Genomic DNA, 288,358 nt, shown 5'->3' with positions numbered 1-288,358 from the left:
TGTATATATGTACCTTTCTCCCCTATGAGAAGATAAAATTGTTGTGAGAAACAATCATTTTATTTATCTCTACAATATCTAGCATAGTGCCTAGCATGCAGCAGTTACTAAATGAATTACTTTTTGATTGTTATTGATTGGTCTATGCTCTCAGTCCCTGAGGGATACTCAACACCTAGAAAATACTAGATGCTTCTAGAATACTTTAAGCTGTTTCTTCATATGGAAAAAATTAAGAGTGCTTGATACAACTCTAACTACCTTTCAATTGTAAAAGACTATATGATTCAAAACTCCTTCATTATACCAGTGGCTTTCTTAGCTTACCTTTAGCTAAACATTTTCACCCTCATCTCTTCATCAAGAAACAATTGATCATTTAGAACTATATAAAGTGTCACATACATAGGATAAAGAATAATTAATATTTAATAATTATCATTTACACAAATAAGCAGTGTGGCTTGATAGAGTGCTGAGATGAAGAAGGAGGAGGAGGAGATATAGAAGATATAGATATAAAAGAAGATATAGATTTTTATTAAATCTTCCCTCTGATACTTAGTATATTTGTGACCCTACACATATAGTTTAATCTTTATATGCCTCAAGCATCTTCCTAAGTCTTGTCTACTAAACTATAAATGAGCTGTGATGTGTGGTAGAAGAGGAAGTTACCACATGGGAATTTCCTCAACCCAATGAAAACACAGATCCATCCATATTTATGTATCCTTCCAAGGACAAAGAAGGTTCTTATTCTTTAAAAAAAATAAATTAGTGAATTTTATTTTTTACTTCATCACAAAAATTTCACTCTTTACCAAATTATAAGCAATTGCGAATAGACTTGGAGATGTGATCACCCCAATCATTATACAGCATAGAGGTCTCTTTCATCTGAACATGATGGGTATTTAGCAATAACTAAGTTCCTAAAGCAGACTTTTCCCAGTGTTATTACACACACATACACAAAGTTTATTCTATTGAATTTAGACAAAATAACTGCCAGACTTGCTTCTGCAATATACTATATATATTTTTTTTCTGAATTGCGACATAACATTAGATATATAAATATTATTTTCCTGAATTGCAAGACATCCTAGGCAATTAGAAGACCTGGAGTTCCAAGTCTATGACTTACTGACTGTGTGACTTTTGGCAAAACATTTATCCTCAAAAACCTGTGTATTTTCATTTATAAAGTAGAGATTTCAATATTTTGCCTTCCCCCAAGAAAGCAAGATCATTTACATGTAAATGTTTTCTAAATCATAAAGCACCACACAATAAAGTATGACTATTATACAATATATCTTCCAGAGGCTCTGAAACTGTCAAATATTTGGTATGAAACATGCCAATTATGAATTTATTAATTTGCTCATACAGCAAATTCTAATCATGGAATGTCAGTCTTAGAAAAGACCTCTGGGATCTGCTGATCTCTGTGGAAAGATTTAAGGGAGACCATGAAGTTGGAAGAGAAAAAATACATTACAAATAGATGTTTGTCATTGTCTTTTTTAAAGTATATTTATATTTCCTAAATATTACTGTTTACATTCTTTATAATTTATGCTACAAATTGCCCCCATATTTATCTGTTGTCTAAAATATGCTCAGTTGCTAAATTCCTATTTCAAAGTCATGTTCAATTGGAACATTAATTTATTGAGCCTTTTATGTCTTTAACCCACAAAAGTAACAAGCTAACACTGGGTGAGACTTGATGGTATGTATATATATCCAAATTAGAAGTCTCACTATTCAAGGAAGCAAAGAAAAGATGGACAATGTTGAATACAATGTGTTTTATTATTATATACATTTTCTTGAAATGAAAATTTATTGTTACATATTTTGAATCCTCTCCTATGTTCTGCTATGCACATAACAATGTTTTTCTTCTTTTTTAACTTTTCTTTCTTTTCTATTTTCTTTTGAAATTTTAAAATAAAATTTTGAAAAATAAACAAAAACATATGAAAAAAGCTTACTGGATTATCTTTCTCCAAAGGGATAATAAAATTTTGGGAAACCAATAGCTAAATCCAGAAATATTGGAGTATATTCTGCCTTCACATTATTTATTGTTTGAGGGTCTGAAGGTTTTTTTTCCCCTTCTTGGTTTGGAATTATGATTTCACCAATAAGAGAAATTCTGTTGTGAAATTGCCTTCCAATAACAAAGATGGACAACATCTTTGCAACATGCAATCTAAAAGAATTGGGGCACTAAGAGATTCAGTGACTGACCACATGACTAGTATGTGTCAAAGGCAAAACACAAACCCAATCTTCCTAACTTCATGGCCTTCCTAACTCCATATAACACATTACTTCTTGTTAGATCATAGAGAGAGACTCAAAGGGCAGCAAAATGGTGCAATGGATAGAATGCCAAAAATAAAGTTGGGAAGACGTGAGTTCAAATCCAGCCTTAGACTCTTAATAACCCATGTGACCCAGGGCAAGTCACTTAATCCTATTTGCTTACGTTTTTTTCATGTGTAAAATGATTAAAATGAGAAGGAAATAGCAAACCACTCCAGTATCTTTGCCAAGAAAACTCCTTCAGTCAGACATGACTGAAAATGACTAACAATAAGAGAAAGACTCAAATGAGATACTGTCTGTGAAGAGTTTTGTGAAGTTTAAAAGTTCAGATATGTAGTAAAAACTATGTTAAGTGCTCACAGAAAGATATAGAATCATAGGTACTAAGTAGATCCCTTGATTCTTACAACTTGTGCCATGGTATACAAAGTCAGTATTGCTATTTGTTCTGGATCTCTGCCGATTTCCAATAAGTTCCAGTGTAAAGATGACAACCACAATGTTCAGGTCCACAAACAAAACAGCTGAAAGATGAAAGTCCCTGACACTTCATTATATCAGAAAAAATAAAAAAATAAAAAACCTCAGCTCACCATGCAGACAATGACATTCCTTACTGCTTTCATGTTTCTCTTCTTCATATCAGATTTTTCAGCATTTTCATTGGTAGGGATACAAGCCATCATTTGTTGTCTGTATTCCCAACTCTATAGCTCTTGAGTACCAAAACAATGCTTAATCAAGATTAAGGTAGCTGGACTCAGGATTAGAACATTGACCATGAAGCCTATCACACTTATGCACTGTGTGATTAAAGCAGAAAATAGGCAGTGCAGTAGGTAACATGACAGTCCTAGAGTCAGAAGGAACTGAGTTTAAATCTGACCTCACACATTTATGTATGTATGATCCTGGGCAACTCACTTATTCCTGTTTGCCTCAGTTACTTCATGTGTAAAATGAGCTGGAGAAGAAACAAATGTGAGCAGAGATTAATATTAATTTGCATCTCTCAAGCCTCTATCCTACTCAGAACTCAATGACTCCTAACATTATTGCCTTGACTTCTAGACTTTTGACTTTTCTTGGACTTTCAATGTCTAGATACTCTCATCTTCTGATTCTCTTAGACTTCAGCTATCTTGAACCTGAGACTTTCAATTGACCTCAATCCTGGGCTTATTTCTATAAAATTTCCTTCTAACAGTCTACTATAAAAATCACTTTGCTAATGGTAGTGAGTTTGATCCTAGCCTTGGAAGTTTTATACCTGAATTCGATAAACAATTTTCCAGATGATTTATAGGCTGTGCAAGATGGATTAGAAGGGATGGGGGAGTTATTCAAGAGCAAAGGTCATTAGTGGGCTCGGAAATAGAAAGAACAACATAAACCCAAAAGTTGTTTTAAAGGAAAAAATCAATGGATATCATGACTGACTCGGTAAAGGAAAAGAAGACATCAAAGATGGATCCAATATCATCCAATATTCTGTCTGAAGAGAACCATTTTCCTTCCTGTTTTCCCAGCACTAATGACTATTCTCTGTATTTAGAAGCCATTACCAAACTATTTGAACTCAATTTCCCAATTATTGTCTTGTTTTCCTCATTTTTGGAAGGAAAATAATGTAGTTAGAATGCTTTCAGAAATCCTAGGGGAAATTAATATTTTTAAAGTATTCCTATCATATCATTTAACCCCAAAGAGAAATGGACAACAATTCTCACAGAAGAGTATCATTGTCATCAGACATCATTAGGAAGCAAATATTCATAGACGTTAGCAGGACACTTAGGTTTAGAGTTGGTTTTGAAAATAATTATTTTAAAAAGGAAATCTATCCCAGTATGCCTGCATTGATTTTGCTCTAAAAGATCCTTTGCAAGGTTTCTTTCAATTGTGAAAGTAAAATATAGAGAATTAGGTGTGGATGTGGAATCAGAAAGACCTGAATTTAAAGCCTATTTCAGATTTTTACAAACTATGTGACCCTAGACAAGTCAATTAACTTTTTTCAATTTCAATTTCCTCATCTGTAAACTAGGGGTGATAATAGATATGATAACATAATAACTAGTTAACAATACATGTGAAAAAAATCAAGGCAGAGGACAAGTTAAAAAAAAATCAACAATATGATGTGATTACCAAAAACTGAAAAGTGGATTACACTGCATGTAAGAGAGACCTAACATCCAGAATGAGTGAGATGAGTATATTTTACTCTTTCTTGAGCTTTACATTTTAATATAGACTTTGGAAATTTGGAGAACGTCTGAAAGATGATAACCAGAATGGTGAAGGTTCTTCAAATCAAGTTGTATGAACATTAGTTAAAGATATTGGTGCAAAAGAAAAAGAAAGACAGAAAAAATGAGAAAAAGAAAAAGGAAATTGTCATGTGACCAGCAAAATATAAGAGAACATTCAAAATATGTAACAATAAAATTGAATTTCAACAAAGCATATATAATAATAAAAGACTTTATATTCATGATGGTCCATGTTCTCTTTGCTTTCTTATAGGTTTTTTTTTTTAATTTTTGTTTTTACTTTGTTCTTTTTTTTATTTTTATTCCCTCCATACATCTACCCTGAGCAGGGTACATGTAAGCATGGATATACATATAGATAGATAGAGATAAATATGTGTATGTGTATATGAATATGTATACATACATATATGTATGCATATATACATGTATTCATACCCATATACATATATCTATATACATACATACATACAGTTACATATATATACACAGACATTTACATATACATAGATATTAATCTAAAACAATATTAATATGGCTGAGATACACTAGATTTCTCTCTTGATCGAATCTTTAAATTTGACTTTGAGATCAAAAATTGGAGCCATATTTTTCCCTAATAAATGATTCTTGTTATTGTGTTTGTGTATATCTCTTATTTCATATCCCTGCTAACTTTTCTATTTTAGTTCTATTCCTTAAATTGCCTTGCTATTATTTAACCTCCCCCATCTATAGATCCTTCCCTTATTTTCCCCTCATTCTTTCTTTCCCTCTTCATCCCATTTCTATTAATCTACACACCCTATCTCACTCACTCCTGTTAATTTACACAACCTTCTATACTCCCACCTTATCCTATTCCCTCTCCCATTATTTTCTTATAGATTTTGGAAGATGCGATACCCTCCACGGTATATGTATGTGCATATATGTATTATGTATATATGTATGTATGTAGAGATGTATGTATATATTGTTTTCTATTTAACCCATTCCTGATGTAAGTTTTCAAAGCTACTAGCCCTCCTCCCTCATTTAATGTCTCTGTATCACTTCTTTCTCTGACCTTCATTCGTTTAGCATAATTACTATTTTTACCTTTTCCTAGACAGTTTTGCTTTTTGTAGTCAGGTCACACTTGGCTCTGCCCCAATCTTTCTTTTGAACTATTCAATTATGTTTGTCAATCTTAGACATATTGTTTACATTTTCACATGTAAATTGAAACAGTTTGTTCTTGTTGAATTCCTTGAAATTAGTCTTTGATATTGGCTCTTATATGTTAAATTTTCTGATTTCAAGTTTGGTTGAGAAAATATGCTGAAAATCTGTGAGTTCAGTGAATGTCTATTTCTTTTTCATGCAATATTATGGTTAGTTTTGCTGAATATTTTGTTTTTTACTACAGGCATAGTTCTTTTGATTGATGATATATAATATTCCAGAACTTCTGGTCTTTTATTGTAGTTGCTGATAAATCCTGTTTAATTCTAAGTGTAGTTCTAGCATATCTGAATTGTTTTTATTTGTTTGTTTCTTGTAACATGCTCTCTTTGATCGGGAGGTTTTGAAATTTAATAATAGTGCTCATATGTGTTTTTCTTATCTACTACTACTTGAAGTAGTGATTCAAGGTTTTTTTTTATTTCTACTTTCCTCTCATGTTCTGATAATTTTCTATGATTATTTCTTGTATTTATTGTGTCAAGGTTCATTTTTTGGTAGCAGCTTTCAGGTAGTCCAATTATTTTTATATTTCCTCTCCTTGATCTGTTCTCTAGATCTGTCATTTTCTTATGTTTCACATTCTCTTCTATGTGTTCCTTTCTTTGGATTTTGTTTTGTTATTTCTTGGTCTTTTATAGCTTCACTGGCAAACTTTGTCCAATTCTAATTTTCAAAGAATTATTTTCTTCTTTAAGATTCTGGATCTCTTTTCTAGTTGGTTAACTTTCTTTTCAAAATCTTCTTTTTTTGAATGGTTCTTTTTCTTTTAGTTTTTCCTCAGTTTCTCTCATTTGATTTTTAAAGACTTTTTTGAGTTGTTTCCATAAAATCTTTCTGGACAGATAGTTATTTAACATTACTCTTGGGGTGAAAAGGGATTTCTGTTTGTTTGACTTCAGTGTTCTGCTCTGAAGATGAATCTCATTCTTCCCTCTTCCCATAGTAAATTTCTATGCTTGCTTCTTTCTCCTTTGCCTATTTTTTTTTTTTTTTTTTTTTTTTAGTGAAAACCTCTTAGTGTAAGCACTTCTAATTCTGGGATGGGGAAATGGTGCCTTTGGCTTCATTTCAGCTCTCTCCTCTGAGTGGAAATCCCCGACTAAGAGCTCCACCCTCACATAAGTGCCTGCAGCCAGCAGCATCCCTGCCCCACTGCCTCAGCACTCACAGATGTGCTAATTCCTTCTCACCCAGGGCCACTGCTCTGCAGCACAGCTGGGCCTGGTGTTCCTAATCAACCAGAATTCACTCAGTCTTCCTAGTCTCAGATCCCCAACTCCTCATGCTATCTGAGGGGTAAAAGTTCCTCTTGTTTGGGCTGAGGCTACCTTTGAACCTAGCTAGCCCCAGGTTTACCCTCTGATTGTTTCTGTAGAGCTAGCATGGAGGTGTTTACAATTCACAAGGGTTAAACTCCAGTCCCAGAATCTTTCTGCAGGTCTTCTGGCTGTCTTAGGAGGACCCCTGTTCAACCTCAAGTCTTGTTTGTTTTTCACTGATCTTTGTTCACCCCGAGGCTCAAATTTGTTTTATTTGTGGGGTAAATATGGAGAGCTTGAAATTTTCAGGCCTTCTCCAGCACTTTCCCAGAATCCTCTCTGATAAATAATATCTTTTAGAAATGCAAACATTTTTGAGAGCATTTATTTCAACCAGCAGGATGATCTCAGAAAGGCCTGCAGAGACTTACATGAACTGATGCTGAGTGAAATGAGCAGGACTAGAAGATCATTATATACTTCAACAACAATACTATATGATGATCAATTTTGATGGACATGACCCTTTTCAACAATGAGATGAACTAAATCAGTTCCAATAGAGCAGTAATGAACTGAACCAGCTACATCCAGGGAACAAACTCTGGGAGATGACTATGAACCACTACATAGAATTCCCAATCCCTCTATTTTTGTCCGCCTGCAATTTTGATTTCCTTCACAGGCTAATTATATACTATTTCAAAGGCCAACTCTTTTTATACAAATAATTGTTTGGATATATATACATATATTGTATTTAACTTATACCTTAACATATTTAACATATATTGGTCAACTTGCCATCTGGGGGGGAGGGAGTGAGCAGGGAAAAAGTTGGAACAAAAGGATATGCAACAGTCACTGCTGAAAAATTACCTATGCATATATCTTGTAAATAAAAAGAAAGCATTTATTTCAGTGGGAAAATAATGAGTTTTTTTGTTTTCAAATGCTTATAATGAAACACTAAATTGCACATTCAACTGCATTCAATAATAAATCAATCAACAAGCATTTATTTAAGTGTCTAATATGTTCCAGGGACAGTGTTAGACACTTGGAAAACAAAGGCATAAATGAAGAAGTTCTGGCTTTGGGAGCTTTGCTTTGCTTCGTAATATATTCATGTATGTATGCCTTTTCTTTTATATAGAAAGTAGTTGTCTTATTTCTCTGAATCCTCCACAAGGAAAAAATAAATACTAGTTAACTAAATAGCATTATTGTGATGATTGTTCAGATTTATAAATCCAAGACTTAAAAATCTAATTATTTCTTCTTTGCATCCTCAGAGACTTTCTTCATGATAAACTCAAGCTAACATAAAATGATAGTGATGCCTTGAATATATATATATATATATATATATATATATATATGTAAATAATCCATAGTACCAGTGCTAAAGCATAAGCTACTTATATAAAAACCATACATTTTTCATTCAATATCATACTCAATATAGCATGGTAACATAGCTAACAAAATGCTAGGCCTGGAGTCAGGAAGACTCATCATGCTGAGTTCAAATCTGACCTCAGACACAGAGGTAAGTCATATATCCCTGTTTGACTCAATTTCCTCATCACTATAATGAACTGGAGAAGAAAATGACAAAAAACTAGAGGATCTTCGCCAAGAAAAGTCAAATAGGGTGACAAAGAGTCAGACATAACTGAAAACAACAATGTATAACTAACAACATATAAACAAGGGCAACTAGGTGAATCAGTGGGTAGAGTACCCAATCTTAATAAATATTTATCTATTTATTTTTGTATTTTTATTTCAGGGCACTTTATTTTGAATTCCTATCATTTCTTATTATTACCTTGCATGAGTCTAATGGGGATTGACAATTTGAATTTGTTAATGAACTTTGTACCTAACAGACTCAATATTTAAAGTTACCTCAAAAACATAACAGAATCAACAATAATGTTATATCAAAAATAAGCTTCTAAAAGAATAACTGTGGCAGCATTGTGAGCCTTGAATATTGAATAAGAAGATGTGAATTTGTATCTAGGTCTGTGTCAATAATCTGTGTAACATTGGATAAGTAATCTCTTTGTTCTGGGACCCAGTTTTCTTATAAAATGAGGCAATTGTACTAAATGATGTCTAAAGTCCTTTCCTATTCTAAAATTTTTTGATGTTTTCTAGAAAACATTTAAAAAAAACTAACTGAAAAAAAAACTAAAGCTAAAGTTTGAAAACTGTAAAAGGCACTTTAAACCAGGGTTTCTTCTACTAGTAAACTGTGTGAACTTGGAAAAATAACTTGTCTGAGTCTGTTTACTGTTCTGTAAAAATGAAGTAGTTCAAATAAATGTATATGTTTTCTAGCTAAATGTCTAGCTAAAAATGAAAAGATTCATTTAATCATAGACTATAAGAATGAGAAGAATACAAAGTCTAGATGTTTGCAAGAGTTTTGACGCAAGTGGAAAATACAGTAACTCTCCAATCTGACATTTACTTCTTGAGTATGTCCTATGTAGGTATCATCCCCAAACAATCTTAGGGATCCCATTTGTTAATGGACCCTATCAAGCTTTATATGAATAGCTATTTTTCTTAAATGGATTGGTTTTGTGTAATAATGATTCAATGAAAAGTTAACTCATTAACAAGCTCTGAAATCAGCTATTTAAAATTTTGTGACTATACCACAGTCACTGATCAGTAAGAGATTGAAATACAAGCAAATTGTGAAGGAGATAAAAGACCTGAGGGAAAGGTAGGTGGGGAAAGCATCTCTTTAGACTGATTCTGATCTTAGTCATATTAAGGCATATTATACATCCCGTTGAAGTTAGTTATCAATTAATTTTTGTCTCCCTCATAGGAATTCAGTCATTTTCCCTCCAGTCTGTGTCCACTCACAGTGTATAATGGCTATACCTAATAATCCTTCTTCTCATATAAATCCATCCATATCTTCTAAATGAATTACAGATAGAGCATTGTATTCCCTCTAATAAGAATCATAAAGCATCTGGCTAGTTTCAAGCTTATTGCCTAAGATAATTTCTTGAAAAAAATGCTAAGAAATGCTTGTTCTTATGTCAAAGTTAATTCAGTTGTTTCCCAAATAACCTGATATAATCTATTCTTTCTGCATTTTTTTGGTTAATAATTTCCAGAACATCCCTTCCAATTATTTTTTCTTAGTTTAAAGGGAAAGCTTTTTTTCAGATGCTCAAAAACAACACAAAAGCCATGTAAATGTGTCTTCAGAAATAAGCTATAATGTCAGTTAATGTCAGGGCCAAACCTTTGGCTATTGAGAAGGCTAGACATAGTTTAATAATCACAGCTTAAGGAGCTTATTTGAAATGAATGCTCTTATACAAACTTTAGTATATTAATTATGAAACTTTTTCAGATTTGAATTTAAAGTGAATGATATGGGAAACAGAGTTTTCATTCTGATATTTAAGATATCTGGAGATTTTTACTATTAAAAACTTAGAACTAACAATAAACAGAAAATTCTATCAAAAGGGAGACACTGATTATAAAAAGGAATCAAATGTTCTTCTCTTTCCCTACTAGTTTCCTTTCTTCTTTTCTTTCTCCTAATGTGCTGGTGTATTCACACCAGTGTGTGGTTATTGTTGTTGTTGACTCATGTCTGACTTTTGATGATGTAATATGGAATTTTCTTGGTAAAGGATCTTGGAGTGGTTTGCCATTTCCTTCTTTAGCTCATTTTTCAGATGAGGAAACTGAGACAAACAGGGTTAAGTGACTTGCTCAGGATCATATAGCTAATGAGTATTTGAGGCCAAATTTGAGCTCAAGAAGATGAGCCTACTGTTCTGTCTAGCTAATTACTTTTATATGACAGTATATATAAAAGGAGACTATATATGTACATAAAGTGTATTCGCATACAAAAATGTCTAGGAGAACATATGTGTGTGTATATATATATATATACACATATACACATAATTGCACACTCTGTAATATATTGCTATGTCTCTGTGTCAATAGAAGTGATTAGTTGTAATGGGCTGAAGCTCTTGAGTCGTTGCACTGAGGTCCCAAGCACGTGAGGCTAAATAGCAATTGGACAATACTTTATTAATATAGGCTTGGAGAAAGAATGGCCCCGCCCACTCTCTGTGCAAGTTTGATGTGTTGTATAGGAGATTGCATAGACGATTTGGTGGGTGGAGTGAGAGGGGCAAAGGCACTGCTGGCCGGATTCATGTCACAATTGTTCTCACTTCATGTTGCCATTCCCCTTCACCTCCGCAAAGAATAAAGATCAAGCATTTTCCCTTATTCTGACTCTGGCTGATTCTAATATACTCTGGGTGCTAAATGCGGTCATCACAATTAGTTATTAAGATTTGAGTAATAATATGACTATGAATAATATGAATGAGGCCCAGGGTATTATGAAAGAGAAAGATGAAGAAGAGAAGGAAGAGAAGGAAGATGAGGAGGAGAAAGAGGAGGGAAAAACAGGGAAAAGAAGAAAATGAAGAAGATGATGAAGAAGAGTTAACCAGACTAATTACTATTCTGAATCAAATTCACAAGAAAATTTACATAAATTTTCTTTTCATTGCTCCAACATGGAGCCAGGGCCTATACCAACTAAGAACTTTGATGGGTTCTGATATACACTTTTAGAAGGGCTAATCTAATGAAATGCTCAGCTTGTAGTTGAGAGATATGTAGTAGTCTAGGCACAGTTCTAAAAAAAAAGTCTTGTGATGTCAAGTTACAGAGCTAAGTTTCTCCATTCATAAAATTAATCTATTTGTTTTTTTCTTATTTAAAATTAAAAAAAATATTTTCAGATCCTCAAAAACAACATGAAAGGCATGTGAATATGCCTTCAGAAAGAGGCCATAATTGTTAATAAATAAAAGGAGAACTTCTGGCATTTGAGAAAGGCTGTCCATGGTGAAATGAGCACAGTGTAAGGAAATTATTTGTTTATGAATGCTTTTATATAGAAACTTTAAGAACACATGTGACAATGGTAATGACAACATACATCTAACCTAGTTAGGAAATTAAAGCATACAAAGGAAAAAAGACTAAAATAATAGTATTCAGGTTGAACTTATCCAGAACAAAAGGGCTAAGAGACCAGCATGGGAGAAGGGTCTTAGAATAGGGTTCAAAAATGGAGCTAGAAATGAATCCAACCTGCAATGAATAGAACCCAGATGGATACTCAACAAGTTGGTTAGAGGAAGTATGCTATGACATATTTAAGAGCTCTTTCTCAATTTGGACTCTCCTACCCAGTCTGTACAAGCAGAAAGATAATCTGAGAGCTAAAAAAAATAAGGTAAAGAGGAGAATCTTTGCTTAGAAATCCTTATCTACTGACTTAGGGATACCCCATGGCTTTTGGAAGGTGTGTATTTACCTTGAATTTTCAATAGACATGAGTTCATTCTGAACCCCTTAGAAATGTAGTCCTGATCATAAACCTAAAGGATCTGAACTGCCTAGAAATCCCACCGGATAAGATCTAGATTGAGCCCCAGAGCCAGGACTGAAGTCTCAAAGAACAGATGCTATGAAAATCACAACTTGATAATTGTAACAAGTATCCCAAGATCTTCTGGTTTCCTAGTGCCAGCCTTTTCCTGGGCATGATCCTCTTCAATCTATACTGTGTGCTGCCACCTTAAAATTACATATGCATGACCATCAGCATCCTTGTAAGAGAACCAGATGTGGGAGCTTGGATTTCTGTTTCAAAGTGATGGAGAGCACTGCTGTTCCCTTGAGCTCATGTTCAGGAAACACTGTCTGATGCAGATCTTTCTGTCTGTCACTTCCTGACTGCCTTGCTGCTACTCTGGTGATAACAGTAAATCCACCTGCTATCATGAAATCTTCAAAATTGTCTAGGCGCTATGCAAGCATCAAGAGGGATGCCAGTCAACTGTACCCTTACAAAGAGCCACTACAATTCAGGTGAGTGTTTCTTTGGCTTTTTGAATGGTGTATTTCATTAAGTTTTTGCTGTTGTATGTCACCTATGCTGTAGGAATAGACCAGGGAGAGAAGAGACAGACAGAGATACAGAGACAAAGACAGAAACAGACAAGCTACAGCCACAGGAAGAGAAATAGGCAAAGACAGACAAAGAAACAGAAAGACAGGGTAAAGGGAAAGAGAGGCAGATTGAGCAAATAAGAGAGAATCAGGGAGACAAACAAAGAGACAGAAACATAGACTAATTGGAAATATTGACAGAAACAGAAATTAAGAGATAGTGATTCAGATAGAGAAAAAACTTGAGGGAACACTCTAGAAGACCCAAACCCATGTTCCAACTCCAGTATCTGTGCTGAGCGAACCTAAGTACATTATTTTTCAACTTCCTAAAAAGACAGAGAGAGTTGAAATAGTAATAATAAAGATAATATGAGAATTAATATGATGCTCACAAAATGATTCAAATAAATAGGTACTAAAATTATTTATTAAAATATTAAACACTGAAACCTTACCAATAGAAAGGAAGTTAGAAATACTTTGCAACCATAAAATGTAATGCTCACTATGATTTCTTATATTATTGCTATTAGATTAATTAGAAGAAATAAGAATAATTTTCAAGAGATGCCATTTATTACCTTCAAGCACAAACTAATTATTTTACTGACAAAGGGTTCTGAAGTGGAGGTCCCCCAATCAGCTTTAAAGATTTATAATGAGTGTATTAATTGTATGCAAACAAATGCTTGAAATTGTTCTCTGAAATTAATTAAGCATATTTTCCCCTGAAATCTCATTTCCAGTTTACATTTCCTTAGCCAAACCTTATTCATAAAACCAAAGGCCATTTATCACAATTACCTTAAATTCTCAATAAGATATTGCATAAATGAGATTTTACTGTATTTCTTTGCTTATTTACTTCTGTTATCCAAAGAAACAGTTTTATCACTATAAATAAACTCCTATTTTAGTGAAATTATTCTAGGAGGAATCACTTTGTATTTTAAAAAACATTTCAGAAAACCTAAACTTCTCCCTTTCCTTTCTCAGTATACTCAGATTTGTTTCATCTGGAAAAACAAGTCCATTCAAGTGAATCCTTATAACAATAGGGGGCAGTAGTGGGTTAGTGCCTAGTAGAACCCATTACACTATGCTGATAAGATATTGGGATAAAACTGAGTTATATTGTTTTGCTGGAAAGAATATATTGGATTCTGATAGACTTGTGATGGAAACAGCCATATACATCTAGAGAGAACAATTGGAGACTGAGTGTGAATTAAAAGCAATGATATTTTCACCTTTTTGTTATTATTGATGTTTGTTTTCTTGATTTTTTTTCTTTCTCATTTTTTTTTTACCCATTTGATCTGACGTTTTTGTTCAGCAATGGCGAATGTGGAAATATGTTGAGAAGAATTGAATGTGTCTAACCTATATAGAATTGTTTGCTATCTTGGGGAAAAGGAAGAGGTAAGGAGAGGGATAAAAATTTGGAACGCAAGGTTTTGCAAAGGTGACTATTGAAAACTATCTTTGCATGTATTTGGAAAAATAAAATACTACTAAAATTTAAAAAAAAGTTAAAAGAGTATATCAGAATAATCCTTTCCTCCCTCTCTCAATATCTTCTTAAACTCAGCAATTTGGATGACAGTGATAATAATGATGAAAGAGGGGACAGCAATGATCCAGAACAAATCTTCCAGAATATACAATTCCAGAAAGACCTCATGGCCACAATTCGCTGCAGACCATGGCCCATGAAGGAAAAGCTGAAAGCACTAAGGTAAAGATAGCTCATTACTGAACATTTTAAATTTTTACTGACTTTTGACTAAGGGAAGGAGGTCACACAGCAAAATGGTCTATTATAGAAAGAATGGCAATTCATCCTCTATATATATGAGGACTGATGGACCATTTTAAACTTATGAGATAATGAACTAAAAGGACATAAACTTTTTTGTTAATTACAATAGAAACCATGTATTGAGATTATTATGTTTGGGACAAAATCAAAGAATATCCAAATTTAGAATTTCAAGTTTTATTTTATGATACAAAATCCAAATTATGCTCTCATCTAAAATATTTGTCATAATTTCAGACTTTATTCTTTGAAATTTATGAGCTCATTACAAAATACAGGGAGGCAATATGAGAGAGGTGATAAAAAACATTGAACTGGATATCATAGAAACTGAGTTTGAATCCAGGCTCTGGTATTTACTACCTATATGTGGCTTTTGATAAGTCAACCTCTCTGAGCCATTCTTGGCTACATAGGCTATAATTATACAAGAAATTTCTAATTTAACAAAATTCAAAATTATCCCTTTTTACACTTCAACAATGCTTTCAATTTTTAATATGGTTTATCTTTTTTACCTGGTTTCTTTGAAGTTCCTGATCTTTTGTTCTTCCAAAAGAACTTATTTTTTTTAACTCGGTAAAATAATTTCTGGTAATTTAATTGAGATTACATAGAATAAATAGATTAGTTATGTAAAATTGTCATTTTAAAAATTATATTGGCTTTTCCTACCCAGGAACAATAAATATTACTTAAATTATTTATATTTGAGTTTATTTGTATAAAAAGTGCTTTATATTTATGTTCATATAATTCCTGTGTCTATTTTGACAGATATGCACTCAGTATTCATGCTGTATAGATATTTTAAATGGTTTAAAACAATATAGAATAATATTGCTGACACACTGTGTTTTCTCAATTTTTCACTTTTGATTAAATTAATTTTAACTTTAACTTTGTCCAAGATCATGATTACTATCCCTGCTTTCTTTTAGATACTAAATTCTGCTCCTTCACTTTATTTTATCTTTGTGTGTATCTCTCACCTTTATAATGTGTCCTAAAAGCAACATATTTTTATTTTATTTTTTATTTAATATTTAATTTTTATTTTCAAAACATATGCATAAATAGTTTTTAACATTCATCTTTGCAAAATCTTGTGTTCTAAGTTTTTTCTCCCTTATTTCCTTCTATCACCTCCAATATATGTTAAACATTTGCAATTCTTCTATACATATTTCCACAATCACCATGCTGCACAAGAAAAATCAGATCAAAAAGGAAAAAATGAAAAAGAAAACAAAATGCAAGCAAACAACAACAAAAATGTGAAAATACTATGTTGAGATCCAAACTCAATCCCCACAGTCCTCTCTGTGGTGCAAATGATTTTCTCCATCACAAGTCCATTGGAATTGGCCTGAATCACTTCATTGTTGAAAAGAGCCAGGTCCATCAGAGTTGACCATCACATAATCTTGTTACATGTCCAATGTTCTCTTGGTTCTATTCACTTCATCAAGCATTAGTTCATGTAAGTTTCTCCAGCCCTTTCTAAAATCTTCCTGCTGATCATTTCTTATAGAACAATAATATTCCTTAACATTCATATATCACAACTTATTCAGCCATTCCCCAACTGATGGGCATCCAGTTCCTTGTCATTACAAAAAGGGCTGCTATAAACATTTTTACACATGTGGGTCCATTTCCATTTTTTATGATCTCTTTGGGATACAAGCCCAGTAGAGACACTGTTGCATTAAAGGGTATAGATACTTTCATAGCCCTTTGGGCATAGTTCCAAATTGCTTTCCAGAATGATTGGATAAGTTCATAACTTCACCAACAATTCATTAGTGTCCCAGTTTTCCCACATCCCCTCCAACATTTATCATTATCTTTTCCTGTCATCTTCTGAATGGTGTGTAGTTGTACCACAGAGTAAGCAACATATTGTTGAATTCAAATTTTTAACCTCCTTTTCATTTTCATTTTATAGGCAAATTCATCCCAATCACATTCTAAACTACAATTATTTGTTGTATATTTTCCTCCTTCCTGTTTTTCCTCACTATCCTTCTTGCCCTATTTATCTATTTCCTTATCCCTCTGCTTTACTTTTACTTGCTACCTTACCTTCCTATTCCTTATTCTATTCACCACTTTAAGAGTCCCTCTCTTATCCTTTCTCCCATCCTATCTCTTTGTCCTCATTTCTTTCTGAATTTAGAAGACAGACAAACACACGCATACATATTTGTGTCTGTTGTTCCCTGTTTAACCCATCCCCAATGAGCATAAAGTTCTAGCACTACACACTCTCACCTAACAGCTTCTTTTGTGTGTTTTTCTATTATGCCTCACTTGTATGAGATAATTACTCCTTTTTATCTTTCCCTAAAGTTTTTTTTCAAGGATCATCCTATCATATTCAGGTCAGTTTATGTCTTTCTTTCAAACTACCTAAATAATGGTGACAATCATAAAAGAACTGCTAATATTTTCACACACATGACCTTAATGAGTCCTCTTTGCTGGGTAAGTTACTCTTGGTCACAACTCCAGGTCTTTTGCTTTATGAAATATAATATTCCAAAACCTATGGTGCTTCAATATAGTAGCTGCTAGACTTGTGTAATGTTTATTATAGCTCAATGATATTGATATTTTTTCCTCCTCAATTTCAATATATTCTCCTTAATCTGGGAACTTTGAAAGTTGGCTATGATATTCCTTCAAATTTACCTCCTGGGATATCTTTCAGGTTCAATGTTTTTTATTTTGTTTGCTTGCTTCGTTTTGTTTTGGTTTTGATTTTAGTTTCCTATGTCTGCTTTGCCTTCTTGTTCTAGAACTCCAGGGCAATTTTGCTTGATTCTTCTACTATTGTATCAATCTTTTTTATCACAATTTTTATACAGCCTGACTATATTTTTTCTCCTTTATCTGTTCTCCAGAATAGAGATGTTTACTTTCTGTTCTATTTTCTCATGTTATTGTTTCTTAAAACGTCTTTAGGTTCTCCTTGTTCAATTCTAGTTTTCAAAGAATTATTTTCTTTCTTAAGTTTTTGATTCTCTATTTCCAGCTGGTTAATTTTCTATTCATAGTTTTCTTAATTTTCTTGGATTGTTTTTATTTTTTTTTATTTTCCTCAATGTTCTTTATCTGATTTTTAAAAGCCCTTTTTAAGTTCTTCCAAGAACTTTTTTGTATGAGGGACCATTTGCATTTCTCATTGAAAAAGGAGTAGCTTTTTTAGCTCCATTATCTTCCTCTAACTATAAACCCAGATTTTCTCTGTCCCTATCTATGGTTGGATTCTTTCTCCTTTGTTTTTCATCTTTATTATATATTTTTGTTTTATTTTATCTTTAGCAGTTATTAATGTAATTGAAATGTAGTTCCAGGGGATGGGGAATAATGTCCCAAGCCTCAGGACCTTCTTACTTTTATTTTCTGAGATCTATCTCAGGACCCAAACATGGCTCTTCTTACCACTCCTAAGGCACAGTTAGAATCCCCATATACAATGTCCTACAAATGATGTTGATCTGCATACTCCCTTTGGTAACTGCAAACCACAGCTATCCTCTCTTCTGGAACTGAAACCAAGAAGTCTGCTCACCTGCAAGCACTCATAGCCAAAAGAGTCCCTACTCCTCTACTACTGCACTCACCAGATGTGCTAGCTCCTTCTTCCTGCAGCCACAGTCTAGGAGTCATCTGGTCAGCATAGCTGTCCTTGGAATCTCTTAAAACTGAAAAGTCCTTTAATCTTCTCTATTAAGCTATCAGACCTCCACACAGTCTATAAGATGCAAGTTTCTAAGGTTGAGGCTACCTCTCAACCCAGCTCCCCCCAGAAATTTTTGTTTTTTAATTCTGCAGAATAGAACTGAAGGTGTTTGCCTTTTATCCAAGCCAAATTCCACCTTCAGTAGATTGGATCTTTGTTGGGATCTTCTCAAATTATCTTAGGAGAATAACTGTTTTACCCTGTGTTTATTTCTGCTGCTCTGAGGCAGTGTTCTGTCTTTTGCAGGGACAGGGGATTTGGAGGACCTAAAATTTTCTGATGTGTTCCACCATCTTCCTAGAATACTCTCTGTCCTATCCAAAGCTCATAATGTTAAGTCAATAATGTTAAAGTATATCTTTTCTAACCTGTACTTATATATTTTCCTTGAACCAAGCATAGAAATTATATTTGTCCCTGAAATGTTTCCTTTTGTTAGATTTAGACAGCATAGCTTGTCTAATTTTTTTTCAAATCTTATCCAACATGTTAGCTATTTTTCAAAGCATCATGTCATACAAATATTAAATATTGCACATATTTTCCCATATCATTGATTACAAATATTTATCAGCCTAAAAAAGATCTTGTGTCAGTTCTCTAATGATCTTTTTCCAAGACTACAGTCATCCATTAATCATCACTCATTTGGTTCTGTTCATTCAACCTGATCCAAATCCACTTAAAATTGCCACTATGCAGTCCATATATTTTCATTTTCTCCACAAGGATGCTACTATGAGAGACTTTTGTTAAATGCCTTACTGAAATCTGGCCATGTATGATTATGACATCCTCTTGATCTACCATTCTAGTTATTTTGTCAGAAGAGGAAATTCATTTAGTCAGCATCACTTGATCTTACTGAACACAATCCTGGTTCCTAATGATCACAGTTTTCCTTCATAAGCACCCCAAAGGTAGAAGTCAAACTCTCTATTCTATATGAGCAAAATGTCTTTCAGATCATTGGTTTTATATTTTACCATCTATAGCTCTTCTCTCCATCTCAAGTTTTGTTTTGTTTTGTTTTTCTCCCAAAAGAAGCATCAGTAGCTCACAAATCCACATTAAGTAGTTCTTTTGATATTGGAGACAAAGTATTTGCTCTTGGAAGTATTATCAGATGTAGCTACATAGTAAGGAGAAAAATGCCATTAAAGATAAGCATTATGAGAAAGAGGAAGAGGATGAAGAGGGGGATTGGGAGGAAGAAGAGGACGTGCAGGAGGAGGAGGAGGAGGAAGAAAAGGGGAGAGAGAGAGAGAGACAGAGAGACAAAGACAGAGAAATTGGAGCAGTTCAGTTCTGAGAAGGACCAAAAATCTTCACCATGAACAGATCTTTTATAGAGGAAATATAATCTTGGGGATTTTTTAGGGGAGAAAGGGAAGTGTCAGAGAGGTCAGAGAAAGGGATCAATCCATAAAATGAAGAGTGAAGATTGCTTTCCAAAGTCTATTTCATCAATGACTGCTATAATCTATATTGATGGTCGTGGTACTGGTTTATAGTGGAACTAGAGGAAAGAAAAGAATATGGGAACAGATATTTTAAACTTTGTGTCCAAAAGACATCTTTTTTTTAATTATAGCTTTTTATATACAAAAGCTTTATATATAGCTTTTATATATATAGCTTTTTTATGCATAGGTAATTTTTCAACATTTGCCTTTGCAAAAATTTGTGTTTCAATTTTTCCACTCCTTCTCTCCACCCCCTCCCCTAGATGGCAGATATTCCCATACATGTTAAATATGTTAACATATATGTTAAATACAATATATCTATACATATTTATATAGTTATCTTGTTGCACAAGAAAGATCGGATTTAGAAAGAGGGTAAAAATAACCTGAGAAGAAAAAGCAAAAATGCAAGCAAACAATAACAAAAAGAGTGGAAATATTATGTTGTGGTCCATACTCATTTCCCACTGTTCTTTCTCTGGGTATAGCTGATTCTGTTCATTACAGATTAATTGGAACTGATTTGGATCCTCTCATTGTTGAAAAGAGCCACGTCCATCAGAACTGATCATCATGTAGTACTATTCTTGAAGCAAATAATGATCTCTTGGTTCTGCTTATTTCACTTAGCATCAGTTCATGTAAGTCTCTCCAAGCCTCTCTGTATTCATCCTGCTGGTCATTTCTTATAGAACAATAATATTCAATAACATTCATATACCACAATTTACCCAACCATTCTCCAATTGGTGGGCATCCATTTAATTTCCAGTTTCTAGCCATTACAAAAAGAGTTACCACAAACATTTTTGCACATACAGGTCCCTTTCCCTTCTTTAGTATCTCTTTGGGATATAAGCCCAGTAGTAACACCACTGGATCAAAGGATATACACAGTTTGATAACTTTTGAGTATAGTACCATATTGCTCTCCAGAATGGTTGGATTCATTCACAGTTCTACCAACAATGCATCAGTGTCCCAGTTTTGCCATATCCCCTCCATTATTCATCATTATCTTTTCCTGTCTTCTTAGCCAATCTGACAGGTGTGTAGTGGTATCTCAGAGTTGTCTTAATTTGCATTTCTCTGATCAATAGTGATTTGGGGCACCTTTTCATATGACTAGAAATAGTTTCAATTTTCCAAGAGACATCTTAAATGCAACATGGCTAAGACAAAACTCATTATCTTCGCTCCTAAATCCTTCCCAACTCTTCCCTTCTTTATTACTGTAGAGGGCAATATCATTCTCCAAGTCCCATAGGGTTCATAATTTAAGAGTCATTCTGAATTCTTCATTTCCTCTCACCACCCTATATGCAATATGCTGCCAAAGCTGCTTGGTTTTACCTTTGCAACATCTCTTGGATATACTCCCTTTTCTTCTCTGCCACTGCCAAAACTCTGGTGCAACCCCTCCTCATCTCACACCTGAACTATCACAATAGTCCAGAGATAGATTGGCCTGCCTCAAGTCTCTCACCAGGCCAATCCATCCTCCATTTAGTCACCAATAGAGAAGATCAGATCATGTTGTTCCCTTATTCAACAAACTACAGTGGTTCTTTATCACCTTAGGATCAAATACAAAATCCTCTATTTGGTTTTCAAAGCCTTTCACAAGTTAGTGCCTTCCTACCTTACTGGTCTTCTTACACCTTACTCCTCATCACACACTCTTCAAAACTAGCATTTCTATCGCATTGGAAGGTTTGCAAAATACTTCAGTCCAGTGACACTGCATTTCTTGCAGCCAATGAACAGATGATCCATCTCTCAGCACTGAGCATTTGCTCTGGCTCTCCTCTAATCCTGGAATGCTCTCCCTCCTCTTTCCACTTCCTGACTTCCCTGGCTTCCTTTAAGTTCCACCAAAAATTCCATCTGCTACAGGAAGCCTTTTCCAACTCACCTCAATTCTAGCATTGTTCCTTTGCAAATTATTTTTACCTATGCTATGTATAATTTGTTTGTACATATTTGTTGGCTTATTGTCTTCCCTTGAGGTCAAGGACTATTTTTTGCCTCTTTTTGTCTATATCCAGTGCTTAATACAATTCTTAATACATAGTTGGTACTTAATAAATGTTCATCGACTATACAACCAATTTGCATGGGATAATAATTACAGCTATCTCCTAGGACTCTAGTGAGGGTGACATGAGATAATCTGTATCAAACATTTTGCAATGTTTAATGCATTAGTGAAATGAAAGTGTTAGACAATCTTAATTAAGGTACCTTCCAACTTTAAATCTACAATCTTATGATCTTACAGACCCTAAGAACAGTAATAATAACTAGCATTTGTATATAACTTAAAGGTTTATAAAATGCTTTACAAATACAAAATCATTTGATGCTCACAACTACCCTGGAAGGTAGACTTTATTATTGTCTTCATTTTATAGATAAGGCAGCTAAAAAAGACAGATTAAAGGATTTATCTGGGATCACACAGCTCGTAAGTGTTTGAAGCTGGATTTGAACTCAGATCTTCCTGATTCCAAGTTCAGCCTTCTGTCTAATTTGACACCAGACTAACTTGAAGCCTTCTAAGACTGGGTTTGAATCTTTGCTCAGATATTTCTAACATGATATCAGATCTTGGACAAGTTGACAAACCTCCTGATGCTCAGGATCTTCATTTCTAAAGGGTGGGGTAGGAGTTAGCTAAATTACCTTCTTGTTTTAAATCCTATAGTCTGTGATCCATAATGATAGCTATGGGTCAGGTTTCCTGTGGGGTGAGGAAAAGAAAGTATCACAAAGAGAAAGATTCTAAATATACATGCCAAATTCTTATGATCAATCTTTCTATAATGTGACTTCCAGATTTTTACTCTTACTGGTCATGCTTTTGTGAAAACATGTCAGTTGTTCAGTTACTTTCAGTCCTGACTGACTCTTTGTGACCCATTTGGAGTTTCCATGGCAAAAATACTAGAATAGTTTTCCATTTTCTTCTCTAGCTCATTTTAGAAATGAGGAAACTGAGGCAACAAGGTTAAGTGATTGGCCATAGTCACACAGATAATAAGTGTCTAAGGCCAGATTTGAGTTCATGAAGATAAAAGTCTTCCTGATTCTGGGCTCAACACGCTAACACCATACCACCTAGCTGCCTCTAACAGTGTTGTTCTATTGTAGTATTAGAACTGAACACAATACTCCCAATGTGATTAGTCTGAGAAGAGCAGAATACACCAAGACACTCTCTTCATCAGCCTAGGCTTCTCAGTCTAGCCTTGGATCCTTATTAGCTTTGTCAACTATCCCCACATCAAACAAGGGATTCATTTTGAGCATTCAGTCTTTCCATATTAACTGTCTGACTATTTTAATTAACTGCCCTGGGATCATACAAATAGAACTTCAATACTCACATCTATCTGCTAGAGGTAGCTATGTAAAGAGTTCTAGACTTGGAATGTACAAGACCTGAGTTCAAAACCTATCCAAATAGTAGCGTTGTGGTCCTAAGCAAATCACAATTTCTGCCTGCATGTTCTTCCTCATCTATAAAATATATGTATATAAATATATGAATATATATAAAAATATTAAATATAATAATGTCACCTACCTCCCAGAGGTAGGTTTTTGAGAATAAAATGAGATATTTATAAAGCATTTTACAAACTTTAAATCGTTATATATAAATGCTAACTATTATCATCAATGGCCATTTTTCTCTGGGTGTGGCTCTTTAATAGTGGTTTTGGCTTTCCTATTCAGATGAAGTCATTGTGACATAAAAGAAGCAATTTGTTGCAGTGGAAAATGCCCTGGGTTAGGAGATGAAAGAATCCTGGCTCCAATGTTTACCATCCATGTGACCTCACTCTAATCATTGGCTTCTCTGGGCCCCATCTGCAAAAGGGCCTGATTGGAATAGATAACTTCTAAGACCCCCTCCCATTATAATCTATGATCCTAAATTATATCCACACACACACTGTCATATGACTGACTGCCTCCGAGTGAGACAACTCACAGAATTTCCAAAGCTAATGAGCCAAACTTACCTCTTTATACCCTATAATTCAGAGAGAGGGTATTAATGTGCAGGGATAGTTCCTTAAATATCAACACAGAGAAGAATATAAGCTGGTCTTAGAGCTGGAGAGGAGGAAGCTAAAGAGCTCATGGAAAAATTGAATTTCCTGATCATGACAAAGTGGTTCAAGGAAACATTTACATGATTCCATCATTCCACAGCAACAGTTCATAGGTTCTGCGGCAACTGTTTACAGCTTTCCTTATTCAAATGTGTTTGGCCCAGATTTCAGAATGTAATAAAATGGAGTTCTCTGGACACGATGACCTTTCCTTCTTTTGCAGACGGGCTAAGGAGATCGTATTGAAGTTTGAAGGGAGACTGACCAGGACAAGAGGCTATCAAGCAGCAGGTGCTGATGTAGGTACATAGTCTTCCTGACATTGTGTCAGTTGCTGGTCTTACAGCACTGAGTTTAATGGGTCTTTGGATTCCAATCAACTCCAACCAAGCCCAGTTTGGACAAAAAATCCCATTGCTTTTAGTTTTTTATCCACTTGCATTAGTAATATATTATACCAGTCATAAGTCCCCTAATTCTTTGTACCACCACTTTTCTGGCTGAAGTTATTTCTCCATTTATTTTACTTATTTATTGCATATAGCAGAGGAAGCTACAAGATTGTGGATATAAAGATGGCCTCCACAACAGGAAGATCAAAATTCAAGTCCTGCCTCAGATATATAGTAACTATATGACCCTGGGAAAAACATTTTGTCTCTATTTGCTTCAGTTTCCTAATCCATAACATGGGGATAATAATAGTGCCTACTTCCCAGGGTTGTAGTGAGGACCAAATGAAATAATATTTATGTAGTGGAGAGCTAGATGGAAGAGCCAGTCAGGAAGAATCATCTTCATGAGTTCAAATCTGGTCTCAAATATTTACCAGCTTTGTAATCCTTAGCAAGTTACTTCATCAGTTTCTTCATCTGTAAAATGATCTGGTGAAGGAAATGGCAAACTACTCCAGTGTCTTTGACAAGAAAATTCCAAAAAAGGTTATGAAGAGTTGGACATGACTAAAAAATTACTCAATGACCACAAATCACAGTGTCTGGCATACAATAGGTGTTTGATAAGTGCTTTTTTCCTTCTTTCTTCACCCAGGCAATTCACTAAGCTTATGAATGGATAGATGGATGGATAGATGAATGAATGAACATAAATCTCTAAATATTCAGTATATGTAAAGCACTGTTCTGAGTGCTCAGAATACACAGAAAAGCAAAACAGCCCCTGCTCTCAAGTTTATAATAAAGGGAAATAATGTAGATAGGAAAGAGGGTCAAGTGGAGAGACCCAGTGGTCCATAGGATCCAGTGGCAAAGAATATAATAATACACATTTCTTAGTGTTCTTTCCGATGGTAAAACCCTATCTATTTTTTATGTTAAATAATTTTATAATATCAAGGATTTATAGTGAAAAAATATTTCTATAGCTCTTCAATAGTTGTAGATGCATAGAAAGAGACTGCTCTGGCATTCATAGTGACAGTAACAATAGCTGGGTTAGAGCTACATACATAAATGATGCTCTTCTGGACAGTACTCTTGTTATAGAGGACTAAGCTAGAAGCAGGGTCAGGAGTCTGAGAAAAGCTGTTCTTCTCAGGGTACTGTGTTCACCTACCCATCATTACCAATTGGTCAGTAGTTGGTCCACAAGGACCTTCTTTATAAGAAGCTAGAAGCTTCTTATAAGAAGCTAGAAGAGAACATACCAATCTACGTTGGTATAAGAAATTCCTCACTTAGAACTCCGAACATGTATGAAATCATAAGCCTAGTCCAAAAAAAAAAAATCAGAAGTTACAAATGAAAACTTAAAGCATAAAGAGACTCTCATATCCACGACTGGGAAGAAGAATTATCTAATTTATCAACTGTGTTTCTTTGTATGCCTTTCATTGATGCTAATTATTTAAAAAGAGTATTTGGCCTTGATTAAGATGATTAGTTAATGGAGTTTTCCCTCATGAAGATGATACATTTTATAGCATGTTGACTACCAGTCTCAGCAAATCACTTCATAAGACTATAATATTGATACTGACAGAAGACCTTTATTAAGCAGATAATTTGATCTCTATAGAATAATAATTAAAACAACTTTTATGTATGCTACTTGTTCTTTTCTGCTCTGTAGAACTGTCCTATAAATAGGACTACTGTTTGTATTTATTTGTGTGTCTAATTCAGATGTTTTAGTCGTATATATAAAATCATAAATATAATCAAGTGGTCATGGGCAATTAGATGGTACAATGGATAGAGTGCAAGGTCTAGAGTCAGAATGTCCTGAGTTTAAACTTGACCTCAGACTTACTAACTGTACGACTTTGGGCAAGACCCTGCCTCAGTTTCCTCATCTGTAAATTCAATTGAAAAAGGAAATGACAAACTGCTCTAGCTCTTTGCCAAGAACCCTCCCCCCAGTTTCCCTCCCCTCTTTCCCTCCTCCCTGCAACAGAGTAATAAACAGTCAGAAAATGGACATGACTGAAAATGACTAAATAGTCACTGTTGTTTCCCCCAGCCTGGACTGAGGATTTTACAATTGTGAACAGAATAGTCAATGTCATAACCTAGAACTGGACTTAGAAGGAACATCTGAGCCCATCTACTCCAGATCTCTTATTTTAGCAATAAGGAAACTGAGGTTCTTGGAATTTGAGTGCCTTTCCCAAAGACAGGCAAGTCATAAGCACCTGAGGCAGGATTTAGGATTCTGGTTCTCTGACTTCTCTAACTCTTTTTTTCACTGAACCATGATGCTTCCCCATTTCAATGTCATTTGGTAAAGAAGGGAAGGAAAAGAGGGAGGGAGGGAGGAAGAGAGGAAGGGAGAGAGGAAAGGAGAAAGGGAAGGAGGGAGGGAGAAAAGAAGGAAGGATGGAAGTCAAAAAGGAAGGAAGAAGGAAGGAAGGAAGGAAGGAAGGAAGGAAGGAAGGAAGGAAGGAAGGAAGAAAGAAAGAAAGGAAGGAAGGAAAGAAGGAAGGAAGCTGTGTTGTCAAGTCCTGCATCACAAGAATTAACTGTCTTGTAGCTAAGGATCTCTTAATTGTATTTGCAGTGGGGTATTTCCTTGGTAATTGTGTTTGTCTCCAAGACAAACTCTGCTTAGTTTTGTTTGAGATGCGTGATTGAACAAGGTTTTGTTTTTTTTTTTAAACAAATAGTATTTTAATAGCCTTAGATATTATTTCATTTTAAATTTAATTCAACAAAATTTTATTTTAGCACTTCCTATATACTAGACTCTTTTTTTTTCCTTCAGAGAATCTGATGATAATTTAATTTCTTAAATCAAGTTGCAAACCAAAGGGATCTTTCCCTGAACTGCTCTAGATTGGTAAGGTTGTTACAGTTAAAATATCAGCGAAAATCAATGAGCTAAAGATAGCAACACAATAACTAGAATAACTCTAGAGTAGCAAAGCATATTGAATTTAATAATAATAGCTAGCATTTATATATTGCTTTGAAGTTTTCAAAATCCTTCATAAATATTATTTCATTTTATCCTCACAACAGCCTAGTTCGTTAGATGCTATTTTTATCCTGATTTCAGAGTTGAAGAAATTACAGCACAAAATGAGGTGACCTGACTAGGAACACAAAATTTAGCAATGAGACTGGATTTAGGCTAAATTTGAATTCAGCTTTCTTTGACTCCAAAAAGTAGTACTCTTCCCATTGAACTACTTCACCATTGAATTTAGGGTCAGAGTTCTTTTTCTTCCCAAAATTACCTCCATAATTTTAGGTAAGTCACTGACACTTTCTAAAAGCTTTTTTTCCCCCTTTTTCTTGTTGTAGAATGAGGAGGTTTTCCTCCTTCAGAAGTTGTTCACCTTTTTTTTTTAGATTATGGACCCCTTTGGCAATTTGGTGAAACCTTACAATTTCTTCTCAGGATACCATTTAAAAGTGCATAAAATACAATAATACTATTTTAAGGAAACTAATTATATTGAAAAACAATTACCAAAACATAAAAAACTCATAGAGCTCAGGTACAGAGTCACCAGTTTCAGTAATTTTTAAAGTTCCTTTTAGTTCAATTTATGATCCAAGTTTTGACAGGACCTCTGCCTGAAAAGGTCTCATGTCATCCAGAAATATAAACATTACCATCTTTGATAAAGTTATTTCTTGACATATGAATCCCTAAATGTCATATTTTATTTTGGACAACTGGAGGGGTTGGTTAAGTTGGTTAGTTATCCCTCTCAGGTATTGCCTATCCTCAGTATAAATGAATTCTCATTTGTAAAACTACAAATGGTCTTTTAAATAAAAATCTTCCCAATTCATTGATTTTTAGAAATTATTTGAAAGGAATAAAAGTCTGATAAGAAGACTTATAAAATGATGATGTTGATATGAACAAATTTTCAAATAACATGAATCTGGGAGGCATAGTTAAAATACTGACAGAAGGATCCAAAAAGATCTCAGTAGGTTACAACATTGACCTGACCCTAATAAGATGAAATGGGGATAAACATAAAGATTACACTTGGGTTAAAAAAAAAAAAGAATCAGCCTCACAAGGACAAGATCAGAAATACTTGAGCCAACAATAGTTTGTTTAGAAAGAGCTGAGGCTTTTAGTGGGCTAGAGGCTTAATATATGAGTCAACAGTGTGATGTGGCAGTTAAAAAAAAAAAAAAAAAAAGGAAGAAGAAGATAAAAACTCATTGTGATTTGGAGCTTAATTAAGATGCTTTTGTTGTTGAGTCATTTTTCAGTTATGTCTGTCTATGACCTCAGTTAATGTTTTCCTAGAAAAGACACTAGAGTGGTTTGCTATTTTGCTTTCTAACTCATTTTATAGATGAGGAAACTGAGACAAACAGAATTAAATGACTTGCCAGGATAACACAGCTAATAAGTATCTAAAACCAGATTTGAACTCATCATCCAGACTTAAAACTGGGCCACCCTCCTGCCCATTGAGAGGCATAGTTTCCATAAATAATGATTAAGTAGTCCCTCTATCTTAGTCAACCATGTTACTAGTATTGTTTTCAGTTGTAGAAGCCACAATATAGTAAGGAAATTAGAAAAGAAAAGAACATGCAGAAAAGAGAACTCAAGTTTGTAAACTCTTGAGTCCAACCCATATTTTTAAAAATCTGTTGAAACAACTAGGAAGCTTTGTTCTAAAAAAGATAAGGCTATGAGACATGTCTTCAAGTATTCAAAAGAAATAGAAAAAAGATTAGACTTCTATTTGTCCCCAAAGAGTTGAACCAGAAAAACAAAAGCAAATAAAGAAAAAATACAGATAGAAATTACAAAGGGATAATTTAGGCTTTATGTTAATTAGAATCAGCTGGCTATATAAGGGACTGTTTAGAAATAAGGTCCCACTCTTTGAAGATTGGCAAGCAGAAGCTGAATGACATCTTCTCAGGTATGTTATACTTAGATCTTCTTTTAGACATGGACTGGACTAGGTGGCTGCTGAAATTCCTGCCAACTCTAAATAATATAATTCCTTGATTTTATGATATTTCAATTTTATAAGAATATAAAAGGTAAAAAAAAAACTTGACTTCTTCACTCTTCCCTTGTAATTCTCCATTCCCTAGACCTATATATTTCAAATTTAATTCAACAAATGCTTAATAAGTACCTGTTGGTTGCAGTTCCCTATGCTAGATTCTGGGAGAGACAGAAAGTTTAAAGGAAGCATGACCCTTTTCAATATAGAAGTTGTTATTCAGTTGTTTCAATTATGTCTGATCCTTCATGATCTTAGTTGAGGTTTTCTTGGAAATGATATTGGATATGTTTGCTATTTCCTTCTTTAGCTCATTTTACAGATGAGGAAAAGAAGGCAAGAAGGGTTAAGTGACTTCTCCAGAGTCACACAGTAAATATCTAAGGTCGGATTTGAACTATGGTCTTAATAAAACCTGGTCCAGTGTTCTATCCACTGCACCACCTACCTTCCCTTGAAACAAATATTTATCTGTAAAATATAATTGTCTCCTTGGCTTGCTGAGGTGTACTTATTTTCTTTTTCAAGATAAAATTGCATGATCAAGTATATTATGAAATGTCATTTCTTGTCCTTGGATATGTGATGAAATTGACTCCACCACTTACTTTATTTGCCTCTCGCAGCTTTCCTTTACTGCAATTTTTTTATGTTATCTACTTACATTTATCACAAATGTTCATTTAGACCTGGCTCAGTTTTTCAAATAATGGTAATAGTTATTGTTTGTTAGGTTGGATCTCACATTAAATAACAATAACTGATTTCCAAAGCACTTTAAAGTTTAAAAATCTATATAGTCTCTCATTCAAGATACTCAACAAACCTGGGATATCCGTAGAATTGTAACCCTAATGGGATAAGTGAAGCTTTCCCCTAGAATTTTAGAATTCAGAGGTGCCTTACTCGTGCAAGAGGAATAAGAGTATTTGGAGATTTTTGTTGTTCGTGCAGGAAGGTTATTGGGAAGGGTAGAATGAAAAAGAAAACAGGTTCTTCTTCACCATAAGTGTGTGGAAGGTGAAGTCAGACACCTCCTCTTCCCTCAGGGCAGCATAGTTTCAAAACTCAAGAAAACTGCCTCCTTCTGCTCCTACTTCCCAAGACCAGTATCAAAGCAGACAAAAGAGATGGGAACAGAAATAGTAGGCGAGTTCTGTATCCATAAACCTCCCCACAGAGGATGAGATAAGGCTCAGAGTTGGTTTTAGACTTCAAAAAGTAGTTACTGTCATTTTGCTTATAATAGACAGGCAAGGGAGATAATAGGTTGGAGCCAGAATGTGGTGAACTATTAATGCTAGATTGAAATAGTGTTGTTTTTTTTTTTTTATCCTGGAAGTAATATTGATAAACTAAACTTTTTTGAGTATTGTAAAGACACAATCAGAACTGGGTTTCAAAAACTAGTAGTATAGAGTTTTATTTGTCTTTGTCATTATTATTAAGAATTTTAATGTAATATATACATGTTTATCATATGTCAACCCAGGAGGCATGACTATCTGACAAAATCCCTGACTATGCTAAACTGATGAAGGCTCTTAGACTGAATTTTGAACAGCACTACCCCCAAAACAGAGCTTTCATATTCCAGTTTCATAATGCGTTAATATGATTCGGGCCTCTTCCAGACGCTCAAGTGAAAAAAAAAAAGCCTCTTGATGTTTATTCTTTCTCATTAGTTCATTGAAAGCTAGAAAATTATTCTAAGCCCTGGGACTAAAATACAAATACAAATTATTTGTTTAGTGATTAATTCCAAAATTGGGAGAAAATTGTTGAGAAAAATGTAATTAATATTTTTGTTCCATTTTATCAATATGCAAGGGAGAGAGTAGAACTAGTGTCCCCATTTACAAATAAGAAAATGAGATTCAGAGAGGTGACATGATTTGTTAAGGGCTTTACAGCTAATTGATTACAGAGATAGAGCCCAATCCCAAGTCTCTACAAAAAATTTAAAAGAGTATTAATCAGAATCCAAAAGAACTCAACAGACTAGAACAATGGGCCAAAATAAATTAAGTAAAATGATTAAAGATAAATGTAAATTCAACAATAGATTTAAAAAGTCACTAATTTCACAATTATAAGGTGGGGCAGATATAACTTGACAATAGTGTAAATAGGAAAAAATCTCTCAAACACATGCTCAGGATAAATGAACAGCAATGTTGCAGTTAAAAAAAATATAGATATTTAGGCTATATTTTAAAAGGCAGTAACTATGAAGAGGAAAAAGATAGTTCCACAGTACTCAGCCCTGTTTAGACTATATCTGGAATATGACATTCCTTTTCTAGATAGCTAACTTTAAAATGTTTACATAGACAAACTAAAGAATACTAAGATTTTTTTAGACTGTGAAATCAGAGGGTTGGTTGAAAAAATTAGATGTGTTCAACCTGGATCAGGGAAAATATTAGGAAGATCTGCAATTGTTATCTTCAAGTATTTAAAGGACTGTCTTGGGGAAAAGGCAATTAAATTCATTGTACTTAGCATCCTAAAACAGAAATAGGAAAAAATGAATACAAACTACAGATACGTGATTTTCAGCTTTGCATAAAGAAAATATTTCTAATATTTAGAGCATTATAAAAGTGGAATGGACTACTTTGGGATATATTGGGTTCCTTCTAACTAGATGTCATCAAGCAGAGGATGGATGACAACTTATGGAATGGCAAAGGGAATCTTGCTTAGGTAGAAGTTGGACCAGATGGCCTTTGAACTCCTCTCTTATTCTGTTAGTCTTTCAAGCTCTGACTAGTTATCTATAAAAATGAGTTGCTTATTTTCTTTGGTTCTCACATACAAAATGAGGGAGAAAAACTAAATAATACTGAAAGTCCCCTCCAGCTGTACCATTCAAATATTCTAAATAGAGTAATACTTCCATTCCTCTGTGTCAGAAAGCAAGGGTGAGATAGAAGAGACATTGAAAGAGATTACAAGAGAATTGAGGAAGGGAAAGAGGAAAGAGGAAAGAAATGGATAAAATGAATAGTGAGTTAAAACTGAGTGACTGACTGGGATTATGGCAGTTCCACTGATGGAAACAAGGACACCAATAAAAAAGCTTGAGGTTTTTGTGGTTTGGTATGAGGCAGAGGAAAATGAAATAAAGTTTATATATGTTGAGTTTGAAGTGAAAAAAAGAAAGAGATATACAAATACAGTCATTCAGGAAACCATTAGAAATGCAAGCTTGATACTGGTGATAAAAATAAGTGCCTGAAGAATCACATAATTGACATTGGGAAGGACTTCAAAAGTCATGAAATCCAACCAATATTTAACCAGAAATCCCTTCCCTATCCCCTCCCCATTATAATTCAAGCTTTATTTACAAACTTCCAGTGAGTGGAAATCAGCTCCCTAAGCAATCCATTGCATTTTAGACTGTTTTAATTGTAAACTTTACCTCAAGTTTAAATTGGCCTCTCAGGAACTTCTATCCATTACTACTAATTCTGTGTTCTGGGATCAAGTAGCATAATTCTAATGCCTCTTTCATATTTAAAGACAAAGATCACACCCTGCCCCCCTTTCCTATCCACCCTATAATTTTCTCCTTTCTAGATAGAATATGTACACTTATTTGAACTACTTGCAGCCTGTGGGTTACAATTTTTATACCTCTGGAATAGATGATCTCTCAGGACTCTTGTCACTTGACAACTCTATGAATATTAATTCATATGTCAAATGCCAAAGCAACACGATGATGAAACATAGGCAAGCTGGTTCTCAGCAATATTTAGCAAAAGCTGAAATTTCTTATATTTTTCTGTAATGAATAAACTATATATCTACATGTTATCTTCTGAATCATTTAGGATGCTCATAAATGTTGAAGTGGTCTGGAAATCTGTGGCTCCTCTGAATAGGCAGAGAATACCTTCTCCAACCAGAGGGAACCCACCAACTGCATCATGGTTCAAAAGAGTCATATTGAAAATTCATTGGAAGATGTCTAATGTCAGGAAAACCTCTGCAGCTTTCCCTCCTTACTCCCCAACAAAATATGTTTCAAAGAACATATTCCTAACTTCCTCTCATCTTTTATATTTCTCTGGCTATGTACTTGTATACCAACATGATCCACAGATCTTCTGATTACTACTTTATTCCTGAAAGTGACATTTGTTTCTTTCTATCCATTTTTCTTTAGCTCTGGAGGAAATTTGTACGGCTTGCCTATAACTTTGTAGTCATCTTCATTCCATGGGAAATGAGAATAAAGAAAATAGAAAGTAAGTATTTGTAATCTGAGGAGAGATAAAGAATGTTGGCAGACTTTAACTCCAGTGTTCTATTCTAAAAATTCTTTGAAAATACAGGAAGATTGTACCATCCTTTTCTTTTCATTTTTTAAATAATGAGCATATTTTCTCTCTTATTCCTCAAAGCAAAAAAGAAAGAAAAACAAAATTTTTACAAAAATATGTATAAACAAGAAAAAACAAATTCCTACGTTGGTTATATACAAATATGTATTTTGAATCCATGGGATGGTTTCAAACCAACAGCATTATCCAATATATGTTAAACTTTAGATGTCTTTTTCCTCAATGAGGTCTTGATATGAATATCCCAATAGATATATCCCCAGACTTCTCAGTGTTCCCAGATCTTCATTTCTGTTGAGGTCATAGATGAACAGATCCACATCTTACTTAGGAATATTTAAACAAAATCCCAAACAGGTTAATCAACTTATAACTCCATCAAGTTGATTAGGGAACTATTCTGATCAATCTTCTTTACATATAATAGGAAGAGATACAGATACAGGACACTAGAAGAGGGAAAAGAAGTTAGAACTGGAAAAAAAATACAGAGAAACAAAATTAGGCTTTTGCTCTTATTACCAAGGCTCAAGAACAAGATTTATCTGTCAGGATGAAATAACTGATCAGGAAAGTTCCAACCACATTTTCAGAAAGAAATCTAGACAAGTAAGTTGGTCACAATGGAAATATGGTAGAGATTGATAGGGAAAAGAAAGAGGTATGTAATTATCATTCAGGGGAGTCCACTGGTGGGCAGCAATGGAGTGCCCCAACTTGCAGACAGAGCACATTGTCAGGTTAATCTGTTGGCAGGTACCAAGTGGATTTGAAGGTATGTGTAGGGAACCAATCTCAGATAGGTCTAGGGCACAAAGCAGGGACAGTCAATGGAAACTGACAAGAGTTTTAATTAGAGCAGGCCACTAGAATTTTGATTTAAAGTTTACATGGTGCTAAAAAACATTACGCTTGGAAATAATTTTGAGAATAGGACTTAGTTTTAAAAATAACTATCTAGAATAGGAAACTATTACATGGCCCACTTCCTCCCCCCAGGGGCTTCATGTCAATTAACCTTCTCCTTGGTCCTGAATTTCTATTTTACCGTGGCCCCAGAATGCTCTCAAGCCATGAGGTCATAATAATCCAATATTTTTCTACCTATAGTACAGTATGTCTTACAGTTAACTCCATTTTTATAGTCAATTTCTTAAAAAGTTGGACTTGTCAGCCAAGTTTCATGCTACATGTTTTGGATGACTTTTATAAAGCTTGTCCTGGGTGCTAAAAAATCAGGAGCTGGGATTAGGATTCTAGTCCCAAAGAAAACTAAGGGCAATGAGATAGCTCCAAGGCAAAGATTTAGGTATGGAAGACTAGGACAGTAACCAGCAACCCCAACTAAGAGGGGTACAAGATATGGTAGACAAAGGAATTGATCACAAAGCATCAAAGAGAGTCCAGTACCAAGACTGATGAGATCCTGAATCACCTTACATATAGACATAGGTATACTTAAATTTCTTACTTAGATTGGTCCTAGCATTTAGGCCATGGTTTTTGTCTGCAGGAAAAGGAGTCAAGCGGCCTCAATCATAGTCTATGGAAGCAGGGAACTAGGCCAACTGGGTGATCATAGAATTTAGAATTGGATAATTCTAGATCCTCTAGATCTAGTTCAACTCCTCCTGCTCAAAATAAATTCCACTTTGCTTAGAGCTGAACATCTAGAGAATAGAACTACTACATATGCTTTCCTGGCTCAAGGTCTCCATGATACAGCAGGCAGATGATAACCCATTCTTTAAGTAATCATAAACCATACTTTTCTTACATGTTTCTGCTTCCTTCTCTGGATTGGCTAGAAAAGAAGGGAGGAATTGTCTGCCTGCAATAGTTTTGTAGAGAATGTCTCTGAAATATTAATGCAGTTTTAAACTTTAATAATATACTCTTGTCAAAATTTTAATAGATCTGTACTAAGACTTGGATCACTCTGTATAATGACATTACTTCAGTTAGCTTTATGCTAGCCAACTCAACCAGTAAAGCTAATCTGAAAGATGATGCAAATGTTAATTTCTACATTTCTATATTACTCTTTTCTATCAATATTACATGCAATAATAAGATCACTTGTAGTAAGAAATGCACTGTACCTTTCATACTGTGAACTATAAAGAATCATCACCAGTGTTTTTAAATTAGAGCGAACATCATCTGACTTAGTAAAGAAAAATCCTTTAGCCTTGTGTTAGAGATCAGATACTCATGTTTTCTTATGTCTCCTAAGGTCATTTTGGATCTGGTGTTGCCTCTTATTTTATCTTTTTGAGATGGCTGTTTGGAATTAACATTGTGCTTACCATAATGACAGGTGCTTTTATTGTTCTCCCAGAGGTAAGACTAATTGGGGGGGGGGGCAGAGGGAGGAGGGAAAGGGGAGAAAGAAAATAAAGAAGCACATGGCATTTAGGAAAAGAAGAAAGAAGATTACATTTTTTTTGTCATGGAAGATGGTAGAAAATAATTTAAAGATTGAAATAGAATCACAATATGAAACCCAATTCTTTGTTAGATATCATTTCTGTCCATTTAATAATAATATTGCTTACTAGCCCATGTCTACTAACAATCATGTCATGGTCAAACCCAATATGGCACCATTTATGTTTCTTTCAAAGTTGACCTCATTCCATTGTTAATCACTCTTCAAGAGTTATTATACAACCATTTAGGCTTTTATCTCGTATTGACTGATTGATACAAAATTTTCTGTGAATTAATGAGCATATCATATAAGACAAATTTGAAATCTTTCCTAGTACAACATAAAGTGCATTCCTGTCTTCATTTCAATCTACCAATTGCCATAGAAATAAATCAGATAAATATGAGTAGGTTAGCTTCTCTTTATGTTTTTTTTCCTTTTTCTTTTTAAATGAGATTCTATCCACTGATATGTCTGTCTTCTTTTATGGCTTTTTGTTTACCTCATTCAAATCAAAACTCTTATTTCCTGAGTGTTCAATAAGAAGTTGATCTGATTAAATCAATTTCCTTAGCATCGATATTTCAGGATATGGAGGTTAAATTTCCATGTATAATTTCATACACACATACACACACACATATATATATATTATATATTTATATTATATATATATATATATATATATATATATATATATATATATATATCCTTTCCACTATATATATAGTCCCCACAGTAGCATGATATGCCTGCTTTGATATGTTGATGGATCTGGAGATCCATGGGTTCATATATATTCGTCCAGCATGTAGATCATACTCTATCCATGCTTATTCTTCCTCTCCAACCACTATCCAGATCTTCCCATAAATACACCATAAAAAATTTACCCCAATGATCTGAAACCTCTTGTTTCCAGACTGTTGTCATTGATAGATGCCAAAGAAGCAAATGGGCTGATGGCTGGATTTCCTTCCCTCTTTCAATGTGATCAGAACACTTTTTTTTCCAAATCATCCATCACTTTGAAAACATCCTTTATGATGCTTTGCCTCTACAATTCTTCATTAGCACTGTGTTACATGCTGCTTAATACACCATCAGACTCTCTTATACTTCAGATAGCCTTCAGCTATGGTACTTTAGAGACTAAGGCAGGCCATAACTTCCAACTGTATAGTGTCACTAGAGAAATATTGTTTAAAAATATAACTATTTAGGGTCATGAAAAGCCCTGAAATTTTCCAAAGACAATCCTGTCAGATCTATTCAATCCCGGTCCCAGCTCACTGTCCATTTTCTGTATCTATTGAAGAATATATGTAACAATGGGTCAGCTGCCTATAATAAAGTAGATCAGTGACATCAAACTCAAATAGAAATGAGGGCCACATCAAACTCAAATAGAAATGCATAAATATACCTATGGATTGCATGTTGCCTTAGTTTTGAAATATAATATTATTTATACATTATTATGTTTTATTTATTTTGTTAAATAATTCTATATAATATAATATATTATATATATAATTATGATAATATAATATAATATAAAAAGTTATATTTTAATTTGGTTCAGGCTGCATTTGAGAATGTTGTGAGCCATGTGTTTGACATCTCCTATCTGAACAATAGTTATTCTTCATCTTTTTGGTTTTATATTTCCCCCTCCCCCAAAAAAAGAAACAAAATGCCTGATACCAATACATATTTTTGCATCATATCCATAAAAATGTTGGGAATAATCTCCACATACATTGCAGACTTAATGGAGATTTAAGAAGGAAATAGGAAGGCTTTTGCAATCCATATTCTATAGAAAACTATAGCTCTACATTAAGCAAAACCATATGGAGAATACAAGTGTCTGTTTCTGGCTGACCACAAAAATGCCTTTGATTTAGTATCTAAAAATGTGTATGAAAACATAGGAGACTTTTCTTTGGTAACGCACTATTAAAATCTGTCCAAAAGGTCTTAATGCAGTTTTAAGCTAATAATAGTTTTTGAATAGGATTAGTATTTCAGATTGTACCTACAGAACACATTAGATGTCTGCTAGATAAATATACTATATGGAATGTCCCAAAAGTCTTAGTGCAGCTAACTACACTCAACAGACATCTAATGGGTTTTCTTGGTATAATCTGAAAATATATACAAATGGTAGCAATATTTTTCCTGTTCCTTAGGAAGCCATTATTTGAACTGAGATTAACTCAAAACTTGTGCAGGATATAGGGCATTTGACTTTGAATGAGGAAGATCTGGATTTATATCCCTTCTCAGAAACTTGCCAGTTGTGAGATTCTGGCAAATTATTTAATCAGTCTGGAATTTCCTTAGTTTCTTCATCAGTAAAATGGACTCAATGCCTTCTATGATCTCTTTCATCTCTAAGTTAATATCCAATGGTTATTTTTCTTCACCAGATATCTAATGAGCACCAACAGTAGATTGGAAACTATGATATATATTTTAATAGTGATGTTCCCATGTGCCATTGCAAGATTCCTCTCTCAGGCTATTCAGCTTATTTTCCCCCGATTCCCTCTCCCCCTCCCAATTCCTCTAGAATTGCTTCTCAATTTATGGCACTGACTTTTCTTTTCTCATCAGCTAATTGCAGGGCAGCCTTTTGGAAGTACCATCAGCAAGACTATTCCCAAGGACCATGTTGCTTCAGCACAAGACTTGGACACTGTCTGGTCCCTGGGGGTAAAGTTTATCATTCTCACGGGGCTTTCTTTATAAATACAACAAGGTTTGGGGAAACTAGAAGTCAATGATGATGTCAATGGTATTCTCTTTGCAGGGCTATCTCAAATACTCTGTTTTATTTTATGGCTACTACGGCAAGGAGAGGAAGATTGGCAAAGCAGGATACCGCCTGCCCTTAGCTTACTTCCTGGTTGGCATGGCAGTGTTTGTTTACAGCTTTATCATACTGTTAAAGAAGTAAGATTCTGAATATGCTTGCATCTTTTTCTTGCCTATCCGAGGGGAGGAGAGGGGAGGGGAGCAGAGGGAAGGGGAGGGGAGGGGAGGGAAGAGATGCATTGTCTACCACAGTCCTCACAATTAACTTGTACCCCTTCACCTTTAGAAGCTCATAGAATTCAGGAAGGGGAACGTTTTCTTCCGCTTGGGAGAGAGCAAAGTGTGGCACATTCAAATATATCAATAATTTAATCTAGCAAACACATATTAGCGTCTCCCATATGCCAGGCATTGTACTAGACCCTCAAGATATAACAAAAAGAAATGTCGCAGTTCTCTCCTTCAGAGAACTTATATTCTCCTAAGCTATCAAAAATTCTAGCACATAGCCAGTCACATACATTTTAGATCAGATAATCTATCCTTTTTTTTCTCTCAGAAAATAGGCAATTGAATTTAATTCATCCAATTTGATTGTACCTGATAAATTTAAAGTTAACACTGCTTTAAAGTTAACAAGCTTATTAATTCCATTATAAATAAAAGAAAAATGAGGGTCTCCTTTAACTAGATTAGTCCATCTTTTCTACCCTAATGTACTCCTTGAGTCCAAAGGCTGTATCTGTTCTCTAATATATCCCAAGAACCAAATATACCATTAAATGTGACAAATTATAGTGATAAAGAATTGACTGATAGGAGAATAGATTTCTAACCCCAGTTTACTAACTCTGCAGCCTTAAGTAAATAAGTCTCCCCTTCTGGGTTTCATTCTTCTTATCATAAAAAATAAAGATAGGTGGACTAGGATTTCTCAAAAGTCTCTTACAGTTCTGAAATTCTGTAGCTATATAAATATAGACATACTAACTTAGAGGATGGTCAGGGAGGGAAAGAAAAAAACCAGAGCATATACTCAACCAATCATTGTTCCTTTTCCTGGTTTTTAGTGTGATATTATTTAAAGTGAATGTTGTCTTGCCCTTGGAATTGACTTTCTTACCTTTACTACAACTCAGTTAAAAAGCAGGCTATCATTTTCAGATGTAGCCAAAGAGGAAATTTGTTTGTTGGATCATGTCAGATCATTAAAAAGGTTTGGTTTTGTCCTTTTAAAGTGTTTTTTGGGGGGGTGAGGGGGGTGGAAGTATGCGAGGGAGAGGGAAATTAGAATAGGCTAGCTAGGAAAAAAGAGAAAGATAAAAGTAAAGAGATTATTGGAAGTTTTTTGTTTGTTTCTTGTTTTTATGAACAGAAGGAAGGCCAGAGAAAATCATAGACAAGCAGGGAAGCTTTGATAGTTACTTTATTTATTGTGTATTTTAAAAGAAAAGGAATCTATGTGATAGAAATCAACAGTTTTATTTGTAATCCTCTTTTTCTGTTCAACTATGTATAAGAAAATAGTTGATTTATTTGATATTTTAAAATTATTTGAATACAGAATTTAAAATAATAAAAATTTAGAAATGAATAAAATAGAAAGCAGAGGATATGTAGTGAAAAGCAATCTGGTTTCTAGGCCCAGATCACTTTCTTAGCTGCTTAACATTGGCAAAAATCATTAATCTCTCAGTTTCATCTTTTTTTCATTTTTAATAAGGGAATACAAGACTTTTCTTCCAAAAGAAGGATCAGATGGCATTCTATATGTGAAAGTACTCTAAAAGATTTAAAACTACTATTCTCAGAAAATAGTATTATTATCATTTTATTAAAATTGAGATAAGTACTGGTCCTGTTAGTTCACAAGGAACTTCCAGATGAGGAAATACACTCTATCAATACAGATCAGAAATTTCTCTGCAATTTAAAATTTTAAAGATTTGTCTGGAGCACTGAGAAGAGCCAGAATATGTCCCAGGGACTTGAACCCAGCTTCAGCTAGCTTTAAGATCTACTCTGTGTCCATTAACTCATCTATCAGATTGTCTCACACACAAAAAAAGACTGCCTTCAATGCTTTCTGCCAACTATATTTATATGGAAAAAATATATCAGACTTGAGGCAGACACTGGGTAGCCATGTAGAGTGGAATATTTCTGACTCCCTTTCTGATGGTATTTTACAGAATGGCAAAGAATTCCAGAATGAGCCTTGCAAGTGCATCCAATGAAAACTACACATTTTGCTGGAGAGTATTTTGTGCTTGGGATTATCTCATAGGAAACCCAGAAGCTGCAGAGAGCAAGGCTGCTGCAATCGTGAATAGCATCAGGGTGAGCAATGTGACTGCTAAACCAACAATATGGAGCTTGGGGATAAAGAGTTTCCCTGAGAATATTTCTTTTGGGAAGTTGCCCAATAAATTTATTTGGAACATTTAAGCGAATTTCAAAAAAGAAAAACTAAAAATAAAACACTAATCCCACCTCTCCCCTGTCCCAATACACACACACTGGAAGAATGTTAGCCTAATCTTATTAGATCTTAACATATTAATTGATATCATCTTCATTTTAATTAACAAAATCACTATCTTAATTTTTTGATATTTCTGAGACTCTTAATATCATCCACTTCAGAAAAATGTTATGTTCAAAGAATCGTGGAATAAATTTGAAACTATAAGGCATTTCAGAATGTCCAGTCAATTTATTTTTGCAAATAAGGAAACTGAGCTCTGGGGAAGCTAAATGACTTGAGTAAAATCATGAAATAATCATCAGAAGATTTGAGCCTTTTCATGCCACAGACCAATACTTATTCCACCATAACAAACTGAACCTTCCCTTACCTACCAGTCATGCTGCCATTCTTAGAAATTCTTAGGTTATTCTTAGAAATATTTATTTGTATTTTTCAGTTTACAAATTATTGCCAGCTAATGTTAGTAACCATTTAAAGATTTTTAAAGTAAATTCTATTCAAGAAATGATTAGGTGCTATTTGGTAGCTCTCTAGGAATACAAAATCCACAAAAGCTGGGACTTGAAGAAAGATAAAGATTCCAAAAGGAAAAAGTAAGGAGAGAATGCATTCCAGCAATAAAAGGGACTGTGGAATCAGGAAGAACAGATGGCTTACAGTAGCCCCTCTCTTAACCAAAGGCCATTTGCCTGGCAATCTTAACTATTCAGAATGTAGCTAAACAGCTGGAAATAAGCAAAAAGGGCTAATTGAAGATGTTGTAGAATTCAAGTTCTAAAATTCATGCACTTTTCTAATAGGATAACTCCCCTGAATTTTACACAATTTATAAATTTTTATAAACAATTCTTGCAAGGATACTTACCTGAGTATTTTAATTTATAGGAATTAAGAATGTTTAGCTTAGAAAAGAGGGAATGTAAAGGCTGAAACTCTTGAGTAGATGCACTGAGGTTGGACAACCGAGCATTTAAGACTGATTACTGATTGGACAATACTCTATAAACATATGCTTGGGAAATGGCCCTTCCCACTATTCTGTGCTGGCTCAATAATTGGTATATACAGAGAATTGTAGGAGGGATTAGGGGGTGGAGTAAGACTAGCCAGGGTCACTTTTATGGTAGATGAGGGAGGGAGAAGGAAGTCGTGGAGATTCTGCATCCTTCTACCTTTAAAGACCAAGAATAAAGACCAAGGCCTTTTGCTTATCCTGACTCCAGCTGATTCTAAGGTATCCAGGGTGCTAACATGGTCATCACAAGTGAATGTTTTTAAAATTCTTCAAAATTTCAGAGTTTTGTGGGAAAAGGGGGAAAAGGATTTAAACTTGCATTATTTGACAGAATTAGGAATAATGAATAAAAATACAAAAGGGGAAATTTAAGCTTCTATAAGAAAATCCTTAAACATTATAGTTATCTAAAATTAGTAGGCTATATTTGGAAGTCCTGGTGCAGGATTCCCCTCAATTGAATTCTGAAAGCAAAAGCTAAATGAACACATATTATGTATATGTTACAGGGTATTCTTGTTCATGTATATTTGGGACTAGATGGCTTCTAGAAATGTCCTTGAAATTTTAAAATCTGTAATCTGGTGGCCAGCTCACATTAGAAGAGAACCAGAAAATTAGAAAGGAAGGGGGCCAAGGGACAGCTCAAAAAGGGAATGCTGACAGCTAAAATGACAGCTAACCTGACAAGAAAAGAAGAAACATATAAATGGTAAAATGAGAGGGGAGAAAAATTTCAAACAGCATAGAAACCTGTGGTCTTTTCATAGAAGGTTGTACAGTCTATTGATTTCAATATCCCCAAAGAGCATCTCTATATTTTAACAAAGACAAATAATAGACTTTTAACCCAAAGACCTTTATTCTTATAATCTCAAAACCAATAACATGCTTAGAAAAATAAGTTTTATAATAAAAAGAAAATAGTATTATCAGTAATAAGATTCATTTTATTACACAATGCTGTTTTAATGTTTTTGTTTTCTTAAAGGAGGCTATCTTAGAAGAACAAGAGAAGAAGAAAAGCAAAAATTTGTATGTATTAAAATGGTTCTTTTATAGTCACCCAATTTACTCATGTATTTCAGATTCATTTTATTTTTTTTCAAATCAGTAGCTCACTCAGCTGTATCTTACTTCCATATGTATTCTTACCAATGTTCTTTCTATTCCACATTGCTATCATCCTTTGATGATACAGTATTGAGTAGGTTGATAATTTTTCTAATGTGGAATTGAGATAGATTCCAGGTCTTTCCGTACTACACATACAATTCAGAAAAGTGTGTCTCAAAATCTCATGAGATAATATAAGCTTCTAAAGAAGTCTGAAGGAAACAATTCTTTGCTCTTCTACTTGAAGAATATATCCTGTGGCTTTCCCTCAACACAGTATGGGATATCCAAGCATCAAATGAGCAGATACTCAAGTTCCTTTTATCAAAAGTCCTGCCTTTCTTCAAAAACAAGCCTTTTTCTTGAAGATCATAGGCACTTTCTATCTCAGCTCAAATCCAGCATTTATAACCTTTCCTAGGCTATTTCTTTTGGTTTCAGCCTATCAAATGCATACCTATATCATTTGAACTATCAATGCAATTTATACATCACTTCCCTTGTTTCTCTCAATCTTCTATTTTATCTTTTGTGACCCATGGAAATTTAAAATTAAGCCAGCACTGAGTTATGAAGTCTAGAACTAATTCAACCTCCTGGAAAAAGACAAAGTCCAGGATGATATATAGATGTTATTTCCTATCATTGTGCTATTTTAAAAATAACTAAATGTCTATGCTTTTTGATGTTTCCAGAACACAGAAAGTTTGTCCTAGAAAAAAATAATAGTGGCTCAAATTTATCTGGTGTTTTAGAGTTTCAAAAAAAGTTTGCTTTATACAATCTTATGAAGTGGTCATCGAAAGTATTGTCATCTTCATTTTATAAATGAAGACGTTCAGACTCAGAAAAAAATGTTAACTGATCACAGAACTTCTAAGCCTAAGAGTCAGAACTCAAAATCCTAAGTCAATCTTTGTTTTTCCCTCCTATAAATTACTGAATTTTCTAAAGAGTTAGAGATAATTAATTAGATTTTTCTCAATCCATGCTTAGTAAACTAAGCGATAATAAAGCATCTTTTCTTTCAGGATGAAGGATCATCATCATGTAGCAGAAAAAGCTAAAAAAAAGAATTGTATAATATGTGTCTTATTGCTGGCTCTGCCAGTCATTAACTACATCACTTTAGAAAAGCCATTTTATTTTTCTGAGCTTCATTTCCCCATCTGTGAGAAAACGATTTAATCTGTGAGTTTGTTCCCAGTTCTGATGTCTATTGGCTCTATGAAATATCAATATTAGTTTCTCATACTTAGAAAGTAAGCAAATGGGACTACAATATAAGAAAAAATTTGTAACCTTCTATCCAAAGATTAGAAACAAAATTGACTAAATTCTCCACATTTCTGGAGCAAAAAGATTTTTATTATATTGGACACAGGTTCAAATGTTAGGTGAACCATAGAAACTTCATGTTTTTCCATATTCTCAATATTCTTAATTTTGCTATTTCCTAAAGCACTCTACTAGAAGAAAACAACAAAAAGTAAGGTTGAATTGATGCAAATTCATCATCAGTACTAGAAAAATCCTTTTAAATGCTGTTTAAAGCAGGATTAATATGGTAAAAAAAAAAAAATCCTAAACTAAACTTAGGGCTGGAAAATCTGAGTTTGTCATAATTTCATGGAATTATAGATTTGAAGTGCAAGGGAATTAAGAAACCATCTAATCCATATTACAAATTTTGCATTTTACAAATGAGAACACTGAGGTCCAGAAAAGTCCACTGGTTTTCTCAAGATTACTCTAAAAGCAACATCTGAACTCAGTTCCTTTGACTCTGTCAGGGAATTATTGGTGGGTGGATTTTTTCTGTTTCTATTTTGCCCTACTGTTCTAAAAAACCTAGATAGATTTAGTATTTTTAAAAATTTAATGTCTAGGTCATGGCATTCAGATGATCCAATGTTTCTTAGATGTTTTTATCTACAACCTGTTTTTCAGGTCAGTTTTTTTTTTTTTTAATGTAATGAAATGTCATAATTTCTTCTATTTTTTCAGGTTTTTGATTTTGTTTTAATATTTCTTATCTCAGAGTCAACTACTGGCATATATTTGGTCCATTTGATTATTTAAAAGGTTTATTGATATTGATCGGTTGTTTTATTTCTTATGCCAAGCTACTAATTCCCTTCCCAGTTCTTTCTTCACATCTTTCATTTCTTTTCTTTTTAAAATTTAATTTATTTTATTTTTAATTTATGAAATAAAACAAGCTTTTCCATAACATAGTATAATAAAAAAAGATGGTGGTACATGAAACTGCAAATCCATTATTGTGCAACTTGCCATTTCTTTCAAATATATAACAAAATTGTCATATACATTTCTTGTTTTTCTTTCTGTTCTTTCCCTCTTCCTCCTGCCTTAGATGGCCCCCATTAGACCCAAGAGATATAGATATATAAATATAGATTATCAATATAGATATATGTAAAATTATTCATTGCATATTATTATTTTTAATTTTTTTCTGGATGCAGAGAGTATCTTTATATGCCCTTTATAATTAATCTGAGTATTTATAATAGTCAAAATAATTTATTCACTAATATTTTCCACTCAGGTGATCTCATTTCACTTATTTTTTTTTTAACTTTTGCTTTATCTCTTCCAGGAATTACTGTACTGTAATCTTTATCTGAGGCAATGCTTGTAGATATTTTGGAATCATTCTTTTCTTCTGAGTTTCTGTCTTGAGCATGTCTGTCACCATAATAGTTGATAATAGCAGGGATCTTTTTTAAAATTGCTATTCTTCCAGTCTATTTTCTCACTTCAGACTTGATATTAGGACTGGGTTCTACCACATTTCTGGAGAAAAATTCAATGTTGGTCCTCTTGCTGCTTTCCTACGGTAATGTGGATGACGTTATTCTACAATCTCAGAGACAGACTAAGGATCTGTGAGCTTTCAACACACACAAAGTGGTCTGATAAAGGGAAAAATCTGATTGCTGACTTCCTGGTTTGAGCTCTGCAATTTCCTGACCTGGCTTTGGGTCTAAGCAAAAGTAGACTGCTGTTGAATTCAATCCGTATAAACCAACAAGAAAGTTATGAAATTTCTGCATTCTTTATACGTAGCTCAGGACCTCCCTATCTGGAATTAACACTCTCCTGTACAGGTCCCCTTTTCAGTGCATCCTGGATCTACCCCTGGAACAGGGTAGTGTGTGACAAAGCTGTCAGTTCATATCTTGTCCTCATTGTAGTACTCCAGCATGTTTCTGGTGGTACCTAGCATGGCTCTGGAACCTCCTCTTATTTTGGGCCCTGGAGTGGTCCACATGTGGTATGCTCCTGAGCAGTCCTAGAGTGTACAGTACCTCCTATCTTCCCATACCAAGTTGGGATGTACAAATGATTCACTGTAACTTTTTCAAGATTTCCTCATCAGGATTTGGTCCTGCATTTTATAAATCTGTTTAGAGAAGTTTGTAGAGCAGAGCTTACCATACAATATTTCTTACCATTCTTCCATATTGACTCTGCTTTTCTTCTTTCATTAAATTGAGAGCTCTTACCAACTCACCATGCTGCCTTACCTGCTCTGCTACTTATTACTGTGGTTCCCTTTCTCTTAATACTTCCAATTCTATTTCTTTATCCACATAATGGAGATAATCTCATGAGAAAATGTATAGAAAATACTTTTGAAATATAAAGCACTCCTGAAATCTAAGATATTATTAACTTTGTGTATCAAGGATAGCACATTAGTTCCAAAATGTACCCCAAGCAGAATCCCAGAAAAAGAGCACAATTCATTATGGGAATAAAGAAGAATTAGTGTACCCATCCACACATTCTATACAGAAGTCTCCACACCACCTAGTAGTGAGGAAAACAAAGGAGGACAAGAAGGAGGTATGCTGGTAGCTTTCACAGATAGGTCCCTCTAAATTTTATATTCCTCAAGAAATAAGTAACTGTACAAATAGTCTATTGTTATTCTAAATAGAAAATCTAATTTGAAGAAAATGTTTTTCATGACATAAAGTACACTATGTGATAACTACCCTTCTAAAGAATCCTGTGACCCCTGTGACCCTTTTTCATCTCTTTTTTTTTTCAGGGCAGTGACCATATGTCTCCGAATTATTGCAAACATCCTAGTGCTCCTTTCCCTTGCTGGGAGCATTTATCTCATCTACTTTGTGGTAGATCGATCACAGAAGCTGGAACGGACCAAAGAGGAACTGACCCTTTGGGAAAAGAATGAGGTTTTGCATATTAGCTCAGTTTGAACAAGAGTGCCTTTGAGAAGACTCCTTCCAATTTTCTCTTGAAAATATTGATTTGCAGTCAGTGCAACTGTGTTACTTTTCTTTCAAGTACTGTCAGAAATATCTCTTACCCTTATTCTCCCTACCCAAGAGTTGCTTATTATATCTGCTCTGTAAAATTTAGAATGCAAGGGATGTAAGCCAGCAACTGTGTACTTCAAGTCTTAATAACAGACTTTTATTCTCAAACACAGAGGCCTTTGGAAATGCTAGTTCAAGTTGATCCTCTGCTACTTCATGTATCCTTAGTACAAATATCATCTTAGCTCCAGCGATTGCCTGTTTACCTACAGAGATTTGAAAAGCAGAAGGATTTTCACTTTATAGATGTGTTTGATAGGAAATTAATAATCAAGTTCTTAAGGAGCTCTAAGTTTAGGTCCCTTCCAATTCTAGTACTTTAGAATCACAGTATAAAAATGGCAAAAAATTCTAGGAATGGTATAATAGTTACAATAAAGCTGAATGGCTTTTCAAATTGAGTTATGATATGAGGCCAATGATGAAAAGGATCTTAAGAGATAATCTGCTTAGTCAACCTGTTAAGACTACATTGAGACCATACTACTTGAATGAATATCCATATTTTTTTGCTGTGACATTAAAAATAAATTCCATAATTTCTCCTGGTAACAACCTCTTTGTCAGTAAAGTCACAACTCAAACTTAAATCTGTTTGGTATCTTTCTCTCGTCTTAGTGAAGATGGTCAACCACGAGTTATAATTGTCTGAAAAATCAACCAAATATGATTTTAATTATTATTGAACCACCTTTATCTTCTTTATTTTTCCATGTTTTTCCCCTTAGTCTTAGATTTTATTCAAGGTGAGAGAAATAGTGACAGAGTGAGTAGATTACAGAAAAGGACAATGAATTGATTATTGAATTCAACAAACATTTTTTAAGTATCTACTATTTTCAGAGCATAGTTCTCTATGGTTATGGAGATTCAAAGATTAAAATAAGACACAGTGACCTCATAGAACTTAGTCTACTAATCATGTAATATGTGTACATATGCCAAGTTCATCTAAGGGTTATAAGATTAGTTGCTATATGAGATCCTAGAGGAAATGATCTTAATGAATGAGAAAAGGGAGAGAAGAGCAGAGGAAGCTCATGCAGAAGTTTATATGCTTTAATTGGTCTGTAAGAAGAGATAAGAATCCAATAAATAAAGATGAACCAGATTTAACTGATTAGCATAGATATAGGGATGAAAATGAGCAAAGACATAGAAGTGGGAGACAGAAGCAAAAAGTACAAGGTACAAAGATAATACTAGAAAGGTAGATGATAGCAGGCTGGCCTTGCATCTAGTTTAAGAAATTTGAACTTTAATTCATGGACAATAGGGAGCCATCTCAGAGTTTGAGCGGAGAAGTAACATGTCCAAAATTATGCAGTAAGAAAACTTCTTGATAGCAATAGATTTGGAGAGGAGAGAAAGTTGAGGCAAAAATATTAGTTAATATATTATTGTAATAGTCCCTTTAGGTAGTAAAATGAATTTACAATGGTACTATTTACAAATAAAAGGGGGAAGGCAAATGGAAAAGTTATTTTAAAGGTAGAATCAATGAAAATGACTCTAGAGAGAAAGGAGAGAAGGAGAAATGAGGTGAAAGAGAGACAGAAAAAAATATAACACCAAGTCTTCAAACATGGAAAAGTTGAATGAATAAGTAAAAGATAATAATATAAACAGAAATATTTGAATGACAGTCATATAAAAAAAGGCATTAGATATGTTCTCTTTAGACCTGCACAGCAGAGTTTGGAGAAATGAATGGATGAAACTGTTGGGAGACTGATTCTAGCTCACTGAAAGGAAACATTTTCTAACAATTTAAATTGTCCAGAAGTTGTTTGACCTACCTCAGGAGAAAATGTTTTCTACCTAACTGGAAATAATCAAGAAAAGTTCGGATGATTTATTATTAGGAATATACTTAATAAATGTTATTAATATAAATGTTAAATAAAATTATTTTAGAGGAAAATTCTCATTTAATATAGGTAATCTTTGAGATTTTTTCAACTCTGAGATTTCAAAATTCTGTGCAAAATAAAACTGCATGCCAGTTATTGAAGAGATTGAAGGAAGCTCATTTGAGGTCAGGTTGAGTTTAAGGTGTCATTGCAATATCCATGTTGCATCCAGGTAGTCATCTGAAGAGGCAGGTCTATCTGTCATCAATATCAGCAACATAGTTATGGGGGCTCACCTGCGCAGGACTGAAGTTCTGCTCCAATACTCCCCATTCTGCCAAAATCAGATTAATATGTAATTGAGAAATTCTTTAACACAATAAATAAAAATATAAGACAACATAGATAATTTAATATGTAGTTTTCTAAATCAATATGCAGTTACAAGGATCCTAACAATAATTTAATGCTCCCTTTTCTATTTGAATTTGGTAACACAGAACTTCATGATCTTTGTAGTCTTTTCCAGTTCTAAATGCATAAATTTGAATTTTCTCCAAATACTTAGTCTGAGAAATATTGGGTGGTATAATCACATAAAATGAAGATCAATTCTCCCATCATCTAAGTACATGTTATTATCATTATTTTAACAGCTTTCAACATCAAGTAATCATTGTTATTTTAGAGTTACTGTTTTGTGAATCATATGGCATTCTGAATCACCCACATCACTTGTTTATTATGTATTATAATATACAAAATACTCTGTGTCCTTAGATGTCAAAAATTATAACTAATGTAGAAATTTCAGATGACTTCAAACCTCTAAGGGTAAACTTTCTTCCCTCTATAGGTCAGTGTGGTAGTTTCCCTGATTACTATGATAGCTCCTTCTGCCTTTGAACTTGTGGCTGCATTAGAGATGTACCACCCACGAACCACATTGAGATTCCAACTTGCAAGGTACAGTAATCACTTTCTATATGACCAATGTATGCAGTACCCCTTCTATAAGAACTAAAACACAGCAAGTTTCTAATCCCTTGAAGAAATTAATCAGAGCTTAACATTGAGAACCTGGCATAAGCATGTTTAGTAGCTAATGCATGTGAAATGAAGTTGTATTCTGTTCTGCTCTCTTCAACTCCAAAGTCCTCTAATAATAATAATACAAATAATGAAGAAGATATATTTACCTTCTATGGAGATGGCATCACCAAAAAATGGACTAGATTCTAGAAATTTTAGGATCAGAAGGAACCCTAGAGATTATTCTGCCAATGTAATCTGAAGTTCTCAGAAGTTACATGACTACCCTATGGTATACACATACACATACACACACACACACACACACACACACACACATACACACACACACACATATATATATATATATATATATACCATAGGATATATGAGTGACTACAAAGCTAGGACCAAATTCACTATTTTTTGACTATATCACCCTCTTCTTTTGATCCGAAAGACGAAAATGCCTTTCTTTATACTTACCTTACTAAGAGGCATTAAGAAGAATCTAATTTATTTCATTTGTCCTCAGAATAATATTAGGTCAATTGATACCATTTTCTTGTTTCACAGTAAAGAAAAAAGTTTAGTGATGTGTCTTAATACAGCTCTTCTAGATTGTAGCTCCTTGGGGTGAGGGGTTATGGTTGGGGTGAGTGGTGAAGAGTTATGCTTTCTTTATCTTTGTGATCTCTTCTCTTCTCTCCATGCTCCTAACACATATCTAGCATGTTGTAAGTGCAAAGGAAGGGAGTGTCGGTTTAAAGCACACACTGGTTTGGGCTATTATCTGAAACTCTATTCACAAATCTGATCATATACTTACCTCAAAAAAGGAACAATAGGTGGCATAACATATTGCAGAAGGAAATGGATTATAAACTGCTTTCTGTGGTTGGTTTAAGATACTTGATCTAGTCAAATCCCTGCATTTTGCAAAGAAAGAAACAACCACAGAGAACTGTAGTTGTTTGTTCAAGGTCACATAACTAGTGTAGCAAATCCAAGATTAGTTTTCCAGAAGCTGTCTCTCAACATTTCCCATCATACTAGATTGATCGTAATTACCTCTAATTTTTTCAATACACATCCATCAACTAAATTTGCAACAGTCTAATTCTGCAATGTAAATTTGTTATTTTCAGGGTTCTTGTGTTATACCTAGGAAACCTGTACAGCTTAATCATTGCACTTCTGGACAAGGTGAACAGCATGAGTATCACTGTGAGTATTAAAATATCTTCTAATAGCATCCTCAGATACACAGGGGAAAGACTACTACTGCTGCTGCTGCTGCTGCTACTAGATTTGCATATGGTGAAAAATATCTACCTACCACATAAGAGTCACCTAATCCAAAAAAGAAGGAAAGAGAGGAAGGAAAGAAGGGAAGAGGGGAGGGAGGGAGAGATCAAAAGAAGAAGGGAGGAAGAGAGAAGGAGGGCAAAAGGGAGAGAGGGAGGAAGAAAAGAAGGAAGAGAGAGAGAGGGAGGGAGGAAGGAAGGAAGGAAGGAAGGAAGGAAGGAAGGAAGGAAGGAAGGGAGGAAGGAAGGGAGGGAGGAAGGAAGGAAAGAAGGAAGGAAGGAAAGAAGAAAGGAAGGAAGGAAGGAAGGAAGGAAGGAAGAGGGAGAAAAGGAAGGGAGGGAAGATGGGACAAAGGAAAGGAGGGAGGGAGAAAGAAAGGAAGGAGGAAAGGAGAGAGGGAGGGAAGGAAGGAGGAGGGAAGGAAGGAAGGAAGAGAAGGAGGAAGGAAGAGAAGGAGGGAGGGAGAAAGGGAGGAAAGGAGGGAGGGAAGGAAGGAAGGAAGGAAGGAAGGAAGGAAGGAAGGAAGGAAGGAAGGAAGGAAGAAAAAGAAAACCACCTTCACAAAGAACACATCTCAAATATGAGTTGCTCTTTCATTGATACAACAAAGTGTGACTTTATGTCCATGTCCTTCAAGAGCACCACAGAATATATGGAAGTCAGAGCTGTGGTGAATATGGTGAACTGGGTTAGTTATCCTAGGTCTTAAACCTGGGATCTCTGGCAATTTTACACTAAATCTGAGAGCCAATGAGCAGTGGAGAAGTAGGGTGGTAATTTTTAAAAAGATTTTGAGACTATGAAATCACAAGTCTCACCCAATCAAACTTCTCTCTCCTCCTCCATATATATATATATATATATATATATAAATATATATATATATATATAGGTGTGTATGTGTTAGTCCAACAGGACCCACACACACACACACACACACACACACACACTATCTGTATTTATAATATACCATCTTTCTGTCTGTCTATCTATTTATCATCAGACCTATGATTTCATTGAAGTAAAGCACTCACTGAACCCCAGAACTTGAGAATTAGAAGAAATTCTAGCAATCATCTAGTCTAACCCATATACAAAATGAATCCCTACTACAACATCCTCTGACAAACAGTCAGCCATCCTTTGTCTGAAGATCTTCACTTACTCTCTAGGCATACCATTGTACTTTGAAAACATCAACTACTTAGCAAATATTTCCTGACATCAAGCCCAAATTTCCTACTTTGCAGCTTCCACTGACAGTACCTTGGTTCTACTTTCTAAGACCAAATGGAACAATTCTAGATTATATTTTATGTGGCAACCCTTCAAATACAAAAGAAAGCTATGATGGGCCTTCCCCTTTCCCAGTCTTCTCTTTTCCAAGCTAAACTAGTAAGTACTAGAACAAAAAATAAGCTCTCTAATAACTATTCTTGGCCAAAATTAATTAGATTTCTCATCCTATCAGCAAATGAGGTTATTTGTTGAAGGAAAGACATCCCTGGGAACAGAGTTTCATTGACACAGGTATGTACAAACTTTGTTTTCCTGCAGGAAGCTGAAGTTAAAAATAATGCAAGCAACTGGGTAGATTTCCCTCACTTTCTACCCACCAGAGCACTTCCTGAGGAAGAAAAATGGCCACCAACTATTCCTGATATCCAAGGGAAACAAAACAGCACATTTCAGAATTACCTGATACCTACTACCATTACTAATAAGTCAAATTCCTACAACTATAATGTGCAAAATCAACAGGATCAATGCTGGGAAACTTATGTTGGACAGGTAATCAGACTAATAAATAATATTTTTACTACATATGAGGGAAAAAGTTTGTGATGACTAACTCCTGAGAAGCAAGAGAGTGTAAATAGACATAGATGGCAAATAGAAATAGAAGTTACAGAAAGAAGTCATTGAATTTAAATAGTCAATAACACAAAACCTTTTACTTTACAGGAAATGCTAAAACTCTCCATTATTGATATGATTTTCACAGTGGCAAGCATTCTACTTATTGATTTTTTCCGTGGTCTTTTTGTTCGATATTTAAGTGACTGTTGGTGTTGGGACCTGGAAAGCAAATTTGTAAGTTCAGTGCTATATTGATTTAAGATGTCTTATTCAAGTTCTGAGGAAGCTAACTTTACCCTCTCCTAATGGTTATTTACTAAATTAGCCAGACTTAGAAGCTCTAAGATTAGGAGGAGTAAGATTATTACTTGGGAGAAGGGAAAAGACAAAAAGTTCATAAGACTAAGCTTTCTTTTACATACACACACACACACACACACACACACACACACACATCATACCATTTCCACAAACTCAGCCTTGAATCTCTAAGACTCCATTTCATTGTAAACATGAGTATAATTCTCTGGCTTGAACAAAAAGAATTGCAATATTTTATCCACTAATTACTCATCTTTACTTCTAGCCTGAATATGGAGAATTCAAAATAGCTGAAAATGTGCTCCATTTGGTCTACAACCAAGGAATGATTTGGTAGGTAATAAAGCTGGTTTTGTGTTCTACTCTGTCCATTTCATTTGGAGGCTTCAATTTATGAATATACTATTATCAAATCTATACATAATTACCTTGAGAATTCAAAAGTTTCATCATTCCCAATAATAATAATTATGTCATCCAGGGCCATCTCCAATCATCTTGATCTAGATCTTGCCACTGGACCTACATGGCTCTGAGGGAGAAGTGAGACAAGTCACCTTGCATAGCCCTCCCTCCCTTAAATCCAATCCATTTACATATCATGTTATCAATTCCCAGATGTCATGGTCCTCTTGCAGAATGAAGGACAAACAATAAATTTTCATTTCATAAGACCTTTCCTTGTCAGTTGTTAAGTCCCCCAACCCCTTGTAAGCCAATGACATCATATTTCCAGAAATGGTTAGGATGATCAAGAAAACAACATATTGGTTTATTCTATTTGTTTTTAATATCAGCTGCTACAATAAAAAGTAATCTCAAAAATATCTCAATAAAAACTGGCATGAAATATTTTTTTCCTGAAATCTACAGAAGAGGGAGGGTAAAAACAGGTCTGACTAAAGAAAATCATGGAGAAAGAGGCCAATGAGAGCTAGCTTTTGACCCCCCACTATATTTATGTATGAACCTCCATTTGGCTCATCAATAAAATAAAGAGATTGGACAAAGTGACTTCAAAAATCCCCCTGATTCCAATAATCCATGATCAATGAAGTGACCATGAGTTTTCACATTATTTTTTTGAGATGCCATTTCCATCTTTTGTGAGAGTCACAGCAAATTGTTCCTTGAAATGGTTACCAAGTATTACCCTCCCCTAATAGAAATCATAAAAGTTCAGTTCTCTTCTCTCTCCTTTTTTTTTCTCTCTTCCTTATCTTTTTTTATTCTCCCATTCTCTTCACTTCCTATAGCTCTTGCAAGAAACCAGAGGACACTATAGTAAAGTAGAAAGATCATAGATGGGGGAGTTGACATCAAGGCTCTGCTCCTTGCTTCTCTTCTAAGTAGTTTTGTGAGTTTGGATAGGTCACTTTTCTTTCCTGGACTGATCTGAATAGAGGTTGAGTCCCTAAGCTTCCTTTTAGCTTGTCTTATCATTTCTCTTTTTTCTTCCCTTTTTTATATCTCTTCCAATATCTTACTTCCATTCTTCAGCTCTTTCCTCTCTTTCCTTTCCAAGGTCTCAGCTGGCTCTAAAATAATGAGTCCTTTGAACTTTTTTCAATTCTCTCATTTGCTACTGATAAATGACCTCATGCTTTTGTTTGAAGTGAAAAGAAAAGGTTCATAACTTCACCTGAAAATAACACAAATTTACCCCTGCTACTGTTGCCCCTCTTTTATTATGGTACAGTGAAAAAAACACTGGATTTGAAATCAGAGAACCTAATTTTAACTCCCTAATCTACCATTTACTACATTATGATCTCTCCTTGACTTCAGTTTCCATGTTTGTAAAACTAGCAGTGGGGGAAAGAACATGTCCTTCCACCTCTAAATCTAAGATCTCCTTTTTATATCCATTTCTGCACCATTCAATCACTATTATATTACTTCTACCTTCTGACCTACCTGCCAGAATTGCTCCATTTCTAATAGCAGCTTGAGTTCATTTTATTCATTGGGTGGTGGCCAGGAAGTTACTTTCCCACAATGCATTCTCACTCCTTTGAGTAAAACTCCTTTAATCTTTAGAACTGCCCTGTGAATTAGGTAGGTATGCCAGTTGTAAATTCCACCTGACAATAGGGAACTCTCTAAAACAGAAAAGTTCAGTGGCTTTCTTAAGATTATATATTAATTGATGGACACAGGATCCAAATCTTCTCTTTCTTAATACAGTGGCCTTTTTACAGAACCTAGTTGTCTGGTCCTAACTATTAACTGACCCTTCCTCTCAATTCTATTCAGACCAATGAGAAAAGGAAAACAGGAAAATGAAATTTTATTATGGCCAGAGAAATGTAGATGATATATACTTTCTGTTTAGTATAGGGGAAAAAAAGAAAAAATAACCTTTGTTTCCTTTTGGGGGTATTTAAAAATCGGATTCCCTTCCATATATGGAGAAGGTTTCAGTTCTATGAACATTTTATAAATGGAGATGTTGTAGTTAATCATTCCTAAGGTATGTATCATCTCTAATATTCTATGAAAACATATATTTTAATAGTCCTGACTAGCCCATAAATCTATAATATTGTCATGCCAAATTTCTTTAGGGAAGTTCTGAATAATTATATCAAAATTTACTTTACTATTACCATTGGCTTTTTCTACACTTAAACCAGTTCCTTCTGAAAATAAGTAGATGGACAGAGAAGTTAATTGGCTGCCTGGGATAATGACTTCTTTCGCCATGCAGTCTTCCCTATTCTCCCAATTTGTCACCTTTGTTCCTTTTCTTATAAACTATTTAACAATTCAGTTTTCTCACCCTTAAATCTCTTGCTCTCATATCTTTTTATTATCCACACTTTTCCAGTCCTCAAGTTTGGGTCATCAGCTGCTTTTTTGAGTAGTGATCTATATCCTGGTTTCCTAAATGCAAGTCCTCCTCTAGCTTCAATCCTGTACCATCCTTGTTCTTCTTTCTATATTCAGTGATCTTCTTAGCTCTTATGGGTTTAATGATTATCTCTATGATAATTATTCCTAAATTTATATGTCTAGCCTTAATATTTTCCTCATCTCTAACAGCCTTATGGGTATTTCTACATAAAGGTTCCATCAATATCTCAAATTCAACATGTACAAAACTGAAATTCTTACTCTCCCACCCTAAACCTATTCCTCTTCCTTTGCCTATATCTTTCAAGGATATTACCATTCTCCAAAACATAAAAATTCATAACTCTGGAGTTATCCTTTACTCTTCTTTTTCATATTTAAATTGTCAGTTTTCATCTTGCCTATTCTTTCTCCCCGTCATCTTTCATATGCATCCCTTTTCCTCTACTCTCAGTTACCTTAACTTAGTTCCTCATTATTTCTTGCCTATAATATTAGCAGAGATTGCTCATTGTTCTTGATGCTTTTGGTTTCTCCCCTCTCTAATCGATTCTCCACATAGCTGTCAAGCTGTCAAAAAGTTTTGACTATGGCACCTTGCCAATCAAATACCTTCTTAATGATTTTATGTGCTTCTTAATGATTTTAGTATTAATTTCTCTGCCTGGTATTTAATGCCTTCCATGTTGGGGCCCCAAGTCTCTTTTCCAGCCCTATTTTGGATTATTTTCCTTACTGAGTTCTACATGACAGTAAAACAGGATTACAAATTGTTTCCTGAATAGAATATTTCATCTCATGCCTCCTCATATTTGTCAAAGGTCTTTCTAATATATTACCTCCCATCACTATCTCTCAAATTCTTGTTTTTCCTCATGGTTTAGTTAATCTTTGTAATGTTCTCTTCTCTAAAATATAATCTTTCTCTGGGAGCAGGTTTCTTGGAGAGCTTCTGGAGGCAGCCTTAGTTTCAGTTCAGTGTAATAATCACCTCAAATGCAGCCAGTTATTAAAGTCCAATCCTTTATTGTCTCTTCCAAAATAGCCCAGGTAGCTTTCCTTGGTTCCGAGAGCTTTTGTTGCTAGTCCTTTGGCTCTGCCAGCTTCAGCCTCCAGCTCCCTCTGAATTCAAAGCCTCCAGCCAGCACAAAAGTAGAAGTTGGAATGAATCCGGCTCCTCCTCCAAAAGTGGGATTATGGGTCCTCTCTGGGCTTGTGGGAGCTCCTGGACTGAATCCTGACTTGTGAATCTCCTGGACTTGTGAATCTCAAGCTGAATCCTGGATCTGAATCTCCCAAAAGTCTCTAGTGGGCTTGTGGGAGCTCCTCCTTATATATCCTCTCTTAAAGGTGTGAACTCTAATGTGTGAACCAATGTGTGTGAACTCCAAAGGTGTAAACCAAGTACATAAGCATTGTTTCTATCATTTCCAATGACTTAGCACATTGTTTCAAGTTCTGGCCCATAACAAACCTTGACCTCTTTCATATATGCTTCCCTGATTTCCCTAAATTGTTAGTGTCCTCTTCTCCTCAAATTATCTTACGTTTTCTTTTTTTTTTTTTTTTTTATGTTGTATCTCATTCATCTCATCATCAAGCAAAATATAAGCTTTTTGAGGACAGGTTTTGCTTTTATTTTGATTTTTATATCTTGAGTATCTAGAATAGTGCTTTGAACATGTTGAACAATTGTTACTTTTTTTGTTAAACTGAACAAACTGAATGGAGAGGAGTTCATTTTATATATAGTATAAAATAAAAGGTTTGTAACAGATAGTTAAGTGGTCAAAAAGAGATAAAAGTAGTCCGTTTGGACTAGAATAGATTGCATAAAGTGAGTAGTGGAATCAAAGAAGACTGGATAGGCAGAGTGGAGCCAAGCTGAATTGACTATCAACATCATGAATTTTTCATTTAAATATATATATATATATGTATATATATATATATATATATATATATATATATATATATGTATAAACAATGGGTAAGCAATTATATGGTGATGTTGACTTTTCTCTTTTTTATAGGATGGGTGCTTTTTTCTCACCCTGTCTTCCAGCATTCAATGTTCTCAAGTTAATTGGTCTGATGTATTTACGAAGTTGGGCTGTGCTGACCTGTAATGTGCCCCATCAGCAAGTTTTTAGAGCTTCTAGGTCAGTAAAATAATTTCTTTTTGGTTGTTGGGGTTTTTTTAATTTTGTGTTTAATCAATCACTCCAGTACAAAGTTTTTTATTTTTTTTATTTTTTAATTTTTGGCTATCTGGATTTCTTTCAATGTAGTATAGTATTTTTTTCAATTATACATAAAGATAGTTTTCAACCTTCATTTTTAATTTTTTTTATTTTATAGCTTTTTATTTTCAAAATATATGCGTAGATAGTTTTCAGCATTCAGCCCTACAAAGCCTTGTATTCCAAATTTTTTTTCTTCCTCCCTTCCCCTCCTCCCTCCCCAAGACATCAAGTAATCCAATATGTTAAAGATCAGCATCCATTTTTAAATAAGATTTTAAATTCCAAAATTTTTCCTTCCCTCCCTTATCTCCACCCTTTCCCAAAATAGCAAGCAATTTGATACAGGTTATAATATATAGTTGTTTTAAATATATATTTTCACATTAATCATATTATAAAAGAAGAATCAGAACAAAAGGGAAAAAACAAAAGAAAGAAAAAAACAACAAAAAAAATGAAATTACTAAGCTTTGATCTACATTTAGACTCCATAGCTTTCTCTAGATTTGGATAGTATTTTCAATCATAAGTCTTTTGGAATTATCTTGGATCATTGTATTGCTGAGAGAGCTAAGTCTATCATAATTGATCATTGCCCAATGTTGTTGTTAACTGTGTACAATGTTCTGGTTCTATTCACTTCACTCAGAATCAGTAGATATGAGCTCATCATTTCATATAGAAATATAGTATTGCATTATTTCAATTCTACAAATTCAGCATACTATGTACTCTATTCCATTACTCCTATTTCACTAAACCCCTTCTAGCCACCAGTTCCCACTATGTGTTGTTTCCCCTGATTAGGATGTAACATTGTTTATAGTCATGATTCTAAATTGAATTGAAGCCAAGTGCAAACACATATTCATTTCTGTTTTGAACGGTTTTCTGGTTAAGAAAGATCAACATTGTGCACCTTTTTAGCAGTTCATTGGGTATTTGTATGCATTGTAATTTTCTGCCAAATAAAGCCTACAATATTTTGTTTTCTCATAGATCCAATAATTTCTACTTGGCAATGTTGCTCTTTATGCTGTTTCTGTGCATGTTGCCAACAATCTTTGCCATTGCCCGATATAAGCCATCTTTAAACTGTGGTCCCTTCAGGTGAGTGATCTCTTCATTAAAGATCCATTTTTATGTGAAAATTGAAACCAGTTTAAAGAAACTGGACTGCCTGCCAGGTGGTCCTCATAGAATGTTAATGATCTAATTCCTTTCAATTCACATAATCTAAAAGTAATAAAGGAGGGGAAGCAAGGAAAATACTTAGAAACTAAAACTCAGTTTTCATTTTGATTGTGCTTTATGATGAATCAACCAATTTTAATATGATATATTTGAAATAAGACTAAAGAATATTGTTGATGCATACATCCCATTTGAAATTCACAATCATCCTATAAAGTTTTACTACAGAGTGAAGAAATTAAATGTTTTGTCGGTGGTTACACAACTAGTAAGTGTCAGCAATGGGATTTGAACTGAAATTTTCCAGATTCGAAGACCAGTACTCTATCCACTTATGCAAAGTTAATGATATTTTGTGAGTTGAAATAATTAGTTGATTTCCTTATGACTTAAAAATCTGCTGTTGAAGAGATTATGGTACAATATGGGACAAGGGTATGTGTGTGTGGGACTAGTCTGTATTGATTTGTTTTTTATTTCCTAATTATATGCATAATTCATATTTTAATTCATATCTTCAATAACAATTGCATAGCCATCAATTAAAAAGTAGATACTCAGGTTAGTATTTATTAGTATTTAGTAAAAGATAGTTATGAAATGGAGGTTAGTATAATGAATAGGGAACATCCTCAAATGAACAAAGACATGAATTTAAGTCTCATCATCTCTAATATATTCTGGCTGTGTGACTCTGTGCAAGTAACTTAACTACCAGTAGCTGTCTCTAGACAAATCTACTTAGCCAATTACTCAACAAACATTTATTAAATATTTACTATATGTCAGTCACTGTACTAAGTGGCCCAATTTTTTTAAAGTATAAGTTATTTGGCCAGCTCATGTTTCCCTCCACTACCACCCAAAATATATTCAAATATCATAGATAAGATCACTCTAATAAAGAGATTAAGGCTTGCAGGATGAATGAATTACAAAAGACTTAATAGCTATTTTTAAACACTTATTGGTCTGTCAAGTAGAAGAAAGTATAGAATTACTTTATGTTGCCCTGGAAGGCAAAAGTAGAACCAATCAGTAACAGTTATAGGGGGGAAGTTTATTGTTTTTGTTAAAGGTGATGATGGTGGTAGAAGTTACCATGGTTGATTTGTTGGTTGGTTTTTGCTTTTGCCAGAACTTCCTAACAGGCTGTAGTAGCAATATCCCAAACACCAGAAATATTCAAGCAGGGACTAGATTACCACTTTGTCAAAAACATTATAAAGAGGAATCCTAGTACTGGCTAAGAAGTTGGGCTAGATTACCTACAAGGTTTCTTCCAGTTCTGTAAGTCTGTTTTTTTAATTGATTGCCTCAATTATAGCTTCAAATGTAGAAGTACTCATGCTTGGGCCTACAGCTTGGCTTGTTTGTTTAACTAGCAGCAAATATAAATTGGTTTTTGATTTTTGTTTTTCTCCTCTCCCAGTGGACAAGAGAAAATCTATGATATTGTGTCTGAAACTATTAAGAATGATTTTCCCTTGTGGTTCAACTCAGTGATTGGCTACATTAGCAGCCCAGTTGTCATTCTTCCTGCTTTGCTGCTTCTATTGTAAGTATGATACTTGAAAATCTATTATAACATTGTTTCATAGTTCTGATTTAATTTGATTCATAGATTAGCCAATGATCTTTAACTTTGGAGCTAATTGATTGATTCCTATAATATTTCCTTACTTTCCCTTATTTTCATCTTTCACCTCAAGATTTTAAGATATATCCACTGGCTATTTTGCTAATTATGGCATGGTATTGAAGAAAGTCACTTTATTTCTTGGGTCTTCAGTTTACTTGCCTGTGGAAAAAAGGTTTTTGATTAGATGACCTCTAGATCATTTCAAGCTCTAAATTCACATTGATATTGAGGACATCCCTATCTGTGGCTGGGATTCTGAAATTTATCTCCCAAATCACCAAAATAAGTAAGGCAACCCATAAGTGATTCCCATGCAACCAACATCAATGTCTCAGAAAATCAGACTCTAGTGTTTGTCTTCACTTTTCCTACACAGAGATCTAGAATTTCAGTGGGGGTAGGGGAAGAGAAAGGATAAACACAGATGGTTAGATTCAAATATGTACAATTGTTGTAGAAGAAGAAATGCCCTATTACCATCAAACCATCAAGCCATCAAACTCTGGACTCCAGAAAGGAGGCAGAGGAAGAGAGAAGCATAAAATGGAGCAAAGGTAGTAGACAAAAGCAGATATTTAAAGCTTAGAAGGTTTGGTCAAGGGAGCAGTCATGTTGTGAAATTTTGAAAGAAGATGAGATGAGGAGATCCTTGATAGCTGTAATGTTCTTCTTTTTCAAAATATAATCGTTCTCTGGGAGTAGGCTTCTTGGGGAGCTTCTGGAGGCAGCCTTAGTGAAGTTCAAAGTAATAATCACCTCAAATGCAGCCAGCTATTAAAAGTTCAAATCCTTTGTTGTCTCTTCCAAATCTTGTCTCTTTCCTTGGGCCCAGTTAGCTTTCTTAGAGGCCTATCTCCCTTCTTGGTTCCAAGAGCTCTTGCAGTTAAACAAGAGTTCTTGTCCTTTGTCTCTTCCAGCTTCAGCTTCAGCCTTCAGCTTCCTCTGAATCTCCAGTTCTGAATCTCCTCATTGAATTCTGACTTTCAATCTTCTCAACTGACTCCTTGCTGAGGCTCTGAGAGCTTTTATATGCTCTCTTAGAGGTGTAAACTCAAAGGCTGACTCCTCCTCTGAGAGTGGGATTGTGGGAGGTATAACTTGTGAATCTCCCAAACTTGTGAAAGCTAATATGTGAATTCTCAAAGGTGTAAACTTAAGTACATAAGCATTGTTTCTTTTTTTTTTTCTTTTTTCTTTTTTTAGTTTATTGTTTTGTTTTTTTTCATAATTATATCTTTTTATTGACAGAACCCATGCCTGGGTAATTTTTTACATTATCCCTTGTACTCACTTCTGTTCCAACTTTCCCCCTCCTGCCCTCCACCCCCTCCCCCAGAGGGCAAGCAGTCCTATGCATGTTAAATATGTCACAGTATATATCCTAGATACAATATATATGTGCAGAATCGAACAGTTCTATTGTTGCACAGGAAGAATTGGATTCAGAAGGTAAAAATAACCCAGGAAGAAAAACAAAAATGCTAACAGTTTCCATTCATTTCCCAGTGTTCTTTCTTTGGGTGTAGCTGATATGCATTATTTCTATCAATTCCAGTAAGTTAACACTTTATAAGGATTCTAACAGATAGCAATGGAGAAGAATTGTGCCTTAACCTTCCAGAAATTTATCTGGTCTTTTAAAGGTGTGGGTTTTTTTCTTCCCAATAAATTATATGTCTATATTCTGTTCTCTTATAGCATGCTAATCTATTACCTTCAGAGTATTGCAAGATCATTGAAGTTTACCAACAGTCAGCTGAGAATGCAGATTCAAAGTGCAAGTATTAATTGAAATTATCCATTCTGTGATTTTATTATTTTCCTGCTGACCTAGATCCCAAATAAAATCTCAAAGCGATATTATTTTAGAAGCTTATAAAATGTGATATTTTCATTTCACTAAAGAATTCATCACTCTATACATAACTATAATGGTCATATGAAAGCTTACCTGCTTGAATAAACCTGCTAGGACTTGTATTCTGCTGAGAAGCTCCAAAGTCATTCCCATACTATGATGATTCATTAGAGAGGTATAGGAGACTCTATTGGAAGACAAAGGACCTGACTTAGTATACTGGTTCTGATATTTTCTACTTCTTTGATTTTGAATCATTTCATGTCTTAGGGCCCAGGTCCTCATCTCTAAAACAAGATTGTTGAACAAAATGGTTCCCAAGGTTTTTTCTAGCTTTAAATTTATAATCACAGAGATCAGATTTATCTAGCATATTGTGGTTGTGATTCTTGTTCAATCATTTTAAAGTCACGTTTGACTCTTTGTGACCCATTTGAGGGTTTCTTGGCAAAAATACTGGAATGGATTACCATTTTCTTCTCCAGGTCATTTTACAGATGAGGAAACCTAGGCAAAAAAGGGTTAAGGGACTTACCCAAAGTCATACAACTATTAAGTGTCAGGGACCAGATTTGAACTCAGGAAGGAGAGTCTTCCTGACTCCAGGCCTGGGACTCTATCTACTGAGCTACCTAACTGCCTTTATTCAGCAAAACATATGATCAATATTATCTTTAAGCATATCATTCAAATAACTTCTTGTTATAATGATGCTGATTTTGGATGCATAGAGCACTTTTTCACATAAGAATGATATGATATTATCATTGCCATTTAAAAAAAATTGTTGAATGCATCCATCATTCATGGTGGGTGACTGTTAGAATATTAAGGGGGGAGGGTCCTTCTTAGGAGTCTGAACTTCGATTTGAGTGTGCTGCCATCAGGTGGCAATGTTGCTTTGGTCATTGCATAGGTTCAGGGTTACAAAATAGGCATTTTTGTGCTGATAATATATAAAATAAATATTTCTGAGGCACATTCAAAGACTAAAAGAGAAACTCTTCCTTTTCTCTTTTCCCAACAATGTTCCTGGCTAGCCAAGTGTGAATTAGCATCAAGCCAGATAATAAAAGTCTTAATTAGTTGTTCGGTTAGGACTACCTAAGGTTGTTCTAATGCTGTTTGATAGTTTAGCCAAGCAGTGAAAGCAAATCATGAAATTCTGAAAGGTTATATATAACTCTTCTTTCTCTCTGCTCTATTGATTCAACAAAAGAAGATGCCAGGCAGCAGACTAAGGATTCAACATGTTACTATTGTTCTGTAACACAAATACAACAGACCTAAATGAATCCTTCCAGTGCTATTTTATATCTTGCTTGCTGTACCTTAATTAGGAAAACATTTTCACCAAATGTAAAAATACTTTGTGGGAACACAATGTGACACAAGCATAAATGGCACAGAGTTACAGTCTGCCCATGTGTGCACTTAGGTTAAGTGAGGAAGTTGAAAGGAAAGAGGATTATGGGGATATTTGGGGTAAAGGCTGACTTTGCAAAAAAAAAAAAAAAAAGACAAGGAGGCAACGGTAATGGAATGTATGGTAGTACTGATAGTGGTAGTGGTCCAAAAACAGCTGTTGCTATGTGGATGGAAGGTTACTACCAAGTTTCCTTTTGGAAAAGAATGGAGGAAGGGGTAGGACTTTGGGGACAAAGCTCTGCTTATACCCATTCTAGAGAAAAGTCTATGTTTTAACACTGTGTAAATACTGAGAGGGGGACTGTATTCAAGCAGCTGACCCAATGGGGCAATGTCTCCTAAATGCCCAAATGTGGTTATATCACCAGATGAGCTCATAAATCTCTAATCTCTAACAATCTTACCTCTTTATTATTCAAAATTTAATCTATAGCTAAATTATAAATAGTTGTCATGTATATTTCAGGATAGATCTGAAGACAAGAAAAAAGTTGCCCAAATGATAGAAGGTAAGTGAAAAATGTAAAATGAATACACAAAAGATAGATATCTTACTTAATCTAATATATTTACTTACCCTCTTTCTACCTCAGTTTTCTCTACTGTAAAATGGGACTAATAATAACACCTACATTCCAGGGTTGTTGTGAGAATCAAATGAGATAATATTTGTATAGCATTTAGCACAGTCCCTAGCACATAATAGTTGCCTAATAAATACTTGTTCCTTTCCTTCCCTCCCTCCTCCCACCTATCACATTTGCCGAAGAGTAAATAAAAAGATTGTGCAGTAATAGTTAGACCTTGGTTTTGAATTTACATCTCCTGACATTAAATCTAAAGCTACTTCTCCCACCATACTATCTCCCTACCTGTGATTAAACAAGCCTTTCACTATAAATTCTTACCTGAAAAGAAACAAGAACTCTGACACCCAGGGAGTGGAAAAGAAAATAGTAAAGAGGAGCAAAGAGCTGCAACATGTGAAGAAAAAAAATTACCTTCGTTATGAAAACTATGAAGCTTGAAATAATAGGGGACATGAAGTTCCTGGGGTTAAAAGAGTTAGAGAGGATGGTTAGGAATAAATATTTTACTGGAATAACTAAATTGTTACCCAAGGTAGGGTTCCTTCTATGGGGTGCTTCTCACTACAGGGAGGAAAGTGTGAAATGTTGGAGCTACCCTGAGATAATATTACAATTGGAATATTACCAATTCTGAAACTAAGAGAAAAAAGAAAGGGGGCTCTGAACTGTCAGGGCCAAGGTAGAGGGTGGGAGAGAAACTATAATTATATGTCAAGTCACAATGGATTAAGGAGGAGGGGATCCTTAAATTAGATAACATGGTCACTTATTCCTCCTGTGCCACTTACTAACTTCTGAACATGGGCAAGCCATTAATCTCCTTGGACCTCAGTTTCCTCACCTGTAAAATGACAGGACTGGCCTAGAAGGCTATAAATCTATGATTTTGTAATCTACCAAATGAATGACTTGAGCTAGATCACCTCTAAAGTTTCTATGGCTCTATGTCCTTGACTGCAAAAGCCTATGAAGTTCTGGTTTTAGTCCAGTCAGAGGCAATTTTTGCTAATGAGGTATCTGCAGATTTCAAGTCTTTTGATAGCTATCTTTATACTACCTCCCCTGATCTTTAAAAGAGTCTTGCCAGATGGCCAACTGAGAACTGAAAATTGAAACAGTAGTGGTTGAATCTACTTCACTGAAACTCACTAGCCTGGCATCTTTGGAGTGTAAACCCTGACAAGAGTTTTACTAAACAGGAAGCTTATTATGGACATCCATGAAAGCATGGGGCCCACATCCTGTCTCAAGAAGCTAATGAAAATGCTCTATTTTAAAAACTAGATAAAAGAGCAAGATAAAAGATAAAAGAGCAATACTCTTCTCTGTTCAACTCAACCTGTGTTATAGGGACTAAATGCTATAATAGCTAGGATCACAATAGTCTAAGTTAATGAGCAGTTATGTGAATGTTAACATTGATGTTTATTTATTTTCATTTAATATGCATTTGTCCTAGTGTTTTCTTGGAAATCATGGATGATTCTTGTTTGTCTTTTGTTTTTGAAGAGGATTAGTGATATCACTGGGTGATGTCATAGCTTCTATGTGAATGGATTTAAGTGAAGCAGAGTTACCCAAAGTCCTCAGTCTCACTTTCTCTTCCAAGGCCACTGAAGTTCAGTGGAAGGAGAAAAGTAAGATTGATTAATGATGTCCCAAGATACAGTATATGACCATGAGGTCTTTGATGTCTAACCAAGCTTTAAGTACTCCATAGGCCCTGCTTCAGCCACATTCATGGCCACTGGAATAATTTAATTCTATGTCACAATTACTGCCAAATAATATTTGCCTAGTAGGCATAGTCCAATATAGTAAAGGTCATTCTCTAAGTCAAATTAATAAGTGTTCCTCAGCATAACAATAATATTCATTTTATAAGCACAAAAATGTCCTTATATTTCATAATTTTTTCATGCAGTAATTTTAAGTTGATGTTATTAGATCTATTGCCAAAAAGATATTTTTAAAAATCCCTTTCTCTTCTGAGCATCAGTTTCCTCTTTTGTAAAATTAGGAGAATGATTTAAATCAACTCTAAGAAATTAACATTTTATGGGACAATTTCCCCCTCTCTTCCCACCTAAACTTGTTGTATAGCAGGTAATTAGAAGAGTTAAGAGTAGAATTCACTATGCCTGATATACTTAGTTCATGGGTCACTCTGTTTGGAAGAGAAAATACTTGCTTTAATATTTAATTATTTAAAGAAGGAAAAAAGAAGAAGAAACACCCAGAATCCAGAGACTCATAGTATTTTTCAAAAAGAGAAGAACTCTTAATTTAATAGATCTTCTCAACTGATGGTCAGTTTCAATTCAAGAAATATTTATGAAACACTGTCTAAATTCCAAGTACTATGCTGGATCCAGAGAGAGATATTAAAAACTAGATCAGACCTTATTATATTATTATGGAGCTTACAGTTTGGAAGTAAAACTAATACTAAAAAGTATTACTACTAAATTAATACTAAAAAGTAATACTAATAATAGAGAGGTACCCAAAAAAAAGTGCCATGTTAGGAAGAAGTCATTACACACTAGAGAAGTCTGGAAAAGTTTCATGGAGGAAGTGCTAAAGTGAAGTTTCAAAAGATCAATAGGAATTCAACATAACAATTATTTTTTAAAATCACATTCATGAAGTAATTTAATATTTACAAAACTTTCCCTATGAATATCCAAAAAGATAATCAGTATAAATGTGATTAAGCCCATTTTGCTTCTGAGGAAATCAGGGTATTAGAAGAAACAATTTGCCCCAAGTCACAAAGCTAACAATGGAGCCAGGATTCTTATTCACTTTTTCTAGTTAGACAATTAGTGTCTTTTCCATAAATGACTGCCTATAAAGACAAAGGGAAGTACAAGTGATGACAATAGAACATTCTAAACAAAGGAAAGAGTAAGCAAAGGCATAAAAAAAAAAGTGCAGAGTATTAAGTAGACTGCTTGATTGTGTCAAAGAATATAAAATAGAATACTATGAGATACGGCTAGAAAGACAGGGGGCACCAGATTTGGGGGGACTTTGAATTCCAATAGAAAAAGTTTGGCTTTCTCTTAGAAGACATCATTCAGTATACATTTATTAAGCAACTACTGTGCGACAAGCACTGTGGTGAGCTCTGCTGTTGCAAAAAAAGACAAAAGATAGTCCTGGATGTTGAGAAACTCAGTGTAAAGAGGGAGAAAACTCACAAATGAGACTGAGAGGAACAAGTGAAGGTGATCGACAGAAAGAAGGCCCTAGCACTAAGCAGTATGTAGAAAGGCAGGAACTTGAAGGAAGATAGTGAAAGGAGAGGACTGAGATAAGGAGGGGAAAAAATTCTAGGAACAGTGAACGTCTGGGGAAAATAGATACAATTGGGAAGTAGAATGTCTTGTTTGATTGAAGAACAGAAAGGACACTAGTATCAATGGATTGCAGGCTGACTGGGGGTGGGGGGTGGGAGGGAGGTAATCCCAAAAGTAAAAAATGACAAGAATTAGCAACAGATTAAATTTGAGCGAGAGAGTGAAAAATTGGGGTTGACACCTAGGTTGTACACCTGGAAAAGTGGTAGTATCCTCTTTAGATTGTGAACTCCTTGAGGACAGAGACTATCTTTTGCCTCTTTTATATTCTCATTATTTAGGACAATGTCTAGGATATGGTAGACAATTAAATATTTATTGACCGACTGATTTACTAGTAATAGGGAAATCTAGAAGAGCTAAAGATTTGGGACTAAAGATAATTAGTTAGATTTTGGATTTCTTTGACTTTAATTGTCTACAAAACATCCTGTTTTTAAAATCCAATAGGCAATTGGTTGGGCAGGTCTAGAGATTCGGAGAGCAATTAGGGCTGAATAAATAGGTATGAGAATTATCTTATAAGAACTGGATCCATGGAGGCTAATGAGATCACCAACGAAATATTATAGTGGGAGAAGAAGACTTAGGGCCCAGCCCTTAAGAATGCCTACTTTTACTAGAAATGACTTGAATGAAGATCAAGTAAAGTAGATTGTGAAGGAACCATCTAGCAGCTAGAAAGAGAATTGTGATAGAATAGTTTCATGCAAATCTATATCAGAAGAGGAAAACATAGGTTGGCATTGAAGGATTTTGAACAGAAAAGTGATATGAACAGATCTGTACATAAAGTCTTTTCTTCTATTTCCAGCCAGAACCCAGACCCAGGAAGGAAACAAGAAGAAACCTCAAGAAAGTGATTTTGTTAATCAGCAGGCCTTAACTCACTCATTGACTCCAAGGAAAAATGGCAATGTGGTCAGCTTTGACTCCCCAGGCAGTAGAATTCCAACCATTTCACAAGCTTTACCCCAAACTAAGATATCCACGCCAGTAGAGATAACTTCTCCAATTATTGGTATCTCCAAGGCACAATCTGAGCATATCAACAATAGGTAAAATTCAGCCTTAATCTGACTAGGAGAAATTCCTACTTTTAATTACAATGAGAATAGTAGCATAGATTGAGTAGTATTTTGAACAACCTTGTACTAAAGGACTTTTAGCTATTTTGTGAAAAGGCTTCTACATGAGCACTTTGACTTAGGGAAGTAAAATGCTAAGGAAAGCAAAGAAGTTGTATAAAATGCTATCTTTGGTCTAGATTTCATGATATAATTGGCATAGAAAGTTCTTGCTAAATAAACTGTCTCTGCCAAGCAAACGGTACCTGCTCCTGCTCTGCAAATATAATCTTTGAGTAGGAATTCTTAATCTTTTTGGGACCATGGGATTCTTTGGAAGACTTGCAAATAGGATGGACATTTTCTCAGAACAGTATTTTAAAATGCATAAAATAAACTACAAAGGACTGCAAAGAAAACCAAAGATTAGTGAAAATAAAGATATAATTTATTTTCTGATCCAAGTTCATGGCTCCCTGAAATCTATTCACAGAGATTCATTATCCCCACATTAAGGGTTCTTAGAGAGTTGCTAGGGAGTCTTGAAAGGTTAAAATGGTATGCTCAGGATAGTACAGTAAAAATGCGTCAGAGATGAGTTTTGAAACCAAATTTTTGCTCCCAGGCCAACTGGAGGAAATTAAGAGGTGGAAAAAAAAGAATATTGAAATAGGTATATTCTTATAATCAGGATTTCTTCCACCAAACACACTTACCATATCTCAACAAAGAAGAGTCCCTAATAAACTTCCAACTTGTTTATATTATTGACATAATCTCCCTCTAAATACCTCCTCTAGGGATTCCTCCTGTACAGTCTTTTAATGCCTCATTGCGGTATAGAAGTGGCAATAGTTCTTCTCTTTTGACCTTCACCCATGTTACTAGTAAGATGACCCTCAGATAAATTTACATAGGGTGAGGAAGAGAAATAGAGATGGACAGGGTATTAAAAAACTACCTATACAGATGGATTTATGGACACTTGAAATATCGAAGGAAACATTCTTGTGAAACAAGTAGAGAACAAACATCTTTATTTCCCTTTTACAGAGAAGGAAACTGAAGAATAATTCAGAGTTAAATGACTTGCCCAAACTTAAGCTAGCATACCAAAGTAGAGAATAGAAATGCTATGACTGCATGATATTCAACATGATCATTTTGTATACAAACTTTGCTGAAAGAGATCCATCAAGATTAAGAAAACTGTTTTTTCTAGGACACCATTATTTTAGACTTAATATTCTTAGTGTAAATGAAAAATGACACTAAAACTTTTTTCCTAAGTATTGCCTCACTTATAAAATAAAAGATGGGGCTAGATGGTTCCTAAGACCTCTTCTGCCTCTACTTCCTTGTGATTCTATGATCATTCTCTCCAAGGTATTACTGGCTAGGCCACAGGGAAAGATTCCAGTTCAATAAACATTGATTCAAAGTAGGGAGCATTGGATTGTGTTTTCTAGGAATGTGGCTCAACATATGGTAGAGCAGAGTGAGCTGTTGGGTGTTTGGAGGATCTTCAAGTAGATTTTTTTAATGGAATCCTTCAAAGGAAATCTCCAGGATCTTTTAGAAACATTTTTTTTTTTTTAAGTGATTTCATGAATAGCCGATCAATAGAATTTTCATTGTAGGACTTTGACAAATGAGTCAAATAAAGAACTCTTTGAAATTGCTGTGTATTGTGTGTTAAAAGACATAAACTCTGTTAGAAGATGTAACACTCTTCATAAAACTTTGACACACTTCAATAAGAAATTTTTTTTCTTATTTTTTTAAGGTATCCATACTTTACACATGAGAATGACCACTGCAAGATCAAGTCCTGCACCCCAGTTACTTTCAAGAAACACTTGGAGGATATATACTCAGAGCCTCTCTTTCAAAAAGGCATCAGGCAGATGAAGCCTGATGTGGTTGGTTCAGGAGCTCCACGGTTTGCTGGTGGACGAACACCTAGATATTACATTGTTAATGAGAGGGAATCCCGCAGAAAACCTCGTTCCACCCTTCGATCCCCAAAATACTTTCACAGGGACAATTTGGGAGACTTTGGGGAGATATATTCTAGGAACAAAAGGGGCTATGTTTTATCAAAACCCCACCATGCCTACTCCCCACATCTGAGTGATGAAGAGGAAGAAGAGGAATTGAGAAAGGACATATTCAATAGATCCTTCCGTCCACGATCCCTCTCAGACCTTCATCAAACACCTCATTTTTACATTGGTGAGGGAACAGAGAGTCAAGTCTTGCCTACTGAAGACCTGAGCAGGATGCATTACCAGTCCTGGAATAGTGGCTTTGAGGTAGACCACTACCAACCAGTTTATTTATATAAAAAGCCACGATTACAGAACTTTGACCCAGAACCTCGGTACCCAGAGCATTTTATGAAACCAAAAACCAAACAAAAGATAGAGCCATCCTTTATAGAGTCAGATTCAGTGTCTGCCTCTAGTAGTGACCAGCAAAACAGCAGCACCGATCAATATATTCAAGTCATTCATAATAAAGAAAAATACCTGAAGTCCGCAGGCAAGCTTAGCAAAAAGAAATCCAAATCGAGGCTTGAACTGACTATTGCAGATCCCAGTGAATTGATTTATTCAAATGTCTAGATAGAGTGGATTTGTTGTTATCTCTGGAAAATTGCTGCGCATCATTGTGATTCTGGTATTAAGAATGAGGGTGTACATTAGAGACTTTCTGGGAAAAGAAATTAATCATATATCATGATGGACCAGTGGGGCTAACATTTGACCCATGAGGGAAACAATCTATGATTTACTGCATACTCATGGATCCCCAACTATCTTAAGTCTTTCTGTTCTAAAACATTGGCAACAAATGTGTATGTAGGAAACCATTAAATAATAGATCATGGTTTTTTTTGTTGTTGTTGTTGTTGTTGTTTTTTTAATGGACGGTGGATCTTAGTGCTCCCTATCTACTTAGGCAAACATTTAGCACCATTTCTGATGTTTGAAGTCAAAGAGAAAGGTTACATTAACTAAATTGTTTTTCCTCCTCATTCTCCTTCAAAAAGTCACTGTCACTGGAGAGTCTTCATTTATATATCAAGTTATCTCCAATTAGTTGTTTATCATTAAAAAAGAATAATGATAAATTCCTGTGTTTTTTGTTGTATTGTCTTTTAAGAAGTAAAAATAATTCCTATGCCATGAAAAAAATCTATAAATGATTTTTCATTTCTCTAATACTAGGCTTCCAATCTCTCTGTCTCTCTCTGTCTCTCTGTCTGTCTATCTGTCTGTCTCTTTCTCTCTCTCTCTCTCTATTTGAAGGCGTTTATATTAAAAATAAGTTATCAAAATATTTTCAAACATATTAGAAGCATATTCATGGGCCCATGTTCAGAAACCCTGTTCTAAGCCAAGGCAATTGCTGGGTACAGTAAGGATTACACTAGTGTCAAACAATGGGACTTAGGAGGCAAAAAAGTTAATGTGTATTTTTGGATAATTTTATTAGAAACATAATATCATACTATAACATTTAAGACGTAGAAGACTGCTTGCCATCTAGGGGAGGGGGTGGAGGGAGGGAAAGGAAAAATCGAAACAGAAGTGAGTGCAAGGGATAATGTAAAAAAATTACCCATGCATATGTACTGTCAATAAAAAAGTTATAATTATTAAAAAAAAGAAACATAATATCAAATAATCAATCCTTCACCAAACATTTACCAAGGATGTGTAACAGGACTTGTGCTGGCTGTTACTGATATAAAGACAAGAATAAAATAGTTCCTGCAAGACATGATGAATATACACAGTAAAGTATAAATTATACAAAACGGATACATGGTTATTTTGGTAGATGTGGGAGAAATATTGGCAGCTACAGAAAGCCAGAAAGACTTCATGCAGAAGAATGTGCTTAAGCACTAGGAAAATATCTAAATACTAGGGAAACTAGGAATTCCAAAAGTGGAGGTGAGGGGAGAGAACATTCTAAAAATGGGGGATGGGAGACAACCTGGGGAAAGGCATGGAGACAGGAAATTGAATGTTATCTGTAGAGATTATCAAAAAGGTCAATATGACTATAATGATGATGATGCTAGATTGCCTTTATACTTTCAGATTTGCAATGCACTTTAGATATTTTTCTCCTGTGATTCTCAAAACAGCCTTGAGATACAAATGCTATCATTACCCTATTTTATAGATGAAGAAACTGAGATTTAAGAAAGCTTAAGTGGTTTGCCTTGGGTAACATAGCTAGTAAGTGCATAAATCAGGATTTAAATTCAATCTTCTTTTAATCCAATTCTGGCATTCTATCTACTAAACTATCTTGGTGGTTCTTTTTGGCTGCAGTGAAATGGGTGTAAACAAGAGTAATGTGTAATAAAGTTTGAAAGGCATCATGAAGCAGTTTGAAAAGTTTTAAATTTTAGATGAGTTTATATTTAACCTAGAGACAATTGAAATATGGTCATATTTATATTGTAGGGGGGAAATCACTTTGACAGCTGTATATTAGAGAACAGAATGGAGTGTCTGAAGTGGAGAAATTGATTTGTAGGCTACTGAAATGATCCAGATAAGAGGTGATAAGGATCTTAAACTCTGACGATGGCCCAGCCTCAGCTCAAGGGAATGTCCCAGGTGCCATAATTCCAGCCCCCTTTGACAATCCAGCAACTTCTAGGGACTTCTTCCAGACATGGCATTTAAATAACTGAAGAAAATGTTAAAAGTTCATTTAGTTATTGAAAATGAAAGCGCATTTTTTTTTTACCCCACCCAAGTTCACGAATCCCCTGAAATTCGATCCTATCCCAGGCTCCTATTCGAATTCAATCAGCGACTTGCCCATGGTTATAGGGACCTCCAGGAGTTCAGAAGGAACGAAATCCAGAAAGCAAGTTATCTTTTACAGAATTGGGATGCTTTTTCACGTGGGACTTCCTAAGAGCGGGGGAGATAGGATGACCTATTCATTCTAAGGTCATCCTATTCATCTTATTCATTCTAAAGAGGTGTTTTGCTGAGGTCAGGTGAGAGTAGCAAGGTCGGAAAAACTCTCTTCCTGGTAGGAGAAAGTAGAGGGTGTAGGCAACTCTAATTCTAGTCCGGCCCAGCACCGGTCCCAGACTAGCTGAATTTGATTCTTTTTTACATAACACTGGAGCTGGGATTCGCTCCGCCTATCTCGCCACGGGCGTCTCCGGACCTTTACCAACCAGGGAAGCCCCAGGCGCCTTCTTTGCAAAACCAGGCAGAGCTGGATTCCACAAAAACTAGAGATCAGGAAGCTAGGAACGAAAATCAGAGCTCATTGGATAGACCGTATGAGGCCTTGCCTTGAAGGGCCAACCCGGGAATGAGAGGGACGGTCCCCGAGAATGGGGACTTTCGGTCCAATCTATGGGATGGGGGCGGGGTCTGGGCCCGACTCCGCCCCACGTGGTGAGGACTGTCAGCTCTGAGTGTGCCTGCCTCCGTAGGGCACCACTCACTTCTCACCATGGACCCAGCTCAGGCTGCCGAGACGTCCGGGGCAGTGGCCGAAAAAATGTTGCTCTACCGAAAGGATGAGAGTGGATGGAAGACGTGTAGGAGCGGCGTGAGTGATGGGGCCCCTGGGGACCGGACAGTCGGACTTGGGGCGGTACCAACTGAGAACTTAGATTCTTCGCTTTTTCTCCTTCCTCCATCCCGCTGGCACAGTGTATTCTCCCTCTAAATCTATGTTTCCTTGGGGGACGGTGCTCTGCTCACCCTTCTTGCCAGCTCCCTCTTTCTTCCCCCGCCTCTTCCGGGCCTCTGCGCTCTTCTCACAGCCTTAGTACTTGTTCTAGTCTTTGCTCCTTCTACCCAAAACAAAGGATTTTCCCCTCCTCAGACGTTCTATCTACTCCATGATGCCTCCGTACCCTCTCGAGTCTCATTAGCACACACACCCAGCCTCCACCTTCCTCAATCACACAATCGCTTTGAGTCCCATCATGCCTGAAAATTTCCAAGAGTTCTAATATCCACTCTCCCCCAATGGAATCTCAGAACTCAAAACTGCTCTAGATGAATCAAGCCGAAAATTCAGAGCTCCCACATAAAAGAGGATTTTATTCTCAGAAATCGTAAACAGAAATTTTCATTCAACCAATGTTAACAAGTCACCTACATTGAGTTAGACAGAGGAGATATAAAGATAGGTAGGTTATGACTATGTTTCCCTGAAAATGCATAAGCCTTGCTTGGGTGGTAAATAAACGGTTTCACTTCTTGAAAAATCTGAATTTTAATAGAGGCTCTAAATTGTGTAAAGTTTTTTTTTTGTTTGTAAAGCACCTGAGAGGGTGATGTAATTTGAAAATTCCAATGACATTTTAAGTCAGATTGAGACTTCCTTATCAAGTGTTTTTTCTCTTCAATAATTGTGTTAACAGAAAGGAGTTACAATTTCTTGGAGGCCTTCTACGGAGTTTCCTGGGAACCTGTAAGTTAATGTGTTTCTTTGAACTACAGAAGATGCTGAGTCTTTATCGCTAAAATCCTACACACTTACTAAATTCCGTAGGATAATACAAGGACCTCTTGAGGTCAGTCCATCAGGACTATTTTTCTGGAAATTAATTTGAAACAACTCATTTTCATCAAATTCAAATGGAATGTGGAAACACAGATGGGTTATATACAGACATAAGGGGAAGTGGGCTGATAAGCTTTTGATTTTCCTCTCAGTTATCACTCAATGATTCATTAAATCAAGAAGCATTTGTTAAGTGCATCATTAGGAAGTATTTATTAATGAACACAATTCTGGGAGTACAAAGACCATTGATAATGGCTTCTCTGTTCACTCTATATTTATCAAATAAATGAATAACAATTTCTCCAAAGATGAGTTGTAATACCTCAGTGCCAATTTTTCTTCCTCTCCTCCTCCCAGGTACAAAGGAGAGGGAATCATATATGGCATCCCTGAAGAGGTTTGGAAATTCTTAGCCCCGGCAGATAATGGACTACGGGCAAAATGGGATGATAACGTGAAAGACTTACAAGTTCTTGAATTGATCAAAGATGTAAGCCACCTTAAATACAATATTAATCATGATAATCCCTGTGTGCTCAGTGATAGAAGGCCAACTTTGGAGTCGGGAATATTGGGTTGAAGTCCTGTCTTTGACATATGATGGCTATCATTTAACCTCTTAGTTCCCCAGACATCTTTCCAAGATTCAAGTTACCGGCAAATTGATGATTTGTATCAGTGAAAGGAACTTTTTTTTTTTTTTTTTAATTTAATAGCCTTTTATTTACAGGATATATACATGGGTAACTTTACAGAATTAACAATTGCCAAACCTCTTGTTCCAATTTTTCACCTCTTACCCCCCCCACCCCCTCCCCTAAATGGCAGGATGACCAGTAGATGTTAAATATATTAAAATATAACTTAGATACACAATAAGTATACATGACCAAAACATTATTTTGCTGTACAAAAAGAATCAGACTCTGAATTATTATACAATTAGCTTGTGAAGGAAGTCAAAAATGCAGGTGTGCATAAATATAGGGATTGGGAATTCAATGTAATGGTTTTTAGTCATCTCCCAGAGTTCTTTTTCTGGGTATAGCTAGTTCAGTTCATTACTGCTCCATTAGAAATGACTTGGTTGATCTCGTTGCTGAGGATGGCCTGATCCATCAGAACTGGTCATCATCTAGTATTGTTGTTGAAGTATATAATGATCTCCTGGTCCTGCTCATTTCACTCAGCATCAGTTCATGTAAGTCTCTCCAGGCCTAGTGAAAGGAATTTTCACACCAGGATTAATTCACAGGAATGAAATCATAGGTCCAAATCACATAGTAATTTAATTATTACCTCTTTACATATTGGTTATAGAATATTATAGTGATAAAAGTTAGAAGGAAGCACTAAGTATGAGAAATACATTCAATTAGGAGTCAGAAGACCTACTTTGTTTCTGCCATTTATTTGCTATGTGACCCTGAGCAAGTCTCAGGTTTATTTATAAAATAAGGTGATTGGATTGGTTGATCCCCAAGTTTCCTTCCAGCTCTAACATTTCATGACTGCTTGTCATGATGGCCCTATAATGTTTTGAAAAGCATGACATGGATGGTTGACCTCATGACATAATAAAGTATTAATTATTCCTGGTAGTTAGACCTGGAAGGTCTGGAAGATCATCTAGCTCAAAAGTTTTTAAACTTTTTTTTTTAGATCCCTTTGGCCATAGAGACCCCTTTCCAGAATGCTACTTTTAAATCATTGGCAGAAATGCTAAATATCATTTAGAGGAAAATAAAAATAAAAATGACATTTTTTTCTTCTTTTAAGTTCACCAGCTTCCTGAAATCTATCCATACATTCCAGCTAAGGATCACAATCTAGTTGAATTCTCTCTCTTTTCTAATATGTGAAATCAGTGGATTACATTAGACACTAGCTCTTATATTTGATATTGTTTGATTTGTCCAGACTTCTGGGTTTTAAGTTGAAAGGATCATGATGAAAAAAGAGGTGGGGGAATCATAATGGGAACACCAAGCCTCACTCATTTAATACTGTATTTTGGCTATGTCCTCTACCCTCCTCTCTTTACCCTAAACAAGATAGGTGCAGTATTAGGTAACTAAGTAACTAGTTTGCTATTTCCTAGTAGAATAGTAACTACCTTGATTAGTGTGGTTACTGGCTTTATTGCCACTCCTTTCCTTGATCCTATGATTACTAATGTGGGTGGTTTGGAAGATTTCCTTGGTCCTTTTATTTAATCTTTTAATTTTCTTTTGATTCCCATATTTGTACTTCCTAATTTCTTCTCAGCTGCAATTTTTCCATCAGGGATGTTTAAAAATCCAGAATATTTAAAATTGACCAGACTGGTAATGAAATGTGCAATCTATATCCTGACAGAGGCAGAATGAGATTTACTAATTTTTACACACAGTCAATAAAAAAAAAATTGGTTTTGCTTGACTTTAGAATATCTATTTTAAGGATTTTTTTTTTAGCTTTCTCTTTTTTAGTGGGATTGAGGAGATGGAAGAGAAAGAACATAAGTTTCTCTTAAAAGCTAATTTTTTAAGAAATAGAGAGCTTGAGAGTTGCTACACATGTGAAATATTGCACACGGTTTCAGATCAGGTATTGTTAGTTTTGTTTAATTGTTTTACTTTGTTTCAAGAGACTTCTCGTAGGCAGGAAGTAATGTTTGAAAATGTCTGTAATATAAAAATAAAACACATCAAACTTAAACAAAATATAAGAGCACCCTGATCCTGGTTCTCAGAATTCCATTCATTCAGTGGACTACTATGTAGATAACATGCGGAAGGCACATCAAGGATAAATGAGGCATTCTGACCTCATGACATTTTTTGTTGTTGTTGTTTAATCATTTCAGTCCTATCCAACTCATGTAATTTTCTTGTCAAGGATACTGAAGGGGTTTACTATTTTCTTCTCTGACTCATTTTTATAAATGAGGCACTGAAGCAAACAAACAGGGTTAGATGACTTGCTCAGGGTCACACAAATAGTAATTGTCTGAAACCAGATTCGATTTTAAGAAGAGATTTTAATGACCCTCAGTCCAGATCTTTATCCACTGAACCACATACTTGTCTCTTGTCACTTTAACTATTTTGTGGCATTTGAATACAACAGAAATTCTTAATGTCTTTCAGTACTTTGTAAGGCAACATAATTTTCCTGGATTGAGTTCCCATCATTGATGTGACCCTTTGGTCTGATTTCCCCATAGACTGGCTTAAGGTCTCAGGGGAGATTACTTAAATTTTCTCTACTTTACTTTTTTGTAAAGCTAGGATGCCTTTTTTTCCTTAAGTATATGAGAAATAATTAAATCAGGTGAAAGCGTTTATGCAAGTGTAACAATAATAACGAAGTATTTATATCGTTATAGTTTGCAAACTGTTTTGTGTATTGACTCATTTGATCCTTATACCAATCTTACATGCTAAGTGCTCTTATTGTTCCCATTTTACAGATGAGGAAACTGAGACAAGGTCATATAGTTAGCATGTTACCAACCAAGATAGGAATTGAATTGATCTTCCTGCCTCCTGTCCTTTACTGTATCTTCTGAGCTACCTTACTTGATGAATAAGCTTGACTTGATTTTATGTAACCTCTTTTCACATGTTGTTATGTTCTTGTGGACAGAGTGGTGAGATATAAATTATTTTTAATAGAAAATACAACATTTTGGGAAGATCCTGTAATCCTAAAACAATATTCTTATATGAAACCATTATTGGCTGTGTTCTATGTTCTATGAGCATTAATTTTTTTTTAATTTCTTTTTGATGATAAAATCACATAATTTTAGAGCTAAAAGGACCTTGGAAATCAAGAGAATTTGGGATTCAGGAACCCTGCATTCTGAGTTCTGGCCTTGCCACAAAAGGGCAAGCCATTCTATCCTTTTGGTTCTTCTATAAAATGAGGAAACATTCATATTGAAGTGAAAAAATAGAATTTGGACCCAGACTCTGCCACAAATAACTTGTGTGACTTTCTTTTTATCTTTCTGAGTCTCAGTTTCCTCTTTCATAAAGTGGGTTGGACTCAATGACCTCTAAGGTCTCTTCTAGCTCTCAATCTGTGATTCCAAGATAATGAGAGTCAATGACCTCAAAAGTTATAGAATCCTAGTTATGGAGCTTGAAAGAACCTTATAAACTTTTGAATGCAAAGTATTCATTTACAGATGGGGAAAGTGAGGCCCCAAAAAAGTGCCCTATTAAAGGTCACCCAGCTACTGAGTGGCAGAGCCAAGATTTAAAGTCAGAGCTTCCTAATTCCAAGTACTAATGCCCCATCTCCTGGATTGAACTACTATACCCCTAAAACTATCTTTCCCATCCATCCAAGCCAGAAGTGCTGAGCATTTGGTACTGCCTCCTCTTACAGATAAGAAAAGTAAGGTCAAAAGAAGTGACTTATCTTTTCTAAGGTCACACAGGCATTCCCTGAAAGGAATTAAACTCCATTTCTCCTGAGTACCAGATTAGTGCTTTTTATACTTTAAATTTTACCTCAATAGCAAGCAGTAGGTAATTTAAAGAAAGAGCTTCATCATAACTGTAAAGGATGTCAACTTCATTTACTCCAAAATCCAAGGAAATCTGGGATGGCAAATAGGTTTAAAAAAAAAGGAACAATCATTTATGGTCCTTTAAGATTTGTAGACTGCTTTATAAACATTTTCTCATTTTGTTCCCACCACAACCCTGAGAGATAGATAGTAGTATTATCCCCATTTTACAGGAGAGAGGTTAAATGACTTGCCTGGGATTACAGACCTAATAAGTGTCTGAGGCTATTTTTGAACTCATGTCTCCTTGAACCACTTATCTGTCTAGGTATACTAGGTTTCACTGAAATAGAATTATTCATATTATCCTTTTAAAAATGATGTCACTCAAAAGAGCTAGGCTAATCCCAAGCCAATAGGAAATAACAGGAGGATCTTCTCATTGTAGAGAAATAGTACAGTTTGGTAGAAAGATGACAGACCGCTAAATGGAATTCAACCAGAGATACCTCACTTGACCTGTCTGATCCTTAGCTTTTCATCTATGAAAATATGATGATATCTGTACCTTCCTTATCCTTGCCTGATACCCAATGATTTTAACGAAAATTAAGTACCAAAAAAAAAAAAAAATATTAATACTGTAGTCTGTATTTAGTTTTCAGTCTGCCAGAATCAATTTTATTTAATTTGACCTTGATCAACCCACATCCAAATCATTTATAAAAGATAGATTCCAAAATGACATAGTCATCCATGTCCTCAGACAAGAATTTGTCTGAAAATATATTAGGTAACATTTAGAGGGATTTTTAATAAGGAAAAGATAGTCTTAACATTTCATCAGATTTCTCTTGGAACACTCCTTCTGAATAATCTATAGAGATCCTGCCAGAAATCTCTGTAGGGAAATCTAACTGAATAGACCAAGCAAGTGGTCTTCTGTTGAAAGCACTTTCCTTTGGATGAGTTTCAGTTGTTTCAGGGTTGGAGAAGGCTGGGATCTTCTCTAGCTTACCATCTTTTATCCGTTTCTGTAAGAAGGGCTTTTTTGTCTTCAACTCACCATCCACCTTTCCAATGAGTTTTCCTAAAGTCTGGAAAAGCTTTAAGGAAAAATAGTTTTTCTTTATATTTTCAATTTTACCATACAGATTTTAAATTTAGTTTTATATGTATGTAACATGCATGATGCTTAGAAAGCAGGTTTTCTTTATAGATGTGAAAGTTTACTGCTATTTGCTGTGGCTGTCCTCATTTTGTTTCATTTTTTTTCTCCTTTCTAGGATTCTCTTAATTATTACTTAATCTCTTTTCCCCTTCCCCCAACAAGAAATAAAATATAAAATATTTTTTCTGGTTGAAAAAAGCAAAAAGAACTCACAGGAAAAAAAAAAAAAAGATATCCACCAAAGAACAATTTTTCCCCAGAGACTGTAGAGCCTCAGTCATATATAGGGAAACATGAGATGAGGCTCTCAGCAGCCATTGCTTTCAGTTATTCCCCAAGTTCCCACCAGTGACATTGGTGCTACTCCCTGTTAATTTCTTCTTTGGTAGTCTCTTTTTTAAGAAATGTCTCATTTTGTTGTTATTTCATTGCTATTTTTCCTAAAGCATAACACTAACCTTATGCTACCTTTTTTTTTCATGATAAAGTTGAAAGAACAATAGCATTGAAATCCCAGGACTTGAGTTAGAATACTGTTTCTATTGCTGAGTATTTATGTGACTGTAGTCTAATCACTTCACTTTAATTTTTCTGGGCCTGATTTTTTTTCATTTATAAAATGAAGAGGTTAGTCTAGGTCAGTGGAATCAAATTCAAATAGAAATGGGGGCCCCTAAACTATGCATAAAAGATCTCTGCATACCATATGTTGATTTAATTTTAAAATGTAAATTTAACCCATGGTTTATTATATTTTTATTTATTTTGTTAAATATTTCCAGGTTACATTTTAATCTGATTTGAGTTGCACTCAGTGCACTCAGCCCACTGTTGTGGGCTGCATTTGACCCATGAACTTCATGTTTCACATTTCTTGACTAGATGATCTCTAAGATTTCTTCCAGCTCTAGAACTATAACTTAAGAGCTCTGTTAGGATATAACTATGTTTAAAAAAAAAAAAAAAAAGAATCAAGGAGATTTTATTATTGAAAGGGTAATATACAGATACATTTTTTTCATAAATTTGACAGGATCTTTTCATAATCAGAACAATCACACCATCAGCTGCCATGAAACTTATTTCTCCTAGAGACTTCGTAGACCTGGTACTAGTCAAGAAATATGATGATGGGACTATATCTTCTAATGGTGAGCTGTAGTTTTGTGTTTTGTTTTGTTTTTTCATTTCAGGGTATATGTTTTGTTGTTTGAGCTCTCACCACTACTGCATAGCTGTCTTTGTGGAGGTGGGAGAAGGGGAGAAATTTCCATTTCCCATCTCCTCTACACCAACTAGTTCCAACCTTTTCTTTTCTTTCAGTTTTACTTCCTTTCGTTTCCTATCCCACCCCTCTCTAAGCAGATGATATCCCTTATTGTTCTTTTAATTTACAAAAGAGAATAAATTCTTTGGGGCCTTCCTCATCCATATTTTGACTTAGATCATTTTCTAGGGACCCCTTCTCCTAAGTAGGGATGCAGAGAGAGAGGATTTCAATGAGAGAAATCAGAGCACATAATTTTTGATTTAGGAGTTTACTTTTATTTTTAGTTCATGGTTTCATTTATAGTCACTTCTTTAAGTTTAGAAACCTAGTAGAGCTGATATTTTCCATGACGCCAAAACTCATTTTGAATAATCCTGATCCTGGAATTTATTAGAGACTAAGACAAATAATGAGTAGCATAAGCCTGTAATAATGAATAGCATAAAATGATGTAACATAAATATCCAACAAAGATACAATACCTCATCTCTTTTTTTGCCTTTTGAACTTTCTTGCTGATTATATTTTCTGCTTATAAAATTTTGCTTCTGCATTGTCTCATGTCTGTATTCTCACTTCATTTCTGCCTCCATTCTATGACCACTAGAACCATAACATCAGAGACACATTAAATATCATAAGTGGAATGGGTGGTTGATGCCAGAGAATATGAGAACTTTACATTGGGCTTGTTGTCATTCAGTCAGAATTATATAAGCTGCAGAGTTACAGTATCTCAGGGTTAAGTGGACCTTATTCTACCCTTCTGCTATTTCTTATTATAGTTCATGAGGTCCGCGAGGAAACCCTGGGAATTTTGCTTTTCTAGCATTAAGTGTTTATTTTGAAGGCCCTAGCTGGAAATTATTTCTACACTATCTAAAAAGCTCATTATTTTGAAGGTGATTTGGTTTAGACAGTCATGGATCTGGGATCCTAGTTTTATTGTTTACTACTTATGTAATTTGGGGCAAGGTATTTCATCTCTCTTGTCCTCAATTCCCTCATCTTTAAAATGAGAAGTGGGGGGAGGAAGAAGGGAACAAGCATTTTTTAAGTATGCTAAGCACTTTTCAAATATTATCTCATTTGCTCCTCACATTAATCCTGTAAAACAGGAACTATTGTTAGCCCTATTTTACAGTTGAGAAAAGTGAGGCAGCTATAATTTAATTTACTCTCCTGGGTTCACACAATTAAGTGTCTGGAAGCCAAGTTTCAATTCAGGTCTTTCTGACTTCAATCCTTGTGTTCTAACTACCATTCCACTTACTACCTTTAGGTGACATTGTTAATGTTTCTTTCAGTTCTGTGATCCTATCATGTCTTTAAATGCTAATTTCTTATATGTGAGTTGTGTACTTATCCAGTCCTCCACAAATTCCTGTTCTGGGACCTGTTCATCCATTAAAAATGATTGAATTATTGAAGGTTATGCTGGAAGAACATAAGCTATGGAACTTTCCATTATGCTAAAAAAGTCTTCTAGAAAAGCATCTTCACACTTTCTACTTCTTTGCAGAACTGGAGAACTATAAGTATGGAACACTATGTAATTTCAGAATTTTTAATATGTTAGCTAGTTTTGCTTAATTTTTTTTTTTTTATTCTCTATTATAAGTTATTTCTCTCTAGGAGGAGATGTCCTCTCTAGACCTCAAACTAGAAAAAGAGATTTCTAATCTAAGAGAAAAAAGAAAAATACATTAGAAAATGTAGGTGACATAAAAACCAGAGATATCAATTGTTAAAAAAAAAAGAAAACTTTCTTAAGACCAGCCTAAACATAAAGAGATTCACTCACTTATAGATTGACCACCAACTGATGAGTTTTTTGACCAACTAAAACCATAAAACAAATAAAGATATAAAATGGAGCTTGATTCTGCTTTATCCTCTTTCAATTCTACAGTGAAGTAAAAGCAAAAATATAGTAAAATAATAGAAGGTGAGTCGGGAAGTGCTAAGACTCACAATTTTAAAAAATCTCTAAACATTAAATTAGTTGTTTGTTTTTCAAAATTTCATCCAGTGTCCCAGGTAACATATTACTGGAGGAAAATGAATCATATAAATATTGAGATTCTCACTATAAATGATGTCAAAGTAGAAAAAGCATAGGTTCTGTAGTCAGAATCCATAGATTGAAATCTGACCTCTGATGCTTACTACCCATTTCAACTTAGTTAAATTTCTTAACATCTCTAAGTTTCAATTTTTTCATCTTTATGATGGAAGAATAGCTATAAATCATCTCTTAGCTCTTTTCCAGCTTTAAATATATGATCCAATGATATATAAAACAAAAGAAAATTGTAGTTCAATGGAAGGTTCTCCTTGGAAAGCCCATTTCTAGCTCCCCAAAAACCTTTTTCCCCAAACCTAAGCAAGGGTTCCCTCTCACAGGTTGTCTTGAACACATACTTAGTGAATATGTTACAAGGAAGGGTTCTTTTTTAGAAATGCCTTGGACTAAGTAAACTGTAAGTTGTTCTCATCTCTGATATGAGTTGCTTTTATCAAGGATCCAAAAATAAAACAAATATCATTTCATGGAACATTTGATCATCTTGTATTGCAGCGCTCATGGTGTACATTTGTAAAACAAAAACAAAAAACCCCACTGTTTTGTTTTTAAAAAATAACAACAAGCATTTGATTCAATAACCTAAAATGTTACTTTAGAGACTGCTACAAGAGCCTCCTACACTAGTATGATTATAATGATGAAAATCGCTTTGTTGGAACCTTTGGTTATTAGTATTGAAGGAATCATTAAACTGAGAGATACAAGAATGTTTTTCTGGTCATGGAGGACCTTCTAGGGGAAGTTAAAAGGAGAGAAGTCTTCCCTCAAGGTGCTAAAGTTCCCCAGATGTATATATATTTGCAGAGGACATTGTGCTGGATGATGTTAAGCTCATAAACCTGGTAAATGAAATTTGCTAATCAATTAAATTCCACAAACATTAATAAATAACTACTATGCTTCAGGTAGTATGCTAGGTGCTTTCAAAAATGAAACCATTTTGGGCCTTAAAAACTTACATTCTTCTGAGTAGATATAACATTTACAAAGAGAAGTTAATATACTTATAAAATAAATGCAAAGTAACTTAAGGGGTGCAGAGGGCTAGGATAGAGAGCCCTGGCAACTGAGAGAATCAGAAAAGTGACCTTAAAAGGAGCTTTCATTTGAGCTCCCTCAAGAGCCAGAGATTGCAAAGGGTAAAGGTAAGAAAGGAAAACATCTCAGAGACACAGGAGAGAGCATTAAGTTAAGAAGTGAAGTGCTATGTAAGGAGAACATCAAATTGGCTAGAAGTCTACCATGTGAAGGTAAATAACAGAAAACAGATTTGTTAAAATGGGTTAGGCCCAGATTATGAAGGCCCTTCAGGGTCAAATAGAAATGATAATGTTTTGCTTCAGAGGCAATCAGAAACCACCAAAGCTATTTTAATGACAATCTATAAACAAATATTTATTAATCGCCTACTATATATCAGGAATTGTGCTAAGCTATGAATTTGCAAAAAGAGGTAAAAGATAGTCTCTTGCCTCAAAAAGTTTCCAAGATAATGGAGGATTCAACACAAGTATATATAATCTATATACAGGATAAACAGATAATAACAGACAGAAGGCACCAGAATTAAGATAAATTAGAGAAAGATTTCAGTAAATTAAGTGATGAATGTTAATTAAATACTTAATCTTTACCAAGAAGCTAGATGATTCCTGGGACTGGCGTCAAGAAGATCTAAGTTCAAATTTGGTCTCAGACACTAACTAGCTGTAAGACTGTAGGAAAGTCACTTAACATGTTTGCCATAATGTGCTGGAGAAGGAAATGGTAAATTATTCCTGTATTTTTGCCAAGAAAACCCAATATAGGGTCACAAAGTTGTCAGATATGACTATAAACTGAACAACAACAATGCTATGACCTGCAGGCCCAAATACATAAGACACCATCCTACTGCAAAACAACATTGCCTTTCTTTGAATCCCCAACCCTAAATAATTGCCAATTGACTAGCTGGTAGGGAGTATAGCGTAGAGTTAAATGGGTCACTAGAATATCAAAATTGGGGAGGAAATTGTAACAAAAGTAGTGGGGTTGATGGCCTGCATTGAAGGTCATGGAGAAGATAAAGAATAAGTCCGAGAGGCATTAAGCACAGGGAGAGATGGAATGATAGGAGATTATTATCAAATAAAGGTATTTCAGAGTTCTTATCTTGGAGGTTGAACTATATTGGGTGATAGCAAGAGCACAGGGTCAGAAGCCCCAGCTCTGCTTCATTACTACCTTGGTGACTTTGAACAGGTCACTTCCAAGTTCTGTGTTCAAGTTTCCTCAGCTGTAAGATTGGGGTTGGACAGGGGGAATGTCTATGTATAGATGATCTCTAAGAATTCTTCTAAGTCTCAGAGTCTCTGTTTCTGAACATATAGGAATTTAATCTGACAATGGTTACAAGTTCTTGACAGCCTTATTCTCATTTCTTCTCATATCTGTATCCTGAAATTCCCTTTCCATGGCATACTGTTCACATTTCCTACATATTAGTCCTAGGCAGCGTCCTTTGTCCCTGCTTCCCTTGACCCCTCCTTGTGGCATCTCATACAGTTAAATTTTCTGAATATTCTTAACACTAAATCAAGGTCAGTGACTACTCTTCTGTATTTTGTTTTCTAGCTACCTACGTAGACTATCCACCTTGTCCTCCACAATCCGGTTTTGTGAGAGGGTTTAATCATCCATGTGGTTGCTTTTGTGAACCTGTTCCAGGGTAAGAAAAAAATTTGTTGTCTTGTATACATAAACTCATTGCACCAATTTTTGTGTTGCAGGGAGGGAGTGTACAAGAACATATGCACACATGCATATAGTTAAGGTAGAATGATAGTTTTATATTAAAATAGGCAAAATTAAGAGATTTTTAAAATATGAAGTCAGGACTCACTTTGGAAATTTGGGTTATATTACTCAAAATAAATGAATAAATAATTTCCATTTATATAGTGCTTTAAGGTTTACATAGCACTTTTTTTGCAACAGTCCTATAAGGTTGATAATTTTGAATTTTGGACAGGACTTGTGATTTCAATGGTATGAGAAATAATGTATAAACTGAAAGCAAATTGATAATTTGCCACTGTTGTGTATTTCTACCACCCATGATTTTCAAAGAATTGAGACAAAGAAGTTAAAAAATATATCCAATCAGTGATAAAGCTAATAGTAAGAAGGAGGATTCTCAGTCCTTAATTTAGGTCATCTCTCCTTAATTAAACCTTGATCAGTTTATTCAGGTTGCCTGTTGTAGTGTGTAAAAGATGAAATGACTAAGGGAACAAAGGTTTGAGCTTCTGAGCATATCGATTTATTAAGCAATGCATCCAATTGCATAACAAATTGAAATCAGTGGTCTTCCTCAGATTTGGCATGGGACAAATTGGTATGTATTAAAAACGATTACTCAAGTAAAACTAGACTACAAAATATGTAATCTAATTTCTAATTTGAGGAAAGATTAGGAACTTTCCAAGTCTGGAGGAAAACAAACAGGTACAATTCTCTGAAATGAGAAAAAAGAAATGTCCTGCTTCCCCTAAGTGACTATATTCAATCAAAGGAACACAGAAATAATAATTGATTATTATCAATAATAATCCCCTCCCCCCTTCAGTGAAGGGCTAGTTTTCAGATAAGACGCATGCATTGCTTGAAAGATATAATTGTGAGAAAACTCCTCTGTCTTTGGATCTGACCAGGTTTCTCGTGAGCTCAGTTAAGGATTTCGAAGCAGCAGAGAGAGGTGATGCAATTTAAATAATGCAATAAAGTTTTCTGACAATTTCCACAGTTGAATAAAGTTTTCTCACAAGACAGAAATTAGGCTAGACCCATAATTGAATAGAAACAGAACTGAGATAGCTCCAGAACTGAGTCACCAGATAAATCAATATCTTCACCCTATCACTTGCTGCTATTCTAAATCCCTTATGACTCAAGCTGGGACCAGCCCAAATAGCTGTGCCTGGTAACACCCAAAAATTGTTTTTTTATCTGAACTTGGGAGTGCTTGTTTACTTGAAGAAGAGAAGAAGGATTTTTAGGAGCATGGGAAATCTGAATCCCGGCTTGCCCAGGATCAAATGGTTAGAGAGCAACAGGACTGATCTATGAACCCAGAAACTGTGAACCTTGTGAGCCCAAAGTCAAGGGCCATTCTTTCCTCAAATCTTTATATCTTCTTTTTCCATGTGTAAACTACTCCCCCAGTTTTGGTCAGTGGGTATTGGTTATAGGAACTATTTTTACATGTAAATTGGAAATATAAAATACTGTAGAAATTTTTAAAAATAAAAGTAGTTTTAAAAATATACAGTTAAACAGTTACAAACTTTAAAGATATGATAGCTTCCACAGCCCCTAATGTGATGGAAAGAGCACTAGATGAGAAGAGAGAACTGAATTCTAATCCTAGCTCTGCCACTTACAAGGTGGGGTATCTCTTGAGATATCATCTCTGTTTTCTTAGTGCTGAAATAAAGGGGGAAAGTGTTTGTACTCAATGATCTTTGAAGTTTTGCTACTCAGCTAGGTGACTATAGTGCTCAGAGTGCTAGGCCTGGAGTAAGAAAAACATCTTCATAAGTTCAAATCCAGTCTTAGACACTTACTACTTTGTATGACCCTGGAAAGATCACCTAACCATTTGGCTAAGTTTTCTCATCCATAAAATGAACTATAGAAGGAAATAGCAAATCACTCCAGTTGCTTAAACCCTAGATAGGTCACAAAGAGTCAAACATGACTGAAAAACAACTGAACAATGCTCAAGATAGGAATAATTCTTTGTTTTCCTAATCTCAAGATCATTGACTTGGGTTCAGGGCTACTGGTTTCAAACACTTTTCGTGCTTTTTCTTTATGTTGACAAGATGTGTTGGCTGGGATTTTATGCCTTTCACGGTTTTTATTCTTGGGAGGTAGAGAGTTTGGGGAGCTACAAGAAGACGACACAACTATTTCTAGATGTAGTCATTCAATTAATAAGTTCATTTGACTTCCTTTATTCATGTTATCTTGCTTTAAAGACCTTAGAATATTTTTATGTATTATTATCCATAAGGATATTTCATTTTTATAGTCTATTAAGGTTTACAAAGAAATTTTCCAAAGCCCTATAGTAACTGTAAGTAGTATTTAATAGACTTTATAGAAAAGGAAAGTGAGGTGGAATGACAACTCCAGATTCCCACAGGTGTGATGTCAGGATCAGAACCAAGTCTCCTTGCTTCAAGTTCTACCACAGTGTCATTTCCATTTTGCCAGTAGAGAAAATGAGGCCCTAAAAGGCCAGATGGACTTTGATAAGACTCGATTTTGACTTCTTTCTTGTTCCTCTCCCCCTACCCTGAAAAATTTAATAACAGTGCCATGCACTAGAATCTGCATCTGTTCCATTTACCAAAATCTCATTTGGGGCATTCTTTGATACCACCAAGAATCATGTAATGAAACATATGCTTCATGACTTTTTTGTAAATAAAGTATTTTTGATATTTCACTAGTTGCATTAAAGAAGTTTAACAAGATATCAAACATGACATATTGATCCATTATATTGCGTGTTTACTCACAAAGTAAGTAATCTGGTCCACTACTGTAAAGTTACTACCCAAGAGTGAAAGACTACTTGTAGTATCCAACCCTATTATCATCAAACATTTTATCACTTAGGGTATGTAGAGCACTTGGCCAGGGACTAAGGATACATGATTCCTGCTTGTGGGGAGAGTGGGAGTGGGAGAGAAAAGGAGGCTTATGATCTTGGTGGAGAAAAAGGATGAATTACATTAAAACCCAAAAGCTCCTGCTATCTCTGATTCTTATTTGTTATCTGCTGTGTGATCTTGGTCAAATCACCTAATCTCTCAGATCTCCTGTCTCTTTAATAACTGTTCTTAAAGACTATTGATTTTGATTTCTGTACTTGAAAGAAATCATTTTGAGGTATAATGAAATATTAAATATGATTCTCATGGGACAATTAAGCTGTTTCCAATCAATTGTATTTTCAATGAGCTGATCTTAAGAGAAGTCAGTATTATTCAGTATATGCAGTTGTGCCATGATTTCTATTTGACTTAGTCTTCAGTGGTTTTTTAATTTGACTTACTTAAATTTATAAACCTCTAAAATATGTTGATTACTTATACTGCCTACCTCTTCAATTAAAGTCATTAAACATTTATCAAATATACTAAAGTTAGGCACATAAACACATCTACAACCCTTTCCCTCAATGAGCCTTCACTTTACAGATAAATAAGTAAAAAAATAATTTAAGAAGGGAGAAAGTACTATGTAGGGAGATTAAGAAAGACATGTTGAGGAAGGAAATCCCTTGGTTGTTTCCTTTTGCTCTGATTTTTCTCGCTCAATATGATTCATAAAGTATTGTGTATTAAAAATAAATAAACAGTACAATTTTTTTAAAAAAAGCAAATCCTGGCTTAGGTCTTTGAGGTAAAGCCTATAAGAGGCAAAGGTGATATATTCCAAACAAAAAAAACAAGGTATGAAAAAGACACCATTAGGGGCTATGCTTTCTTAGCAACAAGGTGTTCATAGTTGAAAATACAACTCGGTAGAACCCTATTCCAGTTTGCTCACACGCTTGCCCATTTATCTTCTATATGAGTCCTATTAAAACATTCACCTATTCAATTCCCCTAGGTTCTTTGAGGGGTAGATAATCTTTGCTACTCACAAATCAAATTAAAGCTCTATCCTTGGTTAATAAGAAGAGGTCCCCTTCTACTCTGTGGATTGATGTGAAAACACACCTACTTTACCATCTGGAAAAGCAGGAGTCCAGATGGTAAAGGACAGGGAAGGTATCATTCAAGTTTTCCAATTACAACATGCTTACACATTGACCCCTGGCGTAGTAATAAATGTAGGATGAATAATATGTCTTCAATAAAGAATTTTGTTGAAAAAAACAAGACTAGCCATGTCTGCATTAGGATTAGTCTGCCAAATTATTTCCTATCTGTCTATTTTGGATAGCATGAACAAAACTTAAATTATATATATGGAATGTATTGTTTGATTTTTTTTTAAGTTAAATATAAATGTTTATAGAAGAAATTATATAAATAATTAACGTGTTAAAAAGTCCCTGCTTTCTGAAAGATCTAAGTTTCAGTCCATTTTCTGGAACTGAAGCATTTAACTTGATTTATGATTACTGCTGCTCCTAAGAATAGCAAATTGGGGTTGGAGAATTAGGCAAAAGAAGAAAAGCAAGTTACAAAGAATCAGGGGAAGCAAGTAGGTAGACATCACAGATTTCGTTTAATATTTTTAAATTGTTTTCATAGGATAAAGGGATTAGTTTTATTGTTTAGCTCCAGAGATTAGGTGAGGATCAATGAGTAAAAGCTAAAATTTCAACTTACAATTTGGAAGAACTTCCTAAGAATCTGAACTAACCAAAAACTTGGGGTGCCTTGTGAGATAATAAGTATTTAAGAAAAGATTGTATAACATGTCCAAGATGTCATATCTTTTGAGTAGATGACTTTTTCTGCACAGTTCTAAAGCAAGATGTTATAATTCTATAACATACCCTATATTGCTCTTGCATATGTATCTATAGGATAATGGCATAACGCATTTCTTGATTTCACAGGGAGCCAAACAAGACCCACGTTGTCAGTTTCTTTCAGACTGACCTCAGTGGCTACCTTCCCCAGAACGTGGTGAACTCCTTTTTCCCTCACAGTATGGCTGAGTTTTACAATAATCTTCAAAAAGCAGTGAACAAACTTCAAGAATGACACTCTTCTCCATGGAAAAACATCCCATTTAACTCATTCAGAAACTGGAATTGTTGGGACACAAGTGACCTGGTAAATAGCAGAACTCTGATTGGGGTTTGCATTCTAAAAACCAACAAGCAAAGCAAACAAACCAACAAACAAACAAAACTAGAAGAAGAAAACGAAGCTATCCAACAAAGATTTCTTTCCTTGACACCAGCTAACATATTACCTTTTCTCTTCCACCTTCTCCATGGCCTTCACCCAAAAAAAAGGAAAACGGAAAGCAAAAGAAAAGGAAGCAGATTTTGTAAAGTTTTTTAATGAATAAGATATCTTGTCTTTGGCTTTATTGGCATTTATTTATGGATGATTCCTACACAGTCAATATGGAAGTAGTTTTGAATTTTGAATGAGAAAACATGGGTTCAAACTCTTGTTTTTGCCATTTACTATCTGTGTAATATTTTGTATCATTTAATCCTTCTGGGCCTCAGTTTCCTCTTCTATAAAATAAGGGAATTCAGCCTGCATGATATTTAAGACATCTTCCAGTTCTAAATGAACAATCCTAAGGATTAACTCTAATAGAATTTCATACTTCAATGATAATTACATTGATCAGATTATTTTTTTATGCACTGAGGAAATAGAAATTTTAGTTAAGATAGAAACGTAATTTAGGAATATAATGCACTATTCAGTAAGACAGACCCTATTTGGGTATGCAAGGGCTACCAAAGGTAAAATCTACCTGATTTTCAGATTTATTGGGATCTTGCTGTTTGATTTGTTAGATTTTTGTGTAATGCTTATATAGTCTTTTCCTCCTTTTGTATTTTAGTAGTTGGTTCTTTTTCCTATTTATAATTACCCTGTATTTGTCTTTATTGAACTTTAAGAAGCTTCTATAATACTTTTGAAAAAGCATTGAATCTAGTCATCTCTGAGGCTACAACTTCTCTACCTCTCTGAGAGTCCATTTCTCATTTGTAAAAATAGGAATAATAACACCTGTTTTAACTTAAAGATACAATGAGAATGTATTTGTAAGTACTTTATAACCTCGATATTTTCTAGCATGAGTATTTTATTTTGTCTCTTTTTTTGTCCAGATCTCCAGTTTGTGAACATTAATAAAGATCTTAAAGTTGGAAGGGACTTCAAATATCTAGTACAACCTCCCCTTAGAGTATGAATTCTATTAGCAACTAATGGTCAATCATTCTCTTTTGGAACCACATTAAAGTTAGAGAATTTATTACTTTCAGAGGAAATCCATTCTATTTCTGAGTAGCTTTAATTATGAAGAATTTTTTTTTCCTTGTTCTGTGCTGAATTTTACTTTTCAGTGACTTTGTAATTTTATTCTCTTTTGTTCTTCCAAGGAAACTTCTATCCCATGTCTCAGATTATTTTGTTATCTACAAACTTTATCAACACACTTATTTTGTGTTCATTGCCAACTTCTATGGGAAGTTACTTATGTTTAATTGATTGATCCTGTTCTATTATTATCCATTATTTGACTCTAACCCTTAACTTAATCGTGCAACCTCTGAAGAGTTATGTGGTCTGAGCCATATTTATAAAATGTTTCTGTTAAAATGTGGTCTCAGTTGAACTTGTAAATTGATTACAATGTCTTTTCTTATTCATGCACATATCTCATCCATAAAATTTAATTGTTGACTAAACCATTTCATAATGCTTAAAATGGAAAAGAGAGATTTAAGGTTGATGGTGTATGATAGCCTTCTCCATGTGTTTCAAAGTGTAGCACATGAATTAGGGTTTAGACTCAGGATGCACCAGAAAACAGCAGTAGATGTCTCAAAGAATAAAAGTTGCAAAAAAGCAAAACTTATTAACAATTAGAGCTACCCAAGGATAAAATGAGGTCTTTTAGGAAATGCTATGCTCCTCTCACTCTCTTTGAAGGGTCCAAGTGATAACTGAACACCCACTTGGGTTATGTCAGACAGGGAAGTCTTGTTCAAGTCAGGAGTGGACTAGATATGACCTCTGAGGAACCTTTCAACTGAAAGTTTGTGATATAAAATTTAGATGAAAAGTTAAAAGGATTAGTTAGACTTGTGATTTCACTGATGTGGGGAACTTCCAGATAAGGAAATATCCTTACCAATGAAGATCCACTACTTTTTAGCAATTGATAGTTTTAAGAGAGTTGCCCAGAGCACTGAGAAGTTAAGTGAATTGCCCATGATTACATAGTCGGCATATGTCACAGGAAGAACTTGAACCCCGTTCTTGCTGACTCTTGGAATAACTAGATAACATGCCTTTTATCTAGAGGAGTAGGTATATAAGGTGGGAAGGATTTAAAGTAATTGGTGTGATTCCCAACTTGTTGGTCTAATCAAGATGTAAAGAGATTATTAGCCTTGCTGAGGGGAACAGGCTGGAGAAGCTTGTGTGATTCTGTGTAGGTCTGTGATATAGCTCAAGTCTTTCACTTTTGTTTTAATGAGCTGAGAGTTGAATGATCATCTGCCTTTCCCCATGTCTTCACTTGAAAGTGATAGTTGCTTAATCTAAGCATTTCCGGGGTGAAGAATATGGATAATTGTGTTTGCACCATTAAAATTCTGCTTTTGTTCATTGTGACTATTTTTTTTTTCTTTCGTTGACACTATAGTCAATCATGGAGAAATCACTGAAGCACAAATCCCTGGGGCACTTCACTGGAGATGTCTCTCCAAACTGATATCAAGCCATGAATCCTTGTAATTTAGTTCCCTGCTTTGAATCTGTCTATGTGTTCTATTTCTTCCTTCTATCCACAAAGAGGACATGAGAAATGACATCGGATATGGAAACAAGAGCTCCTTGTCTACCAATTTAGTGAAGTCATTTATGTATGGGCTACTATTGTTCAGTAACCCTGTTTGTAGAAAACCAAATTCAATAAGCTTGTCAAAAAAGGGAAAAAAAGGCTTGTCTGGCATGACCAGTTCTATGACCATTTAAAAATATATTCAAGAAATCTGTTGAGGATTGAAATCACATTCACTGGCATATTTTCTTCATGCTTCATTCTCTACCTGTTGTAACATTTGCCTTTCTCTTGTCCCAAAATACTTCTATATCCATGATCATTCAAAGTTCAGCTCCACAATTCTATTTTCAAGTTCTTTCAGGATGTAGCATTATCACATTTAATAGCTACAACAATCCTGAGTTTATGCAGATAAGGAAGCTAGGGCTCAGAAAGATTTAACTTTTCAGAGGTCACTTGGCTTATAAAGGAGAATATTGGATCTGTCAGGTCAGTGCCCTTTTCATACTGTGTAACACCTTCCCTTCCCTATATCACCAGCATAGTAGTAGTATAGTACTAGTAGCTAATTAGTAGTAGCAGCTACATTTATATAGCAATTTAAGAATTGCATAGCACTTTACACATAAAATTACCTATTACTCTTTTGTAGATAAGAAAACTGAAGTAGGCAGAAATTAAATGATTTGCCCAGGGTCACATACCTAGTGTCTCAGGTAGAATTTGAACTCAGACCTTCATGACTCTGAGTTTAGCAATCTATCCACTGCCACCTAATTACCCAATCAGTTGCCAGGATTGGAATAGGAAACTAGCCCTCTAAGAGAGACAAATACAGGAATTGAGATAAAGTACTTTGAAATCACTGAATAAAATAGAAATATATTACTTTTAGCACATGTGCACACACACATATATTTCATCTGGACATAACGTCCTCAGCTGTAATGGGCTGAGGTTTGAGTTGATGCACTGAGGTCCCAAGTACATGAGGCTAAATAGTACATGATTGGATAAAGAATGGTCCCTGCCTGTATGTGCACGAATGTTTGTGGCAGCCCTTTTTGTAGTGGCTAGAAACTGGAAACTGAATGGATGTCCATCAGTTGGAGAATGGCTGAATAAATTGTGGTATATGAAAATTATGGAATATTGCTGTTCTGTAAGAAATGACCAACAGGATGATTTCAGAAAGGCCTGGAGAGACTTACACGAACTGATGCTGAGTGAAATGAGCAGGACCAGGAGATCATTATATACTTCAACAACAATACTAGATGATGACCAGTTCTGATGGATCAGGCCATCCTCAGCAACAAGATCAATCAAATCATTTCTAATGGAGCAGTAATGAACTGAACTAGCTATACCCAGAAAAAGAACTCTGGGAGATGACTAAAACCATTACATTGAATTCCCAATCCCTATATTTATGCACACCTGCATTTTTGATTTCCTTCACAAGCTAATTGTACAATATTTCAGAGTCTGATTCTTTTTGTACAGCAAAATAATGTTTTGGTCATGTATACTTATTGTGTATCTAAGTTATATTTTAATATATTTAACATCTACTGGTCATCCTGCCATTTAGGGAGGGTGGGGGTAAGAGGTGAAAAATTGGAACAAGAGGTTTGGCAATTGTTAATGCTGTAAAGTTACCATGTATATATCCTGTAAATAAAAGGCTATTAAATAAAAAAAAAAAAAAAAAAAAAAAGAATGGTCCCTGCCCACTCTCCGTGCAAGTCCTGATGGGTTGTATAGGAAATGACGATTTTGGTGGGTGGAGGCAGAGAGAGACAGGAAGAGAAGCTGGGAGAGATTGGGCCTGTGTCCATACTCCTAGCTGCTGGTCATGTGGCTGCTGGTCTAGCTAGTTTTTTGACTCAGCTCACACATTGCTATTGCCCATTCTCTTCCACCTCCGATCCTTCTTCACTGAGAATAAAGACTGACGATTTTCCCCTAACCTGAATTTCTGACTCTGGCTGATTTTAAAATATACTATCTTCACAATTAGCCTCTTCTTCCCCCTTTTTCCTGTTGATTCCTTTCAAGTGTATAAAGTCTTAAATCATATACAAAAACCTGCCATCAAGCAATCCCCATTTCCTCTTCTCACGTACTCTCATCATATAAACATGCCCTGATTTGCTTAGGAAATCCTCTCCATTGGTATCAGTGTTGTCTTCCAAACTTACACAACCCTCACAATCTCCTTCCCACACCAAATTTCCCATTGCTCTCCCCAGCCAAATTAAAATTACTTTAAAAGCAAAAAAAGGCTTTTGTTACACAACCCTCACAATCTCCTTCCCACACCAAATTTCCCATTGCTCTCCCCAGCCAAATTAAAATTACTTTAAAAGCAAAAAAAGGCTTTTGAAGTGAATTAAATTCATCTATTTTTATTATACCATTGTATCACCAACATGATCTCTATATATGTATATTCTTTTTACAAAGTCTACACAGTTTTACAATGAACTGTTGGAGAATATTAAGATTCTGGAGGCAGTTATGGATCTTCATTTTCTGGACAACCTGCTGTTTGGATCATGTCCCAGAAAGCTGATGATATCCAGCAAGAGCCAGAGTGAAGCATCTGAATTTTCCCAACATCTGCACTGTGGGAGAAGAGGTCCTGAGAGAGAACAATTTGAGGGAGGGAGATGTTTGTTGCTTCTGGGCTATGACCATCAGTCCTTGTCCTGGGACTGTTCAGAAGACTTGGCCAGGGAAGGATGGAGTCCTTTTCTCCTGATGACAGCTGTAATGGGCCCATCAGGTAAAGACTTGATAACATTCCAAGCTTCAAAACGAGTAAGTCCTTGCATTGTGGTGGTGTTGAGCTGCAATATTTCATCTCCTGGCTGAACTGTATCACTCTGTTCTGAAGCTACCCCTGAGAAGAGGGAAGAAGAATTGATGGCAAAAAAAAAAATTATGAAAGAGGTTATTCTGATATTTTACTTGGAAAAAAAATAACCAAGAGAATAAATGTATGCTTCAGAAATGCTAGGGAATGTCTAAAGAAATCAGATCTATTAGAAATTTCCCCAATTAACTAAATGCAATCTAAGACAACCCAGAGTATTCTCAGGGATTATTCAGAAATGGGGCTAAACATTTCTTAGTGTTTTTGCCAGATGTAACAATACTCTATTGAACTGAGAATTCCTTGTGTACAGAAAATATCTTTTGCCTTTCTTTATATCCCTGGTGCTTAATACATTGTCTGGCAGTATTATTGTTTAGTCATGTACATTTATTCCCGAACCTATCTGGGGCTTTCTTGGCAAAGATACTGGAATGGTTTACCATTTCCTTCTTCAGTTCATTTTATAGATGAGGAAACTGAGGCAATCAGCGTTATGTGACTTGCTCAGGATCACATAACTAAAAAGTGTCTGAGACCAGATTTGAACTCAGAAGATGAATCTTCCTGACTTTAGGCCTGGAACTCTATCTACTGTGTCACTTGGGTTCCCCTGATATATAATAGGCATTTAATAGATGTTTATTGACTGACTGAAAATTCATTTTTCAACACTTCTGAAGACCAAGTATCCCTTGGTTAAGATAGCCTCCTGGCCAGAGAGTATGGTTAGCAGACAGGGTAGATTTTTAGGCACTCCCAGATTCCCAGTGATCTCAGAGGAACTAGATAATCTGAAGTGGATCAAAAATCTTGAAAATTGTATAGAGAACAATGTGCCTCTTCACAGTCTAACAATAGCATTCCTCCTGCCTACAGAGCTGCTCTCATGCTACTGAGCATATTTCTGGTGTCTCTGAGGCTTAGAAACAAGGAGACATGGGGGCGAGAGAATACTATCACACAGGGTGATGGTATTCATACAAACATTCTCATGTGTATTTCCCAGAGCCAGAGTCATGGATATCCCTAAATTCTGAAAAGTGCATTGGATCAGAAGTCAGGAGAACTAAATTCAAATCCCAACTCTTCCATTTACTAGATGTGGAAGAGACCTTGAGCAGATCTGCCTCAGTTTCCTCATCTATCAAATGAGGTAGTAAGAAAAAATGATCTCTAAGCTTCGTTCCTCTCTACTGCCTCTCAAAGTCAGGAACTCAATCAGGGATACAAAGAAAGACAAGTAATCTCTTCTCTAGAAGCTTACATTCTAATAGGGAATGTGCAAATAAATCTGTCCATACATATATATTCAGTATAAATGGAAAGTAATCTCAGAGGATGGGTGAGAGGGAAGAGAGGAACTATGAAAGTTCTCCCACAAGAGGGTAGGATTTGAGTCCAGTCTTGAAGGGAGCTAGCAATCAGAAGTTAGTAGAAAAAACATTCCAGTATAGGGAACAGTGAATATAAAGTAGTAGAATCTGATGATGAAGGATCAGGTGTGAGGAACAGTAAACAAGCCAGTGTAGCCAGATCATGGAGTAATTTTTAAGAAGACTAGAAAGGTAAGAAGGGATTGGGTTATCAAGAGCCTTAAATGTCAAATAGAGGTGCTCCTTAGATCAACTTACATTGGCCTGTAGGTCATGAAAGTAATATGGTTAGATAAATCTTAGAGATTTGCCTGAGACAGAGTAGATAAGGGCTTGCTCTGGTTGAGATAGCTAAAAAAAAGTATAAAAGGTGAGATTTAAATCCAGATCTTTCTGACTTAGGATTCAACATTCTATCCACTATGCCATGGTACTTTTCAGATGCAGTATAGTCCAGGTGAAATATTTATGGACTAGAAAATATTAAATGATTTCAGGGAGTTTTTTCATTTGCCCCAAGGAAAAAGATTGATACTCTATTAATTGCATACCTTTGAAAATCCTATTAACTGATATAGGTTTATCTCCATGAATTGAGCCTTTTCCTCCTTCCAGACTGAATCCTAAACCAGCAGATGTCTTCTCGAGAGTTATGGTACAGATGGTAACTTCAGTTGCTGAGGAAAAACAGAAGATCACATAAAGGAAATTTACTCTTTCAGGTCCATTTATTGAAACATTATTGGCAAAAAAAAACAAGCAGCTGTTGTGCCCATTTACTGACCATCACACTTCCTTCATTGAATCTGCCACCATTTTGACAAAAGTAGCCCCACTTATGTCACTAACTTCCTCAAGGGGGAGGGAGGGGTTAGTTGTATATCGCCTGGGACTGAGAGGACCTCTGAAACTATTTCTACCCAGTCTTCTGAGACCTAAAAGGCTGCAACTTCACCCAGAGGGCTCTTTGTCCTTGGTTCCCAGTCTCTGATGGACGGCCTAAGCACTTCTTGGATCTTCAGTTGAAGAGGAGTTCTGTCTACTCTGATATTCAAGAACTACTTATTAGCTTGATAATTTCTTCTGCTCTCAATACTAGCTTTACTAACCCACCCCACCCCCAAGTCCCTGCACCTGTTCTGGTCTCTAGACTCTTTGAGAGGCATTGTATTATAATGGCAGAGTGTGAGAATAGAATTAGGAGAAGTGAGTCCATGTCCAGCTATTATTTAATAGCTGACTGACTTTGGACAAATCATTTAATAGCACCGAGTCCCTATTTTCTTTCTTTTCTTAAACAAATGCTATCTTATTGCCTTTTGTCTTTATATCTCAGTCATTTCAACACTGACCCCCATCCTACATTAAGCCCTGCCTTATGATAGAGAAAAAAAGTAAGCAAAAAAATCTAATACTGACAATGTGTGAAATTCTATCTGATCCACTGACTCTCCATTGTGAGGAGAACATTATATTTCATTATCTTTTCCCCAAAATCTTACTTGGTTTTTAAATTACTCAGAATTCAACTATTTAGTAAGTCTTTTATTGACATTGTTGTAGTCATTATGTAGAGTTTCAAGTTAATTCTCTTGTTTTCACTCTTGTGTCCATTTATATAAATTACCCATTTCTCTGAATTTCTCATATTCATTATTTTTCTTCACAATAGTATTAGATTATATTACCAAACCATAGTTTTTTCAATCATCCTCAATTGATAGGCATCCAACTTTGTTGTGCAAGTTTTTGTTTTTTTTTTTATTTTATAAAATAAACCTGTTTCTGTCTGTAACTTCTTTGGGTTATGTGCCAAATACTGGGATCACTGAGTCAAAAGATATGGATTTGATCCTCCATTTTCTCATCTATAAAATGAAGCTAATAATATTAGAACTAATTTCTTCACAGGGTTGTTGGAAGGCTAATGTTCTATAATATATAAAGAACAATATGAGTAGTGGGAGAAGCAGGAGGGTGGAAATGAGAGACTTGGGTTCAATCTCTACTAGGCTTTATTAGGATCCTTATTTATAAAACACGTGTGTTGGACCAGACAATCTCTAAGGTTTCTTTCAACTCTTAAGAATCTTTAAATCTATTATTAGCACCAAATCTAGACCTTTGACCTTTAATGGACATATTAATGTGGGTGTGATATATGTGTATATAAAATATTATATAGATATGTGTATAAATATATAGTAATATATATATATGTAACATGCCATATTACACATGTATATAATATGTACTAAATGTGTATATAATATATTTAAAATTTATATGGGTAATTATGTTATGTGTATATGTATATTAAAATAAATATGTATATATAATATAAATGTATCACAAATGAATTATATTATAATTTTATGATTTATATGTTTATATACAAATATATATAAAGATATGTATGTAAATTAGAATTCTACATCTTTATAGGTGGAATGGAAATAATTCTAATAGTGGCCTGGGTTAGCATAATACCTTTCCCCGCAGAATGGAAAGCTTATGACTACCTTCTCTGCCCATTCTCTGTAAAACTTTACCTTCAGTCCAGTACCTTCAAATAGATTTACTGCTTCAAGACTATTTTTGATTTAAAGGACTGTCCTCAGGGAAAATTAACAATCCCACATTTAAGAACATAGTTCACAAAAATACTTCTCCAATAAATAATAAGCCAAACTTTTAAGAATGTTAGAATAGGGTCATTTCCTTTTGTCTAGAATTATCCATTTCTGACATGGAGATATCTCAGAATTCTTTTAAAATTAGAGTATCTAATTTTTGGAAATAGTCAAGCCTCTCTTGTGTCATAATTAAAGAAGTTAGTCCCTGGTAAAATGTTTTAGAGAGAACCTTATTTAAAATATAAATTTAGCTTAAAAATTAAGGAAGTTTTACTCTTTTTCAGGTTATGAAGGACACTGTGGAGGAATACCTATGTAGTAATGGCCAAGTATCAGCCAGTCATTCTAAAGATGCTGCCTTAGGCTGCAGTCTAGGATTCCTTCTCCATCATAGACCTCTATATGTGATTGAATTTAGCCTGATTTATTTACCAACATATTCCCATATTCCAAATAACTGAGCTTCTTAATCACACAATTGACTAGTATTTATTAAACACCTACTATGTTCTATGTTAAGCACTAGAGAAAAGCAAAAGACAATTCCTTCTAAGAAGCTCACAATCTAATGGGGAGACAACATAGAAATGATAATATACAAACAAGATATATACAGGATAAACTGGAGATAATCTCAACGAAGAAATTATTAGTATTTAGAGAGATTGAGAAGGTTTCTTGCAGACGGTGAGACTTAAATTGAGATTTGAAGAAAGACAGGAAAATTAGAAGATGGAGATGAGAAAGAAAGTCCTAAGCATTAGGAAACTAAGCAAGTGAAAATATTTGGAATCAAGAGATAGAGTATGGCTACATGAGGAATAGTACAGAGGATAGTGTTATTGGGTTGCAAAATACATATTAGAGGGAAGGTAGGTATAAAAAAAACTGGAAAAGGAGAAAAAGGCCAGATTATGGAGGGCTTTATAAGCCACAGAATTTCATATTTGATTCTTCAGGTAACAAGGAGCCACAAGAGTTTGTTGAGTGAGAGAAGTGAGGTGGAAGAGAGTGTGACATTTTAGGAAGATTAAGTTGATAGGTGAATGGAGGATGGTCTGAAGTGGAAGTGGAGAGCAGCATTCTACTGAAGAGTCTAGATTTGAGGTGATGAAGATTGTACAAGAGTAGTAATGGCAATCAGAAGTGAGAAGGAGATAAGTATGTATATGAGATATTATGGAGGAAATCTACAGGATTCGACAACTAATTTGATCTGATGGGGGAGAAGGGGAGAGAGAGAGAGAGAGAGGGGGAGAGAGAGAGAGAGAGAGAGAGAGAGAGAGAGAGAGGAGAAAGAAGAGAGAGAGAGAGAGAGAGAGAGAGAAGAGAGAGAGAAGAGAGGAGAGAGAGAGAGAGAAGAGGAGAGGAGAGGAGAAGAGAGGAGAAGAAAGAGAGAGAGAGAGAGAGAGAAAGTTCTGTGAATTGATGAGATCACCAAGGGAAACAGAGTAAAGAGAAAAGGGACCAAGACAGAGCCTTGGGGAATATGCATGGGTTGCAATCAATCTACTAGAAAGCTTTATTAAGCATAGTGTTAGACACTTTGCTGGGCACTGCAATACAAAGACCAAGGAAGAATAGTCCTAAACCTCAAAAAATTTACATTTTAATGAGTAAATGACATGCTGCTTTGTTCTGTTTATATATAAATGTAGGTATGTGTATAAATACACATATATATTTACATGTTCACATATACACATATATGTACACATCTAGGTAACATCTACAAACATACAAAGTAGATACAATGCAATCTGAGATGGAAAGATGGGGAGGAGGAACATTTTAATAGCTGAGGGGAAGGAAGAACCAAGAAAAATCTCCTACAGAAAGGGCAAGAGTTTAAGATGAGTTTTCTCCAAATTATGGCAGTGAGAAGGGAGAACAGCACAAGCATTAAGGATAGCTTACCTGAAGATTGCATAGAAAAAAATAATATGTACGATAATGCTAGAAAAGTAGGAAAGATCCAGATAGTGAAAATCTTTAAATTCCAAATATGCCCTTAGATTAGATTAAGGGGCTTTTTAAAGGGACAATTTCTGCTTGCATTCTATTACTTTGGCTCACTAGTCATATCAGGGATTCAAAGCATCTGCATATGTTATTATATTTGATCCTCACAAAAGCTGTGTAAGGTTTGTCCTATTGTTGTTCCCATTTTACTGAACAGAGAATTGAGGGACTAGATTGAGGGGATTAAATGGTTTGCCCACAGTCTCAGCTAGCAAGTACCTGAGTTGGTATTTGAATTCAGATCTTTCAAAAGAAAAAAAAAGTACCTGCATACTTTTACATTTAATCTGAATTGTTCATATTTTCTCCATGATTTTCATATCTAGACAATTAACAAAATGATTTTTTTTTAAAAAGCCCTGATCTATAGCATTTACCAGTTTGCAATATGCACATGCTGAAAATTTACCAATCCCTTCTCCCTGAAGTCAGTATGAGCTGTTCCAGCACCTGTCTAAAGCAAACAGGCTAGAAAGGAGGAGATATGCTTGAGTGATATTACAGTCATAAATCAACATGTCTTTGTAACTGTTGGCTGATTATGAGCTATGAGGGAGAGAACAGAGGGGAAAAAAAGCATGCAATGTTTTTACACCTGAGTGACTGATCAAGGTTGTTGATCCTGGTCAATAGAAATAGGGACATTAGGAAAAGTGGCCTATTTTTATCAGAGTTTTTATTGCAGTGATGGTTGTGGTTGGCTGGTTGGTTGGGGGTTTTTTGAGTCAGGAAGGATATTGGGGTATAGAGAATAACATCTGTTTTGAAAATGTTAAACTAGAAATTTCACTGGAACATTCTCAATAGAGATGGAAATCTATGTGGAATTGTGGAACTCAAGGTAGTGATCAGAAGTAGAACTAGAAATCTAGGACACACCCATATACAAGTGAATGGAGGGAGAGAGAGAGAGAGAGAGAACAAACCAAAAAAGAACTAAGTTCAGTTCTTTCTCTGACATATCGGCCTTGTGACTCTGGAAAAAATTAATTATGCAATCTTTTTTTTCTTGAACTATGTAAAAATACTTGTTTTATTCCATAAATAAAAAATAAAATAAATAGAAACTGGAAGAAAAGAAAAGAAAATTAACTCAATTCTCAATTTCCTAGACTACTCTCCTAAGACTTATTCAATCTTCCTAACATAGTTAGTATTTTCAGGAGTGTTATGAATGGAGTAAAAGAAATCCATGCAAATCTGTTCTTCCTCAGCCAGTTTTATTCCAAAATTATTTCTTTCAGCATCAAGCACAGTAAGTGGCAGAGCAGATAACAACCTGCCTTGTTAGACAGAAGTCTTCATCTCTTCCCCCACCTCACATTACCATCTAGGGGAGGGGGTGGGGGAAGGAGGGGAAAAGGTCAAACAGAAGTTTTTGCAAGGGTCAATACTGAAAAGTTACCCATGCATATGTTTTGTATATAAAAAACTATATTTTTTTATTATAGGAGTATATGAAAAGAGAATGATACCAATATTTAAGACAAAGCACAACAAAACTGCATTTCTAGAGAGATTAGAACAGGAAATCTTGAAATGCGTTCCACCCCTAGGGCAGATTTCAGAGGATCTTTGAACTTGGAGGAGGGGATTGAGTGAGAGAAAGAAATTAAATATTTGCTTCAATGTAACTGATTTCCTTTGCTATCCTATGTATTTTATTTCATGCAGGGGAAAAAAATTCTAAGAAGGGTTCCAAAATGCTTTACCCACTTATTAAACAAGATTCTGAAGCACAAAAATGTGTAGAACCTCTGAACCAGAAGAAACCAACTGTTTCTGCCCTGAATTAGAATAGAATTGTCTTCAGCATTCCCACAGTCAGTGACATATACAGCAAGAAAATCAGTCACTGACTTTATAGAGAAAACAGTAAAAGAAGCTATTCTTTTGTCCTGGCATTTTGTCATTTCATGATACAAATTCTGTTTAAATATAATTTGAATGATCGAGTCTGTTCATTTGCTGGATCTACTCCAGAAATTATCTCATTGACAGTTACAATATTCCTTGAGTAACTGGAGGAACTAATATAACTTGTTTATCAGCATCTACTTCATTTCCCTGCTTCCAGAGGAGAGAGGTTGCCCCAATTTAAGCCAACATGCTTCTTAATGAGTTGAGTTTCTTTTGCAACATTTTAAAAGGCACTTTTCTAAGGCTTCACACAGTATTCTTGAATATCAGCCAAATAGACCTCCTTGGGGCTATTGTGCTAACAAAGAAATGAGTGTACACAGTTCAATGCCAGCAACAAAAAATCTATTAAAAGTCATACCTATAGTGTTTTCAGGAGTGCAGTGAATGGAATAAAAAGGAACCCATGCAAATCTGTTCTCCCTGCTAAGTCTATTTTATTCCAAAATGACTCCAGTCAGCAGCAAATACAGTAATCAGTATATTTTTGGTTTTTGTTTATTTCTTTTCAGTTATTGTGTCAGCTGCAGAATGGGAGAGTAAGCTAAGATGTGTCCAAGATTTAAAACACTCCATTCTATTGTTTAGTCACGACTCTGTTTTGCTACAAAGTATACTCCCTAAACCTCCATTTCTAAACTTAACATATCATCCAACTTCAAATCTGTAATTTCCTGGATGGGACACAGAGACACACATGAGCAACAGAGCAATAGACTTGTATGGCCTTACAAAAACTTAACATGTTTAGAACTAAATTCCTCTTCTTCCCTCCAAAATAGCTGCTTCTCCCTTCCCTCTTCCTTTTTTTTAAATTTTTCTTTTTTTGCACAAGATCTAACTATTCATCTTGATATCATCATTATCTTCCTTATTTGAGTTCATTCTCATTTTCTTTCCTCATGTATTCAGTTGCTCAATAAATTCTACAATTTTTTTTTTCTTCTTGAGGTCAATCATTTTCTTTCGCAAAAAAGTCAGCCTCCTTTTGACAAGCGAGGGTTGTTCCCACCTCTTTCTGGATGTTCCTGCACCCAGGGGTGACTGTACACAGCCATCACATGTCCCCTCCTCCACTCACAAATGCCTCAGTGATGTGAGACTTTACCCGTCCATGGTCTACTTCAGCTAGAAATCATGCCTCTGATCAAGAGTTAAAATAGAACAGAATTCTTCCTACCTTCCTCAATTCCCAGAATGACATAATTGAAAGAACCTTTACTCCCAGAAGATGTATTAGACGAATTTTAACCTCAGTTTTGCCACTACCTGTGTGATTTTAGACAACTTAGTTTATTTCTTTGTGTGTGTGCTAAGGACCTGAGTATTGATGGAATTACACCCTGAAGTAAGCAGGAAGGGCACTGGTGGAGATTAGTTTAACCTCATAGTCCCACTCTCTGTGGAGGTCCTGGGCAGTCCCATCTTGCTATGTCTAATCAGAATTGAGAATTGAATTATGTCAAACCCCTGAGATTAAATTTCCCCTATAAATCTGTCCATGGCTCACACTATCTTTGTTGAACTCCTTTTGGTTATAGCCCACTACAGCTCTCTACCTCATGGTGTCTTTCCCTTTCCCCCCTCCTCCCATGCCATGTGGTATTTCTCCTCTCACACTCTATCATGTCTCTATTCTTTTTTCCTTCTTATAGCTAACTAACCCTTTTAGGGTGCAAAATTCCTCTATAGATTTAGCCTTCCAGCTAAAGGCACACTCCAGCCTCATGGGGGTATTTCCTTTCTCTTGGTTAATTGTGAGTTCCACTAAGGAACTTGTCTTTTCCATCATTTAGTAATTGTTAAAACCCCTCTCCTTGCTAACTATTTCTATTTCTATTTCTATTTCACATTTACCATTTCTGGTATCTATTTTATCTTTTCTTTTTGTCTATAATCTCTTCTCCTAAATAAACCTACCTTTTGCCAAAGAGAATAGCCATTGTGAATTCTTCACATGGCTGAAGTCCATTTGATGCCTGAACATCAATAACATCATTTAGCACTGAACCCCAAACATATCATTTACAACTAGAAATTGCTCTCCTATATGGCAATATCTGGACCTTTATTTCCTTATCAGAGAAATAAGAGAACTGGACTGGAAATTAGTCATTTAATGAGGTTTAAGTTCTCTTTCAGCATTAAAATTGTCTAATTCTAATTTGGAATAACATTCTACCTCTATATGAATGAAAGAACTTTTTGGTTTTAAGCATTCTATGTGCTATCACTTTGGAATATTGCCTTAAAATCTGGTTTCCTTCTAAGGACTCCCCATGGGGATGAATAAACAAGATTTTTTTTAAGGAAAAAACTGGAAAGGAAAGAAATAGAAGGTGTTCTTTATCCATTCACAGAATTTATGAGAAAATTATCTATGAAAATGCTAAAATTTCAATTGTATAAGCAGAGCATCCAATTATATTGACCAATATTTATTTTTACCATGGCATTAAGGTACTGAAGATCCACCTGATGGGTGAGAGAATAATAAAATGACTCCAAAGAAATGTCATTGCAAAATTTGCAAATAAAATTAAATGTACAGAGTGAGTAAATAATCTCATTTGAAGAGAGTAAAAAGAGAAGATCAGGGGAATAAATCTTGATTTTAAGGATGTCCTTGGCTTAGGGACTAGATCAAACTTCAGACAGACAAGAGAGGAACTAGGATAAAATAGTTTCACAGAGGCAAAAGGAAAAAGAGAATTTCTAAAAGGTAAAGATAGGGTTGAGAGGCTACATTCAGTAAGGTGGAATGCTTCAGAGAGTCAAAGTGATTAGGAGATGACTTATGACCTTGGAAAGTATGATTTCTGTAGAGTGATGGGAATAGAAACAAGATTTCATGTGTGAGTATAAGTAGAAATGGGTCACTTCCTCAAAGCAAAGGGATCTATAAATATTAATACTGAGTTGTCTTACCCCTTAAACAAAGTCATTCGTGAAGCAAAATGTGATAACTTGGAGTTCAGTTGGCTGTTGAGAAGCATGCCCTTATTTATTACCTAAAGGAAGACCAACTAAAATCATCTTTGCCTTAAATTTGTCAATTTTTTATTCACTTTTCCATATTGTATGTCAGTTAATGGTGATAGAAATGCTAAATAGTTCATGGTTCCTGGTCTCGTGGAAATTATAATTTAGAAGGGGGACACACCAGAGATAAATACAATTACCATGTTATATGAAAAGTGCCAAGCTTTGAGCTTTTTTTTTTTTTTTTATCCAAGACCTGTGAGCTCTTCCACTCAAGAACTGTGAGCTCTCCCACCCATCCCTCACTTGTCTCCCTCTACCCTCTTCCAGGTGGGATACCACCTTTTCTCTCTCTCTTAAGTGTTTAAATTTTCCACTTCAAAGTTCTCCATGGATAATGTTATTACTGCTCTCATTGTTGACAATGACTATAGAATGTGCAAAGCTAGCTTTGCAGGAAAAGATGCCCATTGGGTTGCCTTTCCTTCCATTGTTGGATACTCCAGACATCAGGGTGTGATGGTAGATATGGGTCAAAAAGATATGGGGGATGAGGCCCAGAGCAAGAGAAGTATTCTGAGTCTAAAATACCCCATTGAATATAATTTTACTTCAATATAATTGGTTTTCTTTGTAATCCTCTGTATTTTGTTTTCATATTTTATTTCATACATTTAGAAGCACATCCTGAGAAAGGCTCCATAGGCCTCATCATATTGCCCAAATGGGACATAATGCAAAAATGTGAAGAACTCCTGATCTAGACTAAAAAGTGCATGTCAGACTTCAGAATCTTGCCACTACAACTACTGTTACTTGACCTTAAGGGATACTATGGGGGTACTCATAAAATACAAAAGTTCCTGAATACTGTGAGTTCTCCAGAACACAAATACCATTTCCTAGGTTGTCCCATGATCCGGTGACAAATCTTTGGCAGGAAAGTACTTAGCTACACTGCAGGAAAGAAATCATAGGATTATAAGGTGCCATGATCCATGAGCTTCAGAAAATAAGGAAAACTTACTTGATTCTGTGGAAACCTCACTGGCTGCTGACGATGCAGACTCAATGGAAGAATTCAGCCCTATCTCATCTTCCTGTATCTTCCTTGTAACGATAACGGCCTGCTTTGGGTCTCGAGCTTGGCGAATAATGGCCAAGGCTTCATTATGTGTGGTACCTTTAAGAGATTTCCCATTAATGGAAAGGACCTCATCTCCTTTCTGTATGGTCCCTTCTTGAAAGGCTAGTCCATTAGGAAATACTCGGTGAACCTGAATATAACACAAAGATTAAAGGCCAATATATGAGAAAAGAAAATTCCATTCCAATAAAATCCATGAAACCACCCAATGATTTTGTCACAGTGAAACTCTATCACACTATTAAATGTCTGGAGCTAGAGATGAAGCAAAGTGTTTGCTTATTCTCTTCATCCCAAATAATAATCACTTATATCTGTGTAGTATTTTAGGATTTATAAGGCATTTTCCTTACCACAATCCTATGAGGTGGATAATGCATATATTACTATTTAGTTTAAATGTGCAAAGACAGCTTGACTTAGCAGATAGCAAGCAAACCTCAGAATTCCCAGAAGACCTGACTGACTCCAGAAACTTCACTTAGGGTGGGGGCAGAGGGGCAGCTGCCACTGTAAACATTTGCTTATTTGGTGAGTAGAAGGGACTCCTTAGCAAGACTTTCTGACCCTCCATTTAAGTTCAAATCACTGAGCAGTCCCTATCCAAAGTCCCTGAGGCCTGAGCTGTGACTAGAAACTGTGACTACTTACTGTGATTGCTTTATTTTCTAGATCGACTCCTCCTGCTAGACTGAATCCAAGGCCAGCCCCTTCTTCCTTATGCAAAATGGTAACATGAATGCTGTCAAATTGCTATGGAAAGAAAATATTAAAACACATTTAAATGCATTTGGATCAATAGTCCGAGCCATTTAGTGGTTGTAGGATCTTAGGTAAGCTGCTTTTCCTCACTGGGCCTCAGGTTCTTCATTGATAAAATGGGAGATTCAAACAAGATCTTCTAAGACCTTTTCCAGTCCTAAACCCAATGATTCCATGATCCCAAGGCTTTCTCTTCCTCCAAAGTCCAATTCAGAGGTTGTCAGTTCCATGATGATTTCCCTACTCCCTAGCAGGAATTTAATTTGTTCCTTCTTGAAATTAATTTCTTTTATGTCAGTTATATTAATTTATGTTTTCCTTTCACTAACTAAACATCAATTCTCCTGACTAAAATTTCCTATGTGCTTCTATTTTAACTACTTTGATAGTGTGAATTTTATCTCAGACCATGATATATTATAATTTCTCAGACAATAATAAAAATAGTGGATTTAAGGCCAGCAAATGCAGAGTTGCCACTTTCTGTATATATTTGTATACATGAATAGGTCTGTCCTCTCTCTTTCTCTGAATCTCTTTCTCTTTCTCTCTCTCTGTCTCCTTCCTCTCTCTCTGTCTTTGCCTCTTTCTCTCTCCCTCCTTCTTTCTCTATGTCTCGCTCCCTTCCTCTCTCTGTCTCCCTCTATCTCTTTCTCTCTCTCTCTCAATCTCTCTCTGTCTCTCCATCTGTGTGTGTGTGTTTTTCTGTGTGTCTGTGTGTTTGTCTGTCTCTTTGTATCTTTCTTTGTCTCTCTCTCCCCCTCTCTCTGTTTTTTTTCTCTTTCTCTTTTCCTCCCTCTCTGTCTCTTTGTCTCTATTTCTCTGCCTCTATCTTTCTCCCCTATTATTTTCTTTCTCCCCCTATTATTTTAAAAATCTTCATTGGATGGAAAGAACATTGGCCTTGTAATATACAGCCTGGATTTGGGTCTTTGTCCTAGCCTTGATGATCTGTGTGACTTTGGCAAGGTCCTTCTTTTCTCTTAGTTTCAGTTTCCTCATCCATAAAATGAGAGTTGCTTTCTATGACAAACATATATTACTGGAAAAATCATGAAACTCTCAGAGCTGGGGAGGACTTTTGAGACCATGTCACTCAACTATTCTCTGACAAATTGAGACCCAGAGAGGAGAGTGGTTTGCCCCAAGTCATGTCATTTGTAGGTGTCAGTGTAAGAACCTGAACACAGACAGGTCTTCTACTACCAAGTACAGACCTCATTTCATTGCCATGGAATAGACTTGAGCTAGAGCCATGTTAATAATATTATTAGCATAATATTATTAATATTATTATTAACATAATATTATTAACCAATTAATATTAATTGGTTATCAAATGATTTATGAGTCTCTATATGCCTTTCAGCCAATCATTTCACTTCTCTGATGGTTTCTTCATTTGTGGGGATTGAACCAAATGGTAGTTACAATCACAATCAGCTTTAATAAGTAAAATACTCATAAAGCTACTGTGCAGAAAACACTTGAACTATAAAACATTATATAAATGTGGCCTATTAATACTTGAAATCAATGAATGAACCATTGAGACCTCTTTTACAATTCTAGGAATGAATGAATTGTATAGGAAAAAAATGTTTATTTTATTGTTTGGGGAAAATGATTGATTCTGTTTAAATCCAACTCTATGTGATTATATTCTGTACCCCAAATGTCACCCCACCCCAGTAATTCTCCAGAAATTCAGAAAATGGCTAACAAAGACTTGGGATTTTCCTAGGTACTTGATTTACCCAAAACTTTTGTGTTTTAGATCTCCAAATTTTATTTTAGGTGTTTTTGTGTTTTAGGTTTCCTAGTATTTTGACTTTGTCCAGATTTTATTGTATGTTTACACCCATCTATCTTAATCTATATTATTTAATTATGTATGTATAATTCTTGTGCAGGTGTCCTCATTTAAATCCATATACAGATAGTTCTGACTTTAGATAAGTTTGCATTATTTAAATTTGACTTTACATAAACAATTCTGAAAGAAATCAACATTCTAAAAAAAAAAAATCTATGTTAACTTTACCGTACAGTACTATGTCTCTCTCTCTCTACTCTCTACTAGCACCATGACCATCCTCTGCCTCAACCGTGCTTGAGAGCTTTGACAGACAGAGAGGGAATCTTTGCCTGCTTGGCCCTCCTGTGTGTCCAATTCTGGTATCTGTCTTCTGTCTGCTTGCACAGAGGTACTATGTGTGTCTGCCCCAGGCCCTGCATGGCATCTGTCATTTCCTATCTGGCACTGCCATGTCTACCATCTTTCTATTTTGCTTCTAGGTTCTAGCCAGGCCCCTGCCCAGAGCATACCTCCTCCTGGTCCTGCTTCTTTGTCCCTGGCCCTGACATGTCCTTGTCCCCTTCTTCCATAGCCCCTTCTCTCTCTCTCTCTCTCTCTCTCTCTCTCTCTCTCTCTCTCTCTCTCTCTCTCTCTCTCTCTTTTATTTAGAGGCTAAAGTGAGAAATATCTCTAATGCAAACCTTCCAGAGCCTGGATTAGAGGGAGCCATGTCTCTTTTTCTCCTCTCACTCCTCAGATCTAATAAATTTCTTTCTAAAACTATTTCTTTGTTTTCTTCTCACCAATAACTGAATCCATTAGTGGATCATAGAATTAACCACATGTGTGCCCTTCTAGAAAAGTTTTGTAGAGTGAGTCTAGATTAAATAATTTAGAGCTTAAATGGCCTTATCTGTCAGATCTGGAAATCAAGGGTCTGAGGACATAAATGACTTTATAATAACTAATAATAACTAGCATTTATACAATGCTTTCAGGTTTGCAAAACACCTTGCAAATATCATCTCATTTGAAGCTCACAACAATCCTATCATTAATAGAGATAGCTACTATTATTATCCCCATTTTGTGGATGAGGAAATTGAGGCAGAGGAAGGTTAAGTTAATTGCCCCAGGGGCTATAGCTTATAAGTATCTGAGGTGAAATTTGGATTTAATGAACTCTTTCTGAGTCTACATCCAGCACTCCATCCACTGTACCACCCAGCTTTCTACTTTTGATACAGATAATGGGTAGTAGAGCCAGGAATAACTTTCTCAAAATGATAGAACTGAGACAAGAAATCAGGTCTCCCACCTTGCAGTCTGACATTCTTTTCCCTACATCATGATTCTAATCTCATATCATGATTCATAAGATCTTAGTAGAGTCACAGAATGACAAAACTCACAAAATTTCAGACTTGGAAGAGACCTTAGAGGCCAATGAGCTCAACCTATACCAGGATAGGAATCTCTTCTGCAACATCAGGAACTTTCTTGTGAAGAACTCTAGTTGGGAGGAACCATTACCTTTCAGGGCAACCCAGTTTACTTTGGGGTAGTTGTTTTAGGCAGTGATGCTACATTGAGCCTAAATCTGCCTCCTTGCAATTTCTACTTACTCTCAATTCTTTATTCTAAAGAAAAACAGAAAAAAATCCTAATATTTCTATATGTTGTCATCATTCAGTTGTTTTAGTCATGTCCAGCTCTTCATGATCCCATTTGGGTTTTTTTTTTTCTTTTTTTTGGCAAAGATGCTGGAATGGTTTGCCATTCCCTCTTCAGTTCATTTTATAGATGAGGAAACTGAAGCAGAATTAAGTGACTTGTTCAGGGTCACACAGCTAATACTTATCTGAGACTGGATTTGAACTAAAATCTTCTTGGCTCCAAACCCAGAGCTCTATTTACCATACTTCCTAGATGCCCAATTCATGCATTCATGTACAAATAATTAGAAGATAAGGCTACCATAAGAAAATCATAGTTTCATATGATAACCTTTTAAATATTTGGAAATAGCTACTATGACAACTGTTAAGTCCTCCCTTCTCCAAGCTAAATAACACTAGTTCCTTCAATTGAGGCTTTTTTGAAACAATGACAATCATCATTATTTTCTAGCTTATCAATGTCCTCCTTAAGATGTAATATCTAGATCACAAAACAATACTATCTGACTGAGATATGAAACAAAAGGAGATAGTTCCATGTTCCATATTTGTTGTATTGGGTTCGATTTGTAGTCTAAACATGCATTAACATTTTGACAGCCATATCCCATTTTTGACCCGCATCGAGCTTATGGAACACTAAAATCCTAAAATTTTATTTTTCTTTCAGATTAACTATGAACCATTGACAATTTTCTTTCACAGATTTTTTTCCTTCAGATGAACTTGTGTACACAATAGTTTATCCATGTCTTAAACTTTAAGCTAATTTTCTTAAATTGGGCTTTATATATTTATCTCCACTAAATTTAATCTTATGAGAGTTGGCCTATCATTCTAACTTGTCAGGAACTTCTTGGATTTGCATTGTCATTCAATATGTGAGCTATCCTCTAAATAACTGATAAAATGTTAAATACAAAACCAAGCAGAGATTGACAAAGTAATAAAGGGCACTCCGCTAGAGGCTTCTGAGTTAATGCCTCTTTATTAAAGACTACATATACCAGGATATGATTATTCAAGGTCCAATCCTCCAACTTGCTCCAAATGTATCAAATTTCAGTGATATTTGAATGATATCTTCTAATCTTTACCTCAAGGTTAGCATGAAAGATAGTCATATGCTTGACTAGAATCTGAGTAAATTGGATCTCTGTTGCTGTTGAGTCATTTCAGCTGTGTTTTTATGTCCATTTATGGGGGTTTTATTGGCAAAGATATTAGAGTAGTTTGCCATTTCCTTCTCCAGTTCATTTTACAAATGAGGAACTAAGGCAGACAGACTTAAGTGACTTGGCCAGGGTCATACAGCTACCACACGTTTGAGACCACATTTGAACTCAGGTTCTCCTGAGTCCAGGCTTGGCATTCTGATCATTATACCATCCAGCTGCCCCAATTAAATCAGTAGTATGTCCTTGATCTCCTTAGATAAAATAATGCCAATTCTTGCTTTCCCTTCTGTAATTTTAGTAATTATCCCTTTAAAGATCCATGTTATTACAGATAAAGCAAAAATAAAACTAAACTTAATTAAGAAATAATCAGAGAAACTAACATTTTGTTTAAAGATACTATAGACAATAAAATAATATCAAAAAATTAAGCAAATTTCTTAATAAAGATATCATTTCTCAAATGTGAAGGGAATTGATTCAAATTTATAAAAAAAAATAATAGCCATTCCCCAATTGACAAATGGTCAACAAATTTGAAGAGGTGGTTTGTTTGGGAGGAAAATCGAAGCTATCTGTAAGTCATATGAAAAAAGCCACAAAACACTATTGCTAGTGAAATGAAAATTAAAACAACTCTGAAATACCAACTCACACATATGAGAAATGACCAAAGCTAGAGGGATGTGAGAAAATAGGTACCCTAATGAATTGCTGATAGAGTTGTAAACTGGTCCAACCATTCTGAAGAACAATTTGGAACTAAGCCCAAAGAGCTATAAAACTGAGCATATTCTTTGACCCAGGAATACCAATACTAAGTCTAAACATCAGAAAGAAAAAAGAAAAAAACCTATATGTGTACAAAAATATTTAGAGTAGCTGTTTTTGTGATGATAAAGAATTGGAAATTGAGGGGATGCTTAACAATTAGGGAATGGCTAAACAAATTGTGGCATATAATTGTGATAGAATACTATTATGCTATAAGAAATGATGAGAGAAATGCTCTCAGAAAACCTGGGAAGATCTATATGAACTAATGCAAGGTGAAATGAATAGAACTAGAAAAATATTATGCACAGTAATAGCATTATTGTAATTATGATTAACTGTGAAAGATAGCTACTCTGATCAATACAAAGATGAAAGGCAATTCTGAAAGACTTACGATGAAAAATGTTATCCACTTCCAAAGAGAGAACTGAAAAACTCTCAAGTGCAAATTGAAGTATAAATTTCTCTCTTTATTTTTATTGCTTTTTTGGCAAAATGGTTTATATGAAAATGTTTTGTATGATTTCACATGTATAATTGAGATCATATTGTTTGCCTTCTCAATGAGTGGAGGATGAACTGGAGGGAAGAAGGTAATTCAGAAATCAAACTCAAAAAAATATTAAAAATAACTTTTAAAAATGCTGCAAGTTGGCCTAGAATCAGCCAATTTATCGAACTATCATTTGCAGAATCTTTACTCATAGACCACTACAGGGAAAATATCACATTGACAAAGCAATTTGATGGTTAAGATCAAATGCTTAGAAAGAACACATACCTTTAATGTTGCTTCATCTAGTGCCTTCACTTCTTCTATGAGCTTTTTTAATTCTTCCCGAGTAAGTAGAGAGATGACAGATTGCCCAGATCCACATGTAGACTGAGGAGAGTTGCTATTATCCTCTGTCTCCTCATTCTCTGTTAGACCCTCAGAATAGTCTCTCAGCTCAGAAAGGCTTCCAGAAGTTAGTGGGACAAGAGAGAAAAATAATGTACTGTGAGTCAAGTTTCACTCCACCATGAACTACAAAATTTTGGAAAACTGCAATTGATACCATTTATAGTCTGTGTGTGCTCAAGTAAACCATAAAGTGTTGAAAAATGATAAAAAAATTAATAAATAACTTATTTAATAGTCATTAAATGAAAGAGCCTTTTAGAGAGAAGGGAAGGGAAAGGAAGGTAAGGTAAGGCAAGACAAGACAGAGAATACCCTCAACAGAATCATCCCAGCAAATGGTCTGTGGACACAACTATGTGTAATAATTGCCTGTTATAGTTCCAGGTGACCCAGGTATCTAATAAAATGCTTCAGAAGATGGGGTTGGCAGGAAGTCAATAGTTAGAAAGAACACTGGGCTTGCAGTCAGAGGACCTTCTTCTAGGTCTGTTACTTAATTTACTTGTATAACCTTGGACAAATTGTATCACCTGTCTCAGTTTTCTTTTTTATAAAGTGAGATAGATATTTTCTAAAGCCCTTTCCAAATTTAAATCCTACTTATAATCCTACAAAGCAAATTCAATTAAGATCCAATCTTTGGGTAAAGTTCTTAAACAGGGAAAGTCTGATCAAAACTTTTCTAATGCATAGATGCTAGGGGAATTCTCTAGACCCATTTTATGTATATTTTTATATATTTTATATATTTATTTTCACAGGAGTGTAAGATTTCCAAGAAATGTCCTTAGATTCTAATTTATCACCATCTGCTCAAAGTCTAGACTCATAAACTAATAATGGGAATAAACTATCCTTTGTATACAAACAGGATTGGACAGAGTTCCTTTGGGCATGTGCTCTATAGCAGAGACTCTTGGGGTCCATAATCTATTCATAGACAATACTCTAAATGGCTTACTTCAGCGAAAAACCTGTGTCCATAGAAGAATTTTCATTTGAAGGACTGCCAGCCCTCATATCTTCCACAGGGGTTGGAGATGACCTTTCCCGAGGGTTCCACGGACTGTGTCCACAGGAGATTGGAGATGAAGGAAGACAGAGGAAAGATTTCATTAAGGCTGATGACACCTGGCTACTGATGGAATAGAGCTTGCTAGATTTCTCTTCTGTGGCCTTCAGCTCACAAGCTTGGTGTGTGGTCAGGGGGAAGCTCCGAGCTCTCTGGATTGGAGCATTATTCATAAGGAGACACTGCGATTCAGTGATTTGTGCCTGAAGCAGACTCAAGAGGTCACTGTCAGTGTTGTGGTCCTTCTGAGGGCTAGATGGACGTGCTGGTGGGGGTGAATCAGACAAGTCTACATCCTTGGGAATTGAAATAGCAGGCGAGTCCAGGGGCAGAGGGGTCTTTGCAGAAGTCTGCTGATCAGTAGTACGGTGGGCTCCTTGAGGGAAGAGACCAGTAGTGATTCCTGCATCTTGTTTACCAGATTTTTCTCTCTCTCCCAGGGAGAATTTGGGAACCAGTCTCTGATTTCCTTTCTCTGAAGGATGAGGCGTACTAAATGTCTCAAAAGAACTGATCCTTTGTTTGATTGATGAAGCTCTGCCCGAAAACAAAGAGCGCTCCCTGAAAGTCGGAATGGGTTGGGTGGGAGTGCTTTGATCTGGTAGCGTTTTGGAGTCTGTCATTCCTGATCGACTCCTTAGGCCTTTCAAACTCTGACGAAACCAGGCTGGTTTGGGTGCTACTGGAGGACCTTTCTTCACGTTGCCATTTTCTTCAGCTTTGTAGCCTTTGGAAATGTCACCTGTATTTTCAAGCTTCTGTAACACTCCATCAGAAATGCCGCATTTGTGATTTTCTTCACTGGAACTAACATTAGACCTGAGTTCCAAGTGAGCATGGTCTTCACTCATGGTGGGGCTAAATAAATTTTTGATGCAGTCTGAAATTCTAACCCAAGGATCTTCCACAGTAGTGTCGAAGCTGTAATCCACTCGGGCTTGTCTCTTAAGTATAGGATGCTTCACTAGTGAGATGGCACCTAAACAACAAAGAGAAAAAAAAAACTTAAAATTTACACTTTATGTGAGAATAGGCTAGTTTAAAAGTTGGTATTTCTAATAGAGAGGAAAGAGCTAAAATATAGGGGTTCGTTATCATATTTGTTACATGGAAGGGTGATGATGTTGGTTAGGGCATTGTCATTTAAGTCCTAATCAGATATAATTGATTCTACAAAGGGAGAAAGGGAAAAAGAAAAGGAAGGGAACATTTGTTAATTGCCTACAATTAGCACTATACTGAGAACTTTACAAATATCATTAAATTTGATCCTCACAACAACCCTAGGAGAGATGCTATTATTATTCCCATTTTATAAATGAGGAAACTGAGACTGACAGAAGCTAAATGATTTGCTCAGGTTCGTGCAGGTAATAAGTGTCTGAGTTAGGTTTTGAATTTAGAAAACATGGGCATTAACTTCATAGAATCAAGGCACTTTGGAGGTGGAGGGAACCTGAGAGAGTATCCAAAAGCAGTCTTTTGTTTTAATTGATTAAACAATCTGAGAATCAGAGAAGTCCACAGCCTCACAGACATAAATAGATTCCTGATCTCCCTGTTCTGAGCAGAATGTTCTTTTGGCAATAACCGAGTGACTCCCAATGAAATAATTCAAAAATGAAATTGCATTTCTTTAACTTTTAAACATTTAACATTTCCTTTTGGTATTTAGCTTTTAATTCTATTTTTAAAATATAATGAGTATAAATGACTTCATTATTTATTAAGAGTCAGAGGCAACCCTGAGTTCAAACATGCTAACCTTGACTTGTTCACAAGTTGTAGGGATCTCAGGTCATCTGGTTCAACAATCTATTTAACAAATGAGTAAAATTTGGGACTGGACACAACTTGTCTAGGATCACATAGCCAGTGAGTGCACTGAGTAGGATTTGAAGCTAAACTAACTCCAAGTCTAGTACTATATCTACTCAACCGTATTAGTGTGATGATTAAAATAATTCAAAAGACATTGTTTCTGGGTTAATTAGTAACATGATGGTCTTATTTTAAAATGATTAACCAATCAGAATTGATTGCCATACTTCAGAAACACTCACTCTTCAAAGACATATAAATTGTGAGCCCACTCTAATGAGATTGGTTAATACAATGAAAGGTGGGCTATATTAAAATGAGTGTGTTGGTTGTGTATGATTAGTGTAACCCTATATCTTAGTCAGAGAGACATCAATTTCCATATCACCTGTCTGGCAAAAGGGAGGATCCACATTTTCCCAGATCTGTCTCAGCAAACATAATAAACAAGAATATGCCCATTAGCCTAAAATTAGAATTTCTTTTACTGTCTGATTAGATCTTGGTGAGAGTAAGTCTCTTGAGACATTTCTCATACTGCTTGGTTTTTGGATGCGGAAGTAGAAAAGGGGAAAAACCTTGGTCCTGATTCAATAATTAGTTATTAAATACAAGAGAGAAATAATTAATTCCTTAAATATTTATGCTTATTAAATTTAAGATTAAATTTAGGATTTGGGCAACAGCTGGTAAGTGGCACAGTGTAAAATGTTGGAATTGAAATTAGGAATAATTGAGTTTGAAATCTGTCTAAAAGATACTTACACTGGACAACCCAAACCTCCATCAGTTTATTCATCAATGGGGAAAATAATATCTACTTCACAGGATTGTTGTGGAGAACAAATAAAATGGCATATGTAAAGTGTTTTGCAAAATTTGAGGTACTATATAAATGTTTTGATACCCTACTGATGATAATAAAGATTTTGAGAAAAAAAATAAATGGATTGTGTTTTTCTTGGAATGGAGAGAGAGAAATAGAGAAAGAGAGAGAGAGAGAGAGAGAGAGATTGAGAGAGACAGACAGACATAGACACACAGACAGAGGCAGCGACAGAGAAGGAAAGGAAGACGGATAGGAAAAGAGAGAGGGATATGGAGAAGGGAGAAGAGGAGAGAGTACTTAGTAAGACCTAGAGAGATGAATGACTTGTCAGGGTCACAAAGCTATTAAGTAGCATAGTCAGCAACGCAGGTAGACCTTAAAACAAGTCTCTCGGATAAGGATAATGGATATTATAATCTCCACTTTAGAACTGAAGAAACTGAGGCTTTGAAACAAGAAGGGTCACAAAACTAATATCTGAGTTTGAGTTTGAACTCAAAGTCAGGAGCTCTTTTGGTGGAAATTCTAATTCCTATAGAAGATTTTTTTTGAACACTATTCATTTCAAAATTACCTTTCTTTAAAACTACTTTTGATCTAGAGTATTCTTCATCACTAGAAAACTACCTCATAGTGAAGCATTTGTAGATATATCATTCAATTACATCTTTTCTCCGTTTTCTACATACCATAGACTTAAGAACTTCTAGATAATAGGTTTTATACCTTCTAACAGCATGTTTCATAGTGTGAGATAATAATGGACATGTCAGCTTAAATAACTTTTATTTTAAATGCAGCTTCCATAAGAGAAAGAGAAGGGGAGGAGAGGGGAGAAGAGGAGGAGGAAGAGAAGGAAAAAGAGGATTTGAATCTTCATCTGCTAGTATTTAAGAGGAGAAACAGTATAATACCTTGCATAGAAAGATGGTATAAAAATCAGGAAAACTTGGGTTAAAATCCTGCCTTCTGGCACACTTTTAAGAGAGGTTAATGCATGCACAAATACCCAAAATGACTAATTTCCACTCAAATTTTGGAATCAAACTTTTCAAGTTCATTTTCACAACTTACAAATATATCCAACTCCCAGACAGATGTTACATATTCAGAAGCATCTAAAACCACTTATAAGTCCAAACATACCTGTTCTGGTTACATTCTCTTGCTCTGACAATACTGGAGTTGAGGCAAGAGCCTCAGCACCCTCTGCTTGAACGGAAACTCTTGATTCTGAACAAGATGGGACTTCACTCAGAGTTATAGCAGTTTTCTTTCCCCGTAGCTGCAGGTTTCCCACTTCCTGTGGTGTAAACAGGAAACACAGTCTGTAAAAATGCCATGCTATAAATGGTAAGAATCGCTATGGGCAAAGCCATCTCTGTATCTTTAGTATAAATTTTAAGTACTTGTCAGACTTTTGCTTTAGATGAAAAAATTATTTAACATCTTCATAATGGGCCATTTCAACTATTTGATGGGGGCGGTGGGGATGCAAAGCATGATGGAAAGAGCTTAATAACATCTCTTTCTATGCATTTGTGTAGGTCTAAAATTAGTTATAGACACTGGACCAATCAACCTTGTGGCATTGATTTCCCGTTGCTTTAAAAACAATTTCAATGCAGAAGCTATCACATTTTTTCTAACTGGTTAGTTTGCAGAAAGTTGGTTTGTCACAAAATTAAATTAAATGATGAGCTTATACTTCACTGGAAGCCAAATAAAAGGATGGCTTGGGATCTCAGATGTGGAGTGGGGGGCCGGGAGATGATAAAGCAGGAAAAGCTGTACTTTGGGGATAGACATGATGAGAAACGCCTGAAAACTTTTTTTGATTTTCAAGGAAAAAGGTCAAAAGGATTATGATTTAATCATAGGGTCAAGATTCCCAAATGCTTAACAGTCCCCAAGGTTCAGCTGCTAGGGCAGCAGCATGTTTCCTGGACCTCCTCTTGTCACCTGCTCTGCTCTTCAGAGGAAATAATTAAGTCGGTGCTTTGTGTTTTCTGTCTTCTATTGAATTTTATGTCTCTGATCTGTGCCTGCTGAGAACAGATTACCATCTGAGAAAGACATCATTGAAATAACTCTCTAACATTTTGCAAATTAAAATACTATTCAAAGCTGTTCTTTCCTTTGTGTTCTTCTTATTTAAAAAATTAATTGCTACAAGATCCTTTGAGCTTTTTTTAAGTTAACAAGATCATAAAGGCAAGAAAAAGTTTCTCCTATGAAATATTAAACTGGACCATAAAAGGCCTTGGAGTTTAAACTGCCTCAACATCAATATCTAGACAGACAGCCATTCACATGGTATTTAATGGCAAGATGGTATAGCAGATGAAATAGGCACTTGAGATTAAGAAGATCTTGTTGCAAATCTGCTCTTGGATTTTCTTGTTTATCCTTTGTTTTCCAAGAGGAACAATATCAATAAGTTAATTTCTTGACTTGCAAGTGAATTAGATTTAAGTGAGGCAGAATTGTGCAAAGTCATCAACCTCACTTTCTTGTCCAGAATCATCAGAATCCAGGGGCAAGACATAGGTCATGATGAGTAGCAATGGCTTCAGATACAATGGGGGACCTTAGTCTTTTTAAGCTAAGATCTTTTCTAGGTCTCAGTTTCTCTGAGGCAGCATCCATTCAATAATAAAAGGCTAGTTAAAAATGGAGGCAAAAGATGGCTTAGTTTGCCTTCACAAAAGAATCAACCTGGGAGTGGAGAACTCTAGATATTTATTAGCTATGTGACCTGGTCAAGTCACTAAACCTGTCTGGATCTCTATTTGCACATCTACAAAATGTGGAAGTTGGAATGAATGACTTTTAAGATTCTTTCCAGTTCTAAATCTATTATACTGATAGAATTCCTAAAGGAATGTGTAAATAGAAAAAATAATTTAAATAAAAAATAAGCAAAACTCAAATGTAAGTTGGGTCAGCCTGTCCTAAAATGATGAATTTAGAAGGACTATTTGTATTTCCACTAAGATAATGATCCTAAAGATAATGGCGCATCATAGAGGGCACAATGGCTATATAGCATAGAAGAAAGAATGTCAACTCCATGATAGAGGACCTGAGCTTAAATCATGGGTTTGTCACTTCTATTTATGTGACTGTATGGGTAACTCCCTTAACTTTTTCTGGGCTTCACTTCCTCAGCTCTAAAACGAGAAAGTTGTTGTGGGCAACCTGTAAGGTCCCATACAACTCTCAGTTTATAATCATATTATTTAATAACCTCAAAGTTCATTTCTAATTCTCAATCTATGATCCTACAATGGAGATATATTTCCACAGAACACAAAAGAACTAAAAATAGGATACTTTTAATGGAATTTTCTTTCCTTCAGAAGAAACTACATTTAATTTCAAAACAAACATGTAAGGATACTGTGTACCTAAAGGAATGTGATATGATATAAAACAGAATGAAACAAAACACTTTATTGGCCAACTCTCTCTGTACTATCTCTGTAGCCCAAGCATTCTGGACAGAGGTTCTTCCATAACCAGACAAGTATTTGTCATGCCCCTGTGGCAGAATATATGTTCTTCCTCTGTTTGCTTGTACTAGACATATATGCCATCCATTTTATTTTCCTAACAGGTTCTTTGGAAGAACCTTACTCAGCCTCCTAAACTCAATTTATTTTTTTTTCTAATTTATGGCAGGAAAGCTTTAAAAAAAAAACTTTTTGTTGCTGAGAATTGCCCTCCAGCTCTATAAGTGGGAGCCATGTTATTTTTTCCTGCTAAAAAAGAGTCCATTAATGAAACTATGGCCTCCAACAGCACCAGCTCATGCCTATCCAAGGACTTTCACTTAAGTGGTTATGCTTCAATGCTTAATATAGCTCTTCTACTTCCTGTTCTGTCCACAGGGCCACCAAAAAAGTGACCTTAAGGTCCTCAGAGAGTGTGTGTGGGTGCTCCTTGAACTCTATTTCCTAACCAGTGGCTTTACAGCCCAGCTGCTAAAAATCTCTTAAGTTTTCCCTTCTGCTCTCCTAGGTTCTCAGTCTCAAAAACAAATGACATCCATTTTTTAAAAAGGAAGAACATTAGCTAAGTACAAAAGCAACCACATCCTGCTCTTTGAGGAACTAAACTTCCTTTTTAGCAACCTGAGTTCCTCTTCCTCTTCAAGATTTCAGGCTCTCACAATACAGCAAACAGTTCAGTTTGTTTCTTTGTTCAGTAATTGTTTTTTTAATCATACAAATTCTAATTCCAAAGCTCTTAAGAATTGAAATCCTGTGTCTGTCATTTTCTATGTGACATTGGGCTGGCCCATCACTTAACCTCTCCACACCTCAGTCTCCTCATCTGTAAAATGAGGGGGGTTAGGCTAAATTACCTCTAAGATGCTTTTTAGCTCTAAATCTCTAAATCTCCAAGACGCTGAGTTGTTTCAGTTGTGTCCAACTCTCCATGATCCAAGTTGGGGTTTTCCTGACAAAGATGATGGAGTGGTTTGCATTTCCTTCTCCAGCTTATTTTACAGATAAGGAAACTGAGGCAAACAGGGTGGAGTGACTTGCCCAGGATCACACAGCTAGTAAGGGTCTGAAGCCCAATTTGAACTCAGGTCTTTCTGTCTCTATCATTGGCCCTTTATCTACAATATCACCAAGATACCTTTGTGAATTATTCATGTATTATTATATAAGACTTCTATAAGATCTTTGGTAATAAGTAGCTAAATTGACTATGAGAATTTAGATGTTAGACCTAATAAAATATAATGAAATCCCATAGTCTGGCTATTCTATCCACCTTTCTATTGTAAACTGGAACAAGGCTGGATAAAGGACTCTACAATGAGTAACAATCAGAAAATTATTTATTTAAATGGTAAAAAATGGAAGAAGCATGCAACAGCAAAAACTCCTTAGAAACTACATGAAAAAAAGAGTAAGGAAACCCAAAATGTTCATCTCCATCTAAATGGACATTTATCAGTTAACTAGCATTTACTAAGTGTCTACTGTGTGCCAAGTCAGGCAAAAATGAATCAGACCTATGAAGAGCTTAATTCCATAAGGAGGGGCAATAGGACACAGAATGATAAGACAGTATGATTTCTCCTTAAAACATATATTGGATCTGAGAAGCATGGCAGACTTGGATAGTAAAGAAAAGGTAGCTGTTCCCCTCCCCATGAGACAGAATAAATACCACTGACATAATTTTGATGTTAAAGCCAAATAATAGTTCTATATATCCAAAAAAAAAAAAAAAAAGACTTGTGGTTTCTGCTCATGTCTATGTCTTTCTGAGGGCTAGACTTCCTGATCACATAACCATTGTCTGAAGTAGATTTATTTACCTCAGGCTTGACCTGTGATGGATACAATAGCCTGAGAAACAATTTAAAGCACCCATTCTGAAAAAAATAATCCCTCGCCAGCCTCTCATAGCTAAATGTTTCTGCTACACTTTCACCCTTAACAAGTCAAAAAGAAAGTGTACTGAGTATCTGTGTCTTTTCACCTAACAGCTCTGGCTTTGGAGGCAGAGGACACAGGAGGGAATAAATGAGGGAGCTGGACTAAAAGCTTCCGAAATCCTTTGTAGCTCTAAGCTTATGACCCTATGATCTTAAATGGCCTTTTAAACAAGCTTTATTGTCCTTATAACTTAGATTGTGGATAATGTGGATAATGAATAGGGAGGCAGCCTCAAAGGAAGATGGGCCTGACTTCTGACCATACTGACTCTGAACAACTTATTTAATCTATCCATAGCTAGGAGAGTTATTCTCTCTTCGAGAGAATAACATTCAGAGAAGGCTTCAATCTGCCTTGGTAGAGATAGAATCTTTATACTAATGAAAGTTCAGGTCTGGTCCCTTTTCCTATTCTATAACAATTGGGTTGGTCACATACCCTTAACCATAAGATTAATCATCCATAAGGTCAAGACTCATCTAGTCTATTGTACATTTGAGAATCATTTGTAAATTTAATTGGGTAATGTCCCTGTATTGATGCTGCTTAAGAATGACATGTTCTATACTGGATCATTTGCTGACTGAGGGAGGGGGGTGGAGAGAAGGGAGGGAAAAAATTAGAACACAGGATTTTGTAGGGACGAATGTCGAAAATTATCCATGTATACATTCTGAAAATAAAAAGCTATAATTTAAAAAGAATGATGTGTTCTTCACATGTGCTTGAATTTTTAAACAAAAAGGAATTGTTACTTCCACTTACTAATAAGTACATCATCCTTCCCCACAAACACATGATTACTAAATAGTTAAAGAGCCAGCCTTGAAGTCGGGGAGAATTGTGTTCAAGTCTTCTCTCTGCCATTGGCTGGTTGACCCTGACCTAGTCACTTACAATCTCTTAGTGCCTTAGTTCTTGAAATGATAAATCACAGAACAGTTCCCGCTCTTCTTTGAGACACAAGCTTAGTGCCTTAGAATTCCCTGTACTAATGTAATTGTTGGTTTGGGCTAAAAAAAAATTAGAATTACATCAGCTTTACCTGTTAGCACAGGATTCTATGGAATACTAAGATCTAGAATCAATCTGGAGAAATTTTTTAGAATGTTCTCATAGTCCTACATAAAGGATGGTATAAATTCACAATGTAGGTAGATATATTTCTAAACTATTACCCAAAAAAAGGGAGTTTCTAAGTAAGCAAAAAATCTCCACCACTTCTATTGGCAGATGTTTTGAAATAGACATAGACAGAGATAGTAAATTATTATCAACTTGACTCAATGCTTAATTTCTTTTGGATTTTAGAAACAGGATCCTAAAAGTCATTTATCCCAATTCTCTCATTGCATAGATTTATCTCTTTAGAGAGGTCTAAAAAAAGTTTAAGTGACAGAGCTCACCCAGTTTTAGCAGAAATGAGAAAAGAACTTAGGTCTCTTGCCATTCTATTTGGATTATACTATAAATGGAAGAGAGGTTTTAATGACTATTTATTCATTTAATTTGCATGTGATCCAAAATATCAGGGAGATTCCTATGAGGTCCACTCTAGATGTACTCTGAGTCTCATCTATAAGATGACAAGCATGAAGTAAATAATATCTAAGCTTCCTTATAGCTATAGCAACTTAAGAACTGTCATAAAGACTGTACATTTATTTGCTAGCTCCACCTAGATCCAAACATGCCCTTCTAAATTTAAACAAGCTCAGGATGAAAAACTCCTGTCTGATTATATACTAAGAGAAACTGGTAGAGTAGTTGAAATCCTTTATTTAGATCTATTGGTCTGATGAGAACATCTGATGGTATGCAGATCCCCAATATTTCACTTATAGTAAACATTTAGTGTATTTTAACACAGTAACATCTTACTTGGTTCTTAGCTGGAGAAATTTGTTCAACTGATAATGAAATCTCTTTTCCATCAAGGCTCTGCTGCTGGTCACTAGTGGCTGCATCCGTTTTAAAGTATTTTCTGGGTGGAGGTTTGGGCTTGGAAGACGTAGGCTTTCTAACCAGAATCTCAAAAGATTTCTTGATTTTCAAGGGTGGGTGACTCTCCTCAGTCCCCACTGGAGTTTGTCTCTCTGAGCTGGTTCTTGAAGATGAAAGCAACAAACTAGGTTCCTGGGTCATTGGGGCATTCACACTGGCCGCTCCTGTCTCCAAGTCTGAGGGCTGCTGTGGGCTGCTGTTGCTGCTGTTCCCAACAGATGAGGCTGGAGTGTAACTGCCCTCACTACTAGATCGGATCATGACTTTTTGAGATCTCCGGTGGAAAGGAATATAACTCTTCTCACTCTCCTTTTCACATGTGGGTCTGCCATGCCAGCTACTCTCTAGTCTTTTGATACCTGCAATTAGAATATTAGTCAAAACTTCTTAAATAAGATTTATTTAGAACACAGAAATAAAACTTGACACTATTTCTTATGTCACCAAATTATACTAAACATCACCAGAATACAACAGAAGTATTTGATAAAAATAGTCCCTGTCTTCAAGGAGCTTATGCGCGGCTGACAGGAAAGGACTTTTATCTACACTTTATAGTTTGAAGCCTGTTATCCTGATTGCCAAAGAACATATAGATAAGTTATCAATAAATAGTATTATAGACATCATGGATCTGGATGTAATCTTGATCAGAGATGAGGGAGATAGAGAAAACTCTCTCACAAAATCTTTTTGAATCTTTTTGACTCGGCTACATCCATAATTTTCTTTATAATTATAATTTTGCTCCTATTTCTCCCTATAAGGGTCCTCAGTTCCCCTTCAAGTGGTTAACATTTTGATTTAACAAGAAATCAAATACGGAATATATTCTGTCTAACTTGACTCAAAAAATGAATATGAGGTTCATACCCATGCCTTTGACAGTTAGGAAAATATATTTTTTCTTTCCTTGCCTTAGATACTTAACTGTGTGAGCCTGCATTAGTCTCAGTCTCAATTTTCTCATCTGAAAAATAAGGATAATAATAGTACCTACCTCACAGAGTTGTGAGGATAAAATGGAATAATACATGTAAAACATTTTACAAATCTTAGAGCCCTAAATAAATACAAGCTATTATTCCTTCTTCAAAGGATATAAAAAACAATCCTCCTCTCTAGTGAATCCTACCTTTCCTCCAAACTTAGACAATCCACATGGGTCTCAGTACTGGCTAGAATAATAGCTGGCATTTATATATTGCTTTAAGAATTGCAAGATACTTTACAAATATTTCATTTCATCCTTATAACAGTCCTGGAAGATGAATATTAACATTATCTGTATTTTGCAGATGAGGAAATTGAGCCCGACAGAGGTTAAGTGACTTAGGATCATATGATTAGAAGTATCTGAGGCTGGATTTTAATTCAGGCCTTCCTGACTCCAGATCTAGCACCCTATTCTCTCAGCCACTTGGGAAAGGAATAGATCCATGTTACTATTGGCTATATATGAGCCCAGCTATGTTGATCCTTTTTCCCCTTAAGGGTCATGTAAACAATACAGCTTGGTAATTTCACCTCTACAGTAGATTTAATCCTTCATATAGATAAGATGATTTCTATTTCTTTGCCACTATTACTCAAATAGGCAACTGAAAAACCTAATTAAAAAAAACAGCCTTGGTCCCCAAAGCAGTGCTTATTCTATCATAATTGATTGTTGTACTAGCCAATTTTGTTAAGAATATGGACTTATATTTAGTATACTGAAATCTTCCATAAAAGGTGAGATTATGATGAATGAAGTAGTATATGTGGCTTAATATGTCTATAAGTATATCTATATATGTATACACATATAACATATATATGTGTGTGTCTATATATGTTTATGCATATATACATATATAAACACATACACACACATACAGATGAAGGTGAAGGAAAGAGAGAGGGATTCTTCTAGAAGAGTAGATAATCCAGAAATGACTTTGCCTCCCCTATAAGATCTGTCAAGGAACAAAATTCTCATCATCTCAATGGTTAGAAAATTGGAGCAGATATTTATTGTAAATCATAGAATAACAGATGTAGGAGACCTTAAAGACAAAGTAGTTTTCAGTAAATTTCCCTGAATTTATAGTTGCAATAATTAAACCAAGAGGTATTTAGGAGTTAAATCCAAGTTCATATAGTTGATGACAAAGTTGATGATAGAAACCATTTCCTCCCTTGATTCTTAATCAAATGTTGTTTCAACTATACCAAATTATAAGATAAGACTATGACAAAGGAGAGGGAAAGAAAGATAGATGTCATGCTATATCTTTGAACAATGCTTAGCTCTTAATGTATCACTCTTATGGTTCAAGATCTTCTGTGATCACCCTCTAGGATTCCAGCCAGACACATAAACGTATTATTTGTAATTGTTTTGTCCATTGATCTAGACTTTTCATCTTACCAGCTGAAGTTCATGATCAGCTTAAATTTCTGCCTCTTTAAACTTTTCTAGACTACCAATTATTTTGGTGATTGTTATCCAATTAAGAATTTAACCTAATAACTTATAAGTATTCAACTCTAATCAACAAATATTTATTAAGTACTAATTATGTGAATGATATGTCCCAGAAACTGGTATATTCTCAAGTTTACCTAGAGGAAAGGATGCACAAAGGCAAATAGTTGGGGACAAACTAGAATGTTAAGTTGGAAGGAGATCCTGGACATTTTTCATGCCAAGTCATTTGAACTTTATCTAGCAGGAAGTGAGGAAACCACTGAGCAGGGGATTGATAGGATGAGATCTAGGCTTAAGATCTAAGATCATAAATTTAGAATTGGAAAGGACCTTAGAGGCTATTAGTCTAAACCCTTATTTTACAGATGAGGAAAATGAGGCTCAGCTTTCCTAGTGTCACATAGCTAATGAGTGTTGGAGCTCAGATCTTCCCTCCCTCCAAATCCAGTATTTTATCCCTTATGTCACCCAGCTACCATTATGCCATCCAGTTGCTTAAAAAACATTGTTAAGGTTTCAGGTACATAGGAAAGATTGGAGAAGAAGCCAATTAAATGTCTATTGGACCAGTCCAAGTAAGAAGTTAATGAGACATAACAAGAGAATTATAAAAACAAATTTTGATAGAGTAAAAATTCTGATCAATGGAATAGTCAATCATGATTCCAGAACCCTGATGGTAAAGCATGCTCCTCATCTGTTGACAGAGAGGTGATGAACTCAGCATGAAGGATAAACAAATATTTTTGGATATAGCCAAGGAGGGAATTTGTTATGTTTTGCTTGACTATGAATATTTCTTATAAGGGTTTTGACTTTCTTTTTCTTTTTACAATGTGAAGAGGTAGGAGGGAGAGAAAATAAATGCTTTTTAATAGGGAAAAAATGAAATGCAAGTTACATGAAGATAAATAATTCAATGTAAAAATAAATAAATGTGATCACTGTCCAAATCAGCCTGAGAGTAGAAAGGAGAGCATTTTACAGGCTGTTATCAGTCTAAGGGCAATTTTAAACTCTTAAAGGATAAAAAAGTGGCAACCTGTAAATCCTTACATAGCAAGTTTCATTTTAAGCATTTGTAGTACTCTGTAACCAACAGCCTTATGTCACCCACATGCAAAGGAGGAAAAGGATTAGTTTGGCTTCATTATTTTTCTTACCTTCCAAACTCCACTGATGTCTCTCTTTTCCAAATTTGCTATTCTCTACAGCCTGGGCCACAGCTTCTTTTAGTTGCTGTTCAGACACCTAGAAAATATCACTTCACTTTGTGAACTTGCATTAGGAGCTACAAGAGAACTGAGAATCTAATTATTACCTCATACCAAGTCGAGGTTATTGTATTAATCTCTTACTACTTTTATTGCCTGTTTTCTCTCTCCTTCCATCTATCCTGACAGAGTAATCTTTTTAAAATAGTTTCATTCATATCATCTTCTCTAAAGACACACACACACACACACACACACACCCATACACATACACATACACACACCCCTGTTTAAAAACTTCAATAATTTCCTCTAGTTTATAGGATCCATTTTAAAATCCTTAAATCTGTAAGACCCACAATCTGCCCCCAATTTTATTTCCCATTACTTTCCTTACATGAACCCTCTGTTCTTGTCAAATTTGTCTGTCCCCATACACATGTTGTGTATATCCTTGCTTGTGCTCATGCTCTTTTGCCTAGGATTCCTTCCCCTCCTTAAGTTTCACCTTCTTTCAAACTCCAGATCAACTACTTCCTCCAAGGATAAGATCCTAGAATTTTTGTGCAGAGTAAGACTATAGAGATAATCTAAATTTTAAATTTAAGATTGTAGATCTCCTCTAAACTTTACAAATGAGAAAAGTAAGAACCAAAGAGATAAAATTACTTACTTGTCTGAAGGTCACACAGCTAGTTAATATTTGGACTGAGATAAGAACCTAGGAGTTCTGGATTCCATGTTCTTGATTCTCAAGTCTTTCAAAATCATAGCATCAGAATCAAACCATTTAGAGCTGGGTGGGATTTTGAGAGTAGTTCTTTCTCTCTACCTATACTGCTTATTATCAGAATCTCTAGGCTGGCTCTTGCCCATATGATGTTGTATTATAATGATTCATCTCTTTGTGTTTAGAGTCTATTCTCTCAACCAAGTTCTACCAATGAGGAGGAAACACATTTTGTTTCATGTTATGGGCCAGAACTCTGTACTTGAAAGAAGGATTCTTACAAGCTGTTAAGTCAGTGGAATTGTTAAGACAATGGTTATCTAGTTTAGCATGGTGCTTAATAATTCTCTACTTCAGTACATAAACTTAGTACTTAATATAGTTCTACAAGATTAACACCTATTCTACAAGATTCACATCTACGATGATGTAATATAATAGAGTATATAAGAAGCCAACAAGGATAGAGAGAGAGAGAGAGACACTCCATCTGTGGTCAGCCTCCTAGTGGCTCTCCTGAGAGACCTTCTCTCAGAAGGCCCAGAGTCAGACTCTGAGAGCACTCGGAGACAGACTGGAAGAAGACAGAGGGCTGAAGGCTGGAGCACAAGCCCTCAGACTGAGACAGACTTCAAGATAGAGACCATCGTGGTCTCCCCCACAGAAACCAAGACACATTCCAGAGGACCTCAAGAAAGCTAGCCCACCCCCAGGCAAAGAGACAAGACTTTGAAGGAGATAATAAAGAATTTGAACTTTATCTCTGGCTATTCTGGTGGTGATTACTCAACTGAAATGAAGGCTGGTCCCAAGATCTCCAGAAAACCAACCAGAACATTACAGTTTCACATCTTTTACTGGACAGATCCACCAGTGAATGCTTGTCAATAATGATGTATGTTCTTAAAATTGTTGATGAGATGGTGCAAGAGCTAGAATATTATGTTTTGAGTTGACACATGAATTTGCACACTAACTAGTTATGGGACTATAATGGAATCATTTTACATCTCTAAACCTCAGTTTCCTCATATGTAAAGACTTAGGATCAAACTAGATAATCTCTTTGGCCCCTCCAGATCTAAATCCTTTGAGAGTTCCAGAAAATAACAAATTGATTAAAACTTTTGGTGACCTAATATCCTCTCTGAAACTATCCAAAGATATTCCTTTAATGAAAAATTGTTCTGGTATTTAAATACATAGATGACAATTAAAAACCACAAATTAAATCATAGCAAAAAAGAAAAACATCTAGAAAATTAAAGGGTCTACTTTACTCTTAGACATCTGAATCTGAGTACTCTTAGAAATCTTAAAACTGACATAGTCAAAACTGAATTCATTCTCTTTCCTCTCAAACCATCTCCTCTTCCTAACTTCCCTATTACTGTTCAGGTCATCACCAACATCCCAATTCTCCATGCTTACATGCTAAGTGTCATTCTTTTCTCCTCACTCTCTCTCATCCACCATATCCATTCTCTTGCCAAGACCTGTTAATTTTATCTTCACAACACCCTTCACAACAAATCTCTTTTGTCTCTGACACTGCCACTTCAGTGGTGCAAGCCCTCAAAATCTCATACCTGTACTATTTGAAATAGATTTCTAGTTGGTGTCTCTGACACTAGTCCACCTTCCATTCAGTCATCAAATTGATCTTCCTAAAATATAAGTTTGACAATGTCATCCTATACACACACACACACACACACACACACACACACACACACACCATCCAATCAAGTCCTGTGACTCTATATCTCCTCAATCAATCAAATCAAATATAAAATCTTTTGGCATTCAAAATCCTTCATAACCTGCCCCTCTCCTAATTTTTTAATCTTCTTAAACATTACTTCCTCCATACACTCTAGAGCCCAGTGACTCATCCTTGCTATTCCTCCCAAATGAGTACCTCCAATCTCCTAATTCTGAGCATTTTTATTGGTAGATATTGCCTCATGTCTGGAACTCACTCAGCTATGTAAACTCCATAGCCTCCAGCTGAAATCCCAGTATCTGAAAAAAGTCTTTCCAGATCCCACATAATGCTAGTGCCTCCCCACTGAAATTATCTCCAATTTATCCTGTCTATATCTTGTGTCTACATAGTTGTTTCTTTGTTGTCTCCTTTATTAAACTATGAGTTCCCTGAGGGTAGGGACTATTTTTTGCTTTTCTTGGAATCCCCAGATTTAGCACAGTACTTGACACATAGTGAATAATAAAAGCTTATTTTGATTTGACCAGACTCTTCTATTATCTAATCTAGTCTAATTATTTTAAATGAAATATTTCTTCATTTATAAGTACAATGAAAATAAACTGAAATATGTTTAAAATTCTATAAATATGATTGAGAACAATGCATTTCACAGTAGGACTCCAAGATCAAGCAACACATCTCTACAATCCAGAAACAGGATTATACTTCCTCTAATAATGACCCTTCCCAATATCCCCATCCATGAATTCTCTGTTCTTGTTTTTGTTTTTGTTTTTTTGGGGGGGTTTTGTTGTTGTTATTGCTATTCTTATTTGCTATGCATTTTAATCACTACATAAAGATCATCATGCTTATACTGAACATTCATTCTTTGGTAAAATTTTCCAGGAATATCTTCATTTCTATAAGATTGATTTCCAGATTTGGTCTTCTATGATTGCAACTGAAAAAAACAAGAAATATTTGAGGTTTTACCTGGGGATCAGGGTGCCTGCTGATAATCACTGGGACTGCTCCAGGATCACAGTGACTTAGAATGGCATAGACTTCATTGAGTGTCATGTTTTGAACTGAGATATCATTAATCTCTATGATTTCATCACCACATCTGCAAAATAAACATCAGTAAGAGATCCATGATCCCAGCGACATAATTCAAAGCAAAATAGCATGCAGACTTTCAAAGCTTGGTTACAGTGCTCCTATAGCTACATGTTCAAGAAGGCTTGGGCTGATTTCTGATGCAGTTGGAGATTAAATCAGTCTTTGGACTTCCTTTCCCCTATTGAAACTTAACACAAAAACAGGGGAAAGGAGCAATTTCCTCAGACACAATATTTAACACACCCCAGAAAATGAAGCTGTCATCAAAATTTCTTTGTATGGGATATAAATTATACTGCAATTGCAGGACAATGGGAAAATGAGGAGAGGAAAAAAAATACCTTTCCCTCCCTTTGCTGTATGGAAAGGTAAGGGCCAAGGGGATGTGAAGAAAAACTGTCAAAGGAAATAATGGACTATTGTTCAAATAAACAGCTTCAACACACATATTCATACTCCCTCTAATACCTTAAATTCACAGTTATTTAATTTACCCATTTCCCATAACCTATTTCTTCACCTCACTTCAGCAACATATAGAGGTAATCATGACTTTGATCTTTTCATCACCTACAAATGAATCACTTCCATATTCATGAACAACGATATTCCCTTATCTGATCATAATGTGGGGCTGTTACTCCTCCTGCCTTAAAACTCCAAACTACAATCTTTGTCTTCATCATGACATCCAATCTCTTAGAGACCCCTATATAGAAATGCTCAGATCTTTTCTACTTATGATGCTGCCTGATTAAATGTCTTTCTCTGAACTAATAAGTACTCTGGTTGACTGGTAAAAAAATAAGCATATCATTATGTGTTCATTAACTAATGGTTTCAAGTGGGGACTGACATAGTTTTCCAGCGGGCCCAGGTGAAAGAATCATGCACATAATAATGATAATCTGGATTCCTATAGCATTTTACAATCTTCAAAGCACGTTTAGATTTTATTCTTTCAACCTTAATAAAATAGACAAGAGCAGGTACTGATATCCTCTTTTTTCCTTTCATGGAGAAATGGACTTAGATAGTTAATTAGTTTTGCCCAACGACATCCAGTTAGAATGTACATGAACTAAAACTTGATAAATATTGACACACAAAATGACTTGTCATAAACATGTAAATCTGAGTCCTAACGACATTTAAAACTTCTTTTTAAAAAAAATCAATAAATTCAGATACCATACACCTCACCACAACTCTCCCTCAAATCCAAAAGATCCTTCATAATCTAACATGAATTTTTGCCACCTACAAAAGGGCAATCCCTTTTGAGAAATAAATATATCATACCTGAGGCGTCCATCTAAATGTGCCACCGATCCTGGGGACAGAGTATGAATAAATATCCCAGAGATACACTGGAAGTAAGGGATACTGCATAAGCCAATTCCCAAGCCTACTCCAGCTTCTAGAAAGGAAAATGTGAAATTTTAGTGACAAATTAACTAAATGTTGGTCTACATTTGCTACACTGTATACCAGAAACATACTAATGATATAAAGCTTTCTATATCCAATCCTAAACTAGATAGTCTTTGAGTAGATCATCATTTGGTCTGGATTCATTATAGGATCCCCAAGATTCTTTTAGAGGTTCCACAGGTTCAAAACTATTTTCATAACAATGAGCTTTAATTTACAATATAGTAAATGCATACAAAATCTGTATAAACAGCGCTCTTTGGTTGGGGAGGAGGGGGAATCCTGAATAATTTTCAGAAGTCTAAAGAGAACTTATAGCCAATATGTTTGAACCCTGCCAAATTAGATTATGAGGAGCAATATGTCTTTCAGAGAATATGGACATCCAGTTGACTCACTGTAAGAACTCTAAATATCCTTGTTGATGTCCATCATTTGCATAGCCTTATTGTATTATTCATTTATTTATTCCATCATTTATTCATTTAATAGTGCCTGGTAAATTGTATGTACTTAATAATATGTTTTATCTTATTCTATTCTATCTATTTGTCTGCCCCCAGCCCTCTCTATAAACTAAGTATGTATCAATAAATATTGATTACCTTTCCTCACATGGGAAAAGCTCTGTTATGCTTTGTGAAGGTTAAAAAGATGAATTAAGCAGGATCTCTGTCCTCAAGAATCTTATAATTTAGAAAGGGGAATAACATATAAACTCACATATGTACAAACACTTATCAGAAAGAAAGTAATGTTTCATGAGAGAAGTATTAAACATGAAAGAAATTACTTCTGATTGATGAAACCATGTAAGATTTCCTAAAGAAAATCTCCTCTGTGCTGATATATACAAATAAATAAAATACAGAAATTATTCATATAGTTGTTATATTTAAATTTTTATTAATTAAATTTTCATTTTTATTTTAGATATGTATACACATATACATAAATACACATGTATATTACTATAGAGTGAAAATAACCTTTGTGCTGCATGTTGTCTCTCTCTCGCTCTCTTTCTCTCTCTCACACACACACACACATATACATACATATACACACACAAGGAGCTCAACATAAAGGCTATCTTCTCTCTATAGTAAGATGAATAACAAAACTAGCATTACTAGAATTCAGACTTCTGGAGGCTGAGAAAGTCACATACATATTTATGTTTGGACCTGAAGATGTACATCTAGACATAGACTTGAGGATATTTATCATTGTTCAAGCACAGCAATGGAAGGTTTCTATCAAGAGAAGGTGTAGAGAAAAAGGAGAGGGAGTCCTGAATAATAGTGAAATAAAATCATTCTAAAGCTTGTGCTTTTCATTTTTATTGTACTTTCTCTAAATAAAAACATGAAATATCTCTGGCAGTAATTGAAGAAATAGGATAGGTTTGGTTAAAGAAAAGCCTGAAGGAAAGTGCTTTTCAGGACAAAGCAGAAGTTCATACCTTTCTTTAAAGAAACTTCCATTATGATCCTATCATTGGGCTTGGCAGTATTGGCTGAGAAGGATGAGTTTTCCAGACCAAAAGAACTATTTTCCTTGGTGATACAGGTACTTGAACTAAGTGAACGACATAGTTGAGGAGAGAGGTAGTTGGACACTGAATGGGGAGCACTCAGGCTGGTCCTGACTGTGAGGGTGAGAAGCCCTCTTTTGGCTTGCTATAAAAAGAAAATAAGATATTACAAAATATTCAAAAACCTAGGTATCCAAATTAATCAGCAGAGATCAGCAGACTCAAAAGACTAAATCCTGTGAGATATAGATACAGGTACCACCACTACCTATAATGATCCCACCAAAATCTTTTTTGTTCTTCAAGACTTGTTGCAGAATAGATAAGGTCAAATATCATCTTCTCCATGAAAAGAATCCTTTTGAGAAAGAAGTACCCACTCTACTCACCCATAGAATCTGGTTCTTTTTTTTTCCCCCTCACTGGTCCTTAGCACTGTGTTATAATATAGAAATTATCTCCACTAGGAGATTAGTTTCTCTAAAGACAGAATTCTATCTAGTTCATCTTTGTAATCCCAGTGACTTGCACAAACACTCAAAAACTATTTGTTGAATTGTTAAATTCATGTAGGAAAAATAACTTGAACTAGATATTACCTAGAAGCAATTTTTATAAGACCTGCTTCAATGAATATGTAAAACTGATTTATAATTAGCATATGAATTGCTTTACAAATGAGTGCTTCTAAAGTTCTTGAAAACTTTTGGATTTTTAAGTAATGTGCACATTTGCTCTATAATCTTGCTTAATACCATTAGTTTTCTAAGCAGTCTTCTTTTTAAAACAAAATTAATCTTTTGCTAACCTCCTGATTTAATCATCATAAATTCTTGATTAGTGGAAGTTAAATGAATGAGCTTTCACTGTTGCTGTGTGTGTGTGTGTGTGTGTGTGTTTAATCTATATCTAAAAACATAGAAACTCCTGCATTCCAAAGAAGCCATGAAATGACACAGGGTTACCTTGAATTTCTGCAAAGCATCATTATGTGTTAATCCATCCATTGATTCTCCATTCAGTTCCAGAATCTCATCCCCTGTTTTGAATAAAGGAAAAATGCAAGAAAATTAGTACCTAATCCAAAGATATTAGAATTCAAGAGATATATATGGGTACATGAAGGTAGGAGTATATTTGAAAATCTATGTTCCCTTAGATGAAGTCATTATACTACTTTGAAGAAGCATATATACTAAACAATTTATAATTCTGACTTGTATTCAACATGCTGAAAATTCTAAATGAGAATCCTACAATTCCATCTTTTCCTTATTTTGGATTATGTGACAATCCATCCAGATTCAGCTCAATCAAAACAAAGTTAAATTTTAATAAAAGTACGACATAGTACACATTAATAGAACACTAAAAAAAAGAGTCTGAAGACTTTGGTTCTAGGGCTACTTCTACCACATATAATACTAGTTATAGAATGTTGAGAAGGGGAAGGGATACACATATATGAAGCACCTACTCTCTGTCAAGCACTGTGCCTACATGCTTTACAAACATTGTTGCATTTTATCTAAGGCAATTAATCTATCTGAGCCTCAATTACCTCATCTATAAAGTTGCAGTGTTTGTTAATCCCTGGCCTTTCCACTTGCCACCCCTTTTTACAAGAGAAATTTTTATGTGAGTTCAAATATATAGGTATACAAAATAGGTAAACAAATCAAACATTTCCTGGTAAAAAAATATTATAATTTCATGATCCTCACATTCAGTTATAAGACCCCCATATGGGATCAAAAACCATACTTTAAGAAGCTGGACTCTAGAACAGTCTGGTTTGACTCCAGTCTAGTTCTAGTATTGTATACAATAGTGTCTATTTCCTTATAAGAATAAAGGAAATTAACTAGATTTTCCTCACTTGGAGACAGGAATACCAAATATTTTAATTCACTGAATACTCCTTTATTTTTTTCAATTAAAAACTCTGAGAATAAAGTATGGCATAGATATGTCATACATACAAATCACCCCATAATATGTATTGACAGCAACAACAAATTCTCTAAATTATGACTTCTTGGAAATGTGGATATGAGAGTGATTGGGTTCATCAGTCATAAAGTTAGGTTTATGAACAGATCATTTTCCAAAAGTTTGTTTTGTGTTTGGGTGCTTGGAAATCCAATGTATTTTCCTATGGAAACAATCTTATAAATAGCAGTTAGGTTCCCAGGCCAATCCAGAAAAACCAATGTAACCCATAATATAGCTAAAATCATATACATTTGCAATGAAAAAATGGTGAATAAAACAGAAATTTATGAAATTACATTTTTCTTTATGATACAATATATTTAAATGTAGGGTATATGCACTGGAACATTCTGATAAGACCCTCCTGAATTCTCATAATTCCTTAATGAGGTATTAAAGTCCTTTTTACAAATCTAGCTCTTTATTAAAATAGGAAATCAACTAGTCTTTGCTCCCCTCTCCCCAACTCCTTTAACAATAAACACATTGAGGATGGTTGATTTTTTATTTGATTTGATTTAATTTTTTTATTTGATACACCTGAACTCCATCCTTGAGACAGCCTTAATAAGGAAAAACAGAGATATTAGGAATAGGTCAGCCAGTATAGAGATTTAGAGAAGTGAGATGCTGCACAAAGACTGAACTTTTGAGTCCTCCATGGGGAATGATGGAACCCCAAAAATGCTATGTGTAAAAAGCAATGGTAGATTAAAGACAGCAGCAATAAAAGGTCAGTGAAGCACTTATAGAAAAGTTCCAGAATTAACTATAAACTAGAATCAAGGAGAAATGAAGGACAATTATGGTATGAAAAAAGTAAATCTCTTCAAAGATATTGGGAGAAATGTGGCCTATGTAAATCTCAAAGGAAGGCAGCTATCACTGGGAAGGGTCACTAAACAATCTAATAGAGCCATGAGTTTTTCCACTGAAAAGGGGTCTCTCACTGTAGGGTGGTCTTCTAAATCTGAAAGCTTATATAGGTCTCTAGGAAAAGCATGACTCACCAGAGGAGTACATTACTTAACTCTCTAGGACACCAAAATGCTTTCATTTTGGGGGGGAGTGAGGGGGGGAGGCTGGGAAGAGAAGATGGAGCTAAAGAGGGAATACTCAACCCCAGAGTTACATAAGCCCTTTGGGGAGGTGAAAATTCTCTAAAGTGGAAGGGATTTGTTTTGATTGTGTATTGCCTCAGATAAAAGTCCTTTACAATTTTATTCATTCATGCGTTTGTTTGTTTTTCATTGTCTCTGTGTGTGCCTTAATTATAATGCCTGATTTATACTCAGTGATATATTAAGCCTAATGCTAATATAGGAACTGGGGGCTTTTTAGTATTCTGACCTGAGCAAAACATTGTGTGGAGTCATCAGCCAAATAGAGAAGTTTTGTAAGATGCCCCCGAGGTAGACTCTGGCCTGGATAAACATAGAAAAGTGAATTGGAATGGACTGATGATTGGCCATTGACCATTGGCATAGAAATTCCTGAATGAGGAAACTCCCTATACCAACACAGGACATTGACTTCTCTTCAATTTATCATCTTAAAGAGTTGCCTAGAACCAAGAGTTTAACTGATTTGTCTAGGGTCAGTGTCAGTGGTTAGGCTTGAATCCATATTCTTCTTATCTCTTAAGGATAGCTCTTTATCCCTATGCCATATTGCTTTATATAGAACATATAAAAACAGTTTTTTTTTTAATAAATCCCAACTTTTAAACAGATCCAGTCTCTGTGATTGGCCTAATCCCATTCCTAGCCCTTGTACAACAGTATGGAGTTCACATTAGGCAATACTCATTGCCTAATATCTCAAACAAATCTCTGGATCCCATTCCTGGAAATCAGAGAGAGTGGGAATGAAGAGCCTTAACCTCAAGGGAGGTAGCTAAGCAGCTTTCAAACTGAGGAAGAGTCCTTGATTACCCCCACTTAGCTTGGAGAACCAAGGTGCTATTTCTTCTTATGAGTAGAATAGAGATAGGGAAGGTAGGGTTCATGGAAATAGGATTGGGTCCTAATGACCATTTCGCCAGTCTCTATGTAAAAAAGGCAAATATAGCACAGATGTACTGGAACAAAAGTAGCTGGCAATATCATTAGTAGGGAATTTTATAGAAGAGAGAAGGGAGAATAGGAGGGAGGTAACAACAATCAGGGAGAGTGAAGTGATAAGGGGGAAAAAACATAGAGGTGAGTTGAAAAGATGAATTTCTTCATCTTCTCTAGTGGGACTTTCATTCCTACTAAGGAATATGTGCAAAACTGTCACATGTGAGCAAACAGTGGCCTGTATAGATGATGTAATCAATTGGGCAACTCACATATGGAATTTCAAGTTAAGATATTTTCCTTTTGCTTAACCTATACTTATATTTTATGATAAATACTATTCTTAGTCTGAAGAATTGAAATAGATCTTGAACATTAAGTCTTTCCATTGGCCTAATGCCTGTTTTTTTGCTTTTTTATTTCATCTCCAAATTTTTCTTGACATAGATCATTATTGGAAAAAATCCTACCTTCTTGTAGCCTTCCATCAGCAGCAGCTGCTCCCCCAGCAAAGATTGTCTTGACATAGATACCAATAGGACCATAGATGCTGTCCTTTCCACCAACAATACTAAAACCCAATCCCTAAAGAAAGGAAGGAGAAAGGTTGTAATTATAATTTGTGCTTTGTCAGTAGAAATAAAGATTCTTAAAAGTTGGAAGTGCCATTTATGGTCATCTCATTCAAAATTCAACCTGAATATGAGTTCCCTCTACAAAACTCCCAAGAAGTCATCATTCACTTTTGGCTAAAATACTTTCAGTTGAACCCACTATTCCCAAAGCAATTTGAATTTTTTATGGAAATTCCAAATTTTAGGTAGTTTTGATTTATATGAAGCTTAACTTTACCTCTTTGCAAATTTCAACTATGTCTTCTAAGTCAATACTGTGGGACAAAGAAAAAGAAGTCCATTATCTCTTCCTCCTGTTAATGGCAGCTAGTGTATCCCTTCATCCCAAGCTAGCTAGGTTTTGTGTGTGCGTGTGTGTGTGTGCTCATCTATGTGTGCGCAGGTGCACACCTGTGTCCACACACATACATACACTGTATACTTAGCTTTGTACTTGTGTATCCACTTGGCTTAAGAGAAAACAATTGAATTGAAAAAATTAGATACATTTTCTTTTTTTACTGACAAGGAAGCTGAATCTTTGAGAGTTTAAATAAGTTCAATTTTCTTTTTTAGTAATTATGAAGACTGGGATTTGAATGCTAGGCTGTATGATTTTAGACAATTGAATTTATCTCTCTAGGCATTAGTGTGCTCAATTATAAAAATAAATTCAATTCAATAAACATTTAGTAAGCACCTACTGTGTGCCAGGCTCCATGATAAGTGCTGGGAATATAAAGAAGAAAAAAATAATCCCTGCTCTCAAGGAACTTGCCATCTAATGAGGAGGACAACATGCAAACAAATATACACAAAGTAAGTTATGTGCAGAATAAATAAGAAATAATTAACAGGAGGTAGACACTGGGATTAAAAGGGATTTGGGAGGGTAGTAGAGTGATTGACAAGATGATGCTTAGAAGAAGTAAAAAATTTTTCCCTAGGTTTTTTTTTTTTTTTTGCCACTTGAGGTTAGAATTTGTGTCACTGATACCGTAACTTTTAGATAGACATTTTCTTTCTCAATAGTTTTTCATCTTCTGTTTTTATTGCTTGAATTCAACAGTAAGTTCCTCAAAACATGCCTTTTAAAGGAGTCAGAATAATGTGTTTAAACACATACACACACACATACACACACACACACACACACACACTCTCTCTATATACTTCATAATATACTTTCTCTGTAAACTTGTACTTCCTTTTCAGAGATTTGATTGAGGATGTGTCTGCTTCAGGGTTTGGGCAAGGGAAAATGGCAGATGCTACTTAGGTACCAAATTGGTATTGTAGAGAGGAGTCTTGTATTCTTTAAGCAACAACATAGATTCTGTGAAAAATTTCAAGTCTCCCTTACCTAATCCTTCTCCCTCTAACAAAAAAGAACTCCATTTAACCTTCTCTCTCTCTCTCCCCCTCTTAACTTTTCTCCCTTGCCCCTTCCCCCATCCTCTCATCTCCCCTTCTTCCCCTGTCTCTCTTTCCTTTTCTCCCTTCCTCTCATTCTCTTTCCATCTGTCTTTGTCTCTGTGTTTTTCTCTCTGCCTCTGTCTCTCTCTGTCTCTCTGTCTCTCACTATCTCTCTTCTGCTCCTCCCCCAACAGACCCACATTTCCTATATATTCTCCTTATAAATTAACTTTTAGCTTTAACAGTCACTTATAGATTATAAAAGTGTGAATGAATTGATCAGATCACTTCCTGAAATTGGGTTTTAACAAGGGAAATGGGAAGAGATTTCAACAGCAACATCAATCAATTAATAAGCATTTAGTAAACCCCTTCTCCCTTCTCTGTGCTGGGTGCTAAGTATAAAGAGACACAAAAAGAAAAGGTCACTTCTCTCAAGAAGTTTACATTCTATGGAAAGACAGTATGTAAAATCATTTTGGAAGGAAACCCTAGAACTTGGGAAGATTGGGATTCTTTACGGCAGTAGGAGGGACAGGCATGTTGGACAGCCAAAGCAAAGGTGCTGATGGAGAGAGGAGACGGGGCTCTGTGTGAAGAACATAGAGAAGGCCAACTTAGCTGCTTCCAGAAAGAGAAGGAAGAGGGGCATGTGTAATGAGGAAAGAAAGCAGTAAAAAGGGAGGGGGGGCTTTAAAAGATAAACAAAAAATGTATATTTTATCCTAATAGAAAAATAGTATGTCAACATCTGGTCTTAAGGAAAATCCATTTGGCAAATGTGGGAGGGAGAAACAGAAGAGAATGAGAGGCAGCAAGATCATTTAGAGGCTACTACAATAGTTCATATAAAAGATGATGAGGATATGAACTAGAATAATGTCTGTGTGATGAATTAGAAGGAAAAGTGAGAGAGATGTTTTAGAGGTAGGACCAGAAAGGTCTGGCAATTGATTGGTTTCAAGACCTAAATGAGAGTGACAGTGGGGTTCTATAGAATTAATCTTAAATTTTCAGTGAGCTAAGTTGCATGACTTCCTCCAGTTCTGTACAGCAATAAGTGAGAAGTGATGGAGGAGGTAAATAATGAGCAATCCAAGGCCAGGAATGAGTGGAGGCAGAACAAGAGACCAAAGGATTTGGGAATAGAAGATAATATGATATTGAACTGGTTCACTGTATACCTGAAGGATAGAGAAAGGTTACTATTAAAAAACTGAAGGGGGAAATTGTACAACCTGGTGGACCCCAAAAAACAAAATGACAAACAACACAAATGTTTCCTTCCTCCTAATTTTACTTAGCACTAAATCTAAGAAACCATCTCTAGTACAGAAACATTGATGTGAATTCATGAGTTTCCCATTACCAGTCCCTATTTACAATCTACCCAAGTCACCCAAGTTTTGCCTTGGGGGAAAATTCATAGATATAAAATTTCAGAACTAAAAGAGTTTGGAGCTCATTTAAACCATATAATTCTTTTTTTTCTCCTATTAGCAAACATATATTTCTTACCTTGGCCTGGCCCTTCATCAACACTATATTAGAGATGACAGAAGCCTGCAAGCCACCTGGTGGCTGTGTGAGCTGTGCTGTGCTAAGGGACCGAGAAGGTCTTGAAATTGCCTGCAAACAAAAACGAAGAGCAAATAAAAGGCAGGAGTTCATCAACCCAAGTGAACAGAATAAGGCAGATTCAAATTAGTGAAAGATTTGAATTATAGGTGATGACAAAGATAATGATGTTAGTGATTTTACTTTGTCATACATATAGGACTATATTATACTGTCTTCCAAAAATTTGAGCTGTCAATTAAAACAAGGTTTATTATAGGATCTGAGTAGCATAAAGCATAAAATGTAGATGAATTTTGTCTTACCTTGCCCAGAACCAACCAAACCTACATGCCACTTTCTTTTTTTTATTATAGCTTTTTATTTACAAGATATATGCATGGGTAATTTTTCAGCATTGACAATTACAAAACCTTTTGTTCCAATTTTTCCCCTCCTTTCCCCCATTCCCTCCCCCAGATGGCAGGTTGACTAATACACTACATGTCACTTTCCATCCATTTTCAAAACATGTCACCTATACTCTGGTTATTACCATTTATCCTCTTCTAACTGGACCTTTGGATTCTGATTCTGGGGCCCCATGCTCTATTAGCAAAAGATTAGCTGCACTGAATTTATGGATTTTCATGACCAGAAAGTTGACCTGGACCAATGCAGTCTTTATCCGTATTCAAGTCTCTCCTTAATCTATCTCCAATGTTTCTTATCTAATATAACCTTTTTTTCCATGCTTATTTCTAATCAGATTGAAAACAAAATAGACATATACTGATCTTTCTATGCCTTTACTCTCTGTACTCTGTACCATAAATATTCTCTGTTGCTCAATTTCCATGTACTGATTCCTTTTCTTGGATATCATCCTTTCCATAAAGACTTCTCAAATTCACTTCCCCAATCCCTTAACAGTGCATCTGAAAGTAACCTTTCCCTCTCCACTATTAGATTGTGATGCTCTAACTCCATTAGAGCAATGTTTGGATTTTCTTTAATTTTATGTCTCCAGGTTTGGCATCTTATACACAGGAGGCACATAAAAATGATTGCTGAATTGAATAAATATTTAAAATTTAATTTCTGTACAATTGATGCCCTGAAATTTTTATAGGCTACTCTTTGCCATAGACCACGTTCCATTATAGGCAACTGAAGTTGCTAAAATAAGTCACAGAATATATCAAGAAAGCTTTAAAACAAAGCTAAAAAAAAACAACTTATTTAACAATACCATTACACTTTTAATTTCTATTTTTATTTCACCATAGATGACTTTTTAAAAACTGTTATCGCTATATTTCTTTTTTTACTGTACAAATATTTAGAATTTACTACCACTTATTAAGAATATAAGAAAGGAAAACTAATAATATAATAAATACATTTGGTTTTTAATTTTTAAAAATTAACCTAAATACATAGAAAAATGGGGGAAAAGAAAAAATTTCATCTAACAGATATGTATAGTCAAGCAAAACATATTCCCTAAATTTACACAAATACATCCATGTATCTGTCTATCTACTATCTATCTTAGCTATCTTTCTAACCCTATCATGGGTATTCTTCTGCACTTTAAATTCATCCCCTCTAAAATTGAAAGAATCTTTCTTTCATTATCAATTTTCTGGAATTGTAGATATTTATTGTATTGATCATAGTTCTTATAGCCTTCAAAGTTGTTTTGTTTTTCAGAGTTTTGTTATTATATAAATTATTCTCCTGGTTATATTCACTTCAGTCTCCATCAAAGTATAAAATTGTTCAATTTTATAATATTGATCTTATTGCATAAACTTGTTCTTTGGGTTCCACTTCCATCATCCTGCATCAGTGTATATAGATTTTTCTATGTCTTTTTAAAATCACTAAAAATCATTGATTTCCTCATTTTTATAGCATAATAGTATTCCATCAAATTCATATGCTATGACATATTCATCCAGTTCTCAATTGATAGACATTTCCTTAATTTTCAGGTTTTTGCTATTACATCAAGAGTTGTCATACACATTTTGGGGTATAAAGGACTTTCTCCTTTTTCATTCATTTTGGATATAGGCTTAGCAGTGCTAAAAGTCAAAAGTCACACTGTTTAGAACTGTGTATAGTTTCGAATTGCTTTTCATATTAGATATACCCATTAAAAATCCACTAACAATGCATCAATGTACCTGTTTTCCCATAACCTCTGCAACATTTTTCATTTTCTTTTTTTGTCATTTTTTCCACTCTGATGATTATGAGATAAAATCTCAGAATTCTTTCATTTGCATTTCTCTAATTAGTACCATTTTAAAGCATGTGTTTATAGCTGTTGAAAGTCTGGTTTTCTTTCCATGTACATTATCTTTTATATTCTTAGGCTATTTGTTAATTGGAGGAATGCTTCTTTTTCTTAAAAATTTGAAGCAATTTCTTGTAAGTCTTGGAAATGAGACCTTTCTCAGAGAAACATGCTTCAAAGATTTGAGTTTTTCCTTTTGGTTCTTTTAATGTTAGGTTTGTTGAATTTGTACAGAAATTCTAAATTTTATTCAATAAAAGTTATCCATGCTATTTTCTGTAATATTCTCAATCCCTGATTTGGTCATGAATTTTTTTCTATTTATATATCTAATACATAACTTTTAGTATGTTTCTCTAATGCCTTTATGATATGACTTTTTAATTTCTAGGTGATGTACCCATTTAGGGTTTATCTTTGTATTAGGTGTGAGGTATTGGTCCAAATTTAATTTCTTCCATACTTCTCTCCAAATTGTTTCCAAAGATTTTCTTTTGTCAATTTCTACTAGCTTGTACAAATAAAAATGAATAAATATTTAAGTTCAAAAGGAAACATATTACAGGGCACAGAGAGAATAAGAAGTATCAGGAAACTTGATTCTGCTAGCTGTAACTTTGAACAAATCATTTAGCCTCACTGAACCTCTCGTTTCCTCTTTGAAATGGGAGTAAAAAGACCTACTTTGCCTTCATCACAAGATTTCTATGATTAAATGAATTAAATTATTATTAAATTGAAAATTTATTGAATGAAATTAATTGAATGAAGAAAAAAATGTAGGTAAAAGTATTTTGAAAGCTAAAAAGCTTAAGCAATAATGATTATTAGTGCCCCAAGCTGAGAATTCATGAGGCAACTATAAAGCTTTTAAGTCATACTTGAACTCCGTTCTGAATTTATACATATCTATTTATGTAACTGAGCAGAACTGATGCACAAAACAGGGTAATGTGGGGCCCATGCTGGGGTTCAGCATCTGCATTTCCTGAGTGAGTGAGCAATGATGTAAATAAGCAGGATGTAGCAAGAACAAGAATAAGAAAGAAGAGGTGAAGGTTGCTATTATTAGCAGCAGAGAGAATCTGTGTTGTCCTATGACTCCAATCCCATTACCAAGGGATGAATATCATTCTTGGCCAGCCAAAAACCAAAAGCGGCTAATGTGAAAGGTTTGATTTTTCAGGAATCTTAAAAAAATTTGTTGTGATTTTTGCTTATTTAATTTAAAATGATTTAACTTTTAGTTTCACAAATTCTTTTTTTTTTTATTTAATAGCCTTTTATTTACAGGTTATATGCATGGATAACTTTACAGCATTAACAATTGCCAAACCTCTTGTTCCAATTTTTCACCTCTTACCCCCCACCCCCTCCCATAGATGGCAGGATGACCAGTAGATGTTAAATACATTAAAATATAAATTAGATACACAATAAGTATACATGACCAAAAACATTATTTTGCTGTATAAAAAGAATCAGACTCTGAAATATTGTACAATTAGCTTGTGAAGGAAATCAAAAATGCAGGTGGGCATAAATATGGGGATTGGGAATTCAATGTAATGGTTTTTAGTTATCTCCCAAAGTTCTTTCTCTGGGCATAGTTGGTTCAGTTCATTACTGCTCCATTGTAAATGACTTGGTTGATCTTGTTGCTGAGGATGGCCAGGTCCATCAGAACTGGTCATCATATAGTATTCACAAATTCTTTTTAAAAATTTATTTGGGTTTCAAAGAATCACAGAATGTCAGATAAGTGAGAGTTTCAACAGTACAATAAAACAAGCATTTATTAAGTACCTACTAAATGAAGAGCATTGTGTTGAGTCGGGGGAGATGTATCGATGTTGATAGAACTTAGAATGCACTAGGAGGATAGGAGATGAACACATCTCTTTGGGGAGGGAAAGATAACTATAACAGACAGAATTACATGATAAGTACATTTGTGAGTCATTTTTCAGTCATGTTACTCTTCATGACCAAGTTTAGGGTTTTCTTTTTTTTTTATGTTTTGCCCTGTGTTTTTTCCACTTAATAAAATTTTTTCCCAATTACTTGTAAGAACACTTTTATAAGATTTTGATTTCCAATTTTTTCTCATTCCTCTCCTTCCCTTAGTGCTCCCCAAGAGAGCAAGCAATCTGGTATAAGTTATACATGTACAAACATATTAAACATATTGCCACATTAGTCATGTTATGAAAGAATAAAAAAAAAGGAAAAGCCACGAGAAAGACAAAACAACTTCCACAAAAAAATAAAAATAGTATGTTTTGATCTGCATTCAGACTCCATAGTTCTTTCTCTGGATGCTGATAACATTTTCCATCACGAGATTTTTGGAATTGTCTTAAACCATTATATTTCTTTTTCTTTTTTTCTTCTTTATTTTTCAGGTTTAGGGTTTTCCTGGCAAAGACACTACAGTGATTTGCTCTGATAAGTATATTAAAGGACTAAAGAAGCAAAATTGCAATATGATATCTGCTGGGAAAGGTTGTTGCTAATTGGGGAACTATCAAGAAAGACTTCCTACAGGAGAGGACATTTGAGATGGGTTTTAAAGAAAAGATATGGGGGACAGCTAGGTGGCACAGTGGATAAAGCACCAGTCATGAAGTCAGGAGGACCTGAGTTCAAATCTGATCTCAGACACTTAACAGTTCCTAGCTGTGTGACCCTGGGCAAGTCACTTAATTAACCCCAAGTGCCTCATCAAAAAGAGAGAGAGAAAGAGAGAGAGAGAGAGAGAGAGAGAGAGAGAGAGAGAGAGAGAGAGAGAGAGAGAGATGAATTCAACATCCAAAAAGAAAGAGAGAAGATGTAAGATGTTCCACTTACATACTTACATAGAACACTATAAGCAAGGACACAAAGGCAGAAGGTGATGACAGAAAATGACAACTGGATGGTGCAATGGATAAAGCACTGGGTCCAGAATCATGGGAACTTGAGTTCAAATTTAACCTCAAACACTTACAAGCTGAGTCAGTCAATAAAAATTTATTGTGTTTATTATCCAGGCCCTGTGCTAAACACTGGAGAAATAAAAGGAGTCATTAAACCTCTCCTGGCTTCAGTTTCTTCACTTATTAAATCAGGATCATAATAGCATCTACCTCCCAGGTTTGTTGTGAAGATCAAATGAGATAATATTTGTAAATGCTTATTAGCACAGTACCTGGCATATGGTAGGTATTTAATTAAGGCACGTTCTTACCCTTTTTCTTCTTTTGCTTGCATATAGAATGATAGGAGGAGTGTAATATGAAAACAGGCAGAAAAGGGAGATATACTGTGGGTAGGGATGGCCTCTGACCCTTAATGGGCAGTTTCATCAACCCACAGGTGTGACTTTTGCAGAGATGGTGAATAAAGCTTTATTGAGCAAGACTGCTGGGGTTCTATGTGCCTCAAGTCAGGATTTCACCAGGTAAATATGGACTAGGAAAGACATAGGTGCTATATGCGAAGGAAGAATTACAGAGGTAGAAAGGTTAAAGAGTCTTTGGATCATAATGCATCATTGCAGCCTAGTGGAGAGAAAACAGTGAGAAATAGCTGAGCTGCCTAATGGTGCCTTGGCTATGGCATCAATCAGTCAAAAAACATTTATTAAGTACCTATTATAAGCCAAGCATTGTGCTAAATTTAACTTTGGGAATTCAAGTACAAAGAATGAAACAGTCCTTACCCACAAAAGGCTTATGTTCTGATGCACGTTTCAGAGATATAACAAGGTGGAGGTCATCCCAGGGAAGTCAGCATTATTCTAAACCTGTTCCCTGAGACCCAAGGGAAAGAAACTGAAGGGGCAATCAGCATAAGCCACTAGAGTTTTATCACCAGGACTATGAGTCTGAACTGACTTTGTCTTCTTTTAACTTGGGGAAGCAGAAGGAATGAAGTAAACTTTGATTATTGTTCTCCTGGGGTTGAAAGAGACTGAAGCCGTTTTGTATCTCAGTATAGAGAAACTTTACACTAAAATCTTATTATTTTTACCTCACCACTTTGACTATGTTCCTTCCTCTCTACTAACACAATTAGCATCCTAATTCAAAGCCTCTTTATCTCTTCCTGGACTTTTGTAGGAATTTCCCAATTGATCTCCCCACCTCAAGTTTCTCTCTATTCCAATCCATGCTTCACCCAGTAGACAAAGTGATATTCCTAATTACCAGTCTAAACATATAGGCCTTCCTTCCCCACCCCACAGCCCCCCTCCTACTAGCTCCAGGAACATTCAATCATTTCCAGTGCTCCAGAGAAAAGTGATAATTAGAAGTATTTGTGCGTCTGTTTATATACCTATTTGTATCTAATGGTTGTCATTTCTAGGGCAAGGGCAGGAAAAAGAAGAAGGAAAAAAGGGAAAAAAAGAAATTCATATGATAACCTTGTTGTATATTTAGAGGGAACAGCAAGTTGTACATGAGAAATTTGCATTTCATGAGCAGTCATCTTTTTTGTGTATGTACTGTGTTATCGAAATGTTACTTTTGTTCCATAGATTGAAAATAAAATAAATTTTAAAGATTCCAATGACTTCTTTTGCTTCTAGAATCAACTCTAAACTCTTCTATTTGCATTCACAAACTCACTCCATCCTACTTTTGATGTCTTATGATTCCCTTCTAAACACTCTACAACCTAGTCTTTTCTCTGTCCTTCATATATGGCATTCCTTCTTTATATCTATGCTTTTTCTCTGGCTGTCCTTCATACCTCATTCATCATCACCATCTTTTAGAATCACTATTCCTTCAAGATGCAATTCAAACATCATCTACCACATAAGAACTTTCCAAGTCCTCTGAGTTGCTAATTCCTTATCCAACCAGTTTATCTTTATCTGTTTTGTACCTACCTATATATGAGATATTGTCTCTTGTTTTAAATACAGATTTGTAAAACTTACTGTAGTTTTTCCTGCTGAGCAGTCCAGTTGCTGAGAGAGTGACTTTCTATTGCTATAAAGAGAATAAGGTTGTCTGTCTCTACAAGCAGCAGATTTTTTGGTCATTGGGAAATCAATTTCACCAATCCAATATGGATTCACACCTAAATCAGGAGAGAAAATAGAAAATATCAATGAAATAGTTCTCTTGATATATGAAGTTGAGTGAAAAACACATTCCATCTCAGTTTGTCTGTTGTTTCCTCATTCTTGGTTATGTACCTTGAGATAATCTGTTACTCCTGTATGACATGGAGTCTCTTACCTCTGTGTCTTTGTAAAAGTTTTCCCTAAATCTAGAATTTATCCCCTCCTTATCTCTGTCTCCTACAATCCCTACCTCCCTTTAATACTAAGAACAATTTCTCCAAAAAGACTTTCGTAAGTTCCTAGTGATAAATGTTCAACACCTGTTGATATAGTCTACTTTGTACAGTTATAGGTGGTGCAATGGATAGAGTGTCACATCTCAAGTCACAAAGACCTAGGTTTCTGCTAATTTACCTTTGTCTTTCTCATTAGAATGTATCCTCTTTGGGAGCAAATACTGTTTGAACCTTCCTTTGTACCTATTCCATGTAGTTCATTGCCTAGCATTGACTAAGGATTTAATAAACATTTGTTGATTGACTTAGAATGCTAAGTGAACTGGCTTAGTGCGGCCAACACAGTGTAGAATAGTATTCCCTATACTTTCATAAGTTTTCAGTGGGCATCCTAAGAAATAACCTCAGTTCTAAAATGTTCTTTCTAGATTCTTGACTTCAGTCCTACCAAGGGAAGGGAATATTTAGATAGCTCCTACTATGTGCTGGATAATATGTTAAATAATTTACAAACATATCATTTGATCTTTACAACAACCCTGAGAAGTTGGTGCTATTATTATCCCCATTTAGAGTTGAGATACTGAGGTAAACATAGTTAAGTCACTTGACTAAAGTCACACAGCTCATAAGTGTCTGAGGCTGAATTTGAATTTAATGCTTTTCTAATTCCAATTCTCTTCTTCCCTTTCATTATTCCACCTGTAGACTTTGTCTTTTCAGTAGCTGTCTCCCCAAGTCTAGAATGTTTTCTCTTTACCTTTTCTTCCTTTCTTATCCTGGCTTTTTTCAAAACTAGGTTCAAATACTACTTTCTGTAATAAGTCTTTCCTTTCCCCTCTCCTCATCTCCCAGTGCCTTCCCTATAAAATTATTTCCTTTTTACACTGTATATACTTTGTATGGGCACAATTGCTTGTGTATTGTCTTTATTAAAGTATAAGCTTCAAAGCAGAAACTTTCTCTGTCATCCCAGAACTTATTACAGGACCTAGTACATAGCAAGTGCTTATTAATATGTGTTGAGCAAATTCTATTACAATACACCTACTATATTCAACTGCCTCTCAGAATATTATATCTTTCTGCTCTCAGGTTTCCTCACTTCCCCCTCCATATATTCAAGTTCAAATTATCTTTCACTATTTGTTAACACTCTTGCCCAATAGTCTCCTGGCAGCTGGCCTTATCCCCTCAGATATGTACATATTTACAAATAAAATGGGGGTAAATGTAAGCCCTGTGAAGTACAGGGCTTTGGGCCATTTCCAATGAGCTATGAGTACTCATTGGGTGCTTTGGGCTAACAAAACAGGCCCTTTATTACACTCTTGGTCCAATGGTGTACTAATAAATATTTAACAACTGCCCACCCCCCAAAATGCACACACAATACAAATTTAAGTTTAATCTGCAATCGGCATGATTAATATTTTATCTATTACTATAGATAAACAACAGAACAATAAATCAAGCTCCAATTTAAAACTTTTGCAGATTCACAAGATGTAAATGCTCACATTGAAAAGTTAACTCATGGGGTTACAAAGAGACAGACAAAACTGAATGACTGAGTAACAGATAGCAAAACTTCACTGTGCCTTAGTTACATTTCTACTCTCATGAGCAAGGTTGCCTGGCTCCAGCACACCATTGCCCTAGTCCCATTAAGACTGCATAGAACACCTATATCAAAGAAGACTGAATCTTGAGCCTGAAGAAATACCAACTCAGCTTACTTTAGGGACAAAAAAAAATTCCTCTCTCCCTTTTTCTTCATCTCTTCAGAATAAGTGAAGTGAACTCTTTCTGGGACTTCCAATATAAAGAGCAGTGAGCACACCCACAGATTATGTGAGCCCAAACCTGGGCCTTGGACTCCTGCTGTCTCTTCTTTTTATGTTTTCTTTCCTGATCATAGACAATTGAACAGTAATAACTAAGAAAGATGCCTCCAGCCCTAAAGACATTCCCTCTGAAGTAGGAGGAGGTTTCTGCAACTACATCTTTCTTGGAGAAAATGACCACAAAAACGTATTAGCTCAAATCCACGTGTAACCAGAAGTTTAAAAACCTTAAGAACTTTAAGAGACTTGTAAAAACAGGGCAGATCTAAAGTAGTGAAATACCTTTTCACTAGTTCCAAAGTGTATTGGGTTTTAAAGTTTTAAGTATCAGCTTCCTAACAATACAATCAAAGTTACAGCTTTTTGTAATGTTCTCTCTAAAATATAATGTTCTCTGTTGAGGTTTTCTTGGGGTCTCTGGGGGCAGCCTTTGTTTCAGTTCAGTAATCACTACAAGTGCAGCCAGGTGTTAAAGTCCAAATCCTTTATTATCTCTTTCAAAATCCTATCTCCTTCACTTGGGGCCCGGCTAGTTTTCTGGAGGCCTTTGGGAGCGTTGATTTCAGTGGGGAAGTGAAGGAGGAGAGCCTGTCACCAAGCTGGTGTGAGATGGAATGAATCTGTCTGAGTCCAAGGGCTTATGCTCCAGCCTTCAGCCTCCAGCCTTCTGTCTGCTTGTCTCTGAATCTCTCTGGCTGAGGCTTCTAGCTTATATCCTCCACACTAAGTGCAAACCAATCATTATATCACTAGGAAATCATTATTTGCTGTAGGATTAAATCAATGATAAACTAGATTTAACCATTGACTCCTCAATTCCACTTAGTTCCTTGTTTCAAATTCTGGCCCATAACATCTCCTTGTAGGATTAAATCAATCATGCTGAACCATGCTAAATTATTTTTTTTAATTAATTAATTTATTTATTTAATAGCCTTTTATTTACAGGTTATATGCATGGGTAACTTTACAGCATTAACAATTGCCAAACCTCTTGTTCCAATTTCACCTCTTACCCCCCCACCCCCTCCCCCAGATGGCAGGATGACCAGTAGATGTTAAATATATTAAAATATAAATTAGATACACAATAAGTATACATGACCAAACTGTTATTTTGCTGTACAAAAAGAATCAGACTCTGAAATATTGTACAATTAGCTTGTGAAGTAAATAAAAAATGCAGGTGGGCATAAATATAGGGATTGCGAGTTCAATGTAATGGTTTTTAGTCATCACCCAGAGTTCTTTCTCTAGGCGTAGCTGGTTCAGTTCATTACTGCTTCATTGGAAATGATTTGGTTGATCTCGTTGCTGAGGATGGCCAGGTCTATCAGAACTGGTCATCATATAGTATTGTTGTTGAAGTATATAATGATCTCCTGGTCTGCTCATTTCACTCAGCATCATGAACCATGCTAAATTAGATAACTATTGCCTCTATCAATTCCACTGACTTAGTACCTTGTAAGAATCCTTTGTTTCAAGTTCAGAGTTCTGGCCCATAACAGTTTTTCATGTTTTAAGCATATTTTTTCTGTAAAGGAAATAAATAGCTTTCCCATACTGACACAGTAAATAAGACATTGAGCCTGGAATCAGGAAAATCTGAGTTTGAATCCAACCTCAAACACTAATTAAGTAACCAAATCACTTCACTCCTAGTCATCTCAATTCTTCATATAAGAAAAGAAATAGCAAACCACTCTAGAATTTTTGTCGAGACAACCCTATGAAGCAAGTACATGGGATAACAAAGAGACAGACAAAACTGAATGACCGAGCAACAGATAGCAAAACTTTACTACATGTTAATTACATTTCTATTTTATTTTGGGGGAGAACTTAGATATGAACCAAGCCTAATTTTTTGGTCATTTTTTCTATAGCTGTAGGGTAGAGACATAAAGAGCCAGAGACTATCAGAAAAGAGCTTGATCTTTCTCTTTAGAAACCATACTCCCCTCAATACGAGACCAGTCTGAGTAAACCCAGAACTAGCATCCTATTAGAGGAAAGAGCTCTGTCAAATACATTGCACCCACATTTATGACAAACATATAATATGTCTCCTCTCTAGGAGTCTACAGTGCTTGCTTGGTTATTCTGCTTGACTAAAGAAAATCATAGGCTTTGTAGCAAGTTGGCTTTAAGTTTTAAAGTCTCCATGGCAGGGAGGAACTGACTTACTGAAAAAGCAGTAAATTGAATGACTACGAAGAAGAAAGAAGGTGGGGGCAAGAAATCTATTGAACTAGATGATAACCTCAAAGTCTCTTTTCAGTTTTACCATTCTATATTTATTAGAGAAATAAATAATGCTAGTTTGCATACAAAAAGTGAATCTGAACAAATACTGCACTAAGTATGAACAATTTCCATTAGAAATATTATCCATGGCTAAAGCATAACTTCTTTTAGGATAAATACATATTTGTGAGGCTGAAATATAACCCTATCTTTAAAAAAAGATTTATGCTCAGAGAGTGTTGTGTATAAATATCCATGACTTAGCTACATCTTTTTTAAAGGATAGAATATACTAGGTATAGAAAAGAGATCAGAGCTCCCATTCAGGGTCAACCTTACTGGGGACTAAGGTGATGTAAAGCATCAGTTTTATAACTAAAGGCATACTAGTCATATGTGACATTGGCATTCAATGCCCCTTAGCAATGAGGTCAGCATCGTGGCTTTTCACCATCCCATCTGTTGCCTAAGCAACAGAGAAAAGAAATTCAAGATGCCCTCCTTCTCTTAGCTAGAGGGACTAAGGCAGGGAAGGGAAAAAGGCGTCTTTTAAGATGGCTGGGTGTTAAATACTGAAGCTAGAATGGGAGCAATCTTGCCTCATCAGAATAGGCCATCCTCAAGGTTGTGACTAGAGTCTGAAAACACTTAGCAAAGTTGGCAAGCTGGTCCTAGAGGTCAGCTTACTCAAAATGCGTTGGTCATCTCCAGCTTCCTCTCAGTGTTTGATCTGTGTTTTGGCTATATTCCTGTACCTTAGTGGGGATGGCAAAAGAAGAAAGCCAGAAAAATCAAAGAACTAACAAATGGTGCTTCTGGATGTGGCCCTCTACCCAAACTACAAAATATCTTAAGTCTTGAGGGAGCCATGATATTGGTCTACTTAGAAGAGAAATAGATTCTAACTTATCACAGCTCCAAGCAAATGTGCTACTTGTAAAACTCCTGAGAGTCTTTAGGTTTTCTTCAAGAATCAGATCAAGTACTTCTTTCTAGCAGCCCTTTTCTGTTCTCCCTAATTTCTAATACTCTTGTTATTCATTCATTTGAGTCTTGTCTAATTCTTCATGATCCCATTTGGGGTTTTCTTGACAAAGACACTAAAATGGTTTGTCATTTCCTTCTCCAGCTCATTTTACAGATGAGAAAACTGAGGCAAACAGAGTTAAGTGACTTAAGGGTCACACAGCTTGTTAAGTGTCTGAGGCCAGATTTAAACTCAGATCTTGCTGACTCCAAGCCTAGCACTTTGTCCACTATGCCACCTGGCTATCTTCTAGTGTTATTCTTTCTCAAAAAAATACCTCATATTTATTTTATACATACCTATGGATGTGAAGGTTTCTTTCCTCCTGATTGAATATAAGCCCCTGGAGGGCAGGGACTTTTATTTTTGTTTTTTTATTCCCAGTGCCTAGAACCTAGAAGGTACTTATTAAGTGTAGATTGATTATGGATTGTACCCAAAAGAGATATTTGTAGATGCATTGTCTCTAGTCTATTTGGAGGGTAGCCACTGTGTATTTGAAAGAACATAGGTAGAACTAAGTCTTCATTCCAGCTCCATTGCTTTCTAGTCATATAATTCATGGAAAATCACTTCTCCAAATTTCCCTTTCCTTTTGTGTAAAAGGAAAATAATAGCACCTGCCCTGCTTACTCCTCAGAGTTATTTTGAGGACTAGAGGAGATAATATATATGTGAAAACCCTTTTGTAAAATGTGAAAAGGCTTATACAAATGTTAAGATGTTATTACAGCATCTGTGATTCTTCCTCATGGGATGCCAATGAAAAGGTTTCCTTGAACACTCAATTGGTCCCACCTCTCTTAGCTGGAAACTTATCTTTATTTATCCCTGTCAGATTAAATAGGAGGAGACAGAAGATGAATCAATTAATGCAGATTATAGGAAATAAGAAGCAGACCAATTAAAATGACTTTTTTTGTATTTTATCCCTTTAATCACTAAAGACTAAAGGCACAGTACTAAGAAATGGTCAGTGGCCATAAGGAAAGCACACTAGATATTCGTTAGCTATATGACCCAATTAAGTCATTTAATATCTCTATATCGCAGATGATTCTCTCAAACTTGCCTTCTAAATTATAGGAGTGAAAGGAATGTCTCCTACCCTGAAGAAACCATAGATCCCTGCATGTTTTTCTCTTTTAGTAGCTTATCCAAATTCATGAATATCATGTAACCATGGAAGCTTCAAAGGGGTACTGACCATTTGGTAACCCACAAAGTCTCCTTTTCTCAACCCTATGCTAGATTTCTATGTAAACTATTCCATAAGAGTTTCTGGAGCCCCATTAGTACAGAAGATTCTGACCATATTGCTACTCAAATGATACAATTAGTTTTATGGCATTTGTGTCATTAAAGTCTTGAAATTAATTCAATTCTGGGTGATTGAAGAGTTAAAATTGTTCGGATTAAAGGTTCACATTTATATAGTACTTAACAATTTGCAAAATGTTTTCTTATAAAGCAAGCAGAACTAGTTGTATTATGTGAGGAACTTGAAACTCAGGGAGGTTATAACCAGTCCCACAGTTCCAGAGTAAATGGAAGAATTAGGTCTTTTAATTCCTGTAGATGCATCAAACATCTATATTCACTTTAACATATGAGACATGGCAACGGAAAGAAAAAAAGGACAATTTTATGAGTTCAAATATGTGTAAATCACCTTAAAATAGCATGGACATAAAATATTATGGACATTTCAAAATATTATGGACATTACTCCTAATATAAGTTCCAGTTTTTCCTTCTTGAGTACAAATTGAAGTAGGATGAATTTTTTTTTTTTTTTTTTTTTTTTTTTTAGGCAGCGAGGCAGTGCTGTGGATAGAGTACTGAGCCTAGAGTTGGGAAGGTTTAAGTTCAAATTTTATTTCAAACTCTGATTAGTTCTGTGACCCTAGTCAAGTTAAGAAATCTCTATCTGGCTCAGTTTCTCCATTTATAAAATGGAACTGATAATCGCATTAACATCATTGGGTTGTTTTGAATTTAAAATATGATACTTAGAAAGGCTTTTTCAGATTTTATGAAAATACTAACTTATCATCATTATTTTAAATTTTTTAATTAAAATGCATTTTAATGCTTTTTTTTCTATTAAGAGTAGCTCTTTTTGAATGTTGCAAAAGGCAAACAGTGAAGGAGAGGAAGCATTACTTTCAGAGGAATAAGGAACCCTGCACTTGCATATGATTATGTATGCAAAAAAACACAATTTCCCTTCCATCTTTATTTTGGTAGCATTTAAGTCCAAGCTGCTATGGCTTTGTTCCAGAGCAAAAATTTAGAGGGCACTGACATAGCATTTATAGTCCTTCAGCAGCAGAGAAAGAAGAAAGCTTAGAACCTAGTTAGCAAGATAAAATAAGAAGCTATGAAAAATCAGGTCTTTCACCCCCAGTAAGTCTCCCCCCAGCACTCTCTCCCTATTGTCCTTTCTCCCAACTACTTCTCAGCAGTAGTCTCTCTAGTCTCTCTAGTCTCCAGATTCAGATCTCCACCCCTATTTTTCCAGTTGATGGGCAACTTCCTCCAGCCTGACCCTAAGAACAGTTTATGGTATTTGTGGAGGGCATGAAAATGCCTACTCAAGGCTCCACAATTAAAAAAACACTGCACTGTAATATTCTCTCTAAAATGTAAGGTTCTCTCTTGAGGTTTTCTTGGAGTCTCTGGGAGCAGCCTTCCTTTCAGTTCAGTAATCACCACAGAGTAGCCAGGGGTTAAAGTCCAAAGTCCAAATCCTTTATTGTCTCCTTCAAAATCCTATCTCCTGCATTTGGGGCTCAGCTAATTTTCTGGGGGCCTTCCAGAGCCTTGGTTTCAGTGGGGAAGCGAAGGAGGAGAGCCTGCCACCAAGCTGGTGTGAGATGGAATGAATCTGAGTCCAAGGGTTTGTGCTCCAGCCTTCAGCCTCCAACCTTCTGTCCACTTGTCTCTGAATCTCTCTGGCTGAGGCTTCTAGCTTATATCCTCCACACTGAGTACAAACTCATTATATCACTGGGAAACCATTATTTGTTGTAGGGTGTGCTAGAATTGGCTGGAACCCTCTTGCAGAAGTCAATGGCTGAATTATCAGTATGAGCATTTTACACCTTACAAATATGCAACGGCTCCAAGATAGGGGGTTAATTTATTGTTTCATTGACTGACTTGACTTAGGAAAGTTATAGAGAAAATATTCATACAGATTAAATTTAAAAGTGTGTCCAGCTTACTCTCCCCCCTGCCTTTTTTTTTGGAGAATCAGTTGTTAAATGTTTATTGGCACATAACTGCTTTGGGATATAATTTGTCTAGCCTGATGATTTTATGTCCTGGAGCTATGTAGGAGGATGAGAGAGTTGTCTCTTCATGTCCCCCATTAAAAATAATTACTTAGGCTACAGAAATGTAATCAGCCTTTTTTCCTAGCTCTTGACCCAAGCATGTGAACATAATGGTTCAGATCTGGTATTACCTAGCCTTTATTGAAGGACAGTGAGAGAGAGGCTCCACTTCCTCCAAGTATGGCTGATTAATCCAATCCCTCATAAAATCCTGGAGAAAAATATTTTTTTAAAAAAAGTTAAACCAATAATATAACTTTATACTGCATTTTATGGTTAAATCGCTTTATAAAATGTATGATCATAGATTTTGAGCTGGAAGAGACCTCAAATGATTCAACTTTACATGTGAGTAACTGAGATGCTAATTGGTTAAATAACTTGGATAAGGTCATCCATATAGTGATAGAAGCAGAATTTGAACCCAGAGACACTGGCTCCAAATCAAGTGATCTTTCCCCTAAGGAAAAAAAAAATTCTCTAATTTTTCTAAAATCTTTCTAACATTTATAACATCATAGAAAGATGTTAAATGATTTGTCCAAGGACACACAGGTTCCAGCAAGAGGAACAAGGTCTCAATGTGGTCCTTGTTGCTATAGCTTCTAACGTTCACTCTACTGTATTATGTTGCCTCTCCAAGAAAATGAGCAGTTGTATTCTCTCTGCAGTAGAGCTGGAATTCTTGGCACTTTAATTTGAAAAAGGACCTCAGTGTCTGGTGTCTTACTCTTCCAGGTGAGCTTTAGAATCTTCCTAAGACAATTCAAATGGAAGTGATTCAGTTGCCTGGCATGACACTGGTAGACTGTGCAGCTTTCCGGGCATACAACAATGAGGTTAGCATAACAGCTCTGTAGACCTTCAGTTTGGTAGTTAGGCTAATATCTCTCCTCTCCCACACTTTCCTTTGGAGACTCCCAAACATTGAGCTAGCTCTGGCAATGCAAGTGTCAATCTCATTATCAGTGTGGACATCCCTGGAAAGTAATTGCCAAGGCAAGAGAACTTATCCACAGCATTCAAAATTTCACCATTTACTGTAACTGATGGTTCCACCTATGGAGTGATGGAGGACCTGTGTTTTCATAGTGTTAATTATTTGGCCAAAATGGGCACAAGTAGCAGAGAATTGATCCATACTTTGTTGCATCTCAATTTCGGAGTCTCCAATTCGTGCATAATCATCTACAAACAAAAAATTAAGCACCAATGCTCCCTCTACTTTAGTTTTGGTTTGTAGCCTTTTCAAGTTGAAGAATTTACCTTCATAGTGCAGTAGTTGACTTTGATTTGATCCATGTTTGTCTCATTGAAGGCCAATGTTGCCTCTCCAAAGAAATGAGGAGAGGGTCTAGAAGAGAGGGTTTAATGCAAAACTACCTCCATTCATTTTTTTTAAATCCATATCTCAAAGCAAAACTTATTTGTCATTTTATTCAAATTATGCATTATTGATAAATACAATCATTGTTTACATCATTTCCCAATTATAAGTTTTGTTGTCAGTCACTTTCAATCATCTCCAACTCTTTGTGGCATTATTGGGGATTTTCTTGCCATTTCCTTCTCTAGGTCAATTTAAAGATGAAGAAATTAAGGCAAATAGAATTAAGTGACTGGTTCAGGATTACACAGCTAGTATCTGAAGCCAAATTTGAACTCGAGTAAAATGAGATTTCCTGACTCCAAAGCTCAGCACTCTGTGCACTATGTCGCCACTTAGCAGCTCTCATGGGGAAGACAACACATTGTAAATCACAAAGGATTATCAGCATGTAAGCTATTACCATTATTATTTTTGTGCTTTTATTCTCTGTCATTCTGATCTGACATTAGATAATTTGCACATAGTAAGAATTAAAGACAAGCAAATAGATGGCAAGCTCCTTGAAGGCAGAGATTCCTTTCACATCTTTGTGCATTCCTTTTCCCTGAGATAATCACAACTCACATTTATGTAGTATTTTACATATTTTTGGAAGCAATTGGGGTCAAGTGATTTGCTGAGAGTCACACAATTACTAAGTGCCTGACCCTGTATTTGAACTCAGATCCTTCTGACTCCAGATCAGTGCTCTTGTTTTAAATTTTACAAGGCACTGCTCTATGAGGTTAAGCAAGTTGCCTGTGATCACAGAGCTGTCATCAGCAGTAGGGTCTGAACTCATTTCTTCCTGACTTCTCTGTATCATGCTGCCTTAATGACATCAGGCTATATCAATAATCAAGCACGTTTGCAGAAGATAGAAAGTTCCACTTAAAATGTTTCTGTAGATGCAGAGATTTTCTTTAAAAGAAGAGTCAGATATTTTATAATTAGCTCAATATATAACCCTTCCAAAAGGAAATATCAAATAAAGGGCCAAAATAATCAGTATAATTTCTGGACTTCGAATGTATAATGTCTGAAGCTATAGCTAAATGATATAGAACTGAAAGATTAGATAATAAAGATACTAGCTCAAATTCTGATAAATATTTTTATTGTGAGATAAGAGAATGTAAATGGCACAGGGGATAGTGTGCTAGGCCTGAAGTAAGGCAGACATCTCCCTCAGTTCAAATCTGGCCTCAGACACTTACTCATTATGTGACCCTGGGAAAGTCACTTAAGCCTGCTTGCCTTAGTTTCTTCATCTGTAAAATGAGTTGGAGAAGGCAATAGCAGAGTACTCTGGTATCTTTACCAAGAAAATCTCAAATAGGATCATGAAGAGTTGGATATAACTGAAGAACAATACTCTCTGTGAGGAAATAGAAAAAGTTTTTTTTTTTTTTTTTTACAGATGGAGAAACTGAGGTTCATAGACTTAAAATAACTTTTTCATCATCACATAAATATGTAGCAGAACTCATTCTTAGACTCAGGTTTTCTGATTACATATCTAGTTCTGCCTTCCCCTCCCCCAAAAACTTCAGAATCATAGAATACTAGATCATGAAGAGACTTTTGGAATTATCTGATTCAACTTCTGCATTTTATGTATGTGAGAATTAAAAATTAGATAACTGAATCCACAGTAGGACTAGAACCCAAATCCCTTCATTCTACATGCCATATTGTCTGCTACTCATGTTGATGTGGAGAAGGAGAGAGACAGAGAGAGAGAGAGAGAGAGAGAGAGAAACAGAGACAGAGACAGAGATAGAAAGAGACAGAAGAGAAAGACAGAGGCAGAAAGACTGAGACCAAGACAGACAGAGAGAGAGAGAGAGAGAGAGAGAGAGAGAGAGAGATCACAACTTAGTGAGTCACTTACATAAACTCTACATGAGGTAAGGATCTCATTGTTTCAGTCTTGCAGAGTCCTTACTATAAATATGTCTGTGAGATTCATTTGCATTGACTATCATAAAGCTAAGCCACAATAGCCACAGTTGTACAAACTTGAATGATGTCACCACTTAGAGCCATTCCTAGAATATCTGATACATGGGGGAACTCAGGTGAGGATAACTGGAGGAGAAAAAGAGCTTGAGGCTGTGCCCAGGTACTGACACCGACCCAGCTTTGGATACTGGGTGTCATTCAAGGTATAAATTCCCAAAAAGGGGAAGCTAAATCCTTTACAGATGATCTCATTTAATTCTCACAATAACCCTGGGAGGTATATTTTCTTATTATCCCCATTTTACAATTGAGGCAGATAAAACTTAAGTGACTTGCCCAGAATCATACAGTAAGTGTTTGAGACTCAGGTTTTCCTGATTTCAGCCCTCATGCTTTAGCTACTGCACCACCTAGTTGCATCTGGAACCTATTGTCTAAACCCAATAGTATAATGTAAGTACTTTATCCCAATCCACTACAGTTTCACTGATGGAGCAGTAGGGGAATGTGACTCTTAGAGATGGGTTTGGTAGTGATAGGACTCTTGGGAAAGGAGGCATTTTGAAGGATGGGGATAAGATGGGATCATCATGCCATTCTGGCTCTTATCCCCATCCTTCAAAATGCCTGCTTCTCCTGGTAGCACTTTGGAATAAAGCTCTAGTCACCCCATATAGTTATGGCTTTGTCACAATCAAAAAATTAGAACCAGGAGTTAAACACAAGGCAAAGTTAGCAAAGCTATTTGAAGTGCCACTTACTTGTTGAGTTGCTGCGTGTCCTCTGGCCAGTGGTTTTGGGGTGCAGGAAACTGTTATTTTGGGCTTCCAGTTTACTGGACTTTTCTCTAGAGGTAGCTGTTGAAGATTCCTGCAAAATAATCCCAATATCATTTCAATTAATTATTTAGAGCAAGCTTGTTGTCCTAATTAGCTTTATCATAAAGTATGCAATTAGTTATGACAAGGATCAGCCAAGAAGATGGATCCATCAAGAAATCGTTGTTGCTTGTGACAATTCAAAACTTAGGTCCTTTCGAGAGGATACAAGTGAACAACCTTGTTTTTGTACAGAGAGGTTCTTATTCCAGCCCTCCAACTCCCTCTTAGAATGTAAGCTCTTTGAGACCAGGAATCCTACTGTTGTTTTTTTTTTTTTTTCATTTTTGTATCCTCAGAGCCTAACTAATATATGTAGCGCCTTACACTTAAAAAATCTATGTGGAGTTGAATTTCAAGAAAAAAAGTAGCCAATCATATTTACTAAGAGAAACAGAGAGATAGAGACAGGCAGAGAAAGTGATAGAAATAGAGACAGAGTCAGAGAGACAGAAAGAGACAGAATAGAGAGATGGGACACAGTAGGTAAGAGCATAGGTCCTCAAGTCGGGAGGACCCAAATTCAAATATGAGTTCAGACACTTGCTAGCTATGTGATCCTGAGTAAATCACTAAACTCTGTGAAAGAGAGATGAAAAGAGAGGGGGAAGAGAGGAAGAAGGAGAAAGGAAGGGAGAGGGGGAAGAGAAAAGAGAGGGAGAGAAGGAGGGAAGGGAGGGAGAGAAGGAGAAAAGGGAGGGAGAGAAGGAGGAAAGGGGGGGAAGAAGGAAGGAAGGAAGGAAGAGGGAGGGAGGAAAGAAAAGAGTCCTAAACTAGGGATCTTTAAGATCACATAATTTTAAAGTCATATATAGTAATCATAAGTCAAATTCCTTCCTTTTAAAGGTGAATCGGTAGATTTGAAGGTGTGAATTCAAATCTATTCCAAAAACTACTTAATTGGTGTGTATGTAAGACATTTTAGAGATTATCTTGTCCAACATTCATTTTACATATGGGGAAACTGAGAACCAGATTTAGTCAAAGTTATAGATATAGTAAAGCTCAGTGTATGGTTTTCACTAGATCCCACTCCACAAAACTTCAAAACTGGGCTTTTTCCTCTCAACCATGATTTGGCATCAGAATCAAATGAAATAATCCAAGTGCTTTGATGTAACTTTATATCATTATGGATATATACATACATACATGCATACATATATATATATATATATCATTATTATCATTATACTCTTAGTCATGTCATTTCAGTCAGTAGCAGAAAAGTAAGCTACAAGAACAATATCTAGTATTTGTAGAGCATTCTAAGGTTGCAAAGATATATATATATATATATATATATATGTATATATACAAAGACACACATATGCATATGTCTGGTTTACCTTATATATTCATGCATGTATATACATGTGTGTCTATGCATATATATAGGTATATATATGTGCATTTGTAACGTACTTACATGAATATATATTATTAATGTATCTGATTGACACAGGTTAGGTAGCTTGCCTAGGTCATACATTGTTAGAATTTAGATCTTCCTGCTTCCTGATTCCTGATTCCTATTCACTGTACCACCTAACCGCCTCACATATTTATATCTATACATCTATCTATATCTGTGCAGACATATCTTTATCTACCTGTTATTATTTTACTTAATACTGATAACACTGTGAGATAGGTATTATCTTAATCTTGCTGCCTTTCTGTAAAATGGTAATTCTTTCAATTGTTCCTGTAGTGACCCACCAAGAGTTCTAATTTCCTATTTGTAAAATAAAAGGGTTCAACAAGGTGATTTTAGTTTGACCATTTTCTAACTCTATGAACTGATTCAGAAATAATCCAGTGTCTTTCCATATGTAACAGGATACAAACCAGTCTGGAGAACTGGAGAACTGAGGACTCACTCTCCTTTTTCAACACCAGATGGCACTACCAAGTCAAACAAAGCAATCTATTCACTTAGGCCAAACTTTAATTCTGTGGATTCTTAAAAACAGATTCCATTTTTTGAAAGTTAGTGGATTAATTGACCAAAGATGATTTTTGGAACCACGTTCCATTAATTAATTACAGGAATTTCATAGGGTCAGTTCATGATCCTTTATTCCACTATTGAAATACAATTATATAATCACAGACTTTTAGGCAACTAGGTGGTATAGTGAAAAAAATGTCTGGGCCTGGAGTCAGGACTACCTCAATTCAGATTCTAGCCTCAGGCATTTACTACCTGGGTGGTCCTGGTCAAATCACCTATCCCTGTTTTTGCCTCAGTTTCCTCATCTGTAAAATGAGCTGGAGAAATAAATGGCAAACTGTGGTGTTCTCTTCTTTAGAATATAATGGTTCTCTCTGAGAGCAGGTTTCTTGTCTCTATCAATTATAATGACTTAATAGCTTGTAAGGACTCTAACAGCAAAACACCTTAGTATCTCTGCCAAGAAAACTCTAACTGAGGTCATGGGGAGTGGAATACAGCTGAAACTATTAAAAACCAACAACAAACAAGTTCGAGGCATTATACCAGTATTAGGTATGGTGAGGGGGGTTGAAAAACAGTATCTGCCCTCAAAGAGCTTACATTTTACGAGACCCTTTAATATATCTAACTATAGGTATTATTATCATCTCTATTTTACAGATTAGAAACTGAGACTGGAGATATTGAACTACTTGACTTGGGTTCACACTGCTAGTAAGTATCAGAAATGGAATTCAAATGTTTGTCTTTCTGATTCCAAGTCCAAAATTCTGCTATTCTCCATTAGAACTCAAGTCTCCTTTCACCACCCACTCATATAAATAAACACTCCCTTGTTCCATGTCTTCCAGTATAAGTAATAGTTTGGGTAGGTAAATAAAAAGCTGGATTTCAACTGCTACTTGTGTCCTACCCATCAGGAACATGAACAAACTAGAAAAATAAAGCTTAGCAATTTGTTGTATTAGTATTGCTCTTGCTTGCAAAATTTCCTTTAAAATATTTTTTCCTAATGATTATAAAGTTAGTTGAGTTATTTTTTTTTTTTGGCTTTTTTCTGTGTAAATAGCAAGTTAGTTATAAAGTTCAAATGCCAATCAATCAATAAATATTTATTAAACCCCTACGTATATTATTTAGGCAGTGTGCATGTGTGTATATGTGTATATATGTTTATACACAATACATATACATATGTATGTATATATGTGAATATATACTATAAATATAAAAATATGTATACATGCATTACACACATGTATTTGAACACATAAGGGATATGTGTGCATATGTGTATGTGCATGTATGTATACACTGGATGTCACTGGATAGCAGTGACTTAAGATGGGCAATGAGCCATGTCAGTGACATAGTCCTATATGAGGTACATTTCTAGAAGAATATGATATTAGGGAATAGAGTAGGACAGAGCTTGTAAAACTCTCCCCCTCTAGGTCAACCTATAGACTGTCTGCAAGTACCCACCGGATCAGAACTTTTCTATATGCTCAAAGTGTCAAGGAATGGTCAATACTGTTTAAATTATCTGGATACTTTTGTAATATGAATAGTACCTAAGATGTTATAGCTGTGGTATAAATTATCTTACTATATAATTCCTATGGGAACAAAAGGTTACATTTTAACATGAATTAGAGGGAGATACAAAATAAATTCAATCCATGTTTCTTGAAAGTTTTAAGCCTCAATAAAACACATAGAAAGTTTTTTGACACCTCCATTTGGGACAAAGAGGGTATAGCCAATTACCTCAAAGAAACACTTATCAAGATTAATAAGAGAGTTCTGAAAGCATAGAAATAGCTTTATGTACACAACCTAATTTGGTCCACAAGATACCCCATATGGTATGAAACATAAATATTATCAAGGACCACTTTATAAATAAGAAAACTGAAGCTCAGAAAGGTCCAAGAACTTTCTCAAAATCACACAGCTGATTGGTGGCAAAAATCAAGATGTGAAGCTAGGTCTTCTAAAGCTATGTCTATTATTCTTTCACACTTACCCTGTTTTAGCCACATAAGCCCTGATATAAGCTATGAAAACAAGGGGAAATCTGCTTCCTCTTGGATGACCAAAAAACTCTTTATTTTTCATTAAAAAATGTATTTCACCCCCAGTACAATATGTTTTAGACATGAAAAGGCATGCTCTCAGTAGAAATTCTAGGAAATAGTAGGACAAACCCTGTGTTCAAGTTCCATTTCTATCTAGCTGTGTGACTTGGAGGCAAAACATTCAGTCTTCTCTGGACTTCAGTTTCCTCCTCTAAATAAAAAATGGTCTCTAAGATTCTTTAGCTCAGAATTCGGAATTTATTTTTCAGATGAAAATGAGTCCTATAAGTCTGAGCTAAATGATGAGTGTGTCTAAGTTGCTACAAGGACCTCTGCCTCTACAGAATATATAATGTCTGAGAATGATTGGAAAGAGAAAGTGCTAATGGAGTGAAATGTCTGTCCTTGGCTCAGAGTGATGCTTGGTCACATTCATGGAAAATGTGTTCTGGTTGGAATAGTCATACATCAAAGAGTAAGTGCAAGATCCCAGCTAACACGTCAATAGTTTTATGCTTTCCACTGACACAAAGGTCTTCTATACCATCCTTCAGAATTAACACTGGCTACATGAGCTGAGGTTTGGTCATTGGTAGTGTTGATGGATTGTGGTGAAGGTGGGTGGGGAAGAGAGTACTTCCAAACCAGATTTTTCCCTCATTCTTTTCTGAGACCAAGAAATCTCAGGTTTAGGTAGTTGTCTTGTGGGTCTAAAATTCCTGTGCTTACCTCATTGGCAATCCCTAAATTGACCAAGCCCGTTGCTGACTGAATGAGAGATTTCGATTCCTGGCTGGAGAGTTCCTTAGGAGATTGTCCGTTAAGTGTCAACAGCTCATCTCCTGGTGCTAATCGGCCATCTCTAAGAGTAGGGAAAAAAGCATGTGATGATTCCCATTGAATCTACATAGTGGACACCAGAACTCAGTTGGTTGAGATTCTTGATGGCTCATATCAAATTTGACTTTTCTTGAAAATATATTGGTTTATAAGAGAACAAAATCATGATTCTATAGCTGGAAGGGACTTCAGAGGCTCTCTAGCCCAAGTTAAACTTATTAGGTGATCTGCCCAAGACCACACACATAAACATAAGAGATAGGATCTGAATCTGAGACCTAGAACCCCAAAGTCAATGTTATTTGTCATTGTATCGCTCCCCACTTTGAGATATAGTCACATTATCAGAACTCAAAAGGATCATTAAGATCATCTATTCCAACAACTTTTAACAAATAAAAAATGGAAGTTGAGGAAAGTTAATTGGTCATCTAGGTTGGAAGCACTGAGGCAGAATTTGAACCCAAATCCTCTGACTCCAATGCCTATATACTTCCTTTTATATCACACTATCTCCCTGTGTGGACATTCAGACATTGAAGAAAGAATAATGGGACTTTTAGGCTTTGCAAGTTCAATTTAACTATTTCTTCTAGTATCAAGGCACTTTCTATGCCCTAGTCAAATTGGGTCATGGAATAGTTAATTCAACTATATTCACTTACGTTCATTGATCAAGTCACTGTTCAAATTAGTCACATAGCAACCAGTTTTAATCATTGAAACAGCTGAGATGAATGAAATAATCACATTTTAGTCTAGTCAAAAAAAATCATAGACTATTAGAACTCCTAGAGACTCTAAAGTTAATCTAATCTTACCAAGAGTGTATTTCAGCTCTCCAGGGGGAAAAGCATGCATAATACATTTTTTTCCAGATTTCATCTGAATTATTTAAATATTTCCATAGCCTCATTAGGTTTAGACAATTAACAAATCAATAATGCAAAGCTTTCTTTATAGCATTTGCCATAGGAGGACATAAAGGTAAGGTAATTAGAGGTAGGGCAGGGGAGGGTCACTAATTAGCAATAGATCTTACATTACAAACCAGGTGTCCATTCCTATTCTGGCTTTATAATATACCACACTTTAAGTGGTGCAGCCATTATTGGACATCATCAGAAAGCACACATGGTCATTGTCCATTTCTTCTTTTAGTCAAGATTATGTGAGTAAAAATTCTAGTCCTGAGGTAGAGACATAAAAGAGGACCCGTTTTTCACTTTTTTCATGATGCAGTCTATTCTGTCCTAAAATTAAAGAAGAGCCCAACTCCCAATTCTATGTGCTCTGCTTTAAAGAAAAGCAGTCTATCTGAAAGCCAAAACACACCAAAAGGAAAATTGAAGAATGATTATTCACTTTTATATGGGAGGGGTTATCCCATGGCTCCTTTCAAGTGTGAGCTCCCTGGAGAACACATAAGTATTTGTTTACAGAACTACTTGACAGCAAAGATCAAGGGGCAGAAAGACTTAAAGCTAAATTGCCAGGAACCCCTGCCAAAGCTCGATCTTACTAGTTTCCCTTCCCACACTCTACATGGGCTGTTCCCTGATTTCACCCTTGCCCTCTCCTGTCTCAATGTATTCACCCAGGATTCCCCTTCTTCCCCCCTTAACATGTAATGTCCTCTTCTCTGCATCTGCTAAAGTCCTCTTCTTTCCTTCTCCTCCATAAAGGGTTCCATTCTCCTATCACATTTCATTTTATGTATTTAGTGGACAATGCCTGAAAGACCTAGATTCATGTCTGTTTTTGACACATACTGATTGTGTGACCCTGGCAAGTCAATGAACTTCTAGTGTTCTAGACAACTCTCTAAGACTTAAAAGTTACTGAGAAGGTACTGACCTAGAATGGAAAAGGGAGTTTTCTCACCTGGGAGTTTCCTCCTTCAATGAAATCATATGTCCAGTGCCTATTGCTTTAATGCTTTAACCCTTTTATTGAATTATAAGCTAAATATAGGGGTAGGAATAGCATCATTTTTCATCTTTGCATTCCAGATCATTAGTGTGCCAGCTTCTGATATACAGTATATTTACACACAACTTTTCAGAAATTCTTTTATGAACTTATGCATCATGGGCTAGGCACTGGACCAAGTGTGCTAGTTCAGATATTCTGTGACTATTACTAAGACATACCTGTACAGTAAACATATTGTTGTTGATCAGTAGTTTCAGTCATGTTTGACTCTTCTTGAGCCTGTTTGGAGGAGATTTCTTGAGGTCTAAACATACCCCAAGAGATTAGTGGATAAATTTTAGGGAGCATATAAATTTGAATGGGAAAAAATTACAACTATTTTTACTTTCCTTTAGCTTCCTCTATAACTCTATGTATATTTTCTTTGTGCATTTAAAAACAAAAGTAGCCATAGACTTTACTAGACTAACTGCCAAAGAGGATCCATGTCACCAAAAAACAAACCACAAAAACAAAAACGTGAATAACTTCTGCAACACTGCCTGAGCACATAATTCTTTAATCTCCTAAATTCCAATAATCTCCCAATTCAATAATGTCTTAGGCTATGCCATCTCATGGAATTATATCACTGCCAAGATCCTGAAATTCAAAATTCTACTCCTAGCTATGACTCCCTATCCTTTTCTCTCTCGCTAAGCTTGAGCTTCACCCTTATTAAAGCTCCAATCTGTTGATTTCTTCCAATCTATCAGTCTACTCTCAATATTTAGGATCATAAGATCACAGATCTCATGCAGAATGGAATTTCAAAGTTCATCTTACAGGTGAGGAATGGAGAACTGGGAAAGTTAAGATCATACATATGAGAATCATAGTTTTCTGACTTCAGAGTTAATACTCTTTGTCATTGTACTACTCTGCTTCATTTGCCTTCATATATATAACTTTGACCTCATGAAATTTCTTCTTTTATTATTTGCTACCCTAGAATCTACCTTTCATACCCTTGATCTGTTATTCTTGACCTGGATAATCCTCATTATATGATTCTTTTTAACATATACCAAAAAGTTATTGCTGGTGGATATAGTGAAATTGAGCTGATTTTGCCTATGTCAAATGCATGCTCCTCATGGATCCTCACTGCTGCCTGGAAATCCTACTTCGCTTTTATTGGTTCTCTAATGCATTCCCTCAGCAATTATTTCAAACTTTTTATTTATTTAAGTCACCCCCCCCCAGTTGGTTGTACCCTTTAACACCTATCTATTAGTAGGGGATTTGGCTTCCTACTTTACTATAACAGCTGTAACCATTTCCCAGAACTTCTCAATATCATCATTCACTATTTCTCCTTCCTTCTTATCACAAAAGAAAAGGTATCCCCTTCTTCACTAAGATTATTAATTCCATCTACATTCTTGATGTCATTCTCTTCCTCAATCATCAACATCTTTCTCTAGGATCATAGATTTCAAGATAAGAATGACCATCTAGTCTGATTCCTTCATTTTACAGATGAGAACTTAAGGCCCAAGGAGACCCTGGCTTGCCCAGGGTCACTTTACTTAAGCAGCAAAGCTGGAATCTTCACCCAGATTTTGTGATCATAAATTCAGCACTCTTTCCCACCACATCATGATGTCTCTAGCAACTATTCCCATATCCTTTTTATAGCATGTCATAAAAAAGCACTAGACTTTGATTCCAGTGAAGTTTGATTTTTCTCCTCTGAAATAGCCGTGTTATCATGAGCAAGTCTTATCACAATTCAACCTCATTTTCCACATCTGAAAAATGGGAACAATAATATTTTCATTATTCATCTGAGTTGATATAAGGAAGCCACTGGTGATTATCATTATTTCTGCCCTTCCACTGGCTATTCCCATCTCCCTACAACCTACCCAGCTCTCTCTATTTCTTAAAACAAACAAACCTCATCATGTAACTGACCTTTCTAAATTAGCCCTCTGTCTTCCCAACTTTTTTTTCTCCTCTATTGTAAAGCTTATTTTAAAAGTAGTGTAAAATAGAATGCTTCTGCTTCCTTGCTACTCATTCTCTCATCAACTTCTTATAAATTTGACTTCCCTTCTATTATGCTATTAAAATGGTTCTCAGAGGTCAATAATGTCTTCATAACTGTCAAATTCAATTACTTCTTTTCTTTTTGGAAGGCAATTGGGATTGGAATTTACCTAGGGTCACACAGTTAGATTTGAATTCAGGTCCAGTTGACTCTAGGCCTGGTGTTTATCCACCCTACCACCTTTCTGCCCCTCAATTGCCCATTTTCAATCTTCATTCTCCTTATTCTCTTCATAGCATTTTACATTGTGGATTGCCATTCTCCTCCTACTAAACAATCTGTTCTCCTTTGGACAATGAGATACAAATATTTTATTATTATTCTTTTAATTTGATAATTAATAATTGGTAATTAATCGATAATTAATAATTCTTGAATTTAATTTTGAGACTCCTTCATTGGCTTTTTATCTTCTTGAACCTTTAAGATGAGTATTCTCCAAGCCTCTGTCTCTCTGTTTCTGGCCTCCATCTTTATAAGCTTTCTCCCCTAAACATTTTCCTTAGTACTTCATTTATTACCACAACACAGATAATTCCCAAATCAAAACCTTACCTTTCTTTTGAGAGCCAAAACTGTATATATAGTTATCTATGGAATATCTATACCTGAATTCCCACTATGGGGTTCTTACACTTACTTTGTGTGGGATTTCTGAGTCCTTCATAACCTAGCTTCTTCCTATTTTTCCATAATTTTACACTTACTCCCCCATCAAGTATTTTTCAATGCAAAGACACTGGCTTCCTAGATCTTCCACAGAAAACTACAGTTGGCCTCTTACTTTTGCCCTCAAAATACACATGCACTTATCACCTTTCTTAGGCATTTGCATAATAGTGTATTTAAATTATTTGTGTATATGTCATATCCCCTTTATATTATTAACTCCCTGAAATGTATCTTAGTGTAAAGTATAAGAAGACTTGGGTTGGACTCCAGACTCTTACTAATGTTCCCTCTCAAATTATTTTTTATTTAATTACTTTGCATATATTTTATTTATCCACTTTCTATTTATGCTGTATTTTACACACACACACACACACACACACACACACACACACACACATATGTATCTCCTATTAAAATGTAATTTCTTTGGTGGTAAGGATTATTTTTTTCTTTATAATAAGAGTGCCTACATAGCAGACACTAAATATTTGTACACTAATTTGTTACCAGAAACAAGTCACATAAGCTCTAAAGTTTTTTATCTATAAAAGTGGGGAAAATAATGCTATCAAAAAATGGATTTGTAAACTATTGGTGACCGTAACGATTGTGTTTCATCCAAACTCATGCTTTCCCTCACCTTTTAGCACAGAGTTCCATACCCTGTTGGTGCTTTACAATGATTCAATGAACCAGGTGCTGTATAATTTGAAGTACCTAAATGCTTACTGAATGATAAAAGAGGTCTAGAGAGAAAAGATTACAGATCCAGATAGGGATTGATTTCCTTTAACTACACTAGTTTAAAGGTTAAAAGTCAAAGAAATACTCTAAACTTTTAATTAATCATTTCATTATCATTAAAAGATAAAGTCTTATAGTTAATTAACTAAAAGGAAAAAAAAAAGGAAAGAAATGTTATTTTCATTTTAAACCTAAATAACAGAATTTAATTGCCATGTTTAATTGCCAAAGTATTTTCAACCTGCATAACATCAACACTTTCCTGAAACTGATAGTAGGCTACTCCATCTGATTCATCCAAATTTTGCTGATTCCTTCCCTTTGGTTGGGGAACTAACAGAATGTGAAATTAGAATGCTGATAGCAAGAAGACTGGGAAAGAGTAGAAATCCAAAGGCCTCATTAATCTACCAACACATAATCAGATCCTGGATAATTAAAACTTGGCTATACTATGGATAGACTCAAACCCTCAGGGGCAGAATCACAATTTTTTAGTTGGAAGGAACCTTAGAGATTTTCTCTTCCAATATCCTCATTTCCTAAGACTAAGGCCCATTAAATTAAAATGATCTGCTGAAGGTCACTCAACTAGCTACCAACAATGTCAAAAGGCTGCTCAGATTTATTTTAAAGCTTCAGTATTGAGAAATTCTTCTCTGTGATTTTCCTTAGGAGTTGGTTAGGGGTTTCTCTAAGATACTGAATTAAGCTTTGGTACAAGGAACATTGTCCAAAGGGCTCACTGACCATGGTCATGACAGGTTGTAGTCAACATTTCAATAATGGTATCACTTTGGTTTACACAGTGGTTAAAAGTAATAGAGGGCTTTGTTTATTGTTTGATCCTCACAACAACCTTACAAGAAAGATAGTACAAGCATTATTACTCCTTCTTCAACTCAGGAAGTAAATTAAGGTTAAATGACCTCCCTCAAATATCACAAAGCTAGTAAATATTACTGCCTAGACTTGAGCCCAGATATTTTTTCTTCTTTCTAGTGTTTTTTTCACTATGCTATGTTTGATTCTTCTGCCAAAATGATCTTCTACTATACCTCCCACACCAACTGGAAAGTATATTATAGTGAACATTTGTATAATGCTTAAAGGTTTACAAAGTACCTTACAAATACAATTTCATTTGAGCCTCATCACAACTTTATGTTTGGCACTAGTATTATTTTCATTTTACAGATGAGGAAATTGAGATTGAGAAGTTAAATGAATTATTTGTGGATCATATACTAAGTGTCTGTGAAAGCATTTCAGCTTGTCTTCCTGATTCCTAGTTCAATGAATTCATAGACAAGTCCCTTTTATTTCAATTACATTCATTTCATCAATGGTTCAAGTGCCAACATATACCAGACTTTTTGTTAAGTTCAGAGTACTTTGTTAAGTACTCTGGTACTTCCCTATCCACACATATAACTTATATAGCTAAAATGAAAAGTGTATTCTATGAAGGGGGTTAATTCAAGCTAGTTGTCTGGACAGTCCTTTCTAGCCTCTTCAAATTAGCCTCATTCAATTCAGCCTATACCTTCTCATAAGGTAACAGCTGTGGAATGCTAATTTTAGAATTACTATTCATAATTGACATAGGGATATAATTTCATTAGAATAGAGAATTCCCATAGGAAGACAATCATTCCCCAGTATAAGTTTTCACTTTCTCTGAAACTGATTGTCTTAGTTTCTTAGATCATTGAGAGTTTAAGTATCTTGTCCAGGGTCACACATCTGGGATATGTGTGAGTCAGGACTAGAATCCAAACCTCCTCTCATGGAGGCATAATAATTCACATTTATGTAATTATATACATTTCATTTGACACTCGTAATCCTGTAACATGTCACACTCATAACTTCAAGTAGTATTGAAATTTTATAGATTAGGAAAGTTCAGAGAGATTAATTAACTTATGCAGTATCATATAGCTTCTAAGATCTGCAGGTGGCTCATATGAAAGCAGTAGAGGAAAGACCCCATAGAGAGGGAAAGATGGACAAAATCATGGCATTGGAGTCCTGAGGAAGTGAGAAAAGGTGGGGTCAGAAGTAACATTGTAGGGGAAGAGAGAGACTAAAAAAAGAGATGAAAAAACATGTGTCAGGACAATGAAGGGCTGTTTTGAGGAAGGGGGCAAATGAGGTAACTCATGTGGAATGTGACCAAAATTCTAAAGAAAAGAAAAAATCATTTGGTGAAAATGAGGGTTGAGGAGGAAATGGATATCTATGAAGAGAAATGATGTGGAATAATGAGTACGATGGGGTATATTAGAGAGGTAATGAGATAGGAATTAAAGGACGGTGGAGGAATCGAAAGGGCCAATTTGAAATTGAATTGAGCAGTGTGAAGCTACAAATTTGCTCAGGGTTGCCTTTTTGTTTTTCATTAGAACTTCTAGCCTGGGAGTTGAAGTGAAGAGTTGGGCGTGATGCAGGACCAGGAATCAGTATGGTAGACTCAGAAGATCTTTAGAGGGATGTAGGAGTCCAAAGGGACGGAAAAAGTACTTCAGAGTTATTGGCTTTGGAGTGTGTATATGGAGCGGGGGTGAGACTTGTACATAGTCAGAAGAGAGGGCTGATAGATGGATTTAGAGATCGGAGATACGTGCTTGGTTCAAAAGCAGGAGATGACACAGATAGGAAGGTGATGGTCAGAGAAGGGGAACCAGGAGTCAAAGACCTCAGATTGGGACTGGTGCTTGTGATTACAGAAGTAGGATTATAACCAGGACAGTTAGGTGACACCTTAGTGCACAGAGCACTGGGATTGAAGTCAGGAAGACCAATCTTCCCGAGTACAAATCTGGCCTCAGATACTTACTAGCTATGTGCTCCTGAGAAAGTCACTTAACTTTGCCTCAGTTTTCTTATCTGTAAAATGAACCGGAGAAGGAAATGGCAAACCACTCCAGTATCTTTGCCAAGGAAACCCCAAATGGAGTGATGGAGAGTCAAACAAATAACAACAAAACCCAAATCTGATCTATTGAATCTTTGCCTCAGGAATTATTTCCCAAACACTATTCTAGTCACACAAATAGTCCTCTCATACAGTATAGTTCTCTACTCAACCTCCAATACGCCCTGACATCAGCAATATGACCACCTCTCTTTTATCCAACTCAGGATACCCACCACCATTTCCATTCCATAATCTTGAATCTGGCCTATGGTCATTCTGTTGTATAACAAGCACATTCTCACCATATTCTGGGGTCAAGAGGACCAGCTGCTACTACAGCTTGTCCCACTTGACTATTATCTCTTTCTCCACTTCTCTTTGAGAGTCTGGACATCATCAGCTGGGATAAAACTATATTCAATTTCAAGTAGCTCACAGGAAAATTATTTGTGCTCCAATAAAGACCAAAATATGCCCACCAAGGTGAGTTCTCAGGTCTCCCTGCATTCCAAGTGAGATTCTTCTATGCTCTCTCACTTGTTAGCAGTTTCCTGAAAAGTGATCTGTTAATAAGATCCTGAGATCTCTGCACCACCATTCCCCCATTGGTCAATGTCCTGAAATCTCTTCTCCCAGGGGGCCTTATATCTCAGCTACAGAGATTAAGAATAAAAAGGGACTTTAAAAGTCATCATTTTACAGATAAAGCCATTGAAGTATCAAGAGGTTAAGTGACTTGTTTAATAAGTATCAAAGATTTAAAGGCAGATAGTCCTGACTAAGACTTAAGCCCATGGAATAAAAAGATGGCCAGTTTGGCTGAATCAGAAAGTGTGGAAAAAGGAATAAGGCATAATGAGACTAGAAGAATAATTTGGAGACAGGATATAGAGGCACTTAAAAAACAAACAGAAAAGTTTGTATATAGAAAGCCTCTGAAGTTTAGTTAATTAGAAGGATGATTTGGTCAGAAGTATGCTTAAAAAATCCATTTGGTAGCCATGTTGAAAATGGTGCATGCAGAGATTTGAGGCAGGCAGACCCACTTAGGGGGCTGATAGTTGTTCAGGAAGGGATCATAAGATAGAGTTAGAAATGTGAAAAGTTTGCAACTAATCAGATTAGATACATGAAAAAAAAAGTGAGAAAGTCAAAGTTAATGCCTACACAGGGATAGGAAAATTTGAAAGAGAGGTGGGTTATTTGTTTTTTTGGGGGGATGGAGGGGTGGGGGATGAGTTCTGCTCTAGACATGTTGAGATTGAAATGCTTTAATTCATTTTGAATGTCTAATTGGGGAAAGTGACATGGGCAGTTCAAGGGAGAAATTTAGGCTAGATACATAATATGCATTTAGACGATAATTAAACCCATGAGCATTGATGAAATTACCAAGAGAGTCAAGAGAGAAAAGAGGAACCATGACAGAGCCTTGGGAAATACTAAGAGTACTGGAATGCAATGATGAGCCAGAAAAGGAATATAATAGATAGTTAGACAAGTAGGAAGAAAACCAGGAGAGAATATCCAGATGAGAGTGATTAACACTATCAAAGGATGCAGAAGTTAGAAAAAATACGAGTGGGAAAAGGCCATCAGACAACTACTAAACAACCATTATTAATTTTGGAAAGAGCAGTTTTAGTTAACAAGAAACAGAATTTTTAAAATATCTCAAAGAACCAAGCTGCATTAACAAAATATTGTACATTTGCACATACTGGAGATAGGATTTTTATTTTAAAATAAACATCATAATATCACCATTTAATTTAATATATTTTATATAAAATTTTATATTTTTATAATTTTTATATTTTTATGTTTACTTTTTATTTTTATTTATATTTTTATAATTTATAATTTAATATCACATTTAAAAGGCATTTACATAGGAAAAATTACAGGAAAATTTTAGAATACCATTTTTATAGTTATAAAAAAAATTCTTGTCAATGGGCATACCTAGTCCTTCCATTAAATGATAAGGTTTGCTTTGATGATATTCCACAGTTCCTTTCTTCACTCTTTCTTCACCCCTTCCACACCCAATTTCATTATGTTGTTCCTTCAAATATCCAGGTTTTTCCTCAGGGACCTACCTTAGATCTGGCCATTATTATAATGTCCCATGTTCCATACCTTTCTTTCTTCCTTACTAAAGCTTACCTTTCACTAGTCCCCCAAGAAGATAAGCTTGCCAAACTCTGGCAAAACTAATTAATTTTAAAGTGCTAATAGCAGATAGCTTCTTAATGATCTATGCACTAAAAGAGATGAACAAATGTACAACTGCATGTAGATTTCTATTGTGCTCCTGAAGAAGATACTAGAAAGGCATTTAGAATAAGGAATACAAAGAGAAAAAGAAGTGTTAAGGGAATTAACATTTCTTAATAATCTTTAAGCAAGTAAATACTTCTGATGTCTGAAAAAAAAATCAGCAGTCTGGAAAATGCCTTACCTCATTATTCCTAAGTAAAGAGATCCCTTAGGTGGGACAACTAAGGGGGAAAAAATTGCCTCAGTCCCTTCTAGAGTGCTATGACTTTCTAATTTTTCCACTCTTTAGTAGACAGGATTGTCAGGACAAATAGTGTGATGGGCCTAGGAAATATTGGGGTATCTGGTTAGGCAATAGGGTGCCATATCAGGGCCTTCAGTCTCTCTTCAGATCAGGACAAAGGCTGCTTCAGGAAGATAGTAATTAATGGCACCTCATACCTCAGGATTCTTCATTGCCTCTTGGTACAACCTGCCCCAAAAGAGAGGTGGGGATAATGGAACATAATATTTTAAAGGAACAAACTGGGGAAGGGAAACAAAGTCACAGGTCTGACTAGAGTTATACCTTCCTGGGCATTTGTTCTTTCCCTTCCAAGTTTTCTAAGACCAGAGTCTGGGAGCAGAGTTGCTGAACCTGGATCCAGAATATACCCACTTCCTCTTCAGCTTGTCTTGATTTGTGAGATCAGGGGCTGGCTATAAAAGGACCATTTCAACTTTGGGTTGGGAGTCAGGAAATCTGACACTGCAACACTGATTCTAAGCCTTGCTTTCCACTTCCAACTGAGGGGACTGGAAAAGGCAATCTTTAGGATCCCTTCTAACTCAAACAATTTGTGATAAAGATTTTGGTTCTGACTCTACCTAAATTCATCCTCAATCTCAATGAGAATTAAATAAACTTTCCTCTGTGACCTTGGACAAGTTAATTCTCTCCAAGATTTCATGTTCCTCTTCTAAAATGAAAGTCTTGGACTAGTTGATCCCTAAGGCTTCTTCCACCTATGACATGATACTTTGAGGGCTTGGAGTGGGGAAGTTGATTCCATCTTTATTTCAGTCCCTTCCCTGAAAACATATCTCTAGAAAAAATTTAGAATTTCTCCTCCATCAACTAGCCTTAGTAACCAGGTTTCTTAAATACCAAGTATGAAGAAACAATAGCAACTTAGCACCTAGTTACCAAAAATAATTTGTTGAAATATAAAGCTCTCAGATGGCTTGCTTTTGAGGTTGGGGAGGAGATCAGGGAGAGAAGAGGATAAAGATAAGCCTTTTTAGTAGCTAACTGCCTGTGTCCCAAACTGCTTCTGCTCCACTAAGTGGAATAATAAAATTATTGATGGGGACACTGCTACCACCTTTCATGCTGCTTACCCCAATTCTAAAAATTTCCAGTTAGGGCTCTGATAGGGCTGCTTTTCAAACCCCAGATTTATAAAATGAGTGCCAACATTATAGAATCACGAACTATTTTTCTTGTGAGAGCCAGACAATATGCAATAACGTGATTCATCCTTCTCTACTCTTCTCACCCCTCAGATTCAAGAAGAGAAAACCTTTCTTCTATTTTTCTTTCCTATTCTTACCTCAACCAAGATTGATGCACATGTGAGATTATCAGTTGTTTACCTAACACTGGTAGTTACTCTATAGACTATTAGTCTATAGAGCAACAACAGAAAGAAGTAGCTTAAGAGAAGACATGACCATTTTGTCCATTCCCAGTAGAAAGAAAGGAAAAACAGTCCCAAGTTCCCTTCTGAACCCTCCCCCATCCCTCCAACCACACATCCACCCCAGCTTGCTCCCAACTCAAACGACATCTACTGCAGACATTCCTTTGTGGCTTTAACTACAGCTCTGGGAGGTTTGGAGTCTCTCCTCTGGGAAAGAAAGAGTCTGAAAGGCCCTTAGAGACCAGTTATCCCAGCCACTCTACTGGCTAGTTTCATTCTATTTCACAAAATAAAATCTTTGTGTGACCTACCCAGGACTTAAATCCATTTCTGTCACAGCCAAATCAGGCTTCATCTAAGCTTCCAGGGACCACCTCTCCCACCGCAGCTGACATAAGAAAGAGACTTTCCTGGGTTTAGATAACTGGGCCCACAGTTCCTGCAAATGGCTATCTGTAAACCACATGAAATACTTTTGACACTGAGTGTTAACTGTACCTGTAGGTGGCCCCTCCTCCCATCACATGGCTGACAGCAAACCCCTTCCCAAAGGAGGGACCGGTGGTTGTCTGGGAGACTTGGATACCCAGCCCTTCACTCCCAGTGGCTATGCACTGCTTCCAGACGCTGCTCTCCTGTGTCAGGAAGAGGCAAGGGGCCAAAGGATCAGATTTCACAGTCTCTGAAGACCTGGTCTCATGTGTCACACAATGAAACATTCATAAACCCGTTAAACCGTTACAGAGGCCTGGCACACCCATGTTCAAATGTAAATAGTCCACTTGGATATTGCACTGACCCAGTCTTTCTCAACTTTAAGGTCTATGTAAACTGTTTGGTTGCTACTCCCAACCACGAGAAATGACATTTTGCCATATTTTGCTTAAGAAAAAGAAACCATTCCTATTTAAAAAGAAAAGAGCAGTCTTTACTATGCAAAGCCATCCTTCAGATTAATTCTGATCCTCTTCTTTGTATCCAGAAAGAGACTAGTTAAATATCCTTTAAGAGTGTTAGGCAGAAGTGTGAAACAAAATTTATTTTCATACCAACTCACCTTGAAGCAACTTTTAAGAAGTATAGGAGAGTCCCTTCTCTCTTCCCCTCATCTCAGACCCACCCTCTAATTGTCTGCTGGTTTGATTGGATGCCAAAATGACATAAACCATTGTGCAGTAGTACCTAATCCCTTCCGAAGACAGTCTTAAATTTCCTTCTCCCTCTACCACTGCCTTCAATGTAAACATACTGATCTTTTTTTTCCTATTTCTTCAGGGAGAAACTAGCAGGGGCTTAGGACCTCTCACACAGTCATGCTTAAGAGAATACAGAAGGATCCAGAAGATGATGCCAAAAACACAAATGTCACTGAACTTCCAACAAAGTCATCCTTACCCATTTTTTGGGGGGGGTATTCTTTGCATTCAAAAACCTCATGCAATTTATGGCATGATTTGGTATGCAAGGCTTACCAGAGGACATTATGGAGAGACATAACCACAGGCTCAAAAAGAAAGCATTTCAGGAACCCCAGATTCTCATGGCTCCACCAAAAAGAAGTCTCATCTCCTTCTTACTCTCTTTCTTTCCAATAAACCTACCTCTGAGGCTTTGGGATAACAGACCAATCTAAGCAACATCCCAGAAGCTCTGGATCTCCCTGCTTTTATGAGCTGCCTCCATGCAGCTGAGGGGTGGGGAAAATATTTTTTTTCTTCTCAAGGTCACTAACAGCAGCTGCTAACTTTCTGCCCCCAAAAACTGCTTTGCCTCTCTAATCATAGTAATAATATTCCTCAGCTAAGTGCTATCCTTCCTCAATCTCCAGAGAAGGGTTGGTTATGTATTTTTCCATATAACCCTTGTAGGAGATAAGGAAATGAAGTAGATTAGGGAACCAGATTATGCAGGAAAAAAAAGTTCCCATTTCTTACCACTGCTTGTCCATCTCTTCCTAAGGTAGCAGCACAACATCCGTAAAAGTGATTTATGAGCTTCTTCTACATGTTCTACCTCTTCTTTTAACCGATCTTCATTTCTGCTCTTCTCCTGAAGTTTTGAGCAACACTAATCGTGTCCAATGCCTTCTTTGTATTTTAGGGAATCTATCTGGGGCCATAAACCTTAGGTTCCTTACCTGCTCCCCTTTCTATGTTGTTCCAATTGAGGAGTAAGCTTAATCTCAACAACTATACTTCCACACTTACAGCCCCTTGACAAACTTCTTACAGGCAAGATTGATAGGAAGAATGTCAATCAGTTCTATCCTCCCTTGCAATCTCATCTGTCTTTAGGCACCATCCTTCCTCCTAGATGACTTTGTATTGTTTTGCTGTGATAGCAGATCCATGCCCATATGAAGGAAGTATATTTTTCTCATCTTCATCTAGTCCTGAGGTCACCAACCAGGCCAATATGGCTGGACATTAGGAGTAGAGGGGAGATAAGATTTTCTAGCCTTAGCCAGATTTTCTTCTGCTTTCCTAAAGGCTCCTTTCTATTGTCCCAGGCTAAGTCCCACTGGCATTGCCAGACCAGAAAGTAAGGATACCACTCTGAAGCACAGATTTAGAAAAGCTGAGAAATCTCTCATCAGAAAAGGATCCTGACCTATCTAAATCTCAGGGTTCTTTTGCTTGCCTGGTGGCACATTCCACTCATCCTGACCCCAAGCTCACCTCTTTTTCTAGTCTTTCAGGATCCCACTTAGCCATATTAATAAGTCTATTATGATCTGGAGAAAGGTACTTTACTAACAAGTCTGGGAGCTACTTATTTAGAGATTTCTAGAAATTTTTCATAGAATTACCTCTTTCTAATTTAAAATATTGACAGGCTGCATCAGTATATGTATATCCTAGTTTCTCTACCTGTTTTACATACAACATTAAAAGATCAACCAAAGTTGATCTTTAAACTCTGGGAGTCCCCCTTTTCCCCAGCAAGCATCTCATCCAATTAAATCCATCATTTCTCATCTTCCCTATAATGAATATAGTCTATATCCAATCAATGGGAAAAATTCCAGGCTGAATCCTAAAAACCAGCTGATACTAATACTCTTTCTTCCTTCTGTGACTTAAAAAAATAGTCTGAGATATAATTGTTGAGTCAAGGAACACTAGAAAATCCATTATGGAAACCCCTGAGGGACAGTGATCATATAATGATTCCTACAATCAATGAAGTTACTGACCTAAGGCTTGCACTCCGTTCACCAAACAATTAAAGTGAGGGGGAAATGTGGAGTTGACACCATGATGTGCTAGTGTTATTAGTGTGAGAATCTCATGATCTCCAACACAGGCATACTCAAGAAAATAGAGGTCTTGTCAAGGACACAGTGATTTCTGGTCTTGTGAATAGAATCATCAATCACCCCTTCAATAATCCTTGTGATCAAATCCTCAGGCAATTTGTAGTATAGCCCACTGCACAAGACTTCCCCAGAGTCACACAGGGGAACATGAAGGGAAACATGTCACCAAGGAACCACAGATTTCCAGAGTTATACTGCTCTTACAAAGAGATCTCTAACTTAGTTCTTAGTATTCTTCTATGTGCTTCTTCTAATATACCTATCACTGCAACTACAAATGTGTAAATTTTATAAATAAATACACACACATATATTTTGAAATGTTTATAATTCATATATATGTATATAAATTATATACACATAGAGATATATAAAGAGATTTATCTCTTTCTATATAAAATATCTTTGGTAATTTTCTAAAATGTAATATTAAATACTTGTGACTATTTAGTAAAGAATATGATCATTATGGGTTAAACAAATTCATTAAGAACAGATCATGCCAAGTTGAACTAATTTCTTCTTTTTAATAAAATTGGCCAATGGATCAAGAGGATGTCATAAATATGCAATATACCTGGATTTTAGGACATTTGATAAAAGTTTTTTTTATGATTTTGTAATAAGATGCTTTCATTTGAGTTAGTACAAAGTTTTGTAGTCTCAACAGGTACACATTAATAATTGGTTGGCAGAATATCTCTAGCAAAGTTCCAGAAAATTCTGACCTTTTACTGATACTTAGATAAGCACACAAAAGACACATTTATAAAATTTTCAAATGACAGAACAATTTCTACAATAATAACAATATTATAAAGACAATTTAGAAAAAAAAATTTAGGAGCACTTATCAACACAGTAATCAACCACAATTCTAGAAGACTCGTAATGATAACATGCTAGCCACCTCCTGATAAAGAAGTCATGGACTCATACTTTTTTTTCTTGGGGGGGGAGGAGGGGAGAATGGCCATTGTAGAAATTGTTTTGCTTGACTATAAATTTTTGTAATAGGGATTTTGTTTTTCTTTGTTTAATCAATGGGGGAGAGAAGAGGCAAGTAAGATTTCAGAACTGAAAATTAAATTAAATTTAAAACAACTTTTCAGGTTACACAGAGTTATAAAAGATGGCTAATATGGCAGATATTCAAATCAAAATTCAAAATCATTAACATATTAGAAATGACAAAAAATAATGAGAATAAATATAAAATCCTCCATTTGAATTCAAAAACTAAAAAAAAAAAAAACCCACAAATATAAAAAGGGGATATTTGGCTTGGCAATAATTTACTTGAAAAAGCTCTGGATGCTTTAGTTGATCACAAATCAAATATGTGCCAATAATGTGATTTAGCTTTTGAGCAAACTAATGTGGCCTTAGGGATCATTAATAGCAGAATAATGTCCAAATGATAAGAACAATGTCTTAACGGTTGACAAACCAGAGTGCTTCTAGGGAATAATTATGATGGTGAAGGCTCTGGAAGCCATGTCAAATGAGGAATAGTTAAAAAATCAAGCAAATTTATTCTATAGAAGAAAACCCCAAGAAAATACATGACAATAGTCTTTAACTAAAGGCTACCACATGAGAAAAGAGAGTCAGTTCACTCTTTGTTATTCCAGAGGGTAGACCTTGGTTCAATGAGTGCAGAGTTTGAGGTAGAAGATTTTGACTCAATATAAGAAAAACTTTGCAACAATTAGAATTATCCAACAATAGAATGAACAAGATCCCCCTTGGGGTAGGAAACAAACATATTATCTGGGATATGATAGAGCAGATTCCTATATCATGTGGAGGGTTGAATTAAATGATTTCTAGGATTCCTCCCAACTCCAAGCCTTAGGATGCTGATATTGGAATTATGGAATTCTTCATACTAAGCATTGAACATACGCACAAAGTTGTCCATGCTTAATATGCCTACCATAGGATAATATGTTTACCAATTTATATTGATACAGTCCTCCATTTATAGCTAGCAAACATTGAAGTTAGTGCTTCACTACTTTGATGTTAATGCGTTCTGTTAAGACTAGGCTGGCTTTGGTTTATGAAAAACTGGAAAAATGAATGGCTTTTGTCTTCAAGAAGCTTGTAAAGGCCTAAGTATGGTGGTTTGAAGTCTCCTCTTCCAATCCTTCCTGGTGTTATTATACTATATATTCTTTCATATACCTTTGGAAGGGCAGTTAGGAAGAAGTTTATATGGCAGCTGTGTCTCTTGTGGCTCTTATGCCTTCCAAAGTCAAATGATAAGTTACTTTAGGAATCTGATATGAGACATCCAGAAAACATGTCTTATAGATTTGTCCTCAGAACTATACAACTGATTCTTCATTTTGAAACTCATTCTCTCCTCAATGAAGAGGAATGCCCAACTGTGCTATAACAGACTATGATGGAAGGGATCGCAAAGGTCATCTAGTCCAATCTGTATACAAGCATGAATCCCAGTACAATTCCCTTGGCAAGTAGCCATCCAGACAATTTAAAGACCCACCATTAATGGAGATCCCACTCCTCCAAGGCAATCCATTCCAAATTTTTTGAAATATCAATTCTTATGACCATTAGGATGACTACAGAGAGGCTTGGAGAGACTTACATGAACTGATGCTAAGTGAAATGAGCAGTACCAGGAGATCATTATATACTTCAACAACGATACTGTATGAGGATGTATTCTGATGGAAGTGGATTTCTTTGACAAAGAGAAGATCTAACTCAGTTTCAATTGATCAGTGATGGACAGAATCAGCTACACCCAGAGAAGGAACACTGGGAAATGAATGTAAACTGTTTGCATTTTTGTTTTTCTTCCCAGATTATTTTTACCTTCTGAATCCAACTCTTCCTGTACAACAAGAGAACTGTTTGGTTCTGCACACATATATTGTATCTAGGATATACTGTGACATATTTAACATGTATAGGACTGCTTGTCATCTAGGGGAGGGGATGGAGGAAGGGAGGCGAAAAGTCAGAACAGAAGTGAGTGCAAGGGATAGTGCTGTAAAAAATTACCCAGGCATGGGTTCTGTCAATAAAAAGTTATGATTATTTTAAAAAAATAACAATTTTTTGTTTTGTGTTAATTTCTTGAGAATTTTCCCTTACACTAAGTTAGATTCGCCTTGTTACAAATTCTAGCCAATGTTCCTAGTTCTTCATCAAACAAAAGAAATTTTACCCTTTGATAGCTCTTCAAAAACTTCAAACATCCTTCACCCTCTCAAGTTTTCTCTTCAAGTCCCTTGAACATTTCTTTGAATTACATAATATCTAGGCATCCCATCTTCTTGATCGCCACCTTCTGAACATGTGAGAAATGAACACAATTCTCCCTCATTAGGTGGTTGTATATGGTAGCAATTTCTCTTCTATACATTATATCTCAATTAATATGGCCTAAGGACACATTAGTTTTTGGATGCTATCATGTCACATCATTTGCTTATGTTAAGCTTTGAATTCATTAAAACTCATATTTTTTCATATAAATTAAGTTTTCCCCAATCTATATTTATACTATAATGGTGAACACGAAAAAAATAGTATGTGTATTATGTCCTTTATACCAACTACCAGTATAAGTTTCCTTTCTTCTATCAATCCTTCTCTCACTTATCCAGCTTTCCCTTAATACTTACTTAGAAAAATGAGTATATAGAGCAGAAAGGAATCTTAAGAATCATCTTAGTTCAATACTCTCATTTTACAGCTGAGAAAACTGAAGCCCAAAGAAAGGAAATCATTTTCCCATCATATAGATAATATGTAAGAGAACTGGCATTTGAACCCAGATCTCCTTAACTTCAAATCAAGTGTCCTTGGCACTATTCTATGATTATCTCCTCTCAAAATGACTACTGTGCTTATAACAATGACCACATAATTCAGCCCTGAATTTTTCCATAATTCCTTCTCATGTTGCTTTTTCCTTCTAGTCAACATAAACCTATCTTTGTATTCTTAACAGTGCCTAGCATGATACTAGACATATGTTTTGTCACTCAATAAACACATTGATTAGTTGATATAGAAGTAAGTATTTGGAAAACTGTTGTGTGACTGGTGGAATCCACATATCACATGGTGCTGGGACTGCTCTAATGTATCCTCACTGTATGTGAGTGCAGTAGTTTTCCACATAAAACCAATCTGCTCATTTAAGGGGTAGAAGAGAAGTGTTGATGGATGGTCCAGTTCCCACATGTAACTTCTCACTGACTGCTCATCATGGGAATAATGTAAGCTGATTCAAGAATCCTCTAAAATATCAAAATAAAAGTTCTGTATACCCTAACAATAAGCCTAGGAAAGTGCTTTGCATAGTGTAAGTGCTTAATGAATTTGGTTAAAATGAAACAAAGGTCACAGGACCACAAAATGAAAATCATACCATCTGAAGGGACCTTAAAGACTATTTAATCTAGCATATATTTATTTATAGAGTATCCATTCTGCAATATACTCTAGAATTGATAATTCAGTCTTAAATACTTTGGAGGGAAAACCCGCCATTTTCTGAGGCAACTTATTTTACTTTTTTGTTGTTCAGCCATTTTTAAATCATGCCTGACTCTTTGTGACCCTTTTTGGGTGTTTTCTTGGCAAAGATATTAGAAAGATTTATAATTTCCTTCTCCTGTTCATTTTACAGATGAAGAAACTGAGGCAAACAAAATGAAGTGATTTGCCAGGATCACACAACTAGTAAGTGACTAAGGCCAGATTTGAACTCAGGATCCTGACTTGAGATATCATACTTTATTTTGTTACCTGCTTGCCCCAATTCTACTTTAAGATAACTAATTGTTAGGATTCTTTTTCTTTACATAAAGTATAATATACTCTATACTTCAACATTCACCCACTCTCTCTAGTCTTCCCTTCTTCATTCCTAGGTTTCTTCAACTTTTCTTCAAATGGCATAATTTCCAGATATCTCATCATTTCAGTCACCATCTTCTGAAAATTCAAAAACTACACAAAGCTTCCTTACTAGATGGTTTACAAAGGGGAAGAGTACTCCTAGTTGTTTACAGCTTTAGTTTATGGGCCTAAAAGTAAAACAAGTTCCTTTTCTACATTACGTCCTTCAGAGATAGTTACAAATACCTTTCACTTGTAGGCACTAAATCTCTCCAGTTCTTTCAACTAACCTTCAAAAGCCAAGGTCAACCAACCTGAATGCTCTCCTTTCTACTCTTCAGCTCTTCACATCCTTTTTAAATGGTGTGCTAATCAAGTATGAAATTTAAAAGTGAAGAGATAAATGTTCACGTTCTGTTCATTTCACTGTCCGGTTTATTAGAAGCATACAGATCAGTTCAATGAACACACTTACTCATGCAGAAAAGGTACAAAAAGTCATGTACAAATTCTACTTCATTCTGCCTCACTGGGTACTTGTCTTTGTCTCAAGGAAATAATTTACACACATAACTGCTCCCAGGGAGTCAGCCCTTTCCAGATATAACTGAACCATTGTTTGGCCAATTAATGGTAAGGATTATATGGTTTTTACTGAAAGTAGGTGGAGCAACCTGGAAACCTTTACAAACAATAGCAGCCCTGGTTGGTTTTTCATAAGTTTTTTTTTTCCACTTTGTTTTCTAATTTTTGTTTTAGAGTTTAGTTCTCTTTGGTAGAGGAGGGGAGAAGGATGTTTTCAGACATGAAGATGACAAAAGTAGAAGATTTCAATATCAAGTACAAAAGAAGAAACAAATCATTTATTCACAAATGGAAATCAACAAAACCAAACATATCAACATAGTGTAAGAAAATCTCATGTACCTTTGATACACTATCATGAATAAGTAAGATAAAGCCAAAAATAAAAATTTGTAGAATTCCTTTTAAGTCACAGAAGGTGTTCATGGATAATCATTGGTTAATTTATTTATATCCATCATACCATTTTGATATCTGGAAAAGAAGACAAGTATAATATCAAATATATATCAAAAATGATGCCCAGGATTAAACATCATTCTCCTTTCATGGATTGACCAGGAGAGAAAATATCATACAGATATTATTACTTTTTTGTTTTTGTTTTTATCCTAGGTACTATATTTCTTTTGGTGTAGCTTAGAAAAGAAGCAGATTGTTTTTGGCTGTCTTATAGGACAACTGACTCATTTTTAGTTTACAGAGCACTAAAACTTATGGATAATTTTCAAACTGTTTCTCTTTGGATTTAAGCCAAAGCCTGGTACAGTAATTACTTCATTAGAGTAGAAGTCAGGAGATTTAATATTACTCTTAGCTCTTCTACCTGCAGACAATGAGACTTGGAAAACTCATTTTACTTCCAACCTATTTATAAAATAGGAAAAATAATTCCTGACCTTCTCACATCAAATGGCTTTAGATCCATTATTTGAAAGATCTTTGCCTACTGTGAAGTAATGTATAAATGTGAGTTCTTATTATTCTTTTTTTCTACTTGACAGTTGTGGTCATCAAAAAAATAATACAACAGACATGAAAGTGGTTGAAATCCATAAAGTGCTGTACAATCTAAACATTATGTGGTGATTGTTCCTGCCCTGGGACTTATCATAACTCAGAATGTCTTGAATCTTAAAATGAAAAGTTAGAAAATTTTCCCTGATAAATTTAGATAAATAGATCAATAGACTGAGATATGTATATATGTATGTATATAAATATATATTTATATGTATACATACATACCTATCCATATATACACATACCTAAAAACACATACATCAGGATAAATTCTTATTTTTATTTTCAAAATAAATATATTTATTGATATATGCAGACAATATCACAACTCAGATAAGTTATAATAGGATGTCTTGACTACCCAATAGTTGAAAATCCTCCAAATAAATCTAGGCATAAATATTTCAGGAATAAGTTTTGCTAGGAATCAAAGTGATATAGTAGGAAAGGGTTTGGGTTTTGATTAAGACCTGGCTTCAATTTCTACCACTATGTGAGGGCAAGTGACTTACCCTCTTTAAACTTGTTTCTTCCCCCTCAAAAATACATATAAACATAGAGGGAGGTTATAATACCTGTATTATCCACCTCAGAGAATTGTGGTGAAGAAAGTCCTTGGTAACCTGAAATGCTCTACAGAAATGTGAACTGCTATTGATTGGTATGTGCTAAGGATGATTAAAATGACTTGATGTTACATAAAGCTAATTCAAAACAGATGTGGTGTGTTGTGTAAGGAACAGATTGGTTAAAGTGCCAGCTGCCAATTTGTTTAGAGTTTATTCTTTAATGTTTCTTGGCTTCTTGAGTTCTCATTCAATTTATTGATTTTTTCCCCTCTCCTGTAGCTCTTGCTGTGCTGCCTGGTTTTCCTTAGGTGAACGAGACAACAAAGTCAGCCACACTTGTAGAGTATTTTCAAATCAAATTGGCCCGTTTGCTAGGCAAGTGGGTTTCCCTAAGTTTTCCAGCCCTAGTATCATGGGATATGTATTTCCTTTCATTCACTGCCAAAAGAATAAACTGCCAATCAAGACCAGCCCTTACCTCTTGAGTTTAATTTTAGAGATCTGGAAAGACTCATCCCCACACACACCATCATCCCCCCCCCCCCCCCCCCCCCCACCCACATACAAACACAAATCCTATCTACTTCACACTTTCAGTAAAATGCCATGGGTTATAGATTCTTTGATTCTATAGGGAAGGAGGGGTTATATTATGAAAAAATAAAGGGTATAAATGCAAAAGACATTTTTAAAGGAAGGTAACATAATGTGTAAGGGTGAATGTTAATCTGGGAATCAGAATTTTTGAGCTAGAAAGTGAATTTCAAACAAGAGGATTATGAGAGGTAGCATGGTATGAAAAATTATATCAACTGATCCAAAATGAAGTTAATAAAAACAAAAGGACAATGTATACAATTACTGCAACAATATTGGGGGGGGGGGAGACAAAAACAAAAGCAAAAAAATTGAACGGTGTGTAAATATAAGGACCAAATTTGATCATAGATGAGAAAGATGAGAATCCCCCTATCCTTCTTTCTGCAGGGGTGAGAGTGGGGGGCATATATTTTAAGATTCATCTGTTATATTGGTTCTCTTTGCTGAACTCTTTGGTTTTTCTCTTTTTTCTCCTATCATAAGGAATGGTTCTCTGGTTAGAGAAGGAGGAATATTAGGAAAAATGAAAGGGGTATAATTATATACAAAAGACATTTAAAATAGAGAGGTAACATGATGTGTCAGGAAGAACATTAATCTGTGAATCAGAAAACCCAGGTTCTACTAACTGTCACTGCCACTAGCTGTGGGACCTTGGAGAAGAGATTTGCACTGCTGTTTACTCTTTTATAAAATGAAGAAGTTGGATTACAGAATATTTAAGGTTCCTTTCAGGCACTAGGCGGCCTAGTGGATAGAGTTCTGAGCTTAGAGTCAGGAAGTCAGGAAGATTCATCTTGGGGTCCATGGAGTCATCATGAAGAGTCACATGACTGAATAACAACAAAAAAGGTTCCTTCCAGATTTGATAAATCATGATTTTAAGTGACTGAAGGATTGTGAAGGTTTAGCAGGGAAAGTTCATCACCTTATGGTGGATTAGTTTTATCTCTACCTCCTTGCTATGATTGTTGCACTAAAAGGATGGTAGTTTTTTGGAGGAAGGAAAGTGGTTGAGTAGCTGTGTGTCACAGAACATTCCAAAGAAGGACAGGTCTAGGTAGGGTGTTAGTGTAAGGAATGTTGGGCAGAGAGTAAAGTGGGGTTAGAGGAGGGGGTACAGAGAAAGGAGTACCCAGAAGTGTCAGAAAGCACAAAATGAGAGGGGAAGGAAAACCACTATTTCTAAACTTGACCTAGAGTCAGATCTTCTGCTAAAAAAGATTTACAGATTTATAATTAATCTATTTGCTATATTAAAAAGAGAAATTAATTTTGAGTACAGGAAACTGAAAAAAAAAAAAAAAGAGCGTGGCTACATAAGCAACTTTGAAGGCAGCCAGGTGGCTCAATGGATAAAACGCTGGGTCTAGAATTAGGAAGATGAATTCAAATCCATCCTCTTTGTACCTGTGTGATCCAGGACAAGTCACTTAATTGTGTTTGCCTTAATTCACCAAAATTAGCAAAGCACTCCAGCATTTCTGCCAAGAAAACTACACGGACAATATAGTCCATGTGAATAATAAGTTAGGGCTAAAAGGAGGAAGGGAATAAACATTTTATAGTGCCTACTATGTGTCAGTTACCTTTAAGCAGTTTACCAAATAGTATCTCATTTGAATCTCCCAATAACCCTGTTAGATTAGTGTGGTTATTAGCCCCTGTTGATAGTTAAGAAAACCAAGGCAACAAGTGACTTTTCTAGGATCATATAAGTAATAAATGTCTGAGATTTTAACTCAGATCTTCCTGACACCAGGCCCAAAATGTTCTATCCATTGCTAGTCAGTTGCGTCAGAAACACTCAGTCCTAGGTACACAAAGTCACTGTCATCATTTTGGTCATGAATGTGTAGCAAGAATATTATGTCTGAGTCCCTGACACCTACAGCAGTTATCATAACTTTTAAAAAATGGATAAAATCTAATGGATAAAAAATTTTTATTTGAGACAGTGTGATGTAATAGAATATACAATGGATTTAAAGTTGGAAGATCAAAGTTTGAATTGAGGCTCTGCAACTTATTAGCTATGATGTGACTTTGGGCAAGTAATTTTACATCTCTGAGCCTCCATTTTCTCATCTGCAAAGTGGATTTAGTAACACATGAACTTGTCTTCCCCAAAGGGCCATAAGGTAAGTGCTTTATCCACCTTAGGGTACCATTACTATGTGAAGTTGTCTTCTCTGATTCAGTGGCCTTCTATTAGCCTCTTTCTCTTGTTTAGCATGTCAAGATTATAGAATTTGCTTTCCATTTCAATGATTCAAGTGCCAAATGATTGGGACATTCTCCATAGTCCTGAAGAACATTTTAGCATTTTAAAGGTCCAGAGAAAGCAGGATGTCCAGTGGATAGACTTTGTGTGAGTTCAATCTGGTACATGCTAATTGTATGCTCCCTACCTCCAACTCTCACCCCTGACCCCAGGCAAAGTATATAATGTTTCAGTGTCTCAGGAAGCTTTCTTAATATAACTAGAAGTTATGGATCTGTATTGGGAGGGGGAGTTTCCATGTTAGAAGTTTCTTATATAGAAGAAATCACAGGTTCAGAAAAAGGAGGAGGGTTAAATGGGGGGGAAGGATATAAGCATAGAGTCAATTCTGAGTTGAAAAGCTAAGAATAAAATTTCCCTGTGTTGATACAGCTTGAAACATTTTGGGGATTGAATTTATGTTTCTTGGGGACCTCTTCTCTCCACCTTTAGCCTCACAAGGCTGCCTCCTTGTTCTCAGGAGACTGAGACTGGTTATTTGATACTAGACTCCATGGATTTCCTCCCACCAATCCTGTTCTCTCTCCTCTAATGTGTTCTATGGCACAAAGCTACTATCTGTTTTTCCTCCCAATAATCCTAGGTATACTTGTTTTTCTTTTTTTTGTTGTTGACTTTAGGAAATTAACTTCAGTGATTCTCTGATCTTTAGAGGTGCTGACTGCTAGGTCAGTGCTTAATTTGGATCCAAAGTGCATTTCCATCTACCAATCCAGCATGTAATGGGACTAATGATTTAATCCTTTTGGGTCCTGCCAAATATATGCCACACTAGAATGGTTTTATCTTGGCTGATTCCATAATTCCTTTTCCTTTAATTTTTATGTTATACATTTATGGGAGAGAGAAGGGGGTAGGGAGGGAGGGAAAGAGGGAGAGAGAAAAAGAAGGAGAAGCAAAGAGAGAGGGAAGGAGAGAGAAGGAGAGAGGAAAATAGACAGAACAGAGAGAGTGACAGAGAGATGGAGAGACAGAGAGAGACACAGACAGAGAGACAGAGACAGAGGCAGAGAGACAGAGAAAGAGACAGAGCAATCTCCAAATTTCTCAATCCAGATGTTATTTTGAAAGGAGTGTAACCATGGCACTGCTGGAGGATAGTGAATCCTATGTCTCTCATCCTGAGCCTCACCATGCATATACACTGAGCTTGAAATGGAATAAACTGGTGCTTTGTGCTGGCAGCAAGAAAATAGTGAGTCAGTTAATTAAGCATATGAGAGTGACTTGACTGACATTTTGAAAAGAGGAAAGAAGTCTGGGTTTCTGTTAAATCTGTTGTGGTTTATAATAGGTGATTAAAACTGGCTCTTTATGGTACCAGGGGCTCTGGTACCCTATCCCATATAATGGCTGCCCCCCCCCCCAAATAAATAGAAACAAGTCGGATTTCTTCATTTAATAACTTTCTTGCCAAACTATGACTTGAAAATCAGGTGGGTTTGAAAAGTAATTCCCACCCACACAGTGAGCTTGCCCTCTACCAGACGGATATGACTGTCTTTTCTAGTGTCAAATAACCAGCCACAATCTCTCAATCCCATAGTACATTTCTGGGCATATGCAAGTCACAGGAAAATCAGGCTGCATCTAAATAAAGGACATCATTGTTCTGGTTGCTGGCTTTTTTCATTGTCAGCCCCTTTACTTCCTTTATAGATTATTTCAAAAATTTTACTTTAACCTTTGTATAATCCCATGATGCCAATATTGAATCTCATTCACAACCACCAAATAAAAGAGGAGATTGTTACCAAGTACTTTTAAAGTAGGATCATACCAGGTCATTGAAAAACTATTTACGTTTGTCTTTGCTATCCTGCCACCTCCCCTTTCTGTGCTGTTCTTGATCTCTACTTATACCCTTCCTTGATCCTTGTTCTTCTTCCTGTGTCTTATTTCCTTAAGACCCTGCTCTCTTATTCATTAGGTGAAGGCTATGGGATCCACAAATACTCTATCATGGAATTCATACACAAGGTATTAAAATAGCTCATAACAGCTTAACATCCTATCCCTCCAGGAATGTTAATAGAGGACTCCTAGAAATAAAACCTTAAAGAGTAACCTTCCTGGGGGGTATTGCCTAATTCACTGAAATTCATAGGGAAAATCTTTTTTGATTATAATATCAAATCATAATATGTGAGTAATAGTTACCTACTTCATTCCTTTTGTTCCTTTTAAAAATTTCTTATATTATTTTGTATTTGACAAATATCATCAAATTTGAACGTTTATAAATCCAAAGAATAGAAAGGAGTATATATAAAACTATACTATGTGTAGTTTATGATTTTCAAGTATATATTAAATTTAACATAATATTGCCAACATTACCCAGTTTCTATTGCCCTTCCAAACTTCCCTCTCCTCTATTCTATATATATATATATATTTGTTTATTTGTATGTTTGAACTTTTTTTCTTTTTTGCATAAATATCACTATTTCTTACTCCCAACCACAAATCTCCCCTACTAAAAAGTAAAAGCCTTCCTTTTAATTAATTAGTCAATCATAACAAATTCACATATTGGCTAGATCTAAAAATGTATGGCTCATCATGTACCTCCAATACTTTTCTGCCACAAAATAGGAAAGCATAATTCACTAGTTTTCTGAAGTCATGATTGGAAATTACATTAATACAAATTGACTATTGTTTCAAAGTCATTTTCATTTATAATATTATAGTCACCATAAAAATTGCTTTCTTGTAACTGCACTCTACATTAGTTCATGCAAGTCTTCTCCAATTTCTCTAACACCATGCCTTTCAGTCTTTCATAATGATCAAGAATAATCCATTACATTAATATACTATACTTTGAAGGGCAACTAGAAAGCAAAGTAGATGGAGTACCAGCCCTAAAGTCAGGAGGATCTGAATTCAAATCCAGCCTCAGACACTGAACATTTACTACGTCTGTGATCCTAAGCAAGTTACTTAACCTCAATTAAACTCAGTAAAATAAAATTTATATATAAACACACACACACACACACACACACACACACACACTCTGCACTATACTTTGTTCATTCACTCTTCAATTGTTCAGCAACCCCCCCCCCCTTTCTTTTCAATTCTTTGAAACAACAACTTTGGGGAGATAATGATGAAACTAATATTTCCATTTTTATAGCATAAAGCAAAAAACCAGAATATTTTCTTAGTAAATGAGATTTGGGAAAAGGTATCCACTTTTCTGCAAACTTTTCTTACATATCATGTTTTCCTCCAGATATTCTAGTAGATAGCATCCATAATTATGCTTCAGCTTTCTATCCCTGCATAGCTGATGTGCTAGTAGTACTGATTTTTCTGGCATTTATAAGACTATGCAAAGTTGAACTTAAGTATCAGCATCCTCTATATAAAGCAAAGTCTTATAGTCAGAAGTCAGAAGCTTTACAAGATACATTGGAAGACTTTCTTAAAATGAACTTTTTCACTTCCAGTACTGTAAGTAAAGGGAAGGTGCTGATATCTTAACCCAGAAAAGCAGAATTACTGATGCAAATTCATGAGCAGATGAACAAAAGAAGGAATGGTTTGGGATCAATAAAAAATGACCCTCAATATTTGTTCAATGAATGGCTAAACGAATGATGATCCTCAGGGAGTGGGACTGAATAGATTGTAACACAGATATTAACTTCAATCAATTAGCTTTAAAGTTAAGAGCCAAAAAAAATTTTTAAATGTTAATCATTTGAGAAATCAGTTCATTAAAGATTTAAAAGACAAGTTTTTCTGATTGACTCATTTAAAAAATTGAAAATTAAGGGAATCTTTTTAGTATTCACTGATGCAACTGGATAACTAAAGTTAATTCACATTTAAATGAAAGTCAAATTAATTATTGCTGTTACCCCTAACTGAAAATTCTTAGGGAAAATTTGCAGTGTAAAGTAACTGAAACTATAAATTGACAAATAGGAAACTTGGAGAATTACATGTAGATTACATTTTGCCAAGTTCCTCTTTCTTTAAGTATAAATGAGAGCTGCTGTTTTTATGTTTGTACTTTGTAGATTATCCAAAAGAAAAGAAAAAAAAAGATCAAAAAAAGAGAGAGAGAGAGGAGAGAGCTCTTCTTCTGAAGGCATTTGAAGGTTAAGCGACTCATCCAAATCAGCTAGCTATTAAGGGTCAGGATGTGAATTCTTGTCTCAAAGCCTGCATTCTCTCTTAAAGATTTGTTTTTGGAAATTTTTTTGTTTAATCCAAGTTTATTTTCCTAGCCGCCCAGAAAACACTGTGAGCTGGCATTTAGTTAGGATATATATAAATTATCCAGTTGCAACTGTAAATCGAAGAGATGTTCATTTTTAAATTAATAAATCAACTAGAATCTCAAACTGAAATGTAGCATTTCTTTCAACCATTAATATAAGCAGCAAAAATTGCTCTATGAAGGGTGCATAGGCTTTGCCATATTGCCAATAGTTTTCATGGAGAGTTATGCTGGTAAATGTTTAACAATCAAATTTCCAAAAACATGACATCCTTTTAAATTTGGTCTACCTTATTAACATTATCTCCATTACTTTAAACTTAGTCAATCAACAAAATAAATCAAATCCTGACATGTAGTGTCTGGTGATTTCCAAGGTCTGAATGTTATGTGGGAAACCCTGAAAATGTCCTCCCTGACTATGGGGGGGAAGCCATAGGGGTGAACTCTGAGAAACTCTCCTCTGGGAGAGGCCCACCTCAGGAAATCAAGATAAAGTGGCTTTATTTTGTTATCTTGATGGGACTAGCTGCATCCTCTACTGAGTTAAAAATTAGTTCAGGACCACTTTTAGTAGCTGGAACTTAGCTGATCTCATTTAATTGGAAATCTAGGTCTAGGGGCAGTGACAACATTGAAGGAATCTCATTCAATTGAAACCTCAGTCTCAGATTTCCTATAAAAAACACAATTTTAAACTTATAACTTGCATAATGTCCGAAGTAGGATTATGCCTCGTCAAGGAACCTCTCTCCTTGGCATAGCTGCCTGTCGGGATTCCTGCCCACTGTGAAGCGAACCTTTTCTCAGTGAAAACCTTTAATTATTTCTCTACCAGGACCTTGCCACTGAGGAAGTCAGTCTTCCTAGCAAAGCTGACTTTTCATGCCAATAAAACTTTCCTTTTGCCAGTCAAACTTTTCGAATTCATGAATTCTTTCACATCGAACCTGTGCCAAAAAGTATTCTCACAACTCAACTCTCTGCACTGCCATTAACTGCATCAAATATACTCACTGAAAATTTTACCATTAACTTTCAAGAGTCACTATGACTCCAATATATCCCTGGATCCATGATACACACAAAAAGATTAGGAAGCCCTAATACTGAGGGTGAAAAGAAGCAGACCCTGGCCAGAGTCATATTGTATCTCCATTCAAAGATTATGAGACACAAATGATGAATATGTAAAGGAGATGGAAAAAACTGGATTTAGAAGGGAAGAGGATAACCACAGAACAATGTTCATTAATGCTCAGGGGGAGAAGAATGTGTAGAGAAGGAGGGAGTTGTCTATAGTGTGAGATGCTGCAGAAAAGTTAAGAAGGATAAAGACTGAAAAAAGGGTCATTGGAGTTAGCAATAAAGTCAGTGACTCAGTCAATAAGCATTTATTCAGTATCTACAATGTGCCAGCCAATGTGCTAAGCATTAGGAATACAAAGAAAGGTTTTTTTTTTAAAAAAGTCCCAACTCCAAAGGATCTCACAATCTAATGGGGGGAGACAACATGCAAATAACTATGTTACAAACATGATAAAGTAGAGAATATAAACTGGAGATAATCAACAGAGGAGAGACACTGGAATTAAGAGGGATCCTTAAAGACTTCCTGTAGAAGATTAGCTCCTTCCTTTAGGAATCAAAGCCAAGGAAAGTAGGAGGCAGAGATGAAAACAGAGAGTACTATATACTTAGGAGAAAGTCAATGAACATACTTAGTGATAGTAAAGGGAGAGCCTTAGGTGAAGAGCAGTAAGCAGTCTAATGTCACTAGTTCTGTAGTTGGGATTAAGGAAAGAGTTGGGATAATGGAAACGGGAGGAAGCAGAGGATGTTGGAAAACAAATTATAAAGGACATTGAAACCCCAAGAGAGAATTTTGTTTGATCTTGGAGATGTAGAGAGTTACTGGAGTTTATTGAATGAGATGAGAAGGAAAGTGTGTATATATGAGCGAAGTTACAAAGATAAAAGAGATAGGCCTTGACCAAAAAATGGAAATGGGGAGGAGGGGTTAGGGAGAGTGAATAGTCAAGGAAAGGACCTTAAAACCTTAGTCACTCAAAAGACAATGAATGATACCTTTACCAATAATAGGGAAGTTAGAAAAATAAAGATTTTCTTGGGGTGGGAAGGGGTGGGGAGGGATAGTAAGTCCAATTTGGGACATGTTGAGTTTAAAATGTCTACAAGACAATCATTAAAAGAGATCACTGCTGACTCTGAGGGAACAGATTTATTCTATTAGTAGAAATGAAAGTCATATTGTAAGAGGTTGAAAAATAAATGGAAGCAAAAAAATGGAAGCAAGGAGTAGAAACAGTTCTCCCATCTCACTTCAGTCCCAGAATTTATTCATGAAAAGGAAGAATATGATATCCTCATATGAGAATATGAGAATAACAGGATCAAATCTTTACTTCAACATCCTTATAAGAAATAGAGAAAGATCCAGAGAGGTTAAAAAGTAAGGAGAGAGGGGAAATAACCAAAGGGAAATGCTGTGTGAGGAGATGAGAAAGAATGAGATCAAGGGCATAAGTATTTGCTTTTGATAAGGGTCACATCACCCTCTGAACCTGGAGCAATGGTGTAGAAGATGGGCATGACTTGAAGATTATTGGAAGTGGGAAATCACAGATAACTTTAATCTTTTCACTAAAGTATAAAGTATATATAATCTTTTCACATAAAGTATATACATAAAAGTATAAAGCACTTTTCAATAAAGTATAAACTTCACTGCTAAGTGAGGGGAGAGGATCAGAAGTTTTGAAATAGTAATTATGAGGAATCAATGCAGTGACCAATTAAAAATTATTCCTATATCAAAACTAAGCTTGAGTTGGCTCCAGTGGATCCAGTCATTTGCTTGTGTACCTTCCTCCAGGAGCATTAGAGTCAGAAAAAAGAAAGTAGATGATAGGAGGGAGCAATCTAAGTAAGACAGTAGGTAAGGGGAAGAGGGGTTTAGAAAAAAATGAGTCAGCACATCAATGGGACAAGGAATTCAAGTGCTGATGACAGTTTGAACTTGAACTAAAGAGTCAAGAGTTTAAAAAAGGAAAATAGATCATATCAGAGATGATGGTCTGGGCCAACTCAGAAAGGAAGAAAATCTCCGAGGGTAGAGATTGTATTAAGGAAGAGTAAGACACAGAAAAAGCTGGCAGGGCAAGACATCATGTTGAGATGTAGAGATTTCACTATTGTGGACTATGGAAGTGGATCTCTTGTAAGTAAGAAGGATATCAAGGAATGACTATCCCTGACTATGGTTGACAGGGAATGATAGTACAGATTCTAGAAACTGGTGGGGTTAAAAAACTGGGCGGCAAGAATCTTTAGGAAATATCTGCATGTAAATGAAATTTCCCAGCTATAGGTAAGGTAGAAAGAAATAACAGTGAGCCAACCTCAGGATACTGGTAGGGAATGGGAACTAAGATCTGGATGGATTGAAAGTCAAAGAAGGAAAGCCAGGAAGTGGTATGGTGATATGGGGAGAACCTGGGAGGGTCAATGACCTACAAGAAACATTTCTACAGCTCCTTCCACCCCAATGTGACAAAGATCCACGAGAGAAGGTACATTCAGTACTAAAGAGGGCATCAAAGGATGGAGTACCTTCAGGGGAGATCCAGGTATCTGTGAGTGCAAGGAGATAAGTGAAGCAGGAAAAGAAGAGGTCTAATATGAATGACAATGGAAAAGAAGAGGTCTAATATGAATGACAATAAATGAGCTTTACAATTTCTTCAAACTCCAATCTTGCAAAAATTCTATAGAAATTTTGATCTGGAAGTAACTTTTGAAATGCTATAATTAAACCCCCCTCATTTTATAGATTAGGAAACTGAGCTACCACTACATTACATGAATTAGCTATGATCGTGTAGCATGATGAAACCTTTCTTTAACAAATAAAATTAGGCAGAAGGAAGGGAAAAGACTAATTTCATTAGCATAAGGAAATCCAAGATGAAGTAACTCCCCTATTAATGTACATCTTGGCAACTTCTAGTCTCAAAGAGTTTCCTAGACACTCAGCTTATTACTCTTGACCCCATGTGGGGATACCATAACTGAATGTGAGGGTCACAAAATTATGATGTGTTATTAGTATATGATATGTATATGGATTTTACATACTTATATACTCTGAAGTCATTAAAATTTGTGGGACAAAAAGAGGTCGTAAACGGAAAAACTTTAAGAAGCCCTGGTCCAGAGCATTGAGAGATTAAGTAACCTTCCAATGTAGCCAGTGTATGCCAGAGGCAGGAGTTGACTTAAACTCAATCTTCCAGACTTCAAGACTGCTTTCTTGTCATTAGACCATTATTATTTTCTGTTCTCAGATAGAAACAAAAACAAAAAAAGTGGAACTTTCAAGATTAAAAAAATAAATCAAACTTTCAAGAGAAATGGCAAGGAGGAAAGTTAGCTATCTTCAGTAACATTGCCACTGAATCAACAGTGAATAAGTATCTTTTTTTCTTCTTTCTTTCTTTCTTTTTTCTTTTTTGAGGTAATCAGGTTTAAGTGACTTGCCCAGGCTACACAACTAGTAAGTGGCTGAGGTTGTATTTGAATTTAGGTCCTCCTGGTTGCAGGATCAGCTTTCAATCTACTATGCCACCTTTCTGCCCCAAATAAGTATTTCTTAAGTGTCCTATGTGCCAGATACTGAGCTAAGGGATGAAGATATAAAAAAAAAAAAGCAAAAACAAAGTCCATGCCCCAGGAAGCCATTGCCATACCAACAACAGCTCAAGTTTTTATAGTACTTTATGAGATACCTTAACATACATTATCTCATTTGAAAGGAAAAATAATGCAAAGTATCAACTTTTTTCCCTCATAACCCCCATAATTTTAATAATATTTCTGACTTATGTGAAACAACCTGCCTTATTTAAATTTGAAAGTACCCATCTATAAATTAAAATATATTTTCCATCTCACCAGCAGTTCTACAATGATAATAATGAATACAATTAAATTCAATTCCACAAGAATATATTAAGCACCTTGCTGAATTCAATTGCATTCAATTCTACAAAAATCTATTAAGTACCTACTGTGTGCCAGGTACTTTTCTTAGTCTTGGAGCCACACACATAAAAAAAAAAAAAAAAAAAAAAAAGAATTCCTATTCAGTAAGGATCTAGGTTCGATTATAACTTTCTTTAATTGTCAAGATTATCAAGACAGTGTTTCCTTGAAGCCATCAGAAAGCCAATAGTACTTAATAAAGACCTTGATTGAATAACAATACTGTTCTTCATTGCAGTAGTCAATCATAAATTCATAGACCTGGAAGAGGAATTACATTTGTATTACTTGGCTCCAGAGAGCAGACTTGGGAGTGATGGATGAAATTTACAGAAAGACAGAGTTGGGCATGATGAGAGGAAAAACTTCCTAATAATTAGAGCTGCCCAAAAATAGAATATGGAGGTAGTGAGAGCCCACTACACTGAATATACTCAAACACTCTATTGGAGGTATGCAAGTACAGGCTGAATGACCACTTTTTAGGGACATGAATGAGAAGCTCCCTGTTCAAATATATGTTGCACTAGGTGATTTCTGAAGACCCTTCAACCTGGGGTTCTGCTGTCTGATGTTGTCTGATGGACAAAGTACAAAGTCCCCTATAATTGATCATTCAGTCTTTGCTCATAATTGGAGTGAACAGAGAGTCACTCCCTCATAAGCAGTTCATTTTATCATAGGATAATTGTCCTTAAGTTCCTTTCTTACATCAAGCCTAACTCTGCAGACCTATAGCTTCTATCCATTGGTCAGGGTTCTCTCTCTGGGCTTAAGCAGAATAAGTCTCTGATCTTTATTCTATCTAAGAAATATTAAATTCCTATTATGTTTATATATTAAAAACATTTTTAAAATAGAACATTTGCAGCTCTGATTTTTTTTTAAAGAAACTAATTCTTTTTTAAAGAAACTAAGTTAAGGCTCTAGAGTCTTTATTCCACCTGATAAATATTAATCCCTAATTTGTTCATTCATATAAAAGATATTTATTTTTAGATAAAACATCTGGATCCCTGAGTTTGTTTTAAGAAATTAGAGGTTAAAACTGTAGTCTCTAAACCACCTAACATATTAGTCTCTTTTATATTCATCCATAAAATAGATGTATTTTTCCTTCAGATGGAACATCTGGATCCCTGATTTTTTTTTTTTTTTTTTAAGAAATTAGCCCAAAGGTTTTAAAACTCAGAAATCTCACTGCTGTTTTGTTGGGGTTGACAGGCACTGGACATACCTTAATAAAGCATTTTCGCCTGGGGATCTTGCCACGGTCATTCACTGATGTGTGGAGCTGTGCAGCCTTGGAGCCCAGAGTTAGATCAGGAATGCCTGGCTCTGCTTCTGATGTGTCTGCCAGTTGCCCAGAGCAATGGAAAGCTCCCTCGTGGGCATAGTCTGCAGTTATCTCAAAAGGATCGGTACATTTCTCATCAGGACTAGATCCATCATCACTGCTCTTGGCATGGCAGAGAATCAAGGACCGGGAAATGGAACGAAACTTTTTGGATTTCCTGCTCTTCCCAGCACTACTCTGCTGCTCCATCTTCAGCGAGGAAGTGATGCTGCCCCTTTTCCTTTGCTGCTCCCACTGATTTGGCACAGACGAGGAGACTGCTTGATTGGGTTTTTCAGAAGGCTCATAAGGTCCTGAAAGAAAAAGGAAGAAAAAAAAAGGAGTGGTTAGTTGCTACTAACTAACACAATCATTGGAAAATCCTGAGCAAACCAAATAAACAGAGCCTCTTCTGGACAGCAACAGCCACATGGTGCCTCATGACTTAAACTGCTCCATTTCATTCTAGTGCTGGACTCTGAGCTCCCAAACCAACCCCTGCATCCTTCCTTGATGCTATTTTGGGCTGGCTGGGACATCTGAGCAAATGTCTCTGGGTGTTACCATACCTTCTGGCTCCCAGACACAGTATGATTAAGCCCCCAATGAACAAGATGGCATAAATCATAGTCCTGAATCATTAAATGCTAGAACTGGAACAGATCTTGTCAGGGGCACAGTGGCAGAATTCTGTAAAATGTGGGATTCTGGTCATGGATCTGATACTGTTTTGTGTTATATAAGGAAGGCATTCTACATCTCTGGGACTCAGTTTCATTATCTATAAACATAAGTGATTAGACTAAATCACACATGCCCAACCTGAAGTCCATAGATACCTAAGGCCCCTTTATAGAGATTTCAAGGGATATATAAATTTGAATGAGAAAAATTATATCTTTATTTCAATAGAATTGGTTTCCAATGTAATAACATATATTTTAGTCTACTAATTTAAAAACATTGTCATAAGGGATCCATAGGCTTCACTAAATTGCCAGACAGGTCCATGAAACAAAAAAAAAAAAATGTTAAGAACACATGGTCTGAATGATAGACAAAAGCCTTTACAATCCTAATATTGTCCTAAATCTAGTCCATTGCTTTTATTTGCTTATTTGTTTTAATAAGAAAACAGACCCAGAAAATATTGTCCCAAGGTCATATAATTAATAATTCAGAAGACCAAAAATTTTAGAGATGGAATCTTATAAGTAAGACATCTATCAAGCTATCTCATTTTACAATTTGGGAAACTGATGCCAAGGAAGGTAGAGTGGCAGAGTCCAGGATTCAAATTCATATCTCCTGAATTTATACTTCTAAGGACTTGATTTGCCTATAACTTGACCCCAATTGGGATATTTGCAACCAAAGAGAAGGAAGATTAGTCTCAGCCCACTATCCTCATAATTTTTGATAATGAGGCAACATACCTATCCCTACTATTTACTGATTAGAGAACAACACTCCCCAAATGTACTCCCTCTCTTCATTTGTGCACACTGACAACACCCAATTTTCCTTCCCTATGCCACACTTCTCAGAGAAGTTATAACTAGAGGTAGGCTGAAACTAATATATAGGCACTTATTAGCTGCCTTACTCTGAATAAATCACTTAACATCTGTCTGCCTCAGTTTCTTCAACTATAAAATGAAGATTATAAATTTCCTAGGATTGTTGTGTGGATCGAATAAGACTATGTTTTAAGTGTTTAGCAAAGTATGAGGCACATGAGTGCCTAATAAATGTTTGCTTCCTGGAACCTTTCCTCCCCAGTAGTGAAATGTCCAACACTGAAGTTCTTTAGTCCCTTGGATAAGTCCAATGAGTTAAAGAAAGTATCTATTTGTCCTTCTCAAGTATCTATATGTCCTTGCTAGAAGAAAATGATTGTTACAAATATGACTATCTTTCCTATTATCTCCAAAAAAAACAAGGATAATTTCTTATCTAAACTTTGTATCTCTCCCAGCCCAAGAACAGATATCTTCACCTTCTTGACTTTTGATGACTGTTTGTTCAATTGGGGGGGGGGGGGAAGAGTATTAAAAAAAAAATGCTGTTCTTCCAAACACTGAAATTATGTAACCTTCAGAATTTCCATGTTACCCTTTTCATTTGGGCAATCTTGAAGCCAACCATCCCCAGGAATAGGCAGAATCATTATTCTAAATGGTTTCAAATTATCTAATTCACTAGGGCTACAAGATTGCTAAAATAAAAGCCAAAGATCCAGATTGTGCTTTGCTGTCAGCCCTGAATAAAATCAAACTTCTCAGTATCTCAATTTCTTCACCTGTTGATCCAAAATAAGGATCCCAGTATCCTAAAAATACCTTACATCTACATAAGGTGCTGAAATTACAAAGTGCTATATGTGGATTCTCATGCAAACCTTACCCCAAGCCTCTAATATAGATTGGGATAATACCTGTGATCTAATTAACACAGGGAATTCTTGGGGAAGTTCCATTGTGAAGTCAGCACCTTTAAATAGCTTAAGAGCACTGACTTGCCCAAAGTCACATAGTATAGCATGTGTCAAAGATGAGATTTGAACTAAGGTCTTTCTGAATTTAAGCTTGATAGTCTTTTCACTTCACCAGCCTCTCTCTCTACTAAACAATGCAAATACTATTGTCTCCATTTTACAGAAAGGGTAAATGAAGCTCAGATAAATGAAATGGCTTACACAAAAATCCCACTACTGACTAGTTTGTGAATCCTAGACAGGAAGTCAGGTTTTTGGATGCCCAGCTAGGCTTCATTTTTCTAAGCATACTTACATAGAAACTAGCTTGCAAAGAGGCATCTGAAAAAACAAAACACTGAGCTTCATTTTTCCCTGTCTGTAATAGGAAGAGCAGAAAGTAATAAGGAACCCAGCCCTAGAATGGAGGGGGTGGGGAAGACAGGGTGATGCTTCAAGAATGGAGAAACCTATTCTCTTGTTCCCTAGATTCTGCAGATCTAACAAGTGAATGCTAAAAGGAGGAGGTGATAAGGGGTAAAACCAGAGAGAATTGTGCTCTGGGAACATTTATCACAGGACTTAGCTTCTCTAAGAGATTCCTGAACTGATTTTTTTTCCTCCATGCTTCTTTACAGCTTGAAAAGTCCTGCAGCAATAGCAGCAGCCAAGTGACTGGCAGTTATTAGCCAGGCTGTTGAAGGAAATTAGGAGACAAGACTGGACAAGAGGAGAAGGAAGGGAAGGAGGAGGGAAGTTCTTTCCTCTGAAGCTTAGGACCATATGTTGTTTTATCTATTTGCTTTGCAAGAAAGAACTCCAGCCCACAGAAAAATAAAGATGAAAGATCCCTCATTTTTCCAGAGAGACACTGTGGTGCAGTGTGGCCAGAGATCAGAAGTCAGAAGGCCTGAGGTTGGGTTCCAGGCTGGACCTAGCTTCTAACTGCCAGAGGGATTGTGGGCAAATTACTTAAATTCTTAAGATCTTGGATTCTTCATGTGTAAAATGAGATGAGATCAATCTTCAAGTGTTTATTAAGCTTGCTGTGGAGCACTGTGCTAAGCTTTGGTAATACAAAGAAAAACATAAGGAAGGGGAAATAGCTTCAAGGAGCTTACATTCTAATGAAGGAAACAAACACAGATGGGTATAGTGCAGGCACATACACAATAGATAGGAGGTAACTGCTTTCTATCATGCATGACTCTGCTGTGTTCCTATAAACATGGTGCTACCCTAAGGCAGGACAGGAGAAGAAAAGTATCATTTGCATTATGTTTTGGGGACACACCTGCTCATTGCTACTTATTTGTTAGGTAAGATATTTTCTTTTCTTTGTAATTGGGTTCAAGATATTGGGTACTCAGAGCAACTGCCTCCATGAAAATATCAAGGAAGATGATTTGAACAAAGAGTTCAAAATCTAAAATCAAGCAAAAGCTGAAGAAGTGGGTTGAGGTCTTGCAGGATGCCTTTCAGACTTCAAGAAAGTGAGTCCTGTGAGACTCAGTTAATCCCAGTGACAAATGAGGTCTGCAGCAAATCTTCTCCCCACTGGCATGGTAGTTAGTAACCACTAGGGAAACTTCCTGAGAATGCATACTATCCCAGGAGACTCTTCTAGAGAATGGCTTGAGCTAAAACAGGTAATCCATGGGCTTGATCTTAAGCATTTTGGGATTGTAACAGATTGTCCCCAAAGCTATGGTCACCCTTTACTCGGAGGAGGAATAAACAAGGGAATGTGATAACTAAAAAACTCTAGAAAGGACGAGGGGCAAGATGAATCATTGAAGACACCATAAAGGCCAAAAGAGATCACCACTCAGAGCTGACTCCCAGCCCATGTTCCATGAGGTTTTCTTTATTTCTTATTCAATTGTGGCATCCTAGTGGTGAGATCGAAGCCACAAAGTCAAGCTTTCAGGGATACAGAAACTGAACAGAAGAATAGGAGGAGCACATTTTTTTTGCATGTTATAAGAAAGTAAAAACAGCTGGCAAAGCTGCACAGATAGCATTAAATGACACAAGATCAGTCGATTTCAGTGTGCTCAGAGAAAGCCAGACATGACACAAAAAATGCAAATTCAGCTGATGGTACTGGAACAAAGCATCACTGGAATGGAGATGGGAAAAGCGAAGGGCAAGAGGGACAGACAAAAGCAGCTCAGGATAGCCAGAAGAAATGCCTGATCAAAACATAACCACCAGGAACTATTAGACAGACATTTGAATGATCAAGAAGAACAAGGCAAGTATAGAATGACGAGATGAATATGCCCCAGTTTAAAAAAAAAAAGGCAAGAGGGTAGAGTGTAATATACTACAGGCCTAGGAGTTCGATTTCCATTCCTGCAAAATCTTAAAAATATTTTCTTAGGCAATTTATAAGCATTTGGAAGTGGAGTTCACTTATAGTCCACATGGTTTCAATCAGAATAGGTGATGGCAGACTACTATTTCTTTTTTGATGGGATAATGGTCAAGCTGGTAGATCAAATATATTCTCAGATTTCATCTGTCACCAGTTGTATAGACAAGCCAGACTAGAAGAATCAGAAGGGCATCCTGAAAGAGAGGCAGGGTCATGCAGGTAAAACATCAGTACCATCACCTTCACCATGTCCTCCTCTCAGACCAAAGTAGAAACAGCCCAGAAGTCTGAGTTAAAAATCCCAGTAGCAGTAGCACCTTACAAACTACCAACCCCATTCCCAGCACAGAAATGAATGATTTTATCATTGGAAATCATATAAGGAAGCTACATTGCAATCTGCTTCGCTGCTATGCTACACTCTTAAAGAACACTGGGCCTTTCCAAAATACTGAAAACTGAAATCTATATGTTGTGTCTGTCCAATTAGAATTTGAGGTACCCAAGAACAAGATCTGTCTTGCTTTTCTATTTATATCTTTAATCCCTCATACAGTGCTTGGCATGTTAAGTGCTTAACAAATGCTTTTTTAGTCATTCATTCAGTAAATCAATCAACAAGCATCTACTATATGTCAGATACTGTGCTGAGGGGATAAAGATAAAGAAAGAAAAAGAGGACCTGCCCTCTAGGAACTAATATTCTAAAGGAGATGACAAGTACATAATCACTTGACAAGGTCTTTCATGTAAGCTTTGCTGACAAAATGTAGGGATATGAAATAGATCATAGGATAAATAGATAGATCCAGAACTTACTGAATCATCTAAACCAAATTTCAATAATAATTTTACTAGGAACAAACATAAAATTCTAAACTTGAGTTTAAAAAAAATAAACCTTATAAGGATACAATCTTTCCTCAATCCTTTTAGATTCCTAATATCTCTTCCAAGATGGACCACAATGCTGCTTCCTATGCAAAGCCTTCCCTAATCCCCTCTCTCAGTTATTAGTGTACCTTTCTCCTCAAGTTCATTTCTCTTGGTACAGAAAGTATCCAGTTTCCTACCTTTATGTATGCCATTTACAGAGAGAGATGAGCTCCTTAAGGACAGGTATTATTTTATTTTGTTTTATAGCACAGTATCTGAGGAAGTACTCTGTACCTAGTAAGTACTTGTTGGGTATAAGTTTTGAGAATCTTAGTGAACTAACAACCCTAAACTTGACTTTTCATTCTTGCTTGTTAGTTCTATTACTTGAATAGTAAAATATAAAGTCCCTTGAATACAATAAATGTTTTCATTTTTTATTTTATCTTTTCAGTGCGAATAGCTCAGTGGATAGGGCTTTGGGCCTGGAGTCAGGAAAAATAAAGTTCAAATCCAATCTCAGAAATTTACTAGCTGTTTGGATCTTAATCTCTGCCTACCTCAGTTTCCTCAGTTATAAAATGCTTCTACCTCAGAAGGTCATTGTGAGGTACAAATGAGATAATATTTGTAAAGCATTACATATAAATGCTTTCTGTAATTATTCAGTGCCTAACAGTTCCTGGAACATGATATGCTTGGTGAGTTTGAATTGAATTTAAATATTAAAGCTTACCTTTGAGGATTTCTAATTCCACTCATATCAGCAGATTGCAACAACTCCTTGTATTATTGATAGATGATTTCTTTTATGATCAAAATGAATTTCTCATCTCATTTCCAATCTCATAGAGATGAGTTTCTCTGAATTTAGCCAAACTGATCCTTAAATAACAGATTTAAAATCTACTCAGATGCACATTCAAACCCTTTGCAATTTGACAGGTAGGACCTTTCAGGGTTTACACTTCATTGGTTTAGCCAGTAAGAACACAGAGTCCACACCTTGGTGAGGCATTGGAGCACTTCAGACCTTATCATGCCTCATGTGGATTAAGGGAGGAAGGATTTTTAATCCTTTCCAGACTAGGAGAAATGGAGAAACCTAAATACTGTAAGTCTAGGAGATCTCAGAAGAACTGACACCCAACAAAAATGTCACTATACAAGCATATCTGGTAGGGTGAACCTCTTAGCAGATTAAAAAAAGCTATACAGTGAGTGATCTATGTTTGAGCTTGGAATTTAGATTCTCTTTTCTCTTAGGATATTTTGTAATAAGTGTTTTTCATTTTTATGTCTATGTTTTTTTTTTTGTTTGTTTTTTTGTTTTGTTTTGTTTTTTTTTTTTTTTTACTTTTTACAGAATCCAGTGGCATTCTGCCTTCTTGCCCCAAAGGCAAGTTTAATTCTGCACTAGACAAGAGTATATGTGGCACAAGAATAGCTAAGGTTGGGCTGGATCTTGCTGATCTTCTCGAGCCAAGTGATAATGCTATTTCAGGCCACACAGCTGCTACCAAGTGGCTAAGAGCCAGTTTAGTTGCCAGGGAAGATTCATGATCCATTGGCTTCTAATGTTGCCAGGATGGTTTATATATTCTGTATTACAGTCCAGATGAGAGCACATAGCACCTTGGACCTTTCTAATTACAGTGCACCTAGTTATTTCAATTTATAGTTACTCTGAGTAATAAGATGAGATACTCTTACTATGGGGGACCTATTCTAACCCCCATCTTCAGTGAATATTGAGTAAAATCAGTCTCTTGAAAAATGCTTTAAACATGTAAAACACCACACTATTAGCAAAAATTAATATATTGATATATATGTATATGTTTGTGTGTAGAAAGAGAAAATAGACATGCACACATATGCATACACACGTGCACGCATTTTATTAAGCTCTTCAAAAATGGAAATTCCATACACCCACACACAAATTTAGTGATCTTTTCCCATTCCTAAAATATACTTCTGACTCTACATGAGGTTTCCCAAACCTTATAAGACAGTTGATGATATTGTATATTAATAACTGAAATTTGTTGAACGGACCTTCCTTCATCTTAAAATTATCTCTATGCTATAAGGAGGAGAAAAGAGAAAAAAAAATGAGAATATAGATGAGAAGCAAAAAAGAAGATAAGAAGAGAGGAGAGGCAAAAGAAAAGATAAGATAGTGAGGTCCCCATCAGCAAATCTATTTAAAGAGACTAGATTATCACTTATTAGGAATTATATAAGAATTACACTCCTGAGATTCCATCCATCTCTAAGATTGCATGAATCAGTGATCTTTGGTCATTTTTTACCCAACAAAATGTTTAGTAAGTATTTATTAAAAGAGTATAAAGAGGTTGTGCACTTTTACTTTCATAATTCTCATAGGTTGAAGGAGGAAAGAGATTCCCACCCTTCTCAGCCACTACAATGACCTTTTTTCTTTCATCTCTAACTGCCTTTCAGATATATCAAAATGGATGTCCTGTAGACATCTTAAATTCAACATGTCCAAAACAGAACTCATTATCTTTTTCCTTAATGCCTTCTCCTCAACCACCTATCTTTCACATTATTGTATTCTCCCATTAATCTCAAGCTTAAAATCTACTGATCATTCTGGATTCTTAACTATGTCTCTTATACATTAATATCCAAGCTAATGCCAATGCCTGTCAATTTTATTTTTGTAGCATCTCTCAAAGATGTTTCCTTCTTTCTTCTGATACTGCTACTATCCTAGTAGAGGTCCTTATCACCTCATGTCTGGATTATTGCAATAGATTATTGATAGATCTGCCTGCCTCAAGTCTCTTTACTTCAATCCATCCTCCATCCAGTCATCAAAATAATTTCCCCAAAATGCAAGTCTAATCATATTGCATTCCATCCCTGTCTTTACTTAGTAAACTCACCAGTGGCTTCCTATTATCTCCAGGAACAAACACAAAATGTTTTGTTTGGAATTCAAAAATCCTTTATAAAATTTCCACTCTTCTTTGCACCTTATTTCCCAATATATTTTCTTTGAACCAATAACACTGGCTTTCTGGCTGTTCCAGGATCAAGATACTTCTCTTTGTTTGTTCTTCAGGTCTGGAACCTTTCCTTCCTTCCCTCTAACTGCTGATTTTTCTTTAAATCCCAATTAAAATCCCACTTCCTACAGGAAGTAACCATCTATTTTTGCCTCCTTTTGTATCTCTGTTGCTTATCTTGGTACAAGGTAGATATTTACTAAAATGTTAATTGAGTGACTAATTGAAGAATCCATTAATTAAATGACCAGTTATGGTGGATTCTGTTGATGTCTTGTAGCTTAGCATTCTTTTTATCCATATTTTGTTGATTCTCTGATGCTATCTCTTGGAAGCCCCAATCCCAATTACCCATTCCTACTATTTTCTAAAGACCTTCTACTTTGAAGATGCAGTCTTATTGCAGTTCCACGCTTTAATAACATCTGAAATACTAATATTGGTTTTTGTCGTTCAGATATTTCAGTCATATTCAACTCTTCATGATCTTTTTTGAGGTTTTCTTGGCAGAGATCCTGGATTGGATTGCCATCTCCTCAGATCATTTTACAATTAAGGAAACTGAGGCAAACAGGAGTAAGTGATTTGTCCAGGGTCATACCACTAGTAAGAGTCTAAAACTTGATTTGAAATCAGGAAAATGAATATTCCTGATTTCAGGAATGAATTATACAAGGTGGCCCAAAAGTCTTAATGTGGTTTTAAGTTTTAATAACTTCTGAAATATAAATGCTACAAACTTATAAAGAGCAACTTTTGAAAGATCAATTTCAAATGTTAAAATATTGATTCTTTTTTTATTAAAATTTAACACAAGTACCCTTTTGGGCTCTAAAGCACTCTGGTTGATTTTTGAAATTTATAAAAACTTTCATCATCGATAACTCAGTAATTAAAAGAATTGCATTTGTAGCCCCAGCAAGAAGATCACTTAAAGACTGAGGTCTTGATGCAGACACACACACATTACAATTTTGATGTAACCCCATAAAAAAAAGTCTAATGGAGATAGGTCAGGTGACTGACCAATCTGAGAAAGTGTCATCCAGAAACTGTGGCATAAACAATACATGATGACAAGATGCTTCATGTTGTTAAAATTAAAATTAAAAATAAACTGTTACTCTTCAAAATTCACAAACTAAATAAATGTAAAAAAAATGTACATAGTTAATTTTCAAATGGTGTTTCTTTTAAGTTGGTAACATTTCTACTTTGGACACTATTAAAGCTTAAAACTACAGAAGTCCTTCAGGACATCTTGTATATAAATGTCAACTATTACTTTCCTAAAAATACCACTACCACTACCAACATCAACAACAACAATAACAACAATGTTGTTTGCATGATCCTCCTTCTCTTCCCTGCTACACAATATGTTTGAATCCATCTTAATAATTTTCTCATCTTTTTTCTCCTGTCTTAGAGAAAGCTTCCCAAGACTTAACCTCTTCTCACCTTATCGTATCTCTTCCTAATCTTTCTCTTTTAATTTCTTCACTCTCTCCTTTTCAATACCCCTTTTCTTCTTTCATACATACCTGGGTTTGCCTTATCCTAAGAAAAATTTTCTTTTAACTGATTAATATATCAAACTACCAACTTAGTTCTTTTCTGTTAGCTGCCAAAGTTTTATAGAAAAGAAAGGTTCATCTTGGAAAAGAAAAGGGATCCATTTTATTTTCCATTATTTCATTATATGTTATATAATATTACATATATATTAGTTATTATATTTTTTATGATATTAGTTTCCATTATTTTCTATTAATTAGTGAATAAATCAACTAAAATTTGTTGACTGAACATAGATACTGTTCTATGTGCCATTCACCCCAAATGTTCACAGATATTATTTACATCTGACCTGTGGCAGAGCATTCTAAGCTTGTATTGATTGGTCTGATCAGCTGCAGTTGGACACACTGTAACTCTACTCTAACACAGTGAGGTCATCTTGGTCTTCTTCCAGAAAGAAGGAAAGCAACCAACCAACCAATTAGAGATATAGATACAAAGAATTAAGCAGCTTATCTTCTCAAGAAGCTGACATTCATCTGACATATATTGTTACTCAATCAAGATGAATGAAAAAACTGGTCCAAAGTCTTGGTGAATTGATTTGAGATAGATTATTTATCACATCCACCTGTGCAGTTAACCTTTTTGATACTATGACAATCTTGGTTTTGTTTGTTTTGTCTTATTTGTTTTTATTTTTATTTTATTTTTGCTTTAATTTTATATTTGCACTGATCTGACATCCACATAGACCTGTTAACCTTTCTGTTACTATGACAATCTTTATTTTGTTTTGTTTATTTTTATTTTGTTTTAATTTTATAGTTGCACTGAGCTCAGACTCTCATAAATTTCAAATAATTTTACATTTTGCACTTATTAAAGCATCCTAGCATCTTAAAATATCTCATAAATACTAAACAAATCATCTCATCATATTTCTTAGGACCTTGGGTCACTGAAAGTGACTTTCAATCCAGCCTCCTCATTTTTCAGATAAGAAAACAAATACCTTTAAGTGACTTACCCAAAGTTAATTAATGAAAAGTAGTGTCAGAATTTGAATTCAAGTCCTGAGGTTCCAGATATGATATCTTTACCATTTCTTTGTAATTTCTGCTCATATAGATGCTCGGAGAAATCCCATCCAAACTCAGAGTGGAATATCTGTTTTTCTATTCTATTTCTCTTCTTCCCATGTCACCACACCCAATATTTCTTTATGTGTTTAACACCTGTATATGGCATTGCTGGTTCCAGATCTGTTGGTTCAGCATATCTGACCATACACAGCCTCAGGGCATTCCTATAAAGAAGGCCACTGCTGCCTGAGTAATTTATTATCCCCACCACTCAAAGGATCAGATTTCTTTTCCAAATACTGAGAGCTGGAGCATCACAACCCCACCCCCCATCCCACCCCCAATTCTTCCTACCTCTCCCTCCCCCCACAGCCATACTACCTCTCTGGGAGTCTCCTTAAAGTGAACAACTACTTCTCTAGAAGGCAATGGACTCTCTGGATGCAAATTATACACAAAATGGGAACATTATAGGTAAACAGTCTCATATGACCAATTTATTCTAACATGCTCTTGGATGTTGGAATCTTTGTTACCAGAGATAGGTCTAATATTAGTTCCATTTCTATAGCAATTTAAACCTTAAAAAGGAAAAAAGGGAGCACATCAGTATATCATATCTCTTCTGGGTTTAGTTCTACTATTTAAAAATTCTATTTTAATATGAATATTAACATATAACATTTCTTTTAAAACTTTGAAGGAAATATAGCAATTTATGTTTAATTTTAAAATCACATTTACCCACAGAAGGAAAACACAGTTGATGATAGAGGGTCTTTACCTCTAAACTGGCCTGGTTGCTAACTGAAGTGCTAGGAAATGACCAGGGCCAGATGGACCAGTCTTTGGATCTTTCAAGGGCCAGCATGTCTGTACCTCAGCCAGGATGTCAAGACCAATCAACACTTACCCAGCAGGCCCTCTAGAAATCACCTTTGCCATGGAAACCACTTAGCCAGAAAGAGGTACAGACCTGCTCTTCAAATGAGATGGGTTGCAGCCCTTGAGCCCACTCAGACCTAAATCAGGCTGCTCCTGTCACTTTCTGTACCTATGGCTAAATTTGAGAAAGAGACCAGAACAAGGAAGAGGAAAGAGAAGAAGAGAGAAAAAGAAGAGAAGAAAGAAAAAGAGGGTGAAAAGGGATAGAGAGAGTGAAAGGAATAAGAAAAAAAGAAGGAAAAAGAGAGAAGAGGGATAGAAAAGGTAGGGGGAGAGGATATGAGGAGGGAACAGCAATGGCTCCTTGCTTGCTCATTACATTTCCCCTGATTTATCTGATGGACAACAATGAATCCATAAGCCCTATGAAAAAAGGAGATAGAGTTTCTGTTTCTCGTATCTTTCTAATCTTGTATAGGATCATGTCCCTGTGAATTAATTTATGAAAAAGAAAAGGTCTCATGATTTTATTGTTATTGGAAAATACTGATTCATACTAGAAGTTGTTCAGCAACCTAAAATCTTAAAGAATGTCCCAGAGAACTGAGAAGCAATGCAGAGTAACACAACCAGTATATGTCAAAAGCAAGCTTATCCTCAGATCTTTCTTACTCCAGGGAAAGCCTTCTAATCGACTATACTACTTGTTTATGAAAATGAGGTGGAGGAAAGACAAGCCAACATCCACTTCATTCAAATTGAATTGAACACCTTAAGAATTTGTTAATAAAGATACCACTGTTCAAAGTCATACAAACCAGAATCATACAGTTATTTTCCATCCTCTTTACTATTTCCCTCTTCCTTCTCTCCTGAGACCAAGGTCAAGACATCACAGTTGGCTCAGATCCACTAGTCATTGATGACCTTTTTGCTTGAACTCCATGGCCATTCACCAGTTCTAAGTCAAAAATGTCCTCCTCTCAGCCACCTGAATCTTGAAACTTCTATTATCTGGCACAAATCTTCCAGAAACACTGAGCCACTCTGACTTAAAAATTTCAACTCCTCTTCTGAAGCTACAGTTTCTCCAGAAGCTCCACCTTTCTTCCAAACGGTTCTCCCTACTTCCAATGTCATTGTTCACAGTTTGTATTCTCCCATCATGTCTTCCAGGAATTGTTTTGTCCTATTGTTTGTCCATATTTAACATAAAAAGTACTATAAGTATTAGTACACATTCTTAATACAATTGTCTTTCTTTTTTAAAAAAAATTTCTTTTTATTCTGATATTTTATCTTAAATATAAAAAATCTTATACCTATTTTCAAAAGAAAATCATGCAGTACAATTAAAAATGTTTTCAGGCTTTTGTTTCCTTAGTTTGCTTCTTTATACTAGGTTGTTGTTATCAACAGAACAGACTTTCTTGAAAAATTCGACATTATTAGGCCAAACCTGGTCTTGGTCTATATAAGATGGCCCCAAGAATACAGCCTTAGCGGTCTTCATCATTCCAAGTTCTTAAGTGTTAACAAGTATGGCACTTATAAGTATGGCAGCTGGGAAACTGCAATCATCACACAATTGTCTTTCAATAAATATTTGTTGCATGGGAAGTTTACAGAATAGAGAAAAACTTTCAGTTCCATTTGGATTAACCTGACTCCAGCCCAACAGGGAATACTTTCAATTCATATATTATTTGGTCAAAAGGGAGACTATACTAGCATGGCACTGGTTCAAATAGTCTAGCAATAACTTGCCTAGAAGTAGAAAATCTGAAAAGTTTACAAAAAATCCAAGTCTTATCACTAAAATGTCTTTTTTGAAAGCTTCCCAGGAACCTTGCAGACTTTCTTTTGCTTATGGCTTCTAGCATGGAAAATGATGGTGCCCAAGAACTGAAAGGCTTTCCAAATCCTTCTTGATCCAGCAGCAAGACTAGATGCTGAATGTCACAGGAGAAAAGCCAGTTATTTCCAAGTTCCAAATCACTTGTATTTCCCCCAATGCCTGTACCTTTTTAATATTCTTTTGCTCCCTTGTTCCACAGAACACTGCCAGTAGACATTGGCTTGTTTATCTGAATTCAAGTTAAACTCTACCTTTCCATCCAATCTCCTTTTTCGTCTTCAAAGCTTCATACTACAGATCTTACTCCCATTATTCTCCTCCCAAATCACCAAAGCCCCGTAATTGGAATGAGGATATTAAACCTAGTATTTACAAGGAGAAAATCCATTTAGGGACACTTCCTAGACCAGGCAGCAATGCTCTGTTATTAACTAAGCAGTGGAAAAGTTAGGCATTGCTGGTGCCTGCAACAACAGGAGGTTTTAAATTACTTGGTGGTAACAGCATAATCTCTAGCATCCCATTTTAAATGAGAATCTGATGAGCACTCTCAGTTTCAGGCTTGAGTCTTTCCAGGGAGGTAGAAGCATCACTGATGGGTTAGTTGATTTCCAAGCTCAGGGGGAGGGGGGAAGGGGAAAACATTGGGTGGGGTAGAAGAGAAAGGAAAAACCAGGGGGCAGTGACTTAACTCCTTTCAGTAAATAGCAAAAATAATTTACAGAAATGAGCGATATTACTGTGAAGAACTTTTTAAAGCAGGGAATAATTACAAAAGAATTCAAATGAGAATTAAAAACTTGACTTCTGTAAGGGCTGTTTTTCTTCTTAGGCCTGGGGGGGGGGGAGTGGGGAGGAAGGGAAAGACAGAGAGAGAGAGAGAGAGAGAGAGAGAGAGAGAGAGAGAGAAAGAGAATAATTGAAAACACATCCACATAGTCACATGGCTTAGCTTCAGTAATTTTATTCAGGTCATTGGAACCAACTATTGTTTCCTAATTGAACAAAATGTCAGCAGCGCCAGAGAAACACAGCCCAATGTGAGTCCACTCTCTGGAGAATGGGGCGTTAACCCTGCAGACCTGGCAAGCCCTTATGAGACTGGCGTCTATGTACTGCCTTTTACTTCACTCTGGGCTCCCTGGGCCATTTGCTTTATCCATGTCTATGCTAAAGTTTTCCTAGAATTGCTCTATCTATGAAGGGAGAATAAACTGAACTAATCAAAGACAGAACTTCCTGGCCTGACTCAACAAGGACCTGAGAAGATCAGTCACATGACTGGCAGCCAAGAAACTAGAAACCAATTAAATTTCCTTCTCAAGCAGGAAAATGAAAAGGACCTCCACCACTAAGGAAAAGATAATACAAGAAAACACAGGCTAGCCCCAGATCCTCTCAGATCCTTTCCACTTATAGGACTTTCAGCATGGGCATGTTCCTGACTGGTGATGACAATGGCTGGACTATGTACTCTGTTAAACAGCAAGACAAATATAAAGATAACTGAGTATCAAAGAAATCAAGAGCTCATCCATTTCCCAAGTAATTTAGGAAACTATCCCATTACAGTCACTGATAGCTGCTAAATCAATAAGGAGATTCATTAAATACTTAAGCAAACATTGGAGTGCTAGACTTGGAGGTAAGAAAAATGGGGTTCAAATCCTACCTCCAATGTTTATTGGCTATATAATTATGGAGAAAGTACTTTAATCACCTAATTCTCGGTTTCCTCATCTGTAAAATGGGGATTTTGAATAACTGACCTCACATGGTGGTTGTGAGACAAATGTTCTAAAAATTCTCAATGCACCAAAAAATATGATTCACCCTCCTCATTATTATTGTTGTTTTTGGAAAGTTAATATTGTTTCCAAATAGGAAAATATGCAGCATTAGATTTTCCCAACTATTAGATTTTTTTTGCCCTACCTCCCTTGAGACTGAGTGCTAGAAGAACTCGCACCATTTTGTGACTGGGTCCATTATAAATTCATGTTACCCAAGTCCAACCTGACCCTCACTACAATACAGCAAAATCTTTTTTGTCCTTTGTTAAATCTCTCTCCCAATGTTCTCAACATCTGTGCCAAGTTTCATCCTTTAATCCAGACTCCCATGCCTTCCCAATACATTTGTCTTTCCATAGGTATCCTTACTCCCTACTTTTCTGAGAAAATTGAGGCTATTCTTCATCAGCTCTCTTTATCTCCTCTAACAACCCTCTTCATCTTCACCTATCCATTCCATTTCTCCTTTATTTTGCCTTTGAGGAAGAGGACCTTTTCCTTGCCCAGGCCAGCCTCTCTTCCTGTTCCCTCACACAATCTTAGCTCAATTCTTTTCTGTTTGTTTTTTCTAAAGATCTCCCTCTTTTTCAAATAATCTCTCATTCTAACCTCACCTTCTCATATTCTCTCTCTCCTCTTTCAATTCCTCCTTACTCACTATCTTCCCTGCTGCTTACAAATTCTTAATGTCTACTTCATCCTTAAAAAAGCAAAACTTAATCTTATCATGCATTCACTCTGTCATCCAATATATTTCTTCCCTTTATTGCAAAATTCCTAGAATCATCTATATTCTCTGTAACCAGTCACTTCTTAGTCCCTGGCTCTCAGAATTCTCTTTGGCTCTTGATGGTGTTGATTACACACTCCTCCTCCTAGACATTTTCCTTCCTTGATTTCAGTGACATTGCTCCTTTCAGCCTGACTGAGGGTTGAAACTAACTCCTAGATTTCAATTCTGAGTGACATGATTCCTCAGACTTTTGTGCTGGATTATCCTTTTCCTTCTGCTCTCTTTATACAGATGTCCTATAAAGCTCTCTCCTGGACTCCCTTATTTCTCTTTTACCTATCTCTTTTAGTGATTTTCCTGCTTTCATGGACTCGGGTTATGTCCACTCAGATGACCCCCTCCCAATATTGATGCATATACATATAGATCCAGTCCTAATTGCTCTTTTAAATTACTGCCCTATATCTTTAATTGCCCGCTAAGACATCTTCTTTTAGATATCCCATTAGCACAGCTATGGAGAATGTCCAGAAATCATTTGCTAAGGCAACCATAGAGGATGACGAGCTGAAAGCTAGGTACAACAAAACAATTACCACTGCTTGAGTTGTATAAGTTGATAATACTGTATGACATATGAATATCCATATGGTCTTTGGCAGAAAAAAGGTTCCCCACCCCTGCATTAGCCTATCAAATTTAATATGCCCCAAACAAAAATTTTATTTTCTCCACAAATCCTACCCTTCCTCTAAACTTTTGAGTTATTTCTATTGTAGACAGCACCATTATCCCAATCACTCAGACTTGAAATTTCTTTGTCATCACTGACACTTTCCTTTCCCACACTCCTCTTGAATGTCCAATAATTTATAAAATTCTGGTGATTCTACTAACATAGTTTGGTCATTTTTTTCAGTTACGTCCAACTCTTCATGACTGTATTAGGGGTTTTCTTGGCAAAAATACTGGAATGATTGTCATTTCTTTTTCCAATTCATTTTTACATTTTTAGGAAACTGAGGCTAACAATGTAAAAAGAGTTACTCAGGATCACACAGCTAATAAGGTTATATAAGAATTCAGGGAGATGAGTCTTACTAACTTAAGGCTCAGCTCTTTCTGCTGCAGCACCTAGCTGCCTCTAACTATACCATTTTGATCACAATCAATCCCTTCTCTTTACTGAAAGAGACACCATCCTAAATCAAGCCTTCATCACCTCTTGCTTGTAATAGTGTTTTTCTAAATTTCTCCATTTCCATTTTCTCCCTTTTCTAAGTGTCCTTCACACAACTGCCAAAATGATTTTCTTAAGGCACAGGACGAACAATATCAAGCTTTAATTCAAACATCTTCATTACCCCCCAGTGCCATTGGTATAAAATAGTCTGGATTCTGAGTCCTTCACAGACTAGTTCCTATCTACATTTCTAGCTTTGCAAAATAATTTACTATTCTTTTTCAAACATCCAAAGTTCCAGCCCAACTGGACCTGTAAACTTACCACTCATGCCCTAACTCTGTGCCCTCACACAAATTATGTCCCATGCCTAGAGTGTGTTCATTCATCATACAATCTTGCTGGGAAATAAAGGCCATTTCAAATCATGGAGACCTCAGTTAAAATCTGGTTTCTAGTAGTTATTTAGCTGCATGGTCATGGCCAAATGACCTGACCTCATAGAGCCTCAGTCCCTTTATCTATAAAATCCAGGAAACTAATTCAGAAGATAGTTTGAAATAATGGAAATAAAACCAGGCTCAGAATTAGGAAGGCTTGGATACAAGTTCTTCTTCATGAGTATACACTAGATTCTAATAGCTTAAATCTACAGTTATCCCTTCTACATCATGATTTTCCCCATCATGTTTTCAATATATCATGGATTGGCATAAGAAATTAAATGGGAATTTGGGAGGAGTTTTGCTAAAACCACAAACAACATCCAAAGGCCAGTAGACAATATAGAGCTTTTGACTAAATACTTAATCAAATTTTACAATAAGGTATTGTAAACACCTCATAAAAAGAAAAAATTCAGACTTTTTCCTCTGTCATGAGGGAAGGGCCAAAAATTTTAGAGGGATTTTCCAGATTGAGGCGGGGGATGCCATCCCCCTAATCCCCTAGTGCAGAAGGGATATGCAGGCAAATATATAGATTTATATGAAATGAATAGATACACGTATGTATATATATGTATATGTATGTATATGTATATATATATATATCCCACACTATACTATAGCATAGTATGGTATAGTATATACCACATCATGTAAGACCAGATCTCACCATACCATGCCATATTATTCTATACTATATTTTACTTTATTATGTCAGTCTGATTATGTCACATACAAACACACACACTCCTAATCAATAAAATCCAGTGGCTTCCTATTGCTTCCAGGAGGAAATACAAACTACTCTGTTTGATGAAACACTTCATAATCCATCCCTCTCTTACTTTTCCAGTCTTTTACATCTTACTCCTTGTCACATACTTTTTGATCCTTCTGACTATCCTGTGAATATCTTGTGACTTTGGCCCTTCATTCTGGATGTTCCCAATGCCTGGAATGCTCTTCTTCCTTCACTACAACTATCAGCCTTCCTTTAATTCCTAACTAAAATCCCACTTTCTACAGGAAGCCTTCCCCAAACCCTCCTAATTCCAGTGTTTTCCTTCTGTTAACTATTTCCTATTTAAACTTCATATAGCCTGCTTTGTTAATATTTATTGGCATATTGTCTCCCAATTAGATTATAAGTTCTTTAAGGACAGGGACTATTTTTTGGCTTCTTTTTGTATCCCCAGCACTTAGTACAGGACCTGTTTACATATAAGTGCTTAATAACTGTTTGTAAACTTGTACTGAATATACTTATACAAATATATTTTATATACATACATGTGCATATACATTTAGATATATATATAGATGTATATACATATGTATGTTATATATACACATATAAGTATTTTTATATATCTTTTTTATTATTATTATAGCTTTTTATTTACAAGATATATGCATAGGTAATTTTTCAGCATTGACAGTTGCAAATCCTTTTGTTCCAACTTTTTCCCCCCTCCCCCCAGATGGCAGGTTGACCAAGTATTTCTATATATCAATACATATAATACATATAAACATATACTACATAATACACACATTATAAATTTATGTGTATTTACAATACACATAAATGTTAACAGAATATCCCCCAAATCTTGGTGTATTTTATGTGTATATACATATATAAAATTATATAGAATAAATATATACACACATATATATGTATTCATACACACATATATATACATATATATTTATGCTAGCTATGTGATCTTGGATGAGTTACTAAATTATTTAATCTTTTAGCACATCAGACAACTCTTTAAGACTATAAGTAAGTGATTCTCAACTTTTATGCGTCAGGACTCCTTTATATGCTTTTTTTTTTCTTTTTCTTTGCTGAGGCAATTGGAATTAACTGACTTGCCCAAGGTCACACAGCTAGGAAGTGTTAAGTGTCTGAGGACAGATTTGAACTCAGGTCTTCCTCACTTCAGAGCTGGTGCTCTATCTACTGCACAATCTAGCTGCCCCACTCCTTTGTATTCTTAAAAATTGAGAATCCCAGAGAGCTTTTGTTTGTATGCATCATATCTATGAATGTTTAACCATATTTATATATTTACCTTTTTATAATGAAAATATCCTATTAGTATCATGAAAATAGATTCCTTCAAGGGATCTTGGGAATACCCAAAGGTCCCCAAAGCATATTTTAAAAACATCTGTATATGTTATAGAAATCATTGGGGGAAGTTTCTACACAAGGAATGTGATACAGTATTGGCCCTGGTCCTGGCTCTGTCCAGGAAAAGAAAGTAATTCTTTCAGAATCTTTGAAAGCATGTAAGTTAGTGTGGGGGATGGGAGGTGGGGGGAGTGGGAAGTTTGTCCAGGACTAGATAATATTCAGATTTTCTTTTTTTTTTTCTAGAAAACTATCCCATTTCTTTATTTATTTATTTAATAGCCTTTTATTTACAGGTTATATGCATGGGTAACTTTACAGCATTAACAATTGCCAAACCTCTTGTTCCAATTTTTCACCTCTTACCCCCCATCCCCTCCCCCAGACGGCAGGATGACCAGTAGATGTTAAATATATTAAAATATAAATTAGATACACAATAAGTATACATGACCAAACCATTATTTTGAATATTCAGATTTTCTGACAAGTTTCCCCACCAAAGTGTCTGTAACCATCTATAATGTCATAGCTTTAGCTCACTAAGCAGAATGGAGAGGTATGGAGATGCTATCTTCCTCTTCTGCACAAAAGGATGGCAGTGTGTGTGATAAAACAAAATAACTGGTGAGTGCTGATGCTCAGAAAATGTCATCTTTGATCTTGGACTTAATAGCTCACTCTTAACAAATACTTCCTTCCAGCTAGAATGATTAAGTTTAAGTCTTTCTTAGATATTATTGACTATCTGAGAGAGATTATCTCTCATTCTACTGGATATTTTGGCCTTTGGTTATTTGGACCAATGAGTCTATGCTTATATTGCCATGTTCCTACTTCATCTCTGCAAAACCTAGAAGTTGACCTTTATCATGAAGAGCAGCCATGTTCCTTGCTCTTCGATTAACCCAGTGACCCAGAGGAGACAGGACACAAAAGTACTTTTAAAAATTGAAAATATAGGGGATGCGATAGGGGTGGGAGGGGGATTGGTTTGTCATATGGAAGGAAATTTGGGGGAGAGGGGAAAGAGGGATTGGGAAGCAAAATATACACAGGAAGTTAAATATAAAATATATACAAATAATGAGATGTGAAAAGCATTAGGATTAAAAAATAGGGAGACTTGTCTTCATTAGTCCAAATTTGGCCTCAGAAATTAGACCTGTGACCCTGGGCAAGTCATTTAGTTTTGTTTGCCTCAGTTTCCTCATCTGTAAAATAAGTTGGAGAAGGAAATGGCAAACCACTACAATATCTCTGCCAAGAAAACTCCAACTTAAGTAATGAAGAGTCAGACCTGACAACAAAAACAAAAATGGTTTTATATTTCCCCTCATTGTCCTCCTATGTCCAATATGAAATTTTGGAGTAATAACCAGTTCTTCACCTTTTTGTGTGTATATAAAGCCCTTTGGCAATCTTATGATTACCAAAGGACTCTTTTTTCAGAATAATATTCTTAAATGCAGAAAAAAAAGTACAAAAAAATTGTCAAGGAAACCAGTTCTATTGAAATGGATACCAAAATGATGGGTTGCTTTTAAGTTTGTTGATGATGTCATTAAGGACTCTTGCTATTAAAGGGCAGAGAATTCAAATCTAGTTCTTTTGAGGTGCCACTGAAAAAAATCGGTTAACAAGGAAATGTTGAGGGCAGAGCCAAGATGGAGGAGATTATGCATGACATTGCCTGAGTTCTTCTGGATTCTCTCAGAAGCAACAGATTCTAAACAGATTTAGAAGTGATAGAACCACAAACATTCAGAGTAAAATAATTTTCCAGCTTAAGATACCTTGGGATGACTTCAGAAAAGGTCTGAGTCAATTGGGCAGAGGCAGAATGAAGTTCATCTCAAGCTTGGTGCTGGGAGGTCCCAGTGTGGGGAAGCCCAGGGTAGGGAGGCCTTCTACAGAGAATCTAGCAGGAGACTCTTAGCCAAAATAGAATGGCTTTCATTATTCTGTCCTGATTCAGAACTCCAGATCAGCAGACCAGCTGTGAGATCTCCAACACAACTATAGAAGGCAAATTGTGAGCTCCTGAACCTCAGCATACTAGATGGGATGTGGCCAGGACACTCAGCTCAGTGGGGAATCCTGTAGCAGCAGCCCCAGTGAAGTTACCCTGCAGAGAAACCTTGGGGAAAATCTCCCCTGTGTCCTAAGAGCAGACCTCAACCTTTAAAAGTGAGCAAAAAAGCAAAAAGAGATCTGACCATAGAGAGTGGAGACAGGGAAGACCAGAACACAAACCCAGAAAAGGAGAGCAAATGCAAAATGCAGGCAGATGAAGTCTCAAAGGGGAATAATAAATGGTCTCTTGTTCAAAAGGCTTTCTTGAAAGAGTTCAAAAAAGATCTAAAAAGAGCGATAGAAGAAAAATGGGGAAAGGAAATGAGAGCATTGAAAGAGAGTTTTGAAAGTTTAGAGTGGGGAAGAAATCAACATCTTGGGGGGGAAAGTACAGAAATGGAAGAAAATAACTCCTTAAAAAGTAAATTTGATGAAATGGAAAACTATATCCTGAAGGAATGACTCCTTAAAAAATAGAATTGGTGAAATGGAAAAAAAAATCCACTGAACAAAACAACTCCTGAAAAGTACAATTGGTCAAATGCTAAAAGAGGCAAAAAAGCTAACTGAAGAAAATTATTCACTAAAAATTAGAATTGAACAAAGGAATATTGAATAAATGCTAACAGGATGATTTGAAGAAAAAAATAAGAGGACAAATAAATAGTGGATCCCCAGGATTATTGAGTTTGAATAGACATTTTAAAGCATATTTCAAATTTATATCCATCCACTTCCTAAAAGGCTTGGGATGGTTTATAAGCTAACACACAGTAAAAAGCACAGTGCAGATTTTAGCCTAAAACCTAACAGCCATCCTCTACAAGGATCAGAAAAAAATCAGCCCTCAAACTCCAAAATTGAGTAGGCGACAACACAATACAATAAATTTCACTGTTTTTTGGCTGCCAACGAGAAAGAGAAAATATGCATAGTTACATAGGGGGAGTTTGTGTGTGTCTGTTTTCTGACAGAGGAAAGCAGACAAAATATTTCCTAGAACTAAATTCAAGCAATAATTTATTACATGGACTCTTGTATAAAGAACTCTGAATGACAGAATGAAAAGAATCTTCAAGCAAAGATTTTAGAGCCATTCTCACCACCATCATCCTTACAGAAATTCAGAGAATGGGAGTAGGAAAGTAAGCAGTAACATGTCCAATTCAATTAAATTCAACATACATTTATTAATCACCAACTATTTGATAGATACTGAGAATACAAAGGAAAAAGGAAATAACCCTGACCTCATGGAGACTGCATTCAACTTGGAGTAGGAGGGAAAGAATTATTGGGGAAGCAATGTTTACACAGGAAATGAAATATAAAATATATACAAATAAAGAGAAGTCACTTTTTGGTGGGGAATAAGATCTGGGTAAATCAAGAAAGGATGCTTTTAGAAATGACACAAATTTGGCTTTGAAAGGAACAGGAGTCCAAAAAGTAGAAGTGATGAAGGAAAACATTCTAGGAAGAAAGGATAGCCTGTGCAAAGCCCTAGAGATTGGAGATGAGATATTCCATACCAGGCACCTCAAATAGGTCAGTTAGCCAATCCCTGGTTCAGAATAGGACCTATATAAATCCTTATTCCTGTCCCTAGAACAAATCTTTGCAATTCCTATATCCTTTGGCTTTCAGTAAACCTTTCCATACAACATGTAAGGAAATAATCAGATTCAACATGGAAGGAAATAAATCCTAAAATTAATGATGCATATACACATAAAAATTAAATGAGATTAAAATAAGTAGGAAAATATATCTATTTTCCAAGTATTTCTCACATTTCCTTGAAAAAATTTTACAAAGAAATCCCTAAGCAATACCAAAGACTGGAAGATGGGGAAAGGTAAGAAGAGAAAGAAAATAATGCGTAACCATCCAAGAAAAATAGATAGAAACAAGATTGTGAAAGATCTTACATATCAAAAGAGAAGTTTATGTTTTGACCTAGAGGCAATAGACTCTACTGTTAAAACAATAGAAATGTTCAGAGATAACCAGGATAGGAAGACGGGAAATTTCTATGATGGCAATTTATCAGGCATTATTTCCAAAGGAACCTTCTGTCCATATTATAAAACAACATAGTTTTTACCACAGGTTGATAAGTCAAAGTAGAAAGAAAAACATGTTAATACCATCGACACTCAAACTAAAATCATCATACCTGGAATATTCAAAATGGACAATATGTAAAAATCCCACCCAACAGGACATTGTGTGATAGAATAGGAGTTAGGATTTGTTTGGACTCTGAATCTAGCTCCCTAGGGAAACATGAGTAAATCCTTTCCTCCATTCTGGTCCTTAGTTCCCACATCTAAAGAATGAAGGAGCAACTTGAACTGGATTTTCTCTAAGAGTTCTTCTGATTTTAACATTCTATGATTGAAAGTCAGTTCATTCAGCTGACTGAAAGTCTATAATTGAAGGTCAGCTACTTGGAGACACGTTTTACAGCCATCTCATCCTATTTTACCCATCAGGTTACAGTCCTACTGAATATCAAAAGTTCTACAAAGGTCATTCTGAAGGGTACTTTTATGGTCAAGACAGTCAATTGAAAACACCTGCTTTTCAATTTTTTTTCAGGCCAAAATTGTCTATTTCATATTTTATGGTGCAGAACTCTGGGCTCTCCAATGAACATTTGTTCAAATGCTTAGGCAGATTCAAAGCTCTTTTGAGGAAAATATTGGCCCTACCCACAGACATCTGGGTGGAAATGGGATGGCGTGTCTGGGCGAGGATACAAATCAAGCTTCCAAACTTTCACAATAGAATGTCAATTCAGCCTCCTGCAGTCTGGTATCTAAAGCACATGGATCTTTCTTCAGTCAACAACACAGAATGTTGGCACTCATCAGAAAATTCATCCATGCATTGACTATATTCCAGAGCATGTATCAAGCATTCACTTGAGCCATCTCACATATAAAAGAAACAATATAAATGACATGCTAACTCTCCATTCTTTGAGATTCTTAAAACTCTATCCTTATAGCTTAACTAGAACATCAAAAAACAACATGGCTTGTTCATATTCTATCAGAGTTTTACAAAAGTGCCTTGACTGAAATATAATTAATGCTATGATCTCAGCCTTTTGAGAAGCTCAATGTAAAAAGCCTATTAAAATTTAAAGAGAGAGAGAGAGAGAGAGAAGCTCAATGTAACATATAAATTGGAGCAATGTTTCTTCATCTTTGTCCTTAAAACTTCTTTGGGGGTTTCCACTAAAAACAAAACAAAACAAAACAACCCAGAGGAGCTGAAATGAGGGCTTCCTCAATGAGGCTTTCCTTTTTGCTCCTAGATAAGCATGCAAATGAAGCTAAGAGCAAAAACTAAAGGATATGATGAAAGTTAAGGCTTCAACTCTGCACTGTATTCTTACATTTACTATTGTATACCTGGCAACAACAAAATCCCTGGTCTTTCCACATGTGCAAAATAAGGTTGCCAACATTAGATTGCCCTTTATTTTAAGAACCATAAACAAATTTCCAACTTGGATTTAATGCAGTCACTTTTTTTTTTTTGCTCTGAAGAAGTAAAAAGTATCTTTTTTAAAAAAAAAAGGGACAAGAATTATATAACATATTGTGATCCTCCTTTTCCCCTTGAAAGTCAGGAAAATAAAAAAAAATTTAGTGCTTTCCCCCAAATATCTAATCCGAAGTAGATGTTAGAAAGAAGTAAGAGAGGACAGTCATCAAAGCTGGAAATTAGACCCAGTGTCTCAAAAATTCAGGAGAACTAGAAAGCCAGAGTTCAGCTGTGTTGGGACTAAGCAAAGAACCTAGGAGAGGAAGCCTATTTCCTCAATGAATAGAAAGATGTTACAGAGCATTAACTTGGTTTCAGAGCAGGAACATCATAGAACCCATCTCATATGGTCCCATCGAAAAGGCACTAAGTCAGAAATTGATTGGATTTAGAGACATTCTTATTACCTGTGTGACTAGATAAGGTCCCTCTGTCTCTCTGGTACTGGATTAATTCAACTGTCAAATAAAAGTATTGGGCTGTATGATCTCCCAAGTCTCTTTCAGCTCAAATACTTTGATCCTTTAGAATTAATGAAAGGACAGCAAGACATAGTTAATGGAGAAACTGACTTTGGAATGACATATACTGGACAGATGACATAGGACAAATGACTTAACCTCCCAGTGTCTTCAGGAACTCTCCTAAGACTAAATATTAAAGGAGAAAATATCAGTTTATTTTAATGAAAGGAGTTCTTCACCAGAAGCTCCCTGTACTGATGAAATAAAAGGTCAGATCAAACACATGTACACACATACACACACACTATTTGTATATACAAGTGTGTGTATATAAAATATGTGTATATTACATGTATGTATATTTTTAAAATATGAAAAAAACCTAAATAAGATTTTACTCTGAAAATTTTAGAGTTCAATGATATTAACATTTTACCTGAAACTTGTATGAAACCTTACATGTTTTGCAACCTGAGAGATCCTCACAACTGAAATAAGGTTGTTTTCCATTAGTCAGGATAATAAGAGTGCCTTATTACAGATAGAAGATCAGTGAATAGAATGCTAGATCTGGAATAATGAAGAATTGAGTTCAAATCTGCCTTAGGCACTTATAACCAAGGCAAGTCACTTATTTTGCCTCAGTTTTGTCATCAATAAAATGAGCTGGAGAAGGAAATAGCAAACCATTCTAGTATCTTTGACAAGAAAACTCTAAAAAGAATCATGAAAAGAACATTACAGAGATTAAAATAGAAGAACATACAGAGAGGGTCATTATGTGTCCAAAAATGAAAAGCTAAACAGGGTTCACTATGTCCTTGGGTGGTAGCAGCAAACCTCACTGCAAAAACAAGTAAATAGGGGCAGCTGGGTATCCATTATGTTACAGTCCTGATCCTGTAATCAGAAAGACCCAAGTTCAAAACTTATCTCAGACATTTAATAATTGTGATCCTGCCTCAAAAAAAAAAAAAAAAAGACAAGGAATTTATCCTTGGGTTTACTCATTCAATAGCAATACAAAGTTGAAAAGGAGTTTAACAAATGAACATCTATAAGAAAAAAGAAAAATACCTGGGCATCTCACCTGTGTATTAGTACTTCCAAATATCCCTCAAAATGATGATTTACCTTGTGCCTTTTTCACTCTTCCAATATTCAGGAAAAGCTCTTTTGTTTTTTTTCTTTTCTGAATTTTCATACCATCTCAATGGAGCAGTAATCGGGAAGAACAAGAGTTCACTTTTCAAAGCCACAGTAAACCAAGTCACAATAAGGTAGGAATGAAGTGACTTTTCAAAGAAGGAGGACCAATTTTCATTATAATATCCAAGCTGAAATGATTTGAAAGTATAGAGTTCAATTACTCTGGGATCTGTCAACCAGGGTTTAGCTCTTGTCACCTGTCAAGGGCAGGTGACTCAGAAGGATAAATAATGTCCAAATTGGCAAAGAATATAGATAAAGAGTGACTCCCCAACCAGTCCATCTGGCTTCTCCATAGGAAGATCTACCATATGTATACCCCACCCCCACATAAGTCCAGAAGGAAGCTTGGATTCACTGGCAAATTTCCATTTTGAATCCTGCTTTATCTTCATCTTCACAGAAAATAATACCATTTGTCAAGTTGACCTAGAATTTAAAGGGCACTGTCCTATAATGAAATGAGGAAGGTAGAGAAAAGAAGGTCTCAGCGATGGAGAAGAGTTACTGAATGAGGTCATTTTATTCCATTCAAAGTTTTGCTACTAATTTGTAATGTACTTTTCAAGACCCTTTACCTTTCCAAATTTGACTTCCTCTCCTTAGAGATCATCAAAGCCAAGATCATTACCATCCAACTTACAAAATATTGAAAATTTACATAAAGACTTATTTTTTTCAGCCACAAAGACAAGAGTTTCCAACTTTTTTGATCCTTGAACCCCTTGCCTTAATAAACCTTCTTGTACCCCTTGTACACTTTAGATTTTATTGTGCATGTGAATATAAATAAAGTGGACACTGATGTTTCATAAATTATCATTGCTAGCATTCCTATAGCACATTAAGGTTTCCACTGCATTTACAAACATTCTCCCACTTGAGCGTTGCAACAGTTCTGACTAGTAGGTACTATTATGATCCTCATTTTACAGATAAGGAAACAAATGAAGTGACTTGCTCAAAATCATACCACTTGTCTTTGAATTCTCATCTTCCTGACTCTGGGTCCAGTATTCTAGTTAATTGCCTACTAGAGAGAAAACTTTATTCACAACAACTACTTTTGGATTATTTGGATTATTTCAATAGAAAAATAAAGTCCACATGTAACTTGACAAAATTCTTGTATCCCCTGGGGGTATAATTTCCTCAAATTGAAAACCCCTATGGTAAGAATTTGTAAAGAGCTGAGATACTCCTAACCTTTTAGATACCTCCCCCCTAAAAACAAAGGACAATGGTATTGCCTTTATCTATGGGTGGAATTTCATGTCTGTTCTATTCTGGACACGCTATATGCAACAAATTTCAAAGAGATGTTTTTATTAATCATTGGCATTTGTTATGTTGAAAAGCTCTATTTTTTACTTCTTTAGAACATACTGTTTTCACTGGAAAGAGAAAAGGGATAATGTTCCACACACTCTCTGGAACAGCAGGGGACTCCCCAATTCTCACAACCAGATGTTTTCAGGCCTCTCTGGGGGCCTAAAAGTAGGTTTTAATGAACGTGTAGGTGAAACATGTAGGAAGCCCTTGAAATTTCATGAAAGGCTGGTGTGTTGCCGAGCACGTGACAGAAAAAGCTGTACTCACAGTCCAGGGTAGATAGAAGGCCAACAATTGTATGGAAGGCATCTCATAAACAGCATACTTTCAATAAAGCTGCCTTTGTTGGACAATGCCTATTTTCAATTTTACAGTGTGAGCTTTGGACAGAAAAGAGGTTGAGGAATGTTAACATCAAGGGTCTGTGTTTACTAATCCCTTAGTCAGGCCCACAGACCTGTATTCTTTCCTAAATTCTACTTTTGAACATATGTGCTCCCAAAAAGTCTCCACTTAGGAGTGCTTCCAGAGTCAGTCCCCCTACCTAACCTAAATCCAACTCATTATTATTAAGTGATTTAGAGAGACAATGGAGTTCATCATGTTTCCTATCTCTTCTATCATGTGGAAAATAGGCAGCAAATGAAAATATATAGCTAAACAGAGACAATTATCCTTGTGTTCAGACAAAACATTCAGCAGCAGCCCATTGCCCACAGTGACTAATGGAAACACTTCCCTTCCTCCCCCTTTTAAGACCCTGTATGCTCTGGCTCCTAATCCCATATCCTTTCCCATTGTTAAACAATATGCATCTTCTCCTCTCCCTGAGAGTTATCCCCATATGCCCCCATTCCTCCTCTATTTAAGATTGTTTAAAAGGGCACTCTGTTACATCATGGTGCTCCCTGAGCATGGAATGCTTTCCTTCTTCTCTGACTACTTAAATACTACCCATCCTTCAAAGATTAGCTCCTGGGAAGCCTTCATCAACCCCTCCAGCCCATGTCAAGCTCTCTTCTCCAAGATGTCTATAAGGACTGAAATATTTATCAATTGCTAAGGTACTTTACTGGGCACTGAAGATGCAAAGTTAAGTAAGATACAATCTTGCCTTTAAAAATGGGTAAAAATGCAAGATCACAAATACTTCTGATATGCAAAGGAGGGGCCAAGCCAAAATATTTTGAGAAATGCAATTTCAAAAAGTTGCCTTATTAAGACAATGTGTGGTATGGTGAAAAGGGCATTTGCATTGGAAGTAAGGAAACTCAAATTCTGGTTCTGATTTCATCACTAAGTAACTCTCTGTCACTGGAAAAAGTCATTTCACTAGTGACACAGTGATGAGTGCCAGGTCGGGAAGCAGAAGACCTGAGTTCAAATTCAGCCTCAGATACCAATTAGTTGTATGACTATAGGCAAGTCATTTAACCTCAGTTTCCTTATCTGCAAAATGGGGGTAATCATAGCGCGATCTCATACATTTCCTGTGAGGATCAAGTGAAAATGTTTACAAAGTGCTAAGCATAGCGTCTGGCACATAGTAGGTGCTATGTAAATGTTAGTTATTGTTATAATTATTATAAAAATTCATGAGTTGGAATAATGTAGTACTTTGCTCATATCTTAGAAACTTATTCATGACATTTTTAGTATTTCTGTAAGTTACTATATAAGTGCACACAGGCACTCTGGACTCCAAGTATAAGGGCAGAGATTTATAGTCAATATCTTTCTTTTCAAGAGCATTTTTCCATTTTAGCCCTCAGCTCTAGGACCAAACTAAACCCAGACCTAGCCCTCAGCTCCAGGACCAAACTAAACCCAGACCTTTGCCTTCTTAACTCCTGCTTTTTTACTGTTCCTTCGCCACCCCCAACACCCATTCTATTAATATTTTGATTCATATGCAACTTGTCAGGAACAATTCTAGAATTTCAATCAAAGTAGGCTTGCATGTGCACATGTATGAATTTTGGAGAGTACAGACTAACATATGCAGGCTTATGGAAATCATTGTGTAAAAGAGTATGCCAACAAGTTCAACTGAAATAGCATTATTTTCTCATTTCAGGCAATGTAGAAAAAAATGATAAGAACTTGACCTTGACTCAGATGACTTGAGTATTAAGTCCCAATTCTGCCATTTACTAGATATGTGACCTTGACCAGGTTACAAATTCTCCAGTTCCAATGATCTTGTGATAAAGAGAGCCATGGGAACCGAGTATGGGTCACAACATAGCATTTTCACTTTTTGTTGTTTGCTTGTATTTTATTTTCTTTCTCATTTTTCCTTTTTGATTTGATTTTTCTTGTGCAGCAAGATAATTGTATAAATATGTATGCATATATTGGATTTAACACATTTTTTTTTACTATGTTTAAAGTATATTGAATTACTTGTTATCTACAGGAAGGGTTGAGGGAAGGGGAGGAAACTGGAACACAAGGTTTTACAAGGGTTAATTTTGAAAAGTTATCCATGAAAAGTTGTATTTTAAAACATATAAAAATAAAGTACTTTAAAATAAAAACAATCGCCACCAAATTCTCCAGATTTTCATCTGTAAATGGAGATAATGATGCTCATTTTGCATAGTGTCTTAAAGCACTTTTCCTACAATGGTCCTGTAAAGCAGATAATTCAACATTCTCTACTCTTAAGAATTACTGGAGGAATATTTTATTCACACAGACTCAGATGTACCCCAGTTTACATCCTTGAATTATTTCTGAAAAAACAAATGCTGATAACATTTTTTTTTTTTTTTTTTTTGGTAAATGAGTATCATAAGATCATAAGCCTGACAGGGCCTAATTTTACAGAGGAAACTGAGGCTCAGAAAGATTAAGTGATATTCCCAAAGTCACAAAACTTCTTAATGACTCTGTGCCCTTTTCCTTATATCACACTATTTTCTTACATTAAACACTATATTAAACACTTCAAATATGTTTTCACATCAATAAGAAGATTTTAATTGTAAAATCCTGGCGGACATAAAGAAGTAATGCCAGCAAAGACACTAAATATCAGTAGAAGGTGCCTTATTTTGTTGTTTGGGGTGGTTGGTTTGTTGTTTTATTTTATCTGAATTACCCTCTCTTCAGAATTTTCCATGTTTATTTTGCTATAAAGATGAAATTAAAGATGAATTTCTTAAGGGAAAATAGTGTCATTTTGAGGGCTTTTTAAAAATAAATTAAGGAAATTTGGAATTCCCCAAAACTCAAGTGGAATCATGAAATTGTGGAGTCATGAACTCAGTTTTGGAAGCATATTTTGGAAACAATTTAAAGAACTTAATTTAAGAAGACAATGTGTGGTGTGGTGGAAAGAGCACTTGCACTAGAAGTAAGAACACTCAAGTTCTAGTTCTGGCTTAGTAATAAGTAGCTCTGTGACAGTGGGAAAAGTCATCTCACTGATGATAGAGTGCCAGGGCTGGAAGCAAACAATTAAAATAAACAAAAAATTGCTTGATCCAAGAGCTCAATTGAAATCTCCTTTATAACATGCTAACAAAAGGTTATCCAGACTCTACCTACCTCTAGTAAGGGAAGCTCAGCTATCATCCAACATATCTTAGTCCCAGTTTTGAACAAGTGTGATTATTTGGGAGTCTTTCTTTATATCATTCCAGATTCTGACTCCCTTTAATCTACATCAATTGATTCAATGGGGCCAAAAAAGTAAGCTATTTTGTCTTGTACATGATGGCTCTTCAAATACTTGAAGGCAGCTATCTTCTATCAATCTATCCCAACAAACATTTTTCAGACACTGTGCCAAGTACTGAGGATACAACGAATAAAAAGAAAGGCAGTCCCTACTCTCAAGGAGCTTGCAACCTAATGAGAGGAAGTACACAGCACATTAAAGTAGGCAGGTAGGAAGGAGGCAGAAATCAGAGGGTATCCATCTTGTTCTATAGAGCTGAAACCAAGCAGAGCAACAGATGGAGAGTAAAATAAGCCAAAAAGCTCCGTTTCTAACCTCTATAAAAGAAGGCTATGGGAGGACTTGGTTACTCCACTCCTCAGCTCTTCAACTAGAAAGGAGGGAATGTAGACGGAGGCAGTATCAGTTGAGTTGGTTGGCTGAGTTCACAGCATAGTGAAGAGATTAGAGGTAATAAGCTTACCTGTAATGTTCTGACTAGCTCTCTGGAGGTCCTCAGAATGGGCTTGTTTTCAGCAGAACCACAAGAATAGACAAGAATAAAGTCCAAAGTCTTTATTATCTCCTTACTGTCTGTCTCCTTCACCTGGAACCTGGCTAGCTTTAGGGGGACCTTCAGATGGGCCTTGGTCTTAGTGAAGTGAAGGAGACAGAAGAGCTACCACGAGGGTCTTTGTCTTCAAATCTGGCCTCCAGCCTCCAGTCTTCTGTCTTCTCTATGAGTTTGTCTCCCTCCCAGAGTTCTTAGCTCTTATATACTCTAAATACATTATCATTGGTGTCAGTCTTGTATAATATCAATTTGTAAGTACTAAGTACATGTAAACATTATCTCAATTCCACTGAGTTAACACCTTGTTGTAGGATTAAATCAATCATATTGAGCCTTATGTATACCTTTTCAGAGTTCCTGCCCTCTACATTTACCTGAGAGGGAAATCTTGTTTCACAGAGTTGAAATCAGACAAGTCAATGAATGATGGAGGAACCTTTCAGTTTAGCTATAGAAAATTAAATCTCTTTGACTTAAAATTATTCCTTTCAAAAGGGCAGCATACCCAACCCCCAATGGTGCTTTAGGTCTCTTCTAGAGCTTGATAAGCAGAAGAAATCATTTGGTATTGCTTCTAATAAACTATCTGTAACCTAACTAGACTGAGAAGAGTAGAAAGGATTTACCGAAGAGCTCATTTTTGGAGTTCTGATCATTTCACTCCCTTCTTTTTGAGCAGAGCTAGTGTCTATTGTTTTGTTTCTTCATTTACCACCAAGCTGCCCTCCTTTGTGCTTCTTCATTGTGTCCCCATATTCAGTACTGTCTCCCCTCTCCCCTTTTCCAGTTTCTTCTTACGTATTTTCTTCCCATTAGATTTTAAGCTCTTGAGGCAGCGATTGTCTTTCTTTTTACTTACATTTATACTCCTAGTGATAAATGCAATGCCTTGGTATATAATAAGCTTTTGATAAATGTTTCTTGATTGATGGATTGTTCCTGTTCTCATGGATGATGAAGCAGCAGCTAGCATCAATGTGACCTGGTGAGTAAAGGAACACCCAGACCCAGTTTCTCTGCATCCATCTCTCTCTGCTTCTCTTTGGTTTGGAGGTAGAAAGCCTGAATTACTTCACTACTTGAGACAAAAGAAGGTAATCTGACTTCTTGTTCTTTACAGAAATGTTTGTATATCTGTATCTTTAGAGTTGCTGTTAAGAATTATCTCCTCTCTTTATGGAAATCACATTTGATGCGTGTTTATGTTTGTACTAAGTTTGAAATTCCCCCAAAGTCTGTGTACTTGCTAATTCCTCATTAAATAACTCTCCTGAGTAGCATTGTTTATTTAGTAGAATTTAGCCAACATCCAATTTTTAACTATGTAAGGAACCTAAGTTTTTAATCACTAGGAAGAGGAATCAATGATACTCCCAAATTATGTATTCTTAATACAAAACACAAATACTCTCTACTCTATTGCTGTTCAATAGTTTGCAGCTGTGTCTGATTCTTTAAGACCCCATTTAGGGTTTTCTTGGCAAAGATACTAGAGTAATTTGCTATTTCCTTCTCTAGCTCATTTTACAAATGAAGAAACTGAGGCAAACAGGTTTAAATGATTTGCCCATGGTCACACAGATTGTAAGTATCTGAGATCAAATTTGAAGTCTTCCTGACCCCAGGCCCAACATTCTATCACTGTGCTACCTAGCTGCATTCTCTAATTATATCAGCATGAAATGCTTATTAATCTTAGCCCTTAGATAATATACCTTTACTAGCTTCTTGATACTATTTGATCTTATCCGCATACCACTTTTTGCTTCTGGCCACTACATGATCAGAAGTGACCTTTGCCTCTATATGACCAACTCATCACTCTTGAATCCTTCTCTGTTTCAGTCTTTCTTCAATCCCAAGCTTGATAGTCTTCAACTTCAGCTATGAACTATCCAATTTCAACCTTTATCAGGTTTTATCCTGGCTAGAATGGTGTTAGGAGGTACAGAAGTCTCTTTTCATCTTCACTATTCCTGCATGTCACAGAAGTCCTGAAGCTAGAGCTGCAGAGAAGCTAGACTTCCTTAACCTGATCTAGTGGGTATGACCGCTACTTCTGCTACAAGAGAAGTTTTTTGTCAGAACTTTCTCTCATTTTTCATCAGCTTTGTTGGTGACTTACACTATCATGGCATTCCATGGATCTACCTGGTTCTATTTCCTGCTTCTTTCTTCTTGACTCTATACCCCAAGATAGGTACCTTAAGATAGAGGTTTATCCCATTTGCACAACCACTCTGATTGAATTTGCTGCAGCTGAGGGGGAAAGGGATTCACTCTTCAACATTTGGAGCTGCTAATTTTTCATATGAGCATTTGGGTTAACATTTGCATGGGAAGAGACTCTGTCCCTGTTGTAGTGTTCTGTAGCCAATGTGCCACTCAAAAGTGAGAGGACAAGTGCTTCAAAGCTTAGAAATGCCAACCATTATGATAACTGATGACAAATTATATTACCCATCTTTTGCTTCTTTTCAATGTAAAAGATTCTCATTAATCCCAAGGTTAAATAATACAGTGATAAACTTTATAGAGTTCTATAGAACAAACCTAAGGGTATTTAATAAAAATTATATTCAACAATGACCACAAAGGATGCTGGTACACTCCAGTATCTGAATTTAACTACAGTTGGCCATTAGCCAAGATCTTCCTCACTTTTACTCTCCAAAACGCTTCAGTTTCCTTTTCCATTGCTTTTAAGGTATCCCTACATATGTTATAAACCACCTTGCTTTGTACCTTTTCCCAGTGTTCTATCAATCTTTTTAAAACTTCCCTGAAGTCAGGAGGACCTGAGTTCAAATTTAGCCTCAGGCACTTAACACTTCCTAGCTGTGTGACCCTGGGCAAGTCACTTAATCCCAACTGTCTCAGCAAAAAAACAAACAAAAACAAACTTATCCATATTCAAGTTCAAGAGACTGAAGTAAATAACACTGATTGTACAACACATGGAAAAACATCTATGATATTAGTATATAACACAAAGACAATGTCTCAAGAAGGCTACTAGGTAGCATTGTGGAGGGTAAAAAGGTAAAAAGGAAAGAAAGGAAGCAGGACTTTGAAGCTATCACAATAGTCTAAGTGAGAGGAGATGAGTGGTTGCAATGGAATAGCTTTTTGTATTAAATATTGTATGTCAAAACACACCGATGGTGTAGGTGAATGCAGGACTAGGAAAAGCCAAAGAACATAGTCCTAAAATGCTACAATTGTGCTACAACACAATATATCCATTAACCACATGCTACATATATCCTGCTGGTAATACTCAAAAGTGTACTTCTCAGAAGAGTATTCTTACTTCATTGGGCTAAATAACCCTAGTTCCTTCAAACAATATTCAAACAAAGCATTGAAATGGATCTCGATATTTTTGTAGTCAACTCCAACTTTGTCCCAAAATTAAAGAACTCTTTCAGTGACAAGGTTATTATGATCATAGGAATGTGAGTTAGTAGGAACCTTAGACATCCCTATATTGATAAAGATGATGAGGACATTGAGGGCCAGGGAGTTTAAGTGACTTTTCCAAAACCAAGAGGAGTGGAAGTTTGAAATCTGAGTATCCATTTCACATCTTTCCTCATGCCCCAATTCCAAATTATTATATGCTAGAAATTTTCACCATATATGTCACAGGCATCTCAAGCTCAAAATGGAATTCATTTAAATTTTTTTCACAATATGCCTTTCAATAATTATTACTTTCCTTCATACATTCTTCAATTCACCATATTAGCCAACCTGGTGGTCCCCAAATTTTGCATTTGGTCCTTTGTAGCATTTCTTGCCTGTGCCCTCTTCCCATCCTCTGATTCTTCCATCACCTTGGTGGATACAGGTGGTCATTGTTTCATGCCTGGAATATTGCAATAGAGTGCTGGTGCATCTGCCTGCCTCTACTTTACATCAGTCTATCTTCCACTCAGCTAGCAAAGCAGTCTCCCTAAATTGTAGCTCTATGTCATCCTCCTACTCAATAAACTCCAATGGTTCCCTTTACCTCTAGGAGTAAATATAAAATCCTCTGCTTGGTAGGTAGTCAAAGATCTTCACAATCTGGCTCCTTCCTACTTTTCCAATCTTTTCATACCTTAAAACTATACCCTCTCCCCACAGATTCTGAAATCCAGTGCTATTGCCTTGATACTCTGTAATATTCTCTCTATAATGTAATATTCTCTTGTTGGGTTTTCTTGGGGTCTCTGAAGGCAGCCTTCGTTTCAGTTCAGTAATTGCCACAAGTGCAGCCAGGGGTTAAAGTCCAAATCCTTTATTGTCTCTTTTCAAGTCTTGTCTCCTTTCCTGTGGTCCGGTTAGCTTTCTTATAGTCCAGATCCTTAATTATCTCCTTCCTGGGACTGGGCAGCTTTCTAGAAAGCCTTTCAGTCTGGCCTTGGTTTTGAGAGCTTGAATTCCTGCCTGCCTTCTCTGGCTTTTGAATCTTCCCAACTTCCAAGAGTTTGTGCTTCAGCCTCCAGACACACAAAGGTGAAAGATGGAATGAATCTGTCTCAGCATTCAAGAGCTTCTAGTGCACTGGTACTTTTCTGGCCTTAAGAGCTTCTTGCTTATATGCCCCACGCTGAGTATACACCAATCATTATATCACTAGGAAACCATTATTTGTTGTAGGATTAAATCAATGCTAAACTAGATTTAACCACTGTCTCCTCAATTCCATTTAGTAATTCCATTGACTTAGCATCTTGTTTCTAGTTCTGGCCCATAATAATATTCTATCTCCAGAGTCTTGGCATTTTCTCCCCCTTGTCTGGAATATTATTACTTCCCATCTTTACCTCTTTAGAATCCCAGATTAAGTTTCATCATGTATAGGAAGACTTTCCTGATCCCTCTTACTATTGATTCCTTCCCTCTATGAATTATCTACAATTTATCCTGTCTAGAGTGTCTTTGTGCTTAATTTTTCGCTTGGTGTCTCCTTTGTTAGGCTGTGAGTCCTTTGAGAACAGAAATTATCCTGTGCCTCCATTTGCACTCCCAGGACATAACATAGTGCCTGGTATGTGAAATTAATGCTTATTGGTGAATTGAATGCACTGTCCCTCATCTTTATAATGCATTCACTTATTTCATCCAGGAGGTAGGTAGGTGGCTCGTGGATAGAACATTGGGCCTGGAGTCAGGAAGATGTGAGTTCAAATCCCTTAACTTCTGTTTGCCTTAATCCATAAGGAGGAAAAAATTGCAAACCATTCTAGTGTCTTTGCCAAGAATGACAATGTTACTTCTACCATTTATCATCCATCAAGACTTAGGTCATATACATCAAATTTTATAATATCTTTTCTAATTCCCCAATTTCCATTGTTTTTCCTATTTAATGTTATCTTGAATTTACTCTGTATATATTTTTTCATTTATCTGTGAAAAGGTTGTCATCCCCTCCCAACATCAGTAGGATATTAGTTGATAAACATTTATTAAATACCATCTATTTTCTAGATCCTGTGCTTAGCTCAAGAGATCCCAAAAGAGGCAAAAGACAGTTCCTACTCTCAAGAAGCTCACAGTTTACTGGAAGAGCTCACAGTCTAAAACATGTAAACTCCATGAGAGCAGGAACTGTATGTTTTGGTCTTTTGAATCTCCAGTGGCTAGTACATGGTTTGGCACAAAGGAAGCAGTTCATAAAGGTTTAGTGAGTTCTCTCCACTACACAGTGATGTACAAAGTCTCCTTTCAATGCAGTTAACATCCCTGTTTTTCACAGTTTGCTAAGACATTATGCTTCCATTGGACTTTAAATGTTTTTGGCAATAGTCAGATGGATTTATTATAACTTTGAGAAAAGTTGTTATTTCAGCAATGGCAGACACTATAGAATAGTGGGTAAAGCACTAGAATGAAATACATGAGACCTGGATTGTAGTTTGAATTACAACTAAATAGGATAGCAAGAAAATTTTGAACCTCAGTTTCCCCATATATAAAATGATGGGATTAAATTAATATTAGCTAATAAGGCTCTACAAAATATTTTGTATAAATTATCTCATACTTTCCACCAAATGTTTGTGAGTCAGATACTGCTGTTTATTGCTATCCCCATTTACAAAAAAAAAAAAAAAATGGAACCGAGATTCAGAGAACGTAAAGGATTTACCAAGGCTTACACAGCAACTGAGTCAGCACTCAAATCTTGGTCTCAGACTATATTGATCCAATATACTTCTCTAAGATTCGTTATAGTTCCAGGAGTCTGGGAATGTCAACTGTAACTGATTAGATTCTGCATTAAATAAAATTTTAAAAATATTCTCCTCACTCTTTTTTCCAAGGAACCCCAAACCACAGATAGAGAAATAGTATGTTTGTTGCTATCCTACACCAAGATCTTAGAATTTCAAGGGACCTTAGCAATCATTTGTCAAAATTCCTTATTTTACAAATAAAGAAACTGAGGCATGAAAAGGTTATGCAAAGCAAAGTTTGGAACGCAGGTCCAAGTTCATGTCTTTCTACTGCACTGCACTGCTTCTAGGGATTTGTTCTAGAGGTCTAGCTATAAACTATCATTTTTGTTCCTTGATTACTCCCTTTCTAATAACTAGAAAGAGAAAGAAAAGACCGTGGAAGGATCCAGTTTTGATTTTGGTAATAACTTCCTAATAGTAAAGTCAGGTTTATACTATGATAATTGAAATTTCTATCAGTTTCATTCATTGACCATCATTCAAAAGAAGAGTTAAGAGGTTCTTTCTGCCTCTTTCATTAATTCAACAACTATTCATTGAGTCTAACACATGCAAGACATCAGTGGGGTGGGGAAAACACAAATGAATAAGACACACTGCACATCTGCTTACCTTGTGACAAAAGCTACAGAAATGTAGTTTGGCATGTTAAAGACATCAATAAATAAATAAATTAGTTTAGTACTTCCTGTCTTTGTGTGGAACTAGAGTTTGAAGACATATCAAAAAGAATGACTGCTTTCCCAGTGAATGGAGAGCTAGATCTAGAATTAGGGTCCAGTGAAAAAAGTGTTGAACTAGGAATCAGGAGTTGTCATTCAGGTGTGACTCTTCATGATCTCGCGGATTGTATCATGTCAGTATTGTCCATAGGTTTTCTTGGCAAAGTTATTGGAGTGATCTGCTATTTCCTTCTCCAGTAGAGTAACTTGCTCATGCAGGCAGCAAGTATCTAAGGCCATTTTTGAACTCAGATTTTCCTGACTCCAAGCTCAATACCCTATCCACTAAGCCCCACAATTGATTCCAACACAGAGATTAATTGACTAGCTCAGTGTAACAAGTGTCCGAGTTGTTATTTAAACTCAGACAGGTCTTCCAGACTCCAGGACTCATGCTATATCCCTAAGTAAGCCATTTTTTCTGAATCAAGAGATCTGGGTCCAAATCCTGTCTCTGACATTTACAAATATCTAACAAGAGGAAAGTCGTTTACCTTTTAGATTACTTCTCTTCACTTATTAAATTAGGATAGTATTATTGCTCTACCTACCTCAGAGGAATAGAGAAAGAAGGGGAAGGGAAGAACTTTGAAAGCCTTAAAACATCATATAATGTGAACGATTAGATAAATTGAAAGTTTCTATACCTTCTAATCTCTCTCTCTCTCTCTCTCTCTCTCTCTCTATATATATATATATAGATAGATAGATAGATATAGATAGATATAGATGATAGATAGATATAGATATAGATATATATGCTTCACAGTACTAAAACCCCTGAAATCAAGGGAAGTGGAGAATAAGTAGATAGATAGATAGATGAAATGCCTACTATGTGTAATACTGAATTTTTTTTAACACTTATTATCTCATAAGATCCATACAACTCTGGGAAGTAGAAGTTTTTATTATCTTCATTTTACAATTAAGAAAAGTAAGGCAAATAGAGATCAAGTGACTTGCCCTGGATCACACAGCTAAGAAGTGTTACCAAAAAAAAAACTAGTTTGGAATTTAGATCTTCCTCAGGATAGCTATCCACTCTGCTACCAGCTGCCTTGTTAGTGAGGGGTATATTCTTTGTAAAAGTTGTTTAAGAATGAATGAGATAAACATCCATATGTGTAATAAAATTTGCCTGGAAGTAGAAAAAAGAAATTGTACTAAGTACAAGTCTCCCTTCCCCAATAAATGAAGAAAAGCTTAGATCAATTTCCATTTAATCCCAAATAAGCATGGACACCCAGAATGCTAGAGTTGGAAAAGACTTCAGCAACCATGTTCAACCCATAAAATTTAGATGAAACGTGACCATCTGCAGGCATAACCCTGTCATTCATCTGCAACATATTTAGCCTCACCTCTTACACAGAGGTCAGTGTAGGAATTATTCCTCTTGTCTTAAAAAAAAAAGACTTAATATCTCTCCTATGTACGAACAGAGTGATTTATACAACTGTACACTGTGAATCTTTGTTATAGACAGAGAAAAATTACAGCTATACATGGGTATATGCACAATTAGATAAATCTCTGCTCTCATTTGCCTACATTCAGATATTTTGCTGGACAAAAGTCCAAATGTTTAGGGACACTTTAAGTTTTAGTTTTTTACCTAGAGCTCCTTATGCCAATAAAATCACATATATTATCATATAGATTATATGCAGATGTATGCAAATATGGATCTAGATATGCTCCCTATAAGTATGTTTCTGAACAACTTCTTCCAAAAGAAACACTGAGAGAATACATCAGACTATATCACTTTACAATACCTCACAATCTGCAGCACTTCTTTTTTTATTATTATAGCTTTTTATTTACAAGATATATGCATGGGTAATTTTTCAGCATTGACCTTTGCAAATACAACACTTCTAATACCCACTTCAACAAATAAATTCTGGCTTTTTTTTCTAAGTAAAATGCTATATTTATTGTATATCTCTTTTCTAAGGTGGTGGGAGTTGTGATTGGAAGAAAAGGTCCATATCACCCCCATTCACTTTTGCCATGGTCCAAGCACCATTGTAGCCACACTCTAATATTTATATATCTCTTAACTATTTCATATTTATAAAACTATATGACTTTTTTTATTGTTTGTCATTTACTGTATGTGTCACTGATGAAGTTTTTGAGTATTGTGCCTTAATTCCATTTCCCCCATAAGCTCTGTGAATTTTTACTGTGAATTTTGCATAGGGCAATGCTTTTAGAAAATGCTTATATCCCATAATAATATAGCTGTCTCTGTATGTATGTACATATGTTTATATGATGTGTGTATACATACATGCATATACTTATACATATGAAATTATTGAATCAAAATCATGACACCTCATTTTAGCCTGATGTCTTAACTAATTGATAACATATCTCAATCAAAAGACTAATGACTAAATATGAAAAATCTTTGGAAGGCTATAGTTGAAGTGAAATATTCCAGATAAGAAATCTGTTCCAATTAGCTATGGAATTTTATTACCATCTTTGCATCCTAGATAAAATCATTGAGTTACCTTGACTTGGGAAACTATTCCAGAAAATGGACCAAGTATGGCTTTCCAGAACATTTTTAAAAAGAAAACATTCTGGAAGGGAGCAGAGATCTTGGCTTCAGTTTTATTCTAGTCTTATTCTATCTTCCCCCACCAGTTTTAACTAAAGGAGGAACTGCCAGTTTTGAAGAATCTGAAGGATACTTGACTTTCCATCTTCACACTGGTATCCTACCATAGTACCCCCAAGGGCATAAGTGGCCGCCATCTTCTCATCAGTGTTATAACTATATCCCTCGACTAGCTGAAAACAATATTTACTTTGAAAGTCAAAGAAATATGGATGCATGGTTAAGAGGAAATTCCTTGAGTACCCCATGAATGGGAAGAAAAAACTTCCAGTATCCAGGAACTATGAAATTAGCCAACACGTAGTCTCTAAGCTTGAGTCAGTTTTTCCCTCACCTCTCTGTGTACTTGTGGGAGAATGTGCCACAGACTTGGAAGAGAATGTTTTATACCAAATTATTGCTATTACTTACCTCATTGAATATTACCTTTTAAAAGCTATTTAAAGATGAGTGATGAAATTCAGTTTTAACTAATTATCTTGGAGAGAATCACCCAGGTAGGGGACTTAAGCTGGTATCATTAGAGAATAACTCCTGACTTCCTCAGGGGTATCTCCCCAAACCCCTATAATTCTAGAGATATATCAAATTTATCTATGAGCACCCAACTTATTAATGGGAGTAGGAAATGAGAAAATTTATAATTTCTATGATCTACACATGCCCTTATACACAAAATTATATCTATGCATACATATGTATACATCTATATGTATGCTGTACTTTACAGCCATAAATGCAGACACATATACCTTTACAGAAATAAAAGCATACATAGCAGTTATAAATTGTCCCATTCCAACTTCTCAGAGTGCAATTTTACCCACCTCTGAAGATGCAAAGGGAGAAAGAACACCTTTTTGCTACCACTCTGCTAACAGAAGTTGAATTTTACCAGTCATGAATAGATAGGTACAAGACTTCCCTATGCTAACTTAGGTTACATAAAACCAGCATAACTAACTGTGCAAACTGCATGAATACATGGAATTAGTTTGATCATTTTCAAAGAGCTCAAAGATTTCTTCTGTGTTATTAGTCATTATAAGGACCCAGATATCCTGTTCTCCATCTTCTAGTTAAAGGAACTGTAACAAAAACAGGAGAACTTTCAGATAACAAAAGAGCTGGAAATAAAGCTGAGTGAGGGTACAGTTAACCTAGAATATCAAAGATACTGCATTTGTTCTCATGTGTAATATGTGATTAATAATAGTACTCCATTTCTAGGGTTGTTGTGAGGATCAAATAAGAAAATACTTTTAAATCACATTACAAATCTCAAAGTACTACCTAAATGCTGGCTATTGGATAGATATATTACTGATTCATAAAGAGTTTGCTATCTATCAAGATTTTTTTTTTAAGGATGAACTGCTATCTACATATACTTCCACTACATTTTGAATTTATAAAGTTAATTTATTGAGCCCAAGTATATGTGTTCTTAAATTTTATCTCAAATTCAGTCTAACATTCTAACCTATTAAGATCTTTTTCTTTTATCTGTCAATGTGGTAAGTATGTAATTTATGTCCTTATCCAATTTAGTAGTAAAACTATTAATAACACAAAGCACTGGATTAGAGACTTTCTTAATAATATTGACTCATATTTAGGTAAAGCTTTAATTTTTGCAAAGTACTTCCCTTATAAAAACCCTGGAAAGTATTAGTAATTCATCTTTTGATATAAGAACATTAGAGTTCTGAGGATTTGAGTGCTTTACCCAAAATTACACAAGTAGTTGTATCTAATCATGAAAAATCTCAACATTTTAGAGTTCAAAGAGGCTTCAGTGGCTGCATAGTTCAGCCTATATTCCCCTCCAGATCTTTACTACAACATACTTAACAAACCAAGTTTGCTTAAGTCTACTAAGAGTTAATAAATAATAAAAAATAATAAGCATTTATTAAGTGCTTACTATATGTCAGGCACTGTGCTAAGCTCCAGGGAGACATTTTTTTTTTTAAAGAAAGGCAGTCCTTGTCCTCGAGGAGCTTATAATTTGAATGCCAGAAGACAGCGCTAAAAAGGGAGTTGAAAAGGGAGAGGAAGAGGTGGGGACATCAGACATGATAGGGCATGGAGAAGTCAAAAAGAAGTTCAAAATGAATGCTATTGGATGGAGTCCCAAAGAGCTGTAGAGAGCCTGAGAAACCCCGTACTTTCTGATACAGTCTATTCCACTTAAGGCATCTCTAAGGTCAGTGAGATGGCTCAATGGATAGAGCAGTAGGTCTAGAGTCAGAAAGACTCATCTTCCTGAGTTAAAATCTGACTTTAGAAGCTTTCTAGCTGTATGACAGGTCAATAACCCTGTCTGCCTCAGTTTCCTCATGAAGAAGGGAATGACAAACTACTCCAATATCTTTACCAAGAAAACCCCAAAATTGGTTCACAAAAAGTTAGACACAACTTAAAAATTACAAAAATTATTAAGAAGTTTTTCTCTGTATCTTTATATAATACTAAAATTTGTCTCTTTGTAACTCTCATTCATCACTGTCAGTTTTGTCTTTGGGGTAAACAGAACAAGTCTAATTTCTCTTCCATATAACATTGCTTCAGATACTTTAAAACAGCTAATCCTATTTTCCTTCCCACTCTATCTTCCTTCCTCCAGACTAAGCATCTTCAGTTTTTCAGTAAGTCTAGATATGGTAAGGATCCAAGGCCCATCACCACATTGTTTGCCATCCTCTGGATTCTCCATCTTTTCCATGTCCTTTCAAAATAGGTTGCTCAGACTTTTTAAAAAATGTTTGTCATATAATGAGACTATCCTTATTACTGAAAACTATTTCTCTCTCTTACTAAAGTCTCCAGTATTAGGGTTTGATTTTTTTTACTGCTATATCACAGCATTCATATTAAATGTGCCATCCTCTAAAACTTTTAAATTTCAGATTTTCTCAAATTACTATTTAACCATTTATTTCCAATCTTGTGCTTCTAAAAATAAACTTTTTGAAAACAAGTGTAAATTAACATTTAATTGTATTAAATTTCATCTCATCAGATTTAGCACAACATTCTAGTCCTTCAAGATCTTTTTTGGATCCCAACTGTCATGCAGTGTCAGGTTTTTTATGATCTGAAAATTTGATAACTATATTAGTTCTACCTCTATCTAAGCCATTAATAAAAATGTTAGGCAGCAGAAAGTCAAAGCAAAGAGGGTCAAACTGATATTAAAACATTAATGACTACGATTTAGGTCTACCCAGTTGTAGAATCACCTAATTGTGCTAATATATTATCTAGCTTACCCTTCTATCAAGAAAAACATGAGAAACTTTTTTCAAGTCTTCTGCTAAAACCTAGATAAACTATTGCCCCAATCAAAAATTTGTATAATTTCACCATGACCTAGTAAGTCAAATCCTAAATTCTCATTCTGACCAATGGAGCCTTCCTTATTTTGGCAGTATCTGTCTAATCAAAACTCATCTTCCTCTAATGCTATATATATATATATATATCTTTTATTTCAGAGTAATAGTCTCATTTTCTCAAGCACTATGACTCTTTCAAGCACATTTCTTCATAGTGTTTTCTCCCAGGCAAAATATTTATATCTATCTTTCTCTTTGCCAATTCAAACTCTTGAAAGTCTAACTCAAATCCAATAACACCTTTCTTTACAACTCAAGCCCACAAATGACTGAAATCTAATACTGTTTGGTTTTGCATTTAATTGTGTTTTTTCACTACACTTTAATTACTTCATACATATCCATCTCACCAAATTTCCATCTAGATCATAAGTTCCTTGAAGGCAGATTCTTCACTACCTGTGCTATAAGCACAACACTGAGCACATGATAATTATTCAATATATTTTTGTTGGCCCCTTTTTTCCTGTATTTTATTTGACACAATTCTGAAAGTACTAACAATGACAATAAAGCAAGAGGAGAAATTAAAGGCCTAGAGATAAAGAAAAAAACAACAAAATCATCCATAATTGCAGATGACATGATGATTTGCTTAGAAAATCCCAGAGAATCAGTCAAAAAATTAATTGAGAATAAATAGTAGGCTTATTAAAGTAATAGTTTTAAAAAATAAAATGACAAATCAATAGCATTTTAAAATAACAATAAAAAATCTATTAGGTAATAATAGAAAGGGAAGTCTTATTTAAAATAAATTATCTATTAGTCAATCTTGCAAAAAACACTTATATTCATAAAAATGATTACAAAATTCTCTTTAAATAAAGTAACAAGAGTTTATGAATCTCTTACAATGTACTAGGCACTGTGCCAGCTAAAGAACAACTTAAATAATTAGAAAGATATTCAGTACTATGCCAATATAATAAAAATTAATAATCACATTAAAATTAATTACTAGGCTTAGTTCTATATAAATCAAATATATTAAGTGAATACTTTACACTGCTAGACAACAAGATCCCAAAACTATTTCTCATTTGAAGAAACAAAATATCTAGAATATCAAAAGAAAAAAAATTAAGTTATGATAAAAAAGATGTAAAAATATCCTTACCTCATCTCTCTCATAAAGGAGTAGACAATGCAAATTATTTGCTATTAGTTAAAAATAGAAAAGTAGATCAACAGAACAGATCATACAAGGAAGAACAAGAAATAATGAATTCAATTCAAGCCTTAACATACTTTAAAATATGAATTCTCAACTAAAGAATTCCCTTTTTACCAATAATTTCTAGGAAACTGAGAAATTACAATTTGGCAAAAATTCTACTTAGACTAATTTTTATACCATATATCACAATAAACTCAAAATGGATATATGCCCTGAATATTAAAGATCATATCAAAAAAATTTAAAGAATAAGATCAAATATGTTCATCAGCATGGCCAAGAGGTAGATTCTTAAAGAAAGGTTAGAAGTGATTACAAAATAGACAAATTTAGTTACATGAATTGTGAAGTAGCTGCATGGACAAAATTAATACAACTAGGAAAAGAAGGAAAATAATTAACTAGGGAAAATATTTGTATCAAAATTCCTGATAAAGGTTTGATAGATAGGTAATTACCATATACATATAGATAGATAGATAGATAGATATACATATATATAATGCAAAAGCCATCCCTCAATAAATAAATGATTAAAGAATATGAACAAAATGTACTCTACAGAATAATTATGAATTAATATTAATCATAAAAAGGAAGTTCCATATCACTAATATTAAAAGAAATACAAACCAAAACAATTCTGAGCTTTAATCATACCCATAAAATTTACAAAAATGACCAAGAGTAGGAATAAGCTTCAAGGAGATGTAGAAAAGGGCATTATTTTTTGAACTATTGTACATTTTGGACCTACTGGACATATTGGTCCAACCAATATGGAAAGTAATTTGGAATAATTTGAAGCAAGTGACTAAAGTATCATTTTTTAACCCAGAGATTCCACTGTTAGGTATACATCCCAAAGAGATTAGTAACAACTAAATTCAAAATAGGTCCTAATACACAAACATACACACATACACACACACACACACACACACACACACACACATTATAGGATCATTTTGTAGTAACAAATCAATCCTAAAATAAAGTAGATGCTCATTGATTGGAGAAGGACTAAGCATATAGTTGTAATAGAATGTGATATAATATTGCTGTGCTCTAAAAAGTAATAAGAAGACATGTGAACTGATGCAAAATAAACAGAAACAGAAAATTAACATAAACCATGATTACACTAATGTTTGTGGAAAGAACAGCCACAAACAAATTAAAACTGAATGCTAAAAAGTTTTAAGGACCAATCTTGACCCAAAGGAAAGATATAAGATACCTCCTCCTGCTTCTTGGAAGAGGTGGGAGGAGGGAAAGGGCTAGGAACGTGAAACAATTCATATGATAACAGAGTTTTTGACATGTTTGATAATTAGTCAAATTACTTTATCACCCCTTTTTCCCCATTCTCCTCAACCCATTGTAATTCTTAGTTATGAAGGATGGCACTCTTATATAAGAGATAAGGGAGAAATACCTTGAGAAACATAGATGATATTTTAAAAATTCAATAAAAATATTTTAAAATATTTTAAAAATTTGTTGCATTGAATGCAACCATTTTATGTACATGCCTATATATATGATATTTTCTACAGACAGGTTTATATAAGAGCTTATTTTTCTAACATAAGGAATCATATCTTCACAACCAAAAAGAGACATCTACTACCTATGTGACTTTGGGCAAAACTTTTGGTCTTGGGTTCTTCACTGATAAAATGAAAGGGTGAGACAATTTAAATATTCTTCCAGATCCATATCCTATGACCTTTGATTTAGGGATCATGCAGCCTAACTTTCTTATTCTACCAATAGGAGAACTAAAGAAAAGAGTCCAATGATTTCCTCATAATCACATTATCAGTGATATCAAGAACTATGATAAAACTAGATTGCTTTCATATAGCCCTAAAAGGTTTACAAAATTTATTTATGTACATTATCTCATTTGCTATTCATACTAAAGCTATGAGAAACATTATTTTTCCTGTTTTTCAAATAAAGAAACTGAGGCTTAGAGATATTAAACAACTTGTCACAATCACAAAATTAATCAACATTCATGGTGATGAAAAGTACAATCATCTTTCCATAATACTGTGCTTCCTCCTGGGCCCCCTTGACTGCCATTTTTGTTTTTTCCTCTAGAGCAGAGGTATCAGTCATGAGGCCTGTGGGCAGTGTATAGCCCACAACACTCCCCAGTGAGACTTGAACTAGATTAAAATATAATTGAGAAATATTTAGCAAAATAAATAACAATTCAGATATTATCACATTTTAAAACTAAATCAATATGTGTCCTCTGGGGATCCTCATATAAGGATCAGTATCCCTGCTTCTATTTAACTTTAATAACTGAAGTGAAAGACTAATGAATGAGACAAATAAAAATACATATATAAATCACAGAATTTGAAAACTAGAAGGATCTTAGGTATTACCAAACTAAAGCTAGACAGTACCTTAGAGGTCATCTCATTCAGTCCCCACACTTTGGAGTGAAGAAACTGAGATCCAAAGAATTAAGTGATTTGCTGAAGGTACAATAGGGAGTTGGTAGCAGTAGTAGAATTTGAGCTCATTTTTACTCCAAAATTGATCATCTTTGGACCTTTGAATAGTCTCTAGTCCAGTTCCCTTATCTTACATCTAAGTGAAATGAGTTATGTGACTTACCTAAGGTCACACAGCTCATTATTGAATAAGCCCCGGTTATTAGAAGTCCGTTCTTCTGATTTCTACTCTCGAGTCACTTCTACCACAGAACCTCCCAATTAATGTACACAGAGCTGGATGTTCTCAGTGTTTCAACTCCCTCCTCTCCCCCAACTAGTTATAACCAGGGGCACATTGATTCTGTTGGGCCACTTGGGTACAGTTAAATGTGTTCACTGACATCCACAAGCTTTGGATATCAGATAATTCCTACTCTAAGTCTACTAAGTGGGAGAAGGAGCTTATTAGTCTCTAAATTTTTTCTGACTTCAGAGGATGTTTTAATGGAACCAAAGTAAATTAATCCCAGGGTCATGGCCATATCTCCCTGGAGTTAGAAAAATCAAAATGTGCCTTTTCTTCTCCTCATTTTTTTTAAAGAAAACCATGTGTTTACTTTCAAATGCCAAAGTTACAACAGAGCTGACATAAAGCCAGGCTCTGTGTTGACTTTAAAAGATGGAAAAAGGGGTTAAAGTCCTTCTTTCTGATTCTTGTTTATGTAGATTTTTGACTGAAAAGAAACAGGTTTTTAAATGAGCTCAATTTTAATATCTTACCTGCCTAAAGACAGTGGGGGTGCTTTTGAAGTCTAAGAACTATGATATTTTGATTCTATGATTCTCCTCTACTATTCTCCACACTCCCTGGCCTTTCAAACTGCCCGATTTGCTTAGTATCACTTCCCTTTTCCATCTCACTGAAATCTGAGCTAGGGGAGACCCTGACAGTCCAGACAATCCACACGCTGACACCCGCACAGAATTCAAAAAGGGGACTCAAAAAGAAATGCCAGAGAATAGAGAATAGCCATTATTTGCAAATTGTATCACTTTGAAAGCCTCTTTGAAGATCAGAGACCCCTGCTCCTTTTTCCCCACCCACCCACTCTCCCCACCCCCCACACACCCAATCCAAATACTGATCACTTCTTCAGCCAAACTTTGCCACATTGGATTATAAAGTGCTCTAATGAATACAACCAATGCAGAAGCTTTCCTTTTTCAGAAATACCTTTAAATGGTAAACGTTTTCTTAAGTATATTTTCCCCCTCACACACTCCCTCACAATGAGATTGAACTAAATAGTCATACTTTTAGAACTGGGTCTGTTCCCAGGCTGAAGTCTCAAGAATAAATGTATAAAAATCATAAAAGAAAGTTATACTTACCATTGTCACGTCTTAAAAATATCTTCTTTTGCAGGCTCATAACTGTTATTTCATGGATGAAAACAGCTCCCTTCAGGATGTTCAATATATTGTGGACGAGAGATGGCAACTCCTACTTTTTTTTTTTTTTTTTTTTTTTAGTGTTTGAAAGTAACTCTTAAGTGAGCAGACTGCCTTCTTAATATAGCAACTTTTCCTCAGCCGAAAGTTCCTTTACCCCCCCCACCCCCCAGCTTTTTTTTTTTTTTTTTTGCCAACAAATCTTTAATGTTTGAGATTGGGAACTTCCAACTGCCTCCCTCTTAGCTAGGCAGATGTGTATAATGGCAGTATAATTTCACTGAATCCACCACTCAGATCGTAACCCTTTTCCTGTACTACAAACAGAAATGTAAAACCTCAAACTTTCCTTTGGACTCTGTGTCCGTTAGAAGAAGGTAAAATACCCCTTCTCTGGAGGGCTAATGTATGGAAAATGTGCTAAAATCCTTAGAGTGGTTGGGGCTCTGGAATCCCTGCCCCCTCACTGGTTAACTGGCCCTTGGTGCTTTTATATAATTGCATGGTACAAATACAACACCTCAACTCCTTGCCCAAAATTGAAATGATTCATTTGCTCCTCATTTAAACACACACACACACACACACACACACACACACACGCACGCACACACACAGTGTGGTTGTTTAATCCAAGTGAAAACGCCTTTCATAAACTCTGCAAAAGGCTTGGGGAGGACCGCCCCCTAAGTGAATAAAGTCTGTGTCTTGAAAAGTTCGAGTTTAACTCAGGGGAAAGGTGGAGGCAGGCGTGACCCAAAACAAATAGAGGGAGCTGAGACCCTCTTCTGTGTAAGGGGAAGCATAAAGTTGCATAATGGGGGGAAGGGGAGGGAGGAGAACTTTCACACTGAACAATTAGCAAATCTGATGTTCAGTCCTGTTTTGTTTATTGTTTTGCTCTCTGTGCTCTCAAGCCACATGTTGCTCTGGACTTCTCCCTAGATCTCATTTGTGGACTTGGAAGACAAGCAACTATCTTTACAAATGATCTATGTCTTGACTGTGCAATTGTGCTCCCCTCCCAGATTGCCAACCATCTAAAGGTAGCGCTGTCCCCAAGGGGCCGTGAATTGGGGCTACTGGGCCGCTTGTCTTTGGACAGACAGGGACAGATCATGTAACACTCCATACTCATTTATTGACTGTTATTAAACTTGCTCAGAGCTACGTGGAGAAGGTAAGGAGTGCAGTGGTAGAACATTAGACCCAGAATCAGATATTTTTCTAGCTGTGTGACTCCCCAAGTCTCTTAGACCTGCCTGCCTCAATTTCCTCATATGTAAAACAGTAATAATAAGGGTTATTGTGAGGATAAAATTAGATATTATGCATAGCTGCTTATTATTATTGGCCTCAGGGCAAGATGAAAGGTTGAAAAGAACTACTGCTTAAGAGATAAGATTATCTAAGGATTCAGGTCTAGCTGTTATCCTATTTAGTCTTTAGCTAAAATTCTCAGCTTACTACTTTATTTACCCTGAGCAGAAACAATGCTTCACCCCAAGGGCATCTTTATTTAGGGGACCTCTGGCTGGATCCTTCATCAACAGCTAAGCCAGATACTGCTTCAGATCTTTGTGGAAATTCCATGGCATAGTGGAAAGAGTACTCACCCTGAAGTCAAGGAGAATCTCAGGTTTGACTTCCTACTCTATCATTTATTAGCCATGTGACTCATTTTTAAAATTTATTTTCTCTATTTATTTAATTTCTCTAAGCTTCAGTTTCTCCATCTGTAAATGGGGGTGGCAATACTTGTACTACTAGATTTTTTTAAAAATTTTTTAATTTATGGAATAAAACAAGCATTTTATAACATAATATGACAAAAAAAAAGACTGCAATGAAATTGCAAATCTGTTATGAACAACTTGTTATTCCTTTTAAACAAGCATTTCCATAACATAATATGTACCCCCCACAAAAATGATTGCACATGAAATTGCAAATCTATTATGTGCAATTTGTAATTCCTTTTAAATTTCATTGTATTCAATATAAATTACAGGATATTATAAGTGAAACACTTTTAAAACTATAAGGTCCTATAGATATGTAAGGTAATATTAATTAATCCTTTGTTTCCTTGAGCAGGCTTCCCTCCTTGATTCCACTGAAATTTTCCTCTGAAACAGGTGTTAAGACTTTCAAAAAAAAAAAAAAATACAATATAAGATGCCACCATGAGCTACAATTAAAAAGTGATCCGTGACAGTACATCAAAGGAGTAGAGGTGAACTCCAAGCTGAAAAATTCTAAGAAAATTTTTGGACCTCTACACTAAGGCTTAGCTAGAACCTATTCTCCTTGTGCTACTTAATTCATATTCAGTATCTGATACAGAAGATGGATCGTTCTGTAAGTGTAAGGGAAAGTCATGTGTGAGGTCAGAGCCAGAACTAGGGTGGAGTAACTACTGTCTTATCTTAGGTGAATAAATTTAGAAATACAGAATTTGGAGGATGCTAAGAATATATTAATTCATTTGTATTAAAGCTCGAGAGCTAGAAGGGACCTTTAAGGTTATCTGGGTCCAACCTCATTTTAAAAATGAGAACCTGAAGGTCATAGATCAGAAAGATAGCAACTAGCAGAGCCAGCATACAAAACAGGAGCTTCTGACTTCCATTTCTATGAGCTTTCTACTGTACCACAAAACTTAGAGCAAGAAAAACTAAAATAGGAAGTTATAATTGTATAGAAATAAGTTTTTCTATTGACTTGTCTTGTCCTTCACATCACTCCTACCTCCTCCCGCCAACACTGGGTAGTCTCCTCAACAATGATTTCACAGCATCCCAAGTTCTCTATTGTCTCCCCATAAGGTGATGCTCCCTGCTATTCCATGTGCACTTTATGCTGCTTCTCCTGGGTTCAGTTTGTGATATTCACCCTGGGCACAAAATCTCCAAGTTATGACTCCAGTAAATTTTTATGATGATAGCAGAATCTAAAATTGTTTTCATACTCAAGGATTTAAAAAAGGTTCCATCTCTCTCAGAAACTAGATCTCAGCATGATATCCACTCCTCCCTTTAATATTTGAATCTAAGCCAAAGAATGTCTCAGGATAGTTAATGAGCTAAAACAAACTTCTTTGGCTCAAGGTAATGGTAAAGATCCACAGGTGAAGAAAAGAAATGGAAGTGAACAGTAATTAAATTTTTTCATTCGTTTTAAGAGAAACAAAATAATAGATAGACAGCTGGCCCCAGAATCAGGAAAAATCTGGGTTCAAGTCTACCTTCTAATAAATACCATCTGTGTAACCTAAACAAATCATTTAAGTTCTCCCTATTCTAGGCAACTTTCTAAGACATTAGTTGCAGAGAAAGTACTACCTTGCATTGGTAGAGAGAATTTCTTCATCCAGAAATATCTTATGCCAATTATTTCAGCACCACATTCCTTTTCCCCTGTCTATTTCAGCATTAAATAGAATATGGCCTGCTGATCTCTCTTTTTTAACCACCTTTTAGTGGGCCTTAGTCTTCTTATCCTTCTGTCTCTTCATGTGTGGTTTTCATGTCTCATTGTCATAGGAACTCTCTCTTGTTCTCTCCTTAAGGCCTCCATAAATTTTGACTAATGTTGATCTATTATATTAAATATAACATATTGGATATGAATGTATTATAGATAATTTTGAATTTTGTCCACATGTTATGCTATTTACAAATATATTCAACATATATTTATATGAAAATATAATATATTTATATGAAAAAATAATCTAATGATTATAATTGAATAGTCACAGAGCATGCATGTTGTCAAAGGCAAAACTCAAACTCAGATCTCCTAAACCTTATATCTGTCCCTCTATCCATCATGAGATATCATCTCTTAATAAAGCAATAGAAAGAGAAAACTTTTGCATCAACAGAGCATAATGGGAAGAATGCCAGAATCAGAATAAATAAGAATTAGATTCAAAGTCTGACATGCAAACTGATTGTGTGACTAAACAAATCACTTAATTTCTCAGAGCCCCAGCAAAATAGAAGTAGATGCCAATCTACTTTGAAAGAGGGAGTGAATTCACAAGTCTAGCCTCCCCCAGATAGATAGATAGATAGATGATTAAATAAATGAATGAACAAATGGGTTAATGAATAGCTAAATATGGCAGCTATAAATAAGTAGATAGATGAGTATATTGTTGTTTGTCTTTTGTTCTAATCACTATGATGACTATGACATGCAAGTGAATTGGAGTTGAGGGAGGGAGGGCTGTGCAAGATCACCAACCTCACTTTTTCCTCTGAAACCACCCTAGTCCAATAGCCAGATATAGATCAGAACAACTAAAGATAGCCTTGGATACAATGAGAAGTTTTTGACCTTTCTTAAGAGTGTCTTTAATAGGTCTCAGTCTGACTGAAGCAAAGTCCATTCAAACAATTGCTATTTACATTCATTCTGAGGCAAGCAAGGTTAAAACAAAGACCAAGTAAACTTGACCTGGGACCTTTTATTGCATGGGTGAATGAATGGATAGTGCTTCAAAGGAAATGGTTCAGGTATATTATCTCCATTTTAGGAAATGAGAAGAATGAGATTCAGTTTAAGAATTTTGTCCATCATTATATGGATAATGAATAAAGAAACCAGAATTTGAACCCAAGTTTCTTGATTAAAAGTTCAGAGTTCTTCCCATGACACAGTGATTTCCAACCTTTAAAATGTAAAGATTCCTTATGTCATGCAATTGATTGTAAAGTTCTTAATAGATACCTTGAGAGGGTCCTTATGTTCACTTTTTCTGACCACCTTGTGAGCACTACCCTTCTGTGAATTCTCCACAAAAAAATTTTTTTAACAAGCATACATTTGGTATTCAAACAATGTGGTCAGCCCAATGGAGTTGGGCTCTCTGCAATACAGATGGAATGCTTGGTAATTTAGTTCAAGAAAGGACCTCAGTATTTGGTATCTTATCCAGCCAGGGGATTTTCAGAATCTTCCCAAGACAATTCATTTGAAAGCAATTCAGTTTTCTGGCACGGTGCTGGTATACCGTCCAGATTTTGAAGACATACAATCAGGAAGGCATACAATGGTTCTGTTGACCTTCAGTTTAGCTTAATACCTCTTTTCTCCCACGCTTTCCTTTGTAGCCTCCCAAACACTGAGCTAGTTCTAGCAATGTATGTGTCAATCTCATTATCAATGTGAACATCCCTGGAAAGTATACTACTAAGGTAAGAGAACTTATCTACACATTCAGAACATCATCATTGGTTGTAACTGAGAGTTCCACATATAGATGCTATTGTGCTGGCCGATAGAGTACCTATGTTTTTTTTTTTTTTATGTTAATTGTTAGACCAAAATTGGCATAAACAACAGAGAATTGATCCACACTTTGTTGCATCTCAACTTCAGAGGTTGTATTGAGCACACAATCATCTGCAAACAAAGACTTATGTGCCAATACTCCCTCTACTTCAGTTTTGACTTGTAATCCTTTCAAGTTGAAGAATTTATTATCAGTGCAGTAGCTGACTTTGATAACATGTTTGTCCTCATTGAAAGCTTTTGACAACATGGTTGAGAACACCATGCTAAAAAGCATGAGAACAAGCACACAGCCTTGTTTCACTCCACTGGTGGCTGGGAAAACTTGAAAGAATTGTCCATTTGTACTACTTGATAATATCACACACATGGAATTGACTGCACCAGACTGCATATAGCTGGTTGAGGTAGAAATCACTTCTAAATCCACTGTGAGTATCAATTTGTACCATCAACTTGTTAGAGAAAAAGTCAAAGCTGTCATAAAGTTAAAGAAAAAGATAAAAATAAGGAAACATGGCATGCAATTATGATATTTTTCTATTTGATCTATTTGGACAAGCCATTGATTCTGATAATTAAGAATCATATTAAAGACTAATTTTGCTGAGCACCATTTCTTAGGGAAGCTTAACCAACGTAGAACAATTATACAACAGGAAAGCCAAAAGAGCCAATAAGCTAGTACAGCCAGAAAATAATCTCCCTAACAAGTAGAGAGATGTGATAGCCAGGGAAGCATCACATTAGAGTAGAGGTTTAATTGCAAAACAAAATGGAGGAAGATGCAAAAATATGAGCAATGCCATTTCACAAAATGTTGAAAAAAGTGGAAGGAAAGATGGACCTGCATAAATCTTGGTGTGAGAGCTAACTAAACCAGAATATCCTTTGTACATTTATAGTCAAATGTAAAATAGGAAAGCATATAAACAAAATTGGCAAGATTTCTCTGGCAATCTATTCTTATTACAACATCCAAACTCTCTTTACTTTATGAGGAAGTAGAAATGATTTTTAAGAGGATGAATGATGTTAGGAAGAGCAGTTAAACCCGATGAAGTGCACATAGAAGATACCCTTACTGGAGGTGACCTAAGTTTGAAGGTGTTGATTTCAAATATAACACAAACAGGAAAAGATAATAAAGGAATGGATTTTTTAAGGTGACTAAGAAGATTTTAGCAAATAGAAACCCATATTGCTACTTTCTCATTTCTATAAAAAATTATGAAAATAGTCTATGCTTTTATGGATGATATCCTTGAAAACATGGGAAAAGAATAAATAGATTTTTAAGAATGAATTTCTTTAGAAGAGCCCATCTTGATAGTCATACATTTAAATGGCCAGTGTATAAAGCATAAGATCCTATTGCATTTATTGCTTATTGAGGAAAAATAAAACATTTGGCATAAAAGACAAAATATGATCATAAAAACTTTGCTTTAATCAGGTGTCTCCCATGAATTTATAAGCTAAGATTGGACAAAGAATTCTGAATAGATGCAATCAAAGAAATAACTTTGTTCAGTGTTCCTCTGATTATAATACAGAGCAAGGCATAAAACAGGGAAATGTATACTTGCTAAAGGCATGCAAATTCTGCCATGGATGATGCTTTGTATAAAATCCAAAAGAAACAGAGATGCTCTGCAGATGTTCCTATCTGCCAATAAAATTTTGCTGATTGCATTAAGTCCCAACATATTAAAGTATTTCTTCTGTGTTTTCAAATCTCTTAAAAGTGATCAGCCTAGTTATGCACAAAAGGAAAAAAAAGTTGTATCCTTCTGACTATGAAATGCAATTGAATGGGCCACCCATTGAGTACATGTATCTTGAATAGAATGGAGGACAAAAACTATTTGAAGAGAATGATTGAATGGCATTTCAGAAATTTCATAGAATCTTCAATGATTCTATGCCTTTCCCTGATGCAAAATCATTTTTTTAAGGCTAATAATGTCCCAATGATATCAGATGATTGGATCAAAGCATACTTTTTTTTCATCTTTTAGTTTTTTTTTCTTTCTCATAGTTTTCCCTTCATTTCTTTCCAACATGATTAATATTGAAATATGTTTAAAGTGACATGTATAACCTATATCAGATTACTTACTGTCCTGGGAAGAAGGAAAAAAGGAGGGAGAGAGGAAAAACTTTAGAACTCAAAATTGTACAAAAATAAATACTGAAAATATTTTACATGTAATTAAAAAACAAAATGATATTAAGTGAAAAAAAAAGAATTACATAGCATGAGAAGGAATGATGATGGGTTGTGACTACATGAGCAAGGTCATTGTGTATACACCCAAATGGAAGAAAAGGAAGAGAAGAAAGAGGAGGACGAGGAGGAGGAGGAGGAGGAGGAGGAAAAGAAGAAGAAGAAGAAAAAGAAGAACAAGAAGAACAAGAACAAGAAAAACAAAAAAGAACAAGAAAAATTCACTTATATAGTAATTCATTTATATAGTACCTTAAGGTTTGCAAAGCATTTTCTTCACAACAATACTAAAAGATAAGTATTACAAATTTGAATATGCTTGTAAGCATGTATGCAAAGTGTTCTGCTTTTGCCCAGATATGCCCTAAAGTATGAAAAAAATCGGCATGCTTGTTTCTCATTTTTTGTGTTTATATTTTTAAAGTAATAGATGTTAATTTTTAAAATTCAGATTACTTATTTTACTCCCTTTAGTTTGATGAGTAAGAATGTTCCTTTTGATTAAATATTCAAAAAGTTCTTGCCTTAAGAAATAAAAATATCCTCCAGGTATACACTCTAATAAAATATCCAGTAAAATATCATGCTTCTGATTATCAATATTTTTCAGATTTAGAAAACTGAAGCTCCAAATCTTCCACCACCAAGTTAGGAATATCAAAGTAAGAAAGTGGCCTGAGTTAATAAATTGTATCATTCTCTATATATTTCAAATCTAAGATGATACCTGTGCAGTATTTATTGATCAGAGATCAGGTCAAATAGAAAGAAATGCAATCAAGAGGATCAATTAGGAGAAATAGTCCAAAGCATCGTATACAGATAAGAGATTAGGAAAACACTACCAGAATGACAGGACTGGAGGAATCCACCAAAAGTTATACTGTAATCAGCTCTCTGGGAACTATTAATAATCAAGCTACAGCCTACAGCTAATCATGATATTTATTTTAACTACATTAAACTGATTATGCTGCAGTGAGATGGAAGGGAGAGGCGAAAAAGAGACAAAAATGGAGGGGGGGAAAGGGAAGCATAATGGTTTCTCCCTCCTCTCACTCACTAGGCTATGTAATCTTATACCTCCTATTTCATACAAGTGAAAGTGATTCAAAGATTCCTTTTTTCTTTTATTTCCCCCCACTCAATAGTATTTAATTATTTCCTACATGTAAAGATAGTTTTCAACATTCATTTTTTAATGATCTCTTTGGGATACAGACTCCATAGTGATAAGATTGTATCAAAAAGTATGAACAGTTTTATAGTTCTTTGGGCTTTGATTTTCAAAATGATTGGCTCAATTCACAACTCCACCAACAATGCATTAGTGTTCCAATTTTCCCACATTTTCTCCAATATTTATAATTTTCCTTTTCAGTCATATTAGCTAATCTGATAGTATGAGGTACCTCAGAATTGTTTTAATTTGTATTTTTCCAATGGTGATTTGGAACATTTTTTCATACGACTATAGAGAGCTTTAATTTCTTCATCTGAAAATATCCCCTTTTTTTTCTTGTAGCATTTATCAAAAAAATTGTTTCTCAACTTTATATTTGCATTGGTTTTGTCTGTACAAAACCTTTTTAATTTAAAATAATCAAAATTATCCTTTTTGCATTTCACAATGTTCTTTATCTTTTGTTTGGTTATAAATTCTTCCCTTCTCCATGCAATCTATTCCTTGCTCTTCTAATTTACTTATGGCATCATCCTTTATGTTTAAATCATGTATCCATTTTGAACTTATCTTGGTATACAGTGTGAGACATTGGTCTGTGCCTAGTTTCTACCATACTATTTTCCAGTTTTCTCAGAAATTTTTGTATAACACTGAGTTCTTATCCCAGAAGCTGGAGTCCTTGGGTTTATTAAATAGTAAATACTATAGTCATTTACTACTGTGTCAGTGTACTTAAGTTATTCCATTGATCTACCACTCTGTTTCTTAGCCAGAATCAAATGGTTTTGATGATGATGCTTTATAATAAAGTTTTAGATATGATGTGATTAGACTACCTTCCTTTGTACTTTTCCATTAATTTCATTGATACTTTTGACTCTTTGTTCTTTCAGATGAATTGGTTATTTATTTTTTTTTTTTTAGTTCTAGTTTGGATGGTATGGTACTAAATAAGTATATTAACTTAGGCTGAATTGTCATTTTTATTATATTAGCTTGCCCTACCCATATTTTGATATTTTTCCAGTTGTTAAATGTGACTTTATTTGTGTGAAAAATGTTTTGTAATTGTGTTGGCATAGTTCCTGGGTTTGTCTTGGAATATAGACTTCAAAATGTTTTATATTGTCTACAATTATTTTAAATGGAATTTCTTTTTCCATCTCTTGCAACTGACCATTGTATATTTAGAAATGCTGATGATTTATGTGGCTTTAATTTATAACCTAGAATTTTGCTAAAATTATTCATTATTTTAAGTAGGTTTTAGTTGATTCTCTGGGATTTTCTAAGTATACCATAATATCATTTCCAGAGTGATAGTTTTGTTTCTTCTTTGCCTGTTCTAATTCCTTCAATTCTTTTTCTTCTCTTATTGTTAAAGCTAACATTTCTAGTCTGAATAATAGTGATATTAAGTATCTTTGTTTCACCCCTAATCTTATCAGGAAAACTCCTAGCTTATCCCAAATACATATAATGGTTTTATAGCTACTGTTTATGATTTTAAAGAATACTTCTTTTACTCCTATACTCTATAGTGCTTTTAATGGGAGTTTTGGGTGTTGTATTTTATCAAAAATCTTTTTCTGCATCTATTGAAATAATCATATGATTATTTCAAATAAGAGTTTGTATAGCATTGGAACTAACTGTTCTTTAAATATTTGGTAGAATTCATTTGTAAATCCATCTGGCCCTGGAGATTTTTTCTTAGAGAGTTCATCAATGATTTATTTAATTTCTTTTTTTCTAAAATGGGATTATATAAATATTTTATTTCCTCTTCCTCTAATCTGGACAATTTATATGTTTGTAAATATTAATCCATTTCACTTAGATTGTCAGATTTATTGGCATACAATTGGGCAAAACAACTCCTAATTATTGCTTTAATTTCCTCTTAATTGGTGGTGAATTTATTCTTTTTTTATTTTTCTATTAATAATTTGGTTTTCTTCTTTCTTTTTTAAATGAAATTAACCAAAGTTTTGTCTATTTTGTTGGATTTTTGTATAAAACCAGTTCTTAGTTTTATTAGTTCAATAGTTTTCTTACTTTCACTTTTATTAATCTCTCCTTTGATTCTCAGAATTTCTAATTTGGTACTTAATTGGGGATTTTTAATTTGTTCTTTTTCTGCTTTTTTAGTTGCATGCCCAATTCATTGATCTGTTCTTTCTCTATTTTATGTAAGCATTTAGAGATATACAATTTCTTCTATGTACTGCTTTGACTGCATCCCATAAATTTGACATGTTGTCTCATGATTGTTATTCTCTTGGATGAAATTATTGATTCCATATGTATTGTTTGATCCATTCATTCTTTAGGACTAGATTATTTAGTTTCCAATTAATTTTAAGTCAATCTTTCTATGGCCCTTCATTTCATATATTTTTATTGCATCATGATATGAATGAAAAGAATATACTATTTCTCCCTTTCTGCATTTTATTGTGAAATTTTTATGCCATGATACATAGTTACTTTTTGTGTAGGTACCACATCCCTCTCCCTATTCAATTTTCTCTTCAGATCTATCATATCTAATTTTTCTAAAATTTTATTCATTCCTTAACATATTTTGTTTATTTTGTGACTGTATCTTTCTAGTTTTGAGAGAGAGAGAGAGGTTGGAATTTCCTACTACCATAGTTTTTCTGTCTATTTCTTCCTATAACTCACTTAATTTCTCCTCTAAGAATTTGAATGCTGTACCAGTTGATACATTAGTTTAATACTGATGTTAATTTGTCTGTGATACATTTTAGCAAGATGTTGTTTCCGTCCTTATCTCTTTTAATTAGATCTATTTTTGCTTTTTCTTGTCTGAGCTCAGGATTGCTACTCCTGTTTTTGTTTTTTTTAACTTCACCTAAAGCATAATACATTCTGCTCCAGCGCTTTACCTTTACTCTGTGTGTTTCTGTTTCAAATGTGTTTTTTGTAAACAACATATTGTTGAATTTTGTTTTTTAATTCATTCTTCTACTTCTCTTGTTTCATTTTTAAAATCCTTTTTAGAGCTTTTCCAAGAAGACTTTTTGGACCTGAGACCAATTTATATTCCCCTTAGTGGCTTTGCAAGTAGGCATTTTGACATTGTTGTCCTCTTCTGAATTTGTGTTTTGATCTTCCCTGTTTCCATAGTAGTTTTCTATGGCAGGGTTTTCTTTTCCAGTTGTTTGATCATTTTTAACCCACTTCTTGACTTTTAAAGTTGAACTCTACTCCTAAGGCAGAAAGGACAATGCCCCAACTTTCTTATGTTGGGACCAGAGGCCTGGTCACTGGAGAGAATTCAGGCAACTTCCTTGTTTTTCTCCACCACCTTGACTCTACCTACTCAGAACTCCTTAAAGGAAGATAACTAGTGTTTTGTTTCTTTTTTTTATCCTTTTCCTGCTGACATGGTATTGAATACATAATATATATTTAGCACTTTTTGACTAAAAATAATATTCCATTTTCCACCAACAAAGATAATTCTCATGTCACTCTAAAAGAATGTAGGGCTTTTTAGTTGTTTTTTTTTTCCTTCAAGATTCTATCACTTTGCTCCATGGTGACATTTACTAGGGTTTAATCACTTTTAAAAATGATAAATTTAATTGATCCCTGATGATTGATTTAACTTCAATCACTATTATAGTATTAAAACTGAATTTATTGAACCAAAGACCTCACAGATGTGGATGTACTACAAAAAAGAGTCCATAGATTTCATTGGAATTGTTGGGATGGATAGTTAACGCATTAGATAAGAATCAGTATTCAAGATCTTGATAATGGATACAATCAATTGAGAAGAAATTTAGAAGGGGTTAAATTTAAAACTATAACTTGGATTTTTAAAAATCAACTACAAAAGTAGAAAATGGGAGGAGGAAAGACTAGATAATAGTTCATCTGAAAATTATCTGCATTTTAATAGACTACAATCTCCATATTAGTTAAAGTGTCATATAGAAGGGAAGAAAGACAAGAAGGCAGAAAACATCTATTAAGCCTACTCTGTGCCAAATATTATACTAAACATTTTATAAATATTATTTCATTTGACCCTCCTAAGAACTCTAAAAGATAAATATTACTATTCCCTTTTTATAATTGAGGAACTGAGGCAATAAGTCACTTTGCCAGAATCCTATGGTAAGCCTCTCAGGTTGGATTTGAATTTGTCTTCATGATTTCAAGCCTAGTGCTCTATCTATTATGCTACTTAATAGTCAAAAAAGCTAATAGTCTCTTAAATTATATGTCCAGACTAATGGAGTCTATAATCTTCTATTATCTGTTTTTTTATCCTTGGATTTAGGTCTGTTTGTCACATTTTTGAATAAGTATTGATAAGCTTAAGAGTGTTCAGGGGATAGAAATCTGAATTCACAAAGGTTTTAAGAGAATAGTAGAAATTTTGAAAGAACTGAAATTGAAGAGGAAAAGATGAGGTTGGAATAACTTTCTTCAAGTATTTGAAGAGTGTCACATAGAGAAAGAATTGATTAGTTCTATCATAACATAGAAATAGGAGGGATAGGTGGATGTTGTAAAGAGGCACGTTTATTTTTTATATGATGAAATACTTGCTGAAAATCCAAGTTCTCAAAAAATGAAATCTTAGGAGATTATGGATTCCTCCTTATTAGATGTCTTCATACAAAGGTTAGAAGACCCCTCATTTGAAGATGTTGTACAGGAGAATTTTCTCTAGAAAGCCTCTAAAGTCCCCTTCCATCTCAGAAATTCTTGTGATTCTCGATGTAATTTATTTTCTTTTTTCTGTTGTTCAATCATGCAGTTACATCCAACTCTTTGTGCCACCATGGTCCATAGCACTCCAGGCCCTTCTACCCTTCACTATCTCTTAAACCTTGTCCAAGCTCATGTCCTTTATTTACATCACACCATTTATCCATCTCATCTTCTGTCATTCCCTCTTCCTTTTGCCTTCATCCCAGTACCAAGGTCTTTTCCAATGAGTCTTATCTTCTCATTATGTGATCAAAGTATTTATTTAATCTTGACCTTCCAGTGAATAGGTTGAATTCATTTCTTTAAATATTAACTAATTAGCTATCCAAGGGACTCTTAAAAGTCTTCTCCAGAATTCAATTCAATATTCCCAATTCAAAAGCATAGATTTTGCAGCACTCAGTTTTACTTATAACTTAATTTTCATGGCTACATTTATTTTCTTAGTACCTATAAAACAGTTAAGACTCCAAACAGCCTACTATCCCAACACTTAGCATTTTCTGAAAATTAGAAAACGGTGAGATTATTAGAGGCATGGAAAAGGAGATCCGGAAGAAAAATTAATCCCTGATCTGAGCAGCTGAAAAGCTTGTGCTATCTTCTCAATTTTATAACAAAAATAATAATCTTTAGCAAGAAACAACATTGCCTTTAAAAAACACACCCATTCATAGTGAGGCAGATGGTTTTCTCATTTGACTCACTTTTGCTCATTCTAGAAGGCACTAAATTCAAAGAGCTGCCTGTTATTTATAGCAATTTGATGACAGCCAACTAGGAGGTGGGTGGAGAGATCTCAGTTTGAAGCCACTGAATGATGTCTCAGTCTGCTGTGGGTAATCAGCAGCACTGACACCTCTGACCCTGGAAAGCAGCAAATCCACCTGAATTTCACTGTTCTTATTTAAAGGCATTGGAGCTTTGGGGAATTTTTTTTTTCAGTTTTAATCACTCACAGTTTTTCTAAGAAGGAAAATTGAGGTGATAGGTTCATTCATATCATAATGGATTAAAGATGTTTCCAAAAAATTATGGTCATTTTATACTTATTTGAAAGCCATTCTGAATCTCTGGCCAGAGGATGTGAATCATATTAGCAAACTGATCTGGGGAGTAATTTATGGTATCAAGAACTTAGATGTAGTCTTCAATATTAGAAGGGATCTCTCCCTTAGTTTTGTAGATCCTTTGGGGTCAGCTTCTGTGACTGAGGGAGTTGGGTGAGTGATTTCTAAGCTTGCTTTCTAATACCAATATGTTGAGTCTATTAGTCTCTTGAGCTTTCCCTCAAAGTTAAGGACTTGGATTTAGGCAGCCCAGAATTCTAATTCCATCTCTGACATCTATAAATTTTGTAACTATAATCAAGTTTTAGTTACTTCATCTGTAAAATAGGGGTAATATTATTCTTATTATCTACCTCACAGAATCATAGAATCAAAGATTATTCATTTAGTGATCAGCAAAACCTAAAGCACTGTATAAATGTTAGCTACTACTAATATTATCACATTCTTTTATTTGACATAATCTAGACAGAAATGATGTGTAGATAACTTGTTATTCTGCTGTTATTCTTTTGCATTTAATATGTGTGGAGTACTGCATAAATAGATAAGATGTGATAGATAAAATGTGTCTAGTATTTTTTTTTTTTTTGCTTCTGTAGTTGAATAAAAAAGTATTAAGATAGAAATTCATCTTCTGAAGACTTGCTGAAGATATCCTTGGTACAATTGCTTGTAGCAGATGAGATGCTAAAAATGATATGTACTTCATCCTATTACCAAATGATTTTGATTTCTTCTTTACATGTTAAAAGCTTTTCATTCATGAAGCTTGAATTTGATGAATCTGGTATGGCTATATCTGGTTAAGATACTATCATTAAGGTTTCACAAATCTATGCTATATTTGGGTGATTTTAAATAACAATCCTGACTGCCATAAGGTTAAATATATAATAGCATTCTTGAAGATATTTGGAACATGAGTATTTGTCATATATTACTCAAGCAATAAATAAATATTCATATGAGGCAGGTATAGTATTGACCACTGCAAAATAGGAAATTTCAGATATAGTATTGTAGCTGTAGTTGTGTCTTATTTAAGTTTTTGTAAGTGATGATTTTTTGCCACTTACAGGTATATGTTATGCAAACATTTGATTATTTGTTTTTGCCATTTCTTTCTATAATGAACATTGATACAGAAATCTGAACTCTTTGTAGATAACCCTTCTGTCATTTCTGGTGACAACATACTGGCTCTGAATTGTCACAATAAACTAAAAATCTATGGCTGTATTATTTGTTAGCAAAGGTCATGTGGATATTACCTAAGGAGGACCTTTTGATTTCATTATTTTAATTAAGTGCAACAAATCAAATTACATATATTTATTATCAATTGTGAGATAAAATGATATCAGTTTGTTTCAAAAGTACTTCTATAGATTTTTAACCTATTTATCTATCAATATTCTGACAATCTATCAATTCTGACAATAACTATCAATATTCTTCCTCCTTTTTAATGAGTAAGTTTTAATCTCACTATAGCTGCCTTAGTCTTCTTGATCCTGTGTTTCATTAATGCTAACAAATAGCTATTTGTTGGTTAGTATTAACAAAACAGTTTTTTGTTGGGATACTTTACAAATTTGTTGTAGTAGACTTTACAGTTTCAAAATTGAACATTAAACCTGCTATTTCATAGGCATTATTTGCCTTAAATGTTTTCTTCTCAATCAGCTTGGATTTTAGGATGCCATTAACTCTCAACATATTCACACACTTACTTGATGGTTTTATCTCAAAGCCCTTCAGTTTCTTGCTGGAAGAAAGTATTTCTTTTTTAATAATTTAATTAACTTTTAATTACTAGATATGATTGCAGAAAGATATAAAAACACACCCATTTTATAGCTAAAGACAACATGATCAGTTATAAAAAAAAATATGAATGGTGACTTGGGGATGTCTAAAACTAGCATTTCCATAGTGCAGTGTTTTCTCTTGGAAATGTACATGGAAATAATTCTGTCTTTGATTCAAGATCATGAATTGTATTGGAGAACTCATTTAGAAACCTTGTGGTCTCTGTGAATTTCTCTGTGAATTACTGAGAAATTCTGCGCTAAATTTTTCTAATAGTGATACATCTTTTAGGACACTTTTAGATTTTATCACTGCTCTTTATTCCTGCAACTGCATGTATCTCTGCTTAATTCTCATTCTATTCCTTTTAATTTCTAGCTTTACCATCATTCTTCAAAGTAAATTTCCAAAAAATTTGAAATTTTAAAATGACCTTGAATTCAACTCTCCACAAAGGTTGATTAGTATTTGTTTATATAACGAAAATAATCACATGCAAGAGAGTATTTCTAAGTATCACTTTTATCCATTGATTCAATTTGATCTCCAAATATCTTTCTTTAATATATTATAAACATTTTATATTTATTGAGTCTACATTTTTATATAACTTGAAAAACATTTCATAAGATTAAGAGTTTCAAGGGAACCATAGAGTTTGACATCGTTCAGGAATTTCAAATGATTAATAAGATCTTTAAGAATGACACTCTTTAAATTGGAAACTATAATTAGTTATATTTAGCAAAGATAATAATGGATTTAAGACTAGACAGAATCTTAATTGGTTTCAATCATCTTCCTGAAAAATGCCATACTTAATTAGCATTAATTGCTGTTGATGTTACGACATTTGAGGTCTGTTTTAAATAGGAAACAGTTTCTCATATAGACATCAAATACTCTAGCATTTTCAATATACCTGAGTCTATTTTACATACTTGGCAGTATATGAACAAATCAAAGATTTTGCACAAAGCAATAAGGCAGAGATTTACTGCCAAGATTAGATTCGTGAATCTAATTAATAGACAGGCTAATCTCCTTTGTATCTACTCCAAGAAAACTCCTAAAGTTTATACTAGACCATATAATGATCAAAAAATCCAATTAGAAAATACATTAAATGACTTATGCTAAACTATATCTACACAGAAAGATAGCCAGCATCCCAAGGGCAATAAGAAAGGGTGCCCCTTCAGAAAAGTGAGTGCTGATGTGACGGAAAGTGGAACACATATCTGCATCCAACAACAGAGGGATAACTTTAAAAATGTCTAAGCTAGGGATCTTGGAAGCCCCAGGGGGAGGCTAATCAGACTGACACTAATCTATATGATATTGCTCTATCCTAAACCACTAGAGAGGATTCTAAAAATAAAGCACTCTTGACTTCAAAGATCCAAAAGGGCTGAATTCTGGGTGATAAAGGTTAGCCCAAAAAGTAAAAAACTGAGGGTCAGACTAACAGTTCTTCTCACCTCTACCCACAAACATGGCACAGTTGGGTGCATGTTTCTGACATGATGCCCCAATTCTAAAATTAAATAGAGCTAGATAGATCAGTGTTTTTAATATTATTAAAATTTATTTCAAATCTAACTCTATAACTGAAAGCAGTGACTCAAAGGAAAAAAATAGACTTTCTACAAGAACTACATAAATTCCTATTTTAAAAGTTGACAAATGAAATAAAATTTGTAAAGTAAAAATGAAAATAAATGTAAAAGTAAAGCAAAAATGAAATAAAGACTCCACAGGAAAGAATTAAAAAAAAGAAATGAAACAAGTATTTATTAAATATCTCCTGTTTGTCAGACACTATCCAAAGAACTTTCAAAATGTCATCTCACAATGTTGGAGGAGATGTAGGAAAACTGGGACACTGATACATTGTTGGTGGAATTGCGAATACATCCAGTTTTTCTGGAGAATGATTTGGAACTATGCTAAAAAAAAACAAACAAACAAAAGAAAAAAGAATCCATAAGGAAAAGTTGGTGTGCATGGACTGTGTATATATCGTAGCCAAAATTCTATATATTTCTGACTGTATAGTTCTCAAAATACTTTCATAAATCTCTATTAAACCACTCACAAATATCTAACCATTCATATAACTTTCTTAGAAATAAAATACACTCATTTTCTTCATTTTCCCTAGCTGTATTTCTCCCTTCTCCATACTGTTTTCCCTTCTGACCAGTTTTAATACTGACTCATATCTATTTCCAGGCTCAAGTCTCTCTGTTATCCCAGAGTCTTTAACCCTAAGATCACAGTTATTTGTTCTTCCTCTTTTCCATTTCGCTTTAATTTGCCTGCAAATTTGTTTCTCTGTGGCTTACCAATACTTTTCCCTTTTAAAAATTTGACTAACTGGCTCTAAAATCCTTTTGCTGTGATTATCTAAAACATCAAGTACTACTCCTTGTCTTCAAATTCTTCTCTTAAACAGGTGCTATTTGTCTTTTAAAAAAAACTTTCTAGTGGTTTTAACTAGCAATTTGCAATTTGTTAGATTGGACATTCCAGAGTATATGTCTACTTTACTCTTAGTCAACTTTCTACAGTCTCTTAAAGATCTTAATAATGTCTTCATACTTTAATCCAATTTACTTTATGAGAACAGCTCTCTTTTGTTGGTTTTTTTAAAAATATAACATGTCCAAGTTTTTCTCTTAAAGTTCTCCATCTTTGTCCTCCATTCCATTATACTTTTTGTTAAGTTCGTTCAGAAGTATCTTTTCATGTTTAAATATTGAAAACTTTTTCCCTTCCCTGGAGCATTCCCTTTCCATCAGACTTTCAGCACAAGTTATTGGCATTTAAAGTCTTATTTCCTTCTTAACTTACTTACTTCAGCCCTCTCAGTTACTGTCATATTACATCTCAACATGAATTATAGAATTATTTTAGAGGGTATAGTGGCTCTGATATTTTGGTTCTCTCCCTTATCACTTAATCTTTTGTTTCCTTCAAGACTCAACTCAAGCAACACCTTCTTAGCAAGCCTTTCCTTATTCCTCTAATTGCTTGTACCTTTCCTTACTTGATTTCTGCCTTCTATAGGTCTTGATATATCTATATATGTACATGTTATTTTTCCCGGAATGCCTAGTGATTAATGCCTTATCATGCATCATAAAATATACCAATAAAACTTTTTTAAAAAAGGTTTTAAACTAAATGGATTTAGAATTTGTTGGTCTTGACCAAGGAACAGACATTAAAAGCTGATGTGAGTTTCAAGGGATATCAAAAGTGGGATTCTCAATAGAAAAAGAGATAATGTTGATGTTTCCTGAGCTGCATTAAGAGGTTAGAATCCTTATAAGTGTTTTTTCTATCCTATTGAGGCCACTTTTAGAAAATTCAAGCAGTAAGAAGAGAGAAGGATGGAGGAAGAGAAGAAAGGGAGAAAAGAGACTCTTTCCCCCACAATTTAGCCCTCTTTTGACCATACCTGTGCAAGAACCTATCTGGGAAATCTCTTCAGGGGTCCTCCCCATTTGCCTTAGCAATTTTCCTGGACTTTTTTTTATTGATAACAGGGTGTAGATAAAAATAAAAGTAAGGAACTCTATTACTTCCAGTGAAATGGAGGACCCATAGTGTTATGGGCCAGAACTTGAAACAAGGTGCTAAGTCAGTGGAATTGATAGATACAATGGTTATCTAATTTAGCATGGTTCAGTATGATTGATCTGATCCTACAAGGAGATGTTATGGGCCAGATCTTGAAACAAGGTACTAAGTGGAATTGAGGAGACAATGGTTAAATCTAGTTTAGCACTGATTTAATCCTACAACAAATAATGGTTTCCTAGTGATATAATGATTGGCGTATGCTCAGTGTGGAACATATAAGGAGGAGCTCTCAGGGCCAGAAAGGAGAAGTACACTAAAAGCTCTGGGCTGAAACAGATTCATTCCATCTTCCACCTTTGTTGTGGCTAGAGGCTGAAGCAGAAAGCTTTGGAAGTCCAGGAGATTCAGAAGCCAGAGATGGAAGCTGGGGAGAACTAAGGAAGACATTGAAATGGTGGCAAGCTGTCCTGTGGAAAACACTGAAACCAAGATTCAGAAGGCCTCCAGAAAACTATCCAAGCCCCAAGTGAAGGAGACAAGACTTGGAAAGAGACAATAAAGGATTTGGACTTTAACATCCGGCTGCATTTGGGGTGATTACTGAACTGAAACAAAGGCTGCTCCCAGAAGCCCCCCAAGAAACCTGCTCCTAGAAAAGATTACATTTTAGAGAAGAATATTGTACCATAGTCTTTAGCATCTGTGCTGTTCCCACACCCAACACTGCCTATTATCTTAACTAAGTATGTAACCTAAAGACTTCTGGATCTTGCCATCATCCTGCTGCTGAAACTTAGTACTTCTGTCTATCCTTTAGTGAACTTTTTTAATGTATTGTCTCCATCCGATTAGAATGTGAATTCATTGAGAAAATGAATTGCTTCACTTTTTCCCTTTGTTTTCCTAGAGCTAAGCCCAGCTCTTGACACATAGTAAATTCTTCATGAATGCTTTTTTTATTCGTTCATTTTCTGCTTTGTTTTATAAAAAAAATAAGCTGAAACATGTCTGGGAAAAGAATAGTGAGATGACTAGAGCACTGATAAGGATCAGCTGAAGTAATTAGGGTTATTTTAGACTGGATAAAAAAGTAGATATAACAATCATGATAGCTATGTTCCAAAATATGAAGAGATATAATTTGGAAATGGGATTACACCGGTTATGTTTAGCCATATGAAACAGAACTGGGAACAATGGGTAGAAGTTGGAAGGAGGCACATTCAGACAATGCAAAGAAAAAGTTCAGGAAATTAGGATTGAACAAAAGTGAAATGGGCTTTCTCTGGGGTTAGAGGATTCTCCCTTATTGGCCTTCCATGTCAGATAACCACATGTTAGAGTTGTTTTAAAAGGAATTTTTGTTTCTGAGATCTACTCCAGCAATGAGATTCTATAATTCAATAATCTGTGCATCATTGAGCCATCATTTTTTCTCACTAGGACTCCATTTTTCCATCAGCAAAATGAGAATTAAATTTGTTGATCTCCAAAGTCCCTTAGCTTTAAATCCTATAGTCTTAAGTAGATGTCCCCCTAACAATATAAAAAGGTTTTCTTTTAAATGACAGAAGCTTTCTGATGGTTTGACCAGTAATGTTAGCAGAATTCTGGACAAAATGTGATGATGATATGATTGATGATGATGATGACAGTGATGATGATGATGATGTAATATCAATGGCTTCTAAATTTTCATATTTATTTCTATTTATCTCTATCCATCTCCATTTTACATCTGCTGATTTGTCTGGTTTCAGCTTCACAAAATAATGCTTCAGTGTCCCTTCCTCCACTCTAATCCTGTTGCTTTTCTTTCTCCTTTTGTGTGTTGTCTCCCCTAATTGAATCATAAAATCCTTGAAGAAAGGAACTATTTTTCTATTCTCAACTTAAGCATCTGTGTGGCTGATGCATTGAAGTAGGGAGAGACTTGAGAGAAACCAATCAGAAGTGGAAAGTTATGAAAATTTTTTTTTCAAAAGGAGCAAACTAAAAAAGTTATAGAAAAAGGCAAAATCCATCCATTCTGAATGCAATGCTTGATTTTCCTAAAGTACGGTATATGTCCTCTTCCTTACTTAGTAAAGCCAGAGACTCCCTTTGCTTCTAGCATCAAATATAAAATCATCTGTTTGACAATGAAAGTCCTTTCCAACCTGATCCCTTTCTACCTCTCCAGTCTTCTTTTATCTTGCTTCCCTCCACATACTTTGTCATCTAATAATACTGGCCATTTTGCTGTTCATTGCACAGGACTCTATGTGCCTTCACTACGCTTTTTCAATGACTGTTCCGATGCTTGGAAAGCTTATCTCTATCTCCTGGATTCCCTAATTTTTTAAGATTCAAAGCTGCAATACAGCATTTTCTCTTTTTTTTCTTTTTTTATTATAGCTTTTTATTTACAAGACATATGCATGGGTAATTTTTCAGCTAGACCCTTACAAAACCTTCTGTTCCAACTTTTCCCCTCCTTCCCCTCACCTCCTCCCCTAGATGGCAGGTAGACCAATACATGATTATTGGTTACCACGTCCTGACTCCTACCTTCCATAGTGAGATTGTTTAAGCTTTTTTTTTTTCTGATGCAGTGATATTGAGTACCAGTTCCTATTTGTGGGCTAGATGGCAGATAGATCAAAACATGGCTATTGGTTACCACTTCCTGACTCCTATCTTCCACAGTAAGTTTGTTTAAGCTTTTTTTTTTTTTTTTTTTTTTTTTTTTTGATGCAGTGATATTGAGTACCAGTTTCTATTTGCATGTATAAATATCCATATAGTTATTTTGCAACACAGCATTTTCTAGGAAGACTTTCTCTGTCTCTCTCTCTCTCTTCATCCCACTCCCACCAGTCCTCTTCTCTAGATTGCCTTCCTTTCATCTATTTTGTACTTTTCTTGGATAGTTGTATTCCTGTTATCTACCCCATCAGAAAGTGAGCTCTTTGAGGGAAGAAATGGTGCTTTTACCTTTTTTTTTTTTTTTTTTTGCTAAACACAGTACCTAAGTTTTGGGATAGTGCTTAAATAAATGTTTGGTGACATGCATTTAAAAAAAAAGAACAAATTTCTCCTTTGATCATTCCTTTTGTTTGGCCATTTATATTGTGCCTGACTCATCATGACCCCATTTGAAGTTTTTTTTGCCATTTCTTGTCATTTCCTTTTCCAGCTAATTTTACAGATGAGGAAACTGAGGTAAACATGGCTAAGTGACTTGCCTATGTCACACAGCCAGTAAGTCTTGAGACCTGATTTGAATTCAGGAAGATAAGTCTTCCTGACTCTAGAGCCAGTACTCTATCTTCACTGTGCCATATGGCTGTCCCCTCTATCTCCTTTGGGGAAGAGTATTTTTCTCACCAGGTCAAGCAACATAAGTGAGGTAAGAGTTAACAAGCAGCCCTGTAGTACACAGGGATAGGGGAAACCCACTAGCCCACAAATGGGAACTGGTACTCAGTATCACTGCATAAAAAAAAAAAAAAAAAAAAAAGCTTAAACAGTCTCACTATGGAAGATAGGAGTCAGGAAGTAGAAAAACTAATACAGGATGAAGGATGAAATAATCTATACAGCCTGAAAAATCAAAGAACAAGCCAGGTAATGTTTTAATAGAGAAGAGCTTTTTCTTTGCTCCCTATGCTTCTAAATCAACTTGTTACCTGATTGTCATGTTGCTTTCTGATTTTTAAAGGGACAATGATATCATCGAATGGAATTTATATATAGTCTGCACTGTTTACAGTTATGTTCAAATAAATGTCCTTCAATCCTGCATTTTTATGGGCTCATACCAAGCATGTGGCACTTTGGGTTAAATAGCTTCTAACTTTGCTTTTCCCAAGAATTTTTTAATCCACCCCTTTCACTCCCTACACTGCAGCACCATCTACTTGTTCTGGGCAGGAAAGGTTTGACATTCTTAACACTTTTCCTCCTGCTCATTTCTTTGAGGAAACCTTTTTGAACATGATGAAGTCTCTTCTGATCATAAACCTAGATCAAAAAATTATTTATTTATTTTGAATGACAACATTATGTGCAAAAAAAAAAATCAGCAATGGTGAGGAGGAGGATGAAGAATATGTCCCAAATCCTGGTCTTTCTTGGCTTCAAGTGATGGGTTATTTTCTTGCCCCTGTCTTTTTGCTTCCCTAAGTTCTTGCCTAACATTGATTTCATATAAAAAGAAGACAAAAGTTAGAATTTATATAAGCACTTTAATATTTACAAAGAACTTTACATAATTGTACCTTTTATTTTTCTTAGTAACTCCATTAGGTCAGTGCTATTATTATCCCTATTTTGTTGCTTTACCTTCATTCTTAAAAAGGACCATGACATCAGGCAATTGATATCATAACTTGGAAATTAATTAGATTTAAGTGAGGCAGAGCTATGCAAAGACACCCATCTTACTCTTTCTTCCTGAGCCATTTGGGTTCAGGGGCCAGATATAGATCAGTTCAACTAGAGATGTTCCCAAATGCAGTGAGAGACATTGGCCTTTTTAAGTTAAGGTCTTGTCAAGATCTCAGTTTGTCTGAGACAAATGCCCATTCAATGATTAAGGTTAGGTAAAAAATAAGGCCAAAAAAATGACCTTTTTTATCTAGTAAAAAGTATCACTCTAAGAGGGGAAAACCCTAAAGATTTCTAGCCAAAACAGGAAAAAACGTCATTTATACTCAATGTGACACATCAAAGTCCAAAGAATAAATAAATAAGTCTTGGACTGGGATAGTCAGTGAGAGCCAAAGTTATTTGGATCCTTAAAAAAAAGAAATCTAACCCATAAAACCCAAGATATCTTATCAGATTCATTAACCTCATTTTATAGATGATAAAACTGAGGCTAAGAGGTTAAATGGCTCAAAATCACAAAGATAGCATCTTAAGAAGGAGTCAAACCCAGGTAATTCTCTTTGGTTTTTCACTCTATTAATTTTCTTGGACTATTACTTTTCCATTTCCTCTGCAATTTCAAAGTTGTTGGAATTTGTTTTTTTAAGCAAATCTGCTACATCTCCTTCATTAACAAGAACTGCTTTCTTCCTTTTTTTCTTGTTACACACCTTTTCCATTCCTAGTCACTTTCTCTTGTAGTCTTTGCTTCTTTATATCTATCTCTACTAGAAGTTTGCTTTCTTTTCCTTCCACCCATCCTATTCCACTTTCTCCCAGAACCCAGATTTTCTTCCCCTCCTCTCTTCTTCCTGCATTAGGTGACTTCCCTATAGGCATTCCTATAGATATGACTAACCACCCTTATTGTTTGATTTCCCCTTTCATTCTGAGTCATTGCAGCTGATCTTGCTAGATCTTCTTCTCTTTTAATAAAACATGATTGGGAAAGCTTGTATAGGTACAGTTAACCTTCCTTATAGACTTGACCCACAGAGTTCATTACTAATAAGTTGGTGTCAATTTGGAGAGAGATCTCTTGTGGAATTCCCAAGGGAATGGTTTTTCTCTTCACAGAAGTTATGTACAGCCTTACTTTTAGAAGGAAAAAAAACCTCTAAGCCTTCTAAGTCCTTCTCCTCCAAATCTGAAATACATTTTCATAATATGCAGGTTTCTTGAAGAATCTGCAAGAGGTATATATTTATAAAAATAGACTGAACCAGCAATATTACCTCTTTCCAAGTCCTCATAAACATATATTTTGCTTTTACCCTGCTATCTGTTTATATTACAAGTACCTAACTGTTTCCTGTGAAACTTCTTTGGCATAAGAGAAGGGTGAAGTTTATGGACTCTTTCAGATTATTGTTTATAAATGCTTAAAACAAAATACAGTTATAGACAGATATGATAGATATAGATATTTATGTTTGTATGTATGTTTCTATAATATTTTTTTTTAAATTCACAAACTAAAGGTTAAAAATCTCTAGTTTACTTGTACTCTTTTGTCCTGTTTATAAAGTCATTCATATTCAAGAACTAAGACATAATATATGGATTCCAAGCCTGCCATTATACATATAAAGTATCAAGAAGGGTCATAGAATCATAGCTTCAGAATTCAAAAGCAATTTAAGAATTCACCTGGTTCAGGTCCAGGATGTTAGTTCTTACTGACTTTGGAGAGCTGATTGTTCAATTTTCAGTGTGTGCACTTAATACCTTGGAAATCAGTGAAGGCTATTAGGGGTTGATTTGTTTTCTTGTTGTTGGCTATCTAAGACTTAAGAAAGTAATAGAGAAAATTTAACACAGAGATTAGACTTAAAAGAATCCTGGGAGCCAGTTGTATCAGCAGACCTCTATTCTGGCCCAGTCCTCTCTTTTTTTTTTTTCCTTCTTTTTTTTAAGATAAGAACATTGAGGTATGGAGAATATATAACTGATTTGCCCAAGCTAGAAAGATAAAAAAGTAGGGGGCAGCTGTTTGGAGTAGTAGATAGAGTACCAGTCCTTAAGTCAGGAGGACCTGAGTTCAAATGTGATCTCAGACACTTTCTAGCTGTGGGACTCTGGACAAGTCACTTAACCCCAATTTTCTCTGCAAAAATAAATAAATAAATGAAATGAAATAAAATAAAAAAGTAGCAGAGCCAGGATTCAAATACTGATTCTCTGATGTCAAATATTACCTTCCAAACATCATCTCCATAGTAATCAAAGACCCAGAATTTGAGATCAGGTCTTATCTCAATCTTCTGCATTTTCCATTGTACCACATTGTCTCTCCATTTCTGCCTCTAGTTTGGATTTCAGCTCTATAATTCTGCTCACTCCCACCTGGCCTTGTTGCCACAGGTCTCAACTTGCCTAGGAATAACAGTTCCTTGAATCTTGAAGGATGTCCATATTATACTGTTTCACCCACCCAATCAAAATGACAGGTATATGATAGGTAGCTAGACAAATAAACAGACAGACAGACAGATAGATGATAGGCAACTAGTCAGACATTATTTGTACCACTTAGATTGAAAATTCTCTTTTTCACATTTCTGTCTGTAGGATGGCGCCTGGCACATAGTAAGTACTTAGGATCATAGACCATATGTCCATCAGATAACAGCCAATCCAACTCTCTCTTTTTACAAATGAAGAAACTGAGGTCCAAGAGAAGTCACAAGAATCCAGAATTATTCAACATTTGAGATAGGATTCGAACCCCAAATTTCCAACTGCAGAGTCATTGTTCTTTCCTGATTACTATTTTTCCCATTTATTCATCAGTCTAATCCTGTAGAAAGTACCCTGAATCCAGAGTCAAAGGGCCTAGTTTACTAACTCTGCTCTAACAATTTAGTACCTGTGTGCC

General features: G+C 35.4%; 3 protein-coding genes across 8 annotated transcripts; 2 read left to right on the top strand and 1 right to left on the bottom strand.

Annotated features, from left to right (window-relative positions):
- Window positions 1-12,965: 12,965 nt before the first annotated feature.
- TMC3 (transmembrane channel like 3) lies at window positions 12,966-73,870 on the top strand. Its single transcript, XM_031949527.1, has 22 exons — window positions 12,966-13,075; window positions 14,751-14,897; window positions 24,549-24,624; window positions 33,964-34,045; window positions 36,378-36,484; window positions 39,201-39,299; window positions 39,397-39,539; window positions 41,594-41,741; window positions 43,899-43,942; window positions 48,108-48,255; window positions 51,109-51,218; window positions 52,433-52,511; window positions 54,150-54,383; window positions 54,558-54,686; window positions 55,039-55,106; window positions 59,663-59,791; window positions 60,875-60,985; window positions 62,502-62,627; window positions 64,410-64,488; window positions 66,464-66,506; window positions 70,767-71,010; window positions 72,806-73,870. Exons 1-22 carry the CDS (start codon window positions 12,987-12,989, stop codon window positions 73,644-73,646), a joined length of 3,276 nt encoding a protein of 1,091 aa, XP_031805387.1. The 5' UTR covers window positions 12,966-12,986; the 3' UTR covers window positions 73,647-73,870.
- A 2,451-nt stretch (window positions 73,871-76,321) lies between these two features.
- Window positions 76,322-97,014, top strand: STARD5 (StAR related lipid transfer domain containing 5). The gene is made up of 6 exons (XM_003755492.4): window positions 76,322-76,623; window positions 77,447-77,496; window positions 77,950-78,082; window positions 84,301-84,418; window positions 89,243-89,336; window positions 94,257-97,014. The coding sequence occupies exons 1-6, from the start codon at window positions 76,525-76,527 to the stop codon at window positions 94,402-94,404; spliced, it is 642 nt and encodes a 213-aa protein (XP_003755540.1). The 5' UTR covers window positions 76,322-76,524; the 3' UTR covers window positions 94,405-97,014.
- Window positions 97,015-99,576: 2,562 nt separating this feature from the next.
- Window positions 99,577-261,651, bottom strand: IL16 (interleukin 16). Of its 6 annotated transcripts, none has more exons than XM_012542097.3 (21): window positions 261,054-261,651; window positions 209,615-210,027; window positions 186,299-186,435; window positions 173,353-173,485; window positions 168,466-168,574; window positions 155,541-155,683; window positions 148,264-148,374; window positions 145,186-145,300; window positions 141,626-141,699; window positions 140,589-140,805; window positions 138,992-139,109; window positions 137,561-137,693; window positions 134,073-134,160; window positions 130,314-130,795; window positions 124,117-124,273; window positions 120,210-121,299; window positions 119,126-119,303; window positions 112,802-112,903; window positions 112,031-112,280; window positions 101,995-102,120; window positions 99,577-100,094 (listed from the first exon to the last, which is right to left on the bottom strand). In XM_012542097.3, the coding sequence occupies exons 1-21, from the start codon at window positions 261,091-261,093 to the stop codon at window positions 99,889-99,891; spliced, it is 4,422 nt and encodes a 1,473-aa protein (XP_012397551.2). In that variant the 5' UTR covers window positions 261,094-261,651; the 3' UTR covers window positions 99,577-99,888. The 6 variants fall into 6 exon arrangements, with proteins under 6 accessions (XP_012397551.2, XP_031811511.1, XP_031811512.1 ...); XM_031955651.1 differs by lacking the exon at window positions 261,054-261,651 and adding an exon at window positions 237,375-237,635; XM_031955652.1 differs by lacking the exon at window positions 261,054-261,651 and adding an exon at window positions 237,331-237,434.
- Between the last annotated feature and the right edge of the window lie 26,707 nt (window positions 261,652-288,358).

The sequence above is a fragment of the Sarcophilus harrisii genome, chromosome 2, assembly GCF_902635505.1.
Source record: "Sarcophilus harrisii chromosome 2, mSarHar1.11, whole genome shotgun sequence".
NCBI classification, from domain to species: domain Eukaryota; kingdom Metazoa; phylum Chordata; class Mammalia; order Dasyuromorphia; family Dasyuridae; genus Sarcophilus; species Sarcophilus harrisii.
The sequence above is the reverse complement of the archived record's forward strand: the minus strand, read 5'-3'. Positions and strand labels throughout refer to the sequence as shown.

Excerpts from the sequence above, each read along its gene's own strand:
- TMC3 (XM_031949527.1), top strand. The coding sequence starts at position 12,987 with ATGAAATCTTCAAAATTGTCTAGGCGCTATGCAAGCATCAAGAGGGAT. Across the intron at positions 41,742-43,898 it reads CAATCGTGAATAGCATCAGG|GAGGCTATCTTAGAAGAACA; the intron begins GTGAGCAATGTG and ends GTTTTCTTAAAG. Across the intron at positions 43,943-48,107 it reads AAGAAGAAAAGCAAAAATTT|GGCAGTGACCATATGTCTCC; the intron begins GTATGTATTAAA and ends TTTTTTTTTCAG.
- STARD5 (XM_003755492.4), top strand. The coding sequence starts at position 76,525 with ATGGACCCAGCTCAGGCTGCCGAGACGTCCGGGGCAGTGGCCGAAAAA. Across the intron at positions 78,083-84,300 it reads TTCTTGAATTGATCAAAGAT|GATCTTTTCATAATCAGAAC; the intron begins GTAAGCCACCTT and ends TAAATTTGACAG. Across the intron at positions 89,337-94,256 it reads TTTTGTGAACCTGTTCCAGG|GGAGCCAAACAAGACCCACG; the intron begins GTAAGAAAAAAA and ends TTGATTTCACAG.
- IL16 (XM_031955651.1), bottom strand. The coding sequence starts at position 237,444 with ATGAAAATTCAGAAAAGAAAAAAAACAAAAGAGCTTTTCCTGAATATT. Across the intron at positions 141,700-145,185 it reads TGATGGAAGGCTACAAGAAG|GGGATGAGATTCTGGAACTG; the intron begins GTAGGATTTTTT and ends TATTCAAAACAG. Across the intron at positions 139,110-140,588 it reads GGAAGTTTCTTTAAAGAAAG|AAGCTGGAGTAGGCTTGGGA; the intron begins GTATGAACTTCT and ends TTTCCTTTCTAG.